The sequence below is a fragment of the Neoarius graeffei genome, chromosome 13 (assembly GCF_027579695.1).
Source record: "Neoarius graeffei isolate fNeoGra1 chromosome 13, fNeoGra1.pri, whole genome shotgun sequence".
Taxonomy (NCBI): Eukaryota; Metazoa; Chordata; class Actinopteri; order Siluriformes; family Ariidae; genus Neoarius; species Neoarius graeffei.
The window spans coordinates 37,779,401-38,067,758 of NC_083581.1; the positions used below are offsets into that span (position 1 = coordinate 37,779,401).

The 288,358-nt window shown below is 42.1% G+C and overlaps 2 protein-coding genes and 2 non-coding genes across 4 annotated transcripts; 2 read left to right on the forward strand and 2 right to left on the reverse strand.

The window, feature by feature from the left end:
- The first annotated feature begins 2,359 nt into the window (after nucleotides 1-2,359).
- ndnf (neuron-derived neurotrophic factor) lies at nucleotides 2,360-31,309 on the forward strand. The gene is made up of 4 exons (XM_060936811.1): nucleotides 2,360-2,830; nucleotides 14,449-14,646; nucleotides 25,685-25,809; nucleotides 29,174-31,309. Exons 1-4 carry the CDS (start codon nucleotides 2,733-2,735, stop codon nucleotides 30,589-30,591), a joined length of 1,839 nt encoding a protein of 612 aa, XP_060792794.1. The 5' UTR covers nucleotides 2,360-2,732; the 3' UTR covers nucleotides 30,592-31,309.
- trnal-uaa (transfer RNA leucine (anticodon UAA)) lies at nucleotides 9,691-9,773 on the reverse strand. Its single transcript has one exon. It is a non-coding gene; the product is annotated as a tRNA-Leu (tRNA).
- trnal-uaa (transfer RNA leucine (anticodon UAA)) lies at nucleotides 10,276-10,358 on the reverse strand. Its single transcript has one exon. It is a non-coding gene; the product is annotated as a tRNA-Leu (tRNA).
- A 57,321-nt stretch (nucleotides 31,310-88,630) lies between the features above and the next one.
- On the forward strand, nucleotides 88,631-240,562 carry prdm5 (PR domain containing 5). The gene is made up of 16 exons (XM_060936812.1): nucleotides 88,631-88,867; nucleotides 90,611-90,694; nucleotides 115,045-115,167; nucleotides 121,382-121,544; nucleotides 124,079-124,256; nucleotides 124,496-124,591; nucleotides 124,678-124,799; nucleotides 135,299-135,378; nucleotides 146,457-146,541; nucleotides 146,655-146,812; nucleotides 149,057-149,150; nucleotides 155,741-155,901; nucleotides 168,263-168,356; nucleotides 205,765-205,850; nucleotides 220,682-220,786; nucleotides 240,234-240,562. The coding sequence occupies exons 1-16, from the start codon at nucleotides 88,769-88,771 to the stop codon at nucleotides 240,396-240,398; spliced, it is 1,893 nt and encodes a 630-aa protein (XP_060792795.1). The 5' UTR covers nucleotides 88,631-88,768; the 3' UTR covers nucleotides 240,399-240,562.
- The last annotated feature ends 47,796 nt before the right edge of the window (nucleotides 240,563-288,358 follow it).

The following is a 288,358-nucleotide window of genomic DNA, read 5'->3' on the forward strand; positions in this document are numbered from 1 at the left end:
TGTCACAAGGCGGGCGTTGTTATTGCTAGTGCAGTTACAATGATGTTTAAAAAGAGAAAATTCAATGATCTCAAGCATAAGTGATAATCGTCCTAGTTTACTGTTAGCTACTAAAGACTGAAGGACATTTTCCAGCAATGTTTAAGGTCATATAAATGACAAAGTTCCAACGTAGAAAGTTGCGATGTTGGAAATTTGTAGCGGCATTGATGAAAGTATTAGCATGAGACCTGAAGACACTTGACTTTGAGCAGAATGTAAAGATGAAGAGGATTTCAAAACAAAATAAAACTTTGATGCTATTGACTATCATAGCTTAGTGATAAAGTTTAATATGGAAATCATTCAGGCTGGATTTTCCCGTTAGGTATGTGCCATTTTTGCTATGCTAAAATGACTTAGTAGTTATCGCATAGTAGCTGGTTCTGGTGTTCAAGATCAAAGCAGAAAAAGTTTTGGATCAAATTCCATTCGATTTAACTACAAAACTGTAGGTTGAGTTTCATTTCTTAGATTTATGAATTATATGTGATACGGCAACATTAAAGTACAAGTATAAAAACCTGTTATATACCTGACAAGGCCGCTTTGAGGAAAAAAACAAGGCAAAAAACAGCGTTCCTTGCATAACCCCAGCAGGACAAACTGTTGTTTGTAGAAACGAATAAAAAAAGGGCAAAGACACAAAAGAGAGGAAGACAAAGAGCAAGCAAAGAAGACGTGGGAATTTTCTCTTCCTCTCTCTTTCTTTGCCCCTAATTGACTTTCTCATTCACATACAGAGGCCCTGTCAGTGGCTCCATTCCAAACAGCTCCCTAATCCCTACATAGGTGCACTACATAGACGAGGCTATAAAATAGATTTTATGCCCTATGTGGCTAATATGAAGGCATTTGGGATTCACACTGTATCTCAGGAGTGATGTGTTACCTGCAGCTGGAGGTAAAAATGGCTCAACTCTTCCATTTACAGTAAACAGTTATGGGGGATCCCCAGTGTTACAAGAACACCCTTTAATAAAGCAAAGTGTACAGTAGGAATGCTGACTAATCTAGATTATGGGTTCAGACTGCAGCTCATCATGCCATGTCAAGTTCAAGCACACAAAATAGCCGTGGTTGCTTCAAAAACAGAAGTTTCTTGGACTTAAAAGCTCCTTGCATTGTCTTTCAGGCAGGATCTTAAAAAAGAGCATGTAGGGGCCTTTTAAAAGATTCTTGACAAATGAGTGATTCCCAATGAACCTCAATTTACATTGTATTCACAACTGAAGTTCAAGTACAAATTTCAGAAGGAAAAAAAACCCCAAACAAACAAATATAACATCTTCATTTATATACAAAACTCCAGAACACTACAGATCATATTGCTAAGAATTACTCGTAAATAATGTTCTAAATACTGATGACATAGAAGAACCATTTTTGCATTCCTTGTTGTTGGCTAAAAGAAATGTTCCACCAAAAAGATTTACATTCACTTGAAGGTTATTTAGGGAAAATGGGGAAAAAGAACCATGGAAAATATTCTTGGAAGCTTGCAGCACAAATTATACAAATTTATTTTATGAATAACATTTAAGGCACATGGGGAAATGTACAGTCATACACTCTCAGAAAAAAGGGTATTAAACTTTACCTTTCCTTGGCATTGTGTGGTACCTTCAAAGGCAAACCTTTTGTACGGTACCTATGGCGCATGTGGTTTAAGCTTTATTTTTTACACTATATACTGAACAGTCTATCCATGTTTCAAAGTAATATACATATATAAAAGGTACAAAAGATACAGGGACCACCCCAGTAACAAGTACAGGGGTGCGTTTCCCAAAAGCCTCTTAACGCTAAGAGCATCTTAACTAGGAGAAAGAGCGTTCATTGTGCTGCTCGGTCTGCCATTTAAGGATGATCTTTGTGCTGTGAAAGAAGCTTTTGGGAAACTCAGGTCAGTTTAGGACCATTTTTTATAACCAAGAGAACGAAAACCAACTACAATGTTTGAAACTTTTTTTTTTAGGATATTAATCTCAATAAAACCTTTACTAACTTTATATTTACCAAAAAAAAAAAGGTGAAATTAAGATTACTGTTTATACGTGTTTTGATGTCGATGTTTGTTGAAGCTTGGATTAACTTCTTTATTGTAAGCGAATTAATGAAGCCTTTACTTGTATAATGCGTATAATAACTTTGGTATTGGTTGAAGATGTAAATGACAGGTATACCCTTTATGTAGGTAATTTCTTTTGGTATGGCTGATACTAAACATAAGGGCTAATGATGTGTGTGTGTGTGTGTGTGTGTGTGTGTGTTTATGAAGTGGGCAGGCTCATGGGAGTCGCTTTTGCGAGCGCGCGGAACCAGAGCCAGTCAGGTCCCTACCCTCTCTCACTTCAGTTCAGTTAGAGTCTGAATCGCAGAGGGGAGGCACGCAGTACAAGGGAACAACAACAACAACAAAAAAAAAAAACCATCAGGATAACCCCTCTGTCTCTCACTTTGGAGTTTGGAGCGCCCGCAAGCCCCGTCAGACCCTCAGGCAGTGCGCATTGCGTCGCATCCCATCCCGCAGTCAGTCCGGTGTGCACAAGAAAGTGGAGGAATCTACTGCACAAGAGTCTCAAGGGCAAACTTTACTGTTATCACTCTTCTCTTTTTAAGTTCAGTTCTAGACGTGCTCGCTTTGTTTGTTTGTTATTTTGTTATTCTTTGAATGTAATGCGTTCGAGTTGATGATCTGCGCTCCTGGAGCGAGGGGATCCAAAGTAACAGACTTTTATCCGGGAAGCAGATTTAACATTCGTCTCGGCCAAATAAGAAGCAGAACAAGGTAAGAATGTTTAATAATATATCAATGCACTGAGCCGTTTCTAGTACTTTTTACGCATGCATCAGCTTTTTTGTGCAAAAACCTTTTTGAATTCTTGACATTTGGGGTTCTTCAGGGAATACCCTATCCTTAACACTTTTGCACAAGATTCCTGAGTGCACTTTCTGTATTCAAGACATTGCATTGTTTCTTAAGATCTTCTAGGAGCATTTTTTTTTACAGCCTCGTGGGGTACCTGTTTTTGCATTTCCGTTCTAAGCGTGGCTTAAATTCTCGTAAAACTCCTTTATTAGGAAAACTTTGGGCATGTCGAGGAAGGAGGGAAAATAGCTCGGGACTCTCCGAGCATTAAACTGCTCTCTTTGAAACTCGTGCCAGAGTGAGAGGGAACTGGGGTTTTTTTCTTTCTTTCTTTCTTTCTTTCTTTTGCGGTTTTTACAACTCCGGGAAGTTAAAGGCGTTTCTACAAGCGCGCTTCAATCAAGCCCGAGCTCGTACGCGCTTTTAATTTAGCCCCATGCACCGGTTTGCGGTTTCAGAGGAGGTGGAGGAGATAGAGATGGGGATGAATGGAAGAAGCAGAAGCAGAAGAAGCAGCGCCTTTTAAACGCAGGTGAAACTGGACGCACGCGACAAGCAGGAAGCGCGCGCCCGGGCAGCTGTGTGCGCGAGGATGCAGCTCGGTGTCTCGCGCGCTCCCGGGCGCTCTGACAGGACCGTTAAACGCGTCCAGCCGCGGCGCTTCGCCCTGATGTTTTTCCACAATATTTAGCATTTTAAAAACATTTTAAACTTTATTCATCCTTTCTGACACGGTTTACGAGACGAAGCGACCGATTTCGACAGTTCTGAAAGTCTCTCTGACAGGAACTTTGTTCGTGAGTGAACAGCAAGTGCTGGTTTTTAAACACCGGCTAGCATCGGCTGCTAACAGCTCCTCTTCAGAAAACAAAACTAAACTTCCAACATTTTACCACATAACTATTATTACTGTGCGCTAAAATCCTTTAGAGCACTTAGACGAGTAGTTTCACCATTTTGTGTGGTAAAATGTTGATGTTTCTGTGTCTTTGTGTTGGCTGGTTTTGTTGAGGCGAAAAACATTTTATTCAGACAAGACTGAAACGGTAATATTTTCAGACTGTGGAGCCTAAAAAAAGAGAAAGAAAAAGGTATCCTGCCTGCTAAAATATGGGTTTATGTTAAGTCACAGTGGTGGTAACCATAATACTACGTTAGAGAGAGAGAATTGTGGAGAAACCTCATCAAGGTATATAAAAGGAACCTAAGAACAACTGTTAAACTGATGATGGTACATTATATTGTTTTTTGGGTGTTTTTTTTAACCTCGTGAATCAAAAATACACAGTGCCATCTTTTATTTCTGACAGTCTAACCCAGTTCAAACCTTAACTTCTGGATTTGCTACCAACCAACACAATTAGATTTAAAAATGTGGCCAGATGGATTTAAAAATGTGTAATTTGGTTTAAAAATGTGAGATTGTTGAATTTGGCAAACCTGTGGTCAGTATAACAAGATTTTAGTACGAAACAGAACACCAAGGAAAGAACAGTTGAAGTCTGACTTGTAGATCGTGGTAGATATGGCTTGTTTTCATAAAAAAAAAAAGTGTAGGAAGTAAACTAAGATCAGATCGGTTGAGAGTTTGGCTTATTTTGTGTTCATTTTTGTTTAGTGTATTTAATGGGAAAAAAATCAATTATATGCCGATTTGTTTTTAGTTTGCTATGAATACTTCTGGAATTATTAATGAACTATTACAATTCAGGTTATTTATTTGCCTGCCTGACCTGACCTCGTAAAAGTGATATTTTCTGTTCACTCCTTAAAGGAAAAAAAAAAAAACAACAGAGAGGAGAGGATTTGAATACTTGTATTTAACAGCAAGGCCAAGTCATTGTTCCTGCATTCTCTCTCTCTCTCTCTCTCTCTCTCTCTCTCTTCCATGCTCTTTCTCAGAGAGGCAATGAAAAGTGGAACAAAAGTGTGAAAATGGGCAAGGCCTGTGTCACATAGCGTATCTAAACCCTCCATTTGCATATGAAAACTGCTGTGCAGAAAGAATCCCGCCACTGTTGCAATGGTCGTGTGTGTGTCCGGCAATTGTGACAGGACGCCGTCGGTATGCAACTCCTGTTTGGGTCGCTGTTTGGGTCGCTCTGCTCCCCAGGTCTCCGTGTCAAGTTCTATCGGTACAGAAACAGGGGTTTCCCGCTTGCTTCTTTTCACTCTGTTACCCCCTTATTTCCATACCTGTTCAGCCCATAACGCTGCTGAATATTCCCTCTGGAATGCTCTTTCCCAGCGGGTTCCATACAAACAGCTCAGTTTACGGTTCTCACACACCCTCTGAACGGTGCCTCTGTGCTCTCCGGGTGGAAACACGGAAAAGGCGGCCATGGACTAGATTCCCACTGTGTCTTCTTGTCACCTTGGTCTTGATATGGTGATGTGCAGCAGGTTTTCACTTGAGGCTGAAGTGACTAAGACCTAATTTAGAGCAGGGAAATGCTGACTGGTGCAGAACTGAAACTTGGCAGGATTTTGAGAACTCAGACTACAACAGATCTCTCTCTCTCACACACACACACTTTGAAACAAAAGCATGATTGACTGGATCCCAACATTTGTTCATGCTTTTAGTTTTTATGATCAAGATGGCCACATGTTTTTGATGGGACTGGCCATTTTGCCTCATTTTAAAGCTGGGTTTTGTTGGAGTCATCTATAGATCGCGTCCCTTTTCATGGCCAAGAGCATCTCTTGACCCATAACCTTGGGGTCACTGGAACATAACCTTAAGCACTGAGGTACAATTGTTCACAAGGCTTTTCTCACCTCTCTCAATATGACTCACTTAGAACCGGCTTACAACTCATTTTCCCATCCATGCTATTGTGCACATCAATGAGAAAAGTTAATGATGTACCCATTCAGTATTACATATCCATATCAGCACAGCACATAGTGGTCTAATTTGGATCTGATCCACCGATGAATTTTATGCTGTGAATGTGTGTGACAATAAAGACACAGCTTGTTTTACAGCAGGCCACCAACCTGCCTGTAATCAAATAACTTGACAACTGATACTTACTCTGAGGATGTCAGTGTCAGATCAGTATCAGGTATCGGCTGACGCTCAGAGATCTGATATTGGTATCGTATTAAAAATGGAAAAGTGGGACTGATGCATCCCTAATAGTAACACTGGAATTACTGAGCTACTGATCAGACCTTAGATATTCTGTCTGATTCTTTATAAGCAGATCATTTTCGAAAGTCACACCAAACTGTACAGGTTTAGAAAAAACATACTAAACTGTACATTTCCTGGGCTGGTGGTACCTTCAAGGGTGTACTTTTTGTTCTTTTAGTATATATTGTATCTTTTACTTTGAAAGAAGCATTTAATCTACTTTAAAAGCATTTAACTAAAAGCTAATTCTGGCCTATTTATACATCTTTAAAAAAATTTCAACGTGCACTATGTCCATGTTTCCAGGTGAAAGGTAGATATTAAAGGTATAACAGGGAACCACCTCAGTGACAGTTTAGTACTATTTTCCTTGAGATTGGATGCCATAGCCTTTAAAGATTTGGTCTGACAGTGCAAAAAAAAACCCCGAGATCATCTTCTGGCTAAAACTTCACTCTGGACACATGCATGTGAATAACCATGAAAAGCTGTGGTTTTCAGTGCAGCGCCTTGTGCCATACTCGGTGTCCCTGTGTTGTTTGAGGCTTACACACTAATGGCATTCTCTGTGTGAGCCTAGTGCAAACAGTCATGTAACAAACTTCACCAAACTCCCTCTAAGTTTAGCTTCAGCAAACGCCGTCTTGAGCGCTGGCCAAGAAGGACGAGAGCCTGGCAGCACAGCGTTCCAGTGGTGTCTCTGGAGTTTAACATTAGCCATCATTCTCTCTAGCTAGTGTGTGTGTGTGTGTGTGTGTGTGTGTGTGTGTGTGTGTGTGTGTGTGATTTGGCTGCCCAGGCATAGTGGTGTCACTTTGGTTTGGCAGCTAAATTGAAATCAAGTCCAGAGCTCTTAAGTGAGAGAATGGGAGTAGCTGTTGCAGTTCCATTGCCATCTTTTGAGTCCTGTTGCTTTCCAGCATAGAAATAATGATAAATGTTATTGTACAGATTTGTAATTTAGATACCAGCAGGAATTTTTTAAGCACCAAAGTCTCGGAATGCTGGATAAATCCCAAAATCTGCTCATTTCTGTCCTTCCATATCTCATGGAATTGCATGTGCTATGGCGTTGTAATATTTTCCTGCACACATTCCAAAGTGTAGATTGTGATCAGTGTTGTAGACAAATATTGTCTTAATGCCAAGTTTTGATGCCAAGCTTCTCTCCTCTCATTTTTCTCTTCCGCCCCACTGCCAGTGTATGTGTGTGTTGTGTGCATCAGAACATATACGCTGAGCTGTGAATATCCACGGTAGTATGAATAACACACACACATATGTTAGTAATGATTGCTTTCTGGTGTTTGTGGGCAGCACCACTGGAGTGTGATTGGCATGTGGAAATGCCCATGTGCTTCCGCACTGTTGGTGCCGCTCTTGTTAATGTTCCCTACATGTGCTCCTCATTTGTGTGTATATATGTGTCTTTGCGTGTGTGTGTGTGTCCCCTGACAACTTAGTAGGAATAACCAAAGTCTCCAGTGAATAGCTGCACTAAGCCGATTCTGGTTAAAAGGCGATTTACTGCACATTAACGCTGCTCATAGATCAATCAACTCTACGAGTGATTGAGGAAATACATTGTCGATATTGACCTGATTGAGCTTTTTTATCCATCCAGTGATGGATTACATATTTTCCAAACAAGCGCAATTAATTAATGACTGATTATGTGTGCTTATTGCTTTGACCATTTGCACATGGTCACTTAGAGACCAAACAACTTGTGCATTTTTTTCTGTTCTGAACCCTATTTTTAGGAAAATATTTAAATGTAACTTAATAGTTGAAAATCACACTATTAGCAATGGAAACCATTCAGTCATTTCCCAGTGTTAGCAAGGTTTTTGAGCAGCTGGTGAGGAGTAATTGTAATCTGTATGCTTGGTCTCTTTGATGGTTGTAGCGAGACCAGAGAAAAGGTTGTGGAATTGACAGTTTAATTTCGATTTGGCTTTTATGTAAGCGATTAAGACGGGATAAGTGATGGTCATACAAACACCATTATTGTGCTCAGAGTTTAAGCTCTTTAGAATTATCCTCTCTTAATCCTCCAGCCGGCCCCATAACACACAAACACACATAAATGCTCTGTTTGTCACGCATCTCATTTTCTATATGACCTACAAGTTACAAAAAGTTCTTGTTTCAGCAATATATTACAGAACATATTAAAAAAATCAGCAAAACAAGGTTGACACGACTGTGGTCGGCTCTGCCTTCAAATTATCCGCTCACAAATTATGATCAGACATTCTCCCTGGCTCTAATTAAACATTTAGTGTTATTTGTTCCAGATGGAGTTGTTTTGAAGTTTAATTTTAGTAAGAGAATGCCATCCATTGTGGGAAAGACGACTGCATCCAGGGAATCTAACAGAATCCTGGTTTAATATTCTCATGTTCTGTGACATCGTCAGAATCTAGGCGAAAATGTCTTATTTCCTAGAACCAGAACTTCAAGGAAGACAGCGTTCCATAACTATCCCATATCTCTTTAGTGTTCTCTCATTCTATGACATCATCAGAATCTGTTTGATGAGCGGTCGAGAGCTAGAACTTAAAAAAAAAAAAAAAGACAGGATTCCACAACTCCTCATTTAATATTGGAATGTTCTTTGACATTGCCACTATCTGTCTGATGAGCATTCTAGAACTAGAACTTCAAAAGAGCCAGATCAGACAGAACTGTCTGATTCAGTCTGTCAGGTTCCATAATTTTACCTTATCTCTCTCTACCAATACAACAGAATCTTGGTTTGATGTTCTCATGTCCTATAAGATTACCAGAATCAGTTTGATAAGTGTCCTACAACCAGAACTCCAAAGAATCCAGGATTCCATAACTTTACCATATATCTGCCAAACCTGACGATTCTGATCTAAAGTGTTTACTTACTATGATAATGCCAGGAGCTGTTTTAATGAGTGTCTTATGTTCTAGATTAACTGCGAGTTGGCCTTGTGGTTAGCGTGTCTCAATCGGGAGATTGCGAGTTCTACTTGCGCTCGGGTCATACCAAAGACCATCATAAAAATGGTACCTACCACCATCTGGCAAGACACACTGCAATACAGATGCAAGTGGGGAGTCAAACTCTTGTGGTTACCAGAGGACCAGCCCCCACTGTAAGCCTAGCTGTATAGGCGAGAGGTCGAGGGCTATCGAAACGGAGATCGGCGCTGCACTCATACGCCTTAAAGAGGTGGTTAGTACTGGGATAAGAGGCTGCCTGGGAAGACCAGATTCTGGTGTGAGAGGGAGGGACTTATGTTCTAGAAGAAGGACATTGAAGAACCTACCTTTCTTTTAGCACATCCTGTGAATGCTCTCTTTAATGTTGCCAGAATCTGATAACATAGATGCAAAGTCTTGGTATACGAACATATCCACTTGCATCACCATTCTGCTACACTAGAAAGTAGGAGGAAGAGCACAGGGCCTACGTTTACCTTTTTTTTTTTAATCCAACATGCCTCATAACTGAAACAGGATATAATCCGTATACATACAGCTGATGGTTACAGACCTTACTTATTGGTCCTACAGGGATTCCCTTGGGGATTGATCTCATTCTTCCAATTTTTAACTTAGGATCTTAACTTCAAAGCCAGCACAACTCATTAAAAGTAGCTACCAGGAGTGGGGTTTGAACCCACGCAGATATACATCCATTGGAGCTTAAATCCAACACCTTAACCACTCGGTCATCCTGGTAAACACAGCAGAGGTGGATATTTTATCCACCAATAAAACCTCTTCCTGATTTTATTAATTACTCACTGGTAAATGTAAAATTAAGATTTCAAAAGAGTTAGTTTGTAAATTACTACAGTTTCTTCCAATTAGCTCTTTGGATACTTCGTTTCAGTCAGGATTGTCAGGTCTTAGTAAAATTTCCAGCCCAACTATTTGTCAAAAAATATACAAAAATCTCCAGCTAGCTTAAACAGTTTGAGAACTAGAAAGGGAAACAGTCTTTTTGTCTCAGTCTTTGCACAGAAAAAAATTCACTGTTGTGCACACCAGATTTCTGATCTGCAGTACACCTGTTTATTCATCACTCCATATGGCCATTTTACACTCAATCATCCCTTTTTCCATCTCTCAATCTGTGCGGTATACCTTAATAGAGAAATTGTTCTCTACACTGTGCATACCTTTTCTGGACTGAGACTTAAAAGTCTTTTCAAAGCCAGCACAACTCATTAAAAGTAGCTACCAGGAGTGGGGTTTGAACCCACGCAGATATACATCCATTGGAGCTTAAAGCCAACACCTTAACCACTCGGTCATCCTGGTAAACACAACAAAGCTAGATATTTTATCCACCAATAAAACCTCTTCCTGGTTTAATTAATTACTCACTAGTAAATGCAAAATTAAGATTTCAAAAGAAAAAAAAACAAAAATCTTTGTTTGCCATCAACTGTTTTGCTAAATTGATCAGATTTCATTCCAATTATTTGCTTTAAAGCTTGCAACATGCAACCTTGTTCCAACAACTAGCCAAATTTTCTGGAAATACCATGACCCCAGTTTCACTAAAGAGGTGGATGTGTTTTGATTGCAGTGATGTTTTGTCTGCCACAGAACATTTCCTCCAAAATCTAGAGCCTTGAATGTTTCAGGTCTAAACCTGAGTAATACCCAACAGTGACAAAACAAATGTCTGGAAGAGTGGTGAAGAACAGAAAGAATGTTTGTGTAAACGTGAGGAAACCACAAGAAACAAGAAAAAAAAAAAGGATGTTTAAGAGAATTTGACTTTGAAAGAGAAAGACTTTTAAACATGGATGAAGGATGGAGAGAAGGTGAAAGAACAAGAGAATAAGGAGAAAAAAACAAAGAGAGACAGAGGATGAATGAAGGGAGAGGTGGTGAGAGAAAGATAGAGAACGAGAGGGAGGAGGGTGGAAGAGAGGTCATTAAAAGGACACCCGCTCGTTCCAGCTGCAGTAAAGAAGGCAGTAAAGTATCGGGCTAATCTGCCATCATTAGCCTGATTATATCAGCAGGGATCGGGGTTAGCCATCAGCTTCGATCAGTGGGGCCCAATCAATAGACAGAGGATAGGATCTGAGTGAGAGGGGTGGCACACAGAGCAGCACTGCATGCTGGGTAATGAGGGAATAACATGGACTGTTACATAGCCTCATCTCGTTTCAGTTTTAGTTTTAACCAGGTAAATGTTACCAGCATTAGCCATCTGTATCCACAACCTTGACCATTACAAATAAGCATGCCATTTAAAAAAAAAACCTTTTTTTTAAATCACAGAATTATGCATGTTTGTTTGTTTAATTTGTCTAGCACCTTTCTAACAACCAAGGTTACTTTACATGTTATGTAACACTAAGTAACATTAACAAGAGTGCTCTGAGAGCACAATATCCCCCGCTACAATATATCGCAAACGAAATTGCAATATGCGAATTACTGTCCTATCACAAAGCCTTTTGCCAAGTTTTGCGAAATTCCTCCAAAAATTGTGAGAGTAGTTGATTTCAGAAAGTGAGAATCCTTTCTGGGATGGACAGACGGACGGATGGACAGACAGACTTCGCTATGACATAATCCCCCTTTGGGCCTTTCGGCCAGCGGGGGATAAAAAGAAGTAGAAAAAGAATAGCTGAGATTTAAAATAAACAACCTCCGAGCTGCTTAGAATGAAACATGATCCTACAGCTGAGATTTGTATCACTGGAACATCAGGTGTGAACTCGTAAAAAGTTATGAATTAGTGGTTGAGCTTTTCTTTGCATGAAATTCAATTACATCTCTCTCGTGTGGTACATTTCTCACAGATCATGCTGCTGCAGAACGGATGACTCACCTGCAAAGTTAACATTTTTCCCATATGGCTTTTTTATTAGATTAGCAAGTCCGGGGATTTATGAAGTTTAGGATGGAGTTATGCTACAGAAAGTGGATTTTAACAAATATTTTCTGAACCTTAAAGACTGTTATATTATTGCAATGATAAGATCTTTAACTCAACAGCCTTCCCTCACATATACACAGCTTTAAATTTGGCAGGACTGGCTTCAGAGTGACCGGGAAATAATGAACTGACATGACAAATGAACGAGTCCGGACGTCTGAAATGCTCCAGAACAAATACAAACAAGCACATGTGCTTTACATCTGTGTGTGTGTGTGTGTGTGTGTGAGTTTCACTACCAGTGACTTTAGTCTGGTTGCAGATCCAGCGTTGGCTGTCAACTTCGTTATGTGACATGGGAAGTGATAGTTAGTTGAAAAAAACAGCTTTCAATTTGTGACTTTGCATCAGTGCAGAAATATCAAGTTCAATTCTATGTATGATGCATGAGAAATATTAAGCACGTGACCATATGTGCATTTTATAAGATGTTCTTTGCGTGGCACATACACACTCCAGATTGGCTCTTGGTGTGTGTATGTTGAAATTGCAGAGGCATTTATGCAGACTGAATCAGTACAGCTTTCCTTGAAGTGAATTGTATTTGTTGGATTATTTTCATGGAGTTATTTTCCTCTCCAAAATAATTGCAGCGTAAATGCAAAGATGGGATTTGATTTGGTTTGACTGAATTGAATTTAATTTGATCTCAAATTCATAATTACATTTGTAAGCAAGAAAAAATGTGTAAGATGCATAAAATTTTTTGAAGATATAATGCTCATGTGACAGCTGAATCTTAATTCATACAACTCGGACAACTTTTTTGCTGCATTTGTTTATCACTGGTTTACAATTTGAAAGTTTTAACAGAAAACACCCTCACGATGGGCGGCACGGTGGTGTACTGGTTAGCACTGTTGCCTCACGGCAAGAAGGTCTGGGTTTGAGCCCCGTGGCCGGCGAGGGCCTTTCTGTGCGGAGTTTGTATGTTCTGTCCGTGTGGGTTTGCTCCGATTTCCCCCACAGTCTAAAGACATGCAGGTTAGGTTAACTGGTGACTCTAAATTGACCGTAGGTGTGAATGTGAGTGTGAATGGTTGTCTGTGTCTACGTGTCTGCCCTGTGATGACCTGGCGACTTGTCCAGGGTGTACCCCGCCTTTCACCTGTAGTCAGCTGGGATAGGCTCCAGCTTGCCTGCGACCCTGTAGAACAGGATAAAGCGGCTACAGATAATGAAATGAGATGAGCCCTCACAATAACACTTAAATTCAAGCCATTTTAAGAGGCTCTTATAAACTAAAGGAGCAGAATTTAAATGAAAAAAATCTGCAATTTGAAAAAAGAAAGAAAATTTGATTGATTGTGAGATGTGAAGTACAACCAGAATATTTAAATAACGATTAGCAAATTTACATATTTACAAAATGGACTTTATGGTTATGAAATAATATAAAGTATAAATGCATTTTGTTGCATTCATGTACATCATAAAAACAGGAATGTTGTAGATTTTACAGTCAACAAATGTACCACTTGTAGGTAGTGGTAAGATCATGAAAGTCATTTTAGCACTCTGTTCAACTGTACTAGAGATACATATTGACAACAAGTGTTGCCAGACAAAACAAACCTTGCCCGGTAGCACTTAGGATGAATATGAAGGAAGATATTATGAAAAAAAAAATAGGTACCCTATGGGTACATGTGGCTACTGCTTATAAATAATTTTGTTTCCTGATCCCATGTCCATACCGTAAATATAACATATATACTTACTCTATGAGACAGTAACCACAAAAATGAAGCGCACTCCAAAAATGAACAATTTAAAAATCACAGAAGTAAAATATACCAAGTGTCTGTACTTTATATTATTCTACTCTGACCTCTTACAGTTTTTGAAACGGAAACCTCCGAACCGAGGCTGACATACACACGCTGTTGCCACGACCAAAACTCTTATTTCCAAGAAATGGCCCGGCGCTAGAGCTCAGTGGAACGCACTTTCCCTCTGTAATAAGCATAAACATGTCTGAAAGCGATTTCTTTAGTCTAGTCCATTTATTTCGAACGGTGAACCAAATTGTATACACTCACTGGCCATTTTAATCGGAGCACGTGTATGCGCATGCACAGTGCACGATCGTTACACTCTTACATTCTTACAGCACAATGACAGTGGTTAGCGCCTCTATATAAAGGCAGTAGCTACAACAAAAACAATTTTGACCTTTTTGGTGACCTTGACCGTATGACCCTCAAACTGTTGGAGGTTCTGTTTGAGACCAACGCCCATCTATCCTGAAAGTTTCATGAAGATTGATCCGGCTGTTTTCCCGTAATATTGTTAACAAAAACACAAAGAAACCCGACCAAAAACAATACCTCGCCCCCTGGTGGACTCTGTCTCGGGCGAAGTAATATGTCTTTCACACTGACTGCAGTCATGTTTTATGGTCTTGGACACTCATGTTTGTTTCTCTTTCTTTCTTTTTCTCTATAGCAGGATGAGGCGAGTGTTTGGCTGCTTTGTAGTGCTGTTGCTGTCGTCAGTGTCGGGTGTGTTTGGGCAGAAGTTACCCACACGTGATGAAGGCCTGTTCCAGATGCAGATCCAGGATAAGACTCTGTTTCATGACTCGTCTGTAATTCCCGATGGAGCTGAGATTAGTGGATACCTGTTCAGAGACACGCCGAAGAGGTACGCCTACATGAGCGCAGACACACACACACACACACACACACAAATGTTGTCACTGTTTAAAGAAAATGTTGCATGCAGGCACGTGCACACATAGGGCTTTAGGGGTGCTTGAGCCCCTGCCCTTTTTGCCTCGAATTAAATGTTGCCCTTTTAAAATAATAATAATAATAGTCCTAATAATAAATAATACAGTCCTGTTAGAAGTTTAAAACAACGGCGATACAAAAACTCCACGGCAATCTATCAATTTTCTTGTAATACGGGGTCGTTGTGTGCGTTGAGCCTGCTGCTTCTCTGTACATTGCTGCTCCGCTCGAGTGCGGCCAGAGAGGGGGCGCGCGGACGGGAGTGAGAGGGAAGAAGCCGCTGCGCGCGCTGCCACAATGATAACAGAGGAGACATGACAGTGAGGCAGCTTGAACATGTGAGTTATGGTCTAACAGTTAGCCCTTTCAAACTGTATGTACAGTACATGACATTTGGGCGTTTGTAGGGCTACTGTGCGAGTAATTTAAGTCTCTGTAGTTTAATAATCTGCTTGTTAACTGACGTGACCTGACCTGTTACTGTTCACAATCGATTGCCTCGCCTTCCAAGCCTATGATAATGTGAGTGACAATTTTGCTGACACAAAAGAAATGGCAATTGCATATCACTTTCACCAACACAGGACACATACAGTGGTGCTTGAAAGTTTGTGAACCCTTTAGAATTGTCTATATTTCTGCATAAATATGACCTAAAACATCATCAGATTTTCACACAAGTCCTAAAAGTAGATAAAGAGAACCCAGTTAAACAAATGAGACAAAAATATTATACTTGGTCATTTATTTATTGAGGAAAATGATCCAATATTACATATCTGTGAGTGGCAAAAGTATGTGAACCTCTAGGATTAGCAGTTAATTTGAAGGTGAAATTAGAGTCAGGTGTTTTCAATCAATGGGATGACAATCAGGTGTGAGTGGGCACCCTGTTTTATTTAAAGAACAGGGATCTGTCAAAATCTGATCTTCACAACACATGTTTGTGGAAGTGTATCATGGCACGAACAAAGGAGATCTCTAAGGACCTCAGAAAAAGCACTGTTGATGCTCATCAGGCTGGAAAAGGTTACAAAACCATCTCTAAAGAGTTTGGACTCCACCAATCCACAGTCAAACAGATTGTGTACAAATGGAGGAAATTCAAGACCATTGTTACCCTCCCCAGGAGTGGTCAACCAACAAAGATCACTCCAAGAGCAAGGCATGTAACAGTCTGCGAGGTCACAAAGGACCCCAGGGTAACTTCTAAGCAACTGAAGGCCTCTCTCACATTGGCTAATGTTCATGTTCATGAGTCCACCATCAGGAGAACACTGAACAACAATGGTGTGCATGGTGGGGTTGCAAGAAGAAAGCCACTGCTCTCCAAAAAGAACATTGCTGCTCATCTGCAGTTTGCTAAAGATCATGTGGACAAGCCAGAAGGCTATTGGAAAAATGTTTTGTGGATGGATGAAACCAAAATAGAACTTTTTTGGTTTAAATGAGAAGCGTTATGTTTGGAGAAAGAAAAACACTGCATTCCAGCATAAGAACCTTATCCAATCTGTGAAACATGGTGGTAGTAGTATCATGGTTTGGGCCTGTTTTGCTGCATCTGGGCCAGGACGGCTTGCCATCATTGATGGAACAATGAATTGTGAATTATACCAGCGAATTCTAAAGGGAAATGTCAGGACATCTGTCCATGAACTGAATCTCAAGAGAAGGTGGGTCATGCAGCAAGACAACGACCCTAAGCACACAAGTCGTTCTACCAAAGAATGGTTAAAGAAGAATAAAGTTAATGTTTTGGAATGGCCAAGTCAAAGTCCTGACCTTAATCCAATGGAAATGTTGTGGAAGGACCTGAAGTGAGCAGTTCATGTGAGGAAACCCACCAACATCCCAGAGTTGAAGCTGTTCTGTACGGAGGAACGGGCTAAAATTCCTCCAAGCCGGTGTGCAGGACTGATCAACAGTTACCGGAAATGTTTAGTTGCAGTTATTGCTGCACAAGGGGGTCACACCAGATACTGAAAGCAAAGGTTCACATACTTTTGCCACTCACAGATATGTAATATTGGATCATTTTCCTCAATAAATAAATGACCAAGTATAATATTTTTGTCTCATTTGTTTAACTGGGTTCTCTTTATCTACTTTTAGGACTTGTGTGAAAATCTGATGATGTTTTAGGTCATATTTATGCAGAAATATAGACAATTCTAAAGGGTTCACAAACTTTCAAGCACCACTGTAGCTAAGTACTTACCTTCCTATTAGTACGTTAATTTTAATTCTACATTTCCATATTTTGGAAAGGACCGGGAAAAAAAAATAATGCACTTGCTGCCCTTTTTCTGACTTTGAGCCCCTGCCCCTCTATAATCCTGTGCACGTCCCTGGTTGCATGTGTAGCCTAACGGCTTCCAAGAACACAAGAATCCAATCTATAACATCATCTTACTCCAAATACTGAACAACACCTTTCACTGGGAGAGCTGCACTACACTCCTAATAAAACCTTATAGATGTTCTATAATACGTTTTACAAGATATGAAGGATTTCACATGACTCCACGTGTGGATATGTTTTACGTGTCCTAATGGAGAATATGGAATCGATTACAGCCAGTACACAGCTGATGAGGGCATAAGGAGGCATGCATTATGGATGAGATGCTGGGAAACATGGGTGTGTGTGCGTGAATGGAGAACCACTTTTGATGAAGAAGCAGGTGTCTCTAGCGAAAGACGATACCCACATTCACAGCACTTCTGTGCTCTCTCTCTCTCTCTCTCTCTCTCTCTCTCTCATATGCACAGGGGGTAAGGTTGTTTCAAAGGGCATGAGTGGAAACCCAAATGAATGAATCGGCTCCAACACACAGGCCACATATGGTCCTGCCCGACTGTTCTCGCAGTTTCTGTTTTACAGGTTCTGTTCGGTTCATATTTTACGCATCAACCAAGCATACAGGTGAAAACTTGTGTTTGGGTTAACCAGCAAATCTAGCTGGAAAATTCTTCTACATGTTTAACATTGATGATTAGACATGGATTCAAATTGCAACATTGTCCAATGTGTTATCCAAATCCAGAGCAAGAATTGTAGAAAATGCGCAAGTGCTTTGTAATGTAACCGAGTAGTAATAGCTCAAGTTCATTATTCAGTCACCCCTTAGTGTGTTAATCTAATAAATCTTTCATGATGTACTGCTAAGACGGGTCACTTATCAAGCAGGCATCACAGCTCTTTGTTTAGTAGCTGAGTGCTCAATAGGCAGTGTCAATATTCTGTGAACACATAAGCCAAGTTTACATTAGACCGTATCAGCGGATCATCAGATTAACGTTTTTAAAACGATTAGTGTGCACACAGCAACACCAATACACGATTCGCGTGCACACAGCAACACTAATACACGATTCGCGTGCACACAGCAACACCAATACACGATTCGCGTGCACACAGCAACACCAATACACGGATACGCTCGGCTCCGCAGGCATCCTGCGCTCCAAATCACTCCGCCCTGAACAGCGAGTGCCCTCTGGAGGGTGCGCACTCCGGCCCTGCGCAGCTCACACAGCGCGCGAGTGAAGCGCACGAGCAGTGATTCGGGACTGAGCCGCTGTGTGTGTGATCCCAGCGCATATCACTTACCACTTGCAAGTGGAAGGATGGCAAGCCTAAAGACAATCATAACTACACAATGGGCAGTATTTGCATCAGTATTTGCAGTATTTTCATACTTTTATACTCTTTAATGAAAGGTGATACAAGGCGGAAGTCCGCGCCGTTTTTCAGCAGTCGCGTCATATGACCAACGCCAGCGAATCAGGAAGGTGGATGTCACAGTGATGTTGTCCAATGACGACGCCAGCTAGAGCTCAGCACAGCGTATCCGCGTATTCTCAATGTTTACACAGCACCGGACCAGACACGATCTAGATTGAATACGTGGACGCTGGCGGATTCCCGTTTCCCGGCGTTTCCAGGCGTTTTAATGTAAACGGACAGTGCATCCGCGAAGAAAACGAGACAGATACGGTCTAATGTAAACTTGGCCATAGAGCAGCGATAAGGAATTAGCATGATGAGTGGTGATAATGGCACTGATGCTCAAGGATGGCTCTCTCCATAGTGGAAGAATGTACAGGACCAGTCAGAAGTTTGTACACACCTCCTCATTCATAGTTTGTTTTTTTTTTTGGTATTTTGACTGTTTTCTACATTGTAGAACAATACTGAAGACATCAAAACTATGAAATAACACACGGAACATAGATGGAATTATGTGGTAAACAAAAAAGTGTGAAACACTGAAGGATACAGATATAATCCATACACATACAGCTGATGGTTACAGACCTGACGTATTGGTCTTACAGGGATTCCCTTGGGAATTGATCTCATTCTTCCAGTTACTAACTTAGAATCTTAAAGGGCATATTCTGGACCAATTTCGTTTTTTTTTTATATGAAAGAATGTCCCTTTACACACTCATCCAAAAGGGTAATTTTGGACAAGGCCATCTGTCTACAGCAGAAAAAAATAAAATAACAAAACGCATCTGGAAAAATCCCAAGGGAGTCTGGAGCCAGATTCGTAACGTCACCTGCGGAAGCGCCAGCAGGCTGCGAGAGCTTTGCACGGTTTCAGTGCACAGCCTGTGTAGACCAAGTGCTCCCATTTCTCTCTCATTGTCCGGTCTTTTGGAAAACGATGAGTACTAATCCCATCAAGATTGGTGTTGCTACACCCTCCTACGATACATCTGTTAACCATTTTACTAATTACGTGATAACGTTGAAGAAATTTGCAGAAAACCACCAGGTCGTTTTCTGATAAACAAACCAGCGCTGACGTAGGATTCAGAGGGAGGCGTCCCGCACACGACATCACGAAAATCAACGTTTCCTGGGAAATCCAAATGCCAAGTTTTTTCAGAGGCGGACCAATTCGCCTCAAATGGCTTGATTTCAACTGAATTTTTCTGGTATTGCACAAGGTAAAAAAATTGCACAAAGTGTGACAGATATTTGACCAAAGTTTAATATAAAATAGGATAATTACATTGATCTTGCTCCTGAATTTACCCGTGATATGCACTTTAACTTCTAAGCCAACACTACTCATTAAAAGAGACTACCAGGAGTGGGGTTTGAACCCACACAGACATACAGCCATTGGATCTTAAAGGAGATACGCAGAACTTTTATTTTTAAATACATTTCTGAGTGGATAGTATCTCCATCCTTGACTCTTGTATTCTGCATAAATGGGAATAAAAAATATATATTTTTGAGAGTTAAAATCGACCGCAAAGTTGTCATTCAAGCTGCCCCGCTGAGCCAGCCAGCCCTGAGCGCGTGACGTCACTGCGTTAACCAGTTTTAAGGCCGAGGCCTTTGATAGCTATAGACCAAAGCCAGACTCGGCAGGCAAGAGTGGTTGCAATGACTTCTTTGTTCGGCTTTATTGGAGATTCTTTGGATTCCTCAGATAGTAATACATCTGACTGTGATAGTCCTGAAATTGGAGTGTGTGTACATGCTATTGCTATACATGGAGAACCGTATCAGTGTGAATCATTGGAAAGTGAATCTGATAGTAGCACATCAACCACAGAGGCCCCCGCCTTACGAAATAAAGCCATAATAATCTTATACCAGTAACTTAAATACACAATACAAGTTACATGTATTAATCTAAATGCAGGTAAACAACGAGTGTTGCTGTTATGTAACCAAATGAGAGTCGCATCTTACCCGTCTGTGTTCTCGCTTCTTGAAGGCCGATCTTGTGGCCAATTGTTTTGAAACAATCTGACTTTAAGTTCTTCATTCAGTTCTTCGTTCATTCGCTTCTTCCACGTAAGGGCGAGATATTGCTGCTGAGGAAAGCATATTCAGTGGAGAAATCTGACGACTGGTCCACTCATTCTCCATTTTCTCCATATTGAGTACGCCGCCATTACTGCTCAGCTCACACTCCGGGAGAACTGGTGCAACTGAACTTACTTTCCTTTTCTTGTAGTTTTCTTTTCCTTTAATTGTTGGTACTGCACCCTCTTTCAATACGGACTTATAGCCAATGATCCTCAACAGATCAGAGGTCTTGTACGAGTCTTCAGTAAAACGTGCAGAGCAGAGGAGAGACCACTTCGTAGGCACCCAATCCGTGAATTTCTCGCCAAACGCGTCCAAATCTTTGCAGTTTGAACATTCTTGGGCCATGAATGCAACATAAATCCACCTTCTGTCATGTTGCTGCACCGGCCAGCAGCACATCTATGTGGCATGATGATAATTAGCTCAAAATGGAGGATCGAACTTGCAGTCAGCTCTGTGTTTTAGTATAGCGGAAATGGCAATGAGACCGATAGACTTCCTGCTGTGACATCACAGATGTCAAGGTCGTTCACTCAGACCACTACCTATATGAATCATTTTAATCATAAAAATTACTATATTAGATTTATTGTTAACGCTTAAAACTATTCCTGTGCCATTCTTGAGGTCTTAAGGCGTTTATAAACGAAAAGTGAGGCCATGGTTCTGCGTATCTCCTTTAAGTCCAACACCTTAACCACTTGGCCATCCTGGTGAACAGAGCAGGGCTGAACATTTTATCCACCAACTGTTAGTCTTCTCTAATTGCTTCTTTTGCTAATAAAACTAATTCCTGATTTAATTAATTTTCTCTCTCTGGCACGTCACTACAGTGACGTAGCCACTCTGACTTTCAGTCAGAGCTTCTCTGGACAATTACAGTAGCGATTTCCCGTTGCCTTTGACTGGGTTATATTATAGAGGTTTCTCCTTGCAACCATTTACACCTATGGCCAAATTAGAGTAGCTAGTTAACCTACCTGCCTGTTTTCAGACTGTGGGAGAAACGGACACACCACACAGAAAGACCCCTGTCACTTGTCTTGAACCCAGAACTGCTAACCACTGTGCATCCCATGATTTAATTAACTAGTTAAGCAGCTTCATGAGGTAGTCGCCTGGAATGCTTTTCAATTAACAGGTGCCTCGTCAAAAGTTAAACAGTGCAAGTTCTTGACTTCTTAATGAGTTTGAGATCAAACAGTAAATAATAAACATACAGTAGCATGCAAAAGTTTGGGCACCCTTACTGAAAATGTCTGTTACTGTGAATAGTTAAGTGAGCAGAAGATGAACTGATCACCAAAAGGCATAAAGGTAAAGACGACACATTTCTTTTCAGCGTTTTCTACAAGATTTGTGTATTATTTTTGTTTTGTACAATTGGAGAGTGAAAAAAGAAAAGGAACACCATGCAAAAGTTTGGGCACCCCAATACATTTGAGTTCTCAGGTAACTTTTACCAAGGTTCCAGACCTTAATTAGCTTATTGAGCTGTGGCTTGTTCAAATTCTTCATTAGGAAAGGTCAGATGATGCAGATTTCAAAGCTGTATAAATTCTCTGACTCCTCAAACTTGTCCCTAAAATCAACAGCCATGGGCTCCTCTAAGCAACTCCCTCGCATTCTGAATAATAAAATAATTGATGCTCTCAAAGCAGGAGAAGGCTACAAGAACATAGCAAAGTGTTTTCAGGTAGCTGTTTCCTCAGACTGTAATGTTATTAAGAAATGGCAGTTAACAGAAACAGTGGAGATCAAGGTGAGGTCTGGAAGATGAAGAAAACTTTCTGAAAGAACTGCTCGTTGGATTGCTAGAAAGGCAAATAAAAACCCTGTTTGACTGCAAAAGACCTTCAGAAAGATTTAGCAGACCCTGGAGTGGTGGTGCACTGTTCTACTATGCAGCGACACCTGAACAAATATGAGCTTCATGGAAGAGTCATCAGAAGAAAACCGTTCCTGCGTCCTAGCCACAAAATTCAGCATCTGAAGTTTGCAAATGAACATCTAAATAAGCCTGATGCATTTTGGAAACAAGTCCTGTGGACTGATGAAATCAAAATAGAACTTTTTGGCCACAATGTGCAAAGGTATGTTTGGAGAAAAAAGGGGGCCAAATTCCAGGAAAAGAACACCTCTCCAACTCTGAAGCATGGGTGTGGATCGATCATGCTTTGGGGTTGTGTTGCAGCCAGTGGCACAGGGCACATTTCACTGGTCGAGGGAAGCATGGATTCGAATAAATACCAGCAAATTCTGGAAGCAAACATCACACCATCTGTAAAAAAGTTGAAGTTAAAAAGAGGACGGGTCCTACAATAAGATGATGATCCAAAACACACCTCAAAATCTACAATGGAATACCTCAAGAGGCACAAGCTGAAGGTTTTGCCCTGGCCCTCACAGTCCCCTGACCTAAACATCATTGAAAATCTGTGGATAGATCTCAAAAGAGCAGTGTGTGCAAGACAGCCCAAGAAACTTGTAGAACTGGAAGCCTTTTGCAAGGACGAATGTGTGAAAATCCCCCAGGTAAGAACTGAAAGATTATTAGCCGGCTACAAAAAGTGTTTACAAGCTGTGATTCTTGCCAAAGGGGGTGTTACTGGGTACTAACCATACAGGGTGCCCAAACTTTTGCTTCGGGCCCTTTTCCTTTTTTGTCATTTTGAAAATGTAAAAGATGAAAATAAAAAATTGTTTTTGCTTAAAATATAAAGGGAATGAGTCATCTTTAACTTTACACCTTTTGGAGATCATTTCATCTTCAACTTGCTTAACTGTTCACAGTAACAGCAATTTTGACCAGGGGTGCCCAAACTTTTGCATACCACTGTACAGTAAATAGCCCTATTCCACAATTGTAGTAATCCATATTATGTCAAGAACTGCTAAATAAAGAGAAACAACATCCATCATTACTTTAAGACATGAAGTGTTTAATTTAATTGTCACATAGTGACAGGGGAAGAATACAGGGCAAAGCCCCGATTGATTTTCAACCCCTTTGGCATAGATTTTTACACCAGATGCTCTTCCTGACACAATCCTCCCCAATCTTTCCCAGCTTGGGACCAGCACTAAGTATGCACTGACTTGTACAAACCCAATGGCAAACCACAGCACTTGGAGGAAACCAACCAGACATGGGGAGAACACGCAAACTTATGGGGTTCGAGTCCAGAACCTTCTTGCTGTGAGGCAACAGTGTTAACCACTACATCACCTTGCTGCCTTAAAAGTGTCTTTTAATTAATAATAATTAAAAAAAACCCACTGAATTAGAAGGTGTGTCTGAACTTTTGACTGGTGCTGTGTGTGATGAAGTATTTGTCTTCAAGTCAATTTAGCAGGTTTACATGGCACCTTATCATCTGTAATAATACAGGCTTACATGGCACAGAACATTATCCTTGCTCTTTAAGACATACAGAATAATATATTGTTGGGTACAGCAGCATGGAATAGTCCAAAGTTTATTCGCCCTGATCCTACCCTCAAACCCTGTTGAGCAGATTTTTGTGTTTTCCCTGCTCAACTCAGGAAGGGCTGTTTATTAGCTGATTACTAGGGTAGGGTAGGACCAGGGTTGGGAACCTGTGGACTAATACATGCTACAGTACCATACAACATATTATTCTGTTTGTATTTGTATGTACTCCAAGAGTAGGGTTGAGAACCTGTGGACTTGTAGATCAGGAATCAGTGGACAATGTTTTAACCTTGACACGTGTCATATCCTGGGAAACTCTCAGGATCATCAAACATCATAACTATGACTGGTTTAGGAACTAGCTTTCTGGTTTTGACCTGGTTTGTTGTTGTTGATGATGTTTTATCAACTCGCAGTAAACATCTGAACGTCCTGAAAGGAATAACATAGCTGGCTATGTAGTGTGTCAACAATTAGTTTATGTTAATTACAGGTTGCGGCACGGTGGTGTAGTGGTTAGCGCTGTCGCCTCACAGCAAGAAGGTCCGGGTTCGAGCCCCGTGGCCGGCGAGGGCCTTTCTGTGCGGAGTTTGTATGTTCTCCCCGTGTCCGCGTGGGTTTCCTCCGGGTGCTCCGGTTTCCCCCACAGTCCAAAGATATGCAGGTTAGGTTAACTGGTGACTCTAAATTGACCGTAGGTGTGAATGTGAATGGTTGTCTATGTGTCAGCCCTGTGATGACCTGGCGACTTGTCCAGGGTGTACCCCGCCTTTCGCCCGTAGTCAGCTGGGATAGGCTCCAGCTTGCCTGCGACCCTGTAGAACAGGATAAAGCAGCTACAGATAATGAGATGAGATAATTACAGGTTTCTTTTTGGGGTCATGTTTTGGTAAATTTTGTCATATGCCAATAATCACCCATTAGCTAGCTCTCTTCTGTGACAAGGCAAGGCAAGTTTATTTATATAGCACATTTCATACACAGTGGCAGTTCAATGTGCTTTACAGAAGTAAAAGCAAAACAGTAAGCAATAGAAAATAAAATTACATAAAATAAATGGGGAAGAAAAATAATAAGAATTAAACAATAGTAGAAATAAAAAAATAAAATGAAATAAAAGTTCAATTAAAAAAACCCAGCAGAATAAAATAGAATAAAAGTTAAGTAAAATTTAAAACATGCAGAGACTGTAAAAGTAAAGAGTTTAAAACATGTAGAGATGACAATATTAATAATGACACTACAACTATCAACCAGGGAGAGTGAAGACTAGCGCATGGTTCTTCTGAAACATGTGAAACCTCTGCATCTTTTCAAACTGCTATTCACAGGGCAGTGTAACACACTCGGAGGAGAGCGCTACCTACCCTCTTCCGCATACAGGACCTCACAGATGCCTACAACTGGCTCGCCTCACTCTGATTGACTAATCTTTCAATCTAATCCTTCCTACCTGGAAAATACAGCCAATTTTGCTTTCTTGGACTCTCAGCCATAAATGGCTGCGATCTGCCACAGAGTGGCTTTCCTCAGATTTGGCCACAAAAACATATGCCAGATTGTAGCTGTCGTCCCAATGGGACTGCTTTTATTCTTGCTGCATTAGAAGGCAGAATATGAGTTATACGGTATGCTGGTCAGCCATGAATTGTGTTGTTGCTTTCACAGATACTATTTTGTGGTGGAGGAGGACAACACGCCGCTGTCAGTGACGGTGACACCATGTGACGCTCCACTAGAGTGGAGGCTGACGCTGCAGGAGCTGCCGGAGGAGGCCAGTGGAGAGGGATCAGGTAACTACAGTCAGGTCTCAACAGTATGCATCTTTGTGAGGTGCACAAATTGATCCGAAATGAAACATTTATATGCACAGTATAATATCCCGGCTATACCACAAGACAGATCGTAAATTTTATTTATAAATCTCTTCTAGCGTAGCTGAAAATATAGTCATGTGCTAGAGCAACAGCCAAATGGAGAGTCTTCAGCTATCACCAATCAATACAGCTTATGGCTTAATGCACACTTACATACCTCCTTCCATCCATCTCCGGAAGATCAGACAGAATTGGACATTCAATCCTTATGTGCTTTATAAAAGAACAGAACAGTGTGTCCTGGATACCTTTGCCAATGACATCCTGTCATGCGCTTCAGTGTCTTCGGATGACAAAGTCACAGGATAGTCTCTTAGGATGTATTCAGACCAGGATAGTTCGATAGTTCACTTGCTTTGGTCCGAACCAAATGTTTTTTTTTTTATTTTTTCATTTTGGTGCGGTTCGCTTTCACACTGTACATTTTAGTAAGCGGACCAAAATCTGTCAACAAAGCCACGCGCCCTGAGGTCGTTCAGCTATTGGTCAGAGACGACACGCGCACAAAGCGTTAAGTTCAAAAGTAGTCATGGAGGCTTTCCGTGCTGTTATTCTTTTTAATGTCATCAAAGCTATATGTTTTTTCCAGTTTTGTGCGCAATCGCACAATTGTGCGATTCCTATGCTGTTGTACAAGTAATTTATCAACGACGACGACAAAGGGCAAGGCAGCTACGGAGGATAGCGCTGATGAGCGCACATCATGTTGTGACAGTTCTGGCTCTTCACGCAATAGATGATTTTCTTTTTTGCGTCGCTAGTACCGCCACTTTTTGAAAGAATGTCCCTGATTTTAATGTAGGTCTGGCGGAGTTTCTTCACTTTTAGCCGACATTGTTCTGGGGAGCGCGTGAACCCCTTCTCCTTCATTTTCTCACTGAATACTGCAAACACATCGGCATTTTTGTGTGTTTTCTCCAAAAGCTCAGATATGTGGGCATCTGCCCATATATCCACAAGGGTACGCGTTTCTTCCTCGGCCCACGTTTGCCCCCTACTCATTTTTTGTACTCTGTAGTCTAGCCTACCACTGGTCTGAATGACTGAACGACTGTTGTAAGGTTCCCTTGACAACCGAAACAGTGTTTGCACTTTGTGGTGGAGTGTCAAGACTCCGTTTCCCATAATGCTCGACAAACGACGGAAGCTCCCGAGGTACAAAAAAGCAAAACTGTCGGATTAGGTCCGGTCTGCTTTCACACCTCCAAAAGATCCGCACCAGGGTTCCTTTGGTCCGGACCGAGTCCGACCTTGCAGCTCGGTCTCGGTCCGCTTGTTTGGTCCGGACCAGAGTTCGGTGGTTTGTATTCAGGTCCGGACCAAGGGAAGTTTGGTTCGTTTGGTCCGGACCAAACAACGTAGGTGTGAATACGCCCTTAGTTTAGGTTTCATTTGTGACCATTAGGCTGATTTTCTAAGTGGATCTACTTACTCTAAAGTCAACTTGCAAATGACTTTAGGATATGTTGCTTTTTGTTTAATCAGCCTACCAGACAGGTTTCAATGAATCATCAAGAGAGGTCAGGTAAAAATAGTCATGGATTGACTTTATGAAAATACTGGAAAGACTGTGTGAATGAGCGCGACTATCCCAAGTGCATAACCATGAATCTGGGTAAATATTTGTAAATATTTGTTGTCTGCGAGGTGGTGTTTTCCAGAGTAGTTTGTGTGTGTATACGGGCGGGTTGTTGGGTGTATTTCTGGGCTAGGTGTGACCACACTTGATGTGCTGGTGAACTGCATCTGACATCCACGGATTGGAACGAAGGAGAATAATGGAGCGATAGAGCAGACAGAGATCGCAAATCCACGGTGTAGACGTTTTAAGGAATCCTTTTTGTGTTCCAATCAAATCAGCACATAATTCAAGCAGAAAAGGGGTCATGGCTTTTTCTTTACTTCATTTGCTTCCTTTTACATCAAAGCATCATTTCAGCAGATCTTCTTGTTCTGTTAGCTGTTCTCCTTGCCTGCCTGTAGGTCTATACCCTGATTTGTTTTTTACTCTCTGATCCCCCAGCTTCCCTGGTTCTGCTCTCTCTCTCCCCATCTGGAGCATATCTGAAAATGCAAATAGTACCACAACACACCAGACCTGGAGTGGAGTCGTGGTTTTATTTAGAGAAAGGATTAGAACTAGAGAGATAGAATAATTAGAGTATGAGAGATTGAGATTATCAATGTGCATTTGAAAGAACTGTCTGTTGTGCATGTGTGTTTTGTTTCTAGTTGAGTATAAAAGACATCCATGTGCACATGAATCCATTATGTGACCAGCATGTGCGTCTGTTTTGCAGCGTGTGTATTTGCATGTGCGTGTGTGTGTTAGGGAGTCTTTGAGTACAGTAATGTGTACCAGAGCACTTCTCATCCATCTTGCATTAATCTATTAATTCACTTTTACTCAAGGGTGCAGGTTTTATTTTTTCAGAATGTCTACATTTCCATCTTAGTTTATTTTATGACCGGATTTTGCCATTAGTCCTCAGGACGAGGCATTAATCATCATCATCATCATCATCATCATCACCCACCCCAAGACTTAGAGAAGATTTATACAGCATAACATGTATTGTAAATATACAGCAACATACATAAATTTACACAAGTGCTGGGTCTGCGTACATAATCCTTGAGCTTTTCTTGGCATGTTTGCTGAGTACCTCCGAAGGGAACAGCATCTTTGTGCATGCTGTCTGTTAATTTAGTACACTCTCTTTGGTTGACAGACAAATATTATGCTTTCTCGCCCAGCTTAAAGGAGAAGGCCCGGATAAGGACTGTGGGATGGAGAGAGGCTACAAGGCGCCTCTGTATGGCTGTGGAGTTTTGGGGAAAGGCAGTAGTGAATATTGGGCTCTGATGTTGGGCAGTATTTGGAGAGAAAACACTCTAGCTAGTGGCATGAACGAATAATTGTCCATCAGCAGTTGGACTGACCTCATCAGGATTGATATGATAAAACACTGAGGTCTTCTATAAACTACAGGTTGCTTTCCGTTGCTACCTGTTGGTGTCAGGTGAAGGAGGAAAGAAAAGCAAATAACCAACGAGGAAAAAAAAGAAGCTATTAGTTAGGCTGGGGTGGATTAGTCAGTCACAGACATCCAAACAGCTGAAGAAATTAATGAGTACTTGTGAATTTTTTACATAATCTGTGCTTGTGTATGTGCCTCACCTTTTCTGAGAAGTGTCTTCTCAAGTGTGGCTCCACAAAGGGTCTTGAGGCTATGGCGAGTCTTCCAAAACCTCATCCAGATGTGTTTGTGTTTCCTAGGTGAGCCGGAGCCACTAGAGCAGCAGAAGCAGCAGGTAACAGCTCGTGAAGGCACCGAACTCTTCTCTTACAAAGGCAATGATGTGGAGTCCTTCGTCTCCAGCAGCTCACCCTCAGGCCTCTACCAGCTGGATATTCTCTCCACAGAAAAGGACAGCAGCCTGAAGATCTATGCCACCACCACACCAGAATCAGACCAGCCCTACCCAGAGCTGCCCTATGATCCCAGAGTCGATGTCACCAGCCTGGGCCGTACCACTGTCACGCTGGCCTGGAAGCCCACCCCTACTGGCTCACGAATGGGCCAGCCTGTGCACTACTGTGTGGTCGTCAACAAAGAACACAACTTCAAGAGCCTGTGTGCTGCTGAGGCCAAGATGGACACCGATGACTCCTTCATGGTAGCACCCAAGCCGGGTCTAGACTTCAGCCCATTTGACTTTGCCCGTTTTGGCTTTACTTCACCAGAGAATGACCTTACCAAGGACCGCCATCGGTCTCTGAATGCCAACCGCGTGCTGGCTTCCAAGCAGTGGCGTTCTCCAGGTACCAATCCCAGGCCCGCAGACATCCGCAAAATCTGCATTGGCAACAAGAATATCTTTACTGTGTCGGGGCTGAGGCCAGCCACACAATATTACTTTGACGTGTTTGCTGTAAATGTCGCCTCCAACGCTAGTACGGCCTATGTTGGCACCTTTGCCCGTACCAAGGATGAGGCTGAGCCCAAGACTGTAGAACTGAAAGATGGAAAGATGGCAGACATCTTTGTTGAGAGGAAGGGCATCAAGTTGCTGCGATTTGCTCCCGTGTCCTCTCACCGGCGTGTTTCTCTTTCTGTACACTCTTGCTTAGATGCTGTTCATGTACAGGTACACCGTGATGGTAAACTTGTGCTCTCGCAGAATGTAGAAGGAGTGCGTGAATTCCAGCTCCGTGCCAAACCCAAGGCCAAATACCTTATCCGGGTACGTGGATCTCGCAAAGGTGCTTCAGCTCTGAAGGTGTTAGCAAGCACGCGTGCTGATGCCAAGCGGCCCTTCCCGTCTCTCCCTGAGGATACTCGAATCAAGGCCTTCGACAGACTACGCACATGCGAATCTGTCACTGTGGCCTGGCTCGGCACTCAGGAGCGCAACAAGTATTGCGTGTACCAGCGCGAGGTGCCTGATGGATACGGCGAGGAGCAGCGGCGCCGCCAACGCAACCAGTGTGCCGGACCCGAGACGCGTCGCAGGGATGAGAAAGTGCTCTGCAAATACTTCCACAGCGCCAACCCACACAAAGCCGTCACCACTGAAACCATCACAGGCCTGGAGCCGGGCAAGAGCTACCTCCTTGATGTGTATGCCATCGGTCATGGCGGACACTCAGTCAAGTACCAGAGCAAACTGGTGAAAACGAGGAAGTACTGCTAAAATGAAAACAAAACATATACAAAAAGTACAAAAAAATTCCCACAAAATAGACTCTGCACAGAAGTAAATATATTATATATATAATGAGAGGAAAAGTTTATTTAACTGGAAGTGATATTCTACTAAGTTGATTTTTTTTTGCTGACTGACTACTTGGTGAGCCTAGTGGCAGAGCACGAACTGCTTCTAGAGCGAGATAACGTCCTGTATGTTCTTCACAAGTAAACGAGTGCCGTTAACGAGAGATACTGGGAGGTGCTATCATCCTGGAATCATTGGTCATTCTGTTTTCTGTTGTGTTGTGAGAACTATGTTAAACTCATTTGCATATCCTTTGTGATCACATCAACCCCTCCCGATCCGCTCTCTCACTGAGTACTCACATTTAGAAAGAGCTCTTAAGTTATTTTATACCTCTTCATTTTTGTTTTGCTATTTGAAGTGTTTTTTTTTTTTGGCTTGTTACTTGTTATAATTATTCCTGCTATGAAAAAAAACCCTACGTTGTAAAAATCCCTGACGAAGTTGGGCGGTTAGTCAAGGTGTTCTCCCCTCCCCCGCTACCTTTGTCTGTATATCTCATTCTGTGAGTGAATCGCTTTGGGGTTCTGTAAATGTGCTCTTCTGTGTGTCCGCTCTGCCTGTCACATGTACAGAGTGCTTCTGCCAATATTCATGTACATAAAATCCTAAATATAGAGGCCAGTAATCCCCCCCAGTGTGGCTTATGGTGTTGTGTTTCTCCGCAGGGATTAATCACTTGCTCATAAAGAGGTGCACGGGTAGGGATCAGCGTCCGTGTCCTTTAAGCCACGTCTGGGCCGTTGTACGTGGATTATGGTGCAACATGTCGAGAGGTTTTAGAAGGGATAATGTACATCACTGAGATGCACATATATCATGCACGCTTATAACTGTAGTGTCATAAGCATGGCAAAGCAAGTGACTTAATATCTCATTGTAACCAGGTGATTGTCTGGACAAGCAGGGCAAAGCCAAAAAGAACGAGCCTGTCCATTTTCCACTTAGTCACAACAAGGTAGGATTTATTGCCTTCATCCTTCATTGCAGCCAATCAGTCAGGAAACTAGACCCAGTCCAGATGTCATTGCTTAACTCTTGATAGCTGGAACTGTCAAAACATACTGATATTATACATAACTTCTCCAACAGATCTGCTCAAACATCAAAAAAGTCAGAACCATGCTTTCTTTTGCTTGTTTGCCAAATCTGGGCCATGGCGTGCAAAAAAACCCTGGCTCTCACTAGACTTACAAACAACCCGATTCACAATTAGACGTGTGTGTGTGTGTGTGAGAGAGAGAGAGAAAATACAGATATGCAAATAAACAGCAACATGTGAACACAAACACAAGTTATGTCATATGCCTGCTTTACACACTGCAAAAAATGATCTCTTGTTGAGAGAAAATATCTTTAAAATGGGTGAATTTATCTATTATTTCTGATTAGAAGTTTACTAGAACTCAAATATAAGATTATTTAGCTTACTTTGGGACGCTTTTACTAATTTCAAGCCTTAAATTTTCTTATTCTATTGGCAGATAATTTTGCTCATTTTAAAGGGGAACAGAGGGCAATATATAGAGTAAATATAACAATAAAACACACATTAACGAACCTTATTCAAGACTTACAAAAGTTTTTTGTTCTAAGGTTGGAAAGTTATAGTGTTTTGAAAGTAGCTCGAGCAAACTATTTCCGCAGTTTGAACAGCCCGCCATGATATTAATTTTATCCAATCAGAATGCACGTTCATTTTCTCTGCGTAACACTCATGACGTATGTATGTGCCCAGTAGTGTTGGCTCATTGAGGTTGGGAATAGCACGTGTGAATCGGAAAGTAGGATGAATTGTAAGTGACCGGCTACACAATGCCACAGTGTGTTGCTTTCGGGCGTAATAACAGGACCGATGGAAAGCATAACGATCCTCCAGACGTGTCTTTTCACTCGTTTCCGCTCAAAAACACCAAGCGAGTTCGAGCTTTCTTCTCTTCTTTCGTCATCACCGGAGTCGAGAGGACCTCTCCTAGGTTCAAACTGGTACCCTTCTAAGCCATAGCCTGCTTGCAGTGTGTCTTGCGGGATCTCTTCGTATGATTCGACAGAGCTGTCGCTTTCACTTGATGCGCCCGACGCCATGATTACACGCTTCTCTCCTAGTGCAGTGGGTAGGGCTGACGTCACGGTCTTTTAAAAATGGCGACTCTTGTGCCGTTTAGCGTACCGACTATTATATTTGCAATTACCAAGATATTTCGTTGTTTTCTAGTATATAAATTTGATAGAATACTTAAGAATACGTTACTTTGTCACATCAGCAACTGTATATATTATATTTGGTACCCCTTTAAGCATTCAATTCTAGAAAGAAGCAAAATTATCTGCCAATAGAATAAGAAAATTTAAGGCTTGAAATTAGAAAAGTGTCTCAAAGTAAGCTAAATAATCTTATGGTGATGATACATGGGGCAACTTTTTGGGCAATGTTGCCGAGCAATGTTGCTGGCAACGGGCAACTAGGTGAGACACAGGGCAACTTTTCAGGGCAACTAACAATGGGCAACAACAGTTAGCAACGGCAGTTTACAGTTAGCTAAAAAAAATCGATGTCTTAATTTTTGCTGTGACCATTTAATCAAGCTGTCTGTTGTTTTTTAGAGCTTTGGTGAGGTAAATTCCTCCATATAGAATATTAAAATGACAACTTACCGGTGTAAAACAGATGAGGAGTCTCTCCATCTCTTCACTCCACTGACACTGAGCGGCCGCCATATTTGTTTGAAATTTCTGATCCGAACCTCACCGGAGGTCACATGACTCGATACTCGCGTTCTGATTGGCTTATCTCAAAAAGTTGCCAGAGATTATCAAAACCATTCAGAAAGAAACAATGTTGCCCAATCTCAATAGAAAAGAGTCAAAACGCAATTGCCCAGCAACATTGCTCGGCAACATTGCCCAAAAAGTTGCCCCGTGTATCATCACCATTATATTTGAGTTCCAGTAAACTTCTAATAAGAAATAATAGATAAATTCACCCATATTAAAGATATTTTCTCTCAACAAGAGATCAATTTTTGCAGTGCACCGTCTGATTTTCAGTCTGATTTTAGTGTCACACATAAAACGGACATTGCAAAAGTACTGTCTGGTCATGAGGTGGCGGATTTAGTGCCATTGTAACCAAAGACAGCCAGTGATGAAGTTCTGATAAAGTCGTGTTGAAATTTTTATTAATTTTCAATTAAAGTCTAAGTGTGAGCACTGCTATGATGCTTATCTAAAATCCACCAATAAGAGGACTAGATTAAAATTATGCAAAACTCACAGGACTCCTACAAATAAGGTAGTGCACTGCAAAAAATATCTTAGCAAGTGAGAATATCTTGAATATAGTTGAAACGATCTCACATTTCCTATTAGAAGAGTACAAGGCACCAATTCTGAGATTATTAAACCTAGTTCTAGATTGCAATCAATTTATTTTAAGATGTCTTATCAAGTAAAAATATCTGTCCATGCAGCAAGATAATTTCACAAATATTAAGTAATTTTCTCCTCAAATTCAGTTTTCAGGTTTTTTGCAGTGTGATGGCAAAACAAAATCCTTGTTGCTCACTTCAGACTCACTTTGAAGAATGTTTTTGACACCAGAATCTTTCTTTAATTGAAAGTGTATCATCGGAGGATCTTCATGACGGACATACCTTATCGCACAACCTAAATCATACAGTCTAACGCACACGTACTCGATGCTTTGAGTCGTACAGGTGAGTTGTGTTTTTACTTTGTGTCTACTTCAAGAGCTTCTCTGCAAGGTCTCAAGTGTCACTCACTTTCCCCATCATCCATCTCACACACTATCCAGAGATCAGGAGTCACCAAGAGCACCATCTGGTTTGAGTTAACCTTCAAACTTCTCTGTATTGGTCTGGAAGACCTCTGATAGAGAGTGGTGCGGATTCTGACTCACTTGGTTGAAAGAAGTGATGTGAAATAGGTGAGTTCTGACTCGGTTGATGATTCCTTTGAACTATGCGAGATTTGATTCATTCGACTCGTTGTTCAAAACCGTTTCTTAATTTTGACTCCTGCTGCGACTCACAGTCACATTTGAACCATGTGATATATCAGAGAACATCTCGAAGCCACTTGACCACCGTCATATTGGTTCTTCTTCACTTTTCTAAAAAATTAAGAATTTGTCTATTAATAAACGCTACCGTTCAAAAGTTTGGGGTCAGCCAGACAATTTTGTGTTTTCCATGAAAAGTCACACTTTTATTTACCACTATAAGTTGTAAAATGAATAGAAAATATAGTCAAGACATTTTTCTGGCCATTTTGAGCATTTAATCGACCCCACAAATGTGATGCTCCAGAAACTCAATCTGCTCAAAGGAAGGTCAGTTTTATAGCTTCTCTAAAGAGCTCAACTGTTTTCAGCTGTGCTAACATGATTGTACAAGGGTTTTCTAATCATCCATTAGCCTTCTGAGGCAATGAGCAAACACATTGTACCATTAGAACACTGGAGTGAGAGTTGCTGGAAATGGGCCTCTATACACCTATGGAGATATTGCACCAAAAACCAGACATTTGCAGCTAGAATAGTCATTTACCACATTAGCAATGTATAGAGTGGATTTCTGATTAGTTTAAAGTGATCTTCATTGAAAAGAACAGTGCTTTTCTTTCAAAAATAAGGACATTTCAAAGTGACCCCAAACTTTTGAACGGTAGTGTAATGTGAAAATATTAGAACCAGATATAACAAATCTTGGTCATCTTGATTGTGTTGCTGAAGTGCAACAACATAATTTTCTTATGAAAGTTTCTGTATTATATGTATATTTTATTTCATTGCGAGTCACTTACTGGGGAAATAAGGGAGAAAAAAGTTACTGCTGTAGCCAGGCATATCGTATTTACACACTGTAAAATATCTTAATAAGTGAAGATATCTCGAATAAAGGAAACGTGATCTACTCTTCTCATTCTCAATAGACTTTAATCCTATTTCTAGACGTATTTACTACTTTCAAGCTCGAAATGATCTTATTCTCTTGGCATATAACGTTGATTCTTTCTAGAAAGAAATGGTTGAAATAAGCAAAATTATCTTCCAATAGAAAAAGACAGTTTCAAGCTTGAAATATCCATCCATTATCTCTAGCCGCTTTATCCTGTTCTACAGGGTCGCAGGCGAGCTGGAGCCTATCCCAGCTGACTACGGGCGAAAGGCGGGGTACACCCTGGACAAGTCGCCAGGTCATCACAGGGCTGACACATAGACACAGACAACCATTCACACTCACATTCACACCTACGGTCAATTTAGGTGGGGTTTACATTAGACCGTATCAGCGGATCATCAGATTAACGTTTTTAAAACGATTAGTGTGCACACAGCAACACCAATACACGATTCGCGTGCACACAGCAACACTAATACACGGATACGCTCGGCTCCGCAGGCATCCTGCGCTCCAAATCACTCCGCCCTGAACAGCGAGTGCCCTCTGGAGGGTGCGCACTCCGGCCCTGCGCAGCTCACACAGCGCGAGTGAAGCGCACGAGCAGTAATTCGGGACTGAGCCGCTGTGTGTGTGCTCTCAGTGCATATCGGGTATGCGCGTCACTTACCACTTGCAAGTGGAAGGATGGCAAGCCTAAAGACAATCATAACTACACAATGGGCAGTATTTGCATCAGTATTTGCAGTATTTTCATACTTTTATACTCTTTAATGAAAGGTGATACAAGGCGGAAGTCCGCGCCGTTTTTCGGCAGTCGCGTCACATGACCAACGCCAGCGAATCAGGAAGGTGGATGTCACAGTGACGTTGTCCAATGACGATGCCAGCTAGAGCTCAGCACAGCGTATCCGCGTATTCTCAATGTTTACACAGCACCGGACCAGACACGATCTAGATTGAATACGTGGACCCTGGCGGATTCCCGTTTCCCGGCGTTTCCAGGCGGTTTAATGTAAACGGACAGTGCATCCGCGAAGAAAACGAGACAGATACGGTCTAATGTAAACTTGGCCTGAGTTACCAGTTAACCTAACCTGCATGTCTTTGGACTGTGGGGGAAACCGGAGCACCCGGAGGAAACCCACACGGACACGGGGAGAACATGCAAACTCCACACAGAAAGGCCCTCGCCGGCCACGGGGCTCGAACCCGGACCTTCTTGCTGTGAGGCGACAGCGCTAACCACTACACCACCGTGCAGCCCCAGTACTATATCTAATAAAATGAAAAAATATGTACAGTATATAGGCTTAATATTCTTAGATTTGTGTCGTATGTCCCTGGGACGCTGAAGCATGGACAAGTGGGAAATGACGTTCAACACAGTCCTTTTTATTACATACATTGCTTTCAGCTTAACGTAATTTCGTTTATCACACACATACACACACAACACACATCCTTTGGTTCGGAGACAACCACCTTGTCGCTCTCCTCCATCTTTTCACCGCTCTGTCATCACTGTTGAGACACACACACACACACACACCCTCCATTCACAGTGACACTTGACCACACCCCCACTGCCACAATTTGTTTAAAAACAATCGACTAAAGAGAAATATTAGCTAAATATGCCTATATTCAAGATTTCTTAAAGAAGATTTTGTTTCTTGCTGTGGAAAAGAAACTACGTCAGTGTGTTTTATATTAAAATTTGGAAATTTTATTTACATTTTTAGACGAAAACTCGAAAACTCATCAAACAGACTGTTAAAATCTGTTGAAAATCAACAAGTCTATAAAGGTGCACACTGTAAATTGGTCACAAAGCCCGAATACTGTTTAGTATACCGTAAATATGCACGTCATTATAGAAAACTGCGCACGCTGATTGGTCGAGAGATTCGATTTATTTCTCGATAATCACCTCGAGTGACTCGACAAAATTGTGGCCAATCGCTTTGTCACCGTAAGTGAGGATGAATTACAGATTATGAAAGAAAACACTGTTCCTAAAAGCACTAAAGATGTTGCAAAGTTTGGTCTAAAACTATTCAAAGGTAAGGTGGGATTGTGATTTATTTTATCGATTTCAAAACAAAGGATTTTATGTAACTCGGCATAAATAAGTGAGACATGTCTGCGCTGCACCTTTATAACATCTGCATACTGCTTCTAAAGTTTGAAATATATATATATATATTTCAAACTTTAGAAGCAGTATGCAGATGTTATAAAGGTGTGTATATATATATATATATCATCTCATCATCTCTAGCCGCTTTATCCTTCTACAGGGTCGCAGGCAAGCTGGAGCCTATCCCAGCTGACTACGGGTGAAAGGCGGGGTACACCCTGGACAAGTCGCCAGGTCATCACAGGGCTGACACATAGACACAGACAACCATTCACACTCACATTCACACCTACGCTCAATTTAGAGTCACCAGTTAACCTAACCTGCATGTCTTTGGACTGTGGGGGAAACTGGAGCACCCGGAGGAAACCCACGCGGACACGGGGAGAACATGCAAACTCCACACAGAAAGGCCCTCGCCGGCCCCGGGGCTCGAACCCAGGACCTTCTTGCTGTGAGGTGACAGCGCTAACCACTACACCACCGTGCCGCCTCTCTCTCTCTCTCTCTATATATATATATATATATATATACTACCGTTCAAAAGTTTGGGGTCACCCAGACAATTTTGTGTTTTCCATGAAAAGTCACACTTTTATTTACCACCATAAGTTGTAAAATGAATAGAAAATATAGTCAAGACATTTTTCTGGCCATTTTGAGCATTTAATCGACCCCACAAATGTGATGCTCCAGAAACTCAATCTGCTCAAAGGAAGGTCAGTTTTATAGCTTCTCTAAAGAGCTAAACTGTTTTCAGCTGTGCTAACATGATTGTGCAAGGGTTTTCTAATCATCCATTAGCCTTCTGAGGCAATGAGCAAACACATTGTACCATTAGAACACTGGAGTGAGAGTTGCTGGAAATGGGCCTCTATACACCTATGGAGATATTGCACCAAAAACCACACATTTGCAGCTAGAATAGTCATTTACCACATTAGCAATGTATAGAGTGGATTTCTGATTAGTTTAAAGTGATCTTCATTGAAAAGAACAGTGCTTTTCTTTCAAAAATAATATATATATATATATATATATATATATATATATATATATATATATATATATATATAATATAATTAAAAAAATATGTAATCACCTGTGTATTTATACTAAAGCAATTATCCACCTCAAGCTCAATGAATATTGGTGAATAAATAACCTCGACTTCGTCTTGGTTTTTATTCACCAATATTCACTTCACCTTCAGTGAATAATTGTTAAATATTGCTGGGTTTCAGTCATGTGACTTTTCTGAGCGGTTTTACCGGAAGTGAAATAGCTGGTGGTCTAAACGGCTGCCGTAGTGCAAACAACTAGTGATAACTTATCAGAGTACGCTCGTAATCTAGAAGCCACTGCTTGCTTTAGGTATATTCAGAAGATTGCTATGTGCAGTGGAATCAACCCCTACAGTCTGGGAAAGAAGGATTTGTCATACGATCTCGAAAACGACCCTTCAGTCGAGTTCCCCGACATCTCGAACTATCTGGTGTTGCAGACGTCCTTCTACACCGCAAAACAGATGAAAGTGTGGAAGAGTATGGAGGCTTACAACTTTTTTGTACGTGGCTGGGTAAAGGACCTCGGTATCTAGTCGCCGCCGAATGAATCCTGTGTTGTTTTTGCCCGTGTAAGTATGGTTTTTTAAGCTTTTTATTCGCGTCTTTACAACGAAGCGCCGTCAGTTGAAGTGTAAACAAACAACAGTTCACTTGATTCTCACTTGTGTTTGCTCTTATCTCTCAAGTAAATCATTCACAAAGATCATCAGAAACCCCTTTAAAGACCTGGATCTTAGTTAAACAAGACAGAGAAGTGATCACGGCGCATTGTAACTGTACGGCTGGGTAAGAATTTTGTCGTGACTTTCATGCATATGGACTTTGTGAGGAGTAAACAAAGAAACAGCTGGGGACTTTAGCTCTTAGTGACTAAAAAAAGTACCGTAAAATAACGACACATAGCAAGAAAAGTACTTGGAAAACACTAAGGACATAGCTGAGAGCGAGATACAAACCTTTCATGAAGTGATCATTACAAACTTGAGCATGCTTCGACTTGGCTCCCTTCGATTTCAGTGAGAGGTTCAAAAGCCACCTTTCTCAATGTCTTTTTGTGAAATCCTGTGTTTGTTCACCCTTTTTTATTAGTTCATGGGGAACCCTGAAGAAACTTTTTGTCAAACGCTTTGTCAACTGAGCTTTGGTAGACCCTAATGAGGCGGATGTGACGTCATGTGAAACCCAGCAATACAGATGACCATACTTGTCTATTGAACTGTTCATGTGTTAATAGTCTACCTAAGATCAAATTTATAGCTCAATCAGTTGCTAATAATACAGTGGTGCTTGAAAGTTTGTGAACCCTTTAGAATTTTCTGTATTTCTGCATAAATATGACCTAAAACATCATCAGATTTTCACACAAATCCTAAAAGTAGATAAAGAGAACCCAGTTAAACAAATGAGACAAAAATATTATACTTGGCCATTTATTTATTGAGGAAAATGATCCAATATTACATATCTGTGAGGGGCAAAAGTATGTGAACCTTTGCTTTCAGTATCTGGTGTGACCCCCTTGTGCAGCAGTAACTGCAACTAAACGTTTGCGGTAACTGTTGATCAGTCCTGCACGCCGGCTTGGAGGAATTTTAGCCCATTCCTCCGTACAGAACAGCTTCAACTCTGGGATGTTAGTGGGTTTCCTCATTATGAACTGCTCACTTCAGGTCCTTCCACAACATTTCGATTGGATTAAGGTCAGGACTTTGACTTGGCCATTCCAAAACATTAACTTTATCCTTCTTTAACCATTCTTTGGTAGAACGACTTGTGTGCTTAGGGTCGTTGTCTTGCTGCATGACCCACCTTCTCTTGAGATTCAGTTCATGGACAGATGTCCTGACATTTTCCTTTAGAATTTGCTGGTATAATTCAGAATTCATTGTTCCATCAATGATGGCAAGCCGTCCTGGCCCAGATGCAGCAAAACAGGCCCAAACCATGATACTACCACCACCATGTTTCACAGATGGGATAAGGTTCTTTTGCTGGAATGCAGTGTTTTCCTTTCTCCCAACATAATGCTTCTCATTTAAACCAAAAAGTTCTATTTTGGTCTCATCCATCCACAAAACATTTTTCCAATAGCCTTCTGGCTTGTCCACGTGATCTTTAGCACACTACAAACGAGCAGCAGTGCTCTTTTTGGAGAGCAGTGGCTTTCTCCTTGCAACCCAGCCATGCACACCATTGTTGTTCAGTGTTCTCCTGATGGTGGACTCATGAACATTAACATTAGCCAATGTGAGAGAGGCCTTCAGTTGCTTAGAAGTTACCCTGGGGTCCTTTGTGACCTTGCCGACTATTACACGCCTTGCTCTTGGAGTGATCTTTGTTGGTCGACCACTCCTGGGGAGGGTAACAATGGTTTTGAATTTCCTCCATTTGTACACAATCTGTCTGACTGTGGATTGGTGGAGTCCAAACTCTTTAGAGATGGTTTTGTAACCTTTTCCAGCCTGATGAGCATCAACAACGCTTTTTCTGAGGTCCTCAGAAATCTCCTTTGTTTGTGCCATGATACACTTCCACAAACGTGTTGTGAAGATCAGACTTTGATAGATCCCTGTTCTTTAAATAAAACAGGGTGCCCACTCACACCTGATTGTCATCCCATTGATTGAAAACACCTGACTCTAATTTCACCTTCAAATTAACTGCTAATCCTAGAGGTTCACATACTTTTGCCACTCACAGATATGTAATATTGGATCATTTTCCTCAATAAATAAATGACCAAGTATAATGTTTTTGTCTCATTTGTTTAACTGGGTTCTCTTTATCTACTTTTAGGACTTGTGTGAAAATCTGATGATGTTTTAGGTCATATTTATGCAGAAATATCGAAAATTCTAAAGGGTTCACAAACTTTCAAGCATCACTGTACATGTGGTGTAACAGCAAAGCCAAACATGACAACTGCTACCAACCCGAAGCTGATTATTTTCAGCACATCTGGAAAAAAAAACCTGTTCCTTTTATGCAACAGTAATTTGTTCAATGAGTGCAGTTTTTTATATTATACTTAAAAAAATCTATTTGGGGCGGCACGGTGGTGTAGTGGTTAGCGCTGTCGCCTCACAGCAAGAAGGTCTGGGTTCGAGCCCCGGGGCCGGCGAGGGCCTTTCTGTGCGGAGTTTGCATGTTCTCCCCGTGTCCGCGTGGGTTTCCTCCGGGTGCTCCGGTTTCCCCCACAGTCCAAAGACATGCAGGTTAGGTTAACTGGTGACTCTAAATTGACCGTAGGTGTGAATGTGAGTGTGAATGGTTGTCTGTGTCTATGTGTCAGCCCTGTGATGACCTGGCGACTTGTCCAGGGTGTACCCCGCCTTTCGCCCGTAGTCAGCTGGGATAGGCTCCAGCTTGCCTGCGACCCTGTAGAACAGGATAAAGTGGCTGCAGATAATGAGATGAGAAAATCTATTTATAGCTACATTTAATGGCATGGAACATCTGTCAAACAAGTGCGTTCCTATTATCAAGGATGTTGTAACAGTTAGGTATAAGCAGTCATACCCTCACCAGGTGGTCATGTTATCATAAAACCGTAAAAGCCTCCATCTTATTGACTTGTCAGCAAACTTACCTAAAAGTTACAGCTTTACCTCTGTTACAAAGCACTGACACTGGAGATTCCTTCCATAAATGTTAAGTATACATGACCTCAAGGACAACCGAAGCATTTTAAATACAATTATTTATCCTTTTAACCCGTTTATTCAGAGCATCCACTATAGACATCACTGAAACTACTGCGGTTACAGAAAACTGATCAACACCTCATCTCATCTCATCTCATCTCATCTCATCATCTGTAGCCGCTTTATCCTGTTCCACAGGGTCGCAGGAGCCTATCCCAGCTGACTACGGGCAAAAGGCGGGGTACACCCTGGACAAGTCGCCAGGTCATCACAGGGCTGACACATAGACACAGACAACCATTCACACTCACATTCACACCTACGCTCAATTTAGAGTCACCAGTTAACCTAACCTGCATGTCTTTGGACTGTGGAGGAAACCGGAGCACCCGGAGGAAACCCACGCGGACAACATGCAAACTCCGCACAGAAAGGCCCTCGCCGGCCCCGGGGCTCGAACCCGGACCTTCTTGCTGTGAGGCGACAGCGCTAACCAATACACCACTGTGCCGCCTGATCAACACCTTTAATCAAAAATTCAACAGCGCTGTGATGTAAAAGTGAATATAATATACAACCTAAATGTGGCTTGGATGTCTGTGTGTTCCTATTACATGATGGGATGGGTGATATGTTATTGTCATGACTGATTAAAAATATTTATAGTCATTAAACAATTATACACTCACCGGACACTTTATTAGGAACACCCATCCACCTGCTGTTTGATGCGGTTCTCTAATCAGCCGATCCCTTGACAGCAGCACAATGTATAAAATCATGCAGATACAAGTCAAGAGCTTCAGTTAATGTTCACTTCAAACATCAGAATGGGAAAAATCGTGATCTCAGGGTGTGACTTTCACTGTGGCACTGCGGGATCTCCTGGGGTTTTCACTCACAACAGTCTCTAAAGTTTACACAGAATGGTGCGAAAAACAAAAACACTGAGTGAGCAACAGTTCTGTGGGTGGAAACGTCTTGTTGGTAAGAAAGCTCAGAGGAAAATGGTCAGATTGGTTCGAGCTGCCAGGAAGGATATAGCAACTCATAGCAACTCTTTACAACCGTGGTGAGCAGAAAAACATCTCAGCATGCAACGGCAGAAGAACACATTGAAAGAAAACCACTCCTGCCAGCCAGGAATCTTAGAATCAAGAACAAGTTCCGATTAAAGTGGCCGGTGAGTGGAAGTGTCACATGGTAACAGGCAGCTGATCAGATATTAGCGTATGATGCTATGTTCCTGTGCACTTATCAGTGTACCAGTGCTCAATATTAAGCTGAGAATAATTCTGTTGTTGTGATTAATAAGAAAACCTTAGCAAAGTAAATATATTGTAATACATGCTGTATCATGGGCGGCATGGTGGTGTAGTGGTTAGCGCTGTCGCCTCACAGCAAGAAGGTCCGGGTTCGAGCCCCGTGGCCGGCGAGGGCCTTTCTGTGCGGAGTTTGCATGTTCTCCCCGTGTCCGCGTGGGTTTCCTCCGGGTGCTCCGGTTTCCCCCACAGTCCAAAGACATGCAGGTTAGGTTAACTGGTGACTCTAAATTGACCGTAGGTGTGAATGTGAGTGTGAATGGTTGTCTGTGTCTATGTGTCAGCCCTGTGATGACCTGGCGACTTGTCCAGGGTGTACCCCGCCTTTCACCCATAGTCAGCTGGGATAGGCTCCAGCTTGCCTGCGACCCTGTAGAACAGGATAAAGTGGCTAGAGATGATGAGATGAGATGTGGTATCATGATATATTTCTGCAAACATATTATCTATTCAGGCAAATGTATAAATGATACATATTCTATCCTCCATTTTCCATCCCCATGGCACTCTTTCTCAAACTCTCAGCTTCTCCCTTGTCCTGGAACGATTCTTAACCACAACTTGCTTGACCTAGCAGCCAAAACGTACTTGAACAGCGACAATAATAAGTCAATCAAAAACAGGATTTGTTGCTGTAAAAGCAGTTTATATTCATGCCATAAAAAGGATGGAGGCTCCATCGATGAATAAAAAGTCTCAAATTGTGTGGTGGGACTTTGGCCTTATAAAAAAGAGAATGGAAATAAAATTGTACGGGAATATACTGTTATGTTACTATGGATTATGCTATCCACAGTAAAGGGTGTATGTGTGTGTGTGTCTCGGGAAGGTGTCCCATTCTGAACTCCCAGTGACATTTTTAGAGAGCATTCGTGAGGAACGCTCTAAAGTCCCTGTGGCCTACACACACATACACATGTAAAGTCCCCGACTGACCACATAAACTCTCTAGCACACTGTTTCAATTTATGGCACCCTTGTGCGATTTTGTTTGTAAAGTAACAAGAACAGAAAGGATGAGGGTGAGCAGAAAAGCCACAATGCTTGGCTGGGTTACTCTGACCTTAATTTTGCAGCATCTGCTCGAAATTTAGCCACTGAGTCAACACATTGTACACACTGTCTAAATCAGCAGGGTTTTTTTTAGCTCCCAGGTTTCAGAGGTCCACTGTTGGGATGTGATGTGTGAATACAGGAACATTCTGGACGTCACTAATCACTCTGTTCTGCCCGTATGTGACTAGGATGCTAGTTTTCCACAGGAAATTTTCTCAAATGGTATTTAATAGGTCTCATTGAGAAAAAACAACTGCCTGTTAGCTAATTGGCTAATTATCATTACTTGTAAACTAAGCCATGTCTTACTAGCTAATTGACCGGTTATCATGATTAACAAACTTGACAGTCTTTCTCGCAAGACAGGTAATTATCAAGATTGACAAACTCAACCATAACTTGCAGATAACGTTACACTTTGTTGACTTGCAAATTGATTTATTTTATATTTGTACAGCAGCTCAATATGCAAGTGCACAGCCACTGGTCAGTACAGTAATAACACGCATTCTTACAATGCATGATGGGAATATATTCTGTAGTGCTGAAAAAAAAGGTTCAGTATTCAAATGAAACTCATGAAAGTGTATTGAAAGTGTAATGAACCATTTGTCACACACAGTCACATCACCCCCCCCCCCCTTTTTGTAGGCTACCTTTATCAAAAAGAAGTATACTTCAAGTTCATTTTATTAAGTATACTTAAGTAAAGTATATTTCCTTAACTCTTTAGACTTAGACAAAACTTTATTTATCCCCGAAGGGCAATTAGAAGGGCGAAGAACGGTACATTAAAAGAGCAAGAAAAAAAAATCACAAAAAGAATAAGATCACAAAAACGGGTGGGCAAAAAAAAAAAAAAGCGTATAGAGATCTTGCAGTCACGTGACCGGAAAGTACACAACCGCCATCTTGTCGGTCAAAAACACCGCTGAATACTGCTGCACTCGTGTACAGAATGGATCAATTTCAACTGACGGACTACACGGCTCATTTTTCTAATGAACAGATAACTAGATATATGTCTAAAATAAACGATCTACAGATTAGTGACCCTTATGGCTTACCGGAGGGAGTTTTCACGACCGGATTTTGAACTGCCAGCGGAATACCCGGACGTGTATAATTACCTCATTAACTTTCCCTCGCTGTTCAGTGCTGAAGCACTGCGTGCTTATAAATCTCTGGACAGTTATCTTTACAGAAATTCAGGATTTGTCAGCGACTCAGATGTGGCATCTTGTAAACAAGAATACTCATTGGATGGGTAAGTCACTTAAGTATTGAGTATAGCACTGACCAGCCGATTATAGAATAGAATAAGGTAATTCCAAATCGTCCGTCTTGTTTACATGGATCTGGTGTTGGAGACGTAGAGGCTTGGCAGTGGAGATTTGAGTGGCTGTTTTCTGAGCTTAGTCAACAGGCCGGCTCTGCAGCCTCGCTTTTGCTTCGGCTCCCGGCGCCGCCTCCTTCGCTTTGCTTCCGATAACAATCCACGGAGACCCCGCTGGTCTCGCTATCTCGTCCGGAATGTTTTTTTTTTTTCGTCCGGAATGTTGTGCGTGCGATGGAAATCGCTACAAACCGTCATTTTCTGCTGGAAACCAATGTCCAGTAAGTCCATACGGTTGTAGTGGATATTGAAGTCTGGTACAGACGAACAACACGCAAAAATACACACAAAAACCATAAAAAACGTGCACAGGTAGGGAGAGCTTGTAGCCGCAGCCGTTGTAGTAGAATTGTATATAGTAGGGTTTTCCAGAAGAAAAGGTAGAAGTAAAAGTAGAAGTAGAAGGCGGAATATGGCGTTTGACCGACACGATGGCGTCTGTCACAATCTGGATCGGCTGTGACGTCACATGCAAGTGCTCCATTATGTACAATGTACAATGGCAGGCCTGTTGCCAGTCTCATTTCATCTCATCTCATTATCTCTAGCCGCTTTATCCTGTTCTACAGGGTCGCAGGCAAGCTGGAGCCTATCCCAGCTGACTATGGGCGAAAGGCGGGGTACACCCTGGACAAGTCGCCAGGTCATCACAGGGCTGACACAGAGACACAGACAACCATTCACACTCATATTCACACCTACGGTCAATTTAGAGTCACCAGTTAACCTAACCTGCATGTCTTTGGACTGTGGGGGAAACCGGAGCACCCGGAGGAAACCCACGTGGACACGGGGAGAACATGCAAACTCCGCACAGAAAGGCCCTCGCTGGCCACGGGGCTCGAACCCGGACCTTCTTGCTGTGAGGCGACAGTGCTAACCACTACACCACCGTGCCGCCCCCTGTTGCCAGTAACAAAGTAAAAAAAAAAAAAAAGATGCAGCAGATAATATATAGCAAATAAATAAAATGACGCGTGGATAAAAATTAAAATGACAATATGATTAGAGTGACATTGTAGTTAAAGTGACAGGGTGATATTGTAATATTGCACATCAGGACATGTGATATTGCACTAGAGTATTGTACAGAAGACTTAAGTTATTGTAACTGTCTTAGACTTCTTAGAGTTCAGGAGGAGAATAACACTTGGAACAAAGGTTGCTCTCCTCCTCTGGGTCTTACAGGCCGGACAGCGGAACCTGCGACCAGATGGCAGCTGCTCAAATGCCAGGAACAAAGCATGAGTCGAGTCCTTAAGAATTCGACGAGCCAGGCCGCTAGCCTGCTGCTCGTACACAGTATTCAGTATTTACCCCTTAATGACGACCCCGTGTATATCCCATAATGACGACATAATGACATAATGACGATTTTTTTTCTTGTAAATATGTTCTAAGGGTGAACAGTATATACTTGCCACCAAGGGTGGCTGTAACAACTGCTTTAAGGGGTAAGTATACTTTTGTGTACCAAGTATACTGATATCAATGTACTTACAGTATACTTGTAAGTAAACTAATCTAATACTTCTTGGGACTAAAATGGCCCACTTTTAGTTTATAAAAAGTATACTTTAAGTCTAAGAGAAATAAACTTTGAGTATACAACTAGTATTTTTTATTTTGTACTGCAAGTATACCACAAATAAACTTATATACTAATAGTTTACTAGTTCTATACTTGTAGTCCACTCTTTACTTTACAAAAGCATACCTCATAGTATACTGGAAATATACTGAGTTTACTTGATTTATACTTCTAGTCCACTTTTTAGTTTACTAAAGCATATTTTGTAGTATACTGGAAATATATTATTGGTTTACTCGTTACACACTTCTAGTCCACTTTTTAGTTTATAAAAGTATACTTTATAGCATACTGGAAATATACTATTAGTTACTGGTTATATACATCTAGTCCACTTTTTAGTTTTGAAGTATACTGCAATTCCCCTTCTAAGTACACTATTAGTTTTCTAGCCCTAACCCTTACCTCATGCACACTACCAGTAGACAACTTAAGTGTTTTGTACCTTAAGTTACAATGAAGTTATAAAGGTAAGAATTCACAAAATAACAACAGATACTCAGGATTAAGAACATATTCATTTTCTTTAAAAATCTAAATTTAAAGCAACATTGTATTAAATGCCAAAGTATAAAAACATGGCAGTGACAACTGAAATTGACATCCAAGCGCTAAAGAAAAATAAATAAATAAATAAATAAAAATTTAATTATCCCACTCAGGGGAAATTAAAAAGAAAAGAAAAAACTTATATGGAACCACAGACTAAAATGTGAATGTGTAAGAGTCAACAATGCTGAAGCACAACTACAGGGCAAGTACACAAACATCTCATCTCATCTCATTATCTCTAGCCGCTTTATCCTTCTACAGGGTCGCAGGCAAGCTGGAGCCTATCCCAGCTGACTATGGGCGAAAGGCGGGGTACACCCTGGACAAGTCGCCAGGTCATCACAGGGCTGACACATAGACACAGACAACCATTCACACTCACATTCACACCTACGGTCAATTTAGAGTCACCAGTTAACCTAACCTGCATGTCTTTGGACTGTGGAGGAAACCGGAGCACCCGGAGGAAACCCATGCAGACACGGGGAGAACATGCAAACTCCACACAGAAAGGCCCTCGCCGGCCACGGGGCTCGAACCCGGACCTTCTTGCTGTTCTTGAGTTCTCTTGATTTTTGCACTTCTCAGTGACGGGTAATCGCCACATAAACACACTACGCACACACGCGACGGGGTGTCACAGCTCTCTCTCTCTCTCTCTCTCTCTCTCTCTCTCTCATTCCTGGCCGTCTGAAAGACACACAGAGACACAGGTTGATAGACAGCCAGTAATTCGACACAGGTGCACTTCATCACATGTTACCTACTGGTTCAACCTGCCTCCTCGCTAGGGCTGCGTACCTAAACGTAACATCAGGTACAGGTACAGGTACTGGTACAGAGGTTTAGGTACAGGTCCGGACCTGTACCTGTACCTGAACAATTTGACAAATTCTTCTGAACTTCTTCAATAATGACAGAAACATTAATAAACTGTTGACAACTTGTCAGTATCTTTATTCAAAGAAAACCGAACATAACTAGGTTTCCTACCTCACTTCTCAGTCACCCTATAGTTAACTTGGGACAAAAAGTCATAAGTTGTCTCACAGCGAGAAGTGACTACACTAGAGTACTACAGACTATGCGCAGTCCGCGGCCTTTAACTTACGCGGCAAAATTACGCAAAGCAACAAAGGCCGCCAACGCCAGCAAAGGAAAAATGGCTGACCTGCTTTTGAGTCTTTTTGACCAATCAGAACGCTGGATCAGCCAAGCTCTCGCAATGTCTCGTGAGACTGTGGCGAGAGGATCTCAAATCAAAGATGGCTCTGATTTCAAGTTTCAGCGCGGCATTTTACGTCTTTTCCAGTGCTAAATTTTTGTCTTTGTGGTAGGATTTACGCATCTTCAGTCACAAAATAAGCAGATACTTGGTGTAAATTTATATCAGTACAGTACCGGTACTTCATGAGCCGGTATTTTGGACCTGTACCGAATCGATTTTCACGGTACAGTACCGGTCCACAGTACCGGTACGCAGCCCTACTCCTCGCCGTTCACGGCCGACGCTCGACCACGCCCCTGCTGCCACAGTGTTCCTTGAGTTGAACCGGATTCTGAGCACCCGTGAAGATTTTCAGGCAACATGTGAATGGAAAAATAATTTACACTTCAAATCAAAACAGCCATGAGAAAGCTCAAGGAACATTTATCTGTGGTTTTATTTTATGAATGAATTTAAGCAGGAGTTGAAGCAAGTTTACTGTTTATTACTCTTTAATGCTGTCTCATCTTCATCATCATCACTGCCATACCTATTCCAGGCTTGAGCGAACCATGTTTAGTTGGCTTGGCCAGAATTGCAGCAGTAGGGTGGCCGGGTCCTTTCTGCGCACTCACATTCACACCTATGGGCAATTTAGAGTAGCCAGTTACCCTAACTGCATGTCTTTGGACTGTGGAGGAAACTGGAGCATCCATCCATCCATCATCCATAACCACTTATCTTGTGCAGGGTAGTGGGCAAGCTGGAGCCTATCCCAGTTGACTATGGGCGAGAGGCGGGGTGCACCCTGGACAAGTCGCCAGGTCATCGCAGGCCTGAGACATAGAGACAAACAACCATTCACACTCACATTCACACCTACAGTCAATTTAGAGCCACCAATTAGCCTAACCTGCATGTCTTTGGGGGAAACCGGAGCACCCGGAGGAAACCCACACAGACACGGGGAGAACATGCAAACTCCGCACAGAAAGGCCCTCGTCGGCCACGGGGCTCAAACCCGGACCTTCTTGCTGTGAGGCGACAGTGCTAACCGTGACACCACTGTGCCACCCAAATGCTGTCTAACAAAGTAAAATGTATAAAAACTAAAAAGGGTCAAAGCTAAGAATAATACAAATTTTCTTTTTGGTAAATTCTGATAAAACAAGGTAGCATGGTGGTATAGTGGTTATCACTGTCACCTCACAGCAAGAAGGTTCCGGGTTTGAACCCCACGGCCGACGGGGCCTTTCTGTGGAGTTTGCATGTTCTCTCCATGTCTGCATGGGTTTTCTCCGGGTGCTCCAGTTTCCCCCCACAGTTGAAAGATACGCAGATTCAGTAAAAATACCCAGCCACTAGGGTTGTATACAAGACAGTGCATACTTAGTGCCAGTCCCAAGCCCGGATAGATTGGGGAGGGTTGCGTCAGGAAGGGCATCCAGTGTAAAACCTATGCAAAATCAAATATCCGGAACAGATCTACTGTGGCAAGCTGAAAGAAGAAGAAGAAATTCTGATAAAACAGAAATACTAATGTTGAGTATTATGTCTGTGCAGAATTAGCCATTATAAAGTCTTGTACATTTTGTCAACTGACATGGCAGATGACCAGCAACATATTTTTCCATCGCATGAAAGCAAAAATTCAATATGACCTTGTTTACTCATCACAACGTGAGACTCTATAAACATTTTTTTCAATTGAGTTCAAATTCCAATCTTCATGATCCTGAAGCTTCTGGCCAGAAAAGTGTCCAAAAGCTATCAGACGGTGTGTACATGCACCTTTTACTTTCGTGCTAACCATCAGATTTGATTTGTTGTTGTTTCCACAGATCTATAGTTCTGACAATAATCTCTCTTTGACTTGTTTTAACATGTAAAAGATAAATTAGAGATTTTGCCGCTTTATAAACAGTGCCGCTTGTTGCGTTTGTCTCCTGAGTCAGTGCCGTCCTTGCCATTTTCTCACGCTTCATCCACACAATGATCTCTGTCTTGTCTGCCTGTTCCCTTCCTCCCTCTCTCTCTCAGATCCACGTCTCAGGTCCTTCATCTCGCTCTCTCAGATCAACACAGTGAGAGCTTTATCAGCTGACCTTGGAGGAGAGGAGGAGTAGACGAGGCTGCGGTGCTGAGAGTGTAGCAGGGTCGGAGTGGCAGACAAAGACCTGCATCTGAACAAACATAAAATAAAAAGCTGAGAGAGAGAGAACTTGCTAGAGAGAGAGAAAGAACTTGCTATCCTATCTCTCACACAGACATCGACCCGCACATACACTTACTATGGACACTCTTGGGTTAATCTGCTACAGAGAGAGGTGTGTGACCAAAGCTAATCGAAATTGCAGAAAAAAAACATCATTAGCTCAGAGAGGGAGAGAGAGAGAGAGAGAGAGAGAGAGACAGATTCAGGGTGAAACAGAGAGACAGGTCAAGTCAAGACAAATGCACTTTCACCTCAACTGTGAAAATTGTAAAAAGTGTGTGTTTCAGGGTGAGTCACAGACACCACAGTGTTTATTCACTTTCATACACACTCCGTGTTAGTGTGTGTGTGTGTGTGTGTGTGTGTGTGTGTGAGAGAGAGAGAGAGAGAGAGAGAGACCTAATTACCCACATTATCAGCTCTGAAAAGTGAAAGTTGAGAGTGAAAGTTGTAGTCTGCTTATTGTGTGTGTGTGTGTGTGTGTGTGTGTGTGTGTGTGTGTGTGTGTGTGTGTGTGCATGTGTGTGCGCGCACTATGGGGTCACGTTCGGGGTCATTGGCTCCTAATCGTTTCAGCCCTCGTTACAGAAGTAGTGCTGACAGCGGAGTCATCGGGGGTCAGAGGTCATGGAGACAGGGGGCAGGACGTTGGGGCCACACAAAGACCACTGATAGAATCGCTGCCTTTTTCTGGACATCACACACACACACACACACACACACACATCATCACACAGAAGCAAGCACACCTATACATATATGCACACCTGTGTAAACCCAGGACACACACACACACACAATTTACAGCCATAGTGAAAACACTAAGAAGGAGAATTATAGGGATCATTTTTTCCCACTGCTGCTGTGGTGAAGTGTTTTACCAGTGAGGCGTATATAGTGGATCAGTGTGTGACGTTGTTTATTTATCTGCCATGCAGGTTGTTTCAGGGCAGATATGAGTCACTTCCCAATGTCATTGTGGACCACTGTGGTAGAAAGATGTAGATCTGAGAAGGGAAAAAAATCGCATTTGAGCAATAATGTTTTGTCATCTGATTTTTTTTGTGTGTGTGTGTGTGTCCTCTTGACTTTCTCTGAGTCAGCATCACGAGGAAGCCACCCGGAATTCTTTACAAACATAAGAAGTTTCTAACAGGGTCTGAAGGTTAGAGAAGCAGTCTTGGGTCCACAGGGTTGCCAGTTTGATTCCTAGGACTGGCAAGGAAAGTATGAGTTGGGTGAATGAACAGCCCTCTGTATCATGGTTGAAGTGCTCTTGAGCAAGGCACCTAATCCCCAACTGCTCCCTGGGTGCTGTAGCATAGCTGCTCACTGCTCTGTGTGTGTGTGTGTGTGTGTGTGTGTGTGTGTGTGTGTGTGTGTGTGTGTGTGTGTGTGTGTGTGCGTGCGTGCGTGCGTGCGTGCGTGCGTGCTCATTGCTCACTTGCATGCGTTCATTGATTCAAATGGGTTAAATACAGAGGAGGAATTTCACTGTGCTTGAGTGTATTTGTGACAAATAAAGGCTTCTTCTTCTTAAATACTCTGAGCACTGTTTTTTTTTTCAAAGTCTAAATAAAAATGAAAACTACATGTTGAGGGCCATTTTAGAAAAATGCAAAAAAAAATGCTTTTGGTCATTTATAAATGCACAGGCATCATTTAGCTTAGAAAGTGTTAGCATGTCTTTAAGATAGCTGCAAAACAGTTAATAATTAAAATGTATTTACTTTAAAATTAATTTTAATTTAAATTTAATAAAATTTAGCTTTAGCTTAGTTTTAGTCTGTCACTTACTGAAAATTGTAGTCACTTTTAGTCACATTTTAGTCTTTTTTTGTTTTGTTTTACTCAAGATTTTATTACAAAGTATTAGGTTCATTGTAGATTAAAAAAATATGGAGTGGAGGGAGGGGGTAATCTTCTGAGAAAAAAACATCCGATAGTCTCTGAAATTAAAAAAAGTCATAAATTGGTGAGGAAAAAAAATCAGAAATTTCGAGATGAAAAAGTCACAAATTTATGAGAAAAAAAAACTTGGAAAAATAGTGTTTTTTTTTTTTGTCAAGGAACCAGATCACTTCACTTTGCAAGGTTGGTGCAATGAAATCACACCACAAACGTCATGGCCAAGAGTGACAGGAAACGCAGTCTTTCCACCTTAATAGCGCAATATAAAAGAATAAAGTGCTAAGAAATTTTCAACTGCATTTCCCAGAATGCACTTCAGCCAGGAAGCATGTGATTGATTGCTGTGCTTCCTCGATGCAAAGGGCATATATACAGGGTCCTGTATACAGTACAGGAACGTACTATATAAACTGCACAGGGTTTTTTTTTTTACCCACGTCCTTTTTTTGTCTTAGCTGTTTATAAATGTATAATTATTGTACAAGATCAGTTTCTTATGGTTACTTTCAGTGTATGGATTCTTCTCATCTCCCCAAATTTCTGTTACTTTGAAACAGCTGAGCCCAGAGTTATAGAAAATGCAAACTTTCCTCTAGATTGCACAATATAAAAGAATAAAGAGCTAAGAAATTTTCTCCTACATTTCCCAGAATGCACTGCAGCCAGAGAGCTGGGACGCATGAGAGGATTTTTCCTTGTAAATTTGTGACTTCTTAATGTTGAAATTTCTGACTTTTTAATCTCTGAATTTCTGAGTTTTTCCTTGCAAATTTTGACTTTATAATCTCAGAGAATATCCCAGTTTTTTTCCTCACAAACGTCTGACTTTAATCGCAGAAATTCTGAGTTTTTTCCCTTAATATTACCCTTCAACTCCATTTTTAAATTAGGGGCCTAATAATACTCTCTCATAAGATTTAGTCAGTGGAACTGAGTTTTAATTTTAGCCTAATTTTAGTCATAATTTTCTCAGACCGTTTCATGATACTGGAATGGATTTTGCTGAAGGATGTTTCTCCTGGGGCGGCACGGTGGTGTAGTGGTTAGCACTGTCGCCTCACAACAAGAAGGTCCGGGTTCGTGGCCGGCGAGGGCCTTTCTGTGTGGAGTTTGCATGTTGTCCGCGTGGGTTTCCTCCGGGTGCTCCGGTTTCCCCCACAGTCCAAAGACATGCAGGTTAGGTTAACTGGTGACTCTAAATTGACCGTAGGTGTGAATGTGAGTGTGAATGGTTGTCTGTGTCTATGTGTCAGCCCTGTGATGACCTGGCGACTTGTCCAGGGTGTACCCCGCCTTTCGCCCGTAGTCAGCTGGGATAGGCTCCAGCTTGCCTGTGACCCTGTAGAACAGGATAAAGCGGCTAGAGATAATGAGATGAGATGAGTTTCTCCTGGCTGTAAAAAGTCCCCTGAGAAATACAAGAAGTTCCCTTGAACTACAGAATGCGCTTAGTCGGAATGTGTTACTGACTTACAGGACTGTAGGAGCCATTTTCAGGGACTGATGGTGTTCAGTATCGATTTGTTTTTTCTTTTAATTGAGTAATTTGTGAAGTATTAATATACACGTTTGGCCCTGATACTTACTTCTATTGTTAACACCCCCCCCCCCCCAGACTTACCCAAAACAAAACATTTTTGTGGTTTGTGTTCTCTGAGAAGTTTTTCACGTCACGCTTATTAAAAGTAACCAAAATCGAGTCATACATGAGCTGATAGCTGATGAGGCACATAGCACCGCGTTGGCTGTAAGTGGAATAACTGTTTTATTCCATCCACATTCACTAGATTTTGAGAAACAAAGCATTTTCATTTTATTTTTTGCAAATTCGATAAATAAAAACTTTATACAAAACATCCGGCAAAATCATTTCTGCTTAGAGTGTAAACAAACCAGCGAAATGACAGGAGCAATTTGTGAAAAATGCTATAATAATAATTCTTGAAAAATAAACAGATACGTTCTTACCATCAAATACTTTTATTTCATGGTTTGTTGCTTTTTTGTATTTTTGGGGGGTTTTCTTCTTCTTCTTAAGGGTTTTTTTTAGCACTTGGCAAACCAACTTAAAGATGCATTACCGCCACCGACTGAGCTGGAGTGTGGAACAGGAGATATTGGAGGGGAAAAAAACTATGTTCTTTAAACTATTTCTGTTTCTTATTAATACTTGATTAGAATTTTTTGGGGTTTTGTTTTCGAGTAGAGCTTTTATTTCATCCTTGGTTGGTTCAGCAACATGCTCCACCATTTTGTTTTTCTCTACTCACAGTATATGACCTGATAGCCTAGTAGTACAGTAGCCAATCAGAGCTCATATTGCTCATATCCAGTCAATGTGGATAGAATAATGGGATGTAGCTCTTGCATAAATATAGCAGTGCAGCGACACTTTCATCCAGCTCTCCCACCATCCTGCTCAAACTGTTCAACTTCCAACTTTCATCGCGATTGTCATCCCCAAGATCGCCAACTAGCCAAGATGATTCTCTGCTGTATCTCAGCATAAACTGTGTCGTATAGCTGCACTGCATTCTGGGCCTTCGAGTCAAACATTTGCACCAATGTCTGTACGACATCTACATAGGGTTTCTCATTAATATAATACTGAATGTGAGAAAATAATTTTTTAGGAGCCATTCTAACTGCGCTAGCAATAACACACATCATGTCACATCACAGCGGTGGAGAATGGCTGACTTCTCACGGAATAGCGAAAACACAGCACCAACCAACAGATGAGCACCACAATCACCAAACGCATCAGGAATATTTCAATATAAACATATTTGAATTGCTTCAGGGTGGAGTCTTCCTTTAAATTACACTCCAAGGGTAATTGCCAATATCTTTCCTTCAAGCAAAAACACACAAGTTAAAGAAGTTAAAGAGTTTTCTGTTTTCCGGTTTGCCTCATTAAACAGAGCTCACATAAATCAAGTGCATTGTTCCATTCACTTAAATAAAAAAAAAATCCCAAAAAACAAAAACAAAACCGACACTTTTGCATGACCACAATCTCCACCGAGCCGAAGAAGCGGCTCATCAGGAAGTGTGCGAGATAAACAAGGCCGGGGAAAGGAGTAAACAAATTCATCACAACATAGATGCTTAACTGATTAGACTGGAGCGAGAGGGTTGTGGAAGGTGTATTATCAATAACATTTAAAACACACAAAAGCGTGGATGCATGTGTGAGAAGCATTTTAAAGCCATTCAGACTTGATCAAAAGGCTTTCATGCAAAGTAACATCATGGTTTATGTTTAATGGGCCGGACCTAAAAGCCTGCTCAGATGTTCAGTGTTCGTGAGTGGCTGCATGTGTGCGTTTGCATGTATCCTCTCCTTGGTCTCTCGACATTTAGACAGCTGGTTGTCCACATGTTTTCAAGTCTGGACAGCATATCCATTTCTGACTGATTCACTCCCCCCCGGCAGCAACCTGCCTCCAATTATTCCTAGTTACCAGATACTTAGGTAGATCCAATATGGAGAATCAGCACATGGGATTGGAAGAACTAATACAGAGCTTGGAGATAAGACTGGCTTCCAGTATGGCACAAATGTGATCAGTGTGAAGGCTGTAACCCATGAATACCAAACAGCCTTGACTTGGATTCTGCCTCATGTGTAATTTGCCTTAGGTAAATGAAAGCACCAAATGGGGCTGCACGGTGGTGTAGTGGTTCGCACTGTCGCCTCATAGCAAGAAGGTCCTGGGTTTGAGCCCAGTGGCCAACGGGGGCCTTTCTGTGTGGAGTTTGCATGTTCTCCCCGTGTTTCCTCTGGGTGCTCCGGTTTCCCCCACAGTCCAAAGACATGCAGGTTAGGCTAATTGGTGGCTCTAAATTGACCGTAGGTGTGAATGTGAGTGTGAATGGTTGTATGTCTATGTGTCAGTCCTGCGATGACCTGGCGACTTGTCCAGGGTGTACCCCACCTCTCACACATAGTCAGCTGGGATAGGCTCCAGCTTGCCCATGACCCTGTACAGGATAAGCAGCTACAGATAATGGATGGATAGATGGAGAGCACCAAATGGATAAATGTATCTGTACACTGTAAAAAAAATGACAATCACATTAATTAATATGAATGTATTTCTTCTCCTTAACTCCAACTGTCAAGACAAGCTTTGGATCTTGAACTCGAGTTTATACATTTTCAAAAATCAAACTTAAACTAATCCATTGCCTTGATGACTTGTGAGTTTTGTCTGGGTTGTCAATGTTCAGTTAACTCATGCCTGTAAGTTATAAGTTGGAGGAGGAAGAGGAGGCAGCGGGGTGAAGTCAACAAAGAAGCTGCCGTGATTCAGAAGTGATTCAATGTGAGGTTTACGTGACCGGCAAACTTGCATTATTAGACAAGATGAGAAATAAATCTAAGTAGAAACAATTTAAAAACATTAGTCATCTTAATTTAAAATAGCAATCGATATGAATGGAGTTGAAGTTTTCTTAAACTTTGAATGTTAGTAAAACTAAGGAGATGGTGGTGACCTTCTCCAGCAGCCAAAGGGAACTGGCGGCGGCTGTCACCACTATGGTCCACGGTTTTCCAGTCGAGACAGTTGAGGAATATAAATACCTGGGAACCATTCTGGACTGCCAACTGAGGTTCTCTTCCAACACAGAAGGGATCCTGAGGAAGTGCCACCAGAGGATGTACCTACTAAGGAAACTGAACTCTTTTGCTGTTAGTCAGAACATCTTGTTGACATTCTATTATACATTCATTGAAAGTGTTTTAGCTTTTTCTATATGCTGTTGGTATTACTCCATTACTGTACAGGATAGGAACCGCCTGCATATTATTGTCAAGGTGTGTTCTAAGATTATTGGACTTCCTGCTCGCCACCGGAATACTGTGTACGAGCAGCAGGCTAGCGGCCTGGCTCGTCGAATTCTTAAGGACTCGACTCATGCTTTGTTCCTGGCATTTGAGCAGCTGCCATCTGGTCGCAGGTTCCGCTGTCCGGCCTGTAAGAGCCAGAGGAGGAGAGCAACCTTTGTTCCAAGTGTTATTCTCCTCCTGAACTCTAAGAAGTCTAAGACAGTTACAATAACTTAAGTCTTCTGTACAATACTCTAGTGCAATATCACATGTCCTGATGTGCAATATTACAATATCACCTTGTCACTTTAACTACAATGTCACTCTAATCATATTGTCATTTTAATTTTTATCCACGCGTCATTTTATTTATTTGCCATATTTTATCTGCTGCCTTTTATTTATTTATTTATTTTTCTTTTGCTTTGTTACTGGCAACAGGCCTGCCATTGTATATTGTACATAATACGCTTTTTTCCCCACCCATTTTTGTGATTTTATTCTTTTTGTGATTTTATTTTCTTGCTCTTTTAATGTACCGCTCTTCACCCTTCTAATTGCCCTTCGGGGATAAATAAAGTTTTGTCTAAGTCTAAGTTAACTTGAAAGTGTGAGTGGAAACAGTGAGGAAGTTTATGTTAATTTGACAAAGTGAGTTTTCTTGAACGGATAATGTAACATAGTAAGTTGTTTTAACTCAGAGTATCAATTTGAAACAACAAATGATCTTGAGTTAAATAACTTGGGCTGTGTCTGAAATCACTCACTCGTTCACTACTCCCTACTCACTATATAGGCAGTTCTATATAGAGGACTATACAGTGGATATAAAAAGTGTACACACCCCGTTAAAATGAAAGTTTTTTCTGACGTAAAAAAATGAGACCACGATAAAGGATTTCAAAACTTTTACTACCTTTAATGTGACCTATAACCTGTACAATTCAACTGAAAAATAAACAAATCTGTTTGGGGGGAAAAACATAAAAAAAATAAAAAAATGTACAATAAGCTGGTTGCATAAGTGTGCACACCCTTAAACTAATATTTTGTTGAAGCAACTTTTGATTTAATTACAGCATTCAGTCTTTTTGGGTTCACACCCGCCATCAATTAAAATGACTCTAATTAACCCCAAATAAAGTTCAGACATTGCATCCTCCAGCAAAAGCCAGGGTTCACAGAGAGCTTACAAAGCATCAGAGGGATCTCATTGTTGAAAGGTATCAGTCAGGAGAAGGGTACAAAATTTTTTCCACAGCATTAGATATACCATGGAGTACAGTGAAGACGGTCATCAAGAAGTGGAGAAAATATGGGACAACAGTGACATTACTGAGAACTGGACGTCCCTCCAAAATTGATGAAAAGACAAAACAAAAACTGGTCAGGGAGGCTGCCAAGAGGCCGACAGCAACACTGAAGGAGCTGCAGGAATTTCTGGCAAGTACTGGTTGTGTACTACATTTGACAACAATCTCCCGTATTCTCCATACGTCTGGACTATGAGGTAGGGTCAAAGAAAAACATCCAGGTCTGGCTAACTTTTGAAAAAAAAACAAAAAACATCAACTCTCCCAAAAGCATGTGGGAAAATGTGTTATGGTCTGATGAAACCAAGGTTGAACTTTTTGGCCACAATTCCAAAAGGTATGTTTGGTGCAAAAACAACACTGCACATCACCAAAAGAACACCATAGCCACGGTGAAGCACGGTGGTGGCAGCATCATGTTTTGGGGTTGTTTTTCTTCAGCTGGAACAGGGGCTTTAGTCAAGGTGGAGGGGATTATGAACAGTTCTAAATACCAGTCAATTGTTGCCCAAAACCTTCAGGTGTCTGCTAGAAAGATGAACAGGAATTTCATCTTTCAGCATGACAGTGACCCCAAAAAAGTTTAGGAATGGCCCAGCCAGAGCCCAGATCTAAATCCTATTGAAAATCTGTGGGGTGACCTGAAGAGGGCTGTGCACAAGAGATGCCCTCGCAATCTGACAGATTTGGAGCACTTTTGCAAGGAAAAGTGGGCAAATATTGCCAAGTCTAGATGTGGCAGGCTGATAGACTCTGACCCAAAAAGACCGAATGCTGTAATTAAATCAAAAGGTGCTTCAACAAAGTATTAGCTTAAGGGTGTGCACACTTATGCAACCAGCTTATTGTACATTTTTTTCCCCCGAACAGATTTGTTTGTTTTTCAATTGAATTGTACAGGTTATAGATCACATTAAAGGTGGGAAAAGTTTTGAAATTATTTATTGTGGTCTAATTTTTTTTACATCAGAAAAATCTATCGTTTTAACCGGGTGTGTACACTTTTTATATCCACTGTACAGTATATTGAGCTCATTGGTAAAATGAAAAAACACTTTCGGACACTACTCCGTCACGCTGTTATTTACGTCATTACTGTCGTACAATTAAAACGTGCCAGATCAGTCGGCTGGTGGGTTTTCAGAATAAGAAATACATGCATGTATTTTTGTGATAAATCCATATTATACTGAGTGCATTTCCCACATTAATAAATACAAAGTACCTTGTGTCTGCTGCATCTTTCAGTTCTTTTAAATTAAGGCTGAATGCTTTCTTCTTTGCCGCTGCCTTTTATTAAATCAAATTTGAGGCTTTTGAATAATTCCTCGCTCTGCACTGTAACTTTTATTCTTGTATTTTATCTGTCTTATTCTATTTTAGTTTTTTTCTATTCTCTTACTATTTTTAATTGTACTTGAATGTCCGTTTATAATGTGTTTCTTCCTCCGTCCAGTCACCCCAACACACTTTTTTTTTTCTTACAGCGCGACCACAATGCATGATGAGATATATTGCTTGGTTAGTGACCATCAGTTATACACTACTTTTCACAGTGGATTGTGGGATACTATGAGTCCGCTATATAGGGTGTAATAATTCTCACTATTACACTACAAAATGGCAAACTCACTGTACAGTCCACTATATAGTGAGTAGTGAGTGATTTCAGACACGGGGTTGTATTATTATATGGCATAAGCTACTTCTGATAAAATTGTGCGATCTGATTGGTTCTTTGGCGAGCAGAATTTTACCGTAATGCCCGTGGGCGATTACGGGCTTTCTTTCCAAGGTGCCGGCTTTCGATGTTGCACAACACAAACAAAAGCAAAAACAAAACGACTAAAACAAGATGAATTGGAAATCAAAATAGAATCAAAAACGTCTGAAACACAAAAGACAAACAAGAGTTACTGAGTTATTCAAGAAATGCACCATGAAGAGCATTCAGAAACCGCTAACCGAAATTCAGCTTTGAAACTGCTAGCCATTTATTCTGCATGCGTGACTCAACTACATTACAAATATGATGTGACTGAAAACAGTGTCACGCATCACTATAACAACCATCTGTTTTAATCTTAGAAATATAAAAAAACCATATAATAAAGTCCTTATTAACCTCGCTTGCTCAGTCTTTAGGGGAAAATATCAGGCCTGGGTCTTTTTGTACGGACCTAGCTCGGTCTGTACTGTCAAAACCTCAGTCTGATATTTTCCCGGAAAGACGTCACACTCAGTTAATAAGTAGTTATTAATCATTCAAATGATTTTTTACACCATTTTGATTGGCTGAGCGAACTGCAAGTAACTGCTTACAAATAATGGTCTGCTTATATGCAGTTATTTCACACTTTAGTATTCTGAGTTCTATGTACGGCAGAGCAATAGGGCCAGAGTTTTATATTTTATTTGGAAACTTCTGAGAAAAAAACTCAGAATTTTTGAGATTAAAGTCAAAATTTTCGAGGAAAAAAGTCAAAAGTTTCGAGAAAAAAGTCGAAATTTTCGAGAAAAATAAAGTCAGAACCAGTGCTGGGAATAACGGCGTTAGAGTATAACGGCGTTACTAACGGAGCCACATTTTGGGTAACGGAATAATTACTTAGTTACTTAATCCATATTTGTATCGCCGTTACCGTTACTCGGGAAGTAACGTGATGCGTTACAATTTGATATGGGCGCCTTGACAACATGAGCATTGGCAACACGGTACCGCAATATATAATAATAATTATGTACCAATATGGCTTTTATATTCTCCCATTCACCCTTTGAATGCAAGAGAACAAATAGTGATTTGCTAAGATGTTCTAGGTGGGTGGAGTCGATTGTGTTTTCCCGCTACGCACACACACGCGCACACAGAGATGGGGAAGAGACAATGGCAGCACCAAGCCGCAAAGTCGCATTTTCGAACTGGAAACACCGGCATAATTTCACGCTGGTTGAAGTCAAAGGCAATAATGTTTATGTCCAATGCAAACTGTGCCCTGGAAACAAAGTTCTGTAAATGCGTTAGTAACTGCGTTACTTCACTAGAAAAGAACAGTTATCCTCGTTTATCTGTAAGCAAAAAAAAAAAAAAAAGTAACGCAATAAATACTTTTCCTGGTAACTAGTTACTTTTCTAGTGAAGTAACGCAGTTACTAACGCAATTACTTTTTTGGAGAAGTAACTAGTACTTGTAACTAATTACTTTTTCAAAGTAATGTGCCCAGCACTGGTCAGAACTTTCGAGAAAAAAGTCAACATTTTCGAGAAATAAAGTCGAAATTTTCGAGAAAAAAAAAGTCAGAAATCTGTAGAAGGCGGGCTTCCATACGGAAGTGACACTCACTCGCGGCCTGGTAGACATGAATGGCTGAGACCAGAGCCATGGAATTCAGAGTTGTGACAACCGGGGTACAGGAAGTCGGTTGGTGATGTGGTTCACGTAGATTCAAATACTTCTAGGCAGCGGCTTTCTGTTTGCTAGAGACTAACACAGAACCACTACATAACAAGCAAAGATTAAGTAGAAATGAATTACATTTACCTTTACCGCACTTTCTGTGTTCTACGGCCACTTCCTGGAACTAGTGGAACTATGTCAATGGCGATCTATGTGTCAAAGGATCCATGAGCCGCCATTGCTGTGTAAAAAATGGACCATTAAGGTCAATGGGAGTGGCTGAACTCTTACTTCCATGGCTCTGGCTGAGACACACTCGCACTCTGTTGTTGTTCGACGGTTCAAATTTTGACTTTTTTCTCGAAAATTTTGACTTTTTTCTCAAAATATTTGACTTTTTTTCTCAAAAGTTTTGAGATTGTTTCTCGAAATTTTTGACTTTTTTCTCGAAATTTCTGACTTTAATCTTGAAAATTCTGAGTTTTTTTCTCAGAAATGTAAAAAATATATATGTATTTCTTAGTGGAACTATCACTCTTCCGTATCTATGAGATGTAAATAAAACAGTGATTGCATCTGATTTCTTTATTGTTTGACTCGTTGTGCAAACTTTATAAATTAGTATTCCAAAAAATAATAATTTGAGTGATAAAACCATTACTGGACTCGGTTTTCACAAAATATCGTGATTTGTTCGCGTCTGCTCTCGGCATTGGCAAATAATTGCTGCTTGCTTGCTGTTAACAAATAGCAATATTTTGTTCAACCTCGTCCAATAATTGCTTCTAACTTAACTTTCTGTGTGAAACAAAGGTTATCTTCCAGCTGAGTTTACTCACGTTTTTAAGGCAGCGGTTGAACTTTTGTTTCTAAGTTTAAACAGCTTGAAAATTTTTACAGTGAAGTAAAGTAGGCTATCATCATCGAATTGTCTGGTGTTGTTAATAATGTTCTTGCAAGATGTATTGATTGGCTAGTTGATCACTGGGCTTTGGAACGTGTGACACAAATGAGCGGCAAGCAAGTGCCCAATTCTTTTAAAAATTCAGGTTAAACCATAAGCAGGAAGGGTGATCACTAATGGGAGTATGTGTAAGGGTCCAGACATGACACACCAAGCTAAGAAATAAGCCGGCACAAGAGAATAAACAAGGCATCGCAGTGAGACAAAGGAATCAGATAGAAATAGCTCAGAACAGGTGGACACACGAGACAACAGACCAATGACAGGACAGAGCTGGAGACAGGACAGAGTCAAAACAAAGGCATGTCAAACAAACATGAGAGAAGCATATGGTGCATTTCCCAGTACAAAGCGTGATGTTCTCATGTTTTGTTTTGTTCCATTGAGAGGGGGATTTCATGACACCCTTCCTCTGTCATGTGATACAAACTGTGGGCAAGCATGTGAGCTTGGTGTAATATTTATCAGGGTGTCTCCAGAAGTTATTGTGCCTCGTAATTATCACAACACAGACAGATGTCTACATCAGGGCTTTACATTAGCACCCGCCCACCCGCCAAATGTGGGTAAAATTCGGCTTTGGCGGGTAATAACTTTAGTCTCACTAGCCACTTTGGCGGGTGGTTTATTCTGTGGTATGACAATATATTTGAATTGTAGTTTTCACTGAAGGCATCTGATATAATAAACGCATTGCAATGTAATATTACGCGCCTACAACTCCCATAAGCACCTGCATAAACATTCTGACAACATGTTAGAATTGTTTAGAACGTTCGTTAACGTCTCAGATAAAATCAATGATACGGTAACCTGCGGTCATGGGCACTGCCGGGGGGGAAAGGTTAGAACAATTCTAGGGGCCCAGCACTGCCATGGGGCCCTTTAAGGGGCTGATAATATGCTTTTAATGATTTTAATAAGACTTTTGAAATAACAGCAATGCAATATTCCATCTGGTAAAATGAGCTAATTGAACAAGGTTGTCTATTTCTTGAGTTCTTCAACATATTGTCATTTAACCCTCCCCCTTTTGCAAAATGGTACGGTCCAGTTCTGGTAGAAGCGCGATGCGCTAAATCTGCGTGCTGATCAGTGCAACGCTACTTGCTGCTGTGTCGCGGTGCAGCAGCCAGCCAGCCAGCAGTGGAGTGCGTACAGTCTATGATCGCTAAATATGAAGAGTGGCTGTCAAAAACGTAAAGAAAGGCAGCTGAAAGCTGAGAGGGACCGGAGAGGCAGGCAACTGGTCACTCAGTTTTTCCCAAAGAAAGGTAGCTAATCGCTCACATGTGTGTTCAAAATATTAGCGAATGGTAAATGAACAGTATGAACGTGGTTGGATTAGCCTATCAAGAGAACACTTTTGCAGTTTGTACAGTGACATTTTTTCCATTTTAATAACTGAACTGACTTGTGTGATAAACAAGATGAAATATTACGTTATGCTGGTGCTAATAACTAGTGCTAATAACCAGTTTCATAACTAATGGGGTGCCCTAAATATGCCCAGATTCAGCCTCAGGGGGACCTCCGCCCTACCAAACCACTGAACCCCCCTTTGGAGAAGGAGGTAAGCAGCAATACAACCCATAAATGCTTTAGGATTGCTGTTTTTGTTGAAAGTTGGGGGGCCCAAAATTCTAATCTTTCATGGGGCCCAAAATTTCTGGCGGTGCCCCTGCCTGCGGTTAATGAACGAAGCAACAAAGTTGCTGACGACTGACAAGCGCACTATGTGGTGGCATATAGCTGGAGTTTCAAACCCTGCTGCTCAGGAAAAAAGGGGCAGAGATGAGCAGGGCCGGAGCAGCATTTTAAAATCCCCGAGGTCCATGATGCGCAAAGTGCGCACCGAAAAATTTTCGACATATTTAAATGAGAGGAGTGAATTACACATCACACAAGAGATCTCATCTCATCTCATCTCATTATCTGTAGCCACTTTATCCTTCTACAGGGTCGCAGGCAAGCTGGAGCCTATCCCAGCTGACTACGGGCGAAAGGCGGGGTACACCCTGGACAAGTCGCCAGGTCATCACAGGGCTGACACATAGACACAGACAACCATTCACACTCACATTCACACCTACGGTCAATTTAGAGTCACCAGTTAACCTAACCTGCATGTCTTTGGACTGTGGGGGAAACCGGAGCACCCGGAGGAAACCCACGCGGACACGGGGAGAACATGCAAACTCCGCACAGAAAGGCCCTCGCCGGCCAAGGGGCTCGAACCCGGACCTTCTTGCTGTGAGGCGACAGCGCTAACCACTACACCACCGTGCCACCCAGATTGGCTAGTTCATAGCAAAATCGAAAATACCCTGTACTGCGAAGACTGTAGAAAGTATGGCAAAGACAGGCACCAGTAATTTTAAACTCGAAACTATAAAGGACCACGAAAAGTCAAATGCACACATCGGTACTATAACATCAAACCCGGCGAAGACGGCTGGTTCACTACAGGACAGCATTGCTTTCAAGTCCCTGGCTGTCATGAAGTCGGCTGAGCTGGAGAGGATGAAGCTGCTGTTTAGAAACGTTCACGCGATTGGAAAGAATTTGATCCGCCCCAGCTATCAACTTATGGCCTGCTGGAAGCCTCAGGTCACATAGACCATTTTTCATGGACCATTCAGACTCATCTGATGATGAATGTAATGAGGACATTTAATGTCTCTCTCCACACATGTTCACACACACACACACACACACACACACACACACACACACACACACACACACAGTATTAATAGATAATACATAATATACAGAATAATACTTGATAGTACACAATACTTGCATATCAAAACATCAAATGTTTTTCAATGATAAATGTTTTGAATTGGACTTTTAATATTAGAATCAGTTCAGTTGTACTGAATGTTATTTTTCATATTATACGATATTTCATATTGTAAGGGGCTTGAATTTTAATTCAATAAACAGAATACTCTGTTTATATTTTTGTCTGAATTGGTTGCATGTTTTCATATAGGGAGCTGCCTTAACAGCACTGAATACTTGAGTGCTACTATAGAGATACATTATACGCTGCCATTCATAATTAAATCTAGATCTTCTGAACTTTAACATATCATGGTGAAGAAAAAACTGCGATTTCCTGGCAACAAAATTGTGGCTAGTGAAAAGGCTGAATGGTTAGTGACTCGGGAAAACCACTAGCCAGAGTGGCCGGTGAGCAAAAAAGTTAATGTAAAGCCCTGGTCTACAGACTACATACAACAAAAAAAGTACAGGAAGTTATTCTCTTTGCTCCCAGGATTTATTGCTTTTAACGGTCCCCAAAGTCCATACTGAATTGGGGAAAAGGGCCTTTAATTAGGTGTATCAGACGGTCGCTGGCCGTGCTGTGAAAATTGTGCATGCAGACGCTCATCTAAGTTTCCAAATCTGTCGTTGCTTAACTCTTGAATATTTTCTATCATAAATACTTGAAGGTTGAAGTTGGTTTCTGACTGGATTACTTGGGAATATTAGTCAGATAACCCCAAAAGGGATGTTCTCTAGCTCTCACTGTTTCTGATGACATATTCAGCAAAATTTTCCTACAGCTAGTTTTGATGTTATGATTCACAGGAGACTTTGAAGGGAGGTTTCATAGCTTTACCTACTTATTTTTTCAAATCAAACTGATTCATGGAAATAAATAACGATTTTAAACCATAACTGTAGTTGTTTTGATGAAAAATATTGAGCTCTTAGTGGTCGGAATGATATTTGAAAAAACCCGAAGTCAGAAACACGAGCGTCAATTTCAATTCAATGAACTGGAATTGTTTATTGGCTATGGATCAGACAGTTTTTTTGAGGTTTGCCTTGAAAGCTGTGAATATTAATCGAAATAATCATTTATATTCTTTCATATAAACACTAGTAGGCCCTACTTTTGAGAAATACAAAGGCCCACAGAGTACAAAGAGGGGATTAGAAATAATCATTTATTACTTTTTTACTGAGCATACCGATTTAATGTTTTACCTAATTAGCATAATTAATAGAGTGGGGCAAAAAAGTATTTAGTCAGTCACCAATTGTGCAAGTTCTCCCACTTAAAAAGATGAGAGAGGCCTGTAATTTTCATCATAGGTGTACCTCAACTATGAGAGACAGAATGAGAAAAAAAATCCAGAAAATCACATTGTCTGATTTTTAAAGAATTTATTTGCAAATTATGGTGGAAAATAAGTATTTGGTCAATAACAAAAGTTCATCTCAATACTTTGTTATATACCCTTTGTTGGCAATGACAGAGGTCAAACGTTTTCTGTAAGTCTTCACAAGGTTTTCACACACTGTTGCTGGTATTTTGGCCCATTCCTCCATGCAGATCTCCTCTAGAGCAGTGATGTTTTGGGGCTGTCGCTGGGCAACACGGACTTTCAACTCCCTCCAAAGATTTTCTATGGGGTTGAGATCTGGAGACTGGTTAGGCCACTCCAGGACCTTGAAATGCTTCTTACAAAGCCACTCCTTCGTTGCCTGGGCGGTGTGTTTGGGATCATTGTCATGCTGAAAGACCCAGCCACATTTCATCTTCAGTGTCCTTGCTGATGGAAGGAGGTTTTCACTCAAAATCTCACGATACATGGCCCCATTCATTCTTTCCTTTACACGGATCAGTTGTCCTGGTCCCTTTGCAGAAAAATAGCCCCAAAGCATGATGTTTCCACCCCTATGCTTCACAGTAGGTATGGTGTTCTTTGGATGCAACTCAGCATTCTTTCTCCTCCAAACACGACAAGTCGAGTTTTTACCAAAAAGTTCTATTTTGGTTTCATCTGACCATATGACATTCTCCCAATCCTCTTCTGGATCATCCAAATGCTCTCTAGCAAACTTCAGATGGGCCTGGACATGTACTGGCTTAAGCAGGGGGACACGTCTGGCACTGCAGGATTTGAGTCCCTGGCGGCATAGTGTGTTACTGATGGTAGCCTTTGTTACTTTGGTCCCAGCTCTCTGCAGGTCCCCCCGTGTGGTTCTGGGATTTTTGCTCACCGTTCTTGTGATCATTTTGACCCCACAGGGTGAGATCTTGTGTGGAGCCCCAAATCGAAGGAGATTATCAGTGGTCTTATATGTCTTCCATTTTCTAATAATTGCTCCCACAGTTAATTTCTTCACACCAAGCTGCTTACCTATTGCAGATTCAGTCTTCCCAGCCTGGTGCAGGTCTACAATTTTGTTTCTGGTGTCCTTTGACAGCTCTTTGGTCTTGGCCATAGTGGAGTTTGGAGTGTGACTGTTTGAGGTTGTGGACAGGTGTCTTTTATACTGATGACGAGTTCAAACAGGTGCCATTAATACAGGTAACGAGTGGAGGACAGAGGAGCCTCTTAAAGAAGAAGTTACAGGTCTGTGAGAGCCAGAAATCTTGCTTGTTTGTAGGTGACCAAATACTTATTTTACCGAGGAATTTACCAATTAATTAATTAAAAATCCTACAATGTAATTTCCTGGATTCTTTCCACCCATTCTGTCTCTCATAGTTGAAGTGTACCTATGATGAAAATTACAGGCCTCTCTCATCTTTTTAAGTGGGAGAACTTGCACAATTGGTGGCTGACTAAATACTTTTTTGCCCCACTGTATTAATGAAATATTAATTTGCATCAATGGTTTTTACTAAATTTTCAAATTTTGTATTCAGTATACAACCATCTACGTGCCTGCCAATTTCCATGTAAATATCTTGAAAAATAAAAAAAGTTATGAAGAAAAAAACATTTGATCTCATTTGTTAATGAGGCCCATTTTGGACCATGTGATCCAAATACATACTATTATGGCAGTTTTCAAAGCTGTTTCTTCAATTTTTGATTTGTACTATCTCAAGAACAGATAAACATATTTTAATTGTGTAAAAAGTATGTTGGTTAGCATTCAATTCTGAATCCAACGAGAGCAGTTTCAAGCAATCTGGACTGAATTTGAATTTTCACCTGATTTGCCTACTTTAAATACGCTGCTCCTTCTGCTCAGAACCAGTTGCAGAATCACTTAAACCTTCGGGAGCTGATTTCACTGAACACTTTTTAAGGGATTTTAAATGACTTAGATACACCTACATCTATCTAGTTGTAGATATTTAAAAAATTGCTTAATCTTTTATTTTTAGTTTTTATTTTGTCATGTTTTATGTTTGTGTCTGAAACTGTTATGTGTGCTGCTGTCTTGGCCAGGACACTCTTGGAAAAAGAGATTTTTAATCTCAGTGAGTCTCTTACTCCTGGTTAAATAATGTTGATACATAAGATGGGGTTCAAGATGGGGAATCCATAATCATTAAGAGTTAAAACCAGGCAGTGAATGAATCTGTGAACAAGGAACACATGAAAACAAGGCTAGGAACTGATCCAAACGTACAAGACTTCGCAAAGACACATTGTAACACAGAGAACATAAATACACAAACTAATCAAGGGGAAACAAGGAACAGGTGAACACGATCAGTAACACTACACAGGAACAGGAAGGTGGGGATGGTGAAAGACACAGTGCCAAAATGAGTGCAAGGTTTGTCGTAATAAAAACATATGAATTAAAGATAGGTTCTCCATGACAAGTTTCAACTTTATTAAGTCATGATGCTCGGAGATTAAAGCTAAACAAATCTAGGACAAAAGTTTCTCCCAATGTTCATCTAGAATATTGGGAATTTTGTTGAAGGACAATGTTGCAGGGAATTTAAGAAACCTCCCTCTTTCAGTTATACAGTGGCATGCAAAAGTTTGGGCACCCTTACTGAAAATGTCTGTTACTATAAATAGTTAAGTGAGCAGAAGATGAACTGATCACCAAAAGGCATAAAAGTAAAGATGACACGTTTCTTTTCAGCATTTTCTACAAGATTTGTGTATTATTTTTGTTTTGTACAATTGGAGAGTGAAAAAAGAAAAGGAACACCATGCAAAAGTTTGGGCACCCCAATACATTTGAGTTCTCAGGTAACTTTTACCAAGGTTCCAGACCTTAATTAGTTTATTGAGCTGTGGCTTGTTCAAATTCTTCATTAGGAAAGGTCAGATGATGCAGATTTCAAAGCTGTACAAATTCTCTGACTCCTCAAACTTGTCCCTAAAATCAGCAGCCATGGGCTCCTCTAAGCAACTCCCTCACATTCTGAATAATAAAATAATTGATGCTCACAAAGCAGGAGAAGGCTCCAAGAACGTAGCAAAGGGTTTTCAGGTAGCTGTTTCCTCAGATCGTAATGTTATTAAGAAATGGCAGTTAACAGAAACAGTGGAGATCAAGGTGAGGTCTGGAAGATGAAGAAAACTTTCTGAAAGAACTGCTCGTTGGATTGCTAGAAAGGCAAATAAAAACCCCTGTTTGACTGCAAAAGACCTTCAGAAAGATTTAGCAGACCCTGGAGTGGTGGTGCACTGTTCTACTATGCAGCGACACCTGAACAAATATGAGCTTCATGGAAGAGTCATCAGAAGAAAACCTTTCCTGCGTCCTAGCCACAAAATTCAGCATCTCAAGTTTGCAAATGAACATCTAAATAAGCCTGATGCATTTTGGAAACAAGTCCTGTGGACTGATGAAATCAAAATAGAACTTTTTGGCCACAATGTGCAAAGATATGTTTGGAGAAAAAAGGGTGCCAAATTCTAGGAAAAGAACACCTCTCCGACTCTGAAGCATGGGTGTGGATCGATCATGCTTTGGGGTTGTGTTGCAGCCAGTAGCACAGGGCACATTTCACTGGTCGAGGGAAGCATGGATTCGAATAAATACCAGCAAATTTTGGAAGCAAACATCACACCATCTGTAAAAAAGCTGAAGTTAAAAAGAGGATGGGTCCTACAATAAGACGATGATCCAAAATACACCTCAAAATCTACAATGGAATACCTCAAGAGGCCCAAGCTGAAGGTTTTGCCCTGGCCCTCACAGTCCCCTGACCTAAACATCATTGAAAATCTGTGGATAGATCTCAAAAGAGCAGTGTGTGAAAGACAGCCCAAGAAATTTGTAAAACTGGAAGCCTTTTGCAAGGACGAATGTGCGAAAATCCCCCAGGCAAGAACTGAAAGATTATTATCTGGCTACAAAAAGTGTTTACAAGCTGTGATTCTTGCCAAAGGGGGTGTTACTAGGTACTAACCATGCAGGGTGCCCAAACTTTTGCTTTGGGCCCTTTTCCTTTTTTGTCATTTAGAAAATGTAAAAGATAAAAATAAAAAATTGTTTTTGCTTAAAATATAAAGGGAATGAGTCATCTTTAACTTTACGCCTTTTGGAAATCATTTCATCTTCAACTTGCTTAACTGTTCACAGTAACAGCAATTTTGGCCAGGGGTGCCCAAACTTTTGCATACCATTGTAAGTGAGGGACATGATATACTGTATTATTTTATAGACACGACTGTTTTACTGGGAAAGGCACCACACGTATTTTTCATACAAACTACATCCAGGACATTGAGAACTTCAGCCGTGACAAATCTCTATATGTCACTCGTGAGGAAATTGATGAATTGTTTTGATAAATTTGGGAACTTTTTGTTTGTGAATGTGTCTATATAATAAAAAGAAAATCGCATGTTGGCTTGAAGATATGAAGATTATCTTCTTGTGTTGAAAAACTTACATTTTTTCATATGAAATACATCCTGAATCAGAGTGACATATTTAAATGATATTGGCTGGCATTGAGTGGTATATCAGATATATTCCATTCAGCTAGCACGACAGTGAATGAGTCAAAGATAAGTTCAATATCATGCTAGCTGAATGGAATACAGTGGTGCTTGAAAGTTTGTGAATCCTTTAGAATTTTCTACAACCCCAATTCTAAAAAAGTTGGGACAAAGTACAAATTGTAACTAAAAATGGAATGCAATCATTTACAAATCTCAAAAACTGATATTGTATTCACAATAGAACATAGACAACATACCAAATGTCGAAAGTGAGACATTTAGAAATTTCATGCCAAATATTGGCTCATTTGAAATTTCATGACAGCAACACATCTCAAAAAAGTTGGGACAGGGGCAATAAGAGGCTGGAAAAGTTAAAGGTACAAAAAAGGAACAGCTGGAGGACCAAATTGAAACTCATTAGGTCAACTGGCAATAGGTCATTAACATGACTGGGTATAAAAAGAGCATCTTGGAGTGGCAGCGGCTCTCAGAAGTAAAGATGGGAAGAGGATCACCAATCCCCCTAATTCTGCGCCGACAAATAGTGCAGCAATATCAGAAAGGAGTTCGACAGTATAAAATTGCAAAGAGTTTGAACATATCATCATCTAGAGTGCATAATATCATCAAAAGATTCAGAGAATCTGGAAGAATCTCTGTGCGTAAGGGTCAAGGCCGGAAAACCATACTGGGTGCCCGTGATCTTTGGGCCCTTAGACGGCACTGCATCACATACAGGCATGCTTCTGTATTGGAAATCACAAAATGGCCTCAAGAATATTTCCAGAGAACATTATCTGTGAACACAATTCACCGTGCCATCCGCCGTTGCCAGCTAAAACTCTATAGTTCAAAGAAGAAGCCGTATCTAAACATGATCCAGAAGCGCAGACGTCTTCTCTGGGCCAAGGCTCATTTAAAATGGACTGTGGCAAAGTGGAAAACTGTTCTGTGGTCAGATGAATCAAAATTTGAAGTTCTTTATGGAAATCAGGGATGCTGTGTCATTCGGACTAAAGAGGGGAAGGACGACCCAAGTTGTTATCAGCGCTCAGTTCAGAAGCCTGCATCTCTGATGGTATGGGGTTGCATTAGTGCGTGCGGCATGGGCAGCTTACACATCTGGAAAGACACCATCAATGCTGAAAGGTATATCCAGGGTCTAGAGCAACATATGCTCCCATCCAGACGACGTCTCTTTCAGGGAAGACCTTGCATTTTCCAACATGACAATGCCAAACCACATACTACATCAATTACAGCATCATGGCTGCGTAGAAGAAGGGTCCGGGTACTGAACTGGCCAGCCTGCAGTCCAGATCTTTCACCCATAGAAAACATTTGGCGCATCATAAAACGGAAGATACGACAAAAAAGACCTAAGACAGTTGAGCAACTAGAATCCTACATTAGACAAGAATGGGTTAACATTCCTATCCCTAAACTTGAGCAACTTGTCTCCTCAGTCCCCAGATGTTTACAGACTGTTGTAAAGAGAAAAGGGGATGTCTCACAGTGGCAAACATGGCCTTGTCCCAACTTTTTTGAGATGTGTTGTTGTCATGAAATTTAAAATCACCTAATTTTTCTCTTTAAATGATACATTTTCTCAGTTTAAACATTTGATATGTCATCTATATTCTATTCTGAATAAAATATGGAATTTTGAAACTTCCACATCATTGCATTCCGTTTTTATTTACAATTTGTACTTTGTCCCAACTTTTTTGGAATCGGGGTTGCATATTTCTGCATAAATATGACCTAAAACATCATCAGATTTTCACACAAGTTCTAAAAGTAGATAAAGAGAACCCAGTTAAACAAATGAGACAAAAATATTGTACTTGGTCATTTATTTATTGAAGAAAATGATATCCGTGAGTAGCAAAAGTATGTGAACCTCTAGGATTAGCAGTTAATTTGAAGGTGAAATTAGAGTCAGGTGTTTTCAATCAATGGGATGACAATCAGGTGTGAGTGGACACCCTGTTTTATTTAAAGAACAGGGATCTATCAAAGTCTGATCTTTACAACACACGTTTATGGAAGTGTATCATGGCACGAACAAAGGAGATTCCTGAGGACCTCAGAAAAAGCGTTGTTGATGCTCATCAGGCTGGAAAAGGTTACAAAACCATCGCTAAAGAGTTTGGACTCCACCAATCCACAGTCAGACAGATTGTGTACAAATGGAGGAAATTCAAGACCATTGTTACCCTCCCCAGGAGTGGTCGACCAACAAAGATCACTCCAAGAGCAAGGCGTGTAATAGTCGGTGAGGTCACAAAGGACCCCAGGGTAACTTCTAAGCAACTGAAGGCCTCTCTCACATTGGCTAATGTTAATGTTCATGAGTCCACCATCAGGAGAACACTGAACAACAATGGTGTGCATGGCAGGGTTGCAAGGAGAAAACCACTGCTCTCCAAAAAGAAAATTGCTGCTCATCTGCAGTTTGCTAAAGATCATGTGGACAAGCCAGAAGGCTACTAGAAAAATGTTTTATGGACGGATGAGACCAAAATAGAACTTTTTGGTTTAAATGAGAAGCGTTATGTTTGGAGAAAGGAAAACACTGCATCCCAGCATAAGAACCTTATCCCATCTGTGAAAAATGGTGGTGGTAGTATCATGGTTTGGGCCTGTTTTGCTGCATCTGGGCCAGGACGGCTTGCCATCATTGATGGAACAATGAATTCTGAATTATACCAGCAAATTCTAAAGGAAAATGTCAGGACATCTGTCCATGAACTGAATCTCAAGAGAAGGTGGGTCATGCAGCAAGACAACGACCCTAAGCACACAAGTCATTCTACCAAAGAATGGTTAAAGAAGAATAAAGTTAATGTTCTGGAATGGCCAAGTCAAAGTCCTGACCTTAATCCAATGGAACTGTTGTGGAAGGACCTGAAGTGAGTAGTTCATGTGAGGAAACCCACCAACATCCCAGAGTTGAAGCTGTTCTGTACGGAGGAATGGGCTAAAATTCCTCCAAGCCAGTGTGCAGGACTGATCAACAGTTACTGGAAATGTTTAGTTGCAGTTATTGCTGCACAAGGGGGTCACACCAGATACTGAAAGCAAAGGTTCACATACTTTTGCCACTCACAGATATGTAATATTAGACCATTTTCCTCAATAAATAAATGACCAAGTATAATATTTTTGTCTCATTTGTTTAACTGGGTTCTCTTTATCTACTTTTAGGACTTGTGTGAAAATCTGATGATGTTTTAGGTCATATTTATGCAGAAATGTAGAACATTCTAAAGGGTTCACAAACTTTCAAGTACCACTGTATATCTGATATATCATGAAAAAAGCCATTCTTCTTATTCATATTATTATTATACACTCTCTTCATATCAGCATTCTCGATGGCCAAAGCTAGCTTCACCACTACTTGGCACTGTTAGTGCGGCAGTCCAGTCACCTTCCAGCTGGTGTAGCGTTCATCAGTGGTGTTAGCAAATGCTAATAAAGCAGTCAAGCCAGTGCTATCAAGAGCAAGTAGCACAGGCTAACGACCAAGAAAGTAAGATTTCTGTCTCCAGACTCTTCTTCCAAGCACATTTGCCACAGTATTTTAATTTTAGTATTGTGGGTTTTTTTTTTAGTATTTCGTAATTATGCCAGTTGAATGATTTCTGTATCTATTGTAATTTATATTTTTGTAAAGCACCTTGAGCTGTGGATAAATGTGCTGTATAAATAAATAAAGGTAAGAAAGATAAAGTTAAGTATTTTTCACTCAGACTCAAGTATTCATTTCCCTCTATAATTTATTTAGTTAATTTTAAAATCAACATTGACAACTACACACAACAGAGTGACCTGGCAGCCAAAATTCTCTCAAAATATTCCGTATTCAACAAAGCAAACCTGGCGGCCATGTTTGTTTACAAATTGTCACAGTTACTCACTAGCGTGGAAGTTTTATGTCTCCAACGTGTCTCTTTTCCAGTTTTTCAATATCAGTTGGTATGTTTTTCTCTTGTAAATATGTGTGAAGAATATATGATTCAAAGTGTCTTCAACATGTTTTTCTCTTTCCTGGTGAACAAAGAAATGTTCCTGCACATGCGCAGCAGAAAACTTTCTCATTGGATATTTGCATCAGCTCTGACATGTGGCATCATTTTGCCCTGACAACCATGCAATATCGTAAACCATATTCAATGCTAATTCTCCATTGGGGAGAGTGGTGTAATACACATAGGATAAACGATATGCTTACAATATTCCATGCTATCAGACCAAATGAATGAAACCTGCTGGAAAGGAATAGAATACATATATGTTATTTCCCAGCTGGGAGGTCCATATGGTGAAATACCGTGACCGAGGTCTTGAAAGTACTGAGCGAGGCCCTCTGGGCCGAGATCAGTATTCAAGGCCGAGGTCACAGTATTTCACCATACGGACCGACCTTAAGCTGGTAAATAATATATTTATTTTTTTCTTTACCAAATTCTAACAGAAAACGAGAGCGCCCGAAAGGGAAAACCGAGTCGAGCCGCCAATTTGAATCCTCATTCACGGCTGTAATGCAAATGGCTTCCTCCTCGGTATACAAGTGCACTTCCATGGCAGGAAAAAAACTACATTTTGCCGCCTATGTAGTCCCCTATTTATACAAAATTGAGTCATTCAGGATTCAGCCATGTTTTTGCTCGGCGTTAGCAACAGTTACAGGTTTTTTGCTTTCTCCTGAAATGTTTTCTTTTATTTCTTCTTCCTCAGGGTAGTAAACTCTCTTTTGCTGTGAAGACTGTCATTATCGCTATCCATGATGTAAAATTAATGCTATTCTCCTGAGAAATGCTGGCAAAAATGTATAAGATTTTTGATAATCTTATGAATAAATCTTATTAAAAAAAAGATAAATGTTGACAAAAAATGCTACTATGTTTGTTTTTGTTGTGAATGAGTGAGTCGCCAGAGGTCAATAACCGGGGTCCGTAACTGGGGTCCATATCGTAGGATACGGACCTGCTCGTCAGCCAATCAGAGTGCAAGATTTGATGGAAACCGGACCGCGAAAAAAAATAAATGCTTTTATTCCATGGAAAAATGCCCTCCTGGTCACGTCACGCCTGGTGTTTTCCCGCTGACTCGACATGCGCTGTCAAAATGGCGAACCGGTTCAAAATTAAAATTCTTTTGATTAACTTGGGTATTTTTTTCTGGCTGTATTGATATAATATCAAGAACATTACACGGTGGTGTGAAGATATGAAGTTTTTCTTCTTGTGTTGAAAAATATATCACTTGTTCACTTCACTAACGTGATATATACATTCAGCAGTCGAAGATAAACTTCATATCTTCTCGTGAACGTGTAATATCCTTTATATATTCTATCCACATTCACTGGATATGAACAATAGTGTGCTTTGATTTGCTACTCTACTATTAGGATATCAGCTCATATACCATGAGTCGAGAAAAACAAAATGGCGGAGCATGTTGCTGAACCAACCGAGGACGAAATAAAAGCTCTACTTGAAAACAAAACCCCAAAAAATACAAAAAAAAACCCAAAACCCAACAACAAATAATGGAATGAAAGTATTTGATGCTGAGAACGTATCTTTTTTAATTTTTCAAGAATTATGATAGCATTTTTCACAAATTGCTACTGTCATTTCGCCAGTTTGTTTACATTCTAAGCAGAAATGATTTTCTCAGATGTTTTGTATAAAGTTTTTATTTATTGAATTTGCAAAAAATAAAAATAAAAATGCTGTTTCTCAAAATCCAGTGAGTGTGGATAGAACAGTTATTCCACTCAATCTCATCGTACATGACTTATAGCCAATTCGGTGCTACACGTCTCGTCGGCTATCAGTTCACCTACGACTCAATTTCATGGAATAACTGGTAAATAGATCGTATGGTATCTTTTGTGTAGAAATGAATTTCAAGGATATCATCAAGTAGAGTACTGGGAGAACTAGGAAAAGTGAGGTGTGTGTTTCATATAGAATTTCAGATATACAGCATAAAAGCTCTGTTTTTAGAAGGTGGATGACTGAGAGAGTTCAACAAAATGCCATCTGTGTTTGTTCATTTTGATTTGATACGTTCTGACTTTATCACCTTTCTGACTTCTGCCACCTGCTCTGAACATCATGTTTTGCTGTTCATCTTCTGATCGTCAGCTTAATAAATTATATTTGGCTTCACATTTTAAGTTGCTTGAGATGCCAAGTGAATAAAGATAGATGCAAATGTCAGAGTGTGACACATCTAGAGCTTGTTTGATGTGTTTCTAATTCCTCGTGTCCATGGTTGTCTGTGACTTTTCTTGTCCATTCCTTTGGGATACGTGGCCTAAATACCGCCCCAGTTCACATCTAAAATGTAACACACAAAAGTTGGAGACAAAGCATGTTAATGAATTATGGTTGCCGTGAATTGCATCGGCTGGGTGTTAAAACACATGTTGGTGAAGTTTTGGAAAACAGTTAATCGTTAAAAAAATGTCACTGATGAAAAACTGTAAACTTGCATTCTCTCAAGCTAAATGTTTCTTGATGAAGTTGAGTGGTTAAACGTAAAGTTGACCCCTAAAGACTTGCTTATGAATCATAATAATTAACATGTTATAAAGTAACATTGAGTAGCATGGTGGTTAGCACGGTCACCTCGCAACAAGAATGTTCTGGGTTCAAGCCCAGCGGCCGACGGGGGCCTTTCTGTGTAGAGTTTGCATGTTCTCCCCGTGTCTGTTACCCCTTTACCACCAAATCAGTTCCAGGGCTGGTTTGGGGCCAGTGCTGGTTCACAACTCATTCAACTTGCAAGCCAGCTGAGAACCAGTTTGCTTTTCCATAGCTCGCGGTGCTAAGGGAAGCCACGTCATTACGTCACTGTATACGTCAGTTACATCGTTACGTTTGCATAAACCTTGGCGCGAATATTGAAGCAAAAACAACGCGGAAGAAGCAGCAGCAGCAACAACAACAACAATAATAATAATGGATGACTTCGCGTTTGTACAGCTGCTGCTTCTCGTCGCTTAAAAATGGCGATCTTTCGCGGTCTTGTTATTGTTGTTGGTCTTAACAACTCCGCCCCCCCGCTGCCGTAAGCGGTTCTTTCCTCTGGCCCAGCAGAGAGTTGGTGCTAGCCTGGAACCGGTTTTTCTGGCCCCAGAGCCAGTTCTTTGTCAGTGGAAACAGAAAACCCGGTTCCAAATTAAGCACTGGCCCCGAACCAGCCCTGGAACTGTTTTGGTGGAAAAGGGGCATATGTGGGTTTTCTCCGGGTGCTCCGGTTTCCCCCACAGTCCAAAGACTGGCAGTTCGGCTGATTGGCTACTCTAAATTAGCCATTGATCAAGCTTGGACAGGGATGGGCTCTGCCAAGTTTAAATGCCCTTGACACATCAATGATGGACTGTTAAAATGTCATCAGTGGTGCCCCTATAGCCCTTACTGGCTGTGCAATGAAGAAGAAGAAAGCAACATTGTCAGTGCCATCCAAAATTAATTTTACTTTGAGTGAAATTCCAAGCTGGGGTGTGTGGGAAGCCATAGCTTAATGGTTAGAGAAGCATCTTTGGGACCAAAAGGCTGCTGGTTTGATTCCCTGGACCAGCAGAAATGGCTGAAGTGCCCTTGAGCAAAGCACCTAACACCCAATAACCCTTACCCATGACTATGCCATCGCATGTTTACCGCAGTACATTATGAGCAATATCCGGGTTCAGGTATTGTTTACTTTCGCCTTTGTTAAACACTGCATTGTTCTGTCTAACCGGTTTTAACCATGCGGCCTAAAGTGAATTGCTGTGTGCCTTACTGTGTCTCCACAACAAAGAGAACTCCTAATTTGAGCTTTTATCAGCTGCCAGTCGAGGAGAAGAAAGAAATGGATAAGTTTAATTCACAATGAAAACCTGTGAACTGAATCGAAACGGACAAGTGTTTGTAGCTTACATTTCTCTGGTGGGAAAAAGACGTACTTAAACTGTGACCCAGCAATATTTCCATGGTCTGTCGAATGGCCTTCGGTTATAGATGATTATAACAATCGACACTGTTCATCGTCTGAAACTAGCGATATTTCAAAGCCTGTAAAACACAGAAGCATTCTTCAGCCTTTGCCTCTCGATGTACCGAAGCACTCGGCAGCTGAACGAGCCTGTCGGTCCGATAAAACTCCCAAACCGCGAAGGGTTCTCTTTTGGGTGTGTATAATGTTCAGTGTACCTCACTAGCAACATTTATTGAAGTAAATGCATTTATACTGAACATGACACAGCAGATCAGCGGGTTTCTAAAGGTTTTTTTTTGTAATGTTTCCTGATATCAAGTTTTATTTAACTAATCACTCATTTATTAATGTTTTGATAAGACATTCTGAGATTTGATGTTGTTGTTGTACAGTGTGGTAGACTCGGCCAATCTCTAGGTTGTACGAATTCTTGCCACTTATGTCTTACCTTCTCACCAAGCTTGATTTAGATTCAGATTTTCCTGCTGGGCGGCACGGTGGTGTAGTGGTTAGCGCTGTCGCCTCACAGCAAGAAGGTCCGGGTTCGAGCCCCGTGGCCGGCGAGGGCCTTTCTGTGCGGAGTTTGCATGTTTTCCCCGTGTCCGCGTGGGTTTCCTCCGGGTGCTCCGGTTTCCCCCACAGTCCAAAGACATGCAGGTTAGGTTAACTGGTGACTCTAAATTGACCGTAGGTGTGAATGTGAGTGTGAATGGTTGTCTGTGTCTATGTGTCAGCCCTGTGATGACCTGGCGACTTGTCCAGGGTGTACCCCGCCTTTCGCCCGTAGTCAGCTGGGATAGGCTCCAGCTTGCCTGCGACCCTGTGGAACAGGATAAAGCGGCGAGAGATAATGAGATGAGATGAGATTTTCCTGCTGTAAACCCTCGACATGTTATCCACCTCTTTAAATCACCAATTTCATTGTCTTCCACGACAGAGCACAGCAAAATCACTCCTCACATCGCTCTCACGTAAAATTAATCTAACATCCGCTATATAGCGCAGCTACCGACCCTGGCGATCCCCCATAATGCATTGCGATAAATAAGTGATGACGTACTTATGTTTGGGGGCTATTGCTCCCCAGGCTGCTCTGGATATGTTGTATGTTGCTCTGGTTTGGCGTGTCGACTAAATGCCTGTGTGTACTGTATATATCAGTGCTCAGCGTAAATGAGTACACCCCCTTTGAAAAGTAACATTTTAAACAATATCTCAATGAACACAAACAATTTCCAAAATGTTGAAAAGACAAGGTTTAATATAACATCTGTTTAACTTATAACGTGAAAGTAAGGTTAATAATATAAACTTAGATTACACATTTTTCAGTTTTACTCAAATTAGGGTGGTGCAAAAATGAGTACACCCCACAACAAAAACTACTACATCTAGTACTTTGTATGGCCTCCATGATTTTTAATGACAGCACCAAGTCTTCTAGCCATGGAATGAACAAGTTGGCGACATTTTGCAACATCAATCTTTTTCCATTCTTCAACAATGACCTCTTTTAGTGACTGGATGGAGAGTGATGCTCAACTTGTCTCTTCAGAATTCCCCAAAGAAAATAATTTCTTTACACCACAAAGGTGAAGGCTACAAGAAGATCAGCAAAGCTTTTCTTATCAGTCAGAATACTGTAGCAAAAGTGGTACAAAAATTTAAGAAAGATGGAACTGCAACCATCTCACAGAGACGTCCAGGTCATCCACGGAAGTTAACACCTTGACAGGAGCGTCTTCTGATGAGAAGGGTTGCAGAAAATCGGCATGCAAGTTCACTGCAGTTATCTAAAGAAGTAGAAAGCCAAACTGGGGCGACTTTTTCCCGTGACACAATACGGCGTACACTGCAGAGGAATGGCATGCATGGATGCCGTCCACGAAAGAAGCCTCTCCTAAAGCCCAGGCACAAAAAAGCCCACCTAGAGTTTGCCAGGGCCCATGCTGACAAAGATGAAGACTACTGGGACTCTATACTCTGGAGTGATGAGACCAAGATAAATGTTTTTGGAATTGATGGCTTCAAAACTGTATGGCGTCGCAAAGGTGAGGAATACAAAGAAAAATGCCTGGTGCCTACAGTGAAACATGGTGGTGGCAGTGTCCTTATGTGGGGCTGCATGAGTGCTGCTGGTGTCGGGGAGCTGCATTTCATTGATGGCATCATGAATTCACAGATGTATTGCTCTATACTGAAAGAGAAGATGCTACCATCACTCGGTGCCCTTGGTCGTCGTGCACTTTTCCAACATGACAATGATCCTAAACACACATCTAAGCCACTGTTGGATTTCTGAAGAAGGACAGGGTGAAAGTGATTCAGTGGCCAAGTATGTCTCCTGATCTGAACCCAATCGAACACCTATGGGGAATTCTGAAGAGACCAGTTGAGCATCACTCTCCATCCAGCATCCAGTCACTAAAAGAGGTCATTGTTGAAGAATGGAAAAAAGATTGATGTTGCAAAATGTCGCCAACTTGTTCATTCCATGCCTAGAAGACTTGGTGCTGTCATTAAAAATCATGGAGGCCATACAAAGTACTAGATGTAGTAGTTTTTGTTGTGGGGTGTACTCATTTTTGCACCAAACTAATTTGAGTAAAACTGAAAAATGTGTAATCTAAGTTTATATTATTAACCTTACTTTCATGTTATAAGTAAAACAGATGTTATATTAAACTTTGTCTTTTCAATATTTTGGAAATTGTTTGTGTTCATTGAGATATTGTTTCAAATGTTACTTTTCAAAGGGGGTGTACTCATTTACGCTGAGCACTGTATATATATATATATATATATATATATATATATATATATATATATATGTATGTATGGGCGGCACGGTGGTGTAGTGGTTAGCGCTGTCGCCTCATAGCAAGAAGGTCGGGGTTCGAGCCCCAGGGCCGGCGAGGGCCTTTCTGTGCGGAGTTTGCATGTTCTCCCCGTGTCCGCGTGGGTTTCCTCCGGGTGCTCCGGTTTCCCCCACAGTCCAAAGACATGCAGGTTAGGTTAACTGGTGACTCTAAATTGACCGTAGGTGTGAATGTGAGTGTGAATGGTTGTCTGTGTCTATGTGTCAGCCCTGTGATGACCTGGCGACTTGTCCAGGGTGTACCCCGCCTTTCGCCCGTAGTCAGCTGGGATAGGCTCCAGCTTGCCTGCAACCCCAGGGGCGTAGCTAGGATTTTTCAAATGGGGGTGGGGGTGTCACACACTGACTGGCAGCCTGAGTACATACCTGCAGGTTTGTAAATGAAAAAATACATTGAATACATTTGAGAAAATAACGCGGTCTTTGCATCATTCTTTCATCTCATGTTGCGAGCTGTTGAGATATCGGACAATGATTAGGCCAAATCACCTTTATCTGGCAGTGTATGGATAGCATGGAAGAATACATTATGGCACTGTTTGCATCATTCTTTCATCTAAACAGTTATAAACTAGTTATAAACTAGTGCAATTATAAATCTTACCCTGGTCAACCGAAGCAGATCTCTCTATTCTTGTCTTACTGCTCATCGGCCAAAATGTTTCTAAGTAAAAGTCATCGTGAATGACGAATGGCAAAGATGTCAATGATCTTGTCAATGTCGATCGCTCTGCCATCATGTATTCTTCTACGTTTTCTTGATGTTGTGTTCTAGAAACGGCACACTCAAACTTAGCTTCGAAGCCACAAAATGCAACTTTGATGGAAAGAAAAAATGTAATGAATTGCTTACCTCTCTTCACGTCAAAAGGAGGAGGAAAGTTTTGCTTGTTTTGACAAGGCGAATTAAAAACACAAGAGGAAATACTCGTAATTTGCAACTAAAAAGACTGCAGCTACAGTGGCAGCTTGACCATGCTTTCTAGTGCGATCATGTTGCACTTGCGCAGAACTGGATTTTCGCGCCCAAACCACAGGAAGTCCATACAAGGTTATAGAAACCCTAATGAGGCCGAGGTGACAATCTAGTTTAAAAAAAAATATTAGAAAAATTACAGTGGCCGCTTTTGTAATATTCTTATGTGGCTATTGAAAAAATGTATGGTCCGACAAAGGGGGGGGGGGGGGGGGGGGTCACGGGCACCCCAGTACCCCCCAGCTACGCCCCTGGACCCCTCCCTAGCTACGCCCCTGGATCCTGTAGAAAAGCTGCTACAGATGATGGATGGATGGATGGATGGATGGATGGATGGATGGATGGATGGATAATGTGGAAAGAGTAAAAAAAAAGTTCAGAATATATCTGAATTCACCCTAAAACACAGTACTCTCTCATGAACTTCTACAGAGCATCTTCACTTTCAGGTGACAATCTAGTTTAAAAAAAAATGTTAGAAAAATTACAGTGGCCGCTTTTCTAATATTCTTACGCGGCTATTGAAAAAATGTATGGTCCGACAAAGAGGGGGTCACAGGCACCCCAGGACCCCCCCCCAGCTATGCCCCTGGACCCTGTAGAACAGGATAAGCGGCTACAGATGATGGATGGATGGATCATGTGGAAAGAGTAAAAAAAAAAAAAAAAAGAGTTCAGAATAGGCGGCATGGTGGTGTAGTGGTTAGCACTGTCGTCTCACAGCAAGAAGGTCTGGGTTCGAGCCCCGTGGCCGGCGAGGGCCTTTCTGTGTGGAGTTTGCATGTTCTCCCCGTGTCTGCATGGGTTTCCTCCGGGTGCTCCGGTTTCCTCCACAGTCCAAAGACATGCAGGTTAGGTTAACTGGTGACTCTAAATTGACCGTAGGTGTGAATGTGAGTGTGAATGGTTGTCTGTGTCTATGTGTCAGCCCTGTGATGACCTGGCGACTTGTCCAGGGTGTACCCCGCCTTTCGCCCGTAGTCAGCTGGGATAGGCTCCAGCTTGCCTGCGACCCTGTAGGACAGGATAAAGCGGTGAGAGATGATGAGATGAGATGAGTTCAGAATATATCTGAATTCACCCTAAAACACAGTACTCTCTCATGAACTTCTACAGAGCATCTTCACTTTCAGGTGACAATTTAGTTTAAAAAAAATGTTAGAAAAATTACAGTGGCCGCTTTTCTAATATTCTTACGCGGCTGTTGAAAAAATGAATGGTCCAACAAAGAGGGGGTCACGGGCACCTCAGGACCCCTCCAGCTACGCCACCCTGTAGAACAGGATAAGCGGCTACAGATAATGGATGGATGGATAATGTGGAAAAAGTAAAAAAGAAAAAAAAAGAGTTCAGAATATATCTGAATTCACCCTAAAACACTGTACTCTTTCATGAACTTCTACAGAGCATCTTCACTTTCAGGTGACAATCTAGTTTTTTTTTTTTTAAATGTTAGAAAAATTACAGTGGGCGCTTTTCTAATATTCTTACGCGGCTATTGAAAAAATGTATGGTCCGACAAAGAGGGGGTCACGGGCACCCCAGGACCCCTCCCGAGCTATGCCCCTGGACCCCTCCCTAGCTACGCCCCTGGACCCCTCCCTAGCTACACCCCTGGACCCCTCCCTAGCTACACCCCTGGACCCCTCCCTAGCTACGCCCCTGGACCCTGTAGAACAGGATAAGCGGCTACAGATGATGGATGGATGGATAATGTGGAAAGAGTAAAAAAAATTACAAAAAAAAGTTCAGAATATATCTGATTTCACCCTAAAACACAGTACTCTCTCATGAACTTCTACAGAGCATCTTCACTTTCAGGTGACAATCTACTTTTTTTTTAAAGAAAAATTACAGTGGGCGCTTTTCTAATATTCTTACGCAGCTATTGAAAAAATGTATGGTCCGACAAAGAGGGGGTCACGGGCACCCCAGGACCCCTCCCTAGCTACGCCCCAGGACCCCTCCCTAGCTACGCCCCTGGACCCTGTAGAACAGGATAAGCGGCTCCAGATAATGGATGGATGGATGGATGGATAATGTGGAAAGAGTAAAAAAAAAAAAGAGTTCAGAATATATCTGAATTCACCCTAAAACACAGTACTCTCTCATGAACTTCTACAGAGCATCTTCACTTTCAGGTGACAATCTAGTTAAAAAAAAAAGTTAGAAAAATTACAGTGGCCGCTTTTCTAATATTCTTATGCGGCTATTGAAAAAATGTATGGTCCGACAAAGAGGGGGTCACGGGCACCCCAGGACCCCCCAACTACGCCCCTGGACCCTGTAGAACAGGATAAGCGGCTACAGTTAATGGATGGATGAATGGATGGATAATGTGGAAAGAGTAAAAAAATTACAAAAAAAAAGTTCAGAATATATCTGAATTCACCCTAAAACACAGGACTCTCTCATGAACTTCTACAGAGCATCTTCACTTTCAGGTGACAATCTAGTTTTTTTTTTTAAAGAAAAATTACAGTGGGCACTTTTCTAATATTCTTACGCGGCTATTGAAAAAATGTATGGTCCGACAAAGAGGGGGTCACGGGCACCCCAGGACCCCTCCCTAGCTACGCCCCAGGACCCCTCCCTAGCTACGCCCCTGGACCCTGTAGAACAGGATAAGCGGCTCCAGATAATGGATGGATGGATGGATGGATGGATGGATAATGTGGAAAGAGTAAAAAAAAAAAAGAGTTCAGAATATATCTGAATTCACCCTAAAACACAGTACTCTCTCATGAACTTCTACAGAGCATCTTCACTTTCAAGTGACAATCTAGTTAAAAAAAAAAGTTAGAAAAATTACAGTGGCCGCTTTTCTAATATTCTTATGCGGCTGTTGAAAAAATGTATGGTCCGACAAAGAGGGGGTCACGGGCGCCTCAGGACCCCCCCAACTACGCCCCTGGACCCTGTAGAACAGGATAAGCGGCTACAGTTAATGGATGGATGAATGGATGGATAATGTGGAAAGAGTAAAAAAATTACAAAAAAAAAGTTCAGAATATATCTGAATTCACCCTAAAACACAGGACTCTCTCATGAACTTCTACAGAGCATCTTCACTTTCAGGTGACAATCTAGTTTTTTTTTTTAAAGAAAAATTACAGTGGGCACTTTTCTAATATTCTTACGCGGCTATTGAAAAAATGTATGGTCCGACAAAGAGGGGGTCACGGGCACCCCAGGACCCCTCCCTAGCTACGCCCCAGGACCCCTCCCTAGCTACGCCCCTGGACCCTGTAGAACAGGATAAGCGGCTCCAGATAATGGATGGATGGATGGATGGATGGATGGATAATGTGGAAAGAGTAAAAAAAAAAAAGAGTTCAGAATATATCTGAATTCACCCTAAAACACAGTACTCTCTCATGAACTTCTACAGAGCATCTTCACTTTCAAGTGACAATCTAGTTAAAAAAAAAAGTTAGAAAAATTACAGTGGCCGCTTTTCTAATATTCTTATGCGGCTGTTGAAAAAATGTATGGTCCGACAAAGAGGGGGTCACGGGCGCCTCAGGACCCCCCCAACTACGCCCCTGGACCCTGTAGAACAGGATAAGCGGCTACAGTTAATGGATGGATGAATGGATGGATAATGTGGAAAGAGTAAAAAAATTACAAAAAAAAAGTTCAGAATATATCTGAATTCACCCTAAAACACAGGACTCTCTCATGAACTCCAGAGCATCTTCACTTTCAGCTCAATGGAAAAAATGTGCAGTTGCAGGGTGAGTTGAAAACTTTCCACCAATCAGAATGCAGCGTTCTCACGACGTGACGTGGGCACCACGGAAGCTCCGCCTCGTTGAAAAACATGTTGCCCTTGGTTACGAACTTTCCACCAATCACAGCGAGGCAAAGCGACATGGACGCTCGAGCTGCGCCGAGATTCTGAGGGAAACACTGTAGCAGCAGAAAGAGCAGAGAAACAGAGAGAGGCAGTTCACCACTTTACTCGCTTTCTGTCAGGACATTGACATTCTTACGAGTAAAAAGTGAGAGTAATGACAATGCTGGGCATGTACGTGCCAGACAGGTTCGCTCTGAAGTCCTCCAAAGTCCAGGACGGAGTCGGGCTGTACACTGCGAGACGGGTCAAGAAGGTTTGTTCGTTTTTGGGAACAAAACAAGAAAAGAAAGAAGACAAACTGACAGAAAACTGAGAACTTTTTACATCAAACGAGTCTTTCGGTTGCGTTTATTAATGTCATGTCGTCTAATCTCGTCCACATGCCAAGTTTTTGCCTTTTCACTTTTCTGAACAGTGAGGTGCCACGTATATAGCAGAGGTAGCGTTTTCACCGAGGCTGCATCTCAAATCGAGCCGTCCTCCCTCCACACGCGCGCTACCTAGGCCACATTCTAATGAGCTTCCCACGCGCACCTAGTGTACTAGGGACCCAGTGTGGCACGATTTGAAAGCCTGCCTCTATAAGTTCTCTGCCACTTTATTATTATTATTATTATTATTATTATTTATTTATTTATTTTTCTTTTTATAAAAGTTACACAATGTTGTTTTGTATTATTATTATTATTATTATTATTATTATTATTTATTTATTTTTTTCTTTTTATAAAAGTTACACAATGTTGTTTTGTATTATTATTATTATTATTATTATTATTATTATTATTATTTTAAAAAATTAATTTAATGAGGATATTAGGAATTAAAAATTAAATTCTTAGAAGCAGCAGTGTCATAGAGCAATAAATTGTTTACGGTTTGTTTTAAAGTTTGACCCTTAAAACATGTCCATGTGTGAAATTATAATCCAATAAATCAACAAGCAAACTGTCCTTAAATTCAATTAATCTTTAATTAAATTCACATTGCCATTCAACAATCATGCACTGTGGAAAAAAAAATGATTTGTTGTTTTAACTTCATAAAGTTAGTTTAAGGGCTGTCTTAAAATTTTGAGTTCACTGAAATTAATATTCGTAAGTTCATTACAATTTAACTTACTATGTGAATTTCAATGAACTCAAAATTTTAAGGCAGCCCTTAAAGTGCATATCACGGGTAAATTCAGGAGTGAGATCAATGTAATTCTCCTATTTTATATTAAACTTTGGTCAAATATCTGTAACATTTTGCATTCTCTGCAAGTTTTTTACCTTGCAGAAAAATTCAGTTGAAATCAAGCCATTTGAGGCGAATTGGTCCGCCTCTGAAAAAACTTGGCATTTGGATTTCCCGGGAAACATTGATTTTTGTGACGTCGCGTGCAGGACGCCTCCCTCTGAATCCTACGTCAGCGCTGGTTTGTTTATGAGAAAACGACCTGGTGGTTTTCTGCAAATTTCTTCAACATTATTACGTAATTATTAAAATGGTTAACAGATGTATCGTAGGAGGGTGTAGCAACACCAATCTTGATGGGATTAGTACTCATCGTTTCCCAAAAGACCGGACAATGAGAGAGAAATGGGAGCGCTTGGTCTACACAGGCTGTGCACTGAAACCGTGCAAAGCTCGCACAGCCTGCTGGCGCTTCCGCAGGTGACGTCACGAATCTGGCTCCAGACTCCCTTGGGATTTTTCCAGACGCCTTTTGTTATTTTATTTTTTTCTGCTGTAGACAGATGGCCTTGTGCAGAATTCTGGATGAGTGTGTAAAGGGACATACTTTCATATATATAAAAAAACAACGAAATTGGTCCAGAATATGCACTTTAAACTAAATTTTTTAAGTTAAAACAACAAATAATTTCTTTACAGTGTGTAATTCCTCAAAGCATAAACCAGAAATTTGTTCGAAAAGGGTTCTGCTCTTTGTTTCTGGATTAAATTAAAGCCAGTGTGTGTAACTCGGAGACTCTGTCACTGTGTGTTTTAGGGAGAGAAGTTCGGCCCATTCGCGGGCGAGAAGAGGATGCCTGGTGATCTGGATGACAGCATGGACCCAAGGTTGATGTGGGAGGTAGCTAGACTTGTAAACAATACATGTGTGTTTATTGCTGCCTGGCCAAAAAGTTGCGCACTCTTAATATTTCGTTGGAACACCTTTAGCTTTGATTATGGCACACATTGTTTTTTTCAGGGAAGAAAAATAAATGATGGGGATAACCTGGTCATTCAGTACATTCAGGTCGTCAGCTGACTTCATTTTATTGCCACATGACTTTTCTGAGCCTCGACCTGACCAACTGAAGCAAGCCCAGATCATACCACTGCCTCCAGAGGCTTGTACAGTGGACACTATGTATAATGGATGCATCACTTCATGTGCTTCCCTTCTTACCCTGATACGCCCATCACTCAGAAATAGGGTCAGTCTGGACTCTTTTTCCATTGCTCCAGAATCCAATCTTTATGATCCCTAGCCTTTTCTCCTGATTAGTCTCACTGACAAGGTGTTATCTTATGGCCACGCAGCTGTTTAGTCCCAATCCTGTGAGATTTCATTACACTGTGCATGTGGAAATGCTCTTACTTTCATTATTAAACATAGCCGTGAGTTCTACTGTCGATGTTTTAAGATTCGACTTCACTCAGTGTTTAAGTGATCTCTGATCATATTCAGTCAAGATTTTTTCCCGACCACACATTTCTTCTGTGGAGTTTACAGTTCACCATGATCATTTCAATGTGTTGGACCATTCTTAACTCAATTCCAGTTATTTCAGCAGTGTGGACAGATGTAGCGTCTCATTTAAGAAATGAGACGCTACAGTGGTGCTTGAAAGTTTGTGAACCCTTTAGAATTTTCTATATTTCTGCATAAATAGGACCTTAAACAACATCAGATTTTCACACAAGTCTTAAAAGTAGATAAAGAGAACCCAGTTAAACAAATGAGACAAAAATATTATATTTGGTCATTTATTTATTGAGGAAAATGATCCAATATTACATATCTGTGAGTGGCAAAAGTATGTCAACCTTTGCTTTCAGTATCTGGTAACTGTTGATCAGTCCTGCACACCGGCTTGGAGGAATTTTAGCCCGTTCCTCCCTACAGAACACATTCAACTCTGGGATGTTGGTGGGTTTCCTCACATGAACTGCTCACTTCAGGTCCTTCCACAACATTTTGATTGGATTAAGGTCAGGACTTTGACTTGGCCATTCCAAAACATTAACTTTATTCTCCTTTAATCATTCTTTGGTAGAACGACTTGTGTGCTTAGGGTCGTTGTCTTGCTGCATGACCCACCTTCTCTTGAGATTCAGTTCATGGACAGATGTCCTGACATTTTCCTTTAGAATTCGCTGGTATAATTCAGAATTCATTGTTCCATCAATGATGGCAAGCCGTCCTGGCCCAGATGCAGCAAAACAGGCCCAAACCATGATACTACCACCACCATGTTTCACAGATGGGATAAGGTTCTTATGCTGGAATGCAGTGTTTTCCTTTCTCCAAACATAACGCTTCTCATTTAAACCAAAAAGTTCTATTTTGGTCTCATCCGTCCACAAAACATTTTTCCAATAGCCTTCTGGCTTGTCCACATGATCTTTAGCAAACTGCAAACAGGCAGCAATGTTCTTTTTGGAGAGCAGTGGCTTCCTCCTTGCAACCCTGCCATGCACGCCATTGTTGTTCAGTGTTCTCCTGATGGTGGACTCATGAACATTAACTTTAGCCAATGTGAGAGAGGCCTTCAGTTCCTTAGAAGTTACCCTGGGGCCCTTTGTGACCTCACTGACTATTACACGCCTTGCTCTTGGAGTGATCTTTGTTGGTTGACCACTCCTGGGGAGGGTAACAATGGTCTTGAATTTCCTCCGTTTGTACACAATCTGTCTGACTGTGGATTGGTGGAGTCCAAACTCTTTAGAGATGGTTTTGTAACCTTTCCCAGCCTGATGAGCATCAACAACGCTTTTTCTGAGGTCCTCAGAAATCTCCTTTGTTCGTGCCATGATACACTTCCACAAGCATGTGTTGTGAAGCTCAGACTTTGATAGATCCCTGTTCTTTAAATAAAACAGGGTGCCCACTCACACCTGATTGTCATCCCATTGATTGAAAACACCTGACTCTAATTTCACCTTCAAATTAACTGCTAATCCGAGAGGTTCACATACTTTTGCCACTCACAAATATGTAATATTGGATCATTTTCCTCAATAAATAAATGAGCAAGTATAATATTTTTGTCTCATTTGTTTAACTGGGTTCTCTTTATCTACTTTTAGGACTTGTGTGAAAATCTGATGATGTTTTAGGTCATATTTATGCAGAAATATAGAAAATTCTAAAGGGTTCACAAACTTTCAAGCACCACTGAGGTCTGTGGTTCATTTGCAAATGATGTAGAAAAGTACGATCTTAAAAGTATCAGTGTTGCAGGCAAATCACCTCACCAGCTTGTTAAATTATTTCCATCAATTTTAAAAATTGAATTATTTTTGCACACCATAATCAATTCATTCATTTCAGTTGTTGCTTTTAAAATCAGTACATTGATTCAAATTGTCCAGTTGTTACACCCCTTTGTCAACTTTTCTTTTTTCCACATAAATCAGCAGCCCGATCTTTTCTTTGTACTGCAACCTTCATATTCAATCGCTCGCTCCTGCAACTATTTTCTTTGGTCTTCTGGTATCCTAGTGCCAATGCACACCAATGCATGTTACTTAATATTAAGTAGCTGTTATATACAGTGGTATTTTTTACTTGCTATTTTCTTTCTGGTGCTTGTTTTTGCTTTCCTCTTGCTAGGAATTACTTGTTAGAAATGTTGGCAGCTCTGCACATAGATACACTATCATTTACATTTATTCATGCGGCAGAGGATTTGATGCGAAGTGACATACAGATTAGGCAAATTTTAGTCCTGGGGCTGTTGTGCCAGCTGATGAGTAACAGGATCACTGTAGGAAAATGAAAGATTGCCACAAATAACTGCAAGAGATTCATTTTTATCAATTTATAAATGGAAATGCTTTTTCTCATGATATTTAGCTAAATCTACCTTTTGTAACATACAACCCCGATTCCAAAAAAGTTGGGACAAAGTACAAATTGTAAATAAAAACGGAATGCAATGATGTGGAAGTTTCAAAATTCCATATTTTATTCAGAATAGAACATAGATGAGGGGCGGCATGGTGGTGTAGTGGTTAGCGCTGTCGCCTCACAGCAAGAAGGTCCTGGGTTCGAGCCCCGTGGCCGGCGAGGGCCTTTCTGTGTGGAGTTTGCATGTTCTCCCCGTGTCCGCGTGGGTTTCCTCCGGGTGCTCCGGTTTCCCCCACAGTCCAAAGACATGCAGGTTAGGTTAACTGGTGACTCTAAATTGACCGTAGGTGTGAATGTGAGTGTGAATGGTTGTCTGTGTCCATGTATCAGCCCTGTGATGACCTGGCGACTTGTCCAGGGTGTACCCCGCCTTTCGCCCGTAGTCAGCTGGGATAGGCTCCAGCTTGCCTGCGACCCTGTAGAAGGATAAAGCGGCTAGAGATAATGAGATGAGATGAGAACATAGATGACATATCAAATGTTTAAACTGAGAAAATGTATCATTTAAAGAGAAAAATTAGGTGATTTTAAATTTCATGACAACAACACCTCAAAAAAGTTGGGACAAGGCCATGTTTCCCACTGTGAGACATCCCCTTTTCTCTTTACAACAGTCTGTAAACGTCTGGGGACTGAGGAGACAAGTTGCTCAAGTTTAGGGATAGGAATGTTAACCCATTCTTGCCTAATGTAGGATTCTAGTTGCTCAACTGTCTTAGGTCTTTTTTTGTCGTATCTTCCGTTTTATGATGCGCCAAATGTTCTCTATGGGTGAAAGATCTGGACTGCAGGCTGGCCAGTTCAGTACCCGGACCCTTCTTCTACGCAGCCATGATGCTGTAATTGATGCAGTATGTGGTTTGGCATTGTCATGTTGGAAAATGCAAGGTCTTCCCTGAAAGAGACGTCGTCTGGATGGGAGCATATGTTGCTCTAGAACCTGGATATACCTTTCAGCATTGATGGTGTCTTTCCAGATGTGTAAGCTGCCCATGCCACACGCACTAATGCAACCCCATACCATCAGAGATGCAGGCTTCTGAACTGAGCGCTGATAACAACTTGGGTTGTCCTTCTCCTCTTTAGTCCGAATGACACGGCGTCCCTGATTTCCATAAAGAACTTCAAATTTTGATTCGTCTGACCACAGAACAGTTTTCCACTTTGCCACAGTCCATTTTAAATGAGCCTTGGCCCAGAGAAGACGTCTGCGCTTCTGGATCATGTTTAGATACGGCTTCTTCTTTGAACTATAGAGTTTTAGCTGGCAACGGCGGATGGCACGGTGAATTGTGTTCACAGATAATGTTCTCTGGAAATATTCCTGAGCCCATTTTGTGATTTCCAATACAGAAGCATGCTTGTATGTGATGCAGTGCCGTCTAAGGGCCCGAAGATCACGGGCACCCAGTATGGTTTTCCGGCCTTGACCCTTACGCACAGAGATTCTTCCAGATTCTCTGAATCTTTTGATGATATTATGCACTGGAGATGATGATATGTTCAAACTCTTTGCAATTTTACACTGTCGAACTCCTTTCTGATATTGCTCCACTATTTGTCGGCACAGAATTAGGGGGATTGGTGATCCTCTTCCCATCTTTACTTCTGAGAGCCGCTGCCACTCCAAGATGCTCTTTTTATACCCAGTCATGTTAATGACCTATTGCCAACTGACCTAATGAGTTGCATTTTGGTCCTCCAGCTGTTCCTTTTTTGTACCTTTAACTTTTCCAGCCTCTTATTGCCCCTGTCCCAACTTTTTTGAGATGTGTTGTTGTCATGAAATTTCAAATGAGCCAATATTTGGCATGAAATTTCAAAATGTCTCACTTTCGACATTTGATATGTTGTCTATGTTCTACTGTGAATGCAATATCAGTTTTTGAGATTTGTAAATTATTGCATTCTGTTTTTATTTACAATTTGTACTTTGTCCCAACTTTTTTGGAATCGGGGTTGTATGTAATTATAATATGCTCGCCACATAGGGTGTAACATAATACCTTCCTGTCAACAAATAAACCAGTAAAGCACCATTTAAATTCAGGCACAGGGAAAAAAAAGCAAGTGATGTTTGGAACTCATTAATAACACGTAATCTGATTTTATATTATACGGACAGGAGTGTTTTATTGGGAAATATACCACTCGTATTTTTTAGACGAGCTCCATCCAGGACATGGAGAACCAAAACCGTGACCTAAATCTCTATGTCACTCATGAGGAAATCGATGAATTGTTTTGATGAATTTTGGTATTTTTGTTTGTGGATGTGTCTCTATAATAAAAAGAAAATTATACATGGGCTTGAAGAAATGAAGTTTATCTTCTCGTTTTGAAAAACTTGCATTTTTCAGACGAAATACACTGTCTTGCAAAAGTATTCATCCCCTTTGGTGTTTGTCCTGTTTTGCCGCATTACAAGCTGGAATTAAAATGGATTTTTGGAGGGTTAGCACCATTTAATTTACACAACATGCCTACCACTTTAAAGGTGCACATTGTTGTTTTATTGTGACACAAACAATAATTCAGATGAAAAAAGAGAAATCTGGAGTGTGTATAGGTATTCACCCCCTTTCGTATGAAACCCCTAAATAAGAGCTGGTCCAACCAATTCACTTCATAAGTCACATAATTAGTCGATTAAGATCCACCTGTGTGCAAAGTGTCACATGATCTGTCACATGATGTCTGTATAAATCAACCTGTTCTGGAAGGACCCTGACTCTGCAACACTACTCAGCAAGCAACATGAAAACCAAGGAGCCTCCGAACAGGTCAGAGACAAAGTTGTGGAGAAGTATAGATCAGGGTTGGGTTATAAAAAATATCCCAAACTTTGAATATCCCAGGGAGCACCATTAAATCCATCCATCCATCCATCCATCCATTATCTGTAGCCGCTTATCCTGTGTAGGGTTGCAGGCAAGCTGGAGCCTATCCTAGCTGACTATGGGCGAGAGGTGGGGTACACCCTGGACAAGTCGCCAGGTCATCGCAGGGCTCACCATTAAATCCATTATAGCAAAATGGAAAGAATATGGCACCACTACAAACCTGACAAGAGAAGGCCGCCCACCAAAACTCACAGACCAGGCAAGGAGGGCATTAATCAGAGATGCAACAAAGACACCAAAGATAACACTGAAGGCGCTGCAGAGATCCACAGCGGAGATGAGAGTATCTGTCCATAGGACCACTTTAAGCCATACACTCCACAGATTGGGGCTTTATGGAAGAGTGGCCAGAAAAAAAAGTCATTGCTTCAAGAAAAATAAAGAAAGCACATTTGGAGCTTGCCCAACAGCATGTGGCAGACTCCTCAAGCACATGGAAGAAGATTCTCTGGTCAAATGAGACTAAAATTGAACTTTTTGGCCATCATGGGAAACACCATGTGTGGCGCAAACCCAATACTTCCCATCACCCTGAGAACACCATTCCTACAGTGAAGCATAGTGGTGGCAGCATCATGCTGTGGGGATGTTTTTCATCTGCAGGGTTCAGGAAAGCTGGTCAGGACTGAAGGAAAGATGGATGGCACTAAATACAGGGCAATTCTGGAGGAAAACCTGGTTGAGTCGGCCAGAGGTTTGAGACTGGGATGAAGGTTCACGTTCCAGCAGGACAATGACCCTAAACATACTGCTAAAGCTACACTGGAGTGGTTTAAAGGGAAACATCTAAATGTCTTGGAATGGCCTAGTCAAAGCCCAGACCTCAATCCAACTAAGAATCTGTGGCATAACTTGAAGATTGCTGTACACCAACGCAACCCATCTAACTTGAAGGAGTTGGAGCAGTTTTGCCTTGAGGAATGTGCAAAAATCCCAGTGGCTAGATGTGGTAAGCTAATAGAGACATACCCCAAGAGATTGTAATTGGAGCAAAAGGTGGCTCTACAAAGTGTTGACTTTGGGGTGTGTGAATACCGATGCACACTCCAGATTTCTGTTTTTTCCTCTTAATTATTGTTTGTGTCACAATAAAACAACAATTTTCACCTTTAAAGTGGTAGCCATGTTTTGTAAATCAAATGGGGCTAACCCCCCAAAAATCCATTTTAATTCCTGCTTGTAATGCGACAAAAGAGGACAAACACCAAGGGGGATGAATACTTTTGCAAGACAGTGTACATCACGGATCTGAGTGACATATTTAATCTAGAAAAGCGCTCGGAGAGCGCAGACCTCCGACAAGAATCTTTTAAAAAATTCCGGGATCCAGACGGTGATCCGGATCACTGCCAAAATGTAATGGATTGTTACTTGTGCCCAGTCACACCTCTGGAAGAAATTTCAGAGCAATCTGTTCATAACTTTTTCCTCAATGTTGCTAACAGACAAACCAACAAACAAACCAACGCTACCGAAAACATAACCTCCTTGGCGGAGGTAATAATATTGGCTGGCTTTGAGTGGTATATCAGATATATTCCATTCAGCGAGCATGATATTGAACAATGCGTTCAATATCATGATATACTCTGATATACATCATGATATATAATCTGATATACTATGAAAAAAGCCAGCCACTATTATTATTACTATTATTATTATTATTATTATACATACACATTCCTTTCGGGTGTTCAACGTGTCTTTCAATTTCAAAATTCTCTCAAAATCTTCTGTATTTACTGAAGCAAACCTGGCGGCCATGTTTGTTTACAAATTGTCACAGTCGCTCACTAGTGTGGAGGTTTTACGTCTCTGACGTGTGACGTCATGTTGTCGTGACAACCGTGCAATATTGTAAACCATATTCAACGCTCATTCTCCATTGGGTAGAGTGACATAATACACATACAGGGGTGATAGCGTTCCGGCGCCGCGCCGGATTTCCGGCGTACCGTGGCTGGGGAAAAAAAAAAAAATCTAGTTCGCCCATTGTCCTGTGTCATTCTGAGATGCGCAGATAGACAGTAAAGGGAATTCGGAATTCCCTTTACTGTCTATCTGCGCATCTCAGAATGACACAGGACAATGGGCGAACTAGATTTTTTTTTTTTTCCCCAGCCACGGTACGCCGGAAATCCGGCGCGGCGCCGGAACGCTATCACCCCTGCACATAGGATAAGCGATATGCTAACAATATTGCATGCGATTAAACAAAATGAATGAAATCTGCTAGAAGGGAATAGAATACATGTTTTTATTCCATTAAAAAAGTGTCCTATCTATCTATCTATCTATCTATCTATCTATCTATCTATCTATCTATCTATCTATCTATCTAAAAAATAATTCCTGACATTTCACTTCGATGACGTCACTCCCAGTGTTTTCCTGCTGACTCGACGTGCGTTGTCAAAATAGCGAACCGGTTCAAAATTAAAATTCTTTTGATTAACTTGCGCATTTTTGTTTGTGGATGTGCTGATGTATTATCAAGAACATTACACGGTGCTCTGAAGACATGAAGTTTATATGAAGTTTGCTTCGCTCACTCGTGAATATGTTCACCACTCGAAGATAAACTTCATATCTTTGTGCATTTGTATTATATTCTCTATTTATTACACATACCTTTTATTTTTTATATTTAATAAAGTGTAAAATTAATATTATAAACTATATTTCATAAATTGTCATTGAAAATATGAGAATTAAGCATTAATTAAAAAACAACTTTTTCTGCTACATTATGTGATGCATTTAGATTCAGATTTTTCTCTTTGAAAATATAACGAATGAAAATTCAGATAGTCTTTGAGTAGTGAAATTCATTCTAGCATATCTAGACTGAATGTGCCAATTAGTTAATTCTTTTTAAAAGTAGACGGCCTTTCAGATTTTTCAAGTGTAGGTCATAAAAATAATTTTCCCTGACACCCAATTATTTTTGTTTAGTGGACCGAAAGCTACTGAATTCGAATCACAGACTTCCAGTTTTATTAGGTTTTTTTTAAATAGAACAATTAATGAAATTAGGGCCACATGGCCCTAAATTCTCAGCTATTTTTTTCTGCTTCACCATGACACAATACAAGATACTACGTCATACAGTGGTGCTTGAAAGTTTGTGAACCCTTTAGAATTTTCTATATTTCTGCATAAATATGACCTAAAACATCATCAGATTTTCACACAAGCCCTAAAAGTAGATAAAGAGAACCCAGTTAAACAAATGAGACAAAAACATTATACTTGGTCATTTATTTATTGAGGAAAATGATCCAATATTCCATATCTGTGAGTGACAAAAGTATGTGAACCTCTAGGATTAGCAGTTAATTTGAAGGTGAAATTAGAGTCAGGTGTTTTCAATCAATGGGATGACAATCAGGTGTGAGTGGGCACCCTGTTTTATTTAAAGAACAGGGATCTATCAAAGTCTGATCTTCACAGCACATGTTTGTGGAAGTGTATCATGGCACGAACAAAGGAGATTTCTGAGGACCTCAGAAAAAGCGTTGCTGATGATCATCAGGCTGGAAAAGGTTACAAAACCATCTCTGAAGAGTTTGGACTCCACCAATCCACAGTCAGACAGATTGTGTACAAATGGAGGAAATTCAAGACCATTGTTACCCTCCCCAGGAGTGGTCAACCAACAAAGATCACTCCAAGAGCAAGGCGTGTAATAGTCAGCGAGGTCACAAAGGACCTAGAGGAACTAGAGGAACTGAAGGCCTCTCTCACATTGGCTAATGTTAATGTTCATGAGTCCACCATCAGGAGAACACTGAACAACAATGGTGGTGTTGTAAGGAGAAAGCCACTGCTCTCCAAAAAGAACATTGCTGCTTGTCTGCAGTTTGCTAAAGATCATGTGGACAAGCCAGAAGGCTATTGGAAAAATGTTTTGTGGACGGATGAGTCCAAAATAGAACTTTTTGGTTTAAATGAGAAGCGTTATGTTTGGAGAAAGGAAAACACTGCATTCCAGCATAAGAAGCTTATCCCATCTGTGAAACATGGTGGTGGTAGTATCATGATTTGGGCCTGTTTTGCTGCATCTGGGCCAGGACGGCTTGCCATCATTGATGGAACAATGAATTCTGAATTATACCAGCGAATTCTAAAGGGAAATGTCAGGACATCTGTCCATGAACTGAATCTCAAGAGAAGGTGGGTCATGCAGCAAAACAACGACCCTAAGCACACAAGTTGTTCTACCAAAGAATGATTAAAGGAGAATAAAGTTAGTGTTTTGGAATGGCCAAGTCAAAGTCCTGACCTTAATCCAATGGAAATGTTGTGGAAGGACCTGAAGTGAGCAGTTCATGTGAGGAAACCCACCAACATCCCAGAGTTGAAGCTGTTCTGTATGGAGGAACAGGCTAAAATTCCTCCAAGCCGGTGTGCAGGACTGATCAACAGTTACCGCAAACGTTTAGTTGCAGTTATTGCTGCACAAGGGGGTCACACCAGATACTGAAAGCAAAGGTTCACATACTTTTGCCACTCACAGATATGTAATATTGGATAATTTTCCTCAATAAATAAATGACCAAGTATAATATTTTTGTCTCATTTGTTTAACTGGGTTCTCTTTATCTACTTTTAGGGCTTGTGTGAAAATCTGATGATGTTTTAGGTCATATTTATGCAGAAATGTAGAAAATTCTAAAGGGTTCACAAACTTTCAAGCACCACTGTACATCGCGTGGTGGGCTTTCCCTGTTCACGCAAGGCATTGTTTGAAACAGGAGATTAAAATCGAGGACGTGAGTGTGCGAATGAAAGACCGACGACAGTAACGGAAAGCGAGAAGAAAAGACGTTATGTTGTGAAGGAAAGAAAACGCAGGACCAAACTAATAAATATCGGCGGTCAACGAGCACCTCGGTGTGATCAGCTGTTTGTTTAGCGACAGAATGATGGAACTGTCAGTGCACGGTCAAAGGTAAACCTGTGGATGGCAGGAATGCAACACTGTGGATGCCAGTTGCTGTAAAACCCAAAAGAAGAAGGTAAACCTGCTCATGCGCACAGGGACTTCCTCTGTCTGCTTGACTGCGTGAAGCGAGCGATTTCATGCACATTATTTGCTCCGGAATCCCCTCAAATTAAATAGCTTCCCAGCCACAGAATGGCCTGATATTTTTTGAGATATTACAGAAATAAACATATATCACAATGACCAAATTTCTGAGAGAACTAAATTTCACCGATTTTATGAAATAGAAATGCTGTCTCGCTTTAATTACATTTTTGTTAAAACATAAATGCACATGCTTTGAAAAGATTGGATAACTAAATCCTGAGTACTAAAAAGTGATTTGGCATCGTGAAGTATGCTGACGCTGTGCTTTGGTGCAGAAATGCTTGACTGGGCAACTCTGGGCAAGGGGTAATCAGAGCAGGCATGTAGACCATGTTCTCAGCTCATACCGCTCTGCCTACGTCGTCCCCGTAATAACGGTTCTGCCTGCCAAGTAGCACCATGGGCAAATAGCAAAAACCCCCCTCCACTTTTCCCTTCCCCACTCTCCCTCTCCCAATATTTGCCTGGCAAGATTCAGGTTTTATTTTCAGCTCTGTAACATTTTAATTAGAGCCTGCATCAGCCGGGGCCTGGCCGCATTACCGAGGTGATTTATACATCTGTCTATCTGAACGACATTCTCGGATGCGCGGCGTACAGTACGTTTAAATCTTAAATTACAGTGCTGCATGCATGTTTGCTCTGATACCCAGCCATGGCGTGTAATCTGCAAACCGTACTGTGCTTTTATGTGCTGAAGGGTTTCACTGCAGCTGTGCAATTAAGAGAGAGCAGCATTACATAGTTTGAGAGTGCGAGGCATCATTAGCTGTCATTTCAGTCCAATAAAACTGGCATAGTTAGGCAAAAATAATAATTTGTAACTAAAAACAGAGGCAGGAGAAGAGCTCGTTAGTGTCAAAAAGGCAGCTGCAGATTGATGTCGCATAAGACTTCAATATCTACGTGTATCCCAGTGTGGCTATGCTTGGGTTACTACATGTGACTGCAGTGGGAATGCACGTAAAACAGCGGCAGCTATTTCAGTTAAGTGAACAAGTAAGGATAAAGCTTAAGAGTTGATTATTTTCCTTTAACAGCATAAGTTAAAGGGCGGCACGGTGGTGTAGTGGTTAGCGCTGTCGCCTCACAGCAAGAAGGTCCGGGTTTGAGCCCCGTGGCCGGCGAGGGCCTTTCTGTGCGGAGTTTGCATGTTGTCCGCGTGGGTTTCCTCCGGGTGCTCCGGTTTCCCCCACAGTCCAAAGCAGGGATGGCGAAAACTAAAAAAAATCTTGACCGACCACCGAGCCTCATTAGCCGGTTAAAGTCGGTTAACCTACAGTATGAGTTTAAACAGGGATGCAAACGGCGCGCCTTTTTCACGGCTCGTGCAGATCCGATTCTTTTTGGGGGGGGGGGGGGCGTTGGAGTGTCTGAATAATTTCATCAGAGTAAATTCTGTATTAAAATTACTACATAAGCAAATGCCGTTACAGTCCATGAAAAAGCCGTGAAAAAGTCGGCATCTGCGCCTTTAGTTTGTGTGGAGAGAGATGATCTGCAATAACATGCATTGTTGGCTACAGACCGAAACATACTTTCAGAATGCACTGGCCAAGGCAGGACTAAACTCAATGTGCCTTCTAATAATAATTAAAAAAAAAAACAGAATAGTAATTTGTAAGCTAAAAAGCCTGTGTCTACACTTTTTTCTTTCGCCGAGTGGCAGCTGTGTTCACCTGGGGCGGGACATGACTGAATGGGTGTTTCTGATTTGTTAGCTGTCTTTAACTGGGGCGGGAGGACGGAACATGACTGAATGGGTGTTTCTGATTTGTCAGCTGTCGTCCTTACACCCATGGCATGCCCCAAGCGTTTACAAACACAGAATTCCAGGTTCTCCGCTCGAAAATCGGCAGCTTCAAAACGATTGATTTTTTTTTCACCGACAACCAAAAAAAAATTAACCGGTTGACGTTGATTCGGTCAACCATCGGTCAAACAGTCATCGGTTAACATCCCTAGTCCAAAGACATGCAGGTTAGGTTAACTGGTGACTCTAAATTGAGCGTAGGTGTGAATGTGAGTGTGAATGGTTGTCTGTGTCTATGTGTCAGCCCTGTGATGACCTGGCGACTTGTCCAGGGTGTACCCCGCCTTTCGCCCGTAGTCAGCTGGGATAGGCTCCAGCTTGCCTGCGACCCTGTAGAACAGGATAAAGCGGCTAGAGATAATGAGATGAGATGAGATAAGTTAAAGGAAAATAATCAGTGACAACATCTTAATAAGAGAAAAAATAACATGTAATGTTACGGAGAAACCGCAAAGCATAAAAGGAACGGCTTTACCTCTGACTATTACAAAGCGCTGATACTGGAGACTTCTTTCATAAATGGACAACCCCCCCCCACACACACACACAAATCTCCACACAGAAAACTTTCCCATATCATCTATTAATCTACTTATACGGAATGTCCATCATGCAAGTTCCTGTGAATTATTTGATACTACAGAAGGGATAACATATTAGAACAATTGCATGAATATAACCCTTGCTCCATCCAAATACGCATAGTCCCATACTATTAGTACACACAAAAAAACTGTACGTAGGGTGTCCGAAGACTCAGTCGGCATTTAATAGGAGTCAGATGGTACTTGGATGATCTACTATATCCATAGTATGCAGACATACCACACTATGCTTCACTATAATATCCCATAATTCATCTGGAGCCTCTGAATAATTCCCACGGGAGAAATAGAAAAATGATGGTGGATCAAAGCGAAGCCGGTTGTTGCAGCATCCATGTGGTGTTTCTGGCAGGGTACAAATGTAAGTATCAGGAACAGTTTAAACATTTCTGCCTTTGCAGAAATAATAGTTTTACATTTTCGAGGCATATATGGGTATACGTCATCTGTGAACGTATCCAGGTCAGAGGACAGGTAAAATGGTGAAGTACGTTCGAATTGTGTCCTTAGTACTTGCTTGCATACTCATAGAATGTACTCGAGTAACAGTCGGGTAGTTGGTACTTAACTGACGTTAATGCATATTGAGTAATTGGATGCAGCCCCTGTGATTCAGCTTAATTAATTCAGATCTTGTGACCAATTAAAATTTGGGAATTCAACAGTGCTATGGTACTTTAATGATGTCTTTATCAGTTAAGCATTAAGTCAGGGCTGACAGATTTGGCAACAATAAATACCATGATGTTTATTTAAAATGTGATTATTCATGTTTTTTGGTTTGATAAGTCGCGAATAGGGCAGCACGGTGGTGTAGTGGTTAGTGCTGTTGCCTCACAGCAAGAAGGTCCGGGTTCGAGCCCCGTGGCCGGCGAGGGCCTTTCTGTGTGGAGTTTGCATGTTCTCCCCGTGTCCGCGTGGGTTTCCTCCGGGTGCTCCGGTTTCCCCCACAGTCCAAAGACATGCAGGTTAGGTTAACTGGTGACTCTAAATTGACCGTAGGTGTGAATGTGAGTGTGAATTGTTGTCTGTGTCTATGTGTCAGCCCTGTGATGACCTGGCGACTTGTCCAGGGTGTACCCCGCCTTTCGCCCGTAGTCAGCTGGGATAGGCTCCAGCTTGCCTGTGACCCTGTAGGACAGGATAAAGCGGCTAGAGACAATGAGATGAGATGAAGTTGCGAATAGGTGTAAATCAAAACATTAACTTTTATATTCACTTGGCAAAAAAAAAAAAAAAAATCACCAAAAAATAAGGTGACAGGGTAACAGAAAATTTGGTCTCTTGTCATGTGATCATGAGTTTGAAGCCTGATGATGCCACTAATTATGCCATTGCCCATCCATAGTCCAAGAGAATATGCTGTAACTGGAGTTGCACTTTGGGTGGGAGGAATGATGTTACACTTTCAGAAAATAAAGTACATACTGTACCTTTGGGGTACAATGGCTTGTCACTGGAGCAGTACCCTCTAGGGCAGGGGTGTCAAACCTGATCCATAAAGGGCCGTGTGGCTGCAGGTTTTCATTCCAGCCATGCAGCAGCACCCTGATTTGGCTTATTCAATCAACTGACACACCCACCCTTTAATCAAGGGTGGGTGTAGCTGCAAGTATTTGACTGTGTGAAGACAGTTCAGTTGATTGAATGAGCCAAGTCAGGTGTGCTGCTGCATGGCTGGAATGAAAACCTGCAGCCACAAGGCCCTTTATGGATCAGGTTTGACACCCCTGCTCTAGGGTACTTATTTGTCCTTTTTATATACTACTTGGGAATATATATATATATATATATATATATATATATATATATATATATATATATGTACCTTTTTGACCCTAAAAAGATACACATAGTTACCCTGAGGTACAATAATGAGCCCTAGGGGTTACATTAGTGTAGATTGTACCTTGGGGGACAGAAATGGAATCCTACTGTACCCCTATTTCTGACAGTGTACTGTGTCTGCTGCAGTCCTGGGTATAAGTTTAAACTGCAACCGGTAGTGAGTCTCAGGTCCTGGAGGATTTGAGTATTGGGGAAAGTGGAGTTACCCCTGAATCACCGTTGCTCCCGGCTCTGCTCTGACCCGGAGTCAGGCTTTTAGGCAGGATTTTTTTTTAGGGAGTCTAACTTTTTTGCAGGTGTCACTGTATGTGGCGAGGTGTAGCGGCGCGTTGAGCGCCGCTGGCACGAGTGTTTTAGGGGGTTCCGGGGGTACTCCCCCGGAAAATTTTGAAATTTCTAATGCTCTCAAATGCTATTTCCTTCATTTTGACAGCAAATTTTGAGCAATACAGCCAAGTGTTTTTGCCTTTGTTACAACATTCTTGTATCAATAGTAAGGCTGGACTGGGGGGAGGCATGTGTGCATGGAAAAATTCAAGCCAGATTCATTTTAGGTAAAACAACTTTCTTTAATGTCTTAATGTAAACAAAATGGTTTCACTGCAACAGTCCACTGGCAACAATATGTTTACAACCGCCTGGGGGCCTTGAGGTACAACTTTCTGGCGGCAGCGAAGTCGAATTCCGGCATGGGAATTCGGGCATAGCTGAGCCTGATGAGCCGATTGCATATTAAGCATGACAAATTAGCTATAAAGCTTTCTGATCGCAGAATACTACATAAATAAAGCTTGTTGTAGCTGTGTTTGTCTCAGTCAGTAGTGCACCTATTGCAATTGCATTACATGTGACAACCAACCCCGAACACAGTGTGACAACCAACCCCGGCTGACCAGTTTTGCTTTCAAAGCCGCTAGCGTCCAAAGATTTAGTATAACAAAGAAAAAAACACACAGGAAATATGGCTAAGTCTTCAAACATTATAATGGTATTCGTTTTTTCAATAGAAACCCATTAATTACAAAGCTAGAAGGTAAAAACCAAGGTACTAAAAATTTACATTTAGGTATGAAAAACCTTCAAATTGTTCTCACCTTTGAAATGCATGCAACACACAATAACTTTTCAGGTAGAATGACCCCAGTACTAATTCTAAACATTTCTATCTTGGTGGAATTGAGCAGCGCCCTATGGTGGCTGAGATATGACGAATGTGACAACCATAACTTGTGACAACCAACCCCGGTCATCCCTATTTATTCATGCAAGAAACCTGGCTGTCTAGTTATGGGATTGTGATAGTTTTTTGACATTCCAAGCCTATCAACAGTTACAGAAGAAAAAAAAAAACTTACATGAGTTCTCTTCTGAAAGAAGTTGGAAATCGTTGTTTGCCTTCCTCTTTTCTTCATTTTCTTCCTGTCATGCCCAAAAAACTCAGAAAAATCTATCTTCTATCTTCCTTACCAAATATCCCACGTGTTCGTCCTTTTCACGTGCGTTCTTTGGAATCCCAGCATCCTTTAGAACGTGTCGTATTTGATTATTGTTTAGCCTACTAGAAATACTACCCGCCGGCTCGACTACCACACTCTCCACTACGTAGCCTGTAATGTTGGGAAAATCTGCATGAAAATGTGTTATTTACTGTTAAAAGGATTTATTCGGGATAAATAACATGTCAGGTAAGGCCGGTTTTCTATAGACTACATTCCACATTTAGCTGCGGCAATATAGTCTACGGCTATATTGTCTGGATATTTATGCCAGTGTCTCCTAGGCATACATCTTTTCCCCCTCTGCTCTGGGAACGCATATTACAAGTGCTTTGTACACCAAATTTATTTAATAACCCATTTATTTATAACGAGGGCTCTCACAACTTTGAAATTAGTGCAGCCATAGAAACGCGTGTTTCTGTAGCTCTGCGGCGGGTGCCTATATTTTGTACTCTGGGCTCGTGCTGTTGCTATGGTAACCCTGGGCGTCTTCGGGAAAGACAGCTGTCAAAGCGAGATTTCTGAAATTTCCAAAATGGCGGTGTCAACAAAGCTTGTAGATCCTCGGAAAGCTCAGACTCGGCGATTTTTTAACATATTCAGCTAAGTTACCGGACATAACACGGGCGGAAATATTAGGGCGTCTTTAGGGCGTCGTACTAAAAAGTAGGGCGTCCAATTTCTTGTTTTTTTCAGTACAGGGCGTCGAAAAGACGCCCAGACGCCCCTCTATCTAAAAGCCTGCCCGGAGTGGTAGCACCTGCCTGGGTTTCAGTTATGGGTTAAATAGTAGTTATATGGGGGCGTCGTGGCTCAGGTGGATAAGGCGCCATACCATAAATCCGGGGACCCGGGTTCGATTCCGGCCCGAGGTCATTTCCCGATCCCTCCCCATCTCTCTCTCCCGCTCATTTCCTGTCTCTACACTGTCCTATCCAATAAAAGTGAAAAAAGCCCCAAAAAAATCTTAAAAAAAAAAAAAAGTTATATCACCAATAAGGCGCTGGCAGCAGGGCGCTTCTCGGTGCAAAGTGACAGATGAACCCAACAGGGTCAATGGCACACCACCAGATGGCATGCGGAAGAGCCACTCAAATGGCCAGTGGATGACATCACTTGGCAAGTCAGTTGTCACTGCGGGGCAACTTCCATACCCATCAGGTCTGTGGCACTTTTGTGCACCACTTGACATCGGGTCTGGAGATCCAGAGAGACAACACAATGGGGGCACGACATCGTTTGTCTTACCTTACCGTGCAAGACACTTTGCTAGGAGAGGAGAATAGTGTGCAGGAGCTCATGAGACTGGACGTTCTGTGGCACCTCAGCCGCTGCTGTGGATTGCCAGCGCTGTGGTGCGGGCCTTGCGGTCCACCTGCATTTCTGTGCACCCTAACGAAGCAGTCATCATCGCTAGCGATGAACAGCCGATGACGACTGTCTCTGGTGTCAATCAGAACAACACTAACCAATCACAGGTGGTTGTGAGCTCATGAATACAAAAGAGGTCTATTAGCAGCTTCTCCAAATTCATGCAGTTGCCTGTAACATAGCATGAGCAGAAGTTTTAAAAGCTGTTGACAGGGGAGAACTAGTAAGTGAGAATTGTCAATAGAGATAGCGCTATAACCACATTTTCTTTTCCAATACTGACACTGAAACCTTGAATATGAGCTGATACTGATGCCCATTTGATTTTTTTTTCTTGTAAGCTAAGCCTTACTAAACTTCTACACATTTCCAGTTATCAAATTGTATTTCTTTTCCAAATTTAATTTTTGATATTAGATACAGCATGCGATATCCAATATGTTTTCTCTGATATCTAACACACCATTTTTTGCAGGTGTTGGCCCAGTACTGATACTGGGTATAGGATCAGTGACATGTTTAATTGGCAATGATCAAATTGGGAGAAAATTGGGGAAAGTGAGCTTTATGCATCTGTTAGTTGACTGTCAAGGTCACTAAAGGGGTGTTCACACGGCACATATTTGCATCGATGCTGCACCGATGCATTTTGTTGCGATATATCTTACACCGGTGTAAATTTTGTGGAGCGTTCACACGTCACAAACCTGCTTACTAGAGAGAAGCGTGTTAGCACCGGTGCAGCCCCACTTGCGTTCACATGGCAGTTTTTGCGACCGTGCTATACGATAGTAATAATGCGGAAATGAAATATGTGCATGCATGAAAATGTACTTCCTTTTCCCGGTTGTCATGGCATCACCAAGCGCCGGGAAAACAACGTGGATGAAGACACCAGTGTTGCCAGATACTGCTGACGTTTTCCAGCCCAAAATATGTTCAAATCCGCCAAAATGCACTTAAAACCGCCCAATCTGGCAACACTGGAAGACATGCAGTTCTGCTGTTGTTGATATTCGCCATTTTGGAAGCGCAAAATACCAGGATGCAAATTATGCAATGCCCGTATGTAATCAGCTCTCCTCACGCGTAGCGAGTCTACCCCGTAGCGTTCAGACAGCCCATTTTATATCGGTGCTGCCCCGCAAACTAGCATTTACTCCGGAGTAAATTTCTTAAACCACCTCCCGAGCAGGGTTAGATTTGCACTGGTTTAAGCAGCTTTCAGGGGCTACACCGGTATAACTTTGTACCTTGTGAACACTCTACCGGGGCAGCCCCGGTGCTATACCGGAGTAAAAGTTGCCGTGTGAACACCCCTTAAGACTCAGGCTCTTTTGCTTTCTTAAAGTGCCTGTGGCAATGATGGCTTAAAAAGATATGTTTTGTTTTGTTAAGCACAATCTTTTTTTGCCCTTTTCATTGCAAGATATAACTATCTTGAATAGGTCCAATGATAACTCTGACAAAGAGAATTTTTGTGTCATTGTTATTTTTTGGATTGCTAATACACCGCAAAGTTTGAATTTACTGTATGAATATGACTCTGCTGGTTGTGATCCCGCTCTCAGTGATTAGTGGTTCTTTTACTTTAGTGAATCATGGTCAGTGTTCTAGATTTGTTGACAATACCTACTCATAAAAGCGTATTGTAAGATAAAAAACATCCTCCTAAGTGCTATTGTGAGCAATGTGAGAACAACATCAGGGATAGAAACCTGGTCATAACAAGTTTATCCAGCACAGAAACAACAGGTGAACAAAAGGATGATGGAAGAGTTGTGTGTTGGATCAGTTTTCTTGACGGTATCAAAATGCCACCATTGCAGTATTGGGTCAGACGTTTTGTTTCTCTGGAGACAAAACATTTTGCCTGAAGGATTGTGCCTATTTTGCATTTGTAAGAAGCTGTCCTGTTTCTCACCTGTTTAGGGAACAAATAATTGTTGCTTCAATGTTTGACCTTAAAAATATGGAGCTTTGCATATTCTGACTCATTTTACCATCAATCCCTCTTTTTAAGCCAATGATGCTTGGTGATGTAAGGAGGAAAACACAATGAGGCATGCTCTTCCAGCAAAATATAGTCACCGGGTGACCGGGTAAGAATTAGTCAGAGAAGCAACCAAGAGGCTAAAAGTTTGAGAGATCCATAGCTCAGATGGTGGAAGCTTTTGACAAGACAACCATAGCCTGGATAGGCCACAAAGCTGAACTTTATGGAAGAGTGGTGAGAGCAACGCCGTTAGCCATTTGGAGTTTGCCAAAAGGCATGTGGGAAACTCAGTATGGTTGCCTGGTTTGATGAGACCAAAATAGAACTTTTTAGCCTTGGAATGAAGAGCTAAATTATTCAGAAACCAAACACTGCTCATCACCCTGAGAACACCATCCTGACCATGAAGCATGGTGGTGGGAGCATCATATTGTAGGGATGTGGGAAAACTAGTCAGTATTGGGGGTAAGATGGCTGGTGCCAAGTACAGGGCAGTCCTAAAGGAAAACCTATTCCAGTCTTCAAGAGACATGAGAGCGGAAGGTGGCAGTTCACCTTCCAACAGGACAACTATATTTATAGCTTTGCCTACACTGGATTGGTTCAGAACCAGGCACCTGAATGTGTTAGAATGGTGGATTCAAAATGCTGGCTGGTTGCTGAGATAGTCCTTGCTGCAGAACTAAAAGTCCAAGGGGTGGAGCTGGACCTGAACCAACTCCACCTGTAAAGACAACATGAACCCTAACCCTTACCTCTAATCCCTAAACCTTGAGATCCTGTACAACAACAAACACACATCATGCCTGAAACATATTGAGTTGTCTCCATACCCTGGACTTTCGGTTCAGTTCCAGCCAGGGAGGAGGAAATGGATCAGGTCTGACACCACCCTCTGGACTTTTGGTTCTGTGTTCATATAGTTCTGTCTTCCGTTATCCAACCTGAAACACACTGAGATGTCTTCACCCCCTGGACTTTTGGATTTGCAGTGAGGGGTACTTGAGTTTGCTAGAAAACCTATAGATCATGATACAGTGGTGCTTGAAAGTTTGTGAACCCTTTAGAATTTTCTGTATTTCTGCATAAATATGACCTAAAACATCATCAGATTTTCACACAAGTCCTAAAAGTAGATAAAGAGAACCCAGTTAAACAAATGAGACAAAAATATTATACTTGGTCATTTATTTATTGAGGAAAAAGATCCAATATTACATATCTGTGAGTGGCAAAGGTATGTGAACCTTTGCTTTCAGTATCTGGTGTGACCCCCTTGTGCAACAATAACTGCAACTAAACGTTTGCAGTAACTGTGGATCAGTCCTGCACACTGGCTTGGAGGAATTTTAGCCCATTCCTCCATATAGAACAGCTTCAACTCTAGGATGTTGGTGGGTTTCCTCACATAAACTACTCGCTTCAGGTCCTTCCACAACATTTCGATTGGATTAAGGTCAGGACTTTGACTTGGCCATTCCAAAACATTATTCTTTTTTAACCATTCTTTGGTAGAACGACTTGTGTGCTTAGGGTCGTTGTCTTGCTGCATGACCCACCTTCTCTTGAGATTCAGTTCATGGACAGATGTCCTGACATTTTCCTTTAGAATTAGCTGGTATAATTCAGAATTCATTGTTCCGTCAGTGATGGCAAGCCGTCCTGGCCCAGATGCAGCAAAACAGGCCCAAACCATGATGCTACCACCACCATGTTTCACAGATGGGATAAGGTTCTTATGCTGGAATGCAGTGTTTTCCTTTCTCCAAACATAACGCTTCTCATTTAAACCAAAAAGTTCTATTTTGGTCTCATCCATCCACAAAACATTTTTCCAATAGCCTTCTGGCTTGTCCACATGATCTTTAGCAAACTGCAGACAAGCAGCAATGTTCTTTTTGGAGAGCAGTGGCTTTCTCCTTGCAACCCTGCCATGCACACCGTTGTTTTTCAGTGTTCTCCTGACGGTGGACTCATGAACATTAACATTAGCCAATGTGAGAGAGGCCTTCAGTTGCTTAGAAGTTACCCTGGGGTCCTTTGTGATCTTGCCGACTATTACACGCCTTGCTCTTGGAGTGATCTTTGTTGGTCGACCACTCCTGGGGAGGGTAACAATGGTCTTGAATTTCCTCCATTTGTACACAATCTGTCTGACTGTGGATTGGTGGAGTCCAAACTCTTTAGAGATGGTTTTGTAACCTTTTCCAGCCTGATGAGCATCAACAACGCTTTTTCTGAGGTCCTCAGAAATCTCCTTTGTTTGTGCCATGATACACTTCCACAAACATGTGTTGTGAAGATCAGACTTTGATAGATCCCTGTTCTTTAAATAAAACAGGGTGCCCACTCACACCTGATTGTCATCCCATTGATTGAAAACACCTGACTCTAATTTCACCTTCAAATTAACTGCTAATCCTAGAGGTTCACATACTTTTGCCACTCACAGATATGTAATATTGGATCATTTTCCTCAATAAATAAATGACCAAGTATAATATTTTTGTCTCATTTGTTTAACTGGGTTCTCTTTATCTACTTTTAGAACTTGTGTGAAAATCTGATGATGTTTCAGGTCATATTATGCAGAAATATAGAAAATTCTAAAGGGTTCACAAACCTTTCAAGCACCATGGTACGTGTCTTGTATCCTCGAAGTCTTCAAGTATCGTGATACAGTATTTTTGTCATATCATTCCAGTTATAAAAAAAACCTATAGAAGTGCAAAATATCAGAATATTGACTGACCCATGCTGACCTACCCTGTGTCCGAAATCGCTCACTCGTTCACTACTCGGGAATTACTGTATAGAGGACTATATAGTGAGCTCATTGGTAAAATGAAAAAACGCTTTCGGACACTACTCTGTCGCGCTGGTATTTACGTCATTACTGTCGCACAATTAAAACGTGCCAGATCAGTCGGCTGGTGGGTTTTCAAAATAATAAATACATGCGTGTATTTTTGTGATAAATACATATTATACTGAGCGCATTTCCCACATTAATAAATACAAAGTTCCTGCATCTTTCAGTTCTTTTAAATCAATGCTGAATACTTTCTTCTTTGCCGCTGCCTTTTATTAAATCAAATTTGAGACTTTTAATTTGATTTCTTTCAGCGCGACCGCAATGCATGATGGGATATATAGTGACCATCGGTTGTACACTACTTTTCATGATGCATCGTGGGATACTTTGAGTGCACTATAATACGGTGTAAATAATCCTCACTAAGGTTTCAGACAGCACTACAAAATGGCGTCCGCACTATACAGGTAGTCGTTGACTTATGACTGCGTTTGGTTACGACTGACCGGTCGTAAACCGATCTGGTCGTAAGTCGGCCTATGTTAAATGAACGCAAGTATATTGTGATGTGTAATGATATTGTAATCATCTTAGTCTTATTTTATCAACATTTTCTTATTTCATTACCTTGGCTCATTATTTGGTTTAAGTCAAACACTGCATACTACACTGCGTACAGTACAATTCGTTTAATATATGCAAAACAAAAAATACAAAATACAGGTGTGAAAAATAGAAAACATTTTAGTTTGAAACATAGCAAAATACAAATGTAAAACATAGCAAAATACAAAATTTAGTGACCGCTGGCATCACTGGTGCTTGGCTGTGGGTCGTCTACGTCATCATCAGCTGTTGCAGCGCTCGGGCTGGCGGAAGGATTTGCTCGTTTCATAAACCAGGAGCTGGGGCGGAAACTGTAGGACGGAGTGTGCGAGGGCGCGCGAGAGAGACTGCACATGTGCCTGGAGCTGGGGCGGAAACTGTTGTATGCGGCGAGAGGCGCTGCCGGGAGCTGGGGCAGAAACTCATATGCTCAGCTAGCTCAGCTGGGAAACACTTGCCAATCATAACCAGCCGGTCGTAAAGTCGATCGGTCGTAAGTCGCATAGGTCGTAAGTCGACAACTACCTGTATAGTGCCCTATATAGTGAGGAGGGAGCGATTTCAAACACAGGGCTAGAATTTTCACCATTATCACATCATCAAAACCTTTTGGTTTTTTTTGTAGTTATCAGTTTATTTTGTACATGTTAACATGATCACTGGCCAGTCTGCATGTGATTACCTTCTTGCTTCCAAGAATCTTACATTCACTGACATGTTCTTTTTTTGTATGCTTTTGTTGCTGCAGGTTCGAGGGAACAGAGGTGACGTGCTGTACATACTGGATGCCAGCAACCCTCGACATGCTAACTGGCTACGCTTCGTGCACCAGGCGCCATCTCAGAAGCAGAAAAACCTGGCTGCTATCCAGGTATCAGAGAGTGGTCATCGTTTCCGTTTAAAACGCTGATCAAACTCTCCATTTATCTAAAAATATATGTATATACTCTGCAAAACAGAGTAAAGACAACGAGAGAGTGTGTGTTTGTTATGTCTGTTGTAGCAATGCGATGGTGCTGTATGTGTGTGGTGACTCTTTGAAGGTGGCTTAGATAAGAAGGTGTAATGACGCTTGGCCCAAGATAAGAAAAAATGACTGACACACACACACACACACACACTCAAATATACACAAAGTCATCCACCACCGTTTCATCTCTCTGTCTCACACGCTCTGCCTTCCTCCGTCATCATTTTCTCCTTCATCTTTGTCATCTGTCCAAATGAAATAGTTCAGGGTGCGCACACACACACACACACACACACACACACACACACATACACACAAAATTCTTACTCAATTACTTCCATCACATGATCTCATTAAAATTAGAGCTAGATGATGATTAAATGTGTGCTCATACCACATAAAGGTCAGTTAAAAACATGTAACATCACTGTCAAATAATATGGTGAGGAAAAAAAGGTAACAAACATCTAATTGGCTGAGTGCAGCAGATAATAAATATACCAATTTTTTTTACTCTTATCCAGCTTGAGGATTATAAGGCCCATTGTTGTTATGGTTAGTGTTTAGTTCTCATAGTTGTAAACCCCTTTGACTAGTCACTTGAAATGAAAAGGCTCAATCTAAATCTCAGTTATTAAAAACACAAATAAATAGCATTACATTTAATCCAACTGCACATTTAATAAAACCAGGAAGTGCTGTGAATATGATAGACTGTATTGTGCTTGATTATTCTTAAATGTAAACCTGTGCTGTGATCATAATAGTCTCCTTGGAAATTCTTTTCACTCTGAAAAGTGTCCCTGGAGACAGTTGAGAACCCCTGCTTGTCATGGCTTTGCACGCTCGAGCCTGGCACAGCTCGAGCTGCCGCTCTCGTTCACGCATGGAGTGTGTTGCACACACCATTAGGACCAATTTTCATTGGTTTCACCTGTTGCTGTTTAGAGCGCAATCAGCACACTCATATAAGGACTCTGCAAACAACCAAAGCTTTGTGAAGTACACTGTTTTGTTTTCCATCTTTCCTAGTTTTGTTTATGCTACTCTGGTTTAATGACTCTGCTTTCTGTTTCATTTGTTTTTGTGACTCTGACCTTGCATCATGTTTTTGTATTATAATAACACCCCTGTAAATAAACACATTCCTGCACATACATCCATCTGCAACCCCCTCTTCTCTGACAGAATACTTTGCCTCAACCATGGATGTAGCAGGAAGGAACAGGTACGCCACGCACTCCCGCGATAATGTCATGGAGCTTAAGCCAGGATCTGTGTTTTTTCTCCAGCGGATAGGGCTGGATATTCTGTTGCCATATGATGGGGTGGAGCAACCGCCCAACAGATTCTTGTTGCAGTGCCGCTTCTTCTACGAGGACTTGGTGGAGCCTAAACCTCCAGAGAGCTGGTGGGTTGGCCGCATGATTTATTGGCTCACTGGACCGGCATGCTGGTGGGCCAAAGGCCTAGTCAGAGAACAGCACCCATGCCTCCGGAGCTCCAAGTTATTCAGCGAGGAGCTTAAGTCCTGGTTCCAGGCTTCCAGGAAGGAGGAACCCCCATAAAACTTTTGGGGGAGGGGGCTGATACCTGGGAGGCCAACAGGGTGGCCTCCACTCCACTGCTTGCTCCAGAGGCTGACAGGGTGGCCTCCACTACAGATTTCAGTGAGGATGAGACCATCGCTCTGACACATGGCTTCAGTGGGGATAAGCTCTTCACTCTGTCAGTTGGCCTTGAAGATGTTGTCATTCTGCTGCCTGCCTTCAGCGGGGACGAGCTCTTTGCTCCACCACCTGGCCTCGAAGATGTCATCGCTCCGCCGCCTGGCCTCAGTGGGGATGAGCTCTTCGCTCTGCTGCCTGGCCTCCAAGATATCACTCAAACCAAACCCAAGTCCATGCCAAGGTCAAAACCCAAGCCCACGTCTGAGTCTATGCCCATGCCACCACCAGAGCCCATGCCAAGATCCAAGCCCATGTCCAAGTCCATGCCCATGCTAATGCCCGTGCCCATGCTAAGATCTAAATCTATGTTCATGCCAATATCAGAGTCTATGTCCAAGTCCATGTCCAGGCCCAAGTCCATGTCCATGCCACAATCAGTCTAAGCCAGAGTACATGCTTGAGTCCATGGCCATGAATTCATGCCCATGCCGACGCCTGGATCCATGCCCATGCTCATTCCCAGATTCATGCTTGAGTCCATGCCCATGACGATGCCTGAGTCCATGACCATGTTTAAATCCATGCCCACTCTGATGCTAGGGTCCATGCCCATGCTCAAGCCCAGAGTCATGCCTGAGCCCATGCTGATGCCTGAGCCCATGCCCATGTTTGAATTCATACTCATGCTGATGCTAGGGTCCATGCCCATGCTCAAACCCAGATTCATGTCTGAGTCCATGTCCATGTTCAAATTCATGCCCATGCCGATGCCAGGGTCCATGCTCATGCTCAAGCCCAAATCCATGCCTGAGTCCATGTCTATGCCTGGATTCATCTCTAATCCAGAGCCCAAGTCGATGTCTAGTCTGGAGCCCATGTCCAAGTCCTTATCTAGTTCGGAGCCCATGTCCAAGTCTGAATCGATGTCTGGTCCAGAGCCCTCATCCATGTCTAGTCCGGAGCCCATGTCCAAGTCTGAATCCATGTCTAGTCTGGAGACCTTGTCCATGTCTAGTCTGGAGCCCTTGTCCCGGCCTAGGTCTGAACGCATGTCCATGCCTGATTCTATGCCTAAGCCCATGTCTGAGCCCACATCTATGCCAGAGTCTGTGCCTAAGCCCAAGTTGATGCCGATGCCCAAACCTATGCCCAAGTCCAGGCCTATGCCCAAACCCATGACCTTGCCTGATTCTATGCTTATGCCCATGTCTGAGTCCATGCCCATGTCTGAGTCCATGGCCAAACCTATGCCTCAGCCCCCCCAATTATCCTCATACCCCTGTTTAAAGCTTGAACAGAACCCAAGCCTCCACCTAAGCCTAGGTTGCAGTGGCAAGTCCACCTAGAGCCTGAGCGGAGCTCTGAGGTGACATCTTCCCGTGCCAGGTCCTTAACCCTGAGGCAGCCCAAGGAGGATTTTAGGAGCTCTTTGGGGGGGGGTATTCTGTCACGCCTTCACATGCACAAGCCTGGTGCAGCTTGAGTGGCTGCTCTTGTTCATGTACAACACGTTGTGCACGCTGTTAGAACCAATTATGATTGGTTTCACCTATTGCTGTTTAGAGTGTAATCAGTGTGCTCATATAAGGACTCTGCAAATACCCAAAGCTTCGTGACGTATACTGTTTTGTTTCCGAGCCTTGTTTATGGTACTCTGGTTTAATGACTCTCCTTTCTGTTTCTTTTGTTTCTGTGACTGACTTTGCATCATGGTTTTGTATTATAATAGCATGCCTGTAAATAAACACCTTCCAGCCCCCTCTTCTCTGACACTGCTGTAGACAGAATATTTGAGAACCCCTGCTAATATGTATTCATATTGTGTTTAATAACATGCACAAGTGATTCTAGTCCATTGTCTATATGTCTGAGGTTAGAACTGAGAGCTCATGAACAGTGCTGAGCAAATTAATGAAAAATTGAGCAAGTCAACCGGTGTTGTTCATAATCTACACGCAAGGCAGTCACAATTTTTTTCACAAATTCAGATCTGCTAAAGCTCACCAAGGTATTGTTATATTTCGTAATACAATGAATACGATGAAAATTACGGGATCACTATCCCCTACAAGAGCTCTCTGGAAGTCCTGCACTGGAAATACAAAAAACTTTTAAATAATTTTTTAAAAATATCGTTTGTGGTAATTATGACCGTCTTTTGGTCAATGTGCGTGTGTGTGTGTAACCTCATCAGTCTTTCTCTCTTTCTCTGTGTATAGGTAGACATATATACCGGTACACTATAAGAACGCGCATGTTTCTTTGTTTAATGAAAGAAAAATGAGAGCTTGTGGTCTCGGTTTGACCCATGACAAGTGGAAGGTTTGATAACAGCAAATTGAGGGTTTTCCAGTGTTTGACCTGTGACCTTAATCAAGAAAAGTGGATAAACTGTTTTCCTTCTGTTGCCCCTCCATCGCTCACCGTGCGTGTGTGCGTGCATGTGTGTGCGTATGTCTTTTATTAGTGATTTGATTAGCTGTTCCTCATCTTGTCATTCTGTCTGCACAGCATCACTCCATGTTTGACAAGCATAACCTGAATCACAAAAACATAGATATTTATTATAATGAGGATCACACTTCAGTCTTGTGTGCGTGTGATTATGTACATGTATGTTTTAATATCCTGAGTGAACAGTGTGGTTAGTTGGTTAGCAGTAGGAATGAGGTATTGCCAACTTCACTGATTGTTTAAGCCATATAAACATTTATGAACATTACTGCACACCTTATAAATGATAACATCATACAACCCCGATTCCAAAAAAGTTGGGACAAAGTACAAATTGTAAATAAAAACGGAATGCAATAATTTACAAATCTCAAAAACTGATATTGTATTCACAGTAGAACATAGACAACATATCAAATGTCGAAAGTGAGACATTTTGAAATTTCATGCCAAATATTGGCTCATTTGAAATTTCATGACAGCAACACATCTCAAAAAAGTTGGGACAGGGGCAATAAGAGGCTGGAAAAGTTAAAGGTAGAAAAAAGGAACAGCTGGAGGACCAAATTGCAACTCATTAGGTCAATTGGCAATAGGTCATTAACATGACTGGGTATAAAAAGAGCATCTTGGAGTGGCAGCAGCTCTCAGAAGTAAAGATGGGAAGAGGATCACCAATCCCCCTAATTCTGCGCCGACAAATAGTGGAGCAATATCAGAAAGGAGTTCGACAGTGTAAAATTGCAAAGAGTTTGAACATATCATCATCTCCAGTGCATAATATCATCAAAAGATTCAGAGAATCTGGAAGAATCTCTGTGTGTAAGGGTCAAGGCTGGAAAACCATACTGGGTGCCCGTGATCTTCGGGCCCTTAGACGGCACTGCATCACATACAGGCATGCTTCTGTATTGGAAATCACAAAATGGGCTCAGGAATATTTCCAGAGAACATTATCTGTGAACACAATTCACCGTGCCATCGGCTGTTGCCAGCTAAAACTCTGTAGTTCAAAGAAGAAGCCATATCTAAACATGATCCAGAAGCGCAGACGTCTTCTCTGGGCCAAGGCTCATTTAAAATGGACTGTGGCAAAGTGGAAAACTGTTCTGTGGTCAGACGAATCAAAATTTGAAGTTCTTTATGGAAATCAGGGACGCCGTGTCATTCGGACTAAAGAGGAGAAGGACGACCCAAGTTGTTATCAGCGCTCGGTTCAGAAGCCTGCATCTCTGATGGTATGGGGTTGCATTAGTGCGTGTGGCATGGGCAGCTTACACATCTGGAAAGACACCATCAATGCTGAAAGGTATATCCAGGTTCGAGAGCAACATATGCTCCCATCCAGACGACGTCTCTTTCAGGGAAGACCTTGCATTTTCCAACATGACAATGCCAAACCACATACTGCATCAATTACAGCATCATGGCTGCGTAGAAGAAGGGTCCGGGTACTGAACTGGCCAGCCTGCAGTCCAGATCTTTCACCCATAGAAAACATTTGGCGCATCATAAAACGGAAGATACGACAAAAAAGACCTAAGACAGTTGAGCAACTAGAATCCTACATTAGACAAGAATGGGTTAACATTCCTATCCCTAAACTTGAGCAACTTGTCTCCTCAGTCCCCAGACGTTTACAGACTGTTGTAAAGAGAAAAGGGGATGTCTCACAGTGGTAAACATGGCCTTGTCCCAACTTTTTTGAGATGTGTTGTTGTCATGAAATTTAAAATCACCTAATTTTTCTCTTTAAATGATACATTTTCTCAGTTTAAACATTTGATATGTCATCTATGTTCTATTCTGAATAAAATATGGAATTTTGAAACTTCCACATCATTGCATTCTGTTTTTATTTACAATTTGTACTTTGTCCCAACTTTTTTGGAATCGGGGCTGTACATTTCTCCATCAGGAGGAAATGCAATCGGATTCCATCACTTTCTTACCTAAGTGTAGCATGACAAGAGTGTTTGTGTTGTCTGAAGGATGGGGAAAACATCTTTTACCTCGCCGTCGATGACATAGAAACAGATACGGAGCTCCTCATTGGTTACCTGGACAGTGATATGGAGGAGGAGGAGGAGGACGAGATCGTCAAAGATGAAGAAGAGGACAGCAAGGAGGCCAAGAGTGTCAGCACTCAACCAGGTTTGTGTTGCTCTTAGCTTCAGTGTAATGTAGACATGACAGGAGTGATATCAGTTCAGTGTCACTGAACTGTAATTCACTGCAAAATCTACGTGTGCATTGATTTGATCCTTCGTGGTTCCCAGTCTAGACACACAGTTTGAAATCGGTTTTAGAAAAATACATTTTAAGGATTTGCCATTTTGTGTGACCAGTGTGCTGTTCTTTAGAGCACTGGCACTGTGCCAAAACCCCAAGAATCTGGAGATATCTTTTTAAATTCTTGCAAGAATCTGGATCATATCTGGAGGTTTTTTGACAATGCCGTGATCGGAAAGTACCCAACATGGATTTCATCATATATGGGTCGTTGTGTGAAATATCTGGGCAAAACCAGCTTTGGATTCTGGGGTATCATAGGTTATATTACATTACATTATTATAGGTTTAAAAGGTTACATATTATTTATAGGTTATATTATATCATATTATATTGTAGGTTTAAAGTTTTAAGGTGTTTGAGGCAGTTGTATTCGGAGACCTAGGGTGCGACATTTTCAGTTTGTTGTGCTTTGAGTTACTGACTGCAACTGCTTTTAAATACATATATTTACTTATGCCGCTTTTCCACTACCAACGCGGCTGAGTTGGGCTGAGCTGTGCTGTGCTGAGTTGGGCTGAGTCGAGCTGAGTGGGGCTGCTGGAGTTGCATTTCGACTACAACCGCGCTGAACCGTGCTGGCTGGAAGTGGGTGGACACATTGGGTGGAGTTAGCGAAAGTGGGTGGACGTCACGTGATGTCATTAGGCGGCGCAAACAGTGACATCAGTGACCTTTTAAGCAGTAGTCTCAAGACCCGGATAGTAAACAATAAACATGGAGGACATGGAGTCGTTAGTGTTGCTGGTCTTGGTGCTGTGGCTTGTTGTCACCGACAACGCCAACAGATACTGGCAAGAGCGTATAGATGAGGCGAGGCGCATAAGGCTTCAGAAATTCTCGTAATTCGTAATTCTTCTTCTTCCGGGTTTACGGTGTTTACAGATCCCAGCGTGCTCACGGGGCGTGTGTGGGCATGTGAGGACACGCCTCCTCACCAATCAGTGCACAGGGGAGTGTCTCCTCATGCCCCTAGCCCCACTCGGCTCAGTTTGGCTCGCTTCAGCCCTACTCCAAAACCGTGCGAGTTTTGGGGGCTGAGTAAGGCTGAAGCGAGCTGAGTCGTGCTGCTCTGAGGTAGTCGAAACGCGAGCCGTGTCGGGCTGAAGTGAGCTGAAGTGAGCTGAAAAAGGGTAGTGGAAAAGGGCCATTAAATACATATGTTATTTACCAGCTAGGAGGTCCGTATCGTGAAATACCGTGACCGAGGTCTTGAAAGTACTGAGCGAGGCCCTCTGGGCCAAGGTCAGTATTCAAGGCCGAGGTCACAGTATTTCACCATACGGACCGACCTTAAGCTGGTAAATAATATATTTTTTTCTTTACCAAATTCTAACAGAAAACGAGAGCGCCCGAAAAGGAAAACCGAGCCGAGGCGCCATTTTGAATCCTCATTCACGGCTGTAATGCAAATTGCTTCCTCCTCGGTATACAAGTGCACTTCCATGGCAGGAAAAAAGCTACATTTTGCTGCCTATGTAGTCCCCTATTTATACAAATAGGAGTCATTCAGGATTCAGCCATGTTTTTGCTCGGCGTCAGCAAGTTAGAGGTTTTTAGCTTTCTCCTGAAATGTTTTATTTTATTTCTTCTTCCTCAGGGTAGTAAAACTCGCTTTCGCTGTGAAGACTGTCGTTATCGCTATCTATGATGTAAAATTAATGCTATTCTCCTGAGAAATGCTGGCAAAAATTTATAAGATTTTTGATAAAAATCTTATAAATAAATCTTATAAAAAAGATAAATGTTGACAAAAATTGCTACTATGTTTGTTGTTGTTGTGAACGAGCGAGTCGCCAGAGGTCCGTAACCGGGGCTCGTACCGTAGGATACGGACCCGCTCGCCAGCCAATCAGAGTGCAGGATTTGATGGAAACTGGACCGTGAAAAAAATAAATATATTTACTTAAATGCATATATTTACTTTTTTCATAATTTTTATTGGTGTGGTAATGTTTTAATTTCCTTCTGTTTTCTTTTTGTTAGAGCATAGAGACTTTTGTTTGTATGCTCCAAATACATTATTATTATTATTATTATTATTATTATTTTACGCAGTGTGGTTCTTAAAGTGGGGTCAGGGGACCTTCAAGGGCAGAGCCAGGGGGTTGTTAGAGTGGTGGAAATCACAAACAGTAAGTTCTTAGTTATAAGCAGGTTTTACCAGTCACTTATGGCTCCAATAAATATAACAAAAAAGTACTGCACACTTAGAAAAACCTTTTAGTGGTCTTTTTTATCTTCATAAAATGCATATGTGATGACAGGGTCTGTGTCTTTTTTTTTTTTTAACTCTTAAATGGATCCTTGCTGTTTTAAAGGTTCTTTAGACTAATCAGTATGTACTGTATATTTGTGTGTGTGTGTGTGTGTGTGTGTGTGTGTGTGTGTATAGAGTCAGCGATTAAGCAGGAAGATCACCCGTGTTTGCTGTGTGAGAGCAGTTTCCCCAGCGAGGAGGTTCTGGCTGAACACCTGCAGAGTTTACACCAGAGAGCCAGCGCCGAGGACAAAGAGTTTAAGTGCCGCAACTGTGGCAAAGAGTTCCCCGTCAAACAGGCACTGCAGCGTCAGTCAGTACACACACACACACACACACACACACACACACACACACACACACACACACCATTTAGGATTAGCTTCAATAGTGTCTTCACATTTGCACTATTCAATATATAGAATATTGCATATTCTCAATATATTTCTAGCAATTTAGGATTGTTTAGATTGAATAATTCCAAAATATGTGTGTGTGTGTGTGTGTGTGTGTGTGTGTGTGTGTGTGTGTGTGTGTGTGTGTGTTTCATAGTGTTCTCCACTGCACTGAGAGTTCTGTTTCAGTTGGGGATGCTTCCCGAGTTCACCAGTGTGCTCTCTGTCACTGCTCCTTCAGCTCTGAGTCCAGGTACCGTATTACACACACACACACACACACACACACACACAGAATTACCACCTTTTTTACTTACACAAACGAGTGTTTGTGTGTAGCTTTGAACAGCACAAGGAAGCCTGTAAAGGGGAAGCCAGGTTTATCTGTAAGGCCGAGAGCTGCGGGAAGAGATTCAAGAGCAAAGACGCCCTGAAGAAGCACAAAAGCAACGTTCACACAGGTACAACACACACACACACACACACACACACACACACACACACACACACACACACACATTCATGTACACCATTTACAGTTTAGCTGTAATGTTAATGCTTTAGCTTGCCAGATTTTTTGAAACACACACACTTGCATTTAATCCTGAAAAGAAATCAGGGATAGAAAAAAAAATCAGGTTGCATTTTTTATTGCTGGAAAAACATAATCGGGAAGATGGAGAGCTCTGAAAGAAAACATATTGGTAGCTATCACTGCAATTTTGGTTTAATTGAACAGAATGCCTCAAGTGGAGGAGTTTAAGTATCTCGGGATCTTGTTCACGAGTGAGGGAAGGATGGAGCGTGAGATCGACAGGCGGATCGGTGCAGCCTCCGCAGTGATGCAGTTGCTTTACTGGTCTGTCGTGGTGAAGAAGGAGTTGAGCCAAAAGGCGAAGCTTTCGATTTACCGGTCGATCTACGTTCCGACTCTCACCTATGGTCATGAGCTTTGGGTAATGACCGAAAGAACAAGATCGCAAATACAAGCGGCCGAAATGAGTTTCCTTTGCAGGGTGGCTGGGCGCTCCCTTAAAGATAGGGTGAGAAGCACAGTCACTCGGGAGGAGCTTGGAGTAGAGCCGCTGCTCCTGCACATCGAGAGGAATCAGCTGAGGTGGCTCGGGCATCTCTTTCGGATGCCTCCTGGACGCCTCCCTGGGGAGGTGTTCCAGGCATGTCCCCCTGGGAGGAGGCCCCGGGGAAGACCCAGGACACGCTGGAGGGGACTATGTCTCTCGGCTGGCCTGGGAACGCCTCAGTGTTCTTCCCGAGGAGCTGGCCGAGGTGTCTAGGGAGAGGGAAGTTTGGGCTTCCATGCTCAGACTGCTGCCTCCACAACCCGGCCCCGGATAAGCGGATGAGATGAGATGAGATGAACAGAATGCTTTCCAGCCTTATTCTTCAACAGTACCTGCTAGTTCACCAGTACATTCTATGATCATGTGTATACGGTATACACTACCAGTCAAAAGATCGGACACACCTTTGAATTCGAAGGTTTTTCTTTATTTTTTATTATTTTCTACATTGTAGAATGATTCTGAAGGCATCACGACTATGAAATAACACCTGTCGAATTATGTAGTAGGCAAAAAAGTGCAAACAAAGCAACATGTTTTATATTTTCGATCCTTCAAAGTAGCCACTGTTTACCTTGATGACGCTTTGCACACTACTGGCATTCTCTCAACCAGCTTCATGAGCTAGTCACCTGGAAAGGTTTTCCAGCAGTCTTGAAGGATTTCCCATATATCTTGAGCACTTGTTGGCTACTTTTCTTTCACTTTGTGGTCCAATTCATCCCAAACCATCACAATTGGCTTTAGGCCGAGTGATTCTGGAGCCCAGGTCATCTGATGCAGCACGCCTTCACTCTTTTCTTGGTTAAGGGCAATTCCATGTAAATGTCAACCTCACCATGCAAAAATAAAGCAACATGTAATACATCAAAACCACTCCGGGAGATATCGCCTAGGCCTGTATTTTACAGATGTGAATAAGTTGAACCAATTTGTCACAAGAATTGTTCCCTTCGCCTTAATATGTCAGTCTTTCTTTCTTATAATGTAAAACCCAAGCTAAAATCAACTTTGATCATGTACAATTCTATATTATTGCCACAAGCCACAGAAATGTATGCTAAAATCCACAAAACAGCAAAACAATAGCCATCCTAAATATTATTTAAGAACTTTGATAGTTTTAGCTGATATTTAGAGTTTTTTTCAAAGGGTTATGGTGGTTAAATTGCTGATTTTCTAAACATATGCCATGTCTATTTCAGACGCGTCACATCCATAACGGAATTTCGTCACATCCATAACGCTGACTTTTCCTTCCGAAACTCTGCATGAAATACAAAATATTTTAAACAAAGATTTTTTAATATTCACCTTGGACCCCTCTATCAAATGGATCTCTCCATTTCGACATTAGGTTTACAATTTCACAGAGTTTGATAAAAATGTACAGTCACCCAAGAAAAGTGATACTTTTTCTGTCACATCCATAACGCATCTTTTATTGGCGTTTTCTGGCATGCCCTAGATGTACTATGGGAATTGTTCTTGTTCTATCACTTCTCCAGTATGGTACAGCCTTAAAATATGCAACACCTGTTTAAATACTGGGAGACAATAAAACATGCACTGGGTCATTTGTTGCCATTTTGAGTTCAAGTGTCACGTCCATAACGCTGGAATTGCTCTTAAATAGCCCTGATGCATAGCCTGCAGGTATGTTTTGGGCCATTGTCCTGTTGAAAAACAAATGATGGTCCCACTAAGCATAAAACGGATGGGATGGAATGTCGCTGTAGAATGCTGTGGTACTAATGCTGGTTAGGTGTGCCTTCAGTTTTGAATAAATCGGCAACAGCATCACCATCAAAACACCTCCACATCATCACACCTGATCTATCATGCTTCATGGTGTGAACCACACATGCAGATACCATCCGTTCCCGTTTTCTGCGTCTCGCAAAGACACGGGAGTTGGAACCAAAAATCTCAGATTTGGACTCATCAGACGAAAGTACACATTTCCACTGGTCTAATGTTCATTCCTTGTGTTTTTTGGCCCAAGCAATTCGCTTATTTTTCTCCTTATTATTGGCCTCCCTCAGTAGTGGTTTCTTTGCAGCAGTTTGACCGTGAAGGCCCGATTCACACAGTCTCCTCCAAACAGTTGATGTTGAGATGTGTCTGCTATTTGCTTCACTTACTCTGTGAAGCATTCATGTACTGTAGGCTCTAATCTGAGGTGACGTTAATCAGTGATTTCTGAGGCTGGTAACTGTACTGAATGTACAGTATCCTCTGCAGCAGAGGTAAATATTAGCCTTACTTTCCTGGGACGGTCTTCATGAGAGTCAGTTTCATCAGAGCGTTTGATGGTTTTTGCAACTGCACTTGAAAATACATTCAAAGATGTTGAGATTGTTAGGGTTTTGCTGGGATTCGAACCTGGTTCGTTGGTGTGATAATCCAGCAAACCCCCACTAGGCCACCAGGGGGATGACTCAAATGCAGAGGCGTGAGGCGGAAGTAGAAAAAGAATCAAAAGGTTTATTTAAACTATATACACTATATACAGGGCAAAACAAAAGACAAAAAAAAACAACCAAAGAGTATAATCCAAAAGAAAAGCAAAGTGCAAAAATACAAAAGCTAAGAAGATCAAAAAACACAGTACAAAGGAAACTGGAGATAAACATAACAGCACAAAGACTCCGTGACAAGAGGACTGAACTCAGGGGTATAAATAGACAAACTAATTAAGGACACAGGTGAAGATAATTAGGCAATTAACACAAACACAAAACACAGGAACAGTGGCGGCCTCTAGAGGCCAAAATAAACACGACATGAAAAGGAAATAACAGCGGCCTCTAGAGGCCAAAACAGTCCTAGTCCTAACAGGACCCCCCCCTCTAGGAGCGTCTCCTGACGTTCCCAGGGCGATCCGGATGGGCCGAATGGAAGTCCCGACATAGTTCTTTATCAAGGACATCCCGAGCAGGAACCCAGCAGCGCTCCTCAGGACCATAGCCCTCCCAGTCCACCAGATATTGCAACCCGCCGCGGACCCGGCGGGAGTCAAGCAGGCGATTCACAGTGAACACAGTCTGCCCCTGGAAGATGCGGGGGGGTGGGGGGTTCCTAGGGGCAGGGGCATACGTAGACGTCAGTACGGGCCGTAACAGGGAAACATGGAAAGTGGGGTTGATCCTCAGAGTCCGGGGCAACTGGAGCCGGTAGGAGACAGGGTTCACCCTGCGCACCACCTTGAAGGGGCCAATGTAGCGAGGAGCAAGCTTGCGGTTCTCCACCCGCAGTGGAAGGTCCTTAGTGGACAGCCAAACACGCTGCCCAGGGCGGAAAGCGTGTGCAGGTCTTCTATGGCGGTTGGCCTGAGTCTGGTTGGTTCTGGAGGTCTGTATGAGGGTCTTCCTGACCTTGCTCCAGGTCTTGCGACACCGTCTCACATATTGGTTGACCGAGGGCACCCCCGCGTCCTCCTCCTGGTCCAGGAACAGAGGTGGCTGGAACCCGAATTGGCACTGGAATGGCGACAGCTTGGTGGCCGATGACTGCAGGGTGTTGTGGGCGTACTCCGCCCATGGCAGCCAGGTGCTCCACGATGTCGGGTTATCCATAGCCAGGCCTCGCAGGGTGGTTTCCAGGTCCTGGTTGAGCCTCTCCGTCTGACCATTGGACTGTGGGTGAAACCCAGAGGAGAGGCTGGCAGTGGCTCCGATGACCTTGCAGAACCCGTGCCACACTCGGGAGGAGAACTGGGGCCCTCGGTCTGAGACGATGTCCTGTGGAAGACCAAAGACTCGGAAGACATGATTAAACAAAAGTTTCGCAGTTTCAAGAGCAGAGGGGAGTTTGCACAGTGGTATGAAGCGGCAGGCCTTGGAGAATCTGTCAACTAAGACCAAAATGACCGTGTTACCTTGTGACTCAGGGAGACCCGTGATAAAGTCGACTGCCACGTGGGACCAGGGACGCCGGGGAATGGTCAGAGGATGCAGGAGACCCTGGGGACGCTGTCGTGGGTTCTTGGTTCTGGTGCAAACCTCACAGGACAGGACAAATGACCTTACTTCCTTCTCCATGTTAGGCCACCAGAAGCGTCTTTTCAGGAAGTCCAGGGTCCTCCGAGCTCCCGGGTGGGCGGTGAGAGGGGAAGAGTGACCCCACTGGAGAACCTTGGCCCGGGCTTGATGTGGGACGTACAAGAGGCCTGGTGGCCCCGTCCCAGGACCGGGGTCCTGGCGTTGGGCTCGTCGGACAGCCTCCTCAATACCCCAGCGGACAGGGGCCACAATCCGGGACACAGGGATAATAGGCCCGACTTCATTCTCCCTGTTAGTGGCAGAGAACAGTCTGGACAGTGCGTCAGGTTTGGTGTTCTTGGAGCCGGGGCGGTATGAGAGGGTGAAGTCAAACCGACTGAAAAACAGGGCCCACCTAGCCTGTCGAGGGTTCAGTCTCTTGGCTTGCTGGAGGTACTCCAGGTTCTTGTGGTCAGTCCAAACCAGGAATGGATGTTGTGCTCCCTCCAGCCAGTGCCTCCACTCCTCAAGGGCCAGTTTGACCGCTAGCAGTTCTCGATCCCCCACATCGTACCGGGACTCAGCAGGACTCAGGCGGTGGGAGAAGTAAGCGCAGGGGTGCAGCTTTCCTTCCGAACGTTGAGAGAGCACCGCGCCGACACCACTGTCCGAGGCGTCCACCTCCACGATGAATGGTTGGGAGGTGTCCGGGAGAACCAGAATGGGTGCCGTGCAGAAGCGGTCCTTGAGGTCTTTGAACGCCTTTTCTGCCTGAGGAGACCAGCCATAAGATCCACCTGTCCCTTTGGTGAGGTCAGACATGGGTGCTGCCACAGAACTGAAGTTCCTGATGAACTTGCGGTAGAAGTTAGCGAATCCTAAGAACCGCTGAACCTCCTTAACGGACTTGGGAGTAGGCCAATCCCGGACGGCCAGGGTCTTGGCAGGGTCCATTTGGAGTTGGCCTGTCCGTACAATAAATCCCAGAAAGGAGACCTCGGGAACATGAAATTCGCATTTCTGGGCCTTGGCGAACAGATTGTTCTGTAGCAGCCTCTGGAGAACCTGGCGGACATGGTGGCGGTGCTCCTGCACGGTCTTGGAAAAGATAAGGATGTCGTCGAGGTAGACAAAAACGTATAGGTTAATCATGTCCCTTAAGACGTCGTTGATTAGGGCCTGAAAAACAGCTGGTGCGTTGGTGAGTCCGAAGGGCATCACCTGGTATTCGTAGTGCCCAGACGGGGTGTTAAAGGCAGTCTTCCACTCGTCTCCCTGTCGGATACGGATGAGGTGGTATGCGTTCCGTAGGTCCAACTTGGTGAAGACGGTGGCGCCTTGGAGCAGGTCGAAAGCTGTGGACATCAGCGGAAGGGGATATCGGTTGCGCACAGTGATCTTATTCAGGCCCCTGTAATCAATACATGGTCGGAGCCCCCCATCCTTCTTGCCGACAAAGAAGAAGCCGGCTCCAGCAGGTGAAGTGGAGGGTCGAATAAACCCAGAGACCAGGGCATCTTTGAGGTATTCCTCCATGGCCTTGCGTTCTGGCTGAGAGAGTGAAAACAGTCTGCCACGAGGAGGGGTAGTCCCAGGGAGCAAGTCGATGGCACAGTCGTAGGCCCGGTGCGGAGGAAGAACGGCGGCCCTGCTCTTGCTGAATACCTCCTTGAGATCCCAGTACTCTGTGGGAACTTGAGATAACTCGGTGAGATCAGGGGGCTCGGCAGGAGACACAGGAGAGCTAGAGAGCAGACAAGAGGCATGGCATGCAGGGCCCCATTCCACAACCTGGCTTGTTACCCAGTCTATGCGAGGGTTGTGGCGAGTAAGCCAAGGAAGGCCTAGAATAACTGGGAACTCAGGTGAAGGAATCAGGTGCAGGGATATTTCTTCCTTGTGACCTTGAGACTGGAGGAAAACTGGAGAAGTAACTTGGGTGACTCTTCCATCACCTAACGCTTGGCCATCGAGGGCAGACACAGACAGTGGGACTTCAAGAGGTGCAGTCGGAATATTGATGCTTTGGGCGAAGTGAATATCCATAAAGTTCCCAGCCGCCCCTGAGTCTATCAAAGCTTGACAAGAGTGGACAGACTCACCCCAGGAGATGGAGACCGGGATGTAGATTCCTTGGCCAGGGAGTCCGGGAGAGAGGGTAGGCCCCGTCACAACCCTCCCTCGGCTGGACGGGGCGGTCCTTTTCCCAAGAGTTCGGGACATGATGCTCGGAAGTGACCAGGCTTGCCACAGTAGATGCAGCACTTGTCCCTCCTTCTGCGCTCCCTCTCAGATGCGGAGAGGCGAGTACGACCCACTTGCATGGGTTCTGGACAGTCACTGAAGGAGGTAGACGGTCTCCAGGTAGAGGTAGGGAGGCTGGGGGGGCTCAAGGCTTGGTGGCGTTCTCTCATCCTGTTGTCCAGACGAATAGCATGTGAGATGAGGGTTTCGAGGTCACTTGGGCATCCAATAGAGGCCAGACCGTCCTTGATGGGGTCAGACAGACCATGGTGGAAGGCTGACACCAGGGCAGTCTCGTTCCATCCACTTACTGCTGCGAGTGTTCGGAACGAGATGGCGTAATCTGCGACGCTTCCTCCTTGCCGGATGGACATGAGCTTTCGGGCTGCGTCAGTACTGATGTCTGCCTGATCGAAGACCCGAAGCATCTCTTCAGAAAACAGCTGGAAATCAAAGCACTCAGGTCCCTGTCTTTGCCAGATAGCAGTAGCCCAGGCTCGCGCCTTACCAGCTAATAAGGTGATCACAAAGGCAATCTTGCGGCGATCTGTAGTGTAGGTGGTAGGCTGAAGCTCAAAGGTGAGTTGACACTGGGTAAGGAACTCTCGGCACTCACTGTGCTTGCCGTCATACCTCTGTGGTGCAGGAAGGCTGGGTTCGCGAGGTGAAGAAGGCAGCATTGCAGGAGGCACTGGAGCAGGAGTGGGAGCTGGATCAGGAGCAGGAACTGGATCAGGAGCAGGAGATGCAGGCAGAGATGTCAGCTGTGCCAAGGTTTTCCCAATTTGCTGAAGCAGTTCCTCGTGGCGAGCGAGGGCCTCACGTTGGCTGGTGAGCGTACGTCCATGAGCGTCCATGGTCGCTCCAAAGCGTGTCAAAGCTGCCATAATTCCCTGAAGGTTGGCCGGGTAGACAGTTGAAGCAGCCTCTGCTGAGTCGGTCATGACGGAGTCTTTCTGTTAGGGTTTTGCTGGGATTCGAACCTGGTTCGTTGGTGTGATAATCCAGCAAACCCCCACTAGGCCACCAGGGGGATGACTCAAATGCAGAGGCGTGAGGCGGAAGTAGAAAAAGAATCAAAAGGTTTATTTAAACTATATACACTATATACAGGGCAAAACAAAAGACAAAAAAAAACAACCAAAGAGTATAATCCAAAAGAAAAGCAAAGTGCAAAAATACAAAAGCTAAGAAGATCAAAAAACACAGTACAAAGGAAACTGGAGATAAACATAACAGCACAAAGACTCCGTGACAAGAGGACTGAACTCAGGGGTATAAATAGACAAACTAATTAAGGACACAGGTGAAGATAATTAGGCAATTAACACAAACACAAAACACAGGAACAGTGGCGGCCTCTAGAGGCCAAAATAAACACGACATGAAAAGGAAATAACAGCGGCCTCTAGAGGCCAAAACAGTCCTAGTCCTAACAGAGATTTTCTGGATTGAGTGACCTTCATGTCTTAAAGTAATGATGGATGTTGTTTCCCTTTACTTAGTTGAGCGTTTCTTGACATAATATGGATTACTCCAGTTATGGAACAGAGCTATTTACTGTATTTTTATTATTTACTAGTGCTGTCAAGCGATTAAAATATTTAATCGTGATTAATGTTGCGACAGTCATAGTTAACTCGCGATTAATCGCAATTTAATCGCACATTTTTGTCACATAAAAAAACATTGTAATTCTCTTATCAGCATAAAAAAAGTGAATGGGCTTGCTTTGTACCAATGTTTTTTTTTTTTTATTGCAAAGCATAACACGTCTTGACCCAGCCACTGCAAAGTGAAACCTAAGCCGAGCACCGGCGCGAGGCTAGCAAGAGAACCATGAGTGAAATGATCTACTATTTGAGTTAGTCTACAACTAAAGAGAGACAGGTTACACAGTGACGGTAGGCTTGACATGCTTGATTATAATATAAAGTACACTATTATATTAAGTTTAAGTTGTTCGTTGATAAATATTGCATTGAATCTGATCTTTACTGTTTCAGCTCACTTAACACATTTTGTACTTTTACACTTTCTGCCTGTTGATGCGTCGCGCTGTCCAATCAGAGGCGGCCAAATTTGCATATTACAGGAAGGATTTCTGGGATAGCATTGAGTTTACAGTTCAGAGGGATCTGGCTTCTTTAGACGCTGTCTTCTTAAAACTGAATAAATATTTAAAAAGAGCCAAATGAGCCAGTCTTTTGAACGGCTCTTTTCAAAGAACGGATCACAAAGATGCGGATCCCATCAAAGAGCCATAAATCCCATCTCTACTAGCGCGCCCTGCCCGCGCTGGTTCTTTGGGGGAGGAGGGCAGAGGACTCTGGCTGTGCGGGGTGCGGCATTACAGTCTAGCTGCTGGGTTTCTAAGCAAAGTCTCTGTTCCAAGCTCCTGGCAGTTTCAAAAGCTTATGAAAAACCTACATCATGTCACAGAGCGTTAATCTCGCGATAAAAAAATGATCGCCGTTAAAATTGAGTCAAGTTAACGCGTTAATAACGCGACATTTTTGACAGCACTATTATTTACTATTTCTATTTACTGTTTGAGCTCAAATGCATTAAGAAGGCAAGAAACTCGTCCACTAATTAACTTTTGACGAGGCACACCTATTAACTGAAAAGCATTCCAGGTAACTACCTGGATTGTCATATATATCTGGTGCGGACAGTCACATGTGCTCACGAGACAAGGTCATGAAATCAGTGATAACACATATATGAGATGTAAACTTTTAATTCAGTATTTTGCATTTAATAAATTGATGCCAATATTTTTTTTGGCTAACCTCAGTTCTGAACCGAGGAAACATTTTACGATTTCCAAGGTGACTTGAGCAGGATAAGAACCACACACACACACACACACACACACACACACACACACACACACACACTCTCTACAGCACTGCTTCAGAATAATTTATTTCTCTGCTGACATAAAAATACTGTGTCTTCAATTTTAAAATGAATGTACAGCGTCTTTAATGGGAAAACAAGTATCTTTGAGAAATGAGATGCCTCTTTATCCTGATCCAGCCTTGTCAATCCCTCACTCTGTTTCTTTTTTTCCCCCCCAAGTTGGATTTCTATCCTTCTTCTCATATATCTGTTTAAATGGAGAAACCGAGCCATTCCTAGCACTGGCTTGAAACAACACGTTACCTGATATCGCGATTTTGAACATTTTTCTAAAATCTAAACAAACTGCGGAACCAATTTAAACAAATCTCTTAGTTGGACTACTGTCAGTGAGTATCTTTGGATCTAGCAAGGACCACACACACACACACACACACACACACACACACGTACTGTATGTGTTTGGATCCTGGATCCACTTTAAAAGCAGGTAGAAGTCAAAATAAGCAAAACTATTGTTACTGTAGATGCCTACTCTTTAGTTCAAGAAAAAAACAGCTGCTGATCAACCTTTGACCTTTGCTCAACGTTCTCTGTCTTTCAGTTGACCGAGCTGGCCTCATTTGATTAATTAGGCCACCTTTTTTGTTATTATAACATCATTCCAGCTGGCCGTGCTACCGTCTGTCTTGAAGAATCATTCTTTCACCTTGCCGCTGATTCATTTTGTGTGTGTGTGTGTGTGTGTGCGTACACGTGTGTATGTATGCATTTTCTTTGCAGGCAGCACTCGCAGGAAGCTCATATGCACCATCTGCAATCGAAAATGCTCGTCTTCAGTCAACCTGCAGGAGCACCGCAAGGTCAGCCACGTCTCCTCCCCCTCCTCGCCCGTCTCTCTCTTCATCTCTTCTTCTGTTCCCTCTATCACTTCTCTCCACTTCCTGCGCTCATCTCTCTGCCCGGCTCTTCATCCGTCTTAATCCTCACTCCATCCATCCATCTATCTCTCGTTTTTTTTTTCTGCGAGTCTCCCGTTCTTCTTTTTCTTTGTCAGCCTCATGAGTCTCAATGGCTCATGTTCCAGCTTTCCAAATATATTCATCCCTCGCAGCATTTCTCCCAGACTTTCACATCGGCCGTCTCCCATCCTCTCTGTAGGAGGCGAGGTTTATGTTGACGCTTGAACGTTTTTATGCCAGTGTGAGCGCAGGAGAAAAGGTCATCTTCTGTTTCACCGACTCGTCCCTAAGGCTCTCATGAAATCTAAGAGTCGGAGAGAGCAGAGTATCAACCGTTAGCCCTGGCGTCAGGATTCCTCCCAGTGAAAAGCCACGGAAAACTCCAGCCTAATACCAAACACAATGCAGTTTAGATCGAATCTGGAGTCTGACAAATTTCTAGAAGCTGACGAGAATTAGATTTAAAATAGAACGCAGGATCTTAATAGATTAAGTATCTCAGGCTAATTTTTTTAATCGTCACTTTCTTAGTTTGTATTAACCCTTTCACTGCTGGAAGCCATAGCCTAATGGATAGCGCAGTAGCTTTGGGACCAAAAGGTCGCCAGTTTGATTCCCTGGACCAGCAGGAATAGCTGAAGTGCCCTTGAGCAAGGCACCTAGTGCTCTGGATAAGAGTGTCTGCTAAATGCCATTAATGTAATGTAATGCGTAGCTTCATATACAGACTGCTGTATACACTATATAACTTTTCTCATCTCATTATCTGTAGCCGCTTTATCCTGTTCTACAGGGTCGCAGGCAAGCTGGAGCCTATCCCAGCTGACTACGGGCGAAAGGCGGGGTACACCCTGGACAAGTCGCCAGGTCATCACAGGGCTGACACATAGACACAGACAACCATTCACACTCACATTCACACCTACGCTCAATTTAGAGTCACCAGTTAACCTAACCTGCATGTCTTTGGACTGTGGGGGAAACCGGAGCACCCGGAGGAAACCCACGCGGACACGGGGAGAACATGCAAACTCCGCACAGAAAGGCCCTCGCCGGCCACGGGGCTCGAACCCAGAATATTCTTGCTGTGAGGCGACAGCGCTAACCACTACACCACCGTGCCGCCCTCTATAACTTTTATGTAAGAAATATCATTAACACTCAATAACTTTGTAATAAATTCAGTATAAACCAGTACACAATTTTAAAAGAAAATATAGTGAACTAGAGTGTGTGCCACAGTGACATATTTGGTACTAGAGGAATTCTGCTTCAAGAATATGAACACTTATGACAAACCAAACACAGGTATATTCACATTTTATCCATCCATCCATCCATCCATCCATCCATCCATTATCTGTACCTGCTTATCCTGTACAGGATCGTGGGCAAGCCGGAGCCTATCCCAGCTGACTACGGGCGAAAGGCGGGGTACACCCTGGACAAGTCGCCAGGTCATCACAGGGCTGACACATAGACACAGACAACCATTCACACTCACACCTACGGTCAATTTAGAGTCACCAGTTAACCTAACCTGCATGTCTTTGGACTGTGGGGGAAACCGGAGCACCCGGAGGAAACCCACGCGGACACGGGGAAAACATGCAAACTCCGCACAGAAAGGCCCCCGTCGGTGACTGGGCTCAAACCCAGAACCTTCTTGCTATGAGGCGACAGTGCTAACCACTACATCCACTAATATTTACCAAAAGAAAAATGCGTAGCCCTAATTAACATAAAATGACATTGTGCTTATCTAAATTACATAATAGGAAATCCCGGGGAATCCGACTTCTCAACCAATCGACATGAGATCGGAATAGCAGTCTGCAGTGATGAAAGCGTTAACACACTTAACTAGCTAATCAGCTTGCTGGATGTTATTGTATTTACTATCACTGTTTAGCCTGGTGCTATATTTTTGTTATTCCTGATCTGTTTGAGCAGAGTGTCCAGATGAGTTGGACAAACTAAAGGACTAAAGCCGCACTGCATCGCTCGGTTTAGGTAGAGATGAAGCGAGGACTAAATCTCAACTGGCACCACTAGCAGGAGGTAGTTGAACGGCATTAAAGGAACAGTCCACCGTATTTCCATAATGAAATATGCTCTTATCTGAATTGAGACGAGCTGCTCCGTACCTATCCGAGCTTTGCGCGACTTCCCAGTCAGTCAGACGCAGTCAGACGCGCTGTCACTCCTGTTAGCAATGTAGCTAGGCTCAATATGGCCAATGGTATTTTTTGGGGCTGTAGTTAGATGCGACCAAACTCTTCCGCGTTTTTCCTGTTTACATAGGTTTATATGACCAGTGATATGAAACAAGTTCAGTTACACAAATTGAAACGTAGCGATTTTCTATGCTATGGAAAGTCCGCACTATAATGACAGGCGTACTAACACCTTCTGCGCGCTTCGGCAGCGCATTGATATCTCAGCTCCGTATCAATGCGCTGCCGAAGCGCGCAGAAGGTGTTAGTACGCCTGTCATTATAGTGCGGACTTTCCAGAGCATAGAAAATCGCTACGTTTCAATTTGTGTAACTGAACTTGTTTCATATCACTGGTCATATAAACCTATGTAAACAGGAAAAACGCGGAAGAGTTTGGTCGCATCTAACTACAGCCCCCAAAAATACCGTTGGCCATGCTGAGCCTAGCTACATTGCTAACAGGAGTGACAGCGCGTCTGACTGCGTCTGACTGACTGGGAGGTCGCGCAAAGCTCGGATAGGTACGGAGCAGCCCGTCTCAATTCAGATAAGAGCATATTTCATTATGGAAATACGGTGGACTGTTCCTTTAAGGGTAATGTAGGGAATCACTAAAAGCTGTCAAAGTCAAAACAGGCTGAAAAAAGTCAACTCAGAATTTCACAACACAATAAATCTTCAACGAACATTGCAGCTCACAGGTTAATTATAAAAATTAACATTCAGGGTGGATTTTTCCTTTAATTCAAGATGATGGGCATGTCCATATTTACGTATATTTGGCTCATTGAAAGATTAATATCAGCCATCAAAAATTCAGTTCGCTAGCAACTGCTGTAATGAAATACAATCTTTACTCATTTATTCATATCCCGTCTTCTGCCCCAACAACCCCTACCACAAAGTCTGTCTATAAACGCCCCTATGCTTCTCAGGACAGATTCGCTCCCCTTTACAGCCATCCCGATTCCACCAACCGCTGAATGACTTTGCCACATGCTCGCCGCGCTGAAACAGATGTGATTGTGGCCGAGCTGTTAGTCTTCGACTCTCTTCTTCCATAGCTCACCCTAAATAATCAGGTCCTGTCTGGAGCTTTAGGACCCAGGGGAGAATTAATGCTCTCTAATCTTCGTCACTCTGCTGTGGACAACATGGACGTAACTCAGCCGATATTAGTGTCGCTGTCACTCGGAAAACTTCTGTACTGTCAGAAACGTGGCTTTTTGAAAAGGAAAGACGCCTTCACGTTAATGAGTGTTATGTTAATTACTGTGATGACAAAATCATCAAAATACAGCCCAAGAAATGTGTCATGACTGTCCACTGTTATAGATTTACTTATTAGTAATTATTTTTTTCACGATCCAGTTTCCATCAAATCCTGCACTCTGATTGGTTGGCGAGCGGGTCCGTATCCTACGATACAGACCCCGGTTACGGACCTCTGGCGACTCGCTCGTTCACAACAACAACAAACATAGTAGCATTTTTTGTCAACATTTTTCTTTTTTTATTTATAAGATTATCAAAAATCTTATAAATTTTTGCCAGCATTTCTCAGGAGAATAGCATTAATTTTACAGCATGGATATCGATAACGGCAGTGTTCACAGCGAAAACGAGTTTTACTACCCTGAGGAAGAAGAAATAAAAGAAAACATTTCAGGAGAAAGCTAAAAACCTTTAACTTGCTAACGCCGAGCAAAAACATGGCTGAATCCTGAATGACTCCTATTTGTATAAATAGGGGACTACATAGGTGGCAAAATGTAGTTTTTTTTCCTGCCATGGAAGTGCACTTGTATACCGAGGAGGAAGCAATTTGCATTACAGTCGTGAATGAAGATTCAAAGTGGCAGCTTGGCTCGGTTTTCCCTTTCGGGCGCTCTCGTTTTCTGTTAGAATTTGGTAAAGAAAAAAATGTATTATTTACCAGCTTAAGGTCGGTCCGTATGGTGAAATGCCGTGACCTCGGCCTTGAATACTGACCTCAGCCCAGAGGGCCTCGCTCAGTACTTTCAAGACCTCGGTCACGGTATTTCACGATATGTACCTCCCAGCTGGTAAATAACATATGTATATATACATTAGTAAATATTAAAATAAGATTGTATAACGGGGCGGCACGGTGGTGTAGTGGTTAGCGCTGTCGCCTCACAGCAAGAAGGTCCGGGTTCGAGCCCCGTGGCCGGCGAGGGCCTTTCTGTGTGGAGTTTGCATGTTCTCCCCGTGTCCGCGTGGGTTTCCTCCGGGTGCTCCGGTTTCCCCCACAGTCCAAAGATATGCAGGTTAGGTTAACTGGTGACTCTAAATTGAGCGTAGGTGTGAATGTGAGTGTGAATGGTTGTCTGTGTCTATGTGTCAGCCCTGTGATGACCTGGCGACTTGTCCAGGGTGTACCCCGCCTTTCGCCCGTAGTCCACTGGGATAGGCTCCAGCTTGCCTGCGACCCTGTAGAAGGATAAAGCGGCTACAGATAATGAGATGAGATGAGAAGATTGTATAACGGGGCGGCACGGTGGTGTAGTGGTTAGCGCTGTCGCCTCACAGCAAGAAGGTCCGGGTTCGAGCCCCGTGGCCGGCGAGGGCCTTTCTGTGCGGAGTTTGCATGTTCTCCCCGTGTCCGCGTGGGTTTCCTCCGGGTGCTCCGGTTTCCCCCACAGTCCAAAGACATGCAGGTTAGGTTAACTGGTGACTCTAAATTGACCGTAGGTGTGAATGTGAGTGTGAATGGTTGTCTGTGTCTATGTGTCAGCCCTGTGATGACCTGGCGACTTGTCCAGGGTGTACCCCGCCTTTCGCCCGTAGTCAGCTGGGATAGGCTCCAGCTTGCCTGCGACCCTGTAGAACAGGATAAAGCGGCTAGAGATAATGAGATGAGATGAGAGATGAGATTGTATAACGAAGCTGTGAATATAATATAATTAGAATAAAAATGCATTATTTTTATGTAAATGTTGGCTGCATTATAGTAGAGTAAATGAGATTTTTCCCCACATTTTTTTAAACAAATTTGTGATTATCACTGTTATTCATCAACAAAATAGTTTTTTTCACATTGTATCCTTCAGTCAAAATCAAAGTAAAAGTGGGTGCATTTTGCGAAACACATTTGCAATCAAATCGATAGTTAAAAAATGTATGAATGAGGAGATGACTGTTGTAGGAAAATAATCGACACCCTTTACCCTATCACCCTCCGGTGTATTTTTCAATAACAGCCCATCATGAAGTGTTTATTCCCCTTATACCACAGCAATTTGACAACAGTTGCACATTTTTATTTATTAAAGAACAAGAGGTTATTTTTTATTCATTCAAAGTTACATTTATTATTGTGGAATGCTTGCAAAACAAGTTAGTTCCTGTTATCACTTACATTATAGCAGCTATAAACAGCCGTAATTTCACCAACCTCTTTTTTTCTTTCACTCTTGAAGTTAAAAAAAAAAAAAATTCTACTTGTTATCTGACAAACTGCAACAAGCAAAGTAACCTGTCCTGAAGACTTTCCCATGATGGAAAACATAAACGTTACCTCAGTTACCAAGCGCTGACACTGGAGACTCCTTCCGGAAAGAGAACCTCAATAATTATTATCAGGATGTAAACAATCAGAATAGAATCAAGTATGAGCCAGGATTTAGAGCGCTACCTGCACTACATCCTTGCCTTCACAGTTTGTTTTAAGACAAATTTCTTAGAAATTCTCTACCAGACACGTTTGATAGTTTTTTAAATCTTAATTCCCAATTTCATGCTTACCAAACTCGACAAAGCGACCAACTACAGTACATATCCCCCTAGTGCGAACATCCCTAGGTCAAAAGAGTGTTCAATACAAATGTGCAATTGAATGGAATAAACTCCCCCTCCACCTTAAAAGTTTTACATCCATGATTAGTTTTAAACATAATCTCAAAAACCACCTATTTTCATTCCCCAGCCACACTTGACCTTTATCTTTAAATATAGTTCAGTCTTGGATCAAATTGTAAAATATTACACTACACCAGGGGTGGGCAATTATTTTTTCCATGGGGGGCCACATGAGAAACAGAAAATTTTGTGGCGGGCCGGACCAAAAGGCTGAACTAAATTTTGCAGAATATTAATTGTATTTCTTTATATAAAGCAGTAAATAACATTGTTTTTACAAGCTGCTAAGACTGGTAAGAGTATGGAAAAAACGAGGTTGCCTTACAAAAAAATTTAATTTATTCAATCAAATTTCCCAAAACAATGGTTAACAAAATGTGAACGTTTGTACCTTTTTTTTCAGTCACATTCACCCCAAAACACAATAAAGACATCACAATATTGTCTTTCTACTCCAAATATCAAACAAGATACATCATATTATAATAATGATGCCCACATTTGTAGTTTAATCACCTCATGTGACCTGCTCGCAACAACGTCAATTCGGTGTAGGTATCAGATCTACAGATCAGCTCGGGCTCCGGCGCCTGCTGGCGACGTCACACTATGTGATTGGCTGGACCGTTTGAAGGATGGCGTACAAGTTTGTGGTTGGTCTGGACAAATTACGGAAGTAGTTATCGCGGGATTAGGTTTCGTGGGATTTCATGTCATGTTCATGTCGCGCGCGTTGTGTTTTTGTTGAGCACAACTTCAAAATAAAAGCAATGCACATTCAGTCCATGCATGAGGTAAAATTAGAAAATACGTTTATTTTGTAATTTCTAATTAACCTTACGCGGGCCGGTCAGAATGAACCAAAGGGCCGGATGCGGCCCGCGGGCCGTAAAATGCCCAGGTCTGCACTACACCATGCACCAGGCTTCTGTTATTAGTACAATATTTATTCACCATTCGAAATCAATCAATTATACTTTTTTTCTTTATGTATAGATCCTAAGTTACATTTTATTCGTTTCTTATTTTCACTCATTAACTTATATTTTGTTATCTGCAATTGACATTGTTTATATTTATTTCAGTTATGATACCTGTTAGTTTAATGTATAATTTTGTTACCAATTATTATATTATTATTATCTTTGTTATTATTTGTTATTATTTACTATTGTTAATGTAGTTACTCTCTAATTTGTTAAATTTGTATTAATTACTTGTTAACTTAAATGGGGGAAGACTTAGAACAAGCCATTGTGCTTTTTTTCTTCCCCACCACGTTTTCTGTTTTTGTTCCATTTATGTTTTCTTGTAAATCTCTTTTATCATGTGCAAATAAATAAATAAAACTGGGCGGCACGGTGGTGTAGTTCTTAGCGCTGTCGCCTCACAGCAAGAAGGTCCGGGTTCGAGCCCCGTGGCCGGCGAAGGCCTTTCTGTGTGGAGTTTGCATGTTCTCCCCGTGTCCGCGTGGGTTTCCTCCGGGTGCTCCGGTTTCCCTCACAGTCCAAAGACCTGCAGGTTAGGTTAACTGGTGACTCTAAATTGATCGTAGGTGTGAATGTGAGTGTGAATGGTTGTCTGTGTCTATGTGTCAGCCCTGCGATGACCTGGCGACTTGTCCAGGGTGTACCCCGCCTTTCGCCCGTAGTCAGCTGGGATAGGCTCCAGCTTGCCTGCGACCCTGTAGAACAGGATAAAGCGGCTACAGATAATGAGATGAGATAAATAAAACTGTAAACGTTTTCCTAATTACATATTAATTACATTTAACTTAAACAACGGTTCCTTTTAAGAATCGTCTGGCTGTCTTATTGGAATTTAATCAAAAGCTCCTAAATTTACATCACGTTGTAACTCTGTGGTCTCAAAAAGATTTACTGTGCATGTGTCCACAAATCCTTATTTCAGTCTTTGCAGCTTTAACAGCCTCTGTTTTGTTCTAACTTTGTACTAATTATGGACACGAATGTGGGTTAAACTTGAGTGGGGCTCAGACACACGCCTTTGTACTCCTCCGATGGGTTTAGTGCGAGGAGATTAGAAAAGCGCAGACGTTTCAGCAAGCTCAATCAGAATGTTAAACAATGTTTAACTCCATCCACATGAAGCCATTTATTTTCAGAACTTAATACAAAGGCATTGTTTTATCATTGCTACTTAAACCCGCTTTTGTTTCTTCACAAAAAAGATATGGGTGTTCAGTGCCTCAGCGTTCTAGCATGGAAATGAAATCATTTGTAAGCCCACTTCACCGTTATCTTCCCGTAGTGACGTGAAAGCTGATGAGGTTTTGACACACTTCTTGTCAGAGGCTGTTATAGCATTGTGCATTTTGTGCGCGCAAATTCCTCGCTGAAGAAAAGGACAGATGGGAGAGTGTTATGAAATTTTGGTTTTATTGTTTGAGTTACAGACCCTAATACTCACTTTTCCAAAAAAAAAAGACAAAAGGCTTTATTTGATTCAACCTCTAAATGTGCCAAGGCTTAGCGAGCTGAAACACATCATCGTTCTCCAAATATTATTGTTCTCTGAATGGATTTTTTGAGTCTGAAGGCACTTGGACTGACTCTCAAAGCCATCAATAATCTCATTGTCCAGTTAAAGCATCTGTTTATCTTGAACTTAGAAAATGTCACTTTCATATATCACCATCATATTTATCCGCCGCATGAATTTGTGTGGTCCTTTCATCGGAAGGCCTGTCGAAATCCTTCAGCGGAGACATGTTGCAGACTTTATCGGGTGTTATTGTATCGGGCAGGGTAGGTGTTTGAACCCCAAAGTTTAATTATTTTTCCGGCTGTGGAAAAACGGCTGCGTGTGGCTCGGAGACGCTTTTAAAACACCTCCGTGTCCTCCTCAGAGAGTTGATCTGAGGACATTGTCAAGGTGGTGTGCTACTAAATGTTACCCGAGGGGAGCTCAAAAACAACCAAGCCTGCAATTAAAATGCCTCTTACACTCTGCAGGAATTACCAAGTCGGTTTAGACTCCAGCACCGATGTGTATTTTGGCAGTGTGAAATTGTTTTGTCAAGCCCTTAGGTGCTGGAATATTGTGTGCTTAAGATGTTTTGGACACTTTTAGCACCGCAGTTGTTTGGAGTATGTATATTGTATGTCCCAGTCTGCACAATAAGAACTGTTTTCTTTCTGCTTTCTCCACAATTTGGTTTTCCCAATTCCCACCCAGTAACCGACTCTTCGCTATGACATGACAGCTGCTAACGGGGGAGGGTGGGGCAAGCACGTGTTTCCTCTGAAGGCCAATTTATGCTGACAACCCAGTCCTCGCAGACGGCGTCGCAGATGGTGTCTGCGTAGCCCCCCCACCTTCGCAGACGCTCTGCGTGCACCTCCCAAAAATTGTGACCACCGCAGAAGCCTCGCAGACAGCGTCGCAGACAAGACGGCTCTGATTGGTCCACTCTACATCCGCTGTACACGCACTTCCGCTTCCCTTCTTTCCCGGTTTGGTTTGTTTTCACGACCGCCATTTTTAAAAACACGAGCGAAGATAGAGCAGCATGAAGAGCAGTTGGTCGAGGAAGTGAGGAAGTACGGACATCTATACGACTCCAGTTCTAGTCATTATAAGTAACCAGAGGATAAACACTCCACTAACCACACCCACCAACTACTCCTAGCGATTTCGCGACTTCGCGCCCCCTTGCGTTGCGGCGGTGAATAACATCGCGCACGCCTATTACTCCCCGCTCAACGATAAATTACAACTGTCTGCGAAAAGCTATCTGCGAAAGCCTTGTCGCAAGAGCATACAGAGGCCTTGAGACACTTGAAGCCTACCTCAACATTTTTAAAAACTGATCCATAACACACTCAGAAGAAGGCGCTATCTGCCCTCTTCCACATACATGAGCGCACAGATGCACATGGTTTCTTGACTGAAATAAAAAAATGGCCCTGATTCTCATACTGTAGGTGTTTACAGCACACTTAGCACTGCATGACTCTGTAATATACAGCTGCAGGAGAGTAATGATTTTTATTTTTTTTGCAGCCTGGTTTCCATCAAATCGTGCGCTCTGATTGGCTCGCGAGCGGTCCGGAATCCTACTATCCGGACCCCGGTTACGGACCTTTGGCAACTCGCTCGTTCACAACAACAACAAACATAGTAGCAATTTTTTGTCAACATTTATTTTCGCATTTCTCAGTATAATAGCATTAATTTTACAGCATGGATAGCGATAACAACAGTGTTCACAGCGAAAGCGAGTTTTATTTTTGGAAAATTCCGAGCTGACGTAGCTTGTCAAACAGGTTTTTGACGAGCTTGTAGCAGGTTTGTTCTAAATATGGTTTCCCTTTCAGGTGCTCTCATTTTCTGTTAGAATTTGGTAAAGAAAAAAAAAAATTATTTACCAGCTTAAGGTTGGTCCGTATCGTGAAATACCGTGACCTCGGCCTTGAAAATACTGACCGAGGCCTCTGGGCCGAGGTCAGTATTTTCAAGGCCGAGGTCACGGTATTTCACGATACGGACCTCCCAGCTGGTAAATTTTATCTGTTCAGTGTCACCGAGAAAAAGACGGGTTCTCTTTTAAATCTAGTTCTTCCTCATGGTGTTTCAAGGAGGTTTTTTTTCTTGCCAGGGTCACCTCTGGCTTGCGTGTTAGGGATAAATCTAAACTTATATCTACTGTATGCTTGGATATTTGTAAAGCTGCTTTGTGACAATATTGCTGCATAAATGAAATGTAATTGAATTGAACTGATTGGCTAGTGTCGCAGTTTGAAAAGTTGTAGAGAGAAAATAAAACATTGTATATTCAAAATATCCATCATGTGGATGAGATTAGCGCATACGTGAGCGAATAAATTACGTCCTTGATTTGCGTTCCACCTTCAGATCCATGAGATATTCGACTGTCCGGCATGTGACAAGAAGTTCATCTCAACCAATCAGCTAAAGCGCCATATGATCACACATTCAGGTATGTTCAAGCAAAAAAGGAGAGGAAAGACTCCCCTGGGAAATGGGAAACCATTTACAAGTGTGTGTGTGTGTGTGTGTGTGTGTGTGTGTGTGTGTGTGTTTGGCCACCAGAGAAGCGACCCTACACCTGTGAGATCTGCAACCGCAGCTTCAAGCGCTTGGACCAGGTGACGGCTCATAAAATCATCCACAGTGAGGACAAACCATACAAGTGCAAGCTGTGCTGGAAGGAGTTTGCTCACCGCAACGTCTACAAGAACCACAAAAAGGTGTGTGTGTGTGTGTGTGTGTGTGTGTGGGTGGGTGTCCAGGGTGACCGTCCAGGGTGTATTCCCTCCTCGCACCCAGAGTTTTTTTATTTATTTATTTATTTTTCTATTTTTTTTTCTGTGTGTTTGTGTAGTTTGATGTTTGTTTGAGTGTTTTGTCCGCCGGTTGTGGTGTAGCTCCGGACCTAGTTTTGGGCGTCGGTTCCCTCCAGGCCTTGGTTCGCCGTGGGCGATGCCTGCGCTCCCAGCTGTGGACTGCAGTGAGCTCGTTGCTCATTTTACTTCATGGTTGTCCAGTGCTCTGTGCTTTAACGCTTGGCGTGATGTTCCGAGCGATGTTGCTCGGTGGTGTCGCGGCTGCTGTGCAGGTGGTTTGGGACACACCAGCGCTCTGCGTGGCAGAGCTTCTCTGCTCGCTTTGTGGATCCATGGCGTGGTGTTTGAGCGATGTTGCTGACGGCGTCACGGCGGCGGTGCTGGAGATGTGGGACTTGTTTTCGTGCGCCTTTTGGTGGGACTGTGGCTGCTACACTGCGGGAATTACATCCTGACCCCTACTTGGTGGACATTTTACTTTTATTTATTTATTTATTTATTTATTTATTATATATTTTTTTCTTTGTCTACTATTTATCTGTTGTCTGTATCTGTGTGTGTGTGTGTGTGTGTGTGTGTGTGTGTGTGTGTATGTGTGTGTATGTTTGAACTTCCTGTAAAGCGTCTTTGAGTACCATGAAAAGCGCTATACAAAACAGATGTATTATTATTATTATTATAATCTCCGTCTCCACCATGACCTTGTCCAGGATAAAGTGCTTAGTAAGGATGATGAATGAATGAATGAATGAATCACTAAGCTTGAGCCTGTCACCATTATTACATAATCACCTAAGGGCAGTTAGTTGAGCTGATTGGGTTTAGTCATTAGATTCCATATAAATAATACATTATTATCTGAAGCTTGGCGGCACGGTGGTGTAGTGGTCAGCGCTGTCGCCTCACAGCAAGAAGATCCGGGTTTGAGCCCCGTGGCCGGCGATGGCCTTTCTGTGTGGAGTTTGCATGTTCTTCCCATGTCCGCGTGGGTTTCCTCCGGGTGCTCCAGTTTCCCCCACAGTCCAAAGACATGCAGGTTAGGTTAACTGGTGACTCTAAATTGAGCGTAGGTGTGAATGTGAGTGTGAATGGTTGTCTGTGTCTATGTGTCAGCCCTGTGATGACCTGGCGACTTGTCCAGGGTGTACCCCGCCTTTCGCCCGTAGTCAGCTGGGATAGGCTCCAACTTGCCCGCACAGGATAAGCGGGTATGGGTAATGGAAGAATGGATGGATGGATAGCTGAAGCTTATCTTGTAGACATTTGTCGAGTTAGCATGTTGCTCGAAAAAAAGTAAAAAAAAAAAAATTGACTGAAAAACGTTATTTTCAAAAATATGTCTGAGATATACTACATTTCTGATAAAAACCTCATCAAGGTTGTTTGAGACAGAACACCAAGAAGCCTGGAGCAACCCACCTACACTGGATTTAATGCTGCTCCTCGCTGTAGCCGATATCAGTCAAGAAACATGGGCTTAAATCCAAGATCAGAATTGCATGTGCCTGAGACACTCACGTTTGTTTTAGGCAAACTCCACCCCACAAACGCATAATTCTTGTGCAAGTCCTGAATCTGTAGTTATGTGTGAAGTTCTGGTATGAAATCCTCATTACATATGCATAACTCAGCCCTGAATAGCACTGAGAGGCAGGCTGAGGAAAAGATGGTGAAACAAATGGAAGGCGAGAGAGGAAGTAAGATGGCGGCAGTACAACCAGACAGACAGATTGTTGGTGAAATAAGGAGCCGTAAGCCTCTTATCTTAATGGAGATCATCAGTCCAATCAGCCACTGTGGAGCCCATGCCAAAGCTGCAGCCAAGCCCTGACCCCTGCTGAGCCCTACTGACCTTCAACCTTTACTCCTGTGGATAGTGTCAACCCCAAAACCGCACATGGCTCAGAGTTCAGAGAGAGAGAGAAAGAGATAATGAGAAATATGTCTGTTAATCTATTAGCAGTGCAATTATTATTATTATTATTATTATTATTATTATTATTATTATTTTTTTTTTTTATTAGGGGTCCAAGCACTTGAAATCATTTTTATAGTACATCTTTATTACTGTAGTATTAGTAGTGGGTTTTTTTTCATTCTCTCTCTCTCTCCCTCTCTCTCTCTCTCTCTCTCTCTCTCTCTCTTCAGACGCACTCAGAGGAGAGGCCATTTCAGTGTGAGGAGTGTAAAGCTCTGTTCCGGACACCATTCTCCCTCCAGCGCCATCTTCTCATCCACAACAGTAAGCTACACGTTTGATATTATTAATATAAGCACTAGACACCATCACTAAACACAGATCACGTGCTAATACTGAGCAGTGCTGATGTAACCCAACACTCACTTGAGTGCTAATGGATCAGACAAGTGGTAATATCACACACAGTGCTCACCACAGATTCAATATAGGGCGTGTTTAAACTGCAGGAACCTTTCGAGAAACTCCTGACCTGCTTCAGGAACTACTAACCCCATTTCCAGAAAAGTTGGGATATTTTCCAAAATGCAGTAAAAACAAAAATCTGTGATTTTGTTAATTCACGTGAACCTTTATTTAACTGACAAAAGTACAAAGAAAAGAGTTTCGATCGTTTTACTGACCAACTTAATTGTATTTTGTAAATATAAATGAAGTTAAAATTTGATGCAGTGCAACACAGCCAAAAAAAAGGCGGGACAGAGGCAAAATAAAACTGAAAGGTTTACAGGATATTCAAGTCACACCATTTTGGAAGATTCCACAATAAGCAGGTTAATTGGTAACACGATTGGTATAAAAGAGTACGTACCAAAGGCTCAGTCAGTGCGTTTACATGCACATAGAGAAAATCGAATTTCTGCCGTTGCTCGACTGAAATCGAAGTTCTAAATGCCATGGAAACACCTTAGCTCGGCTGAAATCGAACCGAACTTGATTTCTCGTAATCGAGCTACACGACCTAGATTATGCGATTGTAGCCGAGCTACTTAGTGCATGTAAACCCTATCGAGCTACGTAGTCGAGCTACTTACGTCAGCACTGCCCCTTCCGGAAGTGACGAGTGACGAGACCACAAGCGGGAAACACAACAGCCTCGGTCGGCATGACAACGAATCATGACAACGGCATGAATCTTTTCTTTTTGTGGCATTGTTTGCACTGTTAAAATTTAGCTCACTTACTGTATCACCAAATACATCTGTACAGCTGTTGCATAGCTGTGAATTGTGTACATAAACAAGTCATTGTATTTGTGTGTGTGTGTGTGTGTATATATAGATGTCCAACATCTGAAGAATGTCAATAAAAACAAAACAATTGAACTTTTTGTGTGTTTATTAAGACATAAGTTAAATTGTAAGCAAAAAAAAAAAATTTTTTTTGTAAGCAAAAAATGGACTTCAGAAAAATATACAATTGTGCAAAATAAGATGTCTTACAAAACAGTGGTCTGCACAGGACAGTTTGTAGCCATACAGTCTGTTAGAGCAAGCCGAACAGCTTGAGCACGGAACTTGTGAACACGGAACAGCCAGTGTTGCCAGATTGGGCGGTTTTAAGTGCATTTTGGCAGATTTTAACATGTTTTGGGCTGGAAAACGTCAGCAGTATCTGGCAACACTGCTGATAACTTTGTTTATACTCTTGAATAGCTCTTCTTCATGATGACAACTGGAAGTGTACCAACACGATGGGGCGTGTAGCGTCACCTGTGGCTCGGGTGCACAATGCACCTCACACAATAGCTCGATTTCCTTGTGTGCATGTAGGATTGGATTTCTCTGGCACCCCTGCTGGGACCCTTAGCTCGATTACCAACAGTAGCTCAATTTGGATGTGCATGTAAACGCACTGAGTGTTTGCAAGCAAGGATGGCTGTGACTCACTTCTTTTGCCAAAATTCATGAGAGAATTGTTAGTCAGTTCAAAAAGAACATTTCTCAAAGCAATATTTTAGGTGTTTCAGAATCCACAGTACATCATATTATGAAAAGATTCAGGGAATTTGGAGACATTTCAGTGAGTCAAGGGCAAGGTCGGAAACCACTGTTGAATCTGTGTGACCTTTGAGCCCTCAGGCGGCACTGTCAGAGAAACAGTCGTGCTAATGTGACAAATATAGCCACGTGGGCTCAGGAGTACTTCAGAAAACTGTTGTCGCTTCACAGAGTCCACTGCTGCATCCAGAAATGCAACCTGAAACTGTATTATGCAAGGAGTAAGCCATTCATTAATTCTATGCAGAAAGGCCACTGATTTCTCTGGGCCTGAACGCAGATGGACTGAAAGACAGTGGAAATGTGTGCTGTGGTCAGATGAGTCTTTATTTCAGCTTGTTTTCGGGAAAAGCGGACGTTAAGTTCTCACTGCCAAAGGTGACCACGACCATCTAGCCAGCGTTTGTGATGGTATGGGGGGCATCAGTGTCCACAGCATGGGCGAGTTGCATGCGTGTGAAGGTACCATTGATATATTGGGGCATACATTTGGATTTTAGAGAGACATACTCATCAAGGCAACATCTCCTCCTGTGAAGTCTATGCTTATTTCAGCAGGACAGTGCCAGGCTTTGTAGACACAGAGTGCATGTGCTTGACTGGCCTGCTGCCAGCGCAGATCTGTCTCCTATTGAGAATGTATGACGCATCATAAAGAGGAGAATCAGACAATGGAAACCACAGAATGTTGAGCAACTGAAGTCTTGCATCAAGCAAGAATGGGCAAAAATTCCAACTGCAAAACTGCAACAATTGGTATCTTCAGATCCTATACGATTAAAAAAATGTGATTAAAAGGAAAGGTGATGTAATACAATGGGAATAATGTCCGTGTCCCAACTTTGCACAGTGAAACTATTGAAAATCTTTTTTTGTACTTTTGTCAGTTAAATAAAGGTCCACATGAATTAACAAATCACAGATTTTTGTTTTTATTGCATTTTGGAAAATATCCCAACATTTCTAGAAATGGGTTTAGCTCGTACATGGCGTCAGACAATAACAAATCAATTGTTGTTGTTTGCATTGCTAGGTGACTCATACTGCAACTAAGTACCTGTGTTAAAGTTCTTACCCTTCTTTAATTAAGGGTGGTGCTATAAAAATAAAAGACTGTTTGTTTGTTGATCAAATCCCATCATCACTTTAGTCAGACAGCTGCTATTTGGAACAAAGCACACTATGGCTGCATCCCAATTTGTATACTACCCTACCAGGTATCAAAAGAGTACACTACAAGTAAGAATGATGGTGTGCAGTTTGGCACGTAGCCTAGCTAGCTAAAATCTCACCAGCAGTACAACAAACCGATCTTAAATAGCAATGTACGGTAGCGGTTGTCAGGCAACAACTGTTTCTCTGTTCAGCTGGATGTAAGCAGCAACATCATAGTTTTATCATACAGTTTAATGTTTTTGATTCAAGTTATTATTAATTTAGCCAGCAGTAATATTTTACTGTAACTGATATTCACCTATTTGAATCCCAAAAAAATCCTGTATTTTAAAACTAGGCCTTATTCCAAATGGCCAAATGGCTTCCTGTTCACTGTTAATGTTGACTACATGCCATTTTGGTGCCCATTAGTTAACTGGGATTCAGGTTCAGAAAGGAGGGTCAGGCGGCACGGTGGTGTAGTGGTTAGCACTGTCGCCTCACAGCAAGAAGGTCCTGGGTTCGAGCCCCGTGGCTGGCGAGGGCCTTTCTGTGCGGAGTTTGCATGTTCTCCCCGTGTCCGCGTGGGTTTCCTCCGGGTGCTCCGGTTTCCCCCACAGTCCAAAGACATGCAGGTTAGGTTAACTGGTGACTCTAAATTGACCGTAGGTGTGAGTGTGAATGGTTGTCTGTGTCTATGTGTCAGCCCTGTGATGACCTGGCGACTTGTCCAGGGTGTACCCCGCCTTTCACCCGTAGTCAGCTGGGATAGGCTCCAGCTTGCCTGCGACCCTGTAGAACAGGATAAAGCGGCTAGAGATAATGAGATGAGATGAGAAAGGAGGGTCATCCTGTCGTCGTCTCTCTCTCCTCCCCATTTGTGAAAAACACTGTTGCTAAGCAACTCGGAAATACAGAAGCCGAGGTTAACAATGTAGCTAGCTAGCGTATATTCGTTAAGTCTTTTATTCAGACGTTGTAAAGATACAGTGATAGTGGAAACATGATGATATCAACATTTGCCTCACATGTATTGGTCTGTTGTGAAGAAATGGCTTTGTATAACTAAACTCACACTGTAAGTACACTTCGCGTTGACTGATGAAGGTACAGTGATCATGAAAACGAGACAGAATCATCAGGAATCTCAACATTTACCTCAGATATGTTGGAAAATTGCTAAGAAAATACTTTTAACAATTAAAATCTCACTATAATTACAGTTAGCATTGACTGCTAGAGGTCCAGTGATGGTGGAAACATGACAAAAATGTCAGGAATATCAACAGATATCTCATATGATTCACCTCAGGAAATACTTTTTTCGAATGACCGCTGAATGAACTTCGAGAAACATCATTTCATCAACTCAAAGCTAGAAGGAAAAAGGGGAAATACAGAACGTACTCTTCAAACCCCACTTTGTCTTCCTTTCCCACCCCACTATGTGTGGTGTGTATGTGAGTGGACCTGCCAGGATGGAGCTGCCCCCCAGTCTAGACCGATGGCACAGAGATTATAGAGCCGCAGGCATTTCCTGCTGTCCTCCCCAGGGGCTGATGGCTGTACCCGTTGGCCCAGGAGGACTCCGCCTGCAATAGTCTTCTCCATCACACACACACACAGGGAGAGGGGGGATGAGAAAGGAAGATGAATATTTCTTGACTGTAGCAAAGATCTATGCTCTCTGATTGTGTGTGTGTTAGAAAATTCAACATATAAATTCCACACACACTTGACAATGACATTACTGAAGCAATTACAGTAGACGTATACATTAGTGCTATATATGTTTTACAATTTCCTTTCTTATAATCCTCTCAAAATTTTTGTGTTTAAATGGAAATGATTTATGCAAACAGACAACATTGAAGCACACAGATAAAAATCATAAGCTTCCTCTTCCTACTTCGGTTCTTTTCAGAGAAACTATTTTATATCACCTCTTTTTTCAGTTCGGTTTATTTTTTTGAATTTGTATAGCACTTTCAGCAATAGACATCATCATAAAGCAGCTTTACAGAAATCCGGATGTAGTTTTCGGTTCCTATTGTGCAAGCCAGAGGTGAGAGCGATGAGGAAAACTTCCTGATCTTTCTTGCGAACGTGTGATGGATTTTAGAAAGGAATTTTTCATCGGCTGAGATGCATGGTTAGGTTTTAATAAAAAAGCACGAACTTCTGAGTGTTGTCCAAGATGTAACCATGACAATGGGAGTATAGTGGCATGAGGATGTAGACATGAGAAAGAAGAAGGTTAGCTTTATTAAAAGTTTTTTCAGGATTTTCAATAATGTGCATAAAGCCTCTGTTTTTAAATGCTGATAAGTCACCATCTTTTTTTAATCAAAGCAAAATAACACTAGGGGGAAAGAACTGAAATAAATATATTGATTTTTTTTTTCTCTCCAATGTATAGTCTGGATAATATGGTATATATTTTAGTGCTAAAGGTTTAAAAATACGTCCTGTTACTTGGAGATTATATTACACATGCATTTCATGGCCTCTTGTACATCCCGGTTCAATGGCGTGAGTAACTACCTGAGTGATTGCCTTTAGTCTTACTGATTAGTTAACTGGATCCTTGATGAAGAAAACATTCCTTTTAAAAAGCGATGAGTGACACAAATAGCCGAGACCCCGCGCAACAGTAATAAGTGATTCAAGATGCTTTTTTTTTCTGTTCACAAAAATGTCCCGCTGCATGATTCAAGCCGTTTGGAGTCTGGTCCAAACCGTAAAGAGCGTGATGAATGTAGGAAACCCTTTCACATAGAACAGATTTTGAGGCGGTGTTTCTTTCTGTGGTAGCGGTTAAGAGACTGCGCCAGTAACCAGAAGGTTGTGAGGTCAAATCTCAGGAGTCCTCGAACAAGAATTTTAACTTTAAGCATGCAAATTCGGACAGTTTAAGTGGTATGAAAAGACACAAAGTAGGGTCGGGGTGGGGTTAGTGATCATGTATTAATTTCCGAAGAGCTAAATGCGATCCCAGTTAGATCAAAAGTTCTGCCAAATAAATAAAATTACATGATTTTTTACTAAACGTTGTACCATACTGTCTTAAGCCTTTTTCAAATCTGATTATATTTGTCTTTCTAGATTATGCTCAATGCAGTTACAAACTATTACTAGAAGCACTGTATGGGGGAATAAGCCTGGATCTGGAATAGTATTTGCTGCATTTTTTTTTTTTTTATTGTTTGCAACTCAAAGCAGAGTTTTAACAGACACGGTTTTTCCACCATCCATATTTTTGTGGAACATTTCCATTATTTTGTGGTGTTCTATAAAATTGAAGCGAGGGAAAGGCAGGCTTTTGAAGGGGAGCCTTTAAGCCACTGTGGCTTCACGAAAGAATTGCATGGACCCTTTACTTCAGTCTTATTTGTTGGCCACCCCATTTTTCTTTCTCATTCCTTCCTCCCCGCCCTTTACCATGGACATGAGTGCAGACGCCCGTGTCCTTCAGCGTGAAAAATAGCTCGGGGAGAATAATAGAACAATTTCCAAAGCTAGACAGACACTTTGGGCAGCAAAGTGGCTCCCACAAAGCTGTCGGGACACAAAAATGGCAGTGGTGGAGGAAGCTTTCACGAGCAGGACAAAAGCAGCCTTGGACCCTTTGTGCAGGAAGAAGAGGAAATTGTTCCTTCCCCACGGATGTCTCATGTTTCATCTGTTCTTTCTGTCCAGGTGAAAGGACGTTCAAGTGCGACCAGTGCGACGCCACGTTTAAGCGCAAGGACACGCTGAACGTACACATCCAGGTAGTACATGATGGACACAAGAAATACAAGTGTGACCTGTGTGAGAAAGCCTTCGTCACTCCGTCTGTGCTCAAGAGCCACAAGAAGGTATCGTATGTCCCAAATCTGTGAATATGTACTTTCACTTTATTTGTAGGCTGAATAAGGACTTGCAGAGTATTTCAGAATATTGCATCAGATGATATGAACAGTCGTGTCCGCGTGGGTTTCCTCCGGGTGCTCCGGTTTCCCCCACAGTCCAAAGACATGTAGGTTAGGTTAACTGGTGACTCTAAATTGACCGTAGGTGTGAATGTGAGTGTGAATGGTTGTCTGTGTCTATGTGTCAGCCCTGTGATGACCTGGCGACTTGTCCAGGGTGTACCCCGCCTTTCGCCCGTAGTCAGCTGGGATAGGCTCCAGCTTGCCTGCGACCCTGTAGAACAGGATAAAGTGGCTACAGATAATGGATGGATGGATGGATGGATGGATGGATGGATACGAACAGCTTATGTCGGTATGCATAGGAGGACATGAGGTGTTTTAGAGACTTGGTCTCTTAGCCCTTTGGAATTCTTCATTCTGATTGGTCAGACAGTGTTGTGTAGCTTCCTATAACAGCAGCTCGGACAGTACTTCCAGCATGGGTATATTATTGCACTTGTTTTAATACATTATTATTTCTATAGTATCAGCTCATTCACAGGGATTTGTGTGGTGGACGTGTCACATTATCTAATGCCGCTTTTCCACTACCAACGCGGCTGAGTTGGGCTGAGCCATGCCGTGCTGAGTTGGGCTGAGTCGAGCTGAGTGGGGCTGTTGGAGTTGCATTTCGACTACAACCGTGCTGGCTGGAAGTGGGTGGACACATTGGGTGGAGTTAGCGAAAGTGGGTGGACGTCACGTGATGTTGTTAGGCGGCGCAAACAGTGACATCAGTGACCTTTTAAGCGGTAGTCTCACGACCCGGATAGTAAACAATAAACATGGAGGGCATGGAGTCGTTAGTGTTGCTGGTCTTGGTGCTGTGGCTTGTTGTCACCGACAACGCCAACAGATACTGGCAAGCGCATATAGATGAGGCGAGGCGCATAAGGCTTCAGAAATTCTCGTAATTCGTAATTCTTCTTCTTCCGGGTTTACGGTGTTTACAGATCCCAGCGTGCTCGTGGGGCGTGTGTGGGCATGTGAGGACACTCCTCCTCACCAATCAGTGCACAGGGGAGTGTCTGCTCACGCCCCTAGCCCCACTCGGCTCGGTTTGGCTCGCTTCAGCCCCACTCCAAAACCGTGCGAGTTTTGGGTGCTAAGCAGGGCTGAAGCGAGCTGAGTCGTGCTGCTCTAAGGTAGTCGAAACGCGAGCCGTGTTGGGCTGAAGTGAGCTGAAAAAGGGTAGTGGAAAAGGGCCATAAGTCAGATTGTAAAAAGATGTGCATTTAACATTTAAGGAAGGAGTCTCCAGTGTCAGCAATTTTGTAACAGTAAATTTTCTATCATAGGAAATTCTTCAGGACAGGAATTTCAGTATCATGACAAGCTGCATTTCTGAAGCTAAAGGATTGATTGTTTATAGCTACGATAGCATAAATGATAATTGGAGCCAACTTGTTCTGCAGATGCTCCATGACATTAATTGTAACTGTAACTGGCTAAAAAACCACAACTTATCATTCATTAATAAATTAAGAGTGGTAAATTTTGGCAAATTGTTGTGGTTTAAAGGTCATAGGCAAGGGTTGGAGGTGGAACGTAGAATATCAACTTTATTTTCTAGAAGAACGACCCAAAAAGCAAATTCAATCTTCCTGGTGTCTAATTTGCACCCTAAAATTGAATAAAACGGTTAAAATATACTAGTTTGCGCAAGTTCCGAAGGTATGTTTACATCTCACTTATGCGCACTTTCACCACCAGGGGGCAGTCTTCATGACGTCATTCAAGGCAAACAGACTGGGAGCAGTTCTGTGTTTACTTGTGAACCGAGCACACGTGTACGGACTTCGGTTATGAGAGGTTGTGTAAAATGTCTGAAAGCGATAGCGATTTTGAAGTAGGAACTCTCCAAACTGAACATTGAGAGGTGAAACCATATATGTATGAACCTCTGGCCGTTGCGAAGCAATCGGTGAATGTGGCTCACTGGTTTGACCGTACGGCCTCGGAATCGGACAGCGACTCGGCCGACTCTGATCGCGGTGACCCCGGACCGCAACAAGACTCGCGCCCAAACGATTTATCCTGGTAGTTATGATAAATTCTTACTTTTGTTGTAATACTAAATAAGAGCCCTTTTGAAGAATAATTAAACCACACGGGCACACACACAATCCCTATAATACGGTAGAACGTGGATTCGTTTATATTGCTGATATAATATGTTGCTAATAGTAATACAAGCATTATACTATTTATAGTCTAGTCTAAGTGAGGAAATATCACTTTTGTCTCATTTCCACAATGATTGTACAGGATCCCTCAGGATTCTTGACTTGTCAATTGCAAGCAAAGGTAAAAATGTTTACCTCCAATCTTCTTTTTGCTTGAGCGTTGCTGCTCCGTTTCTTCTTTGACTGCTTGATTTCGCGTTCGAATTTTGTCGCAACAGCGTCAGGTTTGAGCCCTGTCTGTCCGACACTGACACCTAAACTCTCCAACAGATGAGGATTCTTCAAAAAGTGATCGGAGCACAGAGTGGCGTATTTACCCGGCTGCCAACCCTCTCGCTTCACGCGCACAATCCACTCTCTCCGCCTCTTCTCCTCTCTCGGAAAAAGGTAAAAACTTCTTCCTGAACCGGTCCCGTTGTTACAGTTCACTGCACAACAATAAGGCATGGTTTCTCTTTGGAAATTCCCGAACGCACGTCTGCACTCAAGCCGAACGGCAATGCAGGACTCAACTCAAGCGATTTGTTTGCCATGAATGACGTCGTGCGCCGAGTGGTCACGAAAATCGCCGAGCAGAAATTCGCCGCCAGTCGCGCTAACTTATTCTAACTGATTACTACGGGCGAAAGGCGGGGTACACCCTGGACAAGTCGCCAGGTCATCACAGGGCTGACACATAGACAACCATTCACACTCACATTCACACCTACGGTCAATTTAGAGTCACCAGTTAACCTAACCTGCATGTCTTTGGACTGTGGGGGAAACCGGAGCACCCCCACATGGACACGGGGAGAACATGCAAACTCCGCACAGAAAGGCCCTTGCCGGCCACGAGGCTCGAACCCGGACCTTCTTGCTGTGAGGCGATAGCGCTAACCACTACACCACCGTGCCACCCTTGAGTGTACATGTAACGAATAAAGTCTTCTTGTCTATAAGTGTTTTAGTCCTTGAATAACAGCAGTTATACAGCATATGCCAGCTTTTCCATGATGGCATCAGATGTTTTCTAAAGTGAATGGTCTTCGATTGATACAAGGGGGTAAAAAAAAAAGAATGAACTTGTGTGTGTGTGTGTGTGGGGGGGCCTCGGACGTGTCAAGTTTAGCCTCCTGAGAACCAACCCATAGACTTGTGTCCTCTGTAGTTGACATTTGTTTTACATGCACACCCTCTTACTCTTTCAAGCTATTCACTTGAACCCTGGTGTGTTGTAAAGAGTGCATCCTGGGCTTTCCAATGATATATCATGTGACTAGGAGGGTTGCTGGGAAATTCCTAGTAAGGAAATCACAACAAAAGAGAAATTGAGAGACACATTTTTTTTTCTTGGTTCCCAGGAGGTTACTGAAGCTCTGTCAAGAGTTTGTGTTGATAAATGTAACGTGAAAGGCATTGAGGGAGGGGGTGGGTGGACGTTGTGTCCCCCAGGGCCCTCCCTGGGACCCGTACATGAATTTTGCTTATATCTGCAAAATTCCGGGTCATCCCTGGACCTAGTTGCCAAATTTGGTGAAAATCCATCAAGAAATGGCGACATTAGCTCAAGACAAACAAACAAACAAACTTTGCCACTTATTATCTAGATCCTTGTGAAAAAAATCCATGTTTTGTACCTTTTTTTTTCTTTAAACAGTGTAAATGTTTCTGTTAAACTCAACAGTCCTGTGCATTCACTGGCCGGTAAACCTGTCACTCAGAGTTCAGCATTACTCTGACACAGAGGGTTTATTTCTCCTGCTCTCTGCTCTTAGCACCGGATGGTTTTTGTTTGATTTTGTCATGAACGTTTCAGATTTTGATCTTGGTCTAGAACAAATGTCATTTTTTAATTTAAGCTTGTGTTTAATATACCCTCTCACACTGAGTGAATTCTGACAGCGGGCCCGTTAGTCGGGATGCCTGTCATCTCCTGTCAGCCGAACTCAGACCAAAAGGCACCGGTACATCAGCGCCGTAGTGCTTTCAAAGCCTCAGAGTGAACATGGAGATTAAAAGCACTGAGCTTTGACAGCTTGTGATCAGATTTGAGATCATATGGAAATGAAATGGAAGATTCTGTTGGAGTGGTGTGGTGTGATGTGGTGAGGCAGCTGGGTGAAGGAGAGGACTGAATCTAAGAGGGAATTTTGGGTAGAAGCTAGAACTGACCAGGTCAGCTGTCACACTGCCTGTTCCTGTAAAATACAAATGAATTAAAGAAGCTGTAATTAGGAAACAATTGCTTATGAAGTGAGTCAACAGATAAATATAATTGAGATTTATTCATCCATATATAATGTACGATTTTGGGATCTGTACTGTTGAGGTCAGATGTTTACACACCCTCAAGACAACATAACTCCAAACATGTTTTATCCAAAAAACATCACAAATCATTAAACAGTATATGCCAAGATATTATTATTGAATAAACATAAAAAAAATCTCTTTTGCTGAGTGTGATATATAAATATTCTAGCAAGCTCACATGTGCCATTTTTACATCTGAATTCAGACTTCTTTCTTTTTTCCCCTCACAAAGTATGTACGGTTGCTGTCAGAGGTTTACATACGGGGACGTGAATATCATGGCAATATTGGGCTTTCAATGATCTCGTTCCTTTTCTGTGGCGGAATGATTGTACAACATACTGTACATCTTCAATAGCGAAAAAAAGAACAACAAGAATTTGTTTAAGTTTATTTTGGGTTTTCTGAAATCAACACAGGGTCAGAATTATACATACAGGGCCAAAAACATACATACAGCAGAACTAATATTTGGTTAAATGTTCCTTAGCAAGTTTCACATTGACCAAATGCTTTTGGTTGCCATCAGCAAGCTTCTGGCAGAATTCTGGTTGGATATTTGACTGCTCTTCTTGGCAGAATTAGTAGAGTTCAATTCAATTTGCGTGTTTCCTGGCACAGACCCAACTTTTAAGCACAGTTCACATATTTTCCACAGGGTTGAGATCAGGACTTGTTTTAAGCTTTATGTCAGCCTGCTTTATTCATTCCATAATTACAACCCCGATTCCAAAAAAAGTTGGGACAAAGTACAAATTGTAAATAAAAACGGAATGCAATAATTTACAAATCTCAAAAACTGATATTGTATTCACAATAGAACATAGACAACATATCAAATGTTGAAAGTGAGACATTTAGAAATTTCATGCCAAATATTGGCTCATTTGAGATTTCATGACAGCAACACATCTCAAAAAAGTTGGGACAGGGGCAATAAGAGGCTGGAAAAGTTAAAGGTACAAAAAAGGAACAGCTGGAGGACCAAATTGCAACTCATTAGGTCAACTGGCAATAGGTCATTAATATGACTGGGTATAAAAAGAGCATCTTGGAGTGTCAGCGGCTCTCAGAAGTAAAGATGGGAAGAGGATCACCAATCCCCCTAATTCTGCGCTGACAAATAGTGGAGCAATATCAGAAAGGAGTTCGACAGTGTAAAATTGCAAAGGGTTTGAACATATCATCATCTACAGTGCATAATATCATCAAAAGATTCAGAGAATCTGGAAGAATCTCTGTGCGTAAGGGTCAAGGCCGGAAAACCATACTGGGTGCCCGTGATCTTCGGGCCCTTAGACGGCACTGCATCACATACAGGCATGCTTCTGTATTGGAAATCACAAAATGGGCTCAGGAATATTTCCAGAGAACATTATCTGTGAACACAATTCACCATGCCATCCGCCGTCGCCAGCTAAAACTCTATAGTTCAAAGAAGAAGCCGTATCTAAACATGATCCAGAAGCGCAGACGTCTTCTCTGGGCCAAGGCTCATTTAAAATGGACTGTGGCAAAGTGGAAAACTGTTCTGTGGTCAGACGAATCAAAATTTGAAGTTCTTTATGGAAATCAGGGACGCCGTGTCATTCGGACTAAAGAGGAGAAGGACGACCCAAGTTGTTATCAGCGCTCAGTTCAGAAGCCTGCATCTCTGATGGTATGGGGTTGCATTAGTGCGTGTGGCATGGGCAGCTTACACATCTGGAAAGACACCATCAATGCTGAAAGGTATATCCAGGTTCAAGAGCAACATATGCTCCCATCCAGACGACGTCTCTTTCAGGGAAGACCTTGCATTTTCCAACATGACAATGCCAAACCACATACTGCATCAATTACAGCATCATGGCTGCGTAGAAGAAGGGTCCAGGTACTGAACTGGCCAGCCTGCAGTCCAGATCTTTCACCCATAGAAAACATTTGGCTCATCATAAAACGGAAGATACGACAAAAAAAGACCTAAGACAGTTGAGCAACTAGAATCCTACATTAGACAAGAATGGGTTAACATTCCTATCCCTAAACTTGAGCAACTTGTCTCCTCAGTCCCCAGACGTTTACAGACTGTTGTAAAGAGAAAAGGGGATGTCTCACAGTGGCAAACATGGCCTTGTCCCAACTTTTTTGAGATGTGTTGTTGTCATGAAATTTAAAATCACCTAATTTTTCTCTTTAAATGATACATTTTCTCAGTTTAAACATTTGATATGTCATCTATGTTCTATTCTGAATAAAATATGGAATTTTGAAACTTCCACATCATTGCATTCCGTTTTTATTTACAATTTGTACTTTGTCCCAACTTTTTTGGAATCGGGGTTGTAGTATTTGGGGTCATTGTCCTGTTGGAACCCCCAATTGTGTCTAAGTTTCTGGTGGTTTCAGGTTATGCTGAAGAATTCTGAGGTAGTTCTCCTTCATTATTCTATCTGCTATTTTCAATCCCAAAACAGCCCCAGAGCAGGATGCTGCCATCACCATGCTTAACGGTTGGTACAGTGTTTCTGTGTACCTCTGGTCACTGTGGCCAAGCAACTCAATCTTTGGCTCATCTGACCACAAAACTTTCCCCCAGAAGGCTTTTTCTTTGTCCATGTGGTCAGCTGCAAACTTTGAGCAATTGAAGGTGTTGTTTTCGGAGAAGGGGCTTCTGATTTGAACAGCAGCCTCTCAGTCCATGGTGATGTAAAACTCACTTGACTGTAGTGACACTGGTGTTCCAACAGCTTCCAGTTCATGGCAGACTTGTACCTTAGTGGTTCCTGGGTTGCTCCTAACCATGTAAACCAATTTCCTCTCAGCTGAGGATGACCGTTTGAGTCTTCTTCCAGTGAAGTGGTTTGCCAAAGTTGCTAAATCTCCCAATTGTTTCAACTGATGATCTTAGTATCTGCAGTTGTTAAGAAATGGCTCCAAGAGACATTCCTGAGTTGTGTCAATCTATGATTCTCTTTCACAGATCTGCACTGAGCTGCTTGGACTTTCCCATTATACTGTGTTGGTCAGTCCAATCAGTGCTGTCAAACAAACCCTTTTTATGTTGGCACAGAGAAGCTACCAGCTGTAGTTAATCACGATCACTAAAAGGAAGTTAAGAGGCCTTGGATTTAGTTTTTCTTTGCTAAATAACATGTTTTTAAATTTGTTGACTATCAGCTTTAGATTATGTAAAGTATCCACTATACAAGTCCCAAGTGCAAGTTGTTACTATGAAAACCATAATGTATTTGAATGTATTGTGATTTGTCTTACAGTCACACGTATTGTCCGAGCTGTTGGTATCGAAAATTAACACCTTCTAACCAGTCAGAATAGTAACACAATAGGGACACAATAGGTAGACATTTTTAAGCAACACACACGTGCACGCACACACACACACCATTCTCACGGTGAAAGCCATTTTCTGTTGTTATGCAGTAATGGTGAATGGGAACAAAATGGCAAAGTCGAAATATTAATCTCCCCCCTGGTTACCTCGTAACATTTACGGAACGCTTTTGTTGTGGCTCCAGTGGGAATTGGAACCATCTGATTTATATATTGTAACCAGTTGTGAGATTTTGAACAGTGACGTAAATGATGATGCAGTGATACTGTGACGGCACTACTCATACTGCCTCAATGTAAATCAACTGGTGGCAAAGTCAACAACAAGTAAAGAAAACAACGGCAGATCCAGTAGGACCGGCATATCCGCGGGGGATACGTTCACAGATCTAACACGGATAGACGAAACTGTGGATAGCATCGAACCATATATAAAGCTTGTTTTTTCGTGTACTGTGTCACTTCACGGAATCCAGGGACACATGTCGGCCGAAACGAATCCAAGAAAATCGCAAAAGAAGCATTTTTTTTCCGAAATTTGTGATTGTGATCATGTGCAAGTTGAGATCTTGAAGAATGCAATCAGTATTTCAGATAATAGATTGATTTGTTGGAAAAGCATACATTTTTTGTTGCAAATTGTCTCGTTTTTGTCAGGACTGTAGCCTGCTGGGGGGTGTGGGTAAATTACCATATGGGCCATTCACGTGATGATTTAAGTCTTTTTTTTTTTTTTCGCCAATCAGCTGTATGATACGAGCTGAGCTCGTGGCTACTTAAGCTGCATACAGGCATGTAATTTCACTATGGAATGAATATGGAGCAAGCTAAACAGAGCGCAGAGGAGCTGAAACACCGCGAAGCAAACAGACGCATGGTAGTTACATCGGAGATAACCATTTCTAGGAAAAACACCGCAACCAAAAGGAAGTGTTCTAGGACTACATATTCCATCGGAGGCATTGGTGTGTGCAAGGCGACGTTTCTCTTTCTGATGGGGTGAGTTTATTAATCTAAGGCTGTGTGGTTATTTTTGCATGTAACGGAGAGTGTTGTGGTTTGGTTACATGAAACTAGCGTTGTGTTAGTTGTTATCATCGTGCTATCTTTCTTTCTTACGGTGTGAGTAATTTTTCAACCACAAAACGTTAAAGTATACTTTAGGACTTATTTTTGTACTTCATAATTGTGTTGGGCATACTTTGCATGGAAGGAAAATTGACGTGGTGATCTTTGTTTACATGAAAGGAGCATCGTGCTAGCTAGTAGGGGGTAGGGCTTTCCTTAATGTCATGCAAATGAGCACCATTATGTGCCCGCCCTACACCCAGAGTAGCTGAGAAGGAAAACTTTGAGGGCGATTTTCTCCCTTTCCTGTTTTAAGAGGTATGCACTTTAAAAAAAGACCACACATTCTTCAAATATTGTCAGATCTCCACATGGAAGGCATCATTGGAAAGCTTAGAAACTGTACTTTCTGAATCTGTCAATAACTCAAAATGCCCCCGGGCGGACATGTGTCCCTGGATTTCGTGATCTGACACGTTTGTAAACTACCATACACACAATTACATCAACAACAGAAACTAATAATAAAATAAAACTGTTATAATAATATACTGTAATAAAAGTTATGTGAATGTTCTTTCTCTCTCTTTCGCTGTCTCTCTTGAATAAACGGGATTCTGACATGTCCGCTTAATATTTTTATCATGGTTGAGGTGCAGAGCTGGATACAAGTGTGGAAACCTTTTATTGACACAAGATAGTCAAAGCACCAAAAACACACCAGACATGAAAACATGCTGCCTGTAAGCAGGGTGTGTATTTCGAGAGGTCATGCTTGCATGCTTGAGCGAGTGAGCGGATGCGGTGGTCCTACTGTATAAGCAAAAATGTTAGAAATAGCCTTCGCTTGAACAAAACAAATATTCAGAAACAGGAACAGAACTCTCTGAACAGTGACATGATGCAGCTCGATTCATGCCATGTTGCTAACTAGCTAATGTCCCAGCTTGGGATTGACACAGGAATGGACTTGCCACCTTGTGAATGATGCATCATATCCACTTTTACATGGTTACCTTTCCGTTCTGGAAGTTTGAGGAGGAATGAAAATGTGTTATCTATTCCATGTTGTTTTCACCGCATACAGTAACAGATTTTGTATATGAAAGGGACTACACACAAAACATTTCCTTACAATTCGCTTCTGTCTGTCTTTCTGTCACTCAAAGTCAAATTCTGAATGGTCAGTTTGAGAATTCGCTCGTCATTTAGTCCATCTCGGCGGCATGGTGGTGTAGTGGTTAGCGCTGTCACCTCACAGCAAGAAGGTCCGGGTTCGAGCCCCGTGGCCGGCGAGGGCCTTTCTGTGTGGAGTTTGCATGTTCTCCCCGTGTCCGCGTGGGTTTCCTCCGGGTGCTCCGGTTTCCCCCACAGTCCAAAGACATGCAGGTTAGGTTAACTGGTGACTCTAAATTGACCGTAGGTGTGAATGTGAGTGTGAATGGTTGTCTGTGTCTGTGTCAGCCCTGTGATGACCTGGCGACTTGTCCAGGGTGTACCCCGCCTTTCGCCCGTAGTCAGCTGGGATAGGCTCCAGCTTGCCTGCGACCCTGTAGAACAGGATAAAGCGGCTAGAGATAAGGCCAAAAAAAAAAAAAGTGTGTTTCCGGTAACCCGACCGATCGAGAATTTCCGCGTCGAAATTGCCGACCGTAAAGTTTTTATTACAAATTTCCCTCAATATTTTAGTGTAAGCGGCGTTAGTTTGTCATAATTTTTTGTTTCAACGCATTCAAGTTGTGAAAGAAATGATAAAAAGTAAAATGTTTCGCCACTTCTATCAGCCCTCCTGCATAAACATGGAAGCGCACTTGTATACTGAAGGAGGAAGGGAAAACTGAGCCGAGGCGCCATTTTGAATCCTCATTCACGGCTGTAATGCAAATTGCTTCCTCTTCAGTATACAAGTGCACTTCCATGGCAGGGAAAAACACTACGTTTTGCCGCCTATGTAGTCCCCTAGTTATACAAATAGGAGTCATTCAGGATTCAGCCATGTTTTTGCTCAGTGTTTTTGCTCGACCCAGGTTCTACAGTAGGCTAGGCGAGGCCGTCTGCTTTTAATGGAAGTAGCCTAGCCTAGGACGTTATTTTCACGTTATTTCTTGATAAGGTGTTTTCACGTTATTACATGAAAATATCATGAAATAACGTGATAATTTCGTATCATGAAATTACGTGATGTTATGTTATTACATGATAAATATATTGTAAAAACGTGATAACTTTGTTAACAATATCTTTTCACATAATTACTTGATTCTAAGCCAATTTTTTTGAGTGTGGCAGCAATACGCTTCCATAGATCATAACTCGAACTCTCGTGATATTTTTTTGATTCGTTTAAAGATTTAAAACACTTTTATTTTATCATGATGTGTGGTATAAAGGATTCTGTGCCAGAAATACTATTTTGTAAGATGTTTACTTGTGTTAATTTTTTCGAACAAAATAAAAAAAAAATTAAGGAAAAAAAAAAACTTTTTCCTACCTACCGACCTTATTTTAGTATTTCATGTTACCGGAAACACACTTTTTTTTTGGCCAGATGAGATGAGATTTAGTCCATCTCAAGCACGTTACACACACTCATATGCAGACCTAAACACACACATCTTGCAGATTATGTGTACACTCTGCTGAATTGCTGTTTATGACACAGAGAGAACTTGAGCCTTTTAGCCCGACTGCTTCAAATTGTTATAACATTCACAGCGCCTTGTAAGCGCTCTAACTGACAGCTTACTGTGTGTGTGTGTGTGTGCTGTCTTAATCACAGACACGGAACAGTCTCACACACGCTACATGTTTTAACGATGACAGCAACAAGGCAGCAATGAGAAGCAGAGATTACAGAAGACTAAGTTGCTGGATAAATAAGAAAGAGAAGGAAAATGTATTAACTGGCTTAGGTTCAAGGACAGAGATGTTCAGAGGTGATGTATAGCTTGTGTTAGTGTTTCTATACCAGTGAGAACAGGCTGAGGGAGTGAACGAAGGATACGTGGGAGAGGGCAAATGGAAACAAGGAAGAGGAGATAAGGAGTGGGAATGGAACTTTGTGGAGGAAGAGAGGAGCAACGGTGAATGAAGCATCAATTTATTAGTTAGACGATCAGGAATGTAAAAGCTGCGGGAGTGAGGCTAAAAATTTGTCCTGTCTTCTGGTTACTGATTCCTCCATCCACAAGGGGGAATAGGGTTTCGTACAGGTCTAACCCTGATTATTGTAGCCTGAACCTTGTTTTCATCTCTTTCAGCGCCTGCATACAGAAGCCTCCACCACATAACGCACACTCCAGTTTTTAGACCGCTCCACGAGCCGTGATTATTTGCATCCATTTGTCTCAGATGTTCCTTTTGTGTCCGTTTTTATCTAATAGACTCACACCGGAGAGAAGGAGAAGATCTGTCCGTACTGCGGTCAAAAGTTCGCCAGCAACGGGACCCTGAGAGTGCACATTCGCAGCCATACAGGTCAGCGCACACACACAGCCTCTATGTAGAGTGCCTCTTGAGACTACAAGGTGACCTCAGAAATCTCAAGTGTTGCTTAAAATTGCACCTCCTCATCACCAGAGTTACACCGATCTTTATTTCATCTGCATTACTGAGAATAATACACCTCATCTAGAGAGCAAGCTTGGCTGGCTGAAAGGCCCGGAAGGGGATTATGTCGTGGCGGTTTCCTTCCATACATCCGTCCCGGGAAGGATGCTCACCTTCTGAAATCAACTCCTCTCACAATTTTTGGAGGAATTTTACGAAACTTGGCAGGATTCTTTATATGTCGGTAATACGCATATTATAATTTCATTAAATTGGGTCACATTTTACCAGAGTTACAGCTCTTGATTAACAAAATTATACTCTGACAATTTCATGAGAGTGTGTTTTCCTTCTGAAATCAACTCCTCTCACAATTTTTTGGAGAAATTTCACCAAACTTGGCAAAAGGCCTTGTTATATGTCAGTAGTACGCATATTGTTATTTTGTTCAATTTGGTCGTATGTTCCCAGAGTTATGCCCTTGATTATTAACAAACTTGTACTTTGGCAATTTCATCAAGGTGTGCTTGCTTTCTGAAATCAACTTCCCTCACAATTTTTTATCTCCCGCTGGCCGAAAGGCCCAAAGGGGGATGATGTCATGGCGATGTCCGTCCGTCGGTCCCAGGAAGGGTACTCACCTTCTGAAATCAACTCCTCTCACAATTTGTGGAGGAATTTCACAAAACTTGGCAAAAGGCCTTGCTGTACCGTTTGTCGGTAGTACACATTATTTTGTTCAATTCAGTCACATTTTACCAGAGTTGTGGCCCTTGAATAACAGCCTTGTACTTTCACAATTTCATGAAGGTGTGTTTTCCTTCTGATATCAACTCCTCTCTCTGTTTTTGGATGAATTTCTCGAAGCTTGGCAAAAGGCCTTGTTGTATGACGGTAATACGCAGATTGTGATTTCATTTCGTTTGTGAAAATTTTACCAGAGTTTTGACTCTTGATTAAATAACTTGCACTTTGACAGTTTCATGAGGGTGTACGTTCTTCTGAAATCAACTCCTCTCACAATTTGTGGAGGAATTTCACCAAACTTGGCAAAAGGCTTTGTTATATGACCGTTATACGCATATTGAAATTTTGTTTAATTTGGGCAAATTTTCCCAGAGTTATGCCCTTGATTATTAACAAACTTGTACTTTGGCAATTTCATCAAGGTGTGCTTGCTTTCTGAAATCAACTTCCCTCACAATTTTTATCCCCCGCTGGCCGAAAGGCCCGAAGGGGGATGATGTCGTGGTGATGTCCGTCCCAGGATGGGTACTCACCTTCTGAAATCATCTCCTCTCACAATATTTGGAGGAATTTCACAAAACTTGGCAGGATTCTTTGTTATATGTCGGTAATACACATATTGCAATTTTGTTCAATGCAGTCGCATTTTACCAGAGTTATAGTCAAGTTGCCAGCGGGGACACTGTGCTCTCAGAGCACTCTTGTTTTTCTTCCTATCAGCACAAAAGGAATCCTGGTCAGCTCTTTTTTGAAAAAAAAAAAAAGTTAAAGCACTCTTATTTGGTTCTGATAATGAAATGAAACCAGCTCTTGTAATGGAAATAAAGTTTGTCTTGTTGATAGGTGCGCTAATAGAGATAAATCTCACAGGGCATCCATAATTAAATGAACGAAGTGTTTTAGTCAGGATTTGCATGTGGAAGTACGGCTCCCCCAGAGGGACACACAGAGCGCTGCTATCCTGTGCACAGAGTGACAGGGCGTCATCGTCATTACAATGGAAATCCAGACATTCCTGCGTGCTGCTATAACAACATGCTTCAGCCCAGGCCACACACACACACACACACACACACACACACACACACACACACACTTGCTTCCTCACCCATTTTAAGTTGTGGTTTGAAATAAAAACCATTCATATCATCTACAAATCCTGCTTTCCTTCCCTGTTCCATTTTTCTCTATCTCCCTTTCTCTTTCTTCCATTTTCCCCCTCTTCTTTTTCTTCTTTGGTGTTTACTGAGTCTTTAAACCCCCTGCTGTTCCCAACTAAAGATTTTCTACAAACACCGCACTCTTCCCACAATCCCATTATAGACAAACGTTCCAGCTGGATCTCTATCAGAGGTTTAAGGACTGAAGAATGAGCTATAGACAGACGGATGGGTTCAGGGTAGGAGGAACGGTTGACAGCCAGAACGAACGCACGGAAAGAACTCTTCATTTTCTTCCTCTTGGTTTTTTTGGATTAGAGCTCTGTAATGATATGCCAGTAGTTTTTTGTTGTTTTTTGGAAGGCTGAAAGTGAAATTTAGTTTTAAAAATAGCTAAGAAAGTAGCATTGTTTCACTGGTGAGTAAACGTTACGTTTAAAAATCGCTCATTTCAAAGTTAGCATCCCGACGTTTTCCTATAACAGCATATCAAAGTGTTTGATTCCTTTGCTAACACCGCAATTTGCCAACAATTGCCGGTTTTTATGAATTAAAGAACAACACGTCATCCATTCATAGCTATGTTTGATGTTGTGGAACATCCACGAAACATGTTAGTTCCTGTTATTGCTTAGGTTACAGCAGCGATAAACGGTCATTCCTTTACCAGGCTCTCATTTTTTTTTAATCTCTTGAAGTTAATTAAACAAAAAATGCAGCTCAAACACTGGAGAAAGTCTGAAAACTTGCACATGTTGGAAAACTTAAAATTACAGCTTTAGCTCTGACTGTTCCAAAGCGCTGACACTGGAGAATCCATCCGAAAAAGCTTGATCTTAGCAACAATAACATGCCATCCAAGCCAACATGTAAGTTGTCACTATAGAAACGCGAACGTATTAAAACAAGCACGTTAATGTATACCTGCAGTTTGAATTTCAGCCAGAATTGGAAAATGAATCACCACCTTCTGACCAATCAGAATCGAGAATTTATCACAAATTCAAACACAATAAATCTCTCTTTCTGAATGTTTACATCCAGTGCCCTTGTTTGGTGTCCTGCCCATAATTAAATTAAATATAGTGCATTTAATGACGCACATACACCCTACACAGACCTGCTAATTAAATACACTCAGATTTTCCTCACTTCCTCAGAGTTTAAGTTAAGATGTAAAAAGCTCAGTTTGGAAGCCGATGCTGGGCTTTGCCTGTCTGACCACCGGAGACGGATTACACAAGCAACATCAGACATTCTGCACTTTTATGGGCCTGGAGGCTCTTTGTCTGTCCACATACTAACAACACAGCTATTATTAACGCTACAGCCTTTCCCTCCTCTCACACACACTCACATATACGGTAGATGCACATAAACACGCCTGCTATAAAAATGACAAACGACCATGGTGACGAGATGTTTGCAATGCGAAGTGAGTGTAGCAGACGCGTGGGAATATGTGTGTGTGTGTGAGAGAGAGAGCACGCACGTTTGCGTTTTCACTGGTTAGTGTATAGAGCCTGGCCTAAGCCTTGTTTGTAGAGATAAACAAAGCAAGGGGAGTTGGAGAATGTGGTGGGAGGGGTGGGAGAGAGGGATGCACCTCAGGAGGAGAAAGGAAGCAGAGGGAAAAAAAACAAAAAACAAGAAAGCAAAGAAAGGAGCTCTCCAACAAGGCATCCAGCAACATGACCTCTGACCCTTGCTGCCTGTAAATCTGTTTTTCTAAACTCAAGCTTCCTTTCACTTTTATTAGTGTCGGCCCCTTCCACTTTCCCTGGCTAAAAACACACAGGAGGGAGAAGTGTTTCACCCATCATCGGTGTTTAATTCTATAGGTCAAACAGATGGCTCACATTTCTACAAAGACTGTTCAGAAGGTGCATACACATGAAAACAAAGCCAATATAGTGACAGGGATGACAATTTTCCACGGATCCGTGGATTTCCGTGGTTTTGTTCGCCAAATGGGTCGTTCTTGTGAATCTTCCAACTCCAAGGACAAAATTTTGGGTGGGGGGGGTTTGAGGTTTGATTTTTACCAAGTCCCTTTCAGCGTAGAATCGAACCGCGGAACATTCAGCGCAAATAGCTTCTTTCCGTAACCGGAAAACCTCTTGAAAACCATAAATTTTGCAAAACGTGCAGCGATTGGCTGACCCAAACTATCTTTCAGTCTTTGAACCAATCAGCGGTCTCGCTGTTCAGGGCATCACTTGAATCCATACAATATCACCTATCTGAAACAAACTTAAAAATGCATTTGATAATGTGCTTTCAGAAATACTTAGAGGAAAATGATTGAACATGGAAATAGTTCTATCATTTTGGGAACAACGCATTCTAAAAATGTACGTTTGGTGTTGTCACTTTCTTGAACTGTATGTGAGAATCTTTTATTAAAATCTGATTGCATTAAATATGGAATTTTTATTCAAAATAGAGGTTTTGAAAGCACTTAAAATTTGCTAAAACCTAGGAGCTTCGGGGGGATGGGGGTGGGGTGTCTTTGCCCCCCTTGTCCCCCCACCAGGGCGCCGCCTTGGGACCCCCGGCTCACTTTCAGCTGAAATAAGAATTTGCTGTCGTCATGCCTGTAGTGAAGATACATGTATAAATAATGTTTAATGTACTTTTCCATAATAGCATAAATCATACAATACATTGCATTTCTCATACATTTATAAAATATAACATACAATAATAACAATGGTGCATTATTATTATTGTCATTAAATAAATAAAAACAAAGTTGGGGTGGGGGGAAAGGAGGTGGGCAAATCATAATCCTTTACATCAGATACATAATTAAAAGTGTATTCAGAACATTCGACTATGTTCTTAAATCAGCCTAATAAGCGACTGTGAGAAATCCTGTAACGCTATGTAGGAATGTAAAACATTGATGAGTCAGGGCGGTGCGTTGACGAGCAGAGGCGCCATGGCTTATTGAATAATTTTCCTTTTGCTCTTTCAAGATCGTAACCCTTTCATTCTCAGACACAATTTAACAAAATTGCAACAGTCCTTTCAGAAATAAAACGAGCACGAGGACGTTAGGAAATGATGTAAATCCAAATTATAACATGACTCATATAGTGTTCACGTATAAACAGTGTTGAGCATACGTTTGTGTAATACCCCAAAGGACATCATTTCAGAAGTATGAGACGACATTTTCCCTATTAAACGCATTGGGAATTAAAGGTGTTTGAATGTGTTGGTGGTATATTGGAAATGTGCAGTCAAGTTCAAACCAGTGGGTGAGCTCATTCAGCTGCATTTACCCAGACATCAGGGAATTAACATCCTCATTTGATCATTTTCCTTCTGGTGTTTCAAGATGTTCTAACTTTCATTTCCAGTCAAAACGTAATAACGAAATAAGACTGTTACTGGAATACTTACAGTGATGAAATCCAAGTACGATGAATTTTTGAGAATAAAAATGAACTAAATGTTAGACGTGTAATGTTTAAGAGACTCTTAGACTTGGGTGGCATAGGGGCCCAGCAGGTAGGGTTGTCCACGTATGGTTCTTGGTGTGCTCCTGAGCCCGGGTTACTGTCTGTGCAGAGATCTGCATGTTCTCTCTGTGTTTGCCTAGGTTTCCTCTATATTCGTAGACCTCTCAGCAGAAGGTCCAATGGCTGCACTAAATTGCCCCTAAGTACCCTGTGATGGACTGTAGGGTAGAGGTCTGCGCGGGTCGGATTTTTCAGTCCCACTCCCGCCCGCGCCCGCATTGTGCAGTCCCACTCCTGCCCGCGCCCGCAAAGAATTATGATTTTCAGTCCCGCTCCCGCCTGCGCCCACAAAGAATTATGATTTTCAGTCCCGTGCCTGCCATATTTTGTCCCGCTCCCGCCCGCAAATCCCGCATGATGCAGATGTTCGCGTTATTTCTCAGGAAAGTTCTTGTCTTGACACAGCGTGATGGTGCCTCTCCCCCTACTTTGAGTGGATTTGAGCACAAATATCTACAGCTCACGTTCACGTTTGTTATTATTTACCTTGTTTCTGAATTAAGCATGTAGTGTCTATAATAATAATAATAATAATTATAATTATTATTATTAGTGCTGTCAAGCGATTAAAATATTTAATAGCGAATCGCACATTTTTGTCACATGAGAAACCATTGTAATTCTCTGATCAGCATAAAAAAGTGAATGGGCTTGCTTTGTACCAATGTTTTTTTTTTTAATTGCAAAGCAGAGCTAGCAAGAGAACCATGAGTGAGCAACTCTAATCAGAGAGACAGGTTACACAGTGACGGTAGGCTTGACTCAATGCTATCCCAGAAATCCTTCCTGTAATATGCAAATTTGGCCGCCTCTGATTGGACAGCCAAATTTGCATATTACAGGAAGGATTTCTGGGATAGCATTGAGTCAAGCCTACCATCACTGTGTAACCTGTCTCTCTGATTAGAGTTGTAGACTAACTCAAGCAGTAAATCACTTCACTCATGGTTCTCTTGCTAGCTGGGTGTGAACGGCGAGTCATTAGAGTGATCAAAGGATTTCCCGTTAGGGTGAACAATGGTAAATTTAAGATGCCATTCCTCACTCAATCTGGCAATCTGACTCTCTCTGCAAATTTAGGCATCTTAAAATGTTTTTATTAATGCCAAATAAAATATCCAGCACAAATTATATATGATAGACATAAATTAATAATTTATAAATTTTATTTCGAACACGTTTTTAGTTAGCGGGACTGCAGCTTATCACCGCTCCCGCCTGCGCCGCATATGTGCACTCCCGCTCCCGCCCGCGCCCCCATATGTGCACTTCCGGTCCCGCCCGCGCCCGCAATGAGCTTTCAGAATTTGTCCCGCGCCGCACTGCTTTGCGGCGGGTCCCGTGAGTCCCGCGGGACTCCCGCGGGAGTGCAGGGCTCTACTGTAGGGTGCATCAGTTGCCCCCTAAAAATGAAAAGTTCCTCCGATCATGATGCATTTTTGTTTTTATGTTCCTTTTAGTAAGAAAACACACTGGGTGAAATATTTTGACAAAATTCAAAAGTTTAATGGTGGCACCAGGAGCTCAAAGTTATGGAAAAAGCTGCTATATTATGACTTTGATGACAAAATTTCGATCACCTTTCATGAAACATTATGGCACCTTATAGAGTATACCAAATATCTTAGATACTGTAGACAGTATATATAGAATGTCTAAAAATATTTGGAGTTTTATTCAGGGCCGCGTTAACCCTTGCCGAGGCCCTGGGCAGACACCCCCCCGAGGCCCCACCCCCGCCTGTTGTCACCTGCGCTCAGCAAATTCACCCCCTCAGACGTGCCTGTCTAACTAGACACAGAAACTTAAATAATGACAATCAGTGCGTTTACATGCACATCCAAATCGAGCTGCTGTCGGTAATCGAGCAAAGGGTCCCAGCAGGGGTGCCAGAGAAATCCAATCCTACATGCACACAAGGAAATCGAGCTATTGTGTGAGGTACATTGTGCACCCGAGCCACAGGTGGCGCTACACGCCCCATCGTGTTGGTACACTTCCGGTTGTTGTCATGAAGAAGAGCTATTCAAGAGTATAAACAAAGTTATCAGTTCCGTGTTCTCCATTGCGCGTTTTTCTCCCGTCCATGAATTTTAATATATTCAACTCCTTAAGCTGAATGAGCATGAACTCTGTCTCCTCATTGCTCCAGAAGTGCACGTTTCTGCTCGCCATTTTCTCTTCTTCGTTTGTTCCTCCTGACCTCTTCTGCTGCTCGCTACTACTGTTGTCATGCCGACCGAGGCTGTCGTGTTTCCCGCTTGTGGTCTCGTCACTCGTCACTTCCGGAAGGGGCAGTGCTGAAGTAAGTAGCTCGACTACGTAGCTCGATAGGGTTTACATGCACTAAGTAGCTCGGCAAAAATCGCATAATCTAGGTCGTGTAGCTCGATTACGAGAAATCAAGTTCGGTTCAATTTCAGCCTAGCTAAGGTGTTTCCATGGCATTTAGAACTTCGATTTCAGTTGAGCAACGGCAGAAATTCGATTTTCTCTATGTGCATGTAAACGCACTCAGTGGCACAATTAGAAATACTCATCTCATCTCATTATCTCTAGCCGCTTTATCCTTCTACAGGGTCGCAGGCAAGCTGGAGCCTATCCCAGCTGACTACGGGCGAAAGGCGGGGTACACCCTGGACAAGTCGCCAGGTCATCACAGGGCTGACACATAGACACAGACAACCATTCACACTCACATTGACACCTACGCTCAATTTAGAGTCACCAGTTAACCTAACCTGCATGTCTTTGGACTGTGGGGGAAACCGGAGCACCCGGAGGAAACCCACGCGGACACAGGGAGAACATGCAAACTCCACACAGAAAGGCCCTTCGCCGGCCACGGGGCTCGAACCCGGACCTTCTTGCTGTGAGGCGACAGCGCTAACCACTACACCACCGTGCCGCCAATTAGAAATACTATTGAACGATAAAACTTTATATCCATCAACACCTATTTAATTGAGAAAAAGCAGTGGTGAAATAGGCAATTGCATGGTGAAAAAATCCATCAGACATCACGGTTAACAAGTCTGGTTAACTAAAGTTTAGCCTCAAGAAGCCTTTGAATGAGTGAGTCAATGAACAACATGTCAAGAACATAACCTAGGCCTACAACAGTTTCTTCAGTATTCAGAACAAGAACATTCATTTGGTATATAACCGTTCGTTTTCATTTTGGAATCCAGGCGACTTTTAACTTGTGAAAACAAAGAGCGATAACAAAGAAAGAAAAATATCTTGCTTCTCAGAAATAAATCTCAAAATGTTAGGCTACGGTATGTGAAACATTTCATCCTTTCACACACGTAATGTCCCAAAGAGCAGTGGCACACAGCTTTGCGCATTCAGTTTGACAGCCATGGGTCAACTTACAAGGGCACTTTCCTACTTTTCTGGAAAGCGAAGTCATTAATTAAATCATTGAACTCAAGCTGGCATAGCATGTGAAGACATGGTGGACAGTAGGAATGGGAATCGAAAACCGGTGCTTGTTGAGAACCGGTCCCCAGTGTTTCAATTCCATGGAATCGTTTGCCAGATTTGCTAACGATTCCCTTATCGATTCCAGCGGGCACGACTAACATCATGTATATTACGCAAGTTACGCAACATGCGTAGCAACATGCAGTAAGCAGTAAACATGGCAACCAAGCGGTTTAAACGCTCAAACGTTTGGCTGCATTTTTCAAGGAAAGATGACAACCGGGCGACCTGCAGCCATTGCAAAGTAGATATTACATCGTCGGGAGGGAACACGAGTAATATGCAAAAACATTTGCGCACACAGCATGCGATACTTTTAAATGAATGTCACGTTTTCGACACGCTTCGGACTGGTGAATCTGTGTTACTCCTAAACTAAACAAAGTTGATGCTAATCGACCTGTTTGTTCTCCTCTTTTTTCAAATGAGAATCGATAAGAGAATCGATAAAGAACCGAATCGTTAAGCAGAATCGAAAATGGAATCGGAATCGTAAAAATCTTATCAATTCCCATCCCTAGTGGACAGTGATCATATTGACAATGATGGGTGATTTATGCGACGGGACAAGGTGGGCTTCCTTATGGGTGGCGAAATGCATCAAAAATGTTATCAATATGATTAAAGCTTCTGAAAATATCGTTTCATATTTTCTGATCTCGCTACCTCCGAGGCCCCCTAGTGGCCAAGGCCCTGGGCAGCTGCCCATGAAGCCCATTAGGATAACACGTCCTTGGGTTTATTTTAGGGTGTCACTAGCATTATCAACGTTATAACCCTGGTTTTAAGCTTGCCGCATATGCTAGCCCCTATTAAATACAAAATGTTCTTAACATGATCTCTGGGTCACAAGAAATCAATAAATGGAGTCCATCATTGTGATTCAAACCTTACGCGAAAACAAAATAAGCGTTTTTTGGCAAAAAATGAACCTCATGGTGCCACCATTAGACTTTTGAATATGGTCAAAAAAATTTTACAGGATGTCTTTATTGGTGAAAAGGAACACCCAAACAAAAATGCATCAGATTTTATGAAAGTGAGGGCAACTGATGCACCCTAATGGACTGGCATCACATCCAGGGTGTATTCCCACCGCATGTCCAGCGTTTTTGGGATAGGTTCTGGATCTACCACGTACAGCCTTGTTACTGAAGATGAATGAACGAAGATCTTTCTCTGAAGGTCAGCACATGAGTGTAGATAATGTGCATTCTGTTACAGCCTCATGTGCTGCCACTTAGGATGGTTTACAGTTTCATTTAATTCATCCAGTCAGTGGTTACAGCATTGCACAGCTCATGCTGCATGGTTTATCCTGGTGTTTCTCTTGCTATTCTGTGTAGCCAGTATAAGCTGTGCGGTTACCCACACTGCTGGGTGTATTCATTGTCCTGTGCCATAGAACTTGTCTCACACAATTTCCATGATCTGTCAAGCTCTTTGTGTTGTCTTGAATGTTGCATCATGCTCCTGAATGCCTAATATTTCATTCGACTGTGTGTATAAACAGATGTGCGCACACACACAAATACTCACTGGACACTTTATTATGTACACCCATACATCCACCTGCTGTTTTATGCGGTTCTCTCATCAGCCGATCCTTTGACAGCAGCACAATGCATAAAATCATGCAGATACTGTACAAATCAAGAGCTTCAGTTAATGTTCACGTCAAACATCAGAACGGGAAAAATTGTGATCTCAAAGTGTGACTTTCTTTCACTGTGGCACTGTGGGTGTTGGTTTGAGCCAGATGGACTGGTTTGAGTATTTCAGAAACTGCTGATCTCCTGGAGTTTTCACACACAACAGTCTCTAGAGTTTCCACAGAATGGTGCGAAAAACAAAAAAACATTGAGTGAGCAACAGCTCCGTGGGTGGTTGATAAGAGAGGTCAGAGGAAAACAGACAGATTGATTTGAGCTGCCAGGAAAGATATAGCAACTCATAGTAACTCTTTACAATCATGGTGAGCAGAAAAGCATCTTGGCATGCAGCAGCAGAAGAACACATTGGGTTCCACTCCTGCAGCCAAGAACAAGAATCTTAGAATCAAGAACAAGTTCTTATTAAAGTGGCCAGGGAGTGAGTGTAGATGAGGCGCAAATGCAAATCACTTGACTCTTCATGAATGAATATGCAGTTTATAATGGAAAGTCTTCACATCATGCATTTTTGTTCCTCCAAAGAAAACAAACTCTCGCCGTTACCAGAGGACTAGCCCCTCACTGTAACCCTAGCCATGTACAGTAATAGGCGAGAGGCCGAGGGCTACAGAAACAGAGATCGGCGCCGCCCTATGCGCCATATGGTGCGGGAAAGGACTTTAGAAAGAAAACAAGCACTGAGAAACTTAGTAAACTCCTTGAGTTGCATCTTGAAAGTACTGAAGACGAGCACTGACAGACTGCAAGAGTTAATCCCTGATTGTGTGTTTGATCAACCTGCAAAGGAACTGTCTACATACACCATTTATTTTCCTTCGCAAACATTCCCACTGAGAGTTGAAGGCGAACTTAATCCTTTAAGGCAACTTCTTTACTCCAAAACCAGGCTCTTGCTAATCCCAGCCTTAGCCCAGATAGGGTGTGATGGTCCTTAAAGAGATCACATGCTGAGAAACCTGACTGTCATCATGAGTTAACCTGTGTCAGATTAGCACATCTGATCAGCCTTTGTTTTTCCATCTGTGGTCAGAGTTAAAACTTCGTCAAAATCTCATAAGAGGAAGTGGAGGTTGGATAAGAGGTGACTAGATGTGTTTACAAAAGATGTACACTACCGTTCAAAAGTTTGGGGTCACTTTGAAATGTCCTTATTTTTGAAAGAAAAGCCCTGTTCTTTTCAATGAAGATCACTTTAAACTAATCAGAAATCCACTCTATACATTGCTAATGTGGTAAATGACTATTCTAGCTGCAAATGTCTGGTTTTTGGTGCAATATCTCCATAGGTGTATAGAGGCCCATTTCCAGCAACTCTCACTCCAGTGTTCTAATGGTACAATGTGTTTGCTCATTGCCTCAGAAGGCTAATGGATGATTAGAAAACCCTTGTACAATCATGTTAGCACAGCTGAAAACAGTTGAGCTCTTTAGAGAAGCTATAAAACTGACCTTCCTTTGAGCAGATTGAGTTTCTGGAGCATCACATTTGTGGGGTCGATTAAATGCTCAAAATGGCCAGAAAAATGTTTTGACTATATTTTCTATTCATTTTACAACTTATGGTGGTAAATAAAAGTGTGACTTTTCATGGAAAACACAAAACTGTCTGGGTGACCCCAAACTTTTGAACGATAGTGTCTCATCTCATCTCATCATCTCTAGCCGCTTTATCCTGTTCTACAGGGTCGCAGGCAAGCTGGAGCCTATCCCAGCTGACTATGGGCGAAAGGCGGGGTACACCCTGGACAAGTCGCCAGGTCATCACAGGGCTGACGCATAGACACAGACAACCATTCACACTCACGGTCAATTTAGAGTCATCAGTTAACCTAACCTGCATGTCTTTGGACTGTGGGGGAACCCGGAGCACCCGGAGGAAACCCACGCGGACACGGGGAGAACATGCAAACTCCACACAGAAAGGCCCTCGCCGGCCCCGGGGCTCGAACCCGGACCTTCTTGCTGTGAGGCGACAGCGCTAACCACTACACCACCGTGCCGCCCTGAACGATAGTGTATCAATGGATAATTTTATTTATTTTGGCCAAGGGTTCACATTCATAAAATTATACATCAAGAAATATTGGCTAAATCATATCTGACTGTTCTTGCTTAAGGTAACATGGATAAAATGTGGTACTGTTCCAAAAAACATGACAAAACAAAACAATCCTCATTCTCAGTGCATTCATCATGTCCAGGGCCAGGATCTCCTGTTTTCATTGATCTGAGTTGGCCTGTATATAAAGGAGAACACTGAGTCTGTCTGTAAGAGACTCAACACGACTCTGTGCATGGCAAGTGTTGGTGTACTGTACATACGGTGGGCTAACACTTCCCAGATTGGAGGGATTTACTTGACATTAGCTCACCCATGTGCCAGCAGTTTCCCTGAGTCTTTTCTTTTGGTCCAAGGTGTTGATGATGTCATTCTCAGGCGCCACCAAGTGTTTGGATTTTTGAGACAGTCATTTGAGCTGCACAAGTCACTCTTTCTTGCTGTGAAGTGTTCCGCCAGTGCTGCTCCAGGAGCTTGACTAATGGGCTGCTTTAGTTTCAACACTGATCTAGAGGCCTTAAACTGCAAACTCAGATCTTGGAGTAGTTCAACATTTTCCCTTCTTTGATGCACCTGCATTAGTTGGTCCACTAGCATTCAGACAATCTTCTTATTTTGTCACGTAATTATGTTATTTTTATTTTTAGAGGTGTAAAATCTCACTGTTCTGCACCTCTTCGGAACAGTGTGTTTCGTGTGACTGACTCAGTACGAGACATCTCTAATCGCATGCTTTTTCTAGCCCACTATTATTTAGAAACATTTTCAATGACTTTCTTGCTTTTTCTCTCCACCTTCAAGTCCAGCGAAGGAGGCATGTCCTCAGTGCTGGTCAGTTTCAGGAAAGGAAAAGGAGGTGTGGCTTCTGTACCTGTCAGTCACAGTGAAGGAGGTGTGGCCTCTGTGCGTAAGAGTCCTAGTGAAGGAGACATGGTCTCTCAGGCCTTTTTCAGTAACCTGGAATACTGAAAAATCTTTGCAGATCAGTGTTAAAATCATATGGGGAAGCTTGAGAGCTGCTGGATTCAGATCAGCATGTAACAGCTTGTTTATCCAGTGAAATGCACCCTGAGATGGAGAGAAAGCGGAGGCTGAATTGTTTAACAAGCCAAGTTGGGGATGGGTCCTCGCCCGAACCTCTTCTCAGACTGCTCCTCTGACAGATCTGAGGCTTCCATCATGAATGGATGGCTTGTTTAACGGCCTGCTTCGGCACTATGTCATGGAGCAGGTGTGTGTACTGTATGTGTGAATATTCATGCTCCTGTGAGTGCCTCTCCTACACCAGTATGTGTAACTGTGTCGGTTTTCTTGATCGGGACCCGACAGCACGTCATAGGGGGCTGTGTGTGCGTGTGTCTGTGTGTTGTAGTTGGTTGCCTGGGGAATTAGCCATGCAGGAGAACCTAAAGGAAACATTTACAGAATGCAGACACTGAATGACATCACAGGGCGTGTCGTGGTTGGGAAAAGACACAGGTTTAGATGTTTCCCCTGGATTTACATTTCACTGAGAAGCCGCTTGTAAAAGTGGATATGTGTACGTGTGAGAGATTGGGCAATGCCACAACATGTACAAACTCATTGTACAGTCATTTGATATTAGGGATGGGTATGAGTGCTTGCAATTGTCTCTAATTAGTCATAACAGAACATTTCTTTAATGTGTTCATTCTGTCAAGCTTCAGTGACTGGTATTTCAACTCAATCCAACTTTAGTACCTGGAATTTACACTGTCCAGCTTCAGTACCTGGGCTTTTTACTTGATCCAGCTGTAGTACCTGGGAATTCAACACTGTCCAGCTTTAGTAGCTGGCAATTCACCTCTGTCTGGCTGAAGTATCTGGGATTTCAAATTTCTTCAGCTTCAGTACCTGAGGTTTTAAAGTGCATATTCTGAACCAATTTCGTGTTTTTGTTTTTATATATATATATATATATATATATATATATATATATGGGCGGCACGGTGGTGTAGTGGTTAGCGCTGTCGCCTCACAGCAAGAAGGTCCTGGGTTTGAGCCCCGGGGCCGGCGAGGGCCTTTCTGTGTGGAGTTTGCATGTTCTCCCCGTGTCCACGTGGGTTTCCTCCGGGTGCTCCGGTTTCCCCCACAGTCCAAAGACATGCAGGTTAGGTTAACTGGTGACTCTAAATTGACCGTAGATGTGAATGTGAGTGTGAATGGATGTCTGTGTCTATGTGTCAGCCCTGTGATGACCTGGCGACTTGTCCAGGGTGTACCCCGCCTCTCGCCCGTAGTCAGCTGGGATAGGCTCCAGCTTGCCTGCAACCCTGTAGAAGGATAAAGCGGCTACAGATAATGAGATGAGATGATATATATATATATATATATATATATATGAAGGTATGTCCCTTTACACACTCATCCAGAAGGGTAATTTTGCACAAGGCCATCTGTCTACAGCAGAAAAAAATAAAATAACAAAACGCATCTGGAAAAATCCCAAGAGAGTCTGGAGCCAGAATCGTGACGTCACCTGTGGAAGTGCCAGCAGGCTGCGAGAGCTTTGCACGGTTTCAGTGCACAGCCTGTGTAGACCAAGCGCTCCCATTTCTCTCTCATTGTCCGGTCTTTTGGGAAACGATGAGTACTAATCCCATCATGACTGGTGTTGCTACTGTACACCCTCCTACGATACATCTGTTAACCATTTTAATAATTACGCGATAACGTTGAAGAAATTTGCAGAAAACCACCAGGTCGTTTCCTCATAAACAAACCAGCGCTGACGTAGGATTCAGAAGGAGGCGTCCCACACGCAACGTCACGAAATTCAATGTTTGCCGGGAAATCCAAACGCCAAGTTTTTACAGAGGCGGACCAATTCGCCTCAAATGGCTTGATTTCAACTGAATTTTTCTGGTATTGCGCAAGGAAAAAAAACTGCAGACAATGCAGAATGTTACAGATATTTGACCAAAGTTTAATATAAAATAGGAGAATTCCATTGATCTTGCTCCTGAATTTACCCGTGATAGGCACTTTAACTCTGTCCAGCTTCAGTACCTGAATTTTCCACTCTGTTTAGCTTCAGTTCCTGAGATTTTGGCCCTTTCGAGCTTCAGTGCCTAGCATTTCAACTCAACCCAAATTCAGTACCTGGATTTTCCACTGTGTCCCGCTTGAGTACTTGGGATTTCACACTTAACAGTTTCCTGTTAACTTTCCATTATGTATGAAAGGGGCATCTGTGATTGATTACTGTACTATCAGGGTGAAAACTTACTGTCCAAAGAGTCTGCAGCATTAATATTGGCCAAATCTGTCAGGCCCGTACAAGAAGACAAAGAGCAGCAAGCACCAGCTATTAGTATTTCATAATCCTAACGAAACTTGAATGAGATTCTCTTTTGCCTGACAAGTGGTTGTATGCAACAAGAACATCAGAAGTGCCAAAGACATGAAAAGGAGACAAAGATATAAGATCTTTCTAAGTCTTCATGACATCCATATGATATTCTCTATCAGTATGAAATATTATAGTCTAGCTAAGAAAGATTTACAGATGTACTCAGTTTGGCTTGAGTACAAAGAGAACGTTCATGTGCATGTGTGTGCGTGCGTGCATCTGTCTGATACTGTGTGTGGGTCTGGTTATGGGTAATTCCTCTCGATGTCCTCTCTGTAGGAATCATGGCCTCTTAGTAGTCCTCAGTGTTTTGGAGTGTTCAGACACGGCACACTCTTTCTCACAACCTCACTGCACATGTGACTCCTGAAATCTCATCCTCATGTCTGCATGTTTGCCTTTATATGGCCTCATCTTTTACAATCTGCCATATTGTTTCAGCAGGATGGCGATGTGAGCTGGACAAGCACAGATGTGTGTATATTGTGGTTATTTACAGTCCCAGTGCTTTTAGATTTGTGACAGTGATCCAGATCTACATGCAGTGGTGCGGATGTTTGGAAAGTTGGACAAAGAATTTGTAGATGTACAAGAGCACTGGTATGGACTTACAACCCCGATTCCAAAAAAGTTGGGACAAAGTACAAATTGTAAATAAAAACAGAATGCAATAATTTACAAATCTCAAAACTGATATTGTATTCACAATAGAACATAGACAACATATCAAATGTCGAAAGTGAGACATTTTGAAATTTCATGCCAAATATTGGCTCATTTGAAATTTCATGACAGCAACACATCTCAAAAAAGTTGGGACAGGGGCAATAAGAGGCTGGAAAAGTTAAAGGTACAAAAAAGGAACAGCTGGAGGACCAAATTGCAACTCATTAGGTCAATTGGCAATAGGTCATTAACATGACTGGGTATAAAAAGAGCATCTTGGAGTGGCAGCGGCTCTCAGAAGTAAAGATGGGGAGAGGATCACCAATCCCCCTAATTCTGCGCCGACAAATAGTGGAGCAATATCAGAAAGGAGTTCGACAGTGTAAAATTGCAAAGAGTTTGAACATATCATCATCTACAGTGCATAATATCATCAAAAGATTCAGAGAATCTGGAAGAATCTCTGTGCGTAAGGGTCAAGGCCGGAAAACCATACTGGGTGCCCGTGATCTTCGGGCCCTTAGACGGCACTGCATCACATACAGGCATGCTTCTGTATTGGAAATCACAAAATGGGCTCAGGAATATTTCCAGAGAACATTATCTGTGAACACAATTCACCGTGCCATCCGCCGTTGCCAGCTAAAACGCTATAGTTCAAAGAAGAAGCCGTATCTAAACATGATCCAGAAGCGCAGACGTCTTCTCTGGGCCAAGGCTCATTTAAAATGGACTGTGGCAAAGTGGAAAACTGTTCTGTGGTCAGACGAATCAAAATTTGAAGTTCTTTATGGAAATCAGGGACGCCGTGTCATTTGGACTAAAGAGGAGAAGGATGACCCAAGTTGTTATCAGCGCTCAGTTCAGAAGCCTGCATCTCTGATGGTATGGGGTTGCATTAGTGCATGTGGCATGGGCAGCTTACACATCTGGAAAGACACCATCAATGCTGAAAGGTATCTCCAGGTTCTAGAGCAACATATGCTCCCATCCAGACGACGTCTCTTTCAGGGAAGACCTTGCATTTTCCAACATGACAATGCCAAACCACATACTGCATCAATTACAGCATCATGGCTGCGTAGAAGAAGGGTCCGGGTACTGAACTGGCCAGCCTGCAGTCCAGATCTTTCACCCATAGAAAACATTTGGCGCATCATAAAACGGAAGATACGACAAAAAAGACCTAAGACAGTTGAGCAACTAGCATCCTACATTAGACAAGAATGGGTTAACATTCCTATCCCTAAACTTGAGCAACTTGTCTCCTCAGTCCCCAGACGTTTACAGACTGTTGTAAAGAGAAAAGGGGATGTCTCACAGTGGTAAACATGGCCTTGTCCCAACTTTTTTGAGATGTGTTATGAAATTTAAAATCGCCTAATTTTTCTCTTTAAATGATACATTTTCTCAGTTTAAACATTTGATATGTCATCTATGTTCTATTCTGAATAAAATATGGAATTTTGAAACTTCCACATCATTGCATTCTGTTTTTATTTACAATTTGTACTTTGTCCCAACTTTTTTGGAATCGGGGTTGTATTATCCTGCTTTATATTGTGATTAAACTTAGTGTGGATTTGCAATTGTACGTAGGTTTTGTATAGAAACATGGAATTAGCGTTATACACCGAGGACTTTCTGTACTTTCCATATAGTTTTCGTGTGTGTTCTTACGGTAATGTTCCACATGGGCTTCTTTATCCTAGGCACTGCAGGAAATAACGTGTTATGGGATCTTTAGCAGAGCCGAGCAGGTCAGATAAAAAGATTTGCATGAATGATCCGAGTTAAACGCTTATCAGCTCAAGTGGATCAATATTGCGTTTCTTTTCCGTTTGTAGACAGAGGAGTGTGTGTGTGTGTGTGTGTGTGTGTGTGTGTGTGTGTGTGTGTGTGTGTGTGTGTAGGAGGAAACTGTGAATGTGTGACAGACAAGGCTAATGTAATTCAGACTGGAGCTTTAGATCCTCAAAGCTCTCCATACAACCCTGAAAAAAAGCACTCAGCGGGTAAAGCAGGCGACAGGGACAGCCATCTGTACACCCCCCTTCACTCACTCACTCTCTCACACGATGGGGTGCCGAGTGGATCGATTGGTTCGGGTGTCTGGGGCCACTTGGGACTGCCAGGTCTAAAGGTAAGCTATGGAGGCACCCAGGGGTCACACACGCACGGTGTCCCCTTACAGAGCATGCTAAATCAATTAGCTCCTCTGTTTCTCCACACACACTCATATCATACTCAATGCTAATCCCCTTGCGACTAGGCTAAATAAGAATCCACTTATAACAGCATGTGTCTGAAACCATCGAACTCCAGTCACACTCTAATCATAGGTTGGAATTTAACTCCTCTGTCTGGAGCCCCACCTCATTGAGGGTTAAGCTGTTAAGAGAGTGCATTAGCATTCTGAGACAGTAAAAGCAACTGTGCACATTAGCCACGTGCACCCATCAATCATCTGTTAAATGATCTAAAATTAAGACATGTTAATATTGCAGTATATTGTATAACCAGTTAAAATACCATCAATGCCTCAGGCTGTTTTTGTGAGGAGGCTGCCAGCAATTTAGAACCTTCTTCAGTTTCTTCAGTTTCGCCCGTAGTCAGCTGGGATAGGCTCCAGCTTGCCTGCGACCCTGTAGAACAGGATAAAGTGGCTAGAGATAATGAGATGAGATGAGATGAATTTGATTCTAACAGCACGTTTCAAAAAAGTTGGGTCAGCTAACTATCTCAGCTGACTACGGGCGAAAGGCGGGGTACACGCTGGACAAGTCACCAGATCATCGCAGGGCTGACACATAGAGACACACAACCATTCACACCTACGGTCAATTTAGAGTCACCAGTTAACCTAACCTGCATGACTTTGGACTGTGGGGGAAACCGGAGCACCCGGAGGAAACCCACGCGGACACGGGGAGAACATGCAAACTCCACACAGAAAGGCCCTCGCCGGCCACTGGGCTCGAACCCGGACCTTCTTGCTGTGAGGCAACAGTGCTAACCACTACACCACCATGCCACCCCCATGATAAACATATTGACAGAAACTTTATACTTTACACTTTCCTATGTGCCCACTGCCAAATAATATTATATTTTTAAAATTACCTAAATTAGATGAAACATAAAACTTATCACCTTACTCAGTCACACCAGAGTCGGAGCGCTGAGCGCCCACTTACACATTCATAAAAGACTATTCACATGGTAACGGTGTGATGATCACGTTCACTCTTTTGGTTTTGATTGGTTTCTCTTTTGCGGTGGGAATGCCCAGTTTAAACAGGATAAAATACATCAGCCATAGTTTAGGCTACCTGTTTGGAGGTAAAACTTGTTGCGAGATGGCACGCGGATAGAATAGAATATACTTTATTGTCATGTCCTATATGAAAATTATCTTTGGTCTCACTGACAAAAATGATGTAGAATACATATAGAGGAGAAAAGAAAAAAAACACTTTCATTCCATTACACAGACATATGTCCAAGGGATTAACACAATTATGCACTTCGGATTATTCAGAACAGCGATTCAATTCATGATTCAGGACAGCGATTCAGTTCTATCTTGAGAACTGCGACACTGATGATGAGCAGTGTCGTTTTGAACTTTGACTCGATCCAGCCGAAGATCAACTTGAGTAAGTGTAAATATTTATTCTATTTCTGATGAGCGTATGGGTTGATATGCGTGCGCTGTAGTGCATGCACAGGAAAAATGACTAAGCAATTTTTCCAGAGTTAAAAGTATTTTCCTCAAAAATAGCTAATTTTGCTCTATTTTGAGTGTAGAGAGTAAAATTTGGAGTTGGAGTGGGAGCTAAATTACAGAGTAATTGTGTTAACAGACTAACAGAGTTGGTTGTGGCTCTGACCTGAGTAAAATAGTACAAGAGTTAATTTCAAGACACACTGAATCGAGTCAAATACCAAAATAAAGTCAAATACCAGATAAATGAAGCTGTTGTAAAAAGCAGTTTTAGAATTGTGTTGGAACGTGTGAAAAAACATGACCTTACGCATTGTGACAAACCATTTGATCACTTGTCCTGATGGGCTGAAGAGTTGGCATTGAATTCCCCTCCCACTGCCAACTCTTTATCGCAAAACAATAGGACATACATTTTTTGATGGCCAGTTAATTGTCCAAATCAATGGAGCAGATTTTAGTTTTTGTGCTTGATACATTCCTAAGACTGAACAGAATCACCTCAAGTGACCAAAACGATTCGTCATAATGCGTAAGGTCATGTTTTTTCACACATTCCAACACAGTTCTAAAACTGCTTTTTACAACTGCTTCATTTATCTGGCATTTTTTAAGTACAATAATGACATACATACTACATAGATATTATTGTAACTGAACTTGTGCTGAATACAAAAAATGTCATATGACTTTGAAAATACTGCTTAGATTTGTTAAAATTGAGAACAAAATCAGAGTATGGCAAAATATTAGTGCCAGAAAATACCCTCAGACCCCAGAGGGTTAACACCCAGACTCTCTTACTATGGAGCCAGGCAGTTGTAATATGTGCAGAATGCTGTTTGGCATTGTCTTGCTGAAATAAGCAAAGCCTTCCATGAAAAGTTGCGGGATGGCAGCATATTCAGGCCTAGAAATTCATATATTTTTTCACCAGCCAGCCGGACTAGTTAACTTCCAAAGTAACGAGCCAAACAGAAAATCATTCATTCATTATCTCTAGCCGCTTTATCCTTCTACAGGGTCGCAGGCAAGCTGGAGCCTATCCCAGCTGACTACGGGCGAAAGGCGGGGTACACCCTGGACAAGTCGCCAGGTCATCACAGGGCTGACACATAGACACAGACAACCATTCACACTCACATTCACACCTACGGTCAATTTAGAGTCACCAGTTAACCTAACCTGCATGTCTTTGGATTGTGGGGGAAACCGGAGCACCCGGAGGAAACCCACGCGGACACGGGGAGAACATGCAAACTCCACACAGAAAGGCCCTCACCGGCCCCGGAGCTGGAACCCAGGACCTTCTTGCTGTGAGGCCACAGCGCTAACCACTACACCACCGTGCCGCCCAACAGAAAATCAACTAGCCAAAATTTGTTCATGTATGAATTTTACTTCTGTCAAAAATAACACAAAAGAGAGTAGTTACCATTGTTCATGACTAATGTGCATTTATTTCAAGACCCGCACTGCAAAAAATGGCCTTTCAAAAATAAGAAATAAAAGATTAAAACAAAGCATATTTGCTTAAATCAGGTGAAAAAAATCTGCCAATGGAACTAGTCAAGTTTGACTTGGTAAGATTTCTTAAAGTAAGATGAAAAATCGAACCTGTTTTTAGATGAAATAATTCCAAAATAAGATTGGGGAACTTATTATGCGAGATCTGATTAACTCAAAATAATCAAAATAGTTCTTATAACAAGATCACACTTCTTACATTTATCCATTCAAGTCATTTTTATTTATTTCATTTTAAGGGTATTTCACTTAAATTCATGACAAAGTCTTAGCAGTAAAAACGGAATTTAAGATAAATATACTAATATTAGGATTGTTAAATTCTACAACTAAGCATTGCTAGCTTAAAAGATTCTCCTTTTGTGACCTGTAATTAGTAAAATACTCTAGATATGAGACCAGAGACTATCTTGAATCAAGTTGACGACATGTGTAGCATTGCAACAAGTTTATTTTTTTTTCCCATTTCAACATTCAAACATTAAAACATCTCTTAAGATTCCACTTCCCCAGGACCTCAGGCACCAAAAAAATAAAAAATAAAAAAAAAAAGTCTACGCATTTTGACTTACAGTGCTTACACAATGCCAAAGCAACAGTGCAGTGTACGAGGGGTTTACAAGATCAGGCACAAAAAAAAAAAAGTCTACGCATTTTGACTTAGTGCTTACACAACGCCAAAGCAACAGTGCATTTTGGGGGCACTGACTATTCATGTGTATGAGGGGTTTACAAGATCAGGCACAAAAAAAAAAAAAAAACCACTGAACTTAACTCGGAGCATTCCAAAAAGACCTCACTAAAATGCCCTCCACTCACTCATAGCCATTTTGAAGGCACTTGTCTGGTCTAGAGTCTGTACAGCATCTAGAAGGAGCTCACTCTGAATGACTGAGAAAACAGTCGCAGTAAACTTAGGATCTGTAAGGTGGAGTTGAATATAATGAAAGATTAAAAGATTTCAGTAAAGTTCATTTATTCCCAAAACAAGCATACCATAAAATACCAAATAATAGCCGAGTTCCAATTAACCGCCGAGTTCCCTTTAACGGCCGGGTGTACGCGTGTGTTGTGACCAATAAAGGGCGGTTCCGAATACTCGCCGGGGTCTAAAAAAAAAAAAGCGTCCGAACGTTCTATCTAGAATCTTGAGGCCCAGCACTTTTCTGGTTTTCTGGTGTTTAAACGATTTTGCATTGCATAGTTTTCTACCGAAACAATATGAATGAATGAATGAATGAATGAATGAATGAAATTATTTCTATAATACTGTTTACAACATTTTGTTACGTGATAATAAACATGCCATTTCAATGTTATAATCTTGGTCTACCGTAATATTTCTTGAGGAATGCAACTCCGTAACTTTTGACAGATGTCTTAGCCACCCCTTTGGGTATACCCAACGAAAGCCAGCGTGTGTGGTGACATTGAGGACTGCGGGTTTCCAAGGTTGGACTGCTGCTTCTGTTAAACGACCTAAATTGCCGAATGCATGCGTCAAAGCACACACTGAGTTTTATTAAAGACCTTATACCATTTCACTTGCCCTTACCCATTCGGATCTGGAAGACGCTTTACAAAAAAGGTGAGAGCGTTCTAACATGCATTTCAGTCTGCTCGCGGCCAATCTAATCCAAGGGGCCTTTTCAACAAGTAATCTGTCGTGCAAGTTGGGCAGAAGCACGCGTCAGGCAGGCAACATGTAGGCCTACAAGTCAGTAACCTATTCAACTAACTTTCATCCGAACTTTAAGTTTTCTATGGGGTCGAGCCACCGTACCAACTCACTCGGGGAATAGGCTCATATCGGCCAAATAGGGAGACGTCTTGGAGAGAAACGTGATGCAAGATGACAGTATGTAGCCACTGCAGGTCACTTATTTTTCAGCATAAGAAAAAACCCTTTGGTTTGACACTTCGCACCCTAATTATGTTGCTTCAACGTCGCGCCCTCCATGCAATTTCAGATTGACAGACATCGCGTAGCGCAAAGGGCGGAGGCTGCATGGGTGAGGGTGATAGCAAGTGACCATAACTTTGCAGAGTAATTAAATCACAGTGCTGCGCACAGACAATGGTGTGGTTTCTTGATTATTTTGTAAAGCATGCGCTTAACTAGTCATTAACAGGAAAAGGTGTGTGATTTATCCTTTATCCACCCCGACTGTGCCATGCGAAGATGCATTCTGCATCTTCAAAATTCCCCGAAGTCGGCACCGTGCTATCTGTAATCTAACTCTAAACAAACTGTAAGTTATACTGGTTAAAAGTAGGCCTATCTGAGAATGATTTTTTTCCCCGTTTTGAGGTAGATTTTGGGGAAGGTGTTTGTGAAGAAGGAATTAATCGCCTGTTCCAAATAGCCGCCTAGTCTCTAATACGCGCCGGGTCTCTTACGTGATTGAGACAAATAATCGCCTGGGCTATTATTTGGTATTTTACGGTACTTTGTTTTTTTTTTCTTGAAACAAGATGAACCGCATTTGACAAATGTCCAAAATGTACTTACTTGTTTTAAAAAAAACTTGTTTTATTTTCAAAGGTGCTCCAAATAAGACTTTTTCAAGACATTTTGTCTATACAAGATTTTCAAGATGGACTGTCTAAAAACTAGCCTTTCTAGCTAAATGAGGTTTTGCTTGTTGGGCAATTATGTCTTGTAATAAGGGAGGCTAGATGTTTTGACTTGAAAATAGACAAATAAACTTCCTAAGATTTTTATTTTTTGCAGTGCGAGTATTTTGATACTGTTGTTAAATACATAAATGAGAACAGCACAGAGCACCATAATATAATATCAACAAATAATAATATATTGGAAAACTTGGCAACTTGGTGTATGAGTATTGAAAACAAATATACTTACTATCATGACTATAGCACCCAAAATATGTCCAACATGCTTTCTGTATTTAACCATTTATGAGGGAGAAAGCATTAGGAGCTTCATATTGACTAGGAATCAACTTGAAAAAAATTAATTATTCCATAAAAATCATATCGCAGCCAAGGCCTACCCTGCTCCCACATTTGCTTATAAGTCCTTTGTCATTTCTCCTTCTCGTACGCTTTATCGGCGGCCTTTTTCTCCTCTTCAGACCGAGGTTGCTTTGTCCCCGTCTCTGGCGGTTTCTGTACACCTTTCAGAAAATTCCACATCGCAACGTAGCTTTGGCAGATGTAGATATAAACAGCAACAAAAACGCGTGTTTAAATGGGCGATAATGTGGCCACATCTATTGAATTTGATAACGTGATTACCGCGATATTCAACGAGATGCGTTATATGCATGCGCAGTAGTGAAAAAACCGACAGCCTGACTCGTACACGATATGATTCGGAATTCTTCGGTATTTTCCGTCCTGCCGATAAACACATCGATTAACACAGACACGGCACACGCTTAATATGTGGTGGCTTTAGTTGACGGTGTGTCTGAATCTTCGCTTCATACAACCCCTGGCAAAAAGTATGGAATCACCAGTCTTGGATGAGCACTCATTCAGACGTTTTATTCTGTAGAACAAACTGAGATCACAAACATGGTACAATAATAAAGTCATTCCAAAGTGCAACTTCTTGGCCTTCAGAAACACTAAAATAAATGAAGAAAATACATTGTGATAGTCAGCAAATGTTACTTTTATAGACCAAGCACAGGGGAAAAAAATATGGAATCACTCAATTCTGAGGAAAAAAATATGGAATCACTCAATTTTCAGGTAGAAAATAAGGACTCACCCAGTCAATTTCCTTTCCCTAAATTGACACCTGCCTCAGATTAGATCTGCTCGTTAGTCTGCAGTTAGAAACAGCGCAGTTATCACAACTTGGAGGGCTGCTGGACCAAGTGGATTGTCAAGAATCATGGCTCCAACAGGAGAGATGTCTCTTGAAACAAAAGAGAGGATTGTCAAACTTCTTAAAGAAGGTGACTCTTCACGCATGGTTGCCAAAGATGTGGGCTGTTCACAGTCAGCTGTATCTAAGATATGGACCAAGTACAAACAGCATGGGAAGGTTTTTAAAGCCAAGCGTACTGGTAGTAGACCAAGGAAGACATCAAAGCGTCAAGACAAAAAACTTAAGGCCATACGTCTTGAAAACCAAAAAAGTACAACAAAACAAATGAAGCATAAATGGGAGGAAGCTGGAGTCAATGTACAAGTATGTGACCGAACCGTGAGAAATCGCCTAAAGGAAATGGGATTTTCATCTAGGAAAGCTAAAAGAAAACCATCACTGACACCAAACAGAAAAGAACAAGACTACAATGGGCTAAGGAGAAGCAATCATGGACTGTGGATGACTGGATGAAAGTTATCTTCAGTGATGAATCACGAATCTGCATTGGACAAGGTGATGATGCTGGAACTTTTGTTTGGTGCCGTTCCAGTGAGATTTATGAAGAGGACTGCCTGAAGAAAGCATCCAAATTTCCACAGTCCTTGATGATATGGGGCTGCATGTCAGGCAAAGGCACTGGGGAGATGGCTGTGGTTACTTCTTCAATAAATGCACAGGTTTACATTGACATTTTGGACAGTTTTCTTATCCCTTCAATTGAAAAGATGTTTGGGGATGATGAAATAATTTTCCCAGATGACAATGCATCGTGCCATAGAGCAAAAACTGTGAAAGCATTCCTTGGTGAAAGACACATCCAGTCAATGTCATGGCCTGCAAATAGTCCAGATCTCAACCCAATAGAAAACTTGTGGTGGAAATTGAAAAAAATGGTCCACGACAAGGCTCCGGCCTGCAAAGCTGATCTGGCAACTGCAATCAAAGAGAGTTGGCACCAGATTGATGAAGAATACTGTTTGTCACTCATCAAGTCCATGCCTAAGAGACTGCAAGCCGTTATAAAAGCCAGAGGTGGTGCAACTAAGTACTAGTGATGTGTTTTGAATGTTCTTTTGTTTGTCTGTTTTTCATGATTCCATATTTTTTTACTCAGAATTGAGTGATTCCATATTTTTTTCCCTGTGCTTGGTCTATAAAAGTAACATTTACTGACTTCCACAATGCTTTTTCTTCATTTCTTTTAGTGTTTCTGAAGGCCAAGAAGGTGCACTTTGGAATGACTTTATTATTGTATCATGTTTGTGATCTGAGTTTGTTCTACAGAATAAAACGTGTGAATGAGTGCTCATTCAAGACTGGTGATTCCATACTTTTTGCCAGGGGTTGTATATATTTTTTATTTTCAACTAGCCAGCCGGGCTGGCTAGTGACAGGAATTACCCGCCAAATGACAAATTAAGTCGCCCCGGGCGACTGGACCACCGCGAATTTCGAGCCGTGATATTGCTCTGAAACGTGTGTGTATATATCATTCAGCATTAATGATGCCTTCCCAGATGTACAAGCAACCCATGTCATATGCACTAATGCACCCTCATACCGTCACAGATGCTGGCTTTTGAGCTGTGCACTGATAACAAACCGGATGGTCCCTCTCCTCTTTAACTTGACGGACATGGTGTCCATGATTTCTAAAATGAATTTCAAATTTCGATTAGTCAGACGACAGGACAGTTTTCTATTTCACCACAGTCCATTGTAAAAGAGCTCGGGCGCAGAGAAGGTGGTGGTGTTTCTGGATATTGTTTATATTTGCTTTTAATTTGCATTTGTGGATGCAGTAATGAACTGTTTTCCTCAAGTGTTTCTGAGCCCATACAGTGATTTCCACTCCAGACACGTGTCTGTTTTTAACACAGTATTGCCTGAGGGCCTGAAGATCACAGCCATCCAATGTCAGTTTTCAGTCTTGTCTCTTGTGTACAGAGATTTCTCCAGATTTCAGCCTCTCTGGGATGCTCTTTTTATACCCAATCATCTTACTGACCTGTTGCCAATTAACCTAATTCGCGTTTTTTATGCAATCCTCAAGTTTTCCAGTATTTTGTTGCCCCGTCACAAGTTTTTTGAAACATGTTGCTGGCATTAAATTCAAAATGACCATATATTTTTCAAAAAACAATAACATTTCTCAGTTTCAACAATCGATATGTCTTTGTCCTATTTTCAATGAAATATAGGGTTTCCATGATTTGCAAACCATCGCATTCTGTTTTTATTGACATTTTACACAGCATCCCAACTTTTTGGAAATGGGGTTGGATACAAGATATGATATTGAGATGAATAAATCAAATTATTAAATGTGTCATTCAAAAATCTTAGTGACTTTGACCGTAGTTTGGTTGTTGGTGCCAGACAGGCTAGTTTGCGTATTTCACAAACCGCTGATCTCCAGGGATTTTCAATACATACAGTGGGGCAAAAAAGTATTTAGTCAGCTAACAATTGTGCAAGTTCTCCCACTTAAAAAGATGAGAGAGGCCTGTAATTTTCATCATAGGTACACTTCAACTATGAGAGACAGAATGGGGGGAAAGAATCCAGGAAATCACATTGTAGGATTTTTAATGAATTAATTGGTAAATTCATCGGTAAAATAAGTATTTGGTCACCTACAAACAAGCAAGATTTCTGGCTCTCACAGACCTGTAACTTCTTCTTTAAGAGGCTCCTCTGTCCTCCACTCGTTACCTGTATTAATGGCACCTGTTTGAACTCGTTATCAGTATAAAAGACACCTGTCCACAACCTCAAACAGTCACACTCCAAACTCCACTATGGCCAAGACCAAAGAGCTGTCAAAGGACACCAGAAACAAAATTGTAGACCTGCACCAGGCTGGGAAGACTGAATCTGCAATAGGTAAGCAGCTTGGTGTGAAGAAATCAACTGTGGGAGCAATTATTAGAAAATGGAAGACATACAAGACCACTGATGATCTCCCTCGATCTGGGGCTCCACGCAAGATCTCACCCCTTGGGGTCAAAATGATCACAAGAACGGTGAGCAAAAATCCCAGAACCACACGGGGGGACCTAGTGAATGACCTGCAGAGAGCTGGGACCAAAGTAACAAAGGCTACCATCAGTAACACACTACGCCGCCAGGGACTCAAATCCTGCAGTGCCAGACGTGTCCCCCTGCTTAAGCCAGTACATGTCCAGGCCCGTCTGAAGTTTGGTAGAGAGCATTTGGATGATCCAGAAGAGGATTGGGAGAATGTCATATGGTCAGATGAAACCAAAATAGAACTTTTTGGTAAAAACTCAACTTGTCGTGTTTGGAGGAGAAAGAATGCTGAGTTGCATCCAAAGAACACCATACCTACTGTGAAGCATGGGGGTGGAAACATCATGCTTTGGAGCTGTTTTTCTGTAAAGGGACCAGGACGACTGATCCGTATAAAGGAAAGAATGAATGGGGCCATGTATCGTGAGATTTTGAGTGAAAACCTCCTTCCATCAGCAAGGGCATTGAAGATGAAACGTGGCTGGGTCTTTCAGCATGACAATGATCCCAAACACACCGCCCGGGCAACGAAGGAGTGGCTTCGTAAGAAGCATTTCAAGGTCCTGGAGTGGCCTAGCCAGTCTCCAGATCTCAACCCCATAGAAAATCTTTGGAGGGAGTTGAAAGTCCGTGTTGCCCAGCAACAGCCCCAAAACATCACTGCTCTAGAGGAGATCTGCATGGAGGAATGGGCCAAAATACCAGCAACAGTGTGTGAAAACCTTGTGAAGACTTACAGAAAACATTTGACCTCTGTCATTGCCAACAAAGGGTATATAACAAAGTATTGAGATGAACTTTTGTTATTGACCAAATACTTATTTTCCACCATAATTTGCAAATAAATTCTTTAAAAATCAGACAATGTGATTTTCTGGATTTTTTTTCTCATTTTGTCTCTCATCGTTGAAGTGTACCTATGATGAAAATTACAGGCCTCTCTCATCTTTTTAAGTGGGAGAACTTGCACAATTGGTGACTGACTAAATACTTTTTTGCCCCACTGTAGAGTTTACACAGAATGGTGCAAAAAGCAAAAAACATCCAGTATGGAGCAGTTCTATGGGAAAAAAAAATTGTTAATGAAAAGGGTCCAAGGAGAATGACCAGACTGGTTCAGGCTCACAGGAAGGCTATTGTAACTTAAATAACCATTCTTTACAATTGTGGTGAGTTTATCTTCCAGGAGATGGAGATAAACAGTTTCTGAAATAATCAAACCAACCACCTGGAATAGGTTAGATCACATTTTAAAATTAGACATTTAATCATTTTGTCGATCATGCATTAGTTTATATGCTTCAGTGGGTACATTTGTGTACTCCATTCTTATTTAATTACGTTCTCATTTTCTCTTAACCTTTGAACAATACACTTATCTCGTTAATTTAATATGCTATATTTTTTGTCTTCTTTACATTTTGGCCATGATGTGCAGTCCGCCCCAAATCAGCCTTAAGCTTTTTACCACTGTTAGTGTATCTTAAGCCTGTCTAATCCTTGAAATGAGAATGTAGAATTTTTTTTGGCTTGATCTGCAACAGTTTTACAAGCTTCATAAAACTCCTCCACAGTCCCAGAATTCAGTGCTGCGCTCGGTCTTAGTTGGCTTGACCCTTTAATGGCTTCCACAGAGCTTCTCTGGTCTCAGAGATGAGCTTTAACCCGATACTTAGTGTTTATGATGCTCTTCAGAGTAGCTTGGTTTGTTTGTCAATTTGACAGTCTTCCTTTTAGAGATTGTCGAAGGGCAGCCGAGGTCTTTGGAAGAAACTCTATGCAGCTTGAGGCTAAACTCAATGGAAGGTTGGGGGGAGATGTGGAGGTGGCGTAGGTGTTTGGAGGCAGAGATCAGAGAATATATATTCATCGGTCTGAGAGATTATGGAAAATGGAGAAATGGACACAAAGACGCAAATAAAATTCATTTTGGATAAAAAACATGAATCTGTTTCTGCTAGCGGTTAATTTGACTTGCATTCATCTTCAGTGTTCCAATGCATGAAAGTGAGAGCCCAGGTTAGACCTTTTTTTTCTTTTGCAGTGAAAACCATATTTTGTGATTTAACGTTGCATTAAAAAATGGACCTATAGCCAAATGAAATAGCAAGAAAATAGCACTATATGGCTAAATGTTTGTGGATGCCTGACCATCACATCCATATGTGGGTCTTCCCCAAGCTGTTGCACAAAGTTGGAAGCCCACAATTGTATAAAAAGTTCTTATATGCTATAGCATTACAATTTCCCTTCACTGGAACGAAGAGGGGGTGGCACGGTGGTGTAGTGGTTAGCGCTGTCGCCTCACAGCAAGAAGGTCCGGGTTCGAGCCCCGTGGCCGGCGAGGGCCTTTCTGTGCGGAGTTTGCATGTTCTCCCCGTGTCCGCATGGGTTTCCTCCGGGTGCTCCGGTTTCCCCCACAGTCCAAAGACATGCAGGTTAGGCTAACTGGTGATTCTAAGTTGACCGTAGGTGTGAATGTGAGTGTGAATGGTTGTCTGTGTCTATGTGTCAGCCCTGTGATGACCTGGCGACTTGTCCAGGGTGTACCCCGCCTCTCGCCCGTAGTCAGCTGGGATAGGCTCCAGCTTGCCTGCGACCCTGTAGAACAGGATAAAGCGGCTAGAGATAATGAGATGAGATGAGATGAGATGGAACGAAGAGACTCAAACCTGTTCCACCATGACAGTGCCCCTGTGCACAAAGTGAGCTCCATGGAGACATGATGTGTTAAGGTTGGAGTGGAAGAACTTGAGTGCCCTGTCCAGAGCCCTGACCTCAACCCCACTGAACACCTTTGGGATGAACAGGAACACCGACTGCACCTCAGGCCTCCTCACTGTACATCATTGCCTGATCTCACTAATATTCTTGTAGCCGGAAGAAGACGAATCCCTACAGCCACACTCCAAAATCTGTTGGAAAGCCTTCCCAAAAGAGTGGAGATTATTCTAACAGCAAAGGGGGAATAAATCTGGAATGGGATGTTCAGAAAACACGTATGAGTGTGATGATCAGGTTAGGTGTCCACAAATTTTTGGCAGTGTATTGAATGACATATATATTCAATCCTTCGGTCCTTATCCTAGATATTTGTGTTTTGGCAGTGCAATTATCCCTTACAATTTTACAGTTGCTTGGGGTCCAGCTTACACTAATTACACTCTTCCTTATATAGCCGTGTGATTGTGTTTCAGGTAACTGATACAGTGATACATTATTGAGAAAGATGTTGAATCAATAAGAAAGGGCTGCTGGGTTAAACTACCCATCATACACAGCTCGTAATTTCAAGACAGATTCGCCTTGAGGGCTGCGTTCAGCTTAATGAGGAGCTTACCCTGTTAATTCCCCCGAAGCCGAGCTAATTAACCTTATTACTCACAGGACAAAAAATATCCACCGGTCCTGCACTCTGTCTAATTAAACAACATGCGTTTTTTTTCTGTTCGACAATTATTCCCTTAAGTGGTAACATCAACAACATGAATTGGAAATTAGATCGTCGTACAGTCAGCACACACACAAACACACACACACACAGCTGGCATCTCTCTAAAGCCTGCATCTTATTAAGTTAGGCATCGCCATTTCGTGTTTCCTTGAGGAGCTGTCCCAGTTGCCAGGCGCATTACTTATTCCAAAGGGAGCCATTCTCCAGCCAGCAAACCTCTTATTTCATTAGCCCAGAAGAAAGCACTGAAATTGGAATAAGGTTTTGTTTCATGAGCTTGGGATCCTCTCTGTTTCCCAGCGGTGAAGGATACGTTCTGCAAGAGAGCAGATTTTCAGCCTCTTCCAAAAGCAGCTGAGTGAATCATGTACACATGGCGCGGTTGCAGACAGCAGTGATGTCAATTGGAGCTGTAATAGATCATCAGGTCTTAATAACTCACAATTAACGAAGAACTCGGTGCCAAATATTTTAGCATTGTTTATAATGAATACAGGCTATTAGCAGAATGTTAGTACATGGCAAAGGTAGTCATGCTAATTGGTTCATTCTGTCTTTCAGCTGATGATGCTAGCAAGAGTAAGCGTAAAGCCCTGTACTGTAAGTGAAAACAAGGAACTATTAGTCCATTTGGCACTTAACGCAGTGACCGCGAGATGCCACAGCTTGGAGTTGGAAGTACATTTTGAAGGCTAACAACCACTTTGTGGCGGCACGGTGGTGTAGTGGTTAGCGCTGTCGCCTCACAGCAAGAAGGTCCTGGGTTCGAGCCCCGTGGCCGGCGAGGGCCTTTCTGTGAGGAGTTTGCATGTTCTCCCCGTGTCCGCGTGGGTTTCCTCCGGGTGCTCCGGTTTCCCCCACAGTCCAAAGACATGCAGGTTAGGTTAACTGGTGACTCTAAATTGAGCGTAGGTGTGAATGTGAGTGTGAATGGTTGTCTGTGTCTATGTGTCAGCCCTGTGATGACCTGGCGACTTGTCCAGGGTGTACCCCGCCTTTCGCCCGTAGTCAGCTGGGATAGGCTCCAGCTTGCCTGCGACCCTGTAGAACAGGATAAAGCGGCTAGAGATAATGAGATGAGATGAGACAACCACTTTGTGGCAGACAGTTTTGATTTTATTTTTGGTTTTTTTATTTGTGTGTTTTTTATGTTTGTTGGTTTACTAGTTAAAACATCTAACAAAAGATCAGTGGTAGGAAGCTGAATATCTTATTAAAACCATAAGCTAGGCATAATGTTGCCTTGTTGAGATCAGCATTACAATGAGTTGCCCCAGCCACAGACATAACTTATGTTTTTTTTTTGTTTGTGTGTTTTTAAATCACCACAAAATGGTAATGTTGAGAAGAGGAAGAGCTACAATTCAAACCCCATTAGATTTAAAGACTAGCAGAAGAGCCTGTGATAATAAGCTGGTCTTTTTAAAATGAACCAAGTAACTATCACAAGTAACACACAATTCATATTTATATCAGGATAAATTCTAACAGCAGTAACATTACAGAAAGCTACATAATACGCAACTTTGCAAGCCAAACGCAAGAAGATTTTCTAGTTAGTTCATCTTTGCTAATTATTTAGTGGAATATCATTTTTCTGATGGGCGGCACGGTGGTGTAGTGGTTAGCACTGTCGCCTCACAGCAAGAAGGTCTGGGTTCGAGCCCCGTGGCCGGCGAGGGCCTTTCTGTGTGGAGTTTGCACGTTGTCCGCATGGGTTTCCTCCGGGTGCTCCGGTTTCCCCCACAGTCCAAAGACATGCAGGTTAGGTTAACTGGTGACTCTAAATTGAGCGTAGGTGTGAATGTGAGTGTGAATGGTTGTCTGTGTCTATGTGTCAGCCCTGTGATGACCTGGCGACTTGTCCAGGGTGTACCCCGCCTTTCGCCCGTAGTCAGCTGGGATAGGCTCCAGCTTGCCTGCGACCCTGTAGAACAGGATAAAGCGGCTAGAGAGAATGAGATGAGATCATTTTTCTGTGGAATTGCAGGGTTTTTTTTTGAATCTTGATGGCGAATTGAAGTGATTCTGCATTTTATGTATTGACAGAGGCATTAAAGTGTGTGAGCATATGTCAAATCTTTCCTATAAATGTTCTGAGACAACGTTCCAACGCTCCTGCTGTTTTATGAAGTGAAACGTATTTCAATTTCAGGTTTCTTTTAAATCAGATTCAGCAGCAGACATGAATCGTAGATGTGTTACCATACCCACATTATGCAAAATGTTCCATTTTAGCCAAAAAAAAAAAACGTCAGAGCACGATGATAGTTAGGCATCTGAGCTGAGCTGCTGACCTCCAATCAGACTCGCTCACTGCTATCTGCTACCCAAATCGGCTGGGGTTTAAATCAGATCCACGTGTCCGGCCCTCCAGTGATTGACGGGTTGTCAATGCCTGTTTGCAGCTTCATTGTGAGACTTCAGATAGCATCTCTCCCAGCCGGAGCAGCAGGGCTTTAATGTGTATGTGGGGGAGGGGCCTGCGTGACCCCGCCCACTGTGGGTCACGCTGGCTGGAGATCTGGAAGATGGAGGAAAGGGAATTGAATAGCATGATCGGAGGAGGATGCGCGCATATAGTAAAGCAAGGGTGGTCTCACACTTGCTGTTTTTGTATTTGTTCAGTAGTTTAGACTGCAAAGTTTATATTGATACTCCTGTTCTCATTTCTATAGTAACAACCTATACAGGAACTTGATCCTTCTGGTGTCTGTGGTTCTTTTGTTGTATTAACTTCAATCGAGAGAGAAAAGAGAGACTGTTGAGGGAACAACTATATACAGCTGTTAATGCAAGTGATATCAGGAACTTTTGTGGGTGTACCAGAACACTGAACATACCTATAAACAGATAAGACTTAAGAATGATAACCTTGACAAATTCCTGTAGTATAAGAGGAATAAAACACTTCAGAATGAGCCGTTTTTGGAAAAATAATCAACTTCGGCATAGTTGCCAACTTGGCCTTAGCCTGCGAAGAACTAACAGTAACGTGACATACCCAGAATGACAGCACACGTCTTTAAGTTGTCTATAGAAAGACCCGCAGGGGTTTATAGACTTTTGCACTCCAGCGTATTTTGGCTCCGCCACATATTTTTTCTGAGACTCCGATCCAGACGTTCATCTCCTAACCACAGCTCGACTTTGGTTTTCTTGAACCACGCAGAGGATTCTGACACGGCAGAACCAAATGCCACAAAGCCCGTATGATGTCATAGGGATGGAATCGCAAACAGTTCAGAAAGTTCAAGGATCGGCTCTGACTCGTATATCCTGCATGATACTGCACTGTGCTATCTCAGTCACGCCCACAGCTCTGATAAAGCTGTTTATTAGCTGGGATATGCTTTAAGTGTGGAAGGAGTTCAGGACAGAGAGCCAAGTGGTGACTGACAAGAGCAAGTATCTCTGGATCTGAGATGGCACGATGTGCATCTTGATATTTAAAGGGGCAGCGTTTCATTGTTTTACAAGATGACAGAGCTAGAGTAGGATACGATTAGATATGAAACAGTGCAACAAATCAGCATTGGGCAGACAGTTTGGGGGAAAGGCCACATGTCCTTTCCTGAGACTGATGGGCAGAGAGGACATGCGTCCTTTACTGAGACTGACAGGCACACAATTACACTTCCCTTACTGAGAGTGACAGGCACAGAGGCCACACCTCTGTCACAGAGGCCATGCCCTTTTTACTGGGACTGACAGGCACACAAGCCACACCTCCTTTCCTGAGACTGACAGGCACAGAGGACATACGTCCTTTACTGAGACTGATAGGCACACAATTACACTTCCCTTACTGAGAATGACAGGCACAGAGGCCACACCTCTGTCACAGAGGCCATGCCCTTTTTACTGGGACTGACAGACACACAAGCCACACCTCCTTTCCTGAGACTGACAGGCACAGAGGACATACGTCCTTTACTGAGACTGACAGGCACACAATTACACTTCCCTTACTGAGAGTGACAGGCACAGAGGCCACACCTCTGTCACAGAGGCCATGCCCTTTTTACTGGGACTGACAGGCACACAAGCCACACCTCTTTTCCTGAGACTGACAGGCACAGAGGACATACGTCCTTTACTGAGACTGACAGGCACACAATTACACTTCCCTTACTGAGAGTGACAGGCACAGAGGCCACACCTCTGTCACAAAGGCCATGCCCTTTTTACTGAGACTGATAGGCACACAAGCCACACCTCCTTTCCTGAGACTGACAGGCACAGAGGACATACGTCCTTTACTGAGACTGATAGGCAAACAATTACACTTCCCTTACTGAGAGTGACAGGCACAGAGGCCACACCTCTGTCACAGAGGCCATGCCCTTTTTACTGGGACTGACAGGCACACAAGCCACACCTCCTTTCCTGAGACTGACAGGCACAGAGGACATACGTCCTTTACTGAGACTGACAGGCACACAATTACACTTCCCTTACTGAGAGTGACAGGCACAGAGGCCACACCTCTGTCACAGAGGCCATGCCCTTTTTACTGGGACTGACAGGCACACAAGCCACACCTCCTTTCCTGAGACTGACAGGCACAGAGGACATACGTCCTTTACTGAGACTGACAGGCACACAATTACACTTCCCTTACTGAGAGTGACAGGCACAGAGGCCACACCTCTGTCACAGAGGCCATGCCCTTTTTACTGGGACTGACAGGCACACAAGCCACACCTCCTTTCCTGAGACTGACAGGCACAGAGGACATACGTCCTTTACTGAGACTGACAGGCACGCAATTACACTTCCCTTATTGAGAGTGACAGGCACACAAGCCACACCTCCGTCATAGAGGCCACGCCCCGTTTACTCGGTATGATGGGTCCAAAGATCACACCCCCTTCAATGAGTGTGACATGCACAGAGGCCACATCTCCTTCCTGAGGACACACACAGCGTTGCACCTGTGGGCTGATGCACATAGTGTGCTTGCTTGATATCTGTATTTAGCACAAGTCTGTTGTATCATGATGACCAGTATCGTGATGATGATAATGGTGTGTGTGTGTGTTTAGGTGAACGCCCTTACCAGTGCCCGTACTGTGACAAGGCTTTCAGCAAGAATGATGGGCTGAAGATGCACATACGTACACACACTCGGGTAAGAACAAACATGTCCTCATATTCACATATCTCGTGATGTTTTTTTTTTTCCTCTCACAGCACAGTGGAGTTGTCAAATTCCTTTAAACACCACATTTGAATTTTAATTACTCCGAATATTTGAATACTTTTTTTTTTTATTTAAGACTCCAACACACAAAGATGGGCTGAATCCTGAATTGTATTGTACTCAGTATGTATGTTCACTATGTAGGCTATATCATCATAGTGTTGTAGAACCTATGTAATGTGCTGCATTCCCAAGAAAACGGCACAGAAATTTGGAACTATGTATCGTATCACCTTTATTACATAGCCTTTGTTCATACTTATATTTTATTTAAAAAATTATGCATACATTTTACAGTGATGCTTGAAAGTTTATGAACCCTTTAGAATTTTTGATATTTCTGCATAAATATGACCTAAAACATCATCAGATTTTCACACAAGTCCTAAAAGTAGATAAAGAGAACCCAGTTAAACAAATGAGACAAAAATATTATACTTGGTCATTTATTTATTGAGGAAAATGATCCAATATTACATATCTGTGAGTGGCAAAAGTATGTGAACCTCTCGGATTAGCAGTTAATTTGAAGGTGAAATTAGAGTCAGGTGTTTTCAATCAATGGGATAGCAATCAGGTGTGAGTGGGCACCCTGTTTTATTTAAAGAACAGGGATCTATCAAAGTCTGATCTTCACAACACATGTTTGTGGAAGTGTATCATGGCACGAAAAAAGGAGATTTCTGAGGACCTCAGAAAAAGCGTTGTTGATGCTCATCAGGCTGGAAAAGGTTACAAAACCATCTCTAAAGAGTTTGGACTCCACCAATCCACAGTCAGACAGATTGTGTACAAATGGAGGAAATTCAAGACCATTGTTACCCTCCCCAGGAGTGGTCGACCAACAAAGATCACTCCAAGAGCAAGGCGTGTAATAGTCGGCAAGGTCACAAAGGACCCCAGGGTAACTTCTAAGCAACTGAAGGCCTCTCTCACATTGGCTAATATTAATGTTCATGAGTCCATCATCAGGAGAACACTGAACAACAATGGTGTGCATGGCAGGGTTGCAAGGAGAAAGCCACTGCTCTCCAAAAAGAACATTGCTGCTAGTCTGCAGTTTGCTAAAGATCACATGGACAAGCAAGAAGGCTATTGGAAAAAATATTTTGTGGACAGATGAGACCAAAATAGAACTTTTTGGTTTAAATGAGAAGCGTTATGTTTGGAGAAAGGAAAACACTGCATTCCAGCATAAGAACCTTCTCCCATCTGTGAAACATGGTGGTGGTAGTATCATGGTTTGGGCCTGTTTTGCTGCATCTGGGCCAGGACAGCTTGCCATCATTGATGGAACAATGAATTCTGAATTATACCAGCAAATTCTAAAGGAAAATGTCAGGACATCTGTCCCTGAACTGAATCTCAAGAGAAGGTGGGTCATGTAGCAAGACAACGACCCTAAGCACACAAGTCGTTCTACCAAAGAATGGTTAAAGAAGAACAAAGTTAATGACTTGGAATGGCCAAGTCAAAGTCCTGACCTTAATCCAATGGAAATGTTGTGGAAGGACCTGAAGCAAGCAGTTCATGTGAGGAAACCCACCAACATCCCAGAGTTGAAGCTGTTCTGTACGGAGGAACGGGCTAAAATTCCTCCAAGCCAGTGTGCAGGACTGATTAACAGTTACCATAAATGTTTAGTTGCAGTTATTGCTGCACAATGGGGTCACACCAGATACTGAAAGCAAAGGTTCACATACTTTTGCCACTCACAGACGTGTAATTTGGATAATTTTCCTCAATAAGTAAATGACCAAGTATAATATTTTTGTCTCATGTGTTTAACTGGGTTCTCTTTATCTACTTTTAGGACTTGTGTGAAAATCTGATGATGTTTTAGGTCATATTTATGCAGAAATATAGAAAATTCTAAAGGGTTCACAAACATTGAAGCACCACTGTATATACAGGTAAAAGTGCAACTTAGGAACTTAAACATTGTAAGTCAATATTTTTGTGTGTACTGCAGAAACACTAATTATTATTATTATTGCTTAATTATGTACTTTTACAAGAGTTTCTCACTGAGTGAGCAGGAAAGAGTAAGGGATTTATATATTAGTGCATATGAGATATTTACTAAAGTGTGGGTTGGACAGGACCTTAAAGCACAGCATGCAGCAGCAGCGTTATAAATCTGCTTCTCTAGCAGATGTTTTTGAGCTCCTCAGCATCTGGCTGGTAGGGAAATGCCTCTCTACCACAGAATGAGGCGCCTCAGAGTGGCTCTCCCCAAATACAAGGGAATTCACTTATTCCACCAGCTGTGATTTATACATAGAAAAACCACTGTTTTCTGTGTGTGTGTGTGTGTGTGTGTGTGTGTGTGTGTGTGTGTGTGTGTGTGTGTGCATGCCTGAATCTGTCTTAATGTTTGGAGATTGTTCAGCCGGTTGAAAGAACTTTTCTCTGTTCTCTCGGACTGTTACGCTTCAGTAAACGGATATGTACCAGAGCTTTGACTAAACAAACATATTCACACACTTGTATGTAGGGAAGACATCAATGTTCAGTTCTAACATGCTGACTGTGCAATCAGTGAGGGGAAGCGAGGCCATGCAGGTAGCTTGGAATGAAGAAAGATGTATTTGGATTTGAAAGGACATAAGCCACAATATACCCACTACACACTTTGGACTCTACTTGATTTGTGGTCGAGTGGATCAACATGGAACAGGCTCGACATGGAATAACCTTGAGTCATTTCTATTACACTGACCAGGTTATTATGCCTAGTTATTAGATACGAGAAGCATGTTTCACTTCCACATGCATTCTGTGGAAGTGTAATGGTCGTACCTTTGGTAGACATCGTTGAACTACACACTTTCTGGCTGCACAGAACTTTTAACTTCATCCCAAGGATTCTCATATGGTAGAAATCTCTGAATGTGCAACCCACGGAGGCTGAAGACTCACTCTCACTTTCCTGAAAACCTTCAGAGAAAATCTCATTGAGTTCTCCCACATCTTCCTGTTGTACTCGTATTTCTCTCCACTGGCTTCCAAAACTTATGCTTGCTCACCCAGAAAAAATGGACCCCCACCTACTTGAAGGCCCTGCTGTTTGCCACATTCCTTTTGAGCCTCTTGCTTCCGATAGTCACGTTTAAAATGACCATGGCAGAAAACAAGTCTTTACACCATCATATCGCTACCATGAGCCTGTACCCCCCTTCCCAATTTGGTTACTTCCCAAAATGAAGTAAGCCAACCATCTTTTTTCAAACTGCTGCCCATGCTGTGTCACAGGGCATTGTAACATACTAAGGGGCACTATCTACCCTCTTCTACTCAAAGACTCTGACGATTGGCTGATGTTGCTGTGATTGTCAGGGGAGTGAGAGTGTATGCTCCCACTTGAGAGCATAGCCAAATCTGGTCCTTTCTCTCCTGGCAACGGGTGACTCTGGTAACCTCAGGATTACAAACTTGTGATTTCCCGGTGATAGACTGAATGATTTTGTGTTGCACCACTCAGGAACCCCCCAGCCTGCACTTTTTACCCCAAACAGAGTGGCTCCATTTTATGATTCATTATGCTTACAACATATTCCGATCCCTCCGTTAGCATGATGCCAAAGGGATCTGGATATCTGGACAAACTCCAGGTTTAATGGTTTCATGGCCAGTGAAGATTCGTTCTTGGTCTTCCTAGACATCAGCATTCAAAATTCATTTCAGTCGCAGCTAGAGATGGGCAATGTGATATCCTTTATGGTAATACCATGATGAAAATTCCAGATCTAAGGTCCCTGACATGTAGAAAAAAACAGTCTTCAAGGGTTCTTTGGATACCTAAAGATTGCTCACTTCCTGAAAGGAGTTCTACTTGAAACTCTCACTGATTGTGAAACATGCTGTTGTAGAGTTCTGCTCAGAGCTTTGTGACAAGCTGAAGAACCCTTAAAGGTTCTTGATTTGATTTTGAATGACTGGATACTTGATAGTTAAGGTCAAAACCCAAGCAAGCAAGTGCGAAACCCAAAACGTGAGAATAGCAGAGCACGATGAAACAAAGGAACACTTACTGTGTAAAAGAAGAATACAAACAAGAAAAAGACACTGGTGAGATAAACTAAGCACAGTTGTTAGCACAAAAGAGGTAGGTGCTAACAATTAGTGTTAAGTTATATGCATCCTGTTCCACTCTTGCTGGAGACACATTTTTCACTTGCTACACTTTTCTTTTTTTAGGATTTTAACATTACTGCAGTGTTTCTATGACTTAACCTAAACGTCAGCTTCAGTAATGACCCAAAAAACCTGCTAATCAAAATGTGCAACACTAAACCTTTTATTTATTTATTTTTAAATTATTCCTTTGGAAAACAGCGTTTCCACAGAGTTGGAAACTTGGACTTGTTTACCTCAAACACACCCAAAAGCTCTGCATTGCACTCTGACTCAGAGCCCACACCAGTGTAGAATACTGACAAATAATAACCGATGCTTAACGCACACACACAGCCGCTCACACATATTGTCCTGGTATTAAAAATGTCCCCAGAATGATGGGAGAGTTTGCTTGTCCTCAGAAGCAGTTATTTCTCCCTCTAGAGTTGCCTTACATACCCCTTTTCCACCAAATCAGTTCCAGGGCTGGTTTGGGGCCAGTGCTGGTGCTGGTTCACAACTCGTTCAACTTGCGAGCCAGCTGAGAACCAGTTTGCTTTTCCATAGCTCGCGATGCTAAGGGAAGCCATGTCATTACATCGCTGTATACGTCAGTTACGTCGTTGTATACGTGATTACGTCACTGTATACGTCAGTTACGTCGCTACGTTTGCATAAACCTTGGCGCGAATATCGAAGCAAAAACAACACGGAAGAAGCAGCAGCAGCAACAACAATAATAATAATGGATGACTTCGCGTTTGTACAGCTGCTGCTTCTCGTCGCTTAAAAATGGCGATCTTTCGCGGTCTTGTTATTGTTGTTGGTCTTAACAACTCCGCCCCCCGGCTGACGTAAGCGGTTCTTTCCTCTGGCCCAGCAGAGAGTTGGTGCTAGCCTGGAACTGTTTTTTTCTGGCCCCAGAGCCAGTTCTTTGTCAGTGGAAACAGAAAACCTGGTTCCAAACTAAGCACTGGCCCCGAACCAGCCCTGGAACTGATTTGGTGGAAAAGGGGCAACAGCTGCCTCCAAAGTTGAGTTTGATACTCACCAAATGTTCACACTCCTGAACCCTTGAATGGGGAAGCCATGGCCTAATGGATAGAGTAGCTTTGGGACCAAAAGGTTGCTGGTTCAAGTCCATGGACCAGCAGGAATGGCTGAAGTGCCCTTGAGCAAGGCACCTAACCCTCAACTGCTGCCCAGTATATTGTTCTGGGATGTTGTACATCACTCTGGATAAGAGCGTCTACGAAATGCCATTGATGTAATGATGAAATGGTTTTCTTTGCAGTTACATTATGAACAGAACATACAATGTATTTTGCATTGATGTTGTACTTTGAACAATTTTTCAACGACTCTCTTGTTGCTTTGTACTTGACCCGTAAAATAAGCTGCTTCTAAATATCGATTCTAATGAACTGATTTCTAAAACAGTTACTAAATTGTAATGACGAAGAAGGCTTTATTACAAAAAAAAAGTCCAAAATGTTGTCAAAATCAAATGTACATGGGTCAGAAATTCTGGAAATCAGGTATATGTGGACAAGGCACAGAGATGAAAGTCATAATAACAAGATGGAGTTCAATTCTAGTGAACAGTTTGGAAATACACACAACGATGGCAAGACTTCACGAAGAAACAAGAGGGTATAAAAAGTAAACTAACTACGAACCAACACAAAACAGCTGATCACAGTCAGGTGATATGTAAATGACAAAACAGGCCCAAGAAGTTAAAAACGCAATACTGGGAAAAGAGATATGCTCTGAGGGGATTCAGGACATAACCTGCGAAAGTTATTGAGTCGGGGAAACTAAAGTTGCATTAATTTATTGCTGCTTTTCTTTCAAGTCAGCACAGTGGAGATGTTCATATGGTATTAGTATTAAGGTACTTCGCTTAAATTGTAACTTAACCCTATCAACCCGAGGTTGTTTTTAGGGTAATTTTAGTACCTTTAGTTTTAAGCTCTTATCTTGGTCATTATAAGGGCTAGCCATACAGGCTATATTGTTTTTTTTTTTTTTTTGGCTGTCCAGATTTTCTGTCATTTGATTTGATAATACTTGCACGTTTTTTATATTAAGCTTTATATCAAGGGAAAAAAGATCACGTCTTAATAAAGTGTTATGTTTTTACATGTATCTCACAATAAATGCTGACAGTAGAGATATTTTTCATAGTTGTGTATGGGAGATTGTCTGGAACCTGGCAATATCAGAACCACGATGATGGAATCAGTGTTGTAGTTGAGTCACTAAACCTCGAGTCTGAGTCCAGTCTCGAGTCCCCAGTGTTCAAGTCCGAGTCAAGTCCAAGTCATTAAAAAAAATTTAGAGTCGAGTCCGAGAACAAGACTCCATCCGCACCATTTGACGGTGGCTGTTTCAGCGCCATTAACATTAATTTGTTCCTGAACATGACATATGAACAGGTGAATGTGCTTCTCTTTGTCAGGGAGTGTGAAGTATTCTGTCAGAGATGGTTAGGAGACGGATGTAATTGCAGAAGCTGTGTTTATTAATACAACCCCGATTCCAAAAAAGTTGGGGCAAAGTACAAATTGTAAATAAAAACGGAATGCAATAATTTACAAATCTCAAAAACTGATATTGTATTCACAATAGAACATAGACAACATATCAAATGTCGAAAGTGAGACATTTTGAAATTTCGTGCCAAATATTGGCTCATTTGAAATTTCATGACAGCAACACATCTCAAAAAAGTTGGGACAGGGGCAATAAGAGGCTGGAAAAGTTAAAGGTACAAAAAAGGAAAAGCTGGAGGACCAAATTGCAACTCATTAGGTCAACTGGCAATAGGTCATTAACATGACTGGGTATAAAAAGAGCATCTTGGAGTGGCAGCGGCTCTCAGAAGTAAAGATGGGAAGAGGATCACCAATCCCCCTAATTCTGCGCCGACAAATAGTGGAGCAATATCAGAAAGGAGTTCAACAGTGTAAAATTGCAAAGGGTTTGAACATATCATCATCTACAGTGCATAATATCATCAAAAGATTCAGAGAATCTGGAAGAATCTCTGTGCGTAAGGGTCAAGGCCGGAAAACCATACTGGGTGCCTGTGATCTTCGGGCTCTTAGACGGCACTGCATCACATACAGGCATGCTTCTGTATTGGAAATCACAAAATGGGCTCAGGAATATTTCCAGAGAACATTATCTGTGAACACAATTCACCGTGCCATCCGCCGTTGCCAGCTAAAACTCTATAGTTCAAAGAAGAAGCCGTATCTAAACATGATCCAGAAGCGCAGACGTCTTCTCTGGGCCAAGGCTCATTTAAAATGGACTGTGGCAAAGTGGAAAACTATTCTGTGGTCAGACGAATCAAAATTTGAAGTTCTTTATGGAAATCAGGGACGCCGTGTCATTTGGACTAAAGAGGAGAAGGACGACCCAAGTTGTTATCAGCACTCAGTTCAGAAGCCTGCATCTCTGATGGTATGGGGTTGCATTAGTGCGTGTGGCATGGGTAGCTTACACATCTGGAAAGACACCATCAATGCTGAAAGGTATATCCAGGTTCTAGAGCAACATATGCTCCCATCCAGACGACGTCTCTTTCAGGGAAGACCTTGCATTTTCCAACATGACAATGCCAAACCACATACTGCATCAATTACAGCATCGTGGCTGCGTAGAAGAAGGGTCCGGGTACTGAACTGGCCAGCCTGCAGTCCAGATCTTTCACCCATAGAGAACATTTGGCGCATCATAAAACGGAAGATATGACAAAAAAGACCTAAGACAGTTGAGCAACTAGAATCCTACATTAGACAAGAATGGGTTAACATTCCTATCCCTAAACTTGAGCAACTTGTCTCCTCAGTCCCCAGACGTTTACAGACTGTTGTAAAGAGAAAAGGGGATGTCTCACAGTGGTAAACATGGCCTTGTCCCAACTTTTTTGAGATGTGTTGTTGTCATGAAATTTAAAATCACCTAATTTTTCTCTTTAAATGATACATTTTCTCAGTTTAAACATTTGATATGTCATCTATGTTCTATTCTGAATAAAATATGGAATTTTGAAACTTCCACATCATTGCATTCCGTTTTTATTTACAATTTGTACTTTGTCCCAACTTTTTTGGAATCGGGGTTGTACAAGTGAAGAGGATAAACAATCCAGAACGGCAGGCAATACGATTTGTAAAGCAGTGAAACAGGCAATAGGTCGAGCGAGGCACAAACAGGCTATCGTAGACTCGGCAGAATCAAAGACGAGAAACAGGAAATCAGGGATCAGGAAACCAAACAAGGAAATAAGGCTCGGTAATGTGTCAGCAGCACAACTCAATACATCGCAAAGTAAGTGTGTTTTCACAGTTTTTGTATAGGCGTGCTGATTGCACCTTTGTCTTGTGCAGGTGCGAGTCGTTTACGGCACACGTGTGAGAGTCCGCTTGGCACGTGCGCTGTCCGGAGCACGCCCGAGAGTCTATCTGATGCACACGCCAAGGCACACAGGTGTGACACTCTTGCACGAAATTAGTACAAAATTAATGTAGATATAAATATCTTCTGCCAAATTATTTTGGCATGTTACAAAAAATAAAGTAAAAATCCGAGTCTGCGTCTACAATTTACGAGTCCGAATGCAGTTAATGCACGAGTCCGAGTCATCAGTGCTCAAGTCCAAGTCAAGTCATGAGTCCTTAAAATTAGGGCACGAGTCGGACTCGAGTACTACAAGCCTGGGTGGAATACTCTATGACTTAGAAATATGCAAAAACCAGATTACTCAAAACTCTTTGTTGCACAGAGAAAGCCTTTGTGTCATCAGAAAGGGTAAGTTCTGCTGTTTATTTTGCTGTGTGGTACATTGTGAAGCGATACGAACTTCATGATTTATTCAGGAGTTTGAAAACGGGTGAATAAATTAGTAAAGTAAATTAGTAACTTTACAGAAATTTGATCTGTTTTCACAACATGATTACTTTGGTTTGTACAAATCCTGTGCAAATGTGACCTTGTATCATCAGCCGGAGAAAGATCCGTCTCTGCTGTTTCTTGTGATGTGTTTCACGTCTCTGCAGTGACAACTTCATGAGTAATTGAAACACTGGGTGTGGAGATGGACGCAGAGCTGTTCTGTTTGCAGATTGTAACTATGATTAAATTTGATGTGATTTTTCTCACTAACACTTCAGCGCATAGACAAGCAACTAGCATCATTTGAAAGGACAAGTTGTGCCAGTTCATGTTCGATGCGATTCATCTTGCTTCGATGAATAAGCAAATCAACTGAGAATAGAGGATGTGAATTTGGACACAATTTACGTCAGTGATGTTCTAAGGGGGCAGCACGGTGGCGTAGTGGTTAGCACTGTCGCCTCACAGTAAGAAGGTCCTGGGTTCCAGCCCAGCGGCTGGCAAGGGCCTTTCTGTGCGGAGTTTGCATGTTCTCCCCGTGTCCGCGTGGGTTTCCTCCGGGTGCTCCGGTTTCCCCCACAGTCCAAAGACATGCAGGTTAGGTTAACTGGTGACTCTAAATTGACCGTAGGTGTGAATGTGAGTGTGAATGGTTGTCTGTGTCTATGTGTCAGCCCTGTGATGACCTGGCGACTTGTCCAGGGTGTACCCCGCCTTTCGCCCGTAGTCAGCTGGGATAGGCTCCAGCTCGCCTGCGACCCTGTAGAACAGGATAAGCGACTACAGTTAATGGATGGATGGAGGTTCTAAGGGATAAAATGAACTAGATTTTAAAATTATGTTGCCCATTCAAGTTTAGATCATAATAGAGTCAGAGTGAGAGAAAAGTCATTCAATTGATTTGAACTGAGAATACTGATTTCACATAAATGCTTTCAATTTCATAATGCGGTTCAGTATAATCTCCCATTGATGGACCTGCAGCAAAAACAGCATTGACATCTGAGTTCTAATTTTATTATGATCTGCACTTTCATGCATCACGCCTTGCTGTGAAGTACCCCCGCCCTTGTTTGATGGACAGCTGGACAGCTAAGATCATTTTACTGTTCTGAAAGCTCTACGCTTTCCAACTTTTTTTTTTCCCCTAACAGCTCTTGGAGGCATTTCTGAGGAACCACAATACCCTTCAAGTATGTGCAGAATAAAAATTCTCATCCTGGATATGATACAGCTTCATCTTCATGATCCAAGTGCAGCGAGTTTTAGAATTTTTGTCCCCACTATGTCTTTAATCCCCTGTGGTGTCGGAGTCCCCCAGAACCCGGAACTCAGATTTTTCTTCATAGCAGCACTGAGTACTGGCCAGCTAGAGAGTTATGAGCTGATCTCTGAAACATGGCAGACACACAGCACCGAGTGATGATGTCATAACGAGAGCGGCACTGTGATGAAGTCATACAGAAGAGAGAAAAAGAGAACCGAGTAGATCTACAACAACATTGTGTTGTTTATCTAGTTTTGCTTATAATAAAGTCAAGCTCTTGTCATTATTGTGTGTGTGTGTGCGTGTGTGTGTGTGCGTGTGTGTGTGTTAAACATTTCCTGCTCGACTCTGGTTCTAATCTTAACACCAGAAAGATTTTCTCTTTTGGCTGCCTGCTGAAAATCTGAACACACTGCATGTACGTACGTACGTACACACACACACACACACACACACACACACACACACACACACACACACACACACATCTATACACACAGCTTTGCTTCATGATCAAAGGTCAGCAGAAGTAAAGGCGGACAGCTGCTGCAGATGTGATGTGATGGTTCGCCACAACATATTACAGTTCTTCCCTGGTTGCCCACAATCCTGTGTCTGAGTTGTAACCTTTGACTTCTCACATGTTCAAGCCCAGCTGATCTGACACTGATCAATTTGACACATTCAGCAACAGAGCTTTTTTTTTTAATTTGGCATGACATACAATCCATATTTCTTTCTTTCTTTCTTTCTTTCTTTCTTTCTTTCTTTCTTTCTTTCTTTCTTTCTTTCTTTCTTTCATCCCATACACACATGCTGAAACACACACTTGATCTTGCATATCCTTTGTGTATTATGTGTCGCCCCTCCTTGCCCTGCTTATAAGATATCTCCTTTTCCCAAGATTCGCACTTCCTGTGTCCACCCATTCCCGTGACAGTCTGGGTTAGGACTGTGTGTGTGTGTGTGTGTGTGTACACAAAAACACGCGTCATAGCATGCAACATTTAGATAACAGACACCTAAATCATTCCCATACTGATAAGAACATGGCAGACCGGTCCTCTTCAGAAACGGGGTGTGTGTAGATATTCTATGTATTTAAACCACCGTGCTGTTTTTCGAATTCTCAAATTTGCCTTTTTTCTTGTTCTCTCTCTCTCTCTCTCATTTTTTTTTTTTTAGAAACAAAGCTTGCTAGACAACGGACTATTGGCATGATTTACCAGAGCTGAAGCAATGTTTATAACTCTCTCATTGTTTCTGTAATCGGAGCAGAGTTGTGTTTAAAGTCGGGCTGACAGGAGCCAAATACAAGCCGGACTAAACATCAAGAACATTGTACTGTCACCATGCCACTGAGGACTGAAGCTGTTTTATTTATATATATATATATATATATATATATATATATATATATATACACACACACACAAATATATATACATACACAAAAATATATATATATATATATATATATATATATATATATATATATATATACACACACACACTATATACACACACACACATATATATGTGTGTGTGTGATATATACACACACACACACACCCTGCCTTCGACTGCCACCCAATCCACACTGCACCAATCCCCTACTGCTACCTTTGTGGGTGGTGAACCCACAGGAGGTCGGGCCCACGTCACCTCTTCGGGCTGAGCCCGGCCGGGCCCCATGGGCAAAGGCCCGGCCACCAAGCGCTTGCATACAAGCCCCAACCCCGGGCCTGGCTACAGGGTGGGGCCCCGGCTGCGTCATACCGGGCGACGTCACGGTCCTTGATTTTTTCTTCATGGGGTTTTGGTGAACTGCTCTTGGTCTAGCCTGTCACATACAGCGGCTGGCTGTTGGGAGTTGAGCCAAAAGGCGAAGCTCTCAATTTACCGGTCGAGCTACGTTCCGACTCTCACCTATGGTCATGAGCTTTGGGTAATGACCGAAAGAACAAGATCGCGGATACAAGCGGCCGAAATGAGTTTCCTTCGCAGGGTGGCTGGACGCTCCCTTAGAGATAGGGTGAGAAGCACAGTCAGTCGGGAGGAGCTCGGAGTAGAGCCGCTGCTCCTACACATCGAGAGGAATCAGCTGAGGTGGCTCGGGCATCTTTTTCGGATGCCTCCTGGACGCCTCCCTGGGGAGGTGTTCCAGGCATGTCCCCCCGGGAGGAGGCCCCGGGGAAGACCCAGGACACGCTGGAGGGACTATGTCTCTCGGCTGGCCTGGGAACGCCTCGGTGTTATTCCCGAGGAGCTGGCCGAGGTGTCTGGGGAAAGGGAAGTTTGGGCTTCCATGCTTAGACTGCTGCCTCCGCGACCCGGTCCCGGATAAGCGGAAGAAGAAGAGACGATACACACACACACACACACACACACAGGGTTAGTCAAAATTATGTTAACACTTAAATGGTAGAAACCATTTATTCACAAAACATACATCATATGTGCAAGATGATTTACAGTATGGTCTCAACCTGTTCGCCATCGTGTTCAACACACAAAACCAGCGAGCAACAGTACCATTTAAAGCCCGGACACACATTTCGAGGGGAACAGATGATACCACAGTCCTTATTCTGTCCTTGAGGTCATTGATATCACACACTTTCCTGCTATACACGCGCTCCTTCACCCATACCCAGAAATCACAGGGTGTTGAATCAGGGGAGTGTGGAGGCCACGGCAATGGTCCACCACGACCTATCCATCGACCTGGAAATGTGTGGTCGAGATAAGCACGAACAGTACGGCCAAAATGCGGCGGTGCGCCATCCTGTTGGAAATACCCCGCCAATTGGATCTGTAGTGGAAGTTCATCAATGGCGTACTGCCGCACCATCTGTAAGTAGACGTCTGACGTCACTGTTGGGGTGTCAAAAAAGTAGGGCCCAATTACGCCAGCAGCGGTCACAGCGCGCCACACATTCAGGAGAAAAATAATCCATTAGTGTTAACATAATTTTGACTAACCCTGTACACACATACAGTACCAGTCAAAAGTTTGTACACACCTTCTAATTCAGTGTTTTTTCTTTATTTTTATGAATTAAAAGTCACTTCATGTCTTAAAGTAATGATGGATGTCGTTTCTCTTTACTTAGTTGAGCAGTTCTTGACGTAATATGGATTACTACACTTGTGGAATAGGGCTATTTACTGTATTGTTATTATTCACTGTTTACTGTTTGATCTCAAATGCATTAAGAAGGCAAGAAATTGCACTAAGTAACTTTTGACGAGACACCTGTTAATTGAAAAGCATTCCAGGTGACTACCTCATGAAGCTGGTTAAGATAACGCCAATAGTGTGTAAAGTGTCATCAAGGTAAACGCTGGATACTTTGAAGAATCTAAAATATGAAACATTTGTTTTGTTTACTACATAATTCCATACATGCTCCATATGTTATTTTACAGTTTTGATGTCTTCAGTATTGATCTATAACATAGAAAATAGTCAGAATACAGAAAAACCTATGAAGGAGTAGGGGTATACAAACTTTTAACTGGTACTGTATCTCAAACATTTGTCAATCTGATGGTGGACTCATGAACATTAACATTAGCCAATGTGAGAGAGGCCTTCAGTTGCTTAGAAGTTACCCTGGGGTCCTTTTTGACCTTGCCAACTATTACACGCCTTGCTCTTGGAGTGATCTTTGTTGGTCGACCACTCCTGGGGAGGGTAACAATGGGCTTGAATTTCCTCCATTTGTCTGACATTTCTGTCCGTCATTTCTACAGCAGTTAGTTGTAGTCCACTAATTTGATTGGTCAAGCGATTTTCCAAGAATGCATATATTTAGTATAATAGCACTGGGACGTTTCACTGTGTATCACTCCGCTCATCTGTGTCCTGCATGTAAAATTCCACATCCTAATTCAAAATGGTTACTATGGTAGTGTTCGCAACATCATCAGTGGACATGGCAAATGATAGTTTTCATGAATACAACTTTTGACTTAAAATATGAAAATTTGTCAGATGAAAGTGAAAAAGAAGAAGAGATGCCAGTTTTACTGGAAGCACATTTCATGTGAATGTACAAGTCAGTGTGAGCCAGCCGGCAAAGTGTGGCTTCTTCGGGATCTATTTCAGTTCACAGAGTAAAAAATAAACAGAACATATGGCCATATTGTGACCAAAACATCACTTACTGGATATTAATTTCTTGTTTATAGAATTGTTAGGTATATAAAAGCAATATCAAACTCGCGGGAATGCTGTCGTACACTCAGTCAAGTATGATATTGTACACGACAGCACTCAGTCTCATGCAATATTGCTGAAATATACTGTATTCTGAAAACATTTTTGCTTCATATTTATTAATGAAGACGTCTCTCTTTCTTCATCTCTGTCCCTCTCTGTCTGTCTTTTTCTTTGTCTGTTTATATCTGTTCTCTCTCATTCTTTCTCTTCACCTCTCTCTCTCTCTCCCCGACACAGGAGAAGCCGTATAAATGCAGCGAATGCAACAAGGCCTTCAGTCAGAAGCGAGGTCTGGATGAACACATGCGCACACACACCGGAGAGAAGCCCTTCCAATGTGACGTCAGTACCACACCACACTGCATCCTCCACACACACCTCACCTCAGTCCACAGGCTCTTAGAGTAGCACTAGACGTAGCAGTGGGTTGTGGATACAATGTGTGACGCACAGGTTTAGAGAGCAGACCACTGGAGCCAGGACTGACTGATATAGTCTTAAATACACCTCTGTGTGTATGCGCGCGCGTGTGTGTGTGTGAGCATTGATGGAGTGTTACAGTGGCGTCGGAGCCACAGAGGAAGGATGTCCTGCCAAGCGGACACGAGAGTGTAACCACCCTGTGCAAACTGACCCCACTCTGACCTACACACACACACACACACATTCTTTATTACTGTAGCTAAATAATGCTAGGTCTGCACCTACCCTTAACCCTAACCTTAACCTCAATAACCATAATTTTTTTTTTTTTTTTAATAAAGGCAGCAGTTTTTTTTTTTTTAAGAAAAAGAAAAACAATATTTTCTGACCAGCTAAATGTTCCCCATGAGGTCAAAACTATCTCATATTGCTATCATTGTCAGGACATTTGGTCCCTCTGAACAGATAAAAACATGGATTACACACACACACACACACACACACATCAGCACTCTGAGCTGACAGGCAGAGCGGCCCGGCTCCAAACCACACTGTTAGAATAACACAAAGCCTCGTGGTCTCCGCTTTGCGAGCGAGGGGACAGCAGCCCATCTTTTAATCATTTAAAACATGTTTGTGTCATTCTGCCACGAAAGAAATGAGGATATTAAAGGAAAGCTCCACCCTGGATAACGTTTTTCACCAACATGTTCGTCTGTTGTCACTCGCTCATTTGGGTACCTCCTGATAGTATTGCAGTGAGATTGAGCCCACACGTCATGTCTACTTAACAAGAGCGATGCAGCAGCGCTTTAGTACTCTGACTCTATCCAGCTCTCTCACCTTTTTTTCTGTACGCGCTGCTCAAACAGATCCAGCTTCAACTTTCATGCTAATACCATCGTCAATACCATCACGCTCATCATCTCGTAGACTGACTAGCCGAGCCGATTCTCTGCCATACCTCACCTTCATATCGCTGCATTGCATTCTGGGAGTTTGACTTCAACTTTTGAGTACAACATCTCCACTATTTCTCACGAAAAAATGGCACCGACCCAGAAATCATCACCAGAATCGCTAAAAGCTTCATAAAGTCAAAATGTATAGGCATAGCATTATTTGTCTACACGAACACACAACTGAATAGAAATACAAAGATAGAATTACAAACGTGTGTGTGTGTGTGTGTGTGTGTGTGTGTGTGTGTGTGTGTGTGTGCTGACCTGTATGGCTATACTTGGCACGAAGCCAGCGTTGTAGATATTGATCTTTCATAAACACACACACACAGAATTTTGAACACTTCTTAAATAATACCTCCACTCAACAGGAGTTTAAGGAAGACCCCTCTCACCCCACCCCACCCACGCACACAGAGGGAAGGGACACACAGCCATCTCACTGATCGCATCAGACCAAATGAAAAACACTCACACTGCTTTTATTTGATTTCGCTGGCCAGCCACAAGCACGCATTTTTAAGTTTAGCTGTTATTTTTTCTCTTTTCTCCATCCACAAGCGAGTGAAATTGGCTGTTTCCTCCAGACGGCCTCCCTTCTCCCCTCTGATGTGACGGGTCTTTTAAGCCCTAAAGCATTTTCTTTCTTTCTTTTTTTTGTTGCTCTCTCTCTCTCTGAGCACACTAACATGAGCAGCCTCCATCCACAGCAATTTAGTCACATAATTCTTTCATGTGCTCGTGTGAAGCAGAAACCGCCTTTAATCCAGATTCATTTCCATTCTTTTCCTTGCTTATTGGCTCCTTTTAAAATAGTTTCACATCATTTGAAGACATTTATGGTGGTCAGGATGAACTTCATGCCTGCTTTAGGCAAATGCCAATGGCATTAATTATACGTCATTCTTAATATGAACAGGGAGGAAAAGCTGTAGGAGTGACAAGCTTAACTCTGTCCACAACGTCATTTAACAACACTAACCAGAAAGTGTTTGGACGAGTAGCGGTTTTAGCGGAATTAGTGAGAATAATGTTATAATGTGGTTAGCATTTGTCACATTTTTATGAAATCAATTCCATGTGGAACAGCAGCTCTATAATGGTGTGTGTGTGTGTGTGTGTGTGCGCGCGCGCGCGCGTGTGAGAGAGAGAGAGAGAGCTTGAACCTAGACAACGGATTGAGCTTTTGAAAGCAAAGGAGCTTTCACTGTTTTTGAATTACTTTGGGGAAATATTAAGGCTATTCCGATCTTCGTATTCTCTCAAAGCATTCCAGACACACACACACACACACACACACACACACACACACACACACACACACACAGCAAAACATAACCACATCTGTCTAGGATCATTGAAAGAAGAACACACACATGCACGCACACATACACACATGACGCCCTATACCGTCGTTGAAAGAAATTGTGGCAAGGTACTTTGAAAACATAGTTAGCTAAGGTAGAAGTTACTTGTAGCTCAGGTGAATGAAACCTACACTGTCTTGCAAAAATATTCATCCCCCTTGGTGCTGGAATAAAAAGAGATTTTTCGGGGGTTGGCCCCATTTGATTTACAAAACATGCCTACAACTTTAAAGGTACAAATTGTTTCTTTATTGTGACACAAACAACAATTAAGATGAAAACAACAAAAATCTGGAGTGTGCACAGGTATTCACCCCCTCAAAAAAGGCAATACTTTGTAGAGCCACCTTCTGCTGCAATTACAGCTGCAAGTCTCTTGGGGTATGTCTCTATTAGCTTACCACATCTAGCCACTGGGATTTTTGCCCATTCCTCAAGGCAAAACTGCTCCAACTCCTTCAAGTTAGATGGGTTGCGTTGGTGTACAGCAATCTTCAAGTTATGCCACAGATTCTCAATTGGATTGAGGTCTGGGCTTTGACTAGGCCATTCCAAGAAATTTAAATGTTTCCCTTTAAACCACTCCAGTGTAGCTTTAGCAGTATGTTTAGGGTCATTGTCCTGCTGGAACGTGAACCTTCGTCCCAGTTTCAAACCTCTGGCCGACTCAAACAGGTTTTCCTCCAAAATTGCCCTGTATTTAACGCCATCCAGCTTTCCTTCAGTCCTGACCAGCTTTCCTGTCCCTGCAGATGAAAAACATCCCCACAGCATGATGCTGCCACCACTATGCTTCACTGTAGGAAAGGTGTTCTCAGGGTGTTGGGTTTGCGCCACACGTGGCATTTCCTATGATGGCCAAAAAGATCAATTTTAGTCTTATCTAACCAGAGAATCTTCTTCCATGTGTTTAGGGAGTCTGCCACATGCTGTTGGGCAAGCTCCAAATGTGGTTTCATGTTTTTTTCTTTCAGCAATGACTTTTTTTTTCTGGCCACTCTTCCATAAAGCCCCTCTCTGTGGAGTGTATGGCTTAAAGTGGTCCTATGGACAGGTACTCCCATCTCTGCTGTGGATCTCTGCAGCTCCTTCAGTGTTATCTTTGGTGTCTTTGTTGCATCTCTGATTAATGCCCTCCTTGCCCGGTCTGTGAGTTTTGGTGGGTGGCTTTCTCTTGTCAGGTTTGTAGTGGTGCCATATTCTTTCCATGTTACTATAATGGATTTAATGGTGCTCCGTGGGATATTCAAAGTTTGGGATATTTTTTATAACCCAACCCTGATCTATACTTCTCCACAACTTTGTCTCTGACCTGTTTGGAGGCTCCTTGGTTTTCATGTTGCTTGCTTAGTAGTGTTGCAGAGTCAGGGTCCTTCCAGAACAGGCTGATTAATACAGACATCATGTGACAGATCATGTGACACTTTGATTGCACACAGGTGGATCTTAATCAACTAATTATGTGACTTATGAAGTGAATTGGTTGGACCAGCTCTTATTTAGGGGTTTCATACAAAAGGCGGTGAATACCTATGCACACTCCAGATTTCTGTTTTTTCATCTGAATTATTGTTTATGCCACAATAAAACAATGTTCACCTTTAAAGTGGTAGGCATGTTGTGTAAATCAAATGGTGCTAACCCTCCAAAAATCAATTTTAATTCCTGCTTGTAATGCGACAAAACAGGACAAACACCAAGGGGGGTGAATACTTTTGCAAGACACTGTATTCATTAACACCATGTATCTAAGCTACAAACTACATGTAATAATGAAAACAAGAAAATTTCTGTCAGAAATCCCACCATGTTAGCTCGCATTAGCTAGCTGACTATCATTATCAGTAAAACTTTGTAAATATTAACTTAGAAGTTGAGATAAAAGTTCAGAAATTAATTTTGAAAATGTATGAATAGTGACTTAAAAATCTTAAAAACCTGTCAGGTTAGCTTTTTAGCTCGGGTAGACTTAGCAGTAAAATGTAGGAACAGGACGTATACAATCCTCTCAGAAATCCTGCCAGGTTAGCTCTGGTTAGCTAGCTGACTCGGATTAGTAGTTAAAAAAGATGTACAAATGTAGGCAAACACTAAATTAAAGCTCTTTTCAGAAATCCTGTTAGGTTAGCACATTAATGAGCATTATCTCTCAAATCCTCTCAGAAATCCTGTCAGGTTAGCTCAAGTGAGCTAACTGACTAGCCTTGTCAGTATGAAAACTAACTTAAAACTCATTTTAGAAATTCAGAATTAAGTGTATGAAAAGCAACTTAGAATTCTCTCAGAAATCCTGTCAGGTTAGCATATTAATGAGACGGCTAGCATTAGCACTGAAAATGTCAAGTCAGGTCAATTTTATTTGTGTAGTGTTTTTAACAGTCGATATTGTCACAAAGCAGCTTCACAGAAAAATATACAAATTTATCCCTAACGAGCAAACTTAAAGTGCTGATGACACGTTTTTGACATCTTTGGCGATGTTCTATAACATAAAAAGTAATTCCCGATGATCCATATATTAATTCATGAAGGCGCCTATTTTACAAGTTATGATAAAAAACACGGCTATTTGGGCAAATTTGACGGGGCTGCAGCACCCAGGAGACGAAAGAGGAGGAGCTATATGACGTCAGCGAAAGAACCTTCCTTTGTTGTTGATGCGACAGGTGTTCAGTTTGTCATTATTAGTATTATATATATATATATATATATATATATATATATATATATATATATATAGTTATTATGCCTTCGCGTTGTGTTGCCGGCTTTTGCTCCAAAACCCACAAGGATGGGGTAAGTTTATTCAAGTTTCCCAGAGATCCCGAGCTGCATGCGAAGTGGGTGAAGCAAGTCAGGCACACTCGTGATAAGTGGGAGCCCTCACCAACATCCGTCCTGTGCTCTGAACACTTCGATTTGGAATGTTTTGACACCCTTCCCAGCTTAAAATAATCTCTTGGGTGTTCAGTTCAGCACAAACGTGTGTTACTACCATCAGCAGTGCCTACACAGTGTTGCCAGATTGGGAGGTTTCCCGCCCAGTTGGGCGGTTTCAAGTGCATTTTGGTGGGTTTTGAACATATTTTGGGCTGGAAAACGTCAGCAGTATCAGATACTGCTGAAGTTTTCCAGCCCAAAATATGTTCAAAACCCACCAAAATGCACTTGAAACCGCCCAACTGGGCGGGAAACCTCCCAATCTGGCAACACTGCCAGTATTCCGGAGGGGGTCTACTAGTAGCTATGCCGGATCCAAAGACAGTCCTCCTGTCAGAACATGTGTTGTGAAACGACATAAGATAAAGGTACGTAGAGCTATAGATTCTACATGATAATCATAAATGTAATCATAAAGTCAGCGTGATATCAGTCATGTATTTGCTTGTGAAAGCTTGCGGCTTTCATGTAACCGCCGCCTAGCAACGAGAGGCAAAGGGTAAAGAGGGTAGACTATCATAGATTCTATTCGGAAGAGATCAACACAATTCTAGACTCCCAGAAGAGGAAGAGCTAGCACTAGAGAGTTCACCGGCGTTTTCATGCGCCATTTCCATTGAGTAGAACCAGAGTAGAACAGCCAGTGAACCGCAGCGTGTTCTTCCGCTGACGTCACAACATGGCCGCGAGCCAAGGACCCAGTTTTCTTGCGCTGTGCAATTAAAAGTTGGATATTCGCGTAACAACAGCTTCTTTTCACGTAATTATAACATAAATCTAACGTTTGCCATGTTGTATAGTTTATTTAAGAAATTGCATAGAGTCATGTTCGTGTCATCAGCCCTTTAAGGTGATGGTGACAAGAGAGAACTACCTGAGACCTGAAGTCTGTTTTGTTGAAGTTATCAATTGTTCATTGATGGAGACTTGAGTGCAAAACTCTTCATGACAACTGCAGTCCTAAAGTTATCATGGCAATTGTAGTCCGAATCCATCATAGCAAAACTTTTTGTATTCATTGTCCAAAGCCAGCTTCTAAGTGTATCTTTAGGCTGTTCATATGGGGCCATCCTCCACAAGAGCAAAGCAATGAGAACTCCTGCCAGTAGGGTATCAGGAAGGATCTGGCAGGTCGAGAGCAGGAGAGGTCAGCATCACTGGTATCCAGGAGTGGCATTTGTAGTTGGCAGAGCAAGAGAGAGAGAGAAACACAGATTAATACAGATTGTTAGGTATGCCCATTGCCACATAATGGTTAAGAACAGTGTACATTGTGTACTGAGTACAAGCAGGGACTCCAGTAAGACAGCATAACTAAAAGGGGAGAACCAGAAGATAACACAGACATACAGTAAGGGAACCCTGGAACATAAAGCAGCCAGCCACTACACTGTCAACAAACCCGAGTGAACATGTGAGAGTGGAGGGGCAACAGCATCCATACATCCCAGTTTACCAAAACACTCTATGCCCGAGGACCTTCCAGATCTACTCCTTTACCTTATAAAAGCTATAAACAAAAGGCTTGACTAAAAAGATATGTTTCGTCCTCAACTTAAACACTGAGACTGTGTCTGAGTCCCAAACACTACTTGGAAGGCTGTTCCATAACTGTGGAGCTTTGTAAGAAAAGGCTCTGCCCCCTGATGTAGCCTTCACTATTTGAGGTACCAGCAGATAGCCTGCACCTTTTGATCTAAGTCGGCGTGGTGGGTCATAAAGGACCAGAAGTTCAGTCAGGTACTGTGGTGCTAGACCATTCTTTGCTTTATAGGTCAACAGCGGTATTTTATATTCAGTGCAAAATTTAATTGGGAGCCAGTGCAGTGTGGATAAGACAGGGGTGATGTGGTCATATCTTCTAATTCTAGTAAGGACTCTTGCTGCTGCATTCTGGACTAACTGGGGCTTGTTTATGCACTTATTGGAACATCCAGATAGTAAGGCATTATAGTTATCCAACTGAGACGTAACAAAGGCGTGAATTAATTGTTTTTTTCTGCATCCTTTAATGACCTGATATTTCTTATCTTAGCAATATTTCTGAGATGAAAGAAGGCTATACATGAGCTTCAAACGAAAGACTGGAGTCAAAAATCACACCAAGGTCTTTTACTACTGCAAGAGATGAAACCGCCTGTGTGTGTGTGTGTTAGTTAGCTGGACAGATGCAAAGGCTGTTGCTCTGACTGATGGCTCCGTGGACTGCACAACTACAGTTGTGTGTGATTTAGTGTCTGGCTTGGCCGATGCCTCCTAGCCAGTTGCTTTAGACTTTTTGTTGGCAGTATTGTTTTTTAAGTGGTTTTGGGTCAGTGTGTGTGTGAATGCGTGCATGAGGCTCTCTCAATTGCGAGCATGTGCTCGTGAGAGCGCTGCTGCTTCACTGCCTTGTCTCCTGCTGTTTTGTGGTTATGCTCTTGTGTTAATTATCAGGATGAACATTCAGCTGTATCTCTGATTCCAGCCCATGATTACAGTAAAATCGCTCATGCTAATTATGGCATAGCATTAGCAGGATCATTATCTTTAAAAAATAAAAAAATAAATTTTATATACACACACACACACACACACACACACACACACACACACACACACAGTGGTGCTTGAAAGTTTGTGAACCCTTTAGAATTTTGTATATTTCTGCATAAATATGACCTAAAACATCATCAGATTTTCACACAAGTTCTAAAAGTAGATAAAAAGAACCCAGTTAAACAAATGAGACAAAAATATTATACATGGTCATTTATTTATTGAGGAAAATGATCCAATATTACTCATCTGTGAGTGGCAAAAGTATGTGAACCTCTAGGATTAGCAGTTAATTTGAAGGTGAAATTTGAGTCAGGTGTTTTCAATCAATGGGATGACAATCAGGTGTGAGTGAGCACCCTGCTTTATTTAAAGAACAGGGATCTATCAAAGTCTGATCTTCACAACACATGTTTGTGGAAGTGTATCATGGCACAAACAAAGTGGATTTCTGAGGACCTCAGAAAAAGCGTTGTTGATGCTCATCAGGCTGGAAAAGGTTACAAAACCATCGCTAAAGAGTTTGGACTCCACCAATCCACAGTCAGACAGATTGTGTACAAATGGAGGAAATTCAAGACCATTGTTACCCTCCCCAGGAGTGGTTGACCAACAAAGATCACGCCAAGAGCAAGGCGTGTAATTGTCGGCGAGGTCACAAGGGACCCCAGGGTAACTTCTAAGCAACTGAAGGCCTCTCTCACATTGGCTAATGTTAATGTTCATGAGTCCACCATCAGGAGAACACTGAACAACAGTGGTGTGCATGGCAGGGTTGCAAGGAGAAAGCCACTGCTCTCCAAAAAGAACATTGCTGCTTGTCTGCAGTTTGCTAAAGATCACGTGGACAAGCCAGAAGGCTATTGGAAAAATGTTTTGTGGACAGATGAGACCAAAATAGAACTTTTTGGTTGAAATGAGAAGCGTTATGTTTGGCGAAAGGAAAACACTGCATTCCAGCATAAGAACCTTATCCCATCTGTGAAACATGGTGGTGGTAGTATCATGGTTTGGGCCTGTTTTGCCGCATCTGGGCCAGGACGGCTTGCCATCATTAATGGAACAATGAATTCTGAATTATACCAGCGAATTCTAAAGGAAAATGTCAGGACATCTGTCCATGAACTGAATCTCAAGAGAGGGTGGGTCATGCAGCAAGACAACAACCCTAAGCACACAAATCTTTCTACCAAAGAATGGTTAAAGAAGAATAAAGTTAATGTTTTAGAATGGCCAAGTCAAAGTCCTGACCTTAAAGTGCATATCCTGGACCAATTTCATGTTTTTTTAATATGAAAGTATGTCCCTTTACACACTCATCCAGAAGGGTAATTTTGCACAAGGCCATCTGTCTACAACAGAAAAAAAATAAAATAACAAAACGCGTCTGGAAAAATCCCAAGGGAGTCTGGAGCCAGATTTGTGACGTCACGTGCGGATCTGCCAGCAGGCTGAGAGAGCTTGCATGGATTCAGTGCACAGCCTGTGTAGACCAAGTTTAGCAGCTAGCGATTTTGCATTGAAATATGGAATTGTCGCCTGAGCTTCTAAACCTATGGATTCATGTATCAATGCTCATCTATCTATTCTTACATAAATCATATTTTTTCTAATTACTATTATGTATTTATATATTTCTTCATTTAGAAGAGTACTGGCTACTGTAGGAGAAAGATTTCATAAGCTACACACATGGAATCGGCTAAGCAGGGTTGTATATACATTTAATGTGTTTGACAGGTCCTAAGATCTCAAGCCCTGACCCGCATATCCCTTGATACATGTGAAGTAAGTGTATTATCGCCCAGCGCGTTCATATTGTTTACTTTTGTGTGTGTCAATAAATAACATTATCCGTGTACCACACAAACACAGGAACACCTAATTTAGAGTATAGTCTCTTATTTCTTACCCTGGCAACAGTCAACTTGTGAATCGCCGATTTTCTTGGTCTTTTTCTCGGCTCTGCTTTGGTCCTTGGCTTCCGGGTGCCTCAAACGAAGCGCTCCCATTTCTCTCTCATTGTCCGGTCTTTTGGGAAATGATGAGTACTAATCCCATCATGACTGGTGTTGCTACACCCTCCTACGATACATCTGTTAACCATTTTAATAATTACGTGATAACGTTGAAGAAATTTGCAGAAAACCACCAGGTCGTTTTCTTATAAACAAACCAGCGCTGACATAGGATTCAGAGGGAGGCATCCCGCACGCGACGTCATGAAAATCAATGTTTGCCGGGAAATCCAAACGCCAAGTTTTTTCAGAGGCGGACCAATTCACCTCAAATGCTTGATTTCAACTGAATTTTTCTGGTATTGTGCAAGGTAAAAAAAATTGCACAAAATGTGACAGATATTTGACCAAATTTTAATATAAAATAGAAGAATTACATTGATCCTGAATTTACCCGTGATATGCACTTTCATCCAATGGAAATGTTGTGAAAGGACCTGAAGCGAGCAGTTCATGTGAGGAAACCCACCAACATCCCAGAGTTGAAGCTGTTCTGTACAGAGGAACGGGCTAAAATTCCTCCAAGCCGGTGTGCAGGACTGATCAACAGTTACCAGAAACGTTTAGTTGCAGTTATTGCTGCACAAGGGGGTCACACCAGATACTGAAAGCAAAGGTTCACATACTTTTGCCACTCACAGATATGTAATATTGGATCATTTTCCTCAATAAATAAATGACTAAGTATAATATTGTTGTCTCATTTGTTTAACTGGGTTCTCTTTATCTACTTTTAGGACTTGTGTGAAAATCTGATGATGTTTAAGGTCATATTTATGCAGAAATATAGAAAAATCTAAAGGGTTCATAAACTTTTAAGCACCACTGTGTGTGTGTATATCATAACAGAGGATATTACACGGTGGCACAAAGATATGAAGATATCTTCAAGTGGTATTCATGAGTGAGCGAAGAGAACGAGTGAAATGTTTTTCAACATGAGAAGATAAACTTCATATCTTTGCGCCATAGTGTAATGTTCTTTACGTTATATGGACACATCTGGCAAAAAATGCGCAAGTTAATCAAAATAATTTTAATTTTGAACTAGTTCGCCATTTTGACAGTGCATGTCACGTCAGCAGGAAAACACTGGGAGTGATGTCATCAGTATCCTCACGAGTGAAGATATTGAAAAAAAAAAAGTGACTCGCTTCCATGATGTATTTCGTTTGAAAACTATGAGTTTTTCCAACACCAGAAGACAAACTTCATATCTTCAAGCCAACGTGTATTTTCTTTTCATTATATGGACACATTCACAAACAAAAACTATGCGAATTAATCAAAACAATCCATTGATTTCCTCATGAGTGAAGATAATGGAAAATATGTGACTCAGTGTCCCAGATATAATTCATATGAAAAATACGAGTGGTGTATTTCCTCATAAAACACTCCTGAGTAATAAACAAACAAGCAAACAAATAAATAAGTGTTGTAGTCGAGTCACTAAACCTCGAGTCTGAGTCAAGTCCAAGTTATTAAAAAAAATTTCGAGTCAAGTCCACTGTTGAGTCCGAGAACAAGACTCCACCCGCACCATGTGACGGTGGCTGTTTTAGCCCCATTAACATTAGTTTGTTCCTGAACGTGACGTATGAACAGGTGAATGTGCTTCTCTTTGTCAGGGAGTGTGAAGTATTCTGTCAGAGATGGTTGGGAGACGGATGTAAGTGCAGAAGGTGCGTTTATTAATACAGGTGAAGAGGGTAAACAATCCAGAACGGCAGGCAAAATCGTAAAACAGTGAAACAGGCAATAGGTCAAGCGAGGCACAAACAGGCTATCGTAGAGTCGGCAGAATCAAAGACGAGAAACAGGAAATCAAGGATCAGGAAACCAAACAAGGAAATAAGGCTCAGTAACGTGTCAGCAACACAACTCAATACTTCGCAAAGTAAGTGCGTTTTCACAGTTTTTATATAGGCATGCTGATTACGCCTTAATCCTGTGTAGGTGCGAGTCGTTTACAGCGTGCATGAGAGTCTGCTTGGCACGCTGTCCAGAGTGCAACCGAGAGTCTATCTGATGCACGCGCCAAGGTGCGCAGGTGTGAAACTCTTGCACAAAATGAGTACAAAAATTAATGTAGATATAAATATGTTATGCCAAATTATTATGGCATGTTACAAAAAATAAAGAAAAAATCCGAGTCCCCGTCTCCAATTTACGAGTCCGAATGCAGTTGATGCACAAGTCCAAGTCACCAGTGCTCAAGTCCAAGTCAAGTCACGAGTCCTTAAAATTAGGGCACGAATCAGACTCAAGTACTACAAGCCTTGTGTGTGTGTATATATATATATATATATATATATATATATATATATATATATATATATATATATATAAAATATTGTGTGTGTAATTTTATCTCATCTCATTATCTCTAGCCGCTTTATCCTGTTCTACAGGGTCGCAGGTGAGCTGGAGCCTATCCCAGCTGACTACGGGCGAGAGGCGGGGTACACCCTGGACTAGAGGTCTGCACGGGTCGGATTTTTCAGTCACGCTCCCACCCGCGCCCGCATTGTGCAGTCACGCTCCCGCCCACGCCCGCAAAGAATTATGATTTTCAGTCCCGCCCGCGCCCGCAAAGAATTATGATTTTCAGTCCCGCTCCCGCCCGCGCCTGCCATATTTTGTCCCGCTCCCGCCCGCAAATCCCGCATGATGCAGACGTTCGCGTTATTTCTCACGAAAGTTCTTGTCTTGACACAGCGTGATGGTGCCCTGCCCCCTACTTCGAGTGGATTTGAGCATAAATATCTACAGCTCACGTTCACGTTTGTTATTATTTACCTTGTTTCTGAATACAGCATGTAGTGTCTCTAATAATAATAATAATTAGTGCTGTCAAGCGATTAAAATATTTAATCGCGATTCGCACATTTTTATCACATGAGAAACCATTGTAATTCTCTGATCAGCATAAAAAAGTGAATGGGCTTGCTTTGTACCAAGGGTGTTGTTTGTTTGTTTTTTATTATTGCAAAGCAGAGCTAACAAGAGGAGTGAACTTCACTCTTCTTCCACTTCACTCAGTGAAGTGATTTACTGCTTGAGTTAGTCTACAGCTCTATCAGAGAGACAGGTTACACAGTGACAGCAGGCTTGACATGCTTGATTATAATATAAAGTACACTATTATATTAACTTTAAGTTGTTCGTTGATAAATATTGCATTGAATCTGATCTTTACTGTTTCATCTCACTTAACACATTTCGTACTTTTACACTTTTTCTGCCTGTTGATGCGTCGCGCTGTCCAATCAGAGGCGGCCAAATTTGCATATTACAGGAAGGATTTCTGGGATAGCATTGAGTTTACAGACGCTGTCTTCTTAAAGACAAAGAACGGATCACAAAGATGCGGATCCCATCAAAGAGCCATAAATCCTATCTCTACTAGTTTCAAAAGCTTATGAAAAACCTACATCATGTCACAGAGCCTTAATCTCGCGATAAAAAAAATTATCGCCGTTAAAATTGAGTCAAGTTAACGCGATAATAACGCGACATTTTTTACAGCACTAATAATAATAATAATAATAATAATAATAAAAGACAGGCGAGCACGTAATTCCAAGTGGAAATTTGGTATATTTATTGTTCAGCCATACAAAACATTAGGCTAACCCAGTTTACATTTGTTAAGCATTTCTAACTAGAATATCCTATAGAATACCCTATAAGCATAGCATATATAAATGTTATAACAAAACACAGTCCTAGCCTACAACAACAAAAAATTGACAGTATGGGCTACTGTAGACATTATAGGGCTATGGTTGCACATTTCTAAAACTATTTGGGCTTGAGCCTCTGTGCAAGTGTTAAACTCAATATAACATAGCTGACCTTGTTTGAATATGAATAAGAAAAACGAGAAAATCAAACGCAGGTAAACGAAACAACTAAGCCTATTGCTTAGGATATCGGGTTCTTTGAACAGCTATGGAGAAACAGCAAATTGTTCACTGTTGAGGGCTTCAACATACTGCGCCTTTCCTCCAGTATGCGACCACATATGCTGAACGCGCGCTCGGATGGTGCGCTGGAACCTGGAATGGCCAGTACATGCCGTGCCAGTTTGGCAAGTGTGGGAAAGTCATAGCAGTGATTTTTCCACCACAGCAGGATATCTTTAGATTGGTGTGATTCGGATCCAATGAGTTTCACTTTCAGATAATCATCAATCTCGGAGTTTACAGACTTCGATTCAGCACCCGTAGCACTGACATCCTCCCATTCCTCAAACTCACGAAAAGTGACCTTTTTAGGTGGAGGTGGCTCCACGCTTTCATCAGTTTGGACATCAAGCTCTGCTCTTCTGCCATGATCGGAGATCTCAAACACGGAAGAGGAAAAGAATCGAGAAACGAACGAGAGATATTTATCCTCTCCTGAATCAGAATCAGAATCATAATTCTGATGACCAGCTCATCTAAGGTGTCATTGAGGCATCATGTTAGTGTGGGTCATTGGAGGCTGGGTGTGAACTGCGAGTCATTAGAGTGATCAAAGGATTTCCTGTTAGGGTGGTCAATGGCAAATTTAAGATGCCATTCCTCACTCAATCTGGCAATCTGACTCTCTCTGCAAATTTAGGCATCTTAAAATGATTTTATTAATGCCAAATAAAATATCCAGCACAAATTATATATGATAGACATAAATTAATAATTTATAAATTTTATTTCAAACACGTTTTTAGTTAGCGGGACTGCAGCTTATCACGGCTCCCGCCCGCGCTGCATATGTGCACTCCCGCTCCCGCCCGCGCGCGCATATGTGCACTTCCGGTCCCGCCCGCGCCTGCAATGAGCTTTCAAAATTTGTCCCGCGCTGCACTGCTTTGTGGCGGGTCCCGCGAGTCCCGCAGGACTCCCGCGGGAGTGCATTGCTCTACCCTGGACAAGTCACCAGGTCATCACAGGCCTGACACATAGACACAGACAACCATTCACATTCACACCTACGGTCAATTTAGGCTACATCCACACGACAACGGCAACGAGATGTTATTTAAAAATATATCGCGTCCAAATGGGCAACAATCAGTAAAATATCAGGTCCATATGGCAACGCAACGCTTGCTGAAAACGATGCAATACACATGCCACACCTCTAGGGGCGCTGTAAGACAGTCCCTTCGGAGACACCAGAACAATAGAAGAAGTAACGACGCATGCGCAAAAACTATTATGCGCGAGACTTCATATTAGCCACAAAGTCAGGAAAATCTGTTTGTAAAATTACATTATAATGACCAAATACAATGAAAAGTATTTTTCCAGTCTCACCTGTGAAAGGTAATCCCATGTGATCTCGTTTGGACGGCAAACCTGTTGGTACAGTTAAACGCAGCTAATCTTTATTCTCCGCTTTGACCTATCCAAAATGGCGGCGAGGATGACGTATGATTCTACACGGAAGGCGGCGTCTTCAATGGTCCGGAATAAATTGAATGCTACACGTTGATGGATTAATTTGTTGTTTCTCACCTGTGAAAGGTAATCCCATATGATCTCGTTTGGACAGTAAACCTGTTGGTACAGTTAAACGCAGCTAATCTTTATTCTCCGCTTTGACCTCTCCAATATGGTGGCGAGGATGACGTATGATTCTACGCGGAAGGCGGCGTCTTTAATGGTCCGGAATAAATTGGATTAATTTGCTCCTCTACGCCCTTTTTGAGGAATGTATTGTCGGACTTAAATCAACATCTGAAGAGGTGAGATCGCTCCTTTTTTCCCCTATTTTTGCTGGCGGGATTGCACCATTACACAATAAATATTCACAGTGAAAATATTTTGTAAGCGCGTTTCATGAACCAAGTTATAGGATTTGTTGACAACTCGCATCGCAATGAGAAGATCATTGGCACTACTGGTGTTAAGAATCAGATCATTTCATAAATGAATATTTTGCTGTAGAGCTGCAGTGTTTGTACAATTGCATGTTTTTGCTTCACTATTACTGTCACTATTCTGCTTCTTGCATTACTACTGTGAACTAACACTGAACATAATAATAATAATAATAATATCCAAGCTCGTGTTTCACTCTCACTAGTGCTCTGTAAGGCTTTTTCGTGGTGATATTCGTTACACTTCTACCCGGCGTGAAGCACTTACAGTCATGTGGTTGTGACGTCATCGTAAACAAATCCGTTCTACTCATCCAGACGACTTCACAACGGCAACGTTGCCAGATCTTTCCACTCTGGAATCCATTCTCAAAAAGATTGCGTTTTGGGCACCCAAAACGCCGGTGCCGTGTGGACGCCAGGCCTAAACGATAAGCAATTGTATCGGAGTCACCTGAATCCATTGCCGTGTGGACAGGGCCGGGCCTTAGAGTCACCAGTTAACCTAACCTGCATGTCTTTGGACTGTGGGGGAAACCGGAGCACCCGGAGGAAACCCACGCGGACACGGGGAGAACATGCAAACTCCACACAGAAAGGCCCTCGTCAGCCACGAGGCTCGAACCCGGACCTTCTTGCTGTGAGGCGACAGCGCTAACCACTGTGCCGCCTGTATAATTTTATTTATATATATATATATATATATATATATATATATATATATATAAAAGCATCAAATCTGGTTCATCAGAATGCTGATTTCAGATTGGTGGTGGTGTATTACTTTAAGCATGAGAAGAATCATGAAATGATGCTCACAAGTTAACACAGTGTGTATGTTATTGTGAAAGAGAGTGATCATATCCATCTTTGTGCTTTTTGCTTTCTTTATGAAAATGTTACACCCGTTGACCTCTTTGGTTCTCATTATAAAAAAGTCATGTTCTTTTTAAAATGTTCCCATAAATTTCTGACTAAAAGTGGAACAACATTGTTACATGCTTGGCTTAATTTTTTTAAATCATATTTTTTGTTGCAGGGATGATGTTCCAGTCATTATTACACACGCGCACACACACACAGTTATTTTCTTCAAAGTTTTATTTTTGTTCGTAATGTCTCTATACACATTTAACGAGAAGTTGTATATCAGACAGTATAAAATAAAAAACAGCTTTTATTCCGGGGCGGCACGGTGGTGTAGTGGTTAGCGCTGTCGCCTCACAGCAAGAAGGTTCTGGGTTCGAGCCCCGTGGCCGGCGAGGGCCTTTCTGTGTGGAGTTTGCATGTTCTCCCCGTGTCCGCGTGGGTTTCCTCCGGGTGCTCCGGTTTCCCCCACAGTCCAAAGACATGCAGGTTAGGTTAACTGGTGACTCTAAATTGAGCGTAGGTGTGAATGTGAGTGTGAATGGTTGTCTGTGTCTATGTGTCAGCCCTGTGATGACCTGGCGACTTGTCCAGGGTGTACCCCGCCTTTCGCCCGTAGTCAGCTGGGATAGGCTCCAGCTTGCCTGCGACCCTGTAGAACAGGATAAAGCGGCTAGAGATAATGAGATGAGATGAGCTTTTATTCCTTCTTCTCCCCCCCACAAGTCAAGCAGTCCATGGGAACTAATTACACGTAGGAACTAAAAATGTTGTACCACGTGCGCTCTAGGCTTGGTCTGAAAACTCATTCTAGCCAATCATTTGCATTTGTCACTTTACTGCATCATACCTAATTTGCAAATCGTTGAGAAGATCTCAACTCGCTGTTGACTCTGTTGTTTGCTGCTGTCACTGAAAACGTTGCTCTGTATCTATCAGAGAATGATTGGCTACCTGTCACTTTGTCGCTCGCAAGTGTGAATGCACCTTCAAGGAGATACGCAGAACCTTTATTTTTAAATACATTTCTAAGTGGATAGTATCTCCATCCTTGACTCTTGTATGTTGCATAATTGGGAGTAAAAAAATATATTTTTGAGAGTTAAAATCGACCACAAAGTTGGTATTCGAGCTGCCCCGCTGAGCCAGCCAGCCCTGGGTGAGTGACGTCACAGCGGGAACTGGTGCTATAGACCAAAGCCAGACTCGGCAGGCGAGAGTGGTTGCAATGGCCTCTTCGTTCGGATTTATTGGAGATTCTTCGGATTTTTCAGATAGTAATAACATGCTACTGCTATACACGTAGAACCGCATCAGTTCGAACCATCAGAAAGTGAATCTGATCGTAACACATCGGCCACAGAGGCCCCACCTTACGAAATAAAGTCAGAGAACAAAGCCGTCGAGAGAATTGGATGGAATTGAACTGACAGTCTGATGTGACTCTCATTAAAACAGGATAGGTGTTATAACTTATGCAACATACATGTCCATGCATGCATTTTCACTGATAAAACCTAAAAGGCGAATTAAATAATCAGATGAACTGAGACAATCACATTCTGAAGCAAATTAAATAATCTTATACCAGTAACTTAAACACACAATACAAGTAAATGCAGGTAAACAACGAGTTGTTTTTGTTGTTGTTTTTACCCAAATGAGAGTCGCATCTTACCCTTCTGTGTTCTCACTTCTTGAAGGCTGAGCTTGTGGTCGATTGTTTTGAAACAATCTGACTTTCAGTTCTTCGTTCATTCGCTTCTTCCACATCAGGGCGAGATATTGCTGCTGAGCCAAGCATATCCAGCGGGGGGGGAGCATATCCAGTGGAGAAATCTGATGACTGGTCCACTCATTCTCCATTTTCTCCATATTGAGTACACCGCCATTACTGCTCAGCTTACACTCCGGGAGAACTGGTGCAACTGAACTTACTTTCCTTTTCTTGTTTGCTTTTCCTTTAATTGTTGGTACTGCACCCTCTTTCAATACGGACTTATAGCCAACACTCCTCAACAGATCAGAGGTTTCGTATGAGTCTTCAGTAAAACGTGCAGAGCAGAGGAGAGACCACTTCGTAGGCACCCAATCCGTGAATTTCTCGCCAAACGCATCCAAGTCTTCGCAGTTTGAACATTCTTGGGCCATGAATGCAACATAAATCCACCTTCTGTCGTGTTGCTGCGCCGGCCAAAAACACATCTACGTGGCATGGCGATAAATTAGCTCAGAATGGAGGATCAGAGTTGCAGTCAGCTCTGTGTTTTAGTATAGCGGAAATGGCGATGAGACCGATAGACTTCCTGCTGTGGCGTCACAGATGTCAAGGTCATTCACTCAGACCGCTTCCTGTATGAATCATTTTAATTGTAAAAATTACTATATTAGATTTATTGTTAATGCTCAAAACCATTCCTGTGCCATTCTTGAGGTCTCAAGGCATTTATAAATGAAAAGTGAGGCCATGGTTCTGTGTATCTCCTTTAAGGGTGGAAGCCATGTTGCTAAATTAAACTGAATTTGCAGCAATTCATCCACAGTGTAATCCCCATGATTTTCCTCCACATGCTCATACATGTGCAGTAAAGGTGCAGCAGCTGTGGTTCTGAGCTTACCTGTGCCAGCTAATAAATATTTAGGAACACTAGGGGTCTGCTTATAAATACTAAAGATGACTTTATGGAAAAAGAGACTGTGAAACTGAGTCAGAAATACACGTTGTAATAAATATCCATATTAAATTTCCCCATCTAATGTGGCTTGTTTGTTTGTTTTTTCCCATGCTGTGATTGATTCCAGGTTTGCGATCTGTCGTTCAGTCTGAAGAAGATGCTGATCCGCCACAAGCTCACCCACAACCCCAACCGGCCCATGGCTGAGTGCTCGCTCTGCCACAAGAAGTTCACCCGCAATGACTACCTCAAAGTGCACATGGAGAACGTCCACGGAGAGACGGAGGGTTAGATACAGGTCACACACACCTGGATACGGACCATCTCTCTCTCTCTCTCTCTCTCTCTCTCACACACACGTACGTTTGTCTTACTGTCCTCAGAAGGACATCATAAGTTTGAATAATGCAGCCAGTTAACACTATGCTACACCTACACAAACATACGCACTGTTTCTCTCGCATGCACATGTTCACATACAGGAAATGTTTCAGAAATTACACACACACAGTATATATATATATATATATATATATATATATATATATATATATATATATATATATACACACTGCAGAAATTGACAGCAAGTGAAAACTTCTGGACCATCTGTTATTTCCTATTGTAAGATTACAGTAAGCCAAATACATAATTATTAAACTTTTTTCTCTACATTTTTTGTCATTTCAAGCTTAAAATTATCTTCTTCAGTTGACACAGTTTTATATATGAGTGATTCCACGCTTATGGGTACTGAAATGGGGACATGAACTTATTCACCTAAAGCCATTTCTTTTTTTACCATCAGGTCACAAAACATGTAATCTTTAATGAATGATATGTTAAAAGATAACTTTAATTTTCTGAGATGTAATAAAAACATATTTATATGCCAAAGTCAAGCCTATGAGTTCCAAAATGATGTCTGTTACATTACTTCTGTTACGATTGTCCATCTCGCGTCTGTTACAAATTAATTACAATCTAGCTATATACATGTTAATCTTATTGAAAGAATGTGTATGTTTATTCTACCACACGTTTATTAATTATATTTGCTAAAACGGGGCGGCACGGTGGTGTAGTGGTTAGCGCTGTCGCCTCGCAGCAAGAAGGTCCGGGTTCGAGCCCCGGGGCCGGCGAGGGCCTTTCTGTGTGGAGTTTGCATGTTCTCCCCGTGTCCGCGTGGGTTTCCTCCGGGTGCTCCGGTTTCCCCCACAGTCCAAAGACATGCAGGTTAGGTTAAGTGGTGACTCTAAATTGACCGTAGGTGTGAATGTGAGTGTGAATGGTTGTCTGTGTCTATGTGTCAGCCCTGTGATGACCTGGCGACTTGTCCAGGGTGTACCCCGCCTTTCACCCGTAGTCAGCTGGGATAGGCTCCAGCTTGCCTGCGACCCTGTAGAACAGGATAAAGCGGCTAAAGATAATGAGATGAGATGAGATTTGCTAAAACATCACCTTCCTATGTTTCAAAAAGTAATTCTACATTGTTAAAATTGAGAATATATATGTCCACAACACTTCTGTTACGTTCTGACTTTGGCATATAAATATGTTTTTATTACATCTCAGAAAGTTAAAGTTATCTTTTAACATATCATTCATTAAAGATTACATGTTTTGTGACCTGATGGTAAAAAAAAGAAATGGCTTTAGGTGAATTTTTAAAAATAAGTTCATGTCCCCATTTCAGTACCCATAAGCGTGGAATCACTCATATTTCAAACATTTATTTATATGAAGAAGCAAAATTATCTGCCCCCCCACCCAAAAACAAGAAAATTTAAAGCTTGATAATAAATAATCATTTTTTTTATACTTACGATAATCTCATAAGAAGAAATATTATCTCAAAGTTCCTATGTTCAAATATTTTCACTTGCTGGTGTCGTTTTTTTGCCGTGAATTCTATAGTATTGAATCGACAGTATTAAAATGTTGTTGTTTTTTTAAATGCAGCCTGAATCTTCATTGTTTATGCACAATGAGTAGCATTTATAGAGTGCGAACGGTGTTACAGCAATCAGACGGATTTTTCAACCCGAGAGCCTCTCTTTGTATCAGCTGAAAGGATCGTCCAGCTAGAAATTAATATATACACAGTTTTCCACCCAAATGTATTTACTCAGTCCAAGACGTTCCAGTGTGCTGCCCAGTCCCAGGTTTTAGTCGACCGGAATCCTAAATGATTAGGCTGAAAAGTAACGTAACATAAGAACAGATAGCAAGATAATTGTTATCTAGGCCATGGGGAAGCCATGGCCTCATGGTTAGAGAAGCAGCTTTGGGACCAAAAGGTTGCTGGTTTGATTCTCTAGACCAGCAGGAATGACTGAAGTGCCCTTGAGCAAGACTGCTAAATGTCTGTAATGTAACGTAATTAGCTAACTACCGAAGTATGTTATACCTCAACGCTTTGCCTTGTTTTACATTTATGAACAAATGACACATTTTAACTGTTTGTAGTTGCATACAATGTTGTGAAACATCCACGAGACAAGTTTGAACTCAGCTTCTGACCAATCAAATTCAAAAATTCAGCCACAGTGGTGACACAATATAGAGTAAAGGATGTTTGAGTCTGGCTAGTGTCTCCACTTGTTTAACCATAAGCAGGAGATTAATAGGGCAGCTTTGTGCTGGACTTTTTAAAAATTTTGCTCAGTTTTGTCAGTGCTTCCACATACTGAAAAGATCATCTGTCATCCATGGATGCTAATTAGTCCAGCAAGCAAAACCCTTCTACCAACAGACAGATTCACAGTCGTTGTGTGTAGTGCAGCAGGTTGTGGGATTTGGAAACTCGTGCATAGTTACCTTTTGAAAGCCGTGAAGGAAATTTATGGCACTGTGAACCCTAGGGTGCCAATAAAAAATGAAGTTATCTATTTCTCAAGACTCACCCCCCAGTTTTTTTTTCCTTTGGGCTAAATATATCATGCTGTGAAATATTAGCTAAATTTATTGATGTTTAGAGGTGGCACAAACTCCCTGAAATTTGGAATTATTGTGTGATTTTGGCTAATGACTTGTTTAAAAAAAAAAAAACTTGGATAGCATGTAAGGAAATCATATGAAGCTACTAATTTGCAGAGATGAAAACTTTATTAAACAGTATTGAACACTTAAATACACAGAAGCAATAAAAGGACCAAACATCTTTTTTAAAGAGTACTCTTCTTCACTGTTGGATGCTGTTTTCGATGGTATTCGACAACTTGTAAAAGATACTGTTTTGATCCTCATGAATGGTGATGCCATTATTGAACTGCTGAACAAGAGCTACACCTCTTTCAGCTGAATCGTTGACAACTTTCAGTCCACCAATTAGTCTCTTTCCTTCCTGGTAATCTTCATCTTCTGGCCATTCCTCCAGGGCTTTTCCTAAGAAGCCTGTTGGAATGCGAAGGCTCGTGAACAAAGTGTGGGTGCGCTTTGTAATGAAGCTTGAGATGCTCAAGGTCTTGATATTTTCTAAATCTACATCTTCTAATAGCTTTATTAAAGGAACAGTCCACCGTACTTCCATAATGAAATATGCTCTTATCTGAATTGAGACGAGCTGCTCCATACCTCTCCGAGCTTTGCGCGACCTCCCAGTCAGTCAGACGCAGTCAGACGCGCTGTCACTCCTGTTAGTAATGTAGCTAGGCTCAGTATGGCCAATGGTATTTTTTGGGGCTGTAGTTAGATGCGACCAAATTCTTCCGCGTTTTTCCTGTTTACATAGGTTTATATGACCAGTGACATGAAACAGGTTCAGTTACACAAATTGAAACGTAGCGATTTTCTATGCTATGGAAAGTCCGCACTATAATGACAGGCGTACTAACACCTTCTGCGCGCTTCGACAGCACATTGATACGGAGCTCAGATATCAATGCGCTGCCGAAGCGCGCAGAAGGTGTTAGTACGCCTGTCATTATAGTGCGCACTTTCCATAGCATAGAAAATCGCTACGTTTCAATTTGTGTAACTGAACCTGTTTCATGTCACTGGTCATATAAACCTATGTAAACAGGAAAAACGCGGAAGAGTTTGGTCGCATCTAACTACAGCCCCAAAAAATGCCATTGGCCATGCTGAGCCTAGCTACATTGCTAACAGGAGTGACAGCGCGTCTGACTGCGTCTGACTGACTGGGAGGTCGCGCAAAGCTCGGATAGGTATGGAGCAGCTCGTCTCAATTCAGATAAGAGCATATTTCATTATGGAAGTACGGTGGACTGTTCCTTTAAAAACAAGAACATAAATGTCCGAAAATTATACAACAGTAGGATTTTCAGAGGCTTTGTGCCACCTTTAAATATTGTTGCATCTTATTCTAAATTTATATTTCATTTTCTTGCTGGGCGGCACGGTGGTGTAGTGGTTAGCGCTGTCGCCTCACAGCAAGAAGGTCCTGGGTTTGAGCCCCGGGGCCGGCGAGGGCCTTTCTGTGCGGAGTTTGCATGTTCTCCCCGTGTCCGCGTGGGTTTCCTCCGGGTGCTCTGGTTTCCCCCACAGTCCAAAGACATGCAGGTTAGGTTAACTGGTGACTCTAAATTGACCGTAGGTGTGAATGTGAGTGTGAATGGTTGTCTGTGTCTATGTGTCAGCCCTGTGATGACCTGGCGACTTGTCCAGGGTGTACCCCGCCTTTCGCCCGTAGTCAGCTGGGATAGGCTCCAGCTTGCCTGCGACCCTGTAGAAGGATAAAGCGGCTAGAGATAATGAGATGAGATGAGATTTTCTTGCTATTAAAGGAAAATAATTAGAGGGTGAGACTTTAAAAACTGCAAAAATAAATTTTCCTCATTGTTATGATTGGCACCCTAGTGAACCCACTGTACAGAATAATCCAACTCTTCAGCTATAGATAGCGATCAGAAAATCAAAATTTAACTGTCCGCATTTCACTCTTGATTCATCTAGCTTCTCAAAGAAGCTCATATTCATTTTGTTACCAGTATAATAGTTTCTTCTTGGGTCAGTGATTCATACTTGTGACATTGATGTCACTTTTTTTTTAACCTGACAAGAATCATCAAAAATATAACCCTGCACTCTTCATGTAATGCTGAAGTATCATTAAGTTTCTTGAGTTTTCCAGCCTAAAATGCTTCTTTCTGGAATATCATTAAGGAATAAAAACACTTGTGTGCCTGCTGGTATCAGAAAATAATCAACAACTGGTGGTGTGATATGACCTGACATGAAGTGAATTATTTTCCAATAACTTGAACATCATTTACTTTTTTGGGATTGATGATATACTTTCCGTCTGTAATTTTGAGCCAGCGGTTTGCTTTCAAAGTGTCGTCATCAGTCAATATCAGTGTCATTCAAACAATAAAGAAACAATTTTCTTTTTCTCATGAACTTCAGGAAATTCAATGAGCTTTTGAACATGTGACTTGTTAAATATTAGCACTCGGAAGTTGATTACTTTCTAATAACAGCATGAAGTGTTTTACTCCTTTTATACCTGAGTAATTTGCCAAAGATGACAACTGTAAATTGATTAAAGAAATTTATAAAAGGTTTGTTCATTTATAGTTCTATGTAATGGCACAGTGTCATTGGAAATGATGTTTCACTTACGTCAAAGTTATATTGACATTTTTTCCACATAATAATGTTTCTTATCATTACGTATTACCTTCACTGATAAATATATGAGATAAATAATAAGAGTAATGCAATAAGAACATTATTTTGTGTTATGCACTATTTATGTTACATATAACACATGGTACAGAAACATTCCTTTATTAAAGGGTCAGTATTTTTGTATGTTATGCTTATTATTATTATTATTATTATTATTATTATTATCGTGATCATGCAGGGAGCCAAATGCTGATCGATTTCCTGTTCTGTGAGACCAGTTGTATTTCTGGAATGTTGAATGTTAATGCTCATGTATCAGATGTTATCATCTCAATACCATTTTGATTTGTATTTTCATTGCTACATTTTTCATAACCTGTTATTCAATATAACTAATGAAGCAAAAGTTTTGTCTTTTCATATGCAGTTATTTTTACATCTACAAATGTGTAAAAGTACCTCATTAATTTTTGGGAATGTACAGTAATAGTGTGCTTTCGTATATTGAAAAAAGTATTGCTTTCTGAATTTCTGCACAAGAACCTGAATATTTTAATATGAGCAAAGATGAAAAAGAATAACAGGGTTTGAATATCGGAAATAATATTACTTCTGCGGAAAGCCCATGAATCAGAGGTGACAAAATTGGGATCAAGAAAAAACAACTAAATAAAAACATCAGATTTTTACCATGTTGGTGGACAAGACAGATTTTTTTTTCCCCAGATCACCAAGAAAAAGTAAGGAAATGAGCCCAATGGCTGGTGTGATGCTACTTAATAATAAACAGCACCAATTTTTAATCACCAATGAAACCACAGTTCTGCATTCTTTCATTTCATTGGCTCACGAAGAAAAAAAAAACATGAAGCCTGTCAATTCACAGGTCAAAGGTCACCTTGAAAAATAGTGCATTCGGCTTATCTCAGAAGTGAGAAGTCGGGATTGGAATTTTTTAGATGAAATTAAATTAGATTCAACTTGATAGTCATTAAGCAGAGCATAATACTGAACCAGAAGTGCAAAATAGCAAGTAGCATTACATCTTTGATTGTAATTCGGAATTACATTTTCAACCTTTGTATTTTTTTTATCTATTTCTACAAAGTGGGAACAAACATGGAGACTCCCATGGTTGTCTTTTGTCCGTAACAAGCTAGCTAGCTAAGGTTGATGAGTGACGTATGTTTCCAATATATTATGCTAATTTAACAACAAATATATCTGTTGTAAACCAAATATTTGTATATACATTATAACTCATTTACTGTTGGTGCAAGGGGCAGCCATGTTGATTTGGCATCATATGCTGAACTTGGGGTTGAGAAGACAGTGTCGAGTTCCCAAGTAGGAACTTTCAGTTGACGGACTTTTCCTTGTTTACCAAGTTCCTTCAAGTTCCGCAGCAAAAGTTGATGTGAAAGTAATCAGATGCATAAGTCTTTAACGTCCTGCGTCCTTTCCACTTCACTGAATCGCCATTTCCACTATATGAAACTACAACCCCGATTCCAAAAAAGTTGGGACAAAGTACAAATTGTAAATAAAATCGGAATGCAATGATGTGGAAGTTTCAAAATTCCATATTTTATTCAGAATAGAACATAGATGACATATCAAATGTTTAAACTGAGAAAATGTATCATTTAAAGAGAAAAATTAGGTGATTTTAAATTTCATGACAACACCTCAAAAAAGTTGGGACAAGGCCATGTTTACCACTGTGAGACATCCCCTTTTCTCTTTACAACAGTCTGTAAACGTCTGGGGACTGAGGAGACAAGTTGCTCAAGTTTAGGGATAGGAATGTTAACCCATTCTTGTCTAATGCAGGATTCTAGTTTCAACTGTCTTAGGTCTTTTTTGTCATATCTTCCATTTTATGATGTGCCAAATGTTTTCTATGGGTGAAAGATCTGGACTGCAGGCTGGCCAGTTCAGTACCCGGACCCTTCTTCTACGCAGCCATGATGCTGTAATTGATGCAGTATGTGGTTTGGCATTGTCATGCTGGAAAATGCAAGGTCTTCCCTGAAAGAGACATCGTCTGGATGGGAGCATATGTTGCTCTAGAACCTGGATATACCTTTCAGCATTGATGGTGTCTTTCCAGATGTGTAAGCTGCCCATGCCACACGCACTAATGCAACCCCATACCATCAGAGATGCAGGCTTCTGAACTGAGCGCTGATAACAACTTGGGTCGTCCTTCTCCTCTTTAGTCCAAATGACACAGCGTCCCTGATTTCCATAAAGAACTTCAAATTTTGATTCGTCTGACCACAGAACAGTTTTCCACTTTGCCACAGTCCATTTTAAATGAGCCTTGGCCCAGAGAAGACGTCTGCGCTTCTGGATCATGTTTAGATACGGCTTCTTCTTTGAACTATAGAGTTTTAGCTGGCGACGGCGGATGGCACGGTGAATTGTGTTCACAGATAATGTTCTCTGGAAATATTCCTGAGCCCATTTTGTAATTTCCAATACAGAAGCATGCCTGTATGTGATGCAGTGCCGTCTAAGGGCCCGAAGATCACGGGCACCCAGTATGGTTTTCCGGCCTTGACCCTTACGCACAGAGATTCTTCCAGATTCTCTGAATCTTTTGATCATATTATGCACTGTAGATGATGATATGTTCAAACTCTTTGCAATTTTACACTGTTGAACTCCTTTCTGATATTGCGCCACTATTTGTCGGTGCAGAATTAGGGGGATTGGTGATCCTCTTCCCATCTTTACTTCTGAGAGCCGCTGCCACTCCAAGATGCTCTTTTTATACCCAGTCATGTTAATGACCTATTGCCAATTGACCTAATGAGCTGCAATTTGGTCCTCCAGCTGTTCCTTTTTTGTACCTTTAACTTTTCCAGCCTCTTATTGCCCCTGTCCCAACTTTTTTGAGATGTGTTGCTGTCATGAAATTTCAAATGAGCCAATATTTGGCATGAAATTTCAAAATGTCTCACTTTCGACAGTTGATACGTTGTCTATGTTCTATTGTGAATACAATATCAGTTTTTGAGATTTGTAAATTATTGCATTCCGTTTTTATTTACAATTTGTACTTTGTCCCAACTTTTTTGGAATCGGGGTTGTACGAATCTGTGTTTGATCTGAACATTGCTTTAGCTGAACAAGCAGAAAAACACTGTTTTCAGGTGTCGCCATAGCAACAGGTCAAAGATTTTAAACGCTACCGCAAAACCGTAAATGTCAACATCACCATCACAGGAATGAATGAAAGTGGGAATTGAATGAAAATGAACAACTTGAACAATGGATATATACATAAATAAGATAACGTGGGTCCAGTCATTCTTGCCAACATGACGCATCACCATCATCTGTTTCTGAAGACTCCTAATTCCCAGGTAGTGATTTGATTATAAACCCTTGAACCTGGGTAAACTGTTGATGTCAGACTAATCATACGTGCTTTTCAGAGTTGATTACAAGTGTTCGCTCGACAGCGATTAACTAAAGCACGACTCTGACGCTGGGAACTGTGGCTTACAGGCTAATTAAAGCCTTAGTGCGGCTTGAGCTGCTGCTGACTCGTCAAAGGCAACGGCTCACCGAAAGAAAGAAAAAAAGACAGCACACACAAGACGGAGGACTTCACAGCCGCTTCAAATCTGCACATCACACGAGTCAGGGTTTCAGATTTTCATTTTTAATTTGATTTTGTTAGGAATTCACTTGCCAGTTATTTTTAGTCACATCAACTTGGCAATTCAGGCACTTTTTGAGTTACCCAGCAGATTTTTTTAAAACCATAACCTTCTGCGCTACCCTAATCTGCATGACCTTTTGAGTAGCCATTAATGTCCTGATGAAATTATGAAACCAAGTGTTACCCTGCAAATTTCACTGCAATGGTAACACGTCTACATGTTACAGTGCAATTCTTTTTTTGGAGTCACTTTCTAAACTGGAAATGCCCAAAAACACACACAGGATTTTAAATAACAACAAAGAAGCCATTAAAATATATATAAAAATATGGAATAAAACTCAAAAGGGCATGCTGATATAGGAAAATGATCAATAAAGAGGTGGTGTGATATGGCCCAAGTTATTTTTAACCACCGATTATTTACCTACGACCCCAAATCAGAAAAAGTTGGGATGGGATGTTGAAATTAAAATTGAAAACTCTTCTCATTATCTGTAGCCGCTTTATCCTGTTCTACAGGGCCGCAGGCAAGCTGGAGCCTATCCCAGCTGACTACGGGCGAAAGGCGGGGTACACCCTGGACAAGTCGCCAGGTCATCACAGGGCTGACACATAGACACAGACAACCATTCACACTCACATTCACACCTACGGTCAATTTAGAGTCACCAGTTAACCTAACCTGCATGTCTTTGGACTGTGGGGGAAACCGGAGCACCCGGAGGAAACCCACGCGGACACGGGGAGAACATGCAAACTCCACACAGAAAGGCCCTCGCCGGCCCCAGGGCTTGAACCCGGACCTTCTTACTGTGAGGCGACAGCGCTAACCACTACACCACCGTGCTGCCCTAAAATTGAAAACTATTATTTGTAAATAATATTTGACCTCCTGTTGCGCACAAAACAACACAACAGCACATTATTTGATGTTTTACCTCGTGAATTTTCTTGTCTTTTTTTTTTCCCAAATAAACACATTTCAATTCTGATTCTTGCAACACATTTAAAAAAAAAAAAAAGATGGGACTGTAAAGGATTGACCACTTTGTAATGCTGCTATTTCTTCTCACAGCACTTAAAAGATGTTTAGGGACAGAAGACACCAAGTGATGAAGTGTTTCAGGTGTTATTTTGTTTTATTCTTCCTGTAAACAGGCCTTCAGGTGTGCAACAGTATGGAGTCGTCACGGTCTCATTTTTCCTTTCAAAATTCACCACAAATTCTCTATAGGGGACAGGCACCCTCTTCTTCCTCAGCCATGCCTTTGTAATGTGTGCAGAATGTGGTTTTGAATTGTCTTGCTGAAAGATCCCTGGAAAAGTTGTCATCTTCTGGACACAGTTAATATAAGGCTTTCTTTTTGCACAGTAAAGTTTTAACAGGCATTTGTGGATGTAACTCTGTATTTTAGTCCTTGATAAAGGTTTGCCAAAGTAATCCTGAGCCCATGTGGTTATATCAGCTATAGATGAATGACGGTTCTTGATGCAGTGCCGTCTGAGGGATCGGAGATCACAGGTGTTCAGCTTAGGCTTGAGCCCTTGCCCTTTACATACCGAAATTCCTCCAGATTCCTTGAATTGTTGTTAGGACTTGGACTGTTTTGGCCTCTAGAGGCCGCTGTTATTTCCTTTTCGTGTCATATTTATTTTGGCCTCTAGAGGCCGCCACTGTTCCTTTGTTTTGTGTTTTTGTTAATTGCCTGTTTGTCCTGATTATCTTCACCTGTGTCCTTAATTAGTTTGTGTATTTATACCCCTGAGTTCAGTCCTCTTGTCACGGAGTCTTTGTGCTGTTATGTTTATCTCCAGTTTCCTTTGTACTGTGTTTTGTGGATCTTCTGAGTTTTTGCATTTTTGCCTTTTTCTTTTTGAATTATACTCTTTGTTTTTTGTTTTTTTTTGTTTTGCCCTGGATTGTATATAGTGTACATAGTATAAATAAACCTTTTGTTACTTTTTCTACTTCCGCCTCACGCCTCTGCATTTGAGTCATTCCCCTGGTGGCCTAGTGGGGGTTTGCTGGATCATCACACCAACGAACCAGGTTCGAATCCCAGCAAAACCCTAACAGAAAGACTCCGTCATGACCGACTCAGCAGAGGCTGCTTCAACTGTCTACCCGGCCAACCTTCAGGGAATTATGGCAGCTTTGACACGCTTCGGAGCGACCATGGATGCTCATGGACGTACGCTCACCAGCCAACGTGAGGCCCTTGCTCGCCACGAGGAACTGCTTCAGCAAATTGGGAAAACCCTGGCACAGCTGACATCTCTGCCTGCATCTCCTGCTCCTGATCCAGCTCCCACTCCTGCTCCAGTGCCTCCTGCCATGCTGCCTTCTTCACCTCGCGAACCTAGCCTTCCTGCACCACAGAGGTATGACGGCAAGCACAGTGAGTGCCGAGAGTTCCTTACCCAGTGTCAACTCACCTTTGAGCTTCAGCCTACCACCTACACTACGGATCGCCGCAAGATTGCCTTTGTGATCACCTTATTAGCTGGTAAGGCGCGAGCCTGGGCTACTGCTATCTGGCAAAGACAGGGACCTGAGTGCTTTGATTTCCAGCTGTTTTCTGAAGAGATGCTTCGGGTCTTCGATCAGGCAGACATCAGTACCGACGCAGCCCGAAAGCTCATGTCCATCCGGCAAGGAGGAAGCGTCGCAGATTACGCCATCTCGTTCCGAACACTCGCAGCAGTAAGTGGATGGAACGAGACTGCCCTGGTGTCAGCCTTCCACCATGGTCTGTCTGACCCCGTCAAGGACGGTCTGGCCTCTATTGGATGCCCAAGTGACCTCGAAACCCTCATCTCACATGCTATTCGTCTGGACAACAGGATGAGAGAACGCCACCAAGCCTTGAGCCCCCCCAGCCTCCCTACCTCTATCTGGAGACCGTCGACCTCCTTCAGTGACTGTCCTGAACCCATGCAAGTGGGTCGTACTCGCCTCTCCGCATCTGAGAGGGAGCGCAGAAGGAGGGACAAGTGCTGCATCTACTGTGGCAAGCCTGGTCACTTCCGAGCATCATGTCCCGAACTCTTGGGAAAAGGACCGCCCCGTCCAGCCGAGGGAGGGTTGTGACGGGGCCTACCCTCTCTCCCGGACTCCCTGGCCAAGGAATCTACATCCCGGTCTCCATCTCCTGGGGTGAGTCTGTCCACTCTTGTCAAGCTTTGATAGACTCAGGGGCGGCTGGGAACTTTATGGATATTCACTTTGCCCAAAGCATCAATATACCTACTGCACCTCTTGAAGTCCCTCTGTCTGTGTCTGCCCTCGATGGCCAAGCGTTAGGTGATGGAAGAGTCACTCAAGTTACTTCTCCAGTCTTCCTCCAGTCTCAAGGTCACAAGGAAGAAATATCCCTGCACCTGATTCCTTCACCTGAGTTCCCAGTTATTCTAGGCCTTCCTTGGCTTACTCGCCACAACCCTCGCATAGACTGGGTAACAAGCCAGGTTGTGGAATGGGGCCCTGCATGCCATGCCTCTTGTTTGCTCTCTAGCTCTCCTGTGTCTCCTGCCGAGCCCCCTGATCTCACCGAGTTATCTCAAGTTCCCACAGAGTACTGGGATCTCAAGGAGGTATTCAGCAAGAGCAGGGCCGCCGTTCTTCCTCCGCACCGGGCCTACGACTGTGCCATCGACTTGCTCCCTGGGACTACCCCTCCTCGTGGCAGACTGTTTTCCCTCTCTCAGCCAGAACGCAAGGCTATGGAGGAATACCTCAAAGACGCCCTGGTCTCTGGGTTCATTCGACCCTCCACCTCACCTGCTGGTGCCGGCTTCTTCTTTGTTGGCAAGAAGGATGGGGGGCTTCGACCATGTATTGACTACAGGGGCCTGAACAAGATCACTGTGCGCAACCGATATCCCCTTCCGCTGATGTCCACTGCTTTCGACCTGCTCCAAGGCGCCACCGTCTTCACCAAGTTGGACCTACGGAACGCATACCACCTCATCCGTATCCGACAGGGAGACGAGTGGAAGACTGCCTTTAACACCCCGTCTGGGCACTACGAATACCAGGTGATGCCCTTCGGACTCACCAATGCACCAGCTGTTTTTCAGGCCCTAATCAACGACGTCTTAAGGGACATGATTAACCTGTACGTCTTTGTCTACCTCGATGACATCCTTATCTTTTCCAAGACCGTGCAGGAGCACCGCCACCATGTCCGCCAGGTTCTCCAGAGGCTGCTACAGAACAATCTGTTCGCCAAGGCCCAGAAATGCGAATTTCATGTTCCCGAGGTCTCCTTTCTGGGATTTATTGTACGGACAGGCCAACTCCAAATGGACCCTGCCAAGACCCTGGCCGTCCGGGATTGGCCTACTCCCAAGTCCGTTAAGGAGGTTCAGCGGTTCTTAGGATTCGCTAACTTCTACCGCAAGTTCATCAGGAACTTCAGTTCTGTGGCAGCACCCATGTCAGACCTCACCAAAGGGACAGGTGGATCTTATGGCTGGTCTCCTCAGGCAGAAAAGGCGTTCAAAGACCTCAAGGCCCGCTTCTGCACGGCACCCATTCTGGTCCTCCCAGACACCTCCCAACCATTCATCGTGGAGGTGGACGCCTCGGACAGTGGTGTCGGCGCGGTACTCTCTCAACGTTCGGAAGGAAAGCTGCACCCCTGCGCTTACTTCTCCCACCGCCTGAGTCCTGCGGAGTCCCGGTACGATGTGGGGGATCGAGAACTGCTAGCGGTCAAACTGGCCCTTGAGGAGTGGAGGCACTGGCTGGAGGGAGCGCAACATCCATTCCTGGTTTGGACTGACCACAAGAACCTGGAGTACCTCCAGCAAGCCAAGAGACTGAACCCTCGACAGGCTAGGTGGGCCCTGTTTTTCAGTCAGTTTGACTTCACCCTCTCGTACCGTCCCGGCTCCAAGAACACCAAACCTGATGCACTGTCCAGGCTGTTCTCTGCCACTAACAGGGAGAATGAAGTCGGGCCTATTATCCCGGTGTCCCGGATTGTGGCCCCTGTCCGCTGGGGTATTGAGGAGGCTGTTCGACGAGCCCAACGCCAGGACCCCGGTCCTGGGACGGGGCCACCGGGCCTCTTGTACGTCCCACATCAAGCCCGGGCCAAGGTTCTCCAGTGGGGTCACTCTTCCCCTCTCACCGCCCACCCGGGAGCTCGGAGGACCCTGGACTTCCTGAAAAGACGCTTCTGGTGGCCTAACATGGAGCAGGAAGTAAGGTCATTTGTCCTGTCCTGTGAGGTTTGCACCAGAACCAAGAACCCACGACAGCGTCCCCAGGGTCTCCTGCATCCTCTGACCATTCCCCGGCGTCCCTGGTCCCACGTGGCAGTCGACTTCATCACAGGTCTCCCTGAGTCACAAGGTAACATGGTCATTTTGGTCATTGTTGACAGATTCTCCAAGGCCTGCCGCTTCATACCTCTGTGCAAACTCCCCTCTGCTCTTGAAACAGCGAAACTTATATTTAATCATGTCTTCCGAGTCTTTGGTCTTCCACAGGACATCGTCTCAGACCGAGGGCCCCAGTTCTCCTCCCGAGTGTGGCACGGGTTCTGCAAGGTCATCGGAGCCACTGCCAGCCTCTCCTCTGGGTTTCACCCACAGTCCAATGGTCAGACGGAGAGGCTCAACCAGGACCTGGAAACCACCCTGCGAGGCCTGGCTATGGATAACCCGACATCGTGGAGCACCTGGCTGCCATGGGCAGAGTACGCCCACAACACCCTGCAGTCATCGGCCACCAAGCTGTCGCCATTCCAGTGCCAATTCGGGTTCCAGCCACCTCTGTTCCCGGACCAGGAGGAGGACGCGGGGGTGCCCTCGGTCAACCAATATGTGAGACGGTGTCGCAAGACCTGGAGCAAGGTCAGGAAGACCCTCATACAGACCTCCAGAACCAACCAGACTCAGGCCAACCGCCATAGAAGACCTGCACACACTTTCCGCCCTGGGCAGCGGGTTTGGCTGTCCACTAAGGACCTTCCGCTGCGGGTGGAGAACCGCAAGCTTGCTCCTCGCTACATTGGCCCCTTCAAGGTGGTGCGCAGGGTGAACCCTGTCTCCTACCGGCTCCAGTTGCCCCGGACTCTGAGGATCAACCCCACTTTTCATGTTTCCCTGTTGCGGCCTGTACTGACGTCTACGTATGCCCCTGCCCCTAGGAACCCCCCACCCCCCCGCATCTTCCAGGGGCAGACTGTGTTCACTGTGCATCGCCTGCTTGACTCCCGCCGGGTCCGCGGCGGGTTGCAATATCTGGTGGACTGGGAGGGCTATGGTCCTGAGGAGCGCTGCTGGGTTCCTGCTCGGGATGTCCTGGATAAAGAACTGTGTCGGGACTTCCATTCGGCCCATCCGGATCGCCCTGGGAACGTCAGGAGACGCTCCTAGAGGGGGGGGTCCTGTTAGGACTTGGACTGTTTTGGCCTCTAGAGGCCGCTGTTATTTCCTTTTCGTGTCATATTTATTTTGGCCTCTAGAGGCCGCCACTGTTCCTTTGTTTTGTGTTTTTGTTAATTGCCTGTTTGTCCTGATTATCTTCACCTGTGTCCTTAATTAGTTTGTGTATTTATACCCCTGAGTTCAGTCCTCTTGTCTTTGTGCTGTTATGTTTATCTCCAGTTTCCTTTGTACTGTGTTTTGTGGATCTTCTGAGTTTTTGCATTTTTGCCTTTTTCTTTTTGAATTATACTCTTTGTTTTTTGTTTTTTTTGTTTTGCCCTGGATTGTATATAGTGTACATAGTATAAATAAACCTTTTGTTACTTTTTCTACTTCCGCCTCACGCCTCTGCATTTGAGTCATTCCCCTGGTGGCCTAGTGGGGGTTTGCTGGATCATCACACCAACGAACCAGGTTCGAATCCCAGCAAAACCCTAACAATTGTTTAATGATCTTATGCACCGTAGAGGGTGAAATATCCAAATCTCTTCCGATCTGTCTTTGAGGAACATTGTTTTTAAACATTTCAATAATTTTCTCACACATTTGTTGACAAACTGGAGATCCTTGGCCCATCTTTACTCCTCAAATACCCCTTTTCCACCAAATCAGTTCCAGGGCTGGTTCGGGGCCAGTGCTGGTGCTGGTTCACAACTCGTTCAACTTGCGAGCCAGCTGAGAACCAGTTTGCTTTTCCATAGCTCGCTGTGCTAAGGGAAGCCACGTCATTACGTCACTGTATACGTCAGTTACGTCGTTGTATACGTCAGTTACGTCGCTACGTTTGCATAAACTTTGGCGCGAATATCGAAGCAAAAGCAACACGAAAGAAGCAGCAGCAGCAACAACAACAACAATAATAATAATAATAATGGATGATTTCGCGTTTGTACAGCTGCTGCTCCTCGTCGCTTAAAAATGGCGATCTTTCGCGGTCTTGTTATTGTTGTTGGTCTTAACAACTCCGCCCCCCCGCTGACGTAAGCAGTTCTTTCCTCTGGCCCAGCAGAGAGTTGGTGCTAGCCTGGAACCGGTTTTTCTGGCCCCAGAGCCAGTTCTTTGTCAGTGGAAACAGAAAACCCGGTTCCAAACTAAGCACTGGCCCCGAACCAGCCCTGGAACTGATTTGGTGGAAAAGGGGCAAAAGACTAGACCTTTCCTGGATAGCCTACTAATTTTGTACCGAATCATGATTGCAATCACCTGTTTCAAATCACATCATTGCTTAATTGTTTTACCTCATTACTCACCCTAAATTGCCCCGTCCCAACTTTTTTGGAATGTGTTGCAGGTCTGAAATGCAGGAATGGATGTATATTAACAAATAAAATGAAGTTGAACAAGCCCTGCGATAACCTGGTGACTTGTCCAGGGTGTACCCCGCCTCTCGCCCGTAGTCAGCTGGGATAGGCTCCAGCTTGCCTGCGACCCTGTAGAATAGGATAAAGCGGCTACAGATAATGGATGGATGAAGTTGAACAGACAGAACATGGAATATCTTGGGTTCACACTGTCTGCAATGAAATACAAGTCAACGTAAATTTAAAAATCACTACTTTTTTTTTTTTTTTGCATTTTCCATACCATCCCAACTTTTTCTGATTTGGGGTTATATAACTTTGTGTCCTGAAGTGTAAGCAATTTGCCAAACATACTCTATATATTTTTAAATTTATGAATGACGTATTGCTCTTTTTATGCTTTTATAGTTACATTTAATGTTGTGGAATATTCACAAAGCAAAATGCACTATTATAGCTAGAAACTGTTGTTCACTCAGCATTTTCTCTTCAAACGCACTTTATCACATAACCAAGAATCTCAGAAGAAACTGTGAGAACTCTGTGGGTGTGGCCTAATATTCTGATGAGCACATTTGATTGACTTTTCTCTGTCTGAAAGTCTCAGCTTGATACACCTGTCTAGCAAAATCAAACACAAAACAAAACCAAAAAAAAAAAGACTTTGTGATTGGTGCTTTACTCAAAATTAACCACACCCGATTTACAGTTTCCCTTTCTCTCTTTCTATAAACTCTTTCAGGTAAAACTCTTTCACCTCAAACCGCAGTCGAGTCAAGTGTGTGCTGATGTGTTGATCATTTCTTCTCACTTTCTCAGGTTCTCGTGTAAACACACAGTTTAATGGTTTCTCACGACCCTCCTTTCCCTGTGGTGGAATGATGGGAAATCCGTGCTGTTCACTCTTCAGCCAGATGTGCGCCATATTCCCACGCAGCTGTATTAATAGTTTAAGCACCACTTGTAGTGTTGTAAACAGAGTGATGAGAGGCAGTCACACCCAAGCTGTCCTGCAGTCCTTCACTGTCTTTCCACTGCATGTGTTTACACAAGAACACCACTCCAATCTATATATGTAACTCTGTGTGTGTGTGTGTGTGTGTGTGAGAGTTGAGAATCTCTGGTGGCCTTTATCCCCCAGTGTGGCGTCCTCTTGCATGTCAAAGAGGGAGGAGCTTGACTTAAATTTCAGTCACAAATTAGATCATGACATCACATCACCTATCGCAGTTCAATTTTCTTCTACTGTGTAGCATAAAATACTGGCTTTAATTACATGATATAGTATAAATGTTTAATAACATTAACTAAGCTACGCCACTATATTAACATGCTCACTAGTTATCCTTGTGAACTTTAGCATCACGATTCCAGCAGTGGTGCGAGCTGATGTTACAGTATGTGGGCCACAGAATGAAGAGAACCAGGAGGATGACGCTGTAGCATGTGAGCTAATGTTAGATAAACTACAGTGTATCATGGTGTTTATTTAATTTTGTTCTTTCTTTCCTTTTACCATATTTCTTTCTTTCTGTCTTCTTGTCTCTTATGTATTTGTTTGTTTTCTCTTTCTTTTTTCTTTCTTTCTTCTTTTACCATATTTCTTTCTTTCTTTCTGTCTTCTTGTCTCTTATTTATGTATTTGTTTGTTTTCTCTTTCTTTCTTTTTTCTTTCTTTCTTCTTTTATCATATCTCTTTCTTTCTTCTTTTCTCTTATTTATGTATTTGTTTGTTCTTTCTCTTCTTTCTTTCTTTTATCATATTTCTTTGTTTCTTCTTTTCTCTTCTTTATGTATTTGCTTGTTTGTCTTTCTTTCTTTATTTATTTCTTCTTTTCTCTTCTTTATGTATTCTTTCTTTCTTTCTTTCTTTCTTTCTTCCTTCTTTTCTCTTATTTATGTATTTGCTTGTTTGTCTTTCTTTATTTGTTTATTTCTTCTTTTCTCTTATTTATGTATTGTTTGTTTTTCTTTCTTTCTTCTTATTTATGTATTTGTTTGTTCTTTCTTTCTCTTCTTTCTTTCTTCTTTTATCATATTTCTTCTTTGTTTCTTCTTTTCTCTTATTTATGTATTCTTTCTTTTCTCTTATTTATGCATTTGTTCTTTCTTTCTTTCTTTCTTTCTTTCTTTCTTTCTTTCTTTCTTTCTTTCTTTCTTCGTTTCTTTTCTCTTATTTATGTATTTGCTTGTTTGTCTTTCTTTCTTTCTTTCTTTCTTTCTTTCTTTCTTTCTTTCTTTATTTATTTATTTATTTATTTATTATTTTATTTATGTAGTTTGTTTGTTCTTTCTTTCTTTCTTTCTTTCTTTCTTTCTTTCTTTCTTTCTTTCTTTCTGTCTTTCTGTCTTTCTTTCTGTCTTTCTTTTATTTCTAAGCCCCTGGAGAGGATAATATAACCTGATTTCATGGCATATGACTTATATACTGCTTGCTTATTTCTTTCTTTTATTTTGAATTCTAATATTGGCTGATTTCATGGCATACAGCTGATCTGTTTCTCTGCTGCTAGTATTTATGGGATGTGTCTTATACTGTACACTGATGATTGATACTATTAGCTCTAATCAGTGGTTAAAAATGACTTTTCGTTATGGAGGGAAAGATCACATTGGCCAGATCCAACCTGAATTGCTTTTATTGGATGCACAAGTGGAAATGTTAGACCTCTGAAAAGACTTATCACATACTTTCCAGCATGTGTGTTTCCACAGCATAACCTACCCCACAGATCCGATTCAGATCTGATGGCTAACTGCTGATTCCTGCTGCTGACGACGTGGAGAGCTACATTTAAAAATCAGTTCTTGAGATAAACAATTCTCTGATTAAGATGCTTTCTCCTCCAGTGTCCTCCGTGAAAAAAAAATCTATGAACTTTCAAAGGACAAAGTTATCAATTACTTAATAGTTTCATATTTTTATTTAATATTGATCTTGAATGGTGTGTCATAGTTTTACTTTTTGTGTATGTACAGCCAAAACTTAAATTTTAGCATCACATAATGTGGTAAAATCAAACTGTCAGACAGACAACTGAGACACGCCTCTGTTTTACTTAAATTCCGCCCCTTGTGCTTCACTCTGAGGCAGTTTCTGAACAGTGCCTTATCCTAGAGTTATTTTTGAGGTCTGAGTACTGATGTGCACAATTCTGGTATTTTGGTATTCTCCTCATTGGAGTTCATGACATTATTCATGTGTTTATTGCAATATACTGATTTTTTTTCTTTTTTCCCATAAACATAATATATAAAACTGTATATAAGTATATAACAAACTGTATTTGCTGTGAATCCATTGGGAGACTCATGGTTTTGTGTGTGTGTGTGTGTGTGTGTGTGTGTGTGTGTGTGTGTGTGTGTGTGTGTAATTTAAGTCATAGGGTGTATCACGCCCATCGTAGGCTTGAATACAGAGAGAGTGTGTGTGTGTGTTTGTAATTATGCTTTTACTGGGTGCACTGGTTTCCTGTCCCTGTGTTTTGTGTGTGTGTGTGTGTGTGTGTGTGTGTGTGTATAGACATGGTCCCCACCCTGGGTCCAGGAGAGTGATTAACTCGTCGCCACACAAACCGCCTGATTGGTCCATTTCGGTATCACTACAGCAACAGGTAGGGTGGGATGCTTCTCCAAGCCACAGAATGTAAAGTATGTTCCAATACTCTGTGTGTGTGTGTGTGTGTGTGTGTGTGTGTGTGTGTGTGTGTGTGTGTGTGTGTGTGTTGCTACATTTATGCAACCAAAATTTAGTGAGTTGTCAGTAAACCTGCTGAAACTGTCCAAACTACAAACATGGACACCATGGACTACACTCTTCAAAACTCACAGCACCCTCTGTCTCCAGACTATTGAACTCAGCTGTCACTCATCATTCTAATTAGTCCCCATGCCTATATAAACCTCTGTCTCACACTACTCCAATGCGAAGTATCGTTCTGCTCTCATCAGTTCAGACCAAGCCTTGTGGTTTCTGACTGACTCTTGTTATTCTGACTCTTGCTTCTCTCTTTCCCATTTACGTTCTTTGTCTTTCCCCCTTAATGTTGTTTGTTGATTGCCTGACCCTCACTTGTTCTATGACTCTGATTCTCGTCTCATGTTTTGACTCCGTCACTGTTTGCTCATACATCCATAAGTGCCTGCACCGTGACAGGATGCTTTGCCTCCATGGATGTAGCGGAAGAGGCAAAGCAAACTGCTCTCAACACCCAAGGACGCCTATTAGGAGAGCATCAGCAGATGTTAGCCGACCTCAACACAAGAATGGCCCAACTTGCAACTGTGATGTCGCAGGCCTTCCTAACGCGTTCTGAGTCATCTCCGAGCCCAGCGCTACAACTTCCGGCTCCGGAGAAATTCACCAGAGACCCTCTCGCCTGTAAAGGCTTCTTTCTCCAAAGCTCCATGTACTTCACTGCTATGCCTAGCATGTCTGACGAGCACAAGATTGCTAAATTTCTTTCCTTTCTCACGGGCAAAGCACTCCAATGGGCCAGTGCAGTTTGGAGTAAGGGTGGTGAGCCGACTAAGTCTTATGAGCAATTTCTCGCTCTGTTTAAAAGGGTTTTTGACCATGAACCAGAGGGGCTTGAAGTAGGTGAAAGTTTACTCACCATATCACAGGGCTCCAGAAGCATGGCCAAATATGCCCTGGAATTCAGAATGCTAGCGGCCGCTAGTGGATGGAATGATCCTGCTCTGAAATCTGTATCTGTAAGGTTTGCGCCCAGAGATTCTGAGTGAACTCGCTTGCCGAGATGAACAGCTAATGCTGGATTCTCTCATTGACCTCGCGATTCATCTTGGTAATCTCTTGGCTCGTCCACCCTCCCTACAGGAGAGTGGAAAACAGGATCCAGCCTCGGAGGACAGTTCTGCCATGGACATCTCACGCACCCAGTTAACTTGCTCCGAACATGCTAGGAGGAGAAAGGAGGAGCTTTGCTTCTACTGCAGGAACCCTGAGCATCAGCTCAATCACTGTCCCATTCATCCTTCCTGTTCATCTCCTACATAGAGTCCCTCACACAATTTAAGTCCAAAAAGACAGTTCAATTCCAAATCATTCAAGGTTCCAGTATTGTTAAAGTTGGCTTCTTCTACCCACATCCTCTCTGCTTTCATTGGTTCGGGGGCAGAGGGGAACTTTATCAGCAACTCAGTCATTCAGAAGTTCAACTTGCCAACAACCCCTCTTCAAAATGCACTCAGCATTCGGACCATCGACGGAGGACCAATAGGAGATGGTTTTGTCACCTTACGCACAGCTCCTCTATGCATCCAAGTGGGTGTCATCCACTCTGAGCTCATTTCACTCTGTCACCACCACTGTAAATCAGGATCTTATCCTTGGCTACCTTTGGCTCCAGCTTCACGACCCCTTGATCTCATGGCAAAACAAAGACATTCTACAGTGGTCACCCACATGCTTTCAAGGCTGCATTTCTCATCCTCAAATAACTCTCGCCTCCACCTCTGTGGAGAGCCCTTAACCTGACAATCTGGACAACGTTCCCGCATGTTATCTGGACCTCAAGGAGGTTTTCAGCAAGGGAAAAGCCTGTGGGCTGCCACCTCACAGATCCTATGACTGTGCCATTGACCTCCTGCCAGGCATGTCATCTCCTTGTGGGCGTATCTATCCTCTTTCTCAGAAGGAACAAACAGCTATGGAGGAGTACATTCAGGAGGCCCTCAAGCAGGGCTACATCCGTCCTTCTAAGTCTCCAGCTTCGACTGGCTTCTTCTTTGTAGAGAAATGAGGCAGGGGTCTACGCCCATGTATTGGTTACAGGGGATTGAACCAATCAGTGAAATACCCTTATCCACTTCCTCTTGTTTCTGCAGCCCTGGAACAACTCAGATCAACAAAGATCTTCTCCAAGCTTGATTTGTGCAGCGCATACAACCTCACCAGGACCAAAAGGGGCGATGAGTGGAAAACCGCATTCAGCACTACCGCCGGCCATTTGAATACTGGGTAATGCCATATGGCCTTTCTTTGGTGCCTAACATGTTCCAGTGTCTTATCAGTAACATGTTATGGGACATGCTAGGCAGATATGCTATTGCATATATCAATGACATCCTGATATACTCTCCAGATGAGGAAAGACACCAAGAGCATGTAAGAACAGTTCTCCAGTGCCTGCTTCAGAACCATCTCTATGTCAAAGCAGAGGAATGCGAGTTCCATCAGAAGTGTATCTCCTTCCTAGGATACATCATCAGTTCCGAGGGAGTGAGTATGGACTCATCCAAGGTCTCTGCAGTAACGTCTTGGCCCACACCCATGTCCATTAAGGACCTTCAATGTTTTCTGGGTTTTGCAAACTTCTAGTGCCGGTTTATTAAAGGGTTCAGCTCAATCGCTGCTCCCTTGACAACACCACTCAAGAAGGGACCAAATTGCCTTCAGTGGAACCACTCGGCAGAAGAAGCATTTTGTCATCTCAAACAAGCCTTCACCTCTGCTCCCATCTTACAGCATCCTGATCCTTCCAAGCCCTTCACCCTGGAGGTAGATGCTCCTGACATAGGAGTAGGGGCAGTCCTATCCCAACATTTCGGGGAGAAACAGAAACTTCATCCAGTACTTCTTTTCTAAGAAACTCTCATCAGCAGAAAGGAATTAGGACGTGAGGAATCGGGAGCTACTTGCGATAAAACTGGCCCTTGAAGAATGGTGACACTGGCTAGAAGGTGCCAATCACCCATTTGTAATCCTAACAGACCACAAGAATCTAGAATATCTCAGGAAAGCCAAGTGGTTAAACCCTCGCCAGGCCAGATGAGCTCTTTTTCTTCACAAGGTTTAATTTCACCATTTCTTTCCACCCTGGCTCCAAGAATACTAAGGCTGATGCCCTCTCGCGAATCTTTGCTCCCACTCACCAGGACTCCGCTGCCCATCCCATCCTCCCATCTCAGTGCTTTCTACAGTCCATCACTTGGGACCTAGACAGAGAAATCAGGAACTCTCAACCTCAACAACTTCCCGACAGTCTTCCACCTGGTCTACTATATGTGCCCAAACCTCTCAGAAGTAGACTCATCACATGGGCTCATGCATCACCCACCACGGGACACCCAGGCAGCCAATGCACCCATCAGATGCTTAGGAACAAGTATTGATGGGAGAACATGCTCACAGAGATCAACCAGTTCATCACCTCATGCTGTGTCTGTGCACAAACCAAAGTACCAAGAACTCTGCCCGCTGGTAAACTCTGCCCTCTCCCCATTCCTCAGAGACCCTGGTCCCACATATCCATATCCAATCACTGACCTCCCTCCCTCAAAAGGTAACACCACCATAATGGTAACCATCAACCATTTCTCCAAATCTCTCAAACTCATTCCCTTACCTGGCATCCCCACTACAGCTCAAACAGCGGAACCATTATTCCAGCAGGTTTTTCGTTACTGTCTCCCTGAAGATATTGTAAGCGATCAGGGGTCTCAGTTCATTTCTCGTTTCTGGAGGAGCTACATGGAGAGACTAGGGGCTTCAGTAAGCCTTACATCTGGATACCACCCTCAGTCTAATGGACAAGTTGAGAGAGCCAACCAAGAAATCAGCTGTTTCTTGAGGATCTTCTGCATGTGCAACCAGGGGGACTGGGCACACTTCCTTCCATGGGCTGAGTATGCACAAAATTCCCTCAAGCACTCTGCAACCCAACTAACACCATTCCAGTGCATACTCAGCTACCAGCTGCCCCTGTTCCCCTGGGACGCCACTCCCAGCCAAGTTCAAGTCGTCAAAGAGTGGTTCTCGTGCAGCCAGGTAGTATGGGAGGAGGTTCACCAATGGATTGAAATGATCAATGCCAAGTTCAAGAAATATGCAGATAAGCATAGAGCAGACACCCCAGCATACAACCCAGGTGACAGAGTTTGGATTGCCACAAGAAACCTCAGGGAACACAACTCCTGCAAGAAACTCCAGCCATGATATACTGGGCCTTTTAAAGTGCTGGACTGCATCAATGAAGTTTCATACAGTCTAGAACTTCCTCCTCACAGCAGGCTATCACCAACATTCCACATATCCTATCTCAAACCTGCTATCCCGGGCCCCCTCGCCAAGAACGCACCCAGCCAGGAGCACGCAGCTCTCGACATTGGGGGTGAACCCATCTACTAGGTAAACAAGATCCTCAACTCTAGACATAGAAGAGGGCAGATTGAATACCTGGTAGATTGGGAGGGTTACGGACCTGAAGAACAGAGCCAGGTTCCAGCTAAAGACATCCTAGATCCACTCCTCAAGGAAGAATTCCATGCTCTACATCCAGACAAACCTGCACCCAGAGGTAGGGGGCACCCTAGAAAGAATATAGCTCCCAGTGGGAGCTCCTCGGGGGGGGGGCTGTCTGTCAGTAAACCTGCTGAAACTGTCCAAACTACAAACATGGACACCATGGACTACACTCCCCAAAACTCACAGTGCCCTCTGTCTCCAGACAATTGAACTCAGCTGTCACTCATCATCCTAATTAGTCCCCCTGTTTATATAAACCTCTCTCTCACACTACTCCAATGTGAAGTATCGTTCTGCTCTCATCAGTTCAGACCAAGCCTTGTTGTTTCTGACTGACTCTCATTATTCTGACTCTTACGTCTCTCTTTCCCGTTTACACTCTTTGTCTTTCCCCCTTAACATTGTTTGCTGATCACCCAACCCTTGCTTGTTCTACGACTCTGATTCTTGTCTCATGTTTTGGCTCCGTCACTGTTTGCTGCTCGTTACTCTTCTGCGCATATGTCTGTAAGTGCCTGCACCGTGACATGAGTGCAGACATGGTTCTTTAAGGATGAAAAATCTATATTATTATTATTATTATTATTATTATTATTATTAATAATAATAGGACCCTGGGCCCCTGGGTTCAATTATGAGCTTGGGTTACTGCCTCTGCAGAATTTTTGCTTCTTTTATGTGGATAAATGGGGGGAGAGAGAGAAGGCAAAGCAACAAGGAAGGAGACAAATGGGTAGAAAAGGGACAAGAAAAATAATTCTAGTATTTATAGATTACAGTTGCTCCAATCGCCCCTAGTGGGTGGTGACAGAACTGCAGTTAAACAAACAAAACTTCACAATATAATGAAGTTTTCTGTAAGTAGATGTTTTCTTTAACATTTCTAGAAAGAGTCTCCATTGTCAGTGTCAACATTCAGTACATTTTCTACACAGGACTTTGTGCTTTCCAGTTTCTCTGCTACTTTTGTCTTATTAATTTCAGAAGAGAGAAAAACGTGAGGTGAGGGAAGATTAGATTAGATTAGATTAGATTAGATTAGATAAAACTTTATTGATCCCTTTGGGAGGGTTCCCACAGGGAAATTAAGAAAGACTGTTTAGAGCTGCTGTAATATATTGTTTTTCAGATGTTCCATAACATAACTACATATACATGTATAAAATGTATGATACTAATAAATTAATATATTATAATTGTTGCCAAGTTGCTATGGTATAAAAGAGCTCAGGATGTCCTGTTATTGGAAAATAACTCTGCTTCACCTCAGGCACATCACCCTTACGCATCACTGATTATTTTCCTATAACAACACACACTAGATTTACATACTGGTGTGTGCACTCACATATGCTTAAAATTTAGATTTTGTTTGTAATGTCTTGATCTGAAGTTGTTCTTCTCCAGCTGAGTATCAGGTTTAAACCATCCTGTCAAACTCCAGTGCTTTAGCAAAATCTACATCGAGATCTGATCAAGTCCAGAGCAAACATTCACCCTGCCATTGCTTCTGTTTCTGCGGGTAGATTGAGTCTCTCAGTCTGGCCAGGAATTGTGGGATTTCTGAATTCCTTCTCCCTCCATTTAGACCATAACTCCAGGAAGGAGAGTTGTCTGGTGTGAAATAAGGCGGGTGTGAAAAATGTGTTTGATTTATTTTTTTTCTGTAAGGTTATCTCTTTAGAAACAGCGACGCCGACCTAAGCAGATAATCCACATGTCTGAATTTGAGTCAGCAAAGCTTAAGCAAAGTAAACATTCTCCGTTCTTTGAGTCTGAGATGCAGGTGGAGCCGTCAGTCTGGAGAAATCCAGTGGTTTCTGGAAAGTCTTGCCTTTGTGCCTGCGCTCCAAAGAGCAGCGATTTCAGCCCACTTTATTCTGTTTGACTTGGGCAACATCTAGTGCAGGGGTCGTCGACTGGTGAACCGCAGTCCGGATGCAAACCCAGCAAAGACTTTTTTTTTTCAGACTGAACCAAGTCCTTAAAAAAAAAATACTATTGCAGAGCCGATAAATGTACAGAAAAATGGCCTGGAGTTCACATTCTTTTAGCCAGTGTGGCTTCTGAAGCAGATCCTCTGTTGTGGCCAATTACATGCATTTATGTAAATTACATATTTAGATGAAGACAGCTCATCAGACCGAAGTCTAGGTACAGGGCTAGAGAGAGATTAACAGATTTTCACATACCTTCTCTGGAATCTCATCTCATCTCATTATCTCTAGCCGCTTTATCCTGTTCTACAGGGTCGCAGGCAAGCTGGAGCCTATCCCAGCTGACTACGGGCGAAAGGCGGGGTACACCCTGGACAAGTCGCCAGGTCATCACAGGGCTGACACATAGACACAGACAACCATTCACACTCACATTCACACCTACGGTCAATTTAGAGTCACCAGTTAACCTAACCTGCATGTCTTTGGACTGTGGGGGAAACCGGAGCGCCCGGAGGAAACCCACGCGGACACGGGGAGAACATGCAAACTCCGCACAGAAAGGCCCTCGCCGGCCAACCTTCTCTGGAATGTTTAGCGAATTTACAACGACTTAAAATGACATTTAAAAAAGTTGCACACAAAATGTTTAAACAATGATTTGAGGGGAAAATAATTGTTTATTCTCCGCTTCGAGTTCAAAACTGCTGATGTAAAGAATCACTACGTAACAGAACCACAAAAACAGAACAAGTTTGATTTGTCTTACTTAGGACCATAAACTTCTCACTAATGATCGAATATTTAAGGGTCACTACTGTCACCATTCACTCATGTTAGTCACTTATCTGGACTTTTGTAAGTGAGGAATTTTATGTACTGGAGATATTGAGGGTTGGTACAAATACATCCCATAATAGTTCCCAACACGGCAGAGTAAAGGGATGAACGATACAATGTAGAGATGAGAGAAAGGGTCTTACGAGCCTGGAGAACGAGGAGTGTTTGTTTTTGAAGTGGTCCGGCTGTATGTTGTCAGATTTGGTGAGAGAGTGTGTGTGTGTGTGTGTGTGTGTGTGTGTGTGTGTGTGTGTGAAAGAGAGACAAACAGAGAGTAAAAAGCATCCATCAGCAGTGGGCAAGCATTAAATAAACCCTCCGAAATGAGAGCCCTGTCAGCACAAACATCACTGACATCAAGTGTACTATGCCTCTACTACAGACCTGTCTGCACTTAACAGACACATACATACATATACATATATACACACACACATACAGTACATAAAGCCACAGTCATGCACACACACACACACACACACACAGCCTGCTGTCCTCACTCCGCAGCCCCATGTTGACGGAGACCCACCAGGGGAATGATGTTGGTCGTGTTTCATTGAAAGAAAAGAGAGGAGAAGAAAGGCACTGGAGGCAAAGAAAACACGAAGGAAATCCCGTTCCTGACCACTTCATTTATTTTCCCTCTCTCTCAGCCAAGGGGGCTCGTTCCGTGCTCCAATACTGTGAGCAGCTGCCTGTATAACACACACCATTACCACAACGTGTCATTACGTTAGGATCTAGGAAACAACACAGGTGTGGAAAAAGCTGCATTTAAACCCACCCTTATTAAGCAAACTACTTCAAACCCGAATGTTTTACGAGACACTTTATGAGGGGTAATTTTCCCATGCTGCTTTCAGCAGGCATTGTGCTGGTCAGAAATGACAAAATGCACCGGCCAGTGAAAAGGTTTTGAACACCTGCATGCTTTAAAACTAGTAGTTACTGTGGCAGACAAAACAAAATGGTAGACAGTGGCAGTTGGAAAAACATCAAACAAGCGTTCATGCCTAAATAATTGTGTTTAAATATTTATGGTGTATTAAAATATAACATGTACTTTGCTGTTTAAGTGGTTGAACACATAGGATCACTGTTGCTAAGCAACCGGAATATATGGACAGCAAGCATAGAAGGTAACTGGTAAGTAAGGGCGTGTCCATGTACCACTTTTCTAGCAGGGCACTTGCTTCATGAGGAAAGAAAAAAAAAGGTTCCCATGTTGTATGACGGTGTTGTTTCTATGGCAACAATATTTTGACATGGCACCACTCTAACCACGTGTGATTGGTTACCTGAAAAGGAGCAACAATGACATCAGTGCCTTTCTAAAAGTTCATCGATTTTCAAGTCGAAGTACTTGAGTACTCGAAGCACAAAAATGGTGGAACGCTCTGAAAAAAGACGCCGGCTGCAGCATTTCTTCTCTAGGTGGCCGCTTTCAGGAGAATACGCTCTCTCTGCATTGGGAACAACTGATAAAAGATGCTATGTGGACACACGCCCTAAGGAATGAAAAACAATACAGGGCATGCTGTTATGGGAAAAGAAAAATTCTTATACCAGCATGTCTGGCACTGTTTTATTCCTCTTATATCACACATTGTACTTTTTATTCATTTGTAGTTACATTTACTGTAGTGGAACATCTGTGAAACAAGTTCCTGTTCACACTTATGTTAAATCAGCTATAAATGGTTGTTCCTTCACCGGTTCCTTCACAGGTTTCTTTCTCTTGAGGTTAATAATACAAAAATGTCACAGAGAACCTGCAAACTACAAAGCTGAAGACTTTTCTGTAAATGTTAACCCTCTGGGGTCTGAGGGTATTTTCTGGCACTCTAATGATTTTGCCATACTCTGATTTTGTTGTCAATTTCAACAAATCTAAGCAGTATTTTCAAAGTCATATGACTTTTTTTGTATTCAGCACAAGTTCAGCTACAATAATATCTATGTAGTATGTATGTCATGATTTTACTTTTTAAAAAATAACAGATAAATAAAGCTGATGTAAAAAGCAGTTTTAGAACTGTGTTGGAATGTGTGAAAAAAGCATGACCTTACACACTGTGACAAATAGTTTTAGTCACTTTAGGTGATTCTGTTCAGTCTTAGGAATGTATCAAGCACAAAAACTTAAATCTGCTCCATTGATTTGGACAATTAACTGGCCATAAAAAAAATGTCCTATTGTTTTGGGATAAAGGGTTGGCAGTGGGAGGGGTAATAATAATAATAATAATAATAATAATAATAATAATAAATTTTATTTAAAGCGCCTTTCAGGGTACTCAAGGACACTTAACAATAAAAGTGTAAAAATAAAATCAAGCAATTATAAACAATTAGAAATAATGAAAAATAAGATGAATAAAACGAAGCAGGACAGGAATATATAACAAGTAAACTATCAATGAAAAACAAAACAATAAAATAGCTGGACCATTCTGACACTAAAATAATAAAACCGATTAAAAAAAGTATCTATTAAAAGGGAAAAGCAAGAGTAAAAAGGTGGGTTTTTAATTGTGCCTTAAAAGAATTCAATGAGTAGAGTATTCAATGAGAAGAGTAAAAAATTCCATTCCATTCAATGAGAAGAGTGAAAACCCCTCCCACTGCCAACTGATTTTAATTTCCCTGAGGGAACCCGCCCAAAGGGATCAATAAAGTTCTATCTAATCTAATCTAACTCTTAATCCCATCAGGTCAAGTGATCAAATGGTTTGTCACAATGGGGAAGGTCATGTTTTTTCACACGTTCCAACACAATTCTAAAACTGCTTTTTACAACAGCTTCATTTATCTGGTATTTGACTTTATTTTGGTATTTGACTCAATTAAGTGTGTCTTGAAATTAACTCTTGTACTATTTTACTCAGTTCAGAGCAGTGACGGCTGCTGGTTTTTAAAACGGGAAGCCCATTTTACGCATTCATCGTAAAACCTGTAGGCTGGATATCAAAGCATAGAAAGGTGTGCCCCATTAGCATAGTGAACTAGACAACCCTACCTAGTGGCAGAAAGTATTTTTGCTTGTACATTTCATGTTATAGTCTGGCTTGCCAGGCTAGTGCCTCATATCCTTAATCAAAAATATCAAACATCCAAAAATCACTGGCTATTCAACGAAGAGCCTTGAACATCATAGCCTGATATGCAACACAGAGTCTTTAACACAACACCCAGCTGTGCAACACATCCTTGAACATCTTCTGCAACACAGTCTGGAAATTCATAACCAGGTAGGCTATGCAACACACAGAACCTTGAATATTATACCCAGGTATAACCTATAACACAGAGCCCACCATTCTCTTAACATTACTGAACAATATACACACTTCAGATTCATGAACACTATTTATACACAAATTCTGCCCTCCGCTCCTTTTCCAGAAAATGGTCTGTGACCCTGTCATACTAGCTGGTTGTGCTTTCCAGAGACTTCACCAATTTCTGTTAGCAACTAGCACTGCAGATCCCAATAAGGCTCAAGCTAGCCTACAACCAGATTGAACTACAAATGAAATAAACGAGTGAATTCGCGAATGATCAAACTGATAGAATGGATGAAAGTTAACGGAGCACAACAAGTAATATTTACATTTATTTACAGAGTAATGTACAGAGACATCAATGAGAAGAAACGTTTATATGAAAAGAAATTCGGACAGCACTTTGGCACACGACTACACTTTCTCGACATCTGCTGGGGACTGACTGATCATACTTCCGTGTTCCTCGCCGACGCACAGAGCCCACCCTCCTCATGTCTTTCAAACACTACCTCCAATAATCCTTCATCAGCCCGGCTTCTTGTCCCTCCCACTGTCTCGTTTAGTCCCAGAGAAGCCCGGCTTCCCTGGAAGTGACGATTTTGTCAATTTTAACCAATAACAACTAGCCGAAATTGGCTGTTCAGAGCCCTCTCATAGACTGCAACGGATACCCGGCTGCCAGCCATAGAGCCCATTGAAATAAGAAAGGTTACAGCCAGTGTTGCCAGATTGGGCGGTTTTAAGTGCATTTTGGCGGGTTTTGAACATATTTTGGCTGGAAAACGTCAGCAGTATCTGGCAACGCTGGTTACAGCCTGGCAGCAAAGGTGATTCTCGTAGCGAACTGCAAGTTCGTCAGACATCACTCAAATAAGTTACAGGATAGTTATGAACGTAAATACAATCTTGGGCATATATTATGTTATGCAAGTTATTGTTTTAATGAGAATTCAACGTCGTAGATGCCGCAGTTTGGGGAGAGAATTTTAGGTGAAGCTCGGCTTCCCTTGTTGTCTCTGAGAAATCGCCCCTGGTTCAGAGCCACAACCATCTCTGTTACACATTTACACAATTACTCTGTAATTATTTTAGCTCCCACTCCAACTCCAAATTTTACTATCTAAACTCAAAATAGAGCAAAATTAACTATTTTTGAGGAAAATGCTTTTAACTCTGGAAAAAATAGTTCAGTCATTTTTCCTGTGTATGCACTATGGCGCACACATAACTGGTATGCTCATCAGAAATAGAAGAAATATTTACACTTACTCAAGTTGATCTTTGGATGGATCGAGTCAAAGTAAAGAAAAAAAAAGGCACTACTCATCATCAGTGTCACAGTTCTCAAGATTGAATTGAATTGCTGTCCTGAATCATGAATTGAATCACTGTCCCGAATCATCCAAAGTGCATAAAATCCACGTGCCATCTCGCAACAAGTTTTATCTCCAAATAGCCTAAACTATGGCTGATAGATTTTATCCTGTTTACAGTGAGCATTCCCACCATGAAAGAGAAACCAATTGAAACCGAAAGAGTGAAAATGATTATCACACTGTTACCTTGTGAATAGTCTTTTATGAATGTGTAAGAGTGCTCTCAGCACGCCGACTCTGGTGTGACTGAGTAAGGTGACAAGTTTTATGTTTCATCTAATTGAGGTAATTTAAAAAATATAATATCATTTGGCAGTGGGCACATAGGAAATTATAAAGTATAAATTTTCTGTCAATATGTTTATCATGCTTGTATGATAAAACCTCATGAAGATATTTATCTAAATGCATGACCTACTCATTCTAAGCCTGCCGAGCTTCACCAGCGAAGCTCTTGACACCAGAGGGTTAACCTTACAGCTATACCTCCAACTGTTAGGCTTCTCTAGGTCTCATGATTTTGCTATTCAGCATGCAGCTTTCTATTTTAAGTCATTTATATACACAATGTGAAAGTAAAAACAAGACAAAACAGTCAGAAATATCCACATTTCTCTCAGCTGTGTTGCAAACATCTTACGAAAACACTGAGTTTGGCAAAAATTACACTGTAATTACACTTTGCATTGACTGCAGGCCAAGCCACTGGTTCAGCCGTATTGAAACATCAACAATTTGTCACTTATGAACTTGAAGCTGTCAGAAATGTTTGACTTCCAAAGTTGTGAATAGTACAATATGTACAGGGGCGGCACGGTGGTGTAGTGGTTAGCGCTGTCGCCTCACAGCAAGAGGGTCCGGCGAGGGCCTTTCTGTGCGGAGTTTGCATGTTCTCCCCGTGTCCGCGTGGGTTTCCTCCGGGTGCTCCGGTTTCCCCCACAGTCCAAAGACATGCAGGTTAGGTTAACTGGTGACTCTAAATTGAGCGTAGGTGTGAATGTGAGTGTGAATGGTTGTCTGTGTCTATGTGTCAGCCCTGTGATGACCTGGTGACTTGTCCAGGGTGTACCCCGCCTTTCGCCCGTAGTCAGCTGGGATAGGCTCCAGCTTGCCTGCGACCCTGTAGAACAGGATAAAGCGGCTACAGATAATGAGATGAAATGAGACAATATGTACATGTTGCTATGGAATGTTCTAGTAAACGACTAACACTTATGAAGATAGAATGATTAACTGCTCACTCTCAGATTCGAAATAAAAGTGCACTTGGAAGGTAAATCAGTTAAGCCTATTGATAAAAGACTCATAGACAGAGCTACTAATAATTGTTAAGACAAATATACTATAGATTGTGTCTAGTTCACAATTCGATCCAGATTTTTCTTAATAAAATTTTTAAAAAGGTTACCTTTTAACCTACCCTATATCTCCTCTTTATTTAGATTTTCCAATTTTACAGAATATAAAAGGAGACCATTGTTTGAAGTTTATCCAAAAAAAAAAAAATTCAAAAGCATGTTTCCTTAAAAAAAAAAAGGACACTGAACGCTGTCACTGAGGCTCCACTGTGGAAACTCAAACCTGATGTGAAACTGCAGCCACATTAAACGAACACATCTCCGTTATTTAAAAAGTGAGGTTTGGATGTAATTTGTTGTTTTGGCAGTTTATGAACATGAATGAACCATTTTTCCAGAACTTTGTCGTATTTTACAGGGCAGTAAAGGGTGATGATGGAGGAGTCTGAAGCAGTCAAGTCTAAACAGCCGGAGGAACGTGAGGAGAGACGAGGCCTTTCTTCTCCTCTGTAGGGGGCAGCAGGGCAGCGGGGCATCACCCTTGAGCCCTTGTTCCCTTTTCAGCTCTGTGTCGGACCATCTCTTTCTATATAACTCTCTCTTTCAGGCTAATCTCTTCCTCTTTAACCTTTGCTAACTACCTCTTTTTTATCTTGCACTAATCTTTGGCTGTCTCTTTTTTTCACTTAATCACATTGTGGGAAAATAGTACAGGGTAACAATTTTCAAGAAAGGCACAGGATTCTCGCTAACAATAGTATTAGCCCTCTAAAATTTGTGCTTAATATATTTTACATGCCTAGGCTACAGCACTGGGTGAGATTTTTATGATGATAAAACTTTGTTCTTGAAGTTAATACATATTTTAGATTAACATTCGCTAGCTGCCTGTCTAGCAAAGTGTTGACATAGAACTTTAGCTAGGTCTTATGCAAAGTAATGTTGAACCCGTATCTGTTAAATGTTTAAATAACAAGCAACTTTACAACTTAACAGTAAAGGTTGCCATTATTATTATTAATAAAATATTAGTATTATTTTTGTTAAAACTTTATTTCATATGCAAGTAGCTCATCTTGGGTTTTCCTTATGCAAAATGAAACTTTTTTAAAATTTCACCTAATTTTACACCATATATTACTATTATAGTACTATCATAACAGTTCACATAATCAATTCAGTACAATGAATTCTGGTTGTGACATCAAATAAACCACACACCTGCTTCTGCTTTTCAACATATGGAACTGAAATGTTATCTGAAGGGTTGTCAAAATAATGCGTTCATTTCAAATAATTAATTATAGAAAAAAGTGTCAAAAAATTAATGCAGATTAATCTCACTCTGTGATGCCCCTTGACACCATACATCACTATGGCACAATTTGAACATATGCTGCCTTCCCACTTGTGATTTCACAATTACGAGTATGTCATGTTCAAGTGCTTTGTTGTCAGAGTGAAGTCTTTGCCGTGTTGAAAAGGTGAAGGTCATCCTAGGGTTTGGGAACTCGGGTATTTCCCAAGCTCCCACTTGAGATTACGAATTGAGAGGGTGTTCATGTGCAACTTCCATGTTGGCAACTTGTATTTACCATAATTCCTGTAGAGGATTTCGACGTGACGTCACAGGTGACGTGACGCCCCGGTGTCCGCCATTTTGAAGGTCAAGCTAGCTAATGTCAACAACAGTAGCTGGTATGTTACTGTAGCAATGTTTACGTTCAGTCATTTGGATGACTGTTAAAACCTTTCAGTCTCAAGTTTTTCCTTTACTGTATTTACTAGTTTACTGAGCTAGCGCACTCGGGCAGGCTGGGAGCGAGCGTGCTAGCTCGGGCAGGCTGGGAGCGAGTGCGCTAGCTCGGGCAGGCTGGGAGCTCCCAGCCTGCCCGAGCGCGCTAGCTCAGTAAACTAGTAAATACAGTAAAGGAAAAACTTGAGACTGAAAGGTTTTAACAGTCATCCAAATGACTGAACGTAAACATTGCTACAGTAACATACTAGCTACTGTTGTTGACATTAGCTAGTGCTAACAGCTAGCTGCTAGTGCACTGCTACAACTACACCGACCCTAATAATACAGTTCTTGGTCATTGCCTGGTAACAGCAAATTTATAACGGGCCATGTCTCAACAGACTAAGAAGTTATTTCAATGATATTTAATAACATTTTGTTTATCCTGAGGACCGAAAGTAAATGAAAATGTGAACAAACCTTAGCTGTAATAAGATGGCGACCACCGGCTCCAGGGACGACCCGCTGATGTAGGCATGTTACCCAGCCTGGTTTTTAACGACATAGGTATACAGATCATGTGGGCCAAAGTCAGGTAAAGACGAGGGCTTCGTGTACTTCCGTACGTCAGTGAACGATCCTGGTGGAAGCAGGTAAACATCGTTCTCTAAGCCTGCTAACCTCAATTTTTGCAAATACCTCTCCCTCTGCTCGCCCTGTAAATGCCCTACATCGCTGGATAGTGAAGGTGTTTTCTGCATCTCGCTCCTTTTTCTTTTATGTTTTTTCCCTGGTATTTCCCACACGCCTGACTGCAGGTCAGGAAGATCACCCGCGCTGCAGCGCTGCAAAGCCAGAAAAAGATAGCCTGGTAACATGTACGGATCACGTACACCAGCATCATTGATTTTCTGGTGATATCGCTTCTTACTCGCGTCATCTAGGCCGGATAAAATACTCGACAATGAGACTTCGTCATGATCAACAGTGTATCGCTACCGGTAGTCGCCATATTTGTGACCGTCCAAATGGCGCCGGCTACTTGTTGACATGGCAATGGTCACGTGGGTCGAAAACCTCTATAGCATGTGAAGGCAGCAATAACACTCTGGGAAGTAGGACTTTCCGACTAGCATGCGAAAGCAGCATAAATACGACTGTATTGACAACCACAGTAATGCTGCTTCAACATAAAGCACTTAGCAACAAGCTCTGAGCTCAGACCTAACTTAGCCACTGGTGCTACTGTGAACAACCATTCTTGTCAAGCCACACAGGAGCAGGCATTCAGACACAAGCTGAGGAAACCTACACTCGGTTTCACTCCCTCAGTTTTACCGTTTTAATCTGTGACAGATTAACCAACTCAGTGGCTAATTAGATTGCAATGTACTGCAGGACAGTTTCAGTGGCAGATGACAGGGGGGTAGCGGAGGCTTTACAGATTGTGTCCTCTGACAATTTATAAGCTACCACTGAGAAATACAGTTGTGACCATAAATCATCTCTCTCTCTCTCTCTCTCTCTCTCTCTCTTAGTTCCTCTCATACAGTCGACCTGTACATCGGGCAGCAAGGCGTCGCCAATCATTCCGGTTTTGAGCATCCCCCCAGGTGATGATGAGTTGCTTCAGATCTTCTTTGAAGGTGGCATGCCATGTCTTCTTGGGTCTCCCTCTCTTCCTTCGTCCCTTTGGTGGTACCCATTGTATAGCTGTCTTGGGTATTCGTTCTTCTGGCAGTTGGAAAACATGACCTGCAAGTCTCACTCTTCTTCCCGCCACAGTCTCTTGCAGGCTGCGTAGATTGGCTCTTTTCAGGACTTCAGAGTTTGTGATTCTGTCCCTGTAGGTGATCTTGAGTATTTTGTGCAGACACCGTTGGTGGAATATGTTCAACTTCTGAGTGATCTTGGCAGTTATTTTCCAAGTTTCTCCTCTGTAGACTGCTGTTGGCAGGACAATGCTCTGGTACAGCAAGATCTTCATATGCTTGCTAATCGAAATACTAGCCCAGATCTTGTTCATTCTTCTAAACACTGCTGCTGCACGCACGAGTCTGGAGTTGACATCTGTCTCAGCATCCCCCTCTTTAGCAATAATGCTGCCCAGGTTGTGAAGTTGGTGACATCTTCAACGGGTTCTTGAGTCCACCATTGCTAGTCCCAAGCCTGGATGTGAAAGGAGGAGGGTGGTCGGCAGGCTAACAACCCGCCACCAGAACCACTGATGTGGGGAAAACTATAACCACAGCAAGAAGAATTGCCAACAAAATATCAGCTTTACGACACCAAAAAGGGAGCAAAACAGGATGAGTTATAGAGGATGCATATGCATTATAAGTATCAAAATATTTTGTATGCTTCTCATGGCAAATATTGATATATGTGATTCATTTAGTTTAATTAATCACAAAGCGTGTAAATAGTTAGATTTTTATTATTATTATTATTATTATTATTGCTTGACAGCCCAAGTTATTTGACTTTGTCTGGCTATTTGGTGTCAACACCAAAGAAATTATGAAATGGTGTATAGTTACATCAGCCAGCATCTCAGTTTTGGCTGGACTTTGAGATTCCATTAGGAATTTATATATTGTAATAGATTTTGCTGTCTACAATTTAAAATATGCATGATTTATCCTGTAATCCATTCCAGTTTTCTCAAGGTCGAATGATCTGTGCAACACACCTGTGTTACCCTATATTCACACTATCAACCAAAAACGCGATAGTATGACAAGCTATGTACATTTGTGTGATGTTTTCAAATCTATGTGAATTAGCTACGATGCTGTAAAACTAGGCATATCAGAGGCTCGCTGGCTGTGCTGTGAAAATTGTGCATGCAGACACTCCTCTAAGTTTCCAAATCTGTCATTGCTTAACTCTTGAATATTTTCTATTGTGAATATTATCATTAAAAAGCTCATAATTTCTGCTTTCCAAAGAAAAGTATCTTGTTAAGATCTGTTCAGTGCGTTGGGAGTAACAGCAGGTTGAAGTTGGTACAGCAGAGTTCACGCTCTGCTTGTGGGACATGGGGAAACTGCCTGTGCTTTGAGTCATGGGAAAGTGGTCAGGCTCTCTCTCTTCTGATCGAATTCTGACTGGATTACTTATGATTATTAGTCAGATAACCCCTTTTGGGATGTTCTCTCGCTCTCACTGTTTCTGATGACGTATTCAGCAAAATCTTCCGTCTGCTAGTTTTGATGTTATGATTCATGTGAGACTTTGAAGTGAGTTTTCATAGCTTTACCGACTTTTTCTTTCCAAATCAAACTGATTCCTGTAAATAAATAACTATTTTAGAATATAACTGTAGATGTGGGGCGGCACGGTGGTGTAGTGGTTAGCGCTGTCGCCTCACAGCAAGAAGGTCCGGGTTCGAGCCCCGGGGCCGGCGAGGGCCTTTCTGTGTGGAGTTTGCATGTTCTCCCCGTGTCCGCGTGGGTTTCCTCCGGGTGCTCCGGTTTCCCCCACAGTCCAAAGACATGCAGGTTAGGTTAACTGGTGACTCTAAATTGACCGTAGGTGTGAATGTGAGTGTGAATGGTTGTCTGTGTCTATGTGTCAGCCCTGTGATGACCTGGCGACTTGTCCAGGGTGTACCCCGCCTTTCACCCGTAGTCAGCTGGGATAGGCTCCAGCTTGCCTGCGACCCTGTAGAACAGGATAAAGCGGCTAGAGATAATGAGATGAGATGAACTGTAGATGTTTTGATGAAAAATATTGAGATCTTAGTGGTCAGAACGATATTAAAAAAAAAAAAAACTCCGAAGTCAGAAACGCGAGTGTCAATTTCAATTCAGTTAATTAGAATTGTTTACTGGATGTGGCTCACACAGTTTTTTCAAGGTTTGTCTTGAAAGCTGTGAATATTAATCGAAATAATCATTTATATTCTTTCACATAAACACTAATCAGTTCTACTTTGAAATACAAAGGTATACAGAGCACAAAGAGGGGATTAGAAATATTATTTTATTACTTTTTTTATTTTGATAGAGAATGGTAGATGTGAATGACATTCAATGCTTATTTATGCATATTTTATAATTAAAGTTGATTTCTCCTTCTTTGTGATGTATAAATGAGAGTTAAGATCAGCTTTATACTGCACAAATAAAGCCATTTGGTGCAACTTTGAAGAAGAGAGTTACTGATTTAATGTTGTACCTAGTTAACATAATTAATACTCATGAAATGCTAATTTGCATAATTGGTTTTTACTAATTTTTGAAACTTTGTATTCAGTATACAGCCATCTACGTATGTGCCTGCCAATTTCCATGTAAATATCTTGAAAAATGAAAAAGTTATTAAGAAAAAATATTTGATCTCATTGGTTAATGAGGCCCATTTTGGACCATGTGATCCTCATACAGAATATTACAGCAGTTTTCTAAAAATTAAGCCGGTTTTTTCAATTTTTGATTTGTAATATGTCAAGAATGGATAAACATATTTTAATTCTGTAAAAAGTATGTTGTTCAGCATTCATTTCTAAATTCAATGAGAGCAGTTTCAAGCAACCTGGACTGAATTTTAATTTTTCACCTGATATGCCTAGTAACACCAACAAATCCAAATGATTGGGCCAATCCTGACACATGAGGTCTGACATTTCTTCAGTTCCCCCACTCACAACTTCAGATCCTACAGTCAGTTCCCATTTAGGTAGAAACAACCATGACTATCTCCACCACCACCACCACTACCACTACTACTACCACTATTACTAAGTAGCTGGACTTCTGAACCTTTAATATTTATAGCTTTACAACTGAAAATGTTGGTGATCAGAATCCATCTATCCATCGATTATCTGTAGCTGCTTATCCTGTCCTACAGGGTCGCAGGCAAGCTGGAGCCTATCCCAGCTGACTACGGGCGAAAGGCGGGGTACACCCTGGACAAGTCGCCAGGTCATCACAGGGCTGACACATAGACACAGACAACCATTCACACTCACATTCACACCTACGGTCAATTTAGAGTCACCAGTTAACCTAACCTGCATGTCTTTGGACTGTGGGGGAAACCGGAGCACCCGGAGGAAACCCACGCAGACACGGGGAGAACATGCAAACTCCGCACAGAAAGATCCCTGTCAGCTACTGGGCTCGAACCCAGAACCTTCTTGCTGTGAGGTGATAGTGCTAACCACTACACCACCGTGCTGCCCCCAAAACAAAACCAATACATTGTAATGATTAAAAAATTACTATCAACACACTAGTTATGCTTTATATATGTAACTTTTTAACTAGATAAAATTAACTAGCTGGCAGTGTTCATTGTTAGCTAACTAGCTACATCACCAATGAACAAATTTGTCTTTCCAAGGCAGTAACTTCATGTAATACATGTTTAACATAATTGCCATAAAGTACTAAAGTAAAACCATAGTACACTATACTCATGGGGGGCGGCACGGTGGTGTAGTGGTTAGCGCTGTCGCCTCACAGCAAGAAGGTCCGGGTTCGAGCCCCGTGGCCGGCGAAGGGCCTTTCTGTGTGGAGTTTGCATGTTCTCCCCGTGTCCGCGTGGGTTTCCTCCGGGTGCTCCGGTTTCCCCCACAGTCCAAAGACATGCAGGTTAGGTTAACTGGTGACTCTAAATTGACCGTAGGTGTGAATGTGAGTGTGAATGGTTGTCTGTGTCTATGTGTCAGCCCTGTGATGACCTGGCGACTTGTCCAGGGTGTACCCCGCCTTTCGCCCGTAGTCAGCTGGGATAGGCTCCAGCTTGCCTGCGACCCTGTAGAACAGGATAAAGCGGCTACAGATAATGAGATGAGACTATACTCATGGGTTATATTTTCTTCATAAAAATGCACAAAAAAGATAAATGAGTAGTAGTATTCCCATACTTGTACCAAAATCCTGAGTAATTATCTAGATTTAAGGCTTATGTGGTGCTTGGTAATTAAGAACGAACACACACACACACACACACACACTGAATGCTCTAACTGGTGTGAAAGGCAGTCCTCGAAACTTAGAGTGCATGTCCTCTTCACTCCCAGTGTAATGACTTTTAACATAATGGCCTGTAGTGACTATAATAGCTTTTAGTGTCAGCCGTGTGTGTGTGTGTGTGTGAGAGAGAGAGAGAGAGTGAGATGGGGCCCGTCTAAGCCACCTCAATTAGTCACACTGAACCTGTTCCCCCATGGACCACACACGCTCACACACAAAGTCTGACAGACATTATGCCTTTGCACAGACACTGAATATCCCACCATAAAACATACACACACCCACACACGCGCACACACATTTCATGGTGATAAAGTCCTTGGTGTCAGTGTGCTCTCAGCACCGCGCTAATCCCCCACAACACATATATCTCTCACAGGAAGCCACTTCCCAAACATCAGGGGCCTTGGAGCAGCATTGTGAGCACAGTATACACACACACACACACAGACAGATACACACACAGACAGCCTCCAAGGCCACATCCTCCAGCAGCTCTTTCAATATACAGTCTCTCTCTCTGAGTTCTCCATCAGTCATAAACTCACACAAGGATGTCCTCACTTTACAAACAACAAACAGATGTGAGTGTCTGGTTAAACACTCACACACACAAACACACACACGGGGTAAGGCAGGTGTCTACCAGGCAGAGGAAATATCTTTCTGTACTGTGTCTTTTGTGTAAATATCTGTTGAGTGATATCCATAAAAATGCTGATACATTTATTAAATGCAGTAATAATGTGTGTGCAGTGTGACACAGCGCCCCCTTTGTATAAAAAAACACTTCAGAATGAAAGTCTCCCACACACAACCAGTAAGCCATATTTGAAGAAAACTTGTAGAAAAGACATGATGATTTAAATAAGACTAAGGAGTGTAACACAGTGACGATATCTGTATCCGTATTTGTAGTTGTATCTGTATTTGGGCGTGTCTATCCCAGGAATGCTGGGCATAAGGTGGGAATAGACCCTGGCAGTGGCGAACCATTACTATTAGAGCTGGGACTTTAGCTCAGTCAAACCTTAGCCAGACACACCCAAAAAGCAACAGGGCAAAGGATTTTCCAAGGGATTAGCAGCAGGCTGCCAGGTCGCTCCGTTGTGTGTAGTTGTTGATGTTGATTTTAAAAATAACTCGGTAAATTACAGTGGTGCTTGAAAGTTTGTGAACCCTATAGAATATACCATGATACTACCACCACCATGTTTCACAGATGGGATAAGGTTCTTATGCTGGAATGCAGTGTTTTCCTTTCTCCAAATATAATGCTTCTCATTTAAACCAAAAAGTTCTATTTTGGTCTCATCCGTCCACAAAACATTTTTCCAATAGCCTTCTGGCTTGTCCACATGATCTTTAGCAAACTGCAGATGAGCAGCAATGTTCTTTTTGGAGAGCAGTGGCTTTCTCCTTGCAACCCTGCCATGCACACCATTGCTGTTCAGTGTTCTACTGATGGTGGACTCATGAACATTAATATTAGCCAATGTGAGAGAGGCCTTCAGTTGCTTAGAAGTTACCCTGGGGTCCTTTGTGACCTCGCCGACTATTACACGCCTTGCTCTTGGAGTGATCTTTGTTGGTCGACCTCTCCTGGGGAGGGTAATGATGGGCTTGAATTTCCTCCATTTGTACACAATCTGTCTGACTGTGGATTGGTGGAGTCCAAACTCTTTAGAGATGGTTTTGTAACCTTTTCCAGCCTGATGAGCATCAACAACGCTTTTTCTGAGGTCCTCAGAAATCTCCTTTGTTAGTGCCATGATACACTTCCACAAACATGTGTTGTGAAGATCAGACTTTGACAGATCCCTGTTCTTTAAATAAAACAGGGTGCCCACTCACACCTGATTGTCATCCCATTGATTGAAAACACCTGACTCTAATTTCACCTTCAAATTAACTGCTAATCCGAGCAGTTCACATACTTTTGCCACTCAAAGATATGGAATATTGGATCATTTTCCTCAATAAATAAATGACCAAGTATAATATTTTTGTCTAATTTGTTTAACTGGGTTCTCTTTATCTACTTTTAGGACTTGTGTGAAAATCTGATGATGTTTTAGGTCATATTTATGCAGAAATATAGAAAATTCTAAAGGGTTCACAAACTTTCAAGCACCACTGTACATCAAGAAATGAATACTTAAGTATGAGTGAAAAATACTGTGGCGAGCGTGCGGCGTGGAAGAAGAGTCTGGAGACAGAAATCTTAGTTTCTCGGTCATTAGCCTATGCTACTTGTTCTCGATAGCACTGGCTTGACCTCTTTATTAGCATTTGCTAATATTACTGATGAATGCTACACTGACTGGAAGGTGACTTCACCGCGGCGCTGATGGCGCTGAGTCACGGTAAAGCTCGCGTTGGCCTTCGAGCAGGCCTAGGGTGATAAATTTTGGTCCGTCCCACTATAAATCTGTCACTTCCTACATAAACATATACTGCCATGGCCTTCTGTCCTGGAAATGAAGTCCAAACCAATGAGCGAGCCAGCTCTAAACTCTTCTCAGCCTAGAGAACAACAAACAAAAAAAATCTCATTGGATAACTCGATTTTAATGTTTTCAGGACAGTAACCCTTTCATTTCTGAAGCAAATTTGATAGAAAATCAGGCCAAATTAGAAGAGAATAATTATTATGAAATAATGAAAGAATTTAAATATAACATTTGAAATGCTGGGCGGCACGGTGGTGTAGTGGTTAGCGCTGTCTACTCACAGCAAAAAGGTCCGGGGTTCGAGCCTAGCGGCCGACAAGGGCCTTTCTGTGCGGAGTTTGCATGTTCTCTCCGTGTCCGCATGGGTTTCCTCCGGGTGCTCCGGTTTCCCCCACAGTCCAAAGACATGCAGGTTAGGTTAACTGGTGGCTCTAAATTGACCGTAGGTGTGAATGTGAGTGTGAATGGTTGTCTGTGTCTATGTGTCAGCCCTGTGATGACCTGGCGACTTGTCCAGGGTGTACCCCGCCTCTCGCCCATAGTCAGCTGGGATAGGCTCCAGCTTGCCTGCGACCCTGTAGAACAGGATAAAGTGGCTAGAGATAATGAGATGAGATGAAATTTGAAATGCTGATATGTGTGGGCCTTCTCTGAAGGCCTAGAAGGCCCTGACGGTTCCCCTCTGGACCCTGAGATGTAATTACTCCCTGGGATACTCATCTACCCCTTGAGCAATTTATTAATTTTCAACTCATGAGAAGTTTTGTAGGATCCCAGTTTCAGAGAGTTAGGAGCATTCGGGCTCATGACTCATGTTATAACCTGAAAGTGTAAAGAATTTGATGACAATGATTCCCATGCAAGGTACAAAAGGGACAATGTGTACCCTGCTCAGATTAAGGTGACCAAGATTCACCCCTGGAGCCAGGCCTGGATTTGGTGTCCATAGGTGAGCATTACTCAACTCAAACTGGCAGCGTGGAGCCATCTTGTGGTCTCAAACACCTGCAAGACAGAAGGTGGGGGTGGGGGTTGGGGGGTCAGTCGTAGATGGACTGGACCCTTACACAGGAAACTGGAAAGATGATCCAAGACAAAGAAATCTATGAACTATCTGGTGTCTCTTACTGTACATTTTCAGTATATTGGATGAATCTTGTCGTGTGACTCAAACATCAGGATTTATTTCAATATCTTGTGAAGGCTCTATGTCTGAAAATGTCCCTCTGGAATTCCTGAAGAAACATCGCCTCAGACAGACAGGGTGAGGTGTAAAGCACGCAGCCATTTGATGTGACCACATGAGAACTCTCCAGAGGCAGGATTTTTTTTTTCCCCGAAGATGTCTGTAAAATAGATCGGTTGCATCACAGAGGTCAAGTGAAGCATGAGCTAAATCTTGGAAGTCTTAGAAGTCTTTGCACGATGCATTCTCAAACATGCTATCCCTTACACAAGCTACATAAACAATAGCATGCCTTTCATCTCTGTCTAAAGCATGATATGGAGCGATGGGGGTTGATTCACATCACAGAGCCTTTTACAGCTCATACAATGCAGTTTCTCCCCCCCAGACTCTAACTACCAAATCTCATCAACCTCCAGTCGCAGTTACTGTAAGACCTACTGTGATTTATCTGATGACAAAGACATGTGTAGTGTCTTCAGCTGGATTCGATTGTGATAAATGGCTGTGAATCACAGGGAATAAATGAAAGGAACTCTGTCTGGGGATAACGAACGCTTGATTTCAGGTCCAACAGAGATGCGTATGACTGGGAAGGATGAGCATGTCCTGTCATTGGCTTTGTTTACAAGCAGAAATTTCAGTCAATCAAAAAAAAAAGTCTGTTTAGAAATGTATTGAAAATCTCAATTTACATGCATGTTACATGGAATCTAAACCATGTGGATTTAGACACTTTCGAGCCAACACAATTACAACGAGAAGCTGTGATTCCTATTAGAGACTAACATGTAGCTAATATCAGTGCAGCGAGTTAGACAACTGTTAAAATATGTCACTCTTTGCAGTCTGTCTTCATGAAGAAGTAGAAGAAGCATGTACACTCAAGCACAGTACTGAACCCATGTGAAGCAGTGAACAAATACTGTACATGAACACACAAGTGAGCAATTACCACACACACATACTCAGAGCAGTGGGCAGCTATGTTACAGCACCCGCAGAGCAGTTGGGGGTTAGGGACCTTGCCCAAGGGCACTTCAGCCATGATATAGAGGAAGGGGAAAGTGCTGTTCATTCACTCAACTCCCCTCACATTTTTCCTGCTGGTCCTAGGAATCAAACCAGCGACCCTTTGGACCCAAGACTGCTTCTTAAACCCTCAGGCCATGGCTACCCCGTAATGTCCTTATTAACTAAACAAAAGTGCAGATGAGGACGTTACGTCACTGTTACGTCACAGTTTCAAAGTGCTACGCATTAATTATCTGTATGAAAAATTATGTCAATGGAAGATCGTCACAAGGATAGTAAGACAAATCCTTCTTATTCTTCTCAGTTTGAGCTGATAGAATGTCAACAGCACTCCAGCATGCAGGTGCACTAAACCACTAACACACTTGTGTGTGTGTGTGTGTGTGTGTGTGTGTGTGTGTGTAAATGAATTGTTCATGCTTCCTGGGTGTCCCTGTGCCTGTTTGTCTTCTTGTGTGCATGACTGTGTGTGGTATAATTCATTTTCACGGCTGTTTGAATCACTGCCTCTGTCTTTACACCCTCCATTGGGAGTCAGCGGGCTGCTGGTTATTACCACACAACACAGGTGTCAAAGCCAGAGAGGAAGTATGTGTTCTGTGTGTATGTGTGTGAGAAAGATAGGGTCAGCACGGTAATGATGTACAGTTGTGGTCAGAAGTTTACATACAGTGTCATGAATGTCATCTTGGATGTGAATGTCATGGCAATATTTGGGTTTTCAGTCATTTCTTTGAACTGTTCTTTTTCTGTGGCAGAATGATTGTACAGCAAACATCTTTAAAAAACACTAGAATTTGGTGCACAAGTTTTAATTTTCTTTGAGTTTTCTGAAATCAACACAGGGTCAAAAAATACATACAGGGTCAAAAATTTACATACGCTCACTTACATTATTAATTCAGAGGTGCCGAAACTTCCAAAATGTCTCTTATCTTGCCAAGGCTGAGGTCTCTTAACTTCCTGTTAGTGATCATGATTGACTACAGCTGGTAGCTTCTCTGTGCCTTCATAAAAAGTGTTTGTTTACAGCACTCATTGGATTGACCAACACAAAGTAAAATGGGAAAGTCCAAGGAGCTCAGTGCAGATCTGAGAAAGAGGATCGCAGATATACACAACTCCGGAATGTCTCTTGGAGCCGTTTCTAAACAACTGCAGAGTCTAAGCTCAGTTCAAACAATTGTCCCTTATCAAAAAGAAGTATACTTCAAGTTCATTTTATTAAGTATACTTACGTAAAGGTAAAGTATATTTCCTTAAGTATACCTTTGTGTACCAAGTATACTGATATCAATGTACTTATAGTATACTTGGAAGTAAACTAATTTAATACTTCTTGGGACTAAATTGGCCCACTTTTAGGTGATAAAAAGTATACTTTAAGAGATGTAAACTTTGAGTATACAACTAGTATTTTTTTTTTTATTTTGTACTGCAAGTATACCACAAGTAAACTTCTATACTAATAGTTTACTAGTTCTATACAGTGGTATTTGAAAGTTTGTGAACCCTTTAGAATTTTCTATATTTCTGCATAAATATGACCTTAAACATCATCAGATTTTCACACAAGTCCTAAATGTAGATAAAGAGAACCCAGTTAAACAAATGAGACAAAAATATTATACTTGGTCATTTATTTATTGAGGAAAATGATCCAATATTACATATCTGTGAGTGGCAAAAGTATGTGAACCTCTAGGGTTAGCAGTTAATTTGAAGGTGAAATTAGAGTCAGGTGTTTTCAATCAGTGGGATGACAATCAGGTGTGAGTGGGCACCCTGTTTTATTTAAAGAACAGGGATCTATCAAAATCTGATCTTCAC

Coding starts and splice junctions, on each gene's coding strand:
- ndnf (XM_060936811.1), top strand. CDS start 2,733: ATGATCTGCGCTCCTGGAGCGAGGGGATCCAAAGTAACAGACTTTTAT. Junction 2,831..14,448: donor CAAATAAGAAGCAGAACAAG/GTAAGAATGTTT, acceptor TTTTCTCTATAG/CAGGATGAGGCGAGTGTTTG. Junction 25,810..29,173: donor GGCCAGTGGAGAGGGATCAG/GTAACTACAGTC, acceptor TGTGTTTCCTAG/GTGAGCCGGAGCCACTAGAG.
- prdm5 (XM_060936812.1), top strand. CDS start 88,769: ATGACAATGCTGGGCATGTACGTGCCAGACAGGTTCGCTCTGAAGTCC. Junction 149,151..155,740: donor CCATCTTCTCATCCACAACA/GTAAGCTACACG, acceptor CTTTCTGTCCAG/GTGAAAGGACGTTCAAGTGC. Junction 168,357..205,764: donor GCACATTCGCAGCCATACAG/GTCAGCGCACAC, acceptor GTGTGTGTTTAG/GTGAACGCCCTTACCAGTGC.